At 39.5% G+C, this 286,021-nt stretch overlaps 14 protein-coding genes across 28 annotated transcripts; 8 read left to right on the top strand and 6 right to left on the bottom strand.

The window, feature by feature from the left end:
• Window positions 1-2,760: 2,760 nt before the first annotated feature.
• On the top strand, window positions 2,761-22,661 carry LOC113418500 (uncharacterized). Of its 5 annotated transcripts, XM_026677402.2 has the most exons (6): window positions 2,761-2,891; window positions 6,771-7,103; window positions 9,094-9,393; window positions 19,897-20,184; window positions 20,272-20,382; window positions 20,945-22,661. In XM_026677402.2, the coding sequence occupies exons 1-6, from the start codon at window positions 2,837-2,839 to the stop codon at window positions 22,123-22,125; spliced, it is 2,268 nt and encodes a 755-aa protein (XP_026533187.2). In that variant the 5' UTR covers window positions 2,761-2,836; the 3' UTR covers window positions 22,126-22,661. The 5 variants fall into 5 exon arrangements, with proteins under 5 accessions (XP_026533187.2, XP_087803680.1, XP_087803681.1 ...); XM_087947554.1 differs by having other exon boundaries at window positions 19,897-20,382; XM_087947555.1 differs by lacking the exon at window positions 20,272-20,382.
• Window positions 22,662-32,963: 10,302 nt separating this feature from the next.
• On the top strand, window positions 32,964-40,644 carry NFATC2IP (nuclear factor of activated T cells 2 interacting protein). 4 transcript variants are annotated; one of them, XM_087947562.1, is made up of 7 exons: window positions 32,964-33,337; window positions 33,446-33,556; window positions 36,326-36,480; window positions 38,605-38,779; window positions 39,479-39,623; window positions 40,005-40,111; window positions 40,194-40,644. In XM_087947562.1, the coding sequence occupies exons 1-7, from the start codon at window positions 33,326-33,328 to the stop codon at window positions 40,350-40,352; spliced, it is 864 nt and encodes a 287-aa protein (XP_087803688.1). In that variant the 5' UTR covers window positions 32,964-33,325; the 3' UTR covers window positions 40,353-40,644. The 4 variants fall into 4 exon arrangements, with proteins under 4 accessions (XP_087803688.1, XP_026533307.1, XP_026533305.1 ...); XM_026677522.2 differs by having other exon boundaries at window positions 33,011-33,337; window positions 38,602-38,779; XM_026677520.2 differs by lacking the exon at window positions 32,964-33,337 and having other exon boundaries at window positions 33,346-33,556; window positions 38,602-38,779.
• A 2,592-nt stretch (window positions 40,645-43,236) lies between these two features.
• Window positions 43,237-63,573, top strand: SPNS1 (SPNS lysolipid transporter 1, lysophospholipid). Its single transcript, XM_026677524.2, has 13 exons — window positions 43,237-43,393; window positions 44,635-44,873; window positions 45,072-45,137; window positions 45,250-45,386; window positions 45,848-45,999; window positions 46,207-46,273; window positions 54,197-54,339; window positions 56,624-56,782; window positions 56,992-57,181; window positions 57,314-57,379; window positions 57,902-58,000; window positions 59,352-59,523; window positions 60,680-63,573. The coding sequence occupies exons 2-13, from the start codon at window positions 44,657-44,659 to the stop codon at window positions 60,772-60,774; spliced, it is 1,563 nt and encodes a 520-aa protein (XP_026533309.1). The 5' UTR covers window positions 43,237-43,393; window positions 44,635-44,656; the 3' UTR covers window positions 60,775-63,573.
• Window positions 63,574-64,543: 970 nt separating this feature from the next.
• On the top strand, window positions 64,544-84,069 carry LAT (linker for activation of T cells). 4 transcript variants are annotated; one of them, XM_026677528.2, is made up of 13 exons: window positions 64,544-64,632; window positions 72,851-73,059; window positions 73,205-73,232; window positions 75,454-75,506; window positions 76,872-76,914; window positions 78,199-78,257; window positions 78,523-78,549; window positions 78,801-78,849; window positions 80,475-80,533; window positions 81,225-81,278; window positions 82,643-82,696; window positions 83,299-83,370; window positions 83,806-84,069. In XM_026677528.2, exons 2-12 carry the CDS (start codon window positions 72,951-72,953, stop codon window positions 83,367-83,369), a joined length of 606 nt encoding a protein of 201 aa, XP_026533313.1. In that variant the 5' UTR covers window positions 64,544-64,632; window positions 72,851-72,950; the 3' UTR covers window position 83,370; window positions 83,806-84,069. The 4 variants fall into 4 exon arrangements, with proteins under 4 accessions (XP_026533313.1, XP_026533314.1, XP_087803054.1 ...); XM_026677529.2 differs by having other exon boundaries at window positions 83,302-83,370; window positions 83,806-83,942; XM_087946928.1 differs by having other exon boundaries at window positions 64,547-64,632; window positions 72,939-73,059.
• Window positions 84,070-90,797: 6,728 nt separating this feature from the next.
• LOC113418573 (ADP-ribosylhydrolase ARH1-like) lies at window positions 90,798-101,745 on the top strand. 2 transcript variants are annotated; one of them, XM_026677526.2, is made up of 8 exons: window positions 90,798-91,113; window positions 92,829-93,058; window positions 94,383-94,481; window positions 95,988-96,093; window positions 96,195-96,274; window positions 98,313-98,496; window positions 100,453-100,667; window positions 101,471-101,745. In XM_026677526.2, the coding sequence occupies exons 1-8, from the start codon at window positions 91,103-91,105 to the stop codon at window positions 101,632-101,634; spliced, it is 1,089 nt and encodes a 362-aa protein (XP_026533311.1). In that variant the 5' UTR covers window positions 90,798-91,102; the 3' UTR covers window positions 101,635-101,745. The 2 variants fall into 2 exon arrangements, with proteins under 2 accessions (XP_026533311.1, XP_087803050.1); XM_087946924.1 differs by lacking the exons at window positions 95,988-96,093; window positions 96,195-96,274.
• A 3,391-nt stretch (window positions 101,746-105,136) lies between these two features.
• LOC113418574 (WD repeat-containing protein 18-like) lies at window positions 105,137-119,089 on the bottom strand. The gene is made up of 10 exons (XM_026677527.2): window positions 118,977-119,089; window positions 118,075-118,159; window positions 115,364-115,499; window positions 114,056-114,245; window positions 113,265-113,373; window positions 111,453-111,484; window positions 111,188-111,287; window positions 108,455-108,520; window positions 107,184-107,276; window positions 105,137-106,018 (listed from the first exon to the last, which is right to left on the bottom strand). The coding sequence occupies exons 1-10, from the start codon at window positions 119,087-119,089 to the stop codon at window positions 105,896-105,898; spliced, it is 1,047 nt and encodes a 348-aa protein (XP_026533312.1). The 3' UTR covers window positions 105,137-105,895.
• Window positions 119,090-120,690: 1,601 nt separating this feature from the next.
• On the top strand, window positions 120,691-128,034 carry CABP5 (calcium binding protein 5). The gene is made up of 6 exons (XM_026677604.2): window positions 120,691-120,902; window positions 122,135-122,165; window positions 122,862-123,005; window positions 124,185-124,294; window positions 126,793-126,940; window positions 127,923-128,034. The coding sequence occupies exons 1-6, from the start codon at window positions 120,840-120,842 to the stop codon at window positions 127,946-127,948; spliced, it is 522 nt and encodes a 173-aa protein (XP_026533389.1). The 5' UTR covers window positions 120,691-120,839; the 3' UTR covers window positions 127,949-128,034.
• A 5,579-nt stretch (window positions 128,035-133,613) lies between these two features.
• PRODH2 (proline dehydrogenase 2) lies at window positions 133,614-144,237 on the bottom strand. Its single transcript, XM_026677530.2, has 10 exons — window positions 143,879-144,237; window positions 142,956-143,149; window positions 141,082-141,202; window positions 139,137-139,220; window positions 138,924-139,004; window positions 137,170-137,316; window positions 136,835-137,001; window positions 136,347-136,457; window positions 134,019-134,107; window positions 133,614-133,909 (listed from the first exon to the last, which is right to left on the bottom strand). The coding sequence occupies exons 1-10, from the start codon at window positions 144,170-144,172 to the stop codon at window positions 133,740-133,742; spliced, it is 1,458 nt and encodes a 485-aa protein (XP_026533315.2). The 5' UTR covers window positions 144,173-144,237; the 3' UTR covers window positions 133,614-133,739.
• A 6,811-nt stretch (window positions 144,238-151,048) lies between these two features.
• LOC113418579 (eukaryotic translation initiation factor 3 subunit C) lies at window positions 151,049-176,696 on the bottom strand. 2 transcript variants are annotated; one of them, XM_087947553.1, is made up of 22 exons: window positions 176,639-176,696; window positions 176,102-176,215; window positions 175,075-175,215; window positions 174,565-174,630; window positions 174,187-174,376; window positions 172,566-172,691; window positions 172,283-172,337; window positions 172,050-172,162; window positions 171,659-171,783; window positions 168,483-168,639; window positions 168,273-168,376; window positions 166,293-166,434; window positions 159,591-159,716; window positions 158,794-158,887; window positions 157,883-158,070; window positions 156,189-156,413; window positions 155,429-155,792; window positions 154,480-154,639; window positions 153,909-153,974; window positions 153,511-153,598; window positions 152,041-152,203; window positions 151,049-151,552 (listed from the first exon to the last, which is right to left on the bottom strand). In XM_087947553.1, the coding sequence occupies exons 3-22, from the start codon at window positions 175,173-175,175 to the stop codon at window positions 151,467-151,469; spliced, it is 2,739 nt and encodes a 912-aa protein (XP_087803679.1). In that variant the 5' UTR covers window positions 175,176-175,215; window positions 176,102-176,215; window positions 176,639-176,696; the 3' UTR covers window positions 151,049-151,466. The 2 variants fall into 2 exon arrangements, with proteins under 2 accessions (XP_087803679.1, XP_087803678.1); XM_087947552.1 differs by lacking the exon at window positions 176,102-176,215.
• Window positions 176,697-179,898: 3,202 nt separating this feature from the next.
• On the bottom strand, window positions 179,899-198,072 carry CLN3 (CLN3 lysosomal/endosomal transmembrane protein, battenin). 2 transcript variants are annotated; one of them, XM_087947561.1, is made up of 16 exons: window positions 197,952-198,072; window positions 197,742-197,824; window positions 197,569-197,653; window positions 196,589-196,691; window positions 195,067-195,141; window positions 194,893-194,972; window positions 193,890-193,975; window positions 193,143-193,215; window positions 191,194-191,337; window positions 187,120-187,250; window positions 185,816-185,865; window positions 183,857-183,925; window positions 183,699-183,754; window positions 182,903-182,996; window positions 181,448-181,588; window positions 179,899-180,610 (listed from the first exon to the last, which is right to left on the bottom strand). In XM_087947561.1, the coding sequence occupies exons 2-16, from the start codon at window positions 197,788-197,790 to the stop codon at window positions 180,491-180,493; spliced, it is 1,356 nt and encodes a 451-aa protein (XP_087803687.1). In that variant the 5' UTR covers window positions 197,791-197,824; window positions 197,952-198,072; the 3' UTR covers window positions 179,899-180,490. The 2 variants fall into 2 exon arrangements, with proteins under 2 accessions (XP_087803687.1, XP_026533326.1); XM_026677541.2 differs by having other exon boundaries at window positions 197,569-197,659.
• A 24-nt stretch (window positions 198,073-198,096) lies between these two features.
• On the top strand, window positions 198,097-210,917 carry LOC113418580 (uncharacterized). Its single transcript, XM_087947558.1, has 9 exons — window positions 198,097-198,357; window positions 203,380-203,598; window positions 203,728-203,861; window positions 204,001-204,055; window positions 204,134-204,272; window positions 206,011-206,492; window positions 206,583-207,707; window positions 207,787-207,974; window positions 208,074-210,917. The coding sequence occupies exons 2-9, from the start codon at window positions 203,554-203,556 to the stop codon at window positions 208,135-208,137; spliced, it is 2,232 nt and encodes a 743-aa protein (XP_087803684.1). The 5' UTR covers window positions 198,097-198,357; window positions 203,380-203,553; the 3' UTR covers window positions 208,138-210,917.
• A 2,786-nt stretch (window positions 210,918-213,703) lies between these two features.
• On the bottom strand, window positions 213,704-224,647 carry IL27 (interleukin 27). The gene is made up of 5 exons (XM_087947566.1): window positions 224,428-224,647; window positions 221,445-221,644; window positions 216,117-216,215; window positions 214,578-214,742; window positions 213,704-214,488 (listed from the first exon to the last, which is right to left on the bottom strand). Exons 1-5 carry the CDS (start codon window positions 224,438-224,440, stop codon window positions 214,288-214,290), a joined length of 678 nt encoding a protein of 225 aa, XP_087803692.1. The 5' UTR covers window positions 224,441-224,647; the 3' UTR covers window positions 213,704-214,287.
• Window positions 224,648-237,911: 13,264 nt separating this feature from the next.
• Window positions 237,912-256,915, bottom strand: LOC113418583 (phosphatidylinositol transfer protein beta isoform-like). Its single transcript, XM_026677546.2, has 12 exons — window positions 256,857-256,915; window positions 253,109-253,139; window positions 252,752-252,897; window positions 252,581-252,672; window positions 250,624-250,631; window positions 250,066-250,140; window positions 247,574-247,657; window positions 246,446-246,523; window positions 244,199-244,309; window positions 242,713-242,835; window positions 241,704-241,785; window positions 237,912-238,912 (listed from the first exon to the last, which is right to left on the bottom strand). Exons 1-11 carry the CDS (start codon window positions 256,874-256,876, stop codon window positions 241,738-241,740), a joined length of 816 nt encoding a protein of 271 aa, XP_026533331.1. The 5' UTR covers window positions 256,877-256,915; the 3' UTR covers window positions 237,912-238,912; window positions 241,704-241,737.
• Window positions 256,916-259,730: 2,815 nt separating this feature from the next.
• LOC113418584 (sulfotransferase 1C1-like) lies at window positions 259,731-276,210 on the top strand. Of its 2 annotated transcripts, XM_087947565.1 has the most exons (9): window positions 259,775-259,854; window positions 260,025-260,146; window positions 261,283-261,411; window positions 261,504-261,601; window positions 261,697-261,823; window positions 266,602-266,696; window positions 273,150-273,330; window positions 275,167-275,331; window positions 276,163-276,210. In XM_087947565.1, the coding sequence occupies exons 2-8, from the start codon at window positions 260,059-260,061 to the stop codon at window positions 275,274-275,276; spliced, it is 828 nt and encodes a 275-aa protein (XP_087803691.1). In that variant the 5' UTR covers window positions 259,775-259,854; window positions 260,025-260,058; the 3' UTR covers window positions 275,277-275,331; window positions 276,163-276,210. The 2 variants fall into 2 exon arrangements, with proteins under 2 accessions (XP_087803690.1, XP_087803691.1); XM_087947564.1 differs by having other exon boundaries at window positions 259,731-260,146.
• Window positions 276,211-286,021: the final 9,811 nt, after the last annotated feature.

Raw genomic sequence — 286,021 nt, forward strand, 5'->3', positions numbered from 1 at the left:
GTAACTTTGTAGGTTGTCTTGAGTCCCAAGCTTAGTTGAATCTTGCTGGGTGATGTAATGAAGGGGCTTTGGCCAATTTCTATTATGGCATAATGGTTTTGTCCTGGCTTAATGGTTTTGCTCTGAATTTTTCTTTTCTATCCTGATAAGCAAATCCTGTTTCAATCTTTTCTCTTTTCTTATTTTAGGAATTAATCTTATCGAGGCAGGAAAAAGAGAGTTTTGGCTTACCTTGGAGTTTGTTTTTAGCCTGATTCCCCTTATCTTAATGGCTCTACTTAAACATTTCTGTGGTTAGCTTTAGTTACTTTTGTAACAGCAGTTAGCAGGCCGCTCTGAGTTCTTTCTTTCAGCTGGTGATTCTTGATTCTCTTAAAGAGGGAAGAGCTGGCTTGAGTTTTCTTGGCACTATTTTCTAAGGTTTATGGTGCTGTGAGGTTTCTGGTACTGTCATTTTGGGGTATATTTCCCACAACCCAAATAAAAGTTTCATTTCCCACCCATCTCAAGCACAAAGTCCAGAAGCAGATTCCAAGTAGAAACTAAAGTAGTTGTATTTTTGTCTTTAATGAAAGCAATCAGTTTGGGCATCTCTGTTAACTCCATCGACTTCTGCAGCCATTCATCCATTGTGAGAATCAAAATCCTTTCTTTTTTGTGCATAAAGCAATCTTGCGGCTGTCAACATATGTAGGATCACGCTTCCCGATTTCCCCTCTCCCAAGTTTTTTTCCATTAAATCCAAAAGAAAAAAAATCTGGTTTTATTTTTATATTCACTCTGAGAATCTTTGTATTAAGGTATGAATCCCATTCCAATATTTCTTTGCTTTATCCAATATTTCTTTGCTTTATCAAAAGTTCCTTCTTTGCTTTTACATTTCTAATATTCTTTGAAATATCACCTGCCATACTCGTGAGTTCATCGAAACTTGACACTCCACAAGCAATTGTATCAACAGACACATGGATGTACAACCAGTCTACGAACCCTTCAGAATCCAAATCAACCAGAGACAGCACCAACCCTCAACCAACCCATACAAGCCCCCACCCACCAGCAGTTCACCTCCCAATGACCCCGACCTGATATAACCTACTCATAAGACTTTCACTGATGACTCACTCCTGACCCATCACAAGAGCCTCACTTGACACAACCACACCTGAAGCCCTTATAAACAGAAGAACACTGGCTCACATTCCCCCAAACTCCACTGAGGATGTTACCTAGTCTGGTAATGAAACGTTCAGAAACTAACCCACAAGTTCAGAGAATGAACTTGCAAATAGAAATAGAATGACTATGTCAAAAGAAAGCAGTTAGTATCAATAGTAATAGGTGACTTAAGTCCAATCTCAACACAATTTGGAGCACCAAAGGAGCCCATTTTTCTTAGCCATCATAAAAAACCTAAAATTAATCAGTTGGCAGAGTAATCCCCAAACATCTGGAGCATCGACAAATCAGCATCGACAAAATTATACCAGTCAACTGCAAAAGGAAACTTTATTTGGAATAGTTTACATCTTGTGATGATACCTTTAAAATCATGAAACATATATCCCTAATTCCAGGTTCCTAGGAAGATCTTGACAGGTAAATAAAAATGCCAAATCCAGTCTGAACATCTGGTTGATGATGAAAAGAATCGTAATAAGCTTTCTTGTTACTTTCTTTTGGAAATTTCCTGAATGCAGTCATAGTCCAATGGAATTCATTCTCACAAAACAGTTGCTCCAAATATAGATGAAAATAATCTTAGTATAGAATCAAAATCATGTGGAGTATTAGTGGTAGCTTTATAAATCCTTAATAAGACCACAAGCGGAATACTATATCCAGTTTTGGTCTCCACATTACAAAAGAGAAGTTGAGATTTTGGAAAAAGTGCAAAGAAAGAGCAACTAAAATAATTAAAGACCTTGACACAAATATGAAGAATGGTTGCAGGAATTGGATATTGCAAGTCTAGAGAAAAGAAGGACTAGGGGTGACATGATAGAAGTATTCCAGCACCAGAGGGCAGAACAATAAACAATGGATGGAAACTAATCAAGGAAAGAAGCAACCTGGAATTAAGGAGAAACTTCCTCACAGTGAGAACAATTAACCAGCTGAACTTGTCTTTTGAAGCAATAACATCTTCATCACTAGAGGTTTATAAGAAGCTGGACAATCACATATCTGAAATGGGGGCTGGACTAGAAGACCTCAAAGTTCCTTCCAGTTCTATTCTGATTGATAGTAACAATTGCAAACAGAGCGTCAGGCTCGTCCCCTGGCTCTATAAAATGGTTCTCACTGCGCTGTTTAACAAACTGAGAAAATTTGTCCCAGCATATTATTGTTCTTATTTCTCTTGCTATTATGTTTTATCAGGTCCTATATCCTGAAAAAGCAAACATTCTATATTGGATTGTCTTTTGCTTCTTCTGATCTTAACAACTTCGGTTTTAATTTTTATTTGAATTCAGGTAATTCGGATAAACTACCCGTCCCAAATTTTGTCTTTACTTAGTTAAAAAAATTTAAAAATGTCCCCATCCCACCCCCTTTTTGCGGGGTAACTATAGTTTATGTCCTTAAATTTATTTCTAACTGGTTTTACCCGTCCCAAATTTTGCCTTTATCTAGTTATTATTTAAAAAAAAAAAATTCTTCCCCCTCCCACTCCTTTTTCGCGGTGTAACTATAGTTTATTCCTTAAATGTATTTCGGGTTTTTTCTTCGTTAATCAGCAAACGCTTCTTTCGGTAACCCGGAAAAAATATGAAGCGTTGAGCAGGGGCGTATTCCGAGGAAAGCGAAACTCCAGCATTGGCTTTTAAAAAATATGTCGCCTTTCTTCGAATACTTCGCCTGCCTCTTGCTGTATCTGCCGTTTACACGTGAGTAACCAGAAAACCGAATCACCCAAGCTCCTACAGAGCTCAGGAATATCCCGATTATTGAAAAAACGCTCCCTGTGAGGGAGCAAAGTGAAGCCCGGGACTGGAGAGGGACAATATTGCATCTGGAGGCTGGGCTGAAGGACTTTTCGCTTTTTAGCCCCCTCTCACCTTCTAGGCAGAAATAACCCCCTCCAACACTCTTCCCTCCGCAGATAATTCTTGAAACAGAAAAGGCGCAGCGGGGTATCGTGGGAAATTGTTACGAAATCTTTTTAATCTAAGAGTTGCTTAAGGGGACAAAAAAAAAAAAAAAAGTGCGGTTCATACTCCTGCCATTACGTGTCCCGTACGTGTTTCGAGATCACTTTTTTTTTAAATTGGCGTTTTTCAAACTTGGCCAATTTAAGATGTGCGGACTTGAACTTCAAAAGTTCTGGCAACCTTTGCGGGCTGTTTGCTGATATCAGAATTGAAAAACATGTTTATGGACTTGCTTACAGATAAGGGATGGGGTTCGAACTATATGTAGTAATGAAGGTTTGAAGTCACTCTTATGTGTTTCTTTTTCTTATCATTTTCTTTTTTCTCTTTTTTCATCTTTTTTCTTACAATTCTTTTTTCTGAAATTTGTATTAGTTTTTACTATTTTAATCAACATGTGCAATGAAACTGTATGAAAATGGAAGCCCCCCTTGTCTTTTTTAAGAACATAAAATTGGCAAGGGTTCTGCCACTTCTCTTTTTCAGCCCGTGTGATGGAAATAAGTTTCGTTTTCTGCCCTCAAGGATGTTAAGTATAAGGCTTAATCATGGATAAATCAAGGGAAATCACATGTCCTTCTCCCAGGGGGAAGGAATGCAATTGATGCTTGCTTTCAGTGAATCAGCACAGTTCATCAGCTATTTGCTGATCCGCTGGCTTGTGGGGTGGGAGTGGGGCTCAAGAACTAACTAACAGCATGGTGAGAGAGATGTGGTGAAAAAGCTGGATGATGCCTGGTATCTTGCCAGTGGCTAATGCAATGGGATGGCAATGGACCCAGCTTAATGGTTGTTTTTGGAGAACTGTGGCAATGGGGATTGGTGAATCAAAGCCTTGAAAGGGCTTGAATTTGGTCTATGTAGTTGTGAAATATAGTCTGGATTCACAGAAGGGAAAGCTTTCTTTGCCGCTTTCTTTTCTTTCTTTCCAAAGTGGTCAATGTCTGGAATACTCTACCCGACTCTGTAGTTTCTTCCCCAAACCCCAAAAACTTTAACCTTAGACTGTCTACTATTGACCTCACCCCTTTCCTAAGAGGTCTGTAGGGGGCGTGCATAAGCGCACCAACGTGCCTACCGTCCCTGTCCTATTGTTTCTCTTATTCTTTTATTTTTCTTATATGTACCCATTTCATGTATTCACAACTATGTATAATACACTTATACTTATTATCTTGTAAACAATTGGCAAATCAAATAAATAAAATAAAATAAAATAAATAAATAAATAAAGTGGTGAACATATACAACCCACCTTCCTTCTCCTATTTTCGATACAATGACAACCCTGTGAAGTGGTTTGTACAGAGTGACTTGCCCAAAATCACCGAGTGATTTTCATGGTTAAGGAAGGACTTGAACTCCCAGTCTCCCACTTTCTAGCCTGGTGCCTTAACCACTAGGCCAAATTAGTTTTCCTGTTAGACATTCCAGAGGGCAAGGAGTCAGTAAAGCATGAAGAGTTTGGTCAGGAGAAAGAGTTAAGAAGGTTCCTCCCTAGCAATTTCCAAAGTATATCTATAGTGATGTAAATAGTAGCTTTAGTTTGGCAAGATTTTTGTCTAGAAATGAGGAACAATAAAGGCAACTGCTCAGAAATAACTGTCTTTCTTGGTTCTCGGGTTAAGTGGAGCTTGCCACTTGAATCTGGACAGGATTTCCTTGTTAGGCTAAGTTAGGGGTGTCAAGGCCTGTGGGCTGCACCCAGCCTGCAGGGTGCCTAGATCTGGTCCATAGGGCTGCCTCACGGTGCCTCTGCTAGCAAAAATGGAGCTCGGAGTGCGGCCCCACTGTGCTCCATTTTCACTGGCAGAGGGCTACCAAAACAAACTAAAAACAAAACAAAGGGAGAAATGCTTCTCCTTTTGCATTTGAGGATGAAGGGACGGGAAAGGAGAAAGGGAAAGAGGAAAGAAAGAAAAAGAAGTAAAGATGGGAAAAGAGTAAGGAAGGAAAAATAAAGAAAAAAGGGGAAGGAAGAAGAAAGGAGAATGAAAAAGAGGAAAAGTAAGGTAGGTAGGTAGGAAGTTTATGAGAATGAGGGAGGGTCTGATGGAAGTCTTGCCTTAGCATTTGGCCACCACAAGTGCCCCCACATGAGTGACATCGAACTGTCACCCCCCCCCCAGCGTCTCCGAGATCAAACACAACCCTAATGTGGCCCTCAATGAAATTGAGTTTGACAACTCTGGTCTAAGTCATTAGTTTTTATACCCCTTTCAAATGGCACACCAATCAAATGTCAAAAGATGCCTCATTTAGAGGAGCTCATGAGAAAGAAAAACTGTCCCTGAAATAATATTTTACTGCTATAGATAATGTGGAAATAGATGATGAATTTCGGAAAGAATCTGCATTCAAATTCGAGCTAGTTTTATCAAGGAACCCTTATAATTGTAGTTCAGTCAAAGAATAAACCTTCCTTTACAAAACTACACATGAAGGAGGCCCATCCCAATTGTGTATTTATTTGTCAGACGTATATGCATAATGAATGTACCGTAGTGCAGCAAGATAAAAATGAAATGAAATAATAGCCATACACTAGCTAATGAATTAAGCAATAAAGTTTTGTTTCAGATGGTGCATAAAACTGGGTCTTCACTATCTTCACAAGGCCATCACTGAGGGCCCAGCCTGCTTTCCCTGAAGAGGTGCTATGATGGGAAAATCTCTTCAGATGGGTTGATCTCAACTGAGAAGACCTCTAGATACAACAACTAGATACAAGGACAGTTTCCCCCCTGCCTCCCCCCATATATTATCACTCTGCTAAAAACTATTTCCCACAACACTGTCTTATGCCTTGGGATATCAAACTATCGTAGCAAGGCTGTATTGCTATTATCCTCATCTTTCCTATTACCTATTTCCTTAGCTTCTTATGGCTATAACTTTGTTGTTTGTATCTTATAATTTATGCTGATTGGTTTTTTAGTAATTTATTATTTATTAGTATAACTAATAATTTATTACGATACCAATTATACTTTAGTTAATTGCTTATTTAGTAACCTATGACTATCACTGAGTGTTGTATGTAATGATTTATAATGATTGTATTTTATAATTATGATCGTGATTGATCACTTGTTGCTTGTATTTACACTGAGAGCTTATGCATGGAGACAAATTCCTTGTGTTTCCCATTACACTTGGCCACTAAAGAATTCTATTCTTTTTTCTTCTAACTAAAATAGATAATCTTGAACTTATGTGGATGCCAGGCTGCATACAGATAGTCCTTGACTTATGACCATAACTGAGCCCAAAATTCCTGTTGCTAAGTGAAACATTTGCTAAGTGAATTTGCCCCATTTTACGACCTTGTCACAACTGTTAAGTGAATCACTGCAGTTGTTAAGTTAATAAAATAATTGTTAAATAAATCTGGTTTCTTATAAGAAAGTCACAAAAGGTGATCCCATGACCCTAGGACTTCGTAAATATGTCAGTTGCCAAGTTTCTGCAACAACCATAAGTGTGAAAAACAGTCGTGTCATTTTTTTCGGTGCCATTGTAATTTTGAACAGCCACTGAGTGAACTGTGAGGACCGTCGGTAGTGCCTTGTTGATTTTCTAACAGCAATTCTTCCTATTGCGTTTCTCTTACAGAGGCAGCTTTGACCGTCACAGTCCCCGAAGGCCCAGTCCAAGCCAAACCGGGTTCTGATGTCCTGCTGCCTTGTTACTTTGAGGACTCTTCTGGTCACATAGATCCCAAACGCCTGGCTGTGATATGGAGTGTGGGTACAAGAGATATTGCTAAGTATGAAGATAAGTTAGAAATCTTTCACCCGGGGGCAAAGATGTCTTCTGAAGGACTGCTGCGGGGCAACGCCAGCATCTTGCTTCCAAATGTTCAGGATGCAGATGGCACCACTTATACTTGCTTTGTTATCCACAGCCCTGACAGTGAAAAGAAGTTAATAGAGTTGAGAGTGGAAGGTAAGAGAAACCAAGGGAAACAGAATGAGGGTCAAATAACCTTAAAATATTTAAAGGGTGAAGGCAACACAGGTTAAAAGGCTTGATCTGGAACAGACTTGGGAATTTTATGGCCTGCAGGCCACATCCCAGTGGGAGGCAATGCATTGGCAGCAGGGACAGGAGTGGTAGGGGGTAAAGGGGGCCGGGGGCCGGGGTTAGGTGGCTGGAGGGCAGAGGGTAGCACTGGCAGCCCTCCACAACAGTCCTTGGCTCCTTGGGAAATGTATTGCCTACTTCTGACCAAGGCCACAATTTTAAAAGTGTTTTCGGGGGAATTAGGGGTTACTGACTATTAATGATGCCAAAACATACATGACTTAGAGAGTGAAGGTAGCAGGTGTAAAGTAATAAACAACAAAGGGAGGAAGACGGGTAGAATTCTACCGGTTTGGACTGGTTCTATAGAACCAGTTGTTATGATTCTGCGCCGTTCGGGAAACCGGCAAATCATGCCCCTGGCTAGCCCCGTCCCTCTCCACCCACCCTTCCCCTCACTTCCCCGCCCAGTCAGTCCTTATCGCGTATGCACAACACGGGCATGCGTGCCTGACATCACTGACTGCATTCTTCCCCGCCCAGTCACTCCTTGAGATATTTCTTTTTTTTTCTCCCGACAACCAGCTTTCTTATGATCAGCTATGCTGGGATTCCCCTCACTTACTGCTTCACCCAGGAGGCTTCCCTGAGGCCCAAGAAGGCAAAAAATGGAGGGGAAAGCTTCCTGGGAGCAAAAATGCCCCCCAGGAGGCTTCCCTGAGGCCCAGAAGGCCCCAAAACGGAGCTCAGGGGGGTGCTGCATGCTCCCCCTATGCTCCATTTTTTTTCCTTCCTGAGCCCTAGGGAAGCTTTCTGGGTGCAAAACGCTTCCCCAGGAGGCTTCCCTGAGGCCCAGAAGGCCCAAAAAACAGAGAGGGGGGTTTTGCTGACAAAAAAGGGGCCACACCCACCCAGTTACATGGCCATGCCCACCTAGCCATGCCCGAACCAGTTGTTACAAAATTTGAATCACATCCCTGAAGGGATGTTTAGCTGTTCTAGTCCACCTTTCTTTTTTGTAAGACATACCCTCTCACATGAATATAAATAAAACAAGTATATATATATATAGAGAGAGATAATTAGAATGAATATGTAAATAAAACATATCTACCTATGCTATCTGTACCATCTGAAATTGGCAGCAGATTTTGCTCTCTGGGAATTAGCCATTATTTGAGCTGGACTGTTGGCTATTGAAGAGATTATGATCAGTAGTGTCTTCTTTTTCTTTGAATTTCTTTGAATTTCTTCCCTAGAAATGTTTGCTAGCTTGGTTTGCCCATCAGAATTACTTGTCAGCCAAAATCCTTCATGTTGTCAGACTGTGTCCTTTGACTTTACTACACGGTTTCTTATATGCTAATTTCTCACAATTTTTATAGTACATATTTTGTACATATGAATGCATTTTTTAAATTTGTGACTGTGTGTTTCAGTAAATTTGTAACTGTGTGTTTCAGTAAATTTGTGACTGTGTGTTTCAGTAAATTCATAAGGAATAGAACTGGATGCAACCTCTGCCTGGTACTGAGTTAAATGCATTTTCTACAAATAGAATACTTGTTTGTTACAGTGTTTATGTGCAATTGTTTATTGACCCAGAGTAAGGAAATTGAGAAGGACAGGTGCAGACGTTTAGACATTCTTTTCATCAGTGCCACCTCCTTTGTGACCCAAAATTATAGCTTTGCAACATTTTTTGTAGGAAACGAACAATCTTTGTATTCTGGTTTTTGGAGTTTTCCCATTCCCTCTGTGTCTTCCAGATGCTGACTTGCACTTTTCCAAACAGTACTGAATAGCAGTAGGTAGATGGGGGATCAGGGCTGTTGGCCTTCAGAGCTGATGAATGGAGTTAATTGGGTTGCTAGATAGTAAAAATATTTTCTTTTGTCCTCTCTGTTCCCAGCTGCCCCACTTGTCAAACTTGGCTCCACAACAGTGCAGTTGACCAAGCCAAGCACGGTTGCATGTATAGCAACAGATTTCTATCCTGGCAATATATCCATGACGTGGTTCCGAAATGATAGGATTGTGCAAGGCCCCGAATGGCCTCCTGCTCAGCCCAGCACTGGCCAATTGTTCAGAGCAGAAAGCCTCTTGAAGCTCACACCAGAATTTTCGGATGCCAACGCCAACTACTCTTGCCAAATCCATCACCAAGCACGCGAAGGGCCAGAGGTACTAAAATTCCAGCTTCACTTGCAAGGTGAGTATAGCCTTTTGCTCAGAAAGCAAGGGACCCAGGCAGTTATAGACCCTTATCTTACAAACCTAGGTTATTGTGACATCTTAAAGTCGGAACCAAACGAACCACACTATTGTGTAGCATGAACCAGCCACTAGTTTATCTTCTTAAAAGGTTCAGAGCTAGCTTTACATTCAACTTGGAGACATTTATACCTTATAGGTAATGTCACTCTTTCAACTGATCACTTGCAAGGTGAGTATAGCCTTTTGCTCAGAAAGCAAGGGACCCAGGCAGTTATAGACCCTTATCTTACAAACCTAGGTTATTGTGACATCTTAAAGTCAGAACCAAACTAACCACACTATTGTGTAGCATGAACCAGCCACTAGTTTATCTTCTTAAAAGGTTCAGAGCTAGCTTTACATTCAACTTGGAGACGTTTTTACCTTATGGGTAATATCACTCTTTCAACTGATCCGTATTTAGTGGAAGATGAGAAGCTCTTGGGGACTTGTATATTTTCTCATACTAAGATGAAAGATACCACATGGTGTTTTTTATATGGTCACCCAGAAGGATATGCACAACTTGGATATCTTCTGATAGAAAAAAGAGCAATTCATCCCTCCCCCAAGCAAATAGGAAAACATCACAAAATAATAATCATTTCCACAGAAGCTGAGCAGAAAAACTTCAGAATCAAAGTCTTTCACAAAGAAAAAAAACCAAAACGGTCTAGCACTCAGCTAAGCATAATAGCGTCAAAGCTAGCCGATACATGCAGCAGCTGCAAGTAAACTCTGAAACCACAGGAGACAGCTCTTTTGCTTTCAACTAAACTAAAACAATAAGGACTGACAAGATTAAGACAATAGCACCCAGAGACTCACCAGATTTTCAACTCCATCCCTCTCAGTGGCTAGGATTAACCTCTTCCTTCCTGAATGACCAACCTAGAAAAAATAATCCCATCCAAAGGCACACCAGCAAGCCCCATTAAAATATCTGAGTCTCAAAAGCTAAAAAAAGAGTGTAAAACCTTCAGTATCTGGTTCTCTGGTCAGCTAGCTAGCTCAGAACCCATTGCTGATGTCACTATCCTCTGGCTTCTTTCTGGCAGCTTGCTTCCTGGTCTATTTGTCCCGCAGTGCTAATAGCTTTATCCCTGCCGGAGGGACGAACCAAGGGAGTTTTTCTTCCAATACTGCTAAAGGGGCAAAAAAAGATTAAAATACTAAATTGTGCCCCCTGTACAATCAGAACACAGCACATACCATTTTGACAACATTGCACCTTTCAGACACAGTGGTGCACTATCTAAGGTCCCAGTGCTACCTATAGTTCCATAAACATTGGATTGTGGACCCCAGAGATATTGCTGTGAGTCAGGGGAAGAGAGAAATAAAAACACAAGGGCATTGCAGTAACTTCATATATCATTTGTTCAAACTGCATGTGATAAAAGCTACAGTAGATTTACTGTCTTGATAGATTGGTTCTTTGAGACTGTAAATACATGGCTCTTATGCCCTGTAACCTCTCCCTCTGCTAGCACAACTCAAATGTCAATCTAGGAGATCGTAGGGCTTAGGGGGGCTGCCTGGCTTCCCATTGGTGGGCATCTCTACCTCTTGGCTGATTATAGGATCCAGGAATACTGAGTGTTGAGGTAGCTTCATGGCTCATGACCTGTGTTTGTTTCAGATCAGTGTTTGTAAGCATGGCAGTTTTAAGATGCATGGACATCAACTCCCAAAATTCCTCACCTTAAAACAGTCCTTTTAGTGACCGAAGTTACAACAGCACTTAATAATAATAATACTTTATTTGCGGCCACAGACCAAAACACAAGTACTAGAACAAAAAAAAAAAGAACATGGGAAAATTAATCATGAACAATTGGTCACCAAAAACTTGACTAAAGGGAATTACAGCGTTCTCCTCTGATGGTTACAGTTCTTAAAAAAAAATTGGAAACCTGAGAAGTGATGTATGAGGAAGCCATCCCCTAGACAATATAAGAACAAATTACTAACACTGGGTCTAGAAGGGTCTGCTTCAAGGAGAGACAGTAACTTAGATCTACCTGCGTTATACATAGGGCAATATAAAAGGACATGCTCCACAGTTTCAACCTCAGCTCTGTCACAGGGGCATAGCCGCTCGTTAATCAGGAGCCTCTTAAATTGCCTATCCAGTAGTGCTGAGTGCAAGACATTAAAGCGAGCTAGGGAGAAAGCTCTTCTATACTTGGGAATGGTTAGAGTGTAAAAATAGGAAGCCATCCTCAGTCCGTAATTATTAAATTGGCTGAAGATCAAAGGGAAGCAAGTTTTGTTAGCTCTGGCTCGTAGATATTGCAAATCAATGTCCACAAGCCGTTGGACTACCCTAAATTGGGCGTCCTTAAGGCCATAATCTCCCAGGGCATCCCCTGTAAAACCTAGCAAGTATAATTTCTTCGTCAGCTCCCTCTCCCAACGAGAAATATGAGAGTCAGCAAACGCCAGGGAGAGGTAGCTACCAGGAACTGTCAGAGCACCCGAAACCACCATTTAAAGGTGTTAATCCACGCCATACATTCGACTGATCGAGTGCCCAGTTCCAGGTACATCGGAGCAAAACCAACACAAGGAGGAAGACCCAGAAGTTTTCTAAGAAAGACAGCCTGGGTTCTTTCAATACAATCCTTGAAGCCCCGTATCCATATGGGAATTCCGTAAAGAGTTTGAGCCAAAGTTTTGGCTTTGTAAATACGCAGAGCAGAAGGAATAAACTAGCCTCCTTGGGTATAAAAAAATCTTAAAATCTGCTGGTGACTACAGGAGGCCAAATTCAGCACCTGGGTTCGATGTCTAGTCCAAGCACCGGTGTTCTGAAATTGAATACCTAAATACTTAAAATGGAAAACCTGCTTAACAGCATTACCATTGATAGCCCAGTTATACAATTTCCGGGCTCTAGAGAACACCAATACTTTGGATTTGTCATAATTAATGGACAAGTGGTTCTCAGCACAGTAAGACCCAAATGCAGAAAGTAATCTTTTCAGACCTGGCCTTGACAGTGAAAGGAGGGCCGCATCATCAGCATAAAGGAGAAGCGGGATCTTCGTAGTTGACCGCTTTGGGGCATGGGACTCAATACGTCCAATGTGAAAGGCCAAGTCAGATAAGAATAAATTAAACAAAGGAGGAGCCAGAACACAATCCTGCCTTGCTCCGTTCTTAATTGGGATAGCTCTCCCTGCAAACCACACCTGACCTGACTAGAGGTCTGGTTGTACAAGGATCTAATTAGGAACGGAAGACATCTATCGATAGAGCTTTTGAGCAGTTTTGACCACAACAGTCCCCTAGGGACTGAGTCAAACGCTGACTTTAGGCCGATAAAAGCAGTAAAAAGTTTGCCACCTGGTATGGTAGTATATTTATCGACCAGGTGCGCTAAGACAAAGCAGTGGTCCAGTGTGGCACAGCCCGCTTTAAACCCAATCTGTTCAGCACCAATAATATTGGACTCTTCAGTCCAAGTGAGGAATCTACGTTGGAGATATTTAGCATACAATTTCCCAATGATGGAGAGCAGGCTTATGGGGCGATAAGTCGGCTGGATTGTTCCTATTTCCTCGTTTAAAAACTGGAACAATAATTGCTAATCTCCAGGAGGTAGGGATCCCGCCAGAGGTATTGATATGTGTGAAGAGTCTTGCTAAGAGAGGAATCCACCACTCAGGATTGGATTTTAGCAGATCAGGGGGTATAGCATCAGGGCCAGGGGCCTGACTTGAGTTCGGAGATAAGCTCGGTAATCTCATCATGAGTCATGGGTTGCCAATCAGGAACTGCAGGAGGTAGCTGTGGCCCAAGTACGGTCGAACTTGTTGACGCCTGGAAAATTGCCAAGAAATGGTTTTCCCAATCTCTGTTGGAAATACAGCAGAGAGGGAGTTCTTGATGACCCGGCAAGGAGCTGGCAACAATTTGCCAAAATAATCGAGTGTTCTTCTGCTGGATGGAGAGGAGAAGTAGATCCCACTTCTCTCTCTCTCTTTAGCTTTCTTTTTCTTAGCAATTAGTCCTTTATACTCCCGCTTCAAGCGATAGTAGTCCTCTGGTGGGCATTTATCCCCTCGATTACGATAGAGCAGGTAAACCCGATTAATCTGGTTCTTGAGCATCAGACACTCTTTGTCAAACCAAGAATTACTTCTTGAATGATATGGACCACTCGGCCTACGGACTATTAATTAGTGATTCAAAGGCTGAGATTGTCCCTGGGCCACTACTTGTTAGGGCCTGATTGTATAAGCTGAGACACTCCGGAGATGATAAAAAGGAGTGAAACTTTCTTTCAGTATTAGAAGACCATTTGATCCCCCTTGTATACGAGGCCACATAGGGATCTAATATCTGGGGACCCCTAGGCAGATATATATTTGAGGAAAGCCCAATGATTGTAACCAGGAGGTAGTGGTCACTCTCCGTAAGGCAGTCCACATAAAAAGCACGGACTGCCTTTCTAAGAAGCTAGGATACCAGCACAAAATCAATAACACTACTCCCACGTGAAGAACTAAAAGTAAACTCACCAGCTAGATCACCTAGGATATTCCCATTAAGAATTATCTTATTGTGTTGGGCTGCTAAAAGGGCTAACTGAATGCCAGCAAAATTTGTTAATTCATCCTTAGAATGTCTGGCTGAAATCAGGTGTCCTATAGCCCAGAGGGTTTCTTGGGAGTAGAGTGCCTCAATTGATGGGGGAACTTGGACTCCCAATCGGACATTAAAGTCACCCCCTATAAGGATGTACAGCACTGGGAATTTAATTTCCATACAAGTAATGTAATTCTTCAGCACGCCCCATTGAGCCTTAGTATCAGCTTGCCTCATCATTGGGGGAAGATAAACGTTGAACACTAACAGTTTGCTGCATCCTCTCTTAATTAGGAGTGCCATAGCTAAAGAGCCATAGGGGGGCAGCTCCACTGTCTCCACTTTCAAAGAAGTAGAGACCAAGCAACCTAGAGCACCCTTAGGTCTTCCTGTCGTAGATTGTCTGGTGGCGGCCAAGGAAATGACCGTAAACCCTGTAAGGGATATCTTATCGCATGCCCAGGTCTCCTGAAGCAGGATCACATCAAATGAGTGAATATAGTTGGCAAATTCTGTGGTACCACACCTTCTCCCCCAACCTGCTATGTTCCACAAAAGGCACTTAAGTGTACAGGGGGGTGGGTTTTTGCCAGATTTAATAGTCATTCTGTGTGATTAATTTTTTCCAGAGCGCCCTTCGGATCCGAAAAGATACACCTGTTGTTAAGTCGCAGGATCATCCTCTTAGGAGGCAAAGGCAGGGAAGGAGGGAGGGGAGGCGAGTCTTGTTCATGGGGCTGTAAGGCTCTAAACGCACTCCATACTTGTGGCATTAATTGGTTGCTTAGCTGGCAAGTATTCAGCAGCATCAACAGATGGAGTTTAAAGTCGCCCTGGATCTTCAAATTTACGAATTAGACATTCTGGAGAGAGCGCCAAGGGAGCTTCCGTTGGTAAATCAGTAGAGACACCCTGGAGTCCAAGGGAATCCTTCTCAGGTAGTGAAAGACTCCAGAGCTTGGATTTAACTGCATCCAGACGCTTTATGATTTGGGCCCTTCCTGGTTGTGGAAGCGCACAAAAGGAGTCGAAGAGCTGTGTCTCCTCTTGGTTCCAGAAATTGTCTTGACATAAGTCAGTCTCATAAATAGATGGAATCCCAGAGGCACTCACCTGGGGCTTATTTACTAAGGAACTTTGAGTGCCCTGGGCTGGTGTCGCTTCCTTTGGGGCCATTTTTTTCCCAGCTGATCAAGTCAAAGGAAGCTTCCTGGTAAGATGTTACTCGTTGCGGGGGGTTAATTTGACCGGTTGTAGGAGGAACAGTCAGGATACCATCTGAGAGGACGCCAACTGGAGGTTTTGCGGGAATAGGTGTATAATTAGTATGTGATGTAGTATCCGAGATGGCATTCAAGGTTGGCACATTAATATGTGCTGCTGAGGATCTTTTGGGGGCAATAAATCTTCTGCCACTCACAAATTGTCGATTACTCAAGAGTGGCTTAATCGATATATCTTTGAAGACTCTTCTTGGCAGAATCCCGAAGGATCTTAACAGGGATCCTCTTCTGAAAAATAGTTTTGGGGAGTTGTCAAAACTGAGTAGCACTCTAGTGCAGTATTCAGGAGAGGATAAAAGTTCAACCTTCTTCAAATCATCAGCTTTTAGCCCCAATAACTGGAATATATGGCCCCTCGCCAGCTGTGTTGAACCCCAGTGAGGTAAGTTGCCATTAATGGGATTAATGATGAGGGCCACCTGTTTTGACTGTAAGACCAGGTGACTGTCTGCGTCAAAAGATGTAAAGTTCGAACTATTGGTAGGATTATGTTGAGCAGTGCTTTTGCTGAGGCTTGGCAGGGACGACCCTGCCGCTGCATCAGGCTGCCGAGCAGCCAACCCAGGGCACCCACTGGTAGTCCAGGAAACTAAGTAGTTTAAAGTACTTAATATTTTATCAAGCTGGAGCTGAATGCTCGCTGTAGTTTCTGCAACCAAGAAACATTGCTGAGCCAAAAGTTCTGTAAGGGTGGGCTCATTTAAGGATTGGTTGGGGGCCGTAGTTTTAGATACGCTTTTGTTCTCAACTGGGGGGCGACGCCTTCAACCATCTGAAGATCGCGACAACCTGCAGCAGCCAGACAAAAGGGAGCAGGAGCTTTCAAACCGAGAGGCCGAGCTAAAACAAAGTCCTCAATCTTGGATTGCTTCAGAGAAGGTTGAGGAACCTGATCAGTGAGAGATCTGCTCCTTTTCCTTGTCTTCATTATATTCAGTAGCACAATAGAGGAGGAGCTGTGCATAGAGTCTAGTCACTGAAACAAGTCCTAAATCCAGAGGAAAAGGAATCGGGAGTCGAGGAGAAACGAGTCCTAATGCGAACAGTGGCAGAGCTCCTCACAAGTATACCAAGGATCCTGCCCTCCCGACAGAGCAGGGAACATGAGTAAATAAAAATGATAAAAAAATTAAAATAGTGGATAAAAATAGAATAAATCAGATAAGAGAAATCACATCAAAGCTAGGCATTGCTAGACTTCCAGCTAAAGGAGGAAGATCTTTAGGACAACAACAAAGAAGAAGCAGCAAGGCCCTCCTATAGCTGAGGCCCAGCTCAAGCTTTTTTTAAAAAAATACAGCTAATCCGAAGCTGAAATATAGCTAGAAGTGGTTTAGTGATCACACTGCAAAAATGTAAAGGGTTTAAAAATAAAAATTTGAAGACTAAGATATGATAGAAAAATAGCCTTAAAAGCAGGTAATAATTAGAATAGGTTAATTTGATCTTGGTTAAACTACTTGCCTACTTGCCTGCTGCTCTCATCTCCTCCGCCGCCCTCACAACAGCACTTAAGAACCTGACTGAATAACCATTTTTTTTCACCGACAACTGTTGCAGAATCCCCATGACCATGTGACCAAAATTTGGATGTTAGGCAACTGACTCGAATTTATGAGATTTATTGCAATGTCCCAGGATCATGTGATCATCTTTTGCAAAGTTCCGATAAGCAGAGTCAATGGGGAAGCCAGATATCACTTAACAACCATGTTACTAACTTAATCACTGCAGTGATTCACTCAACAATTTTGGCAAAAAAAGTCATAAAATGGGGCAAAATTCACTTAACAACTGTTTCACTTAACAACAGATATTTTTGGCTCAATTACATTCATAAGTTGAAGACTATCTGTACAAGCATCTTAAAGTTGCCAAATTTAAGAAACACTGTTTTAGATGGAACAGATTTTAGATGGAAGAGGGGGACAGTCAGTAGCTGGAAACTGATTTTGGTGTTCCCTGATTGGCAGCTAAAACAAACCGATATCAACTCACCCTAGTTCACACAGCAGCTGTCACAAAAACACAGGTAGTCCTTGACTTATGACCACAATTGATCCTAAAATTTATGTTACTGTGCAAGACAGTTGTTAATTTCCCCTGATTTTAAACCTTTTTTTCCATAGTTGTTAAGTGCAGCAGCCCCCAACCTTTTGGGCACCAGGGTCCAATTCCGTGGAGAAAGTTTTTTCTACGGACCGGAGAGGGCTTTGCTTTGCATGCTGCCTGCATTCTGCGAATGGTGCTTTGCTTGTTTGTGTGGCCGAGCTGCTGGTATGCCATGGACCGGTGCTGGTCTACAGACCAGGTGTTGGGAACTCAGAGGTGGTATTCAGCAGGTTCTGACCAGTTCTGGAGAACCGGTAGCGGAAATTTTGAGTTGTTCGGAATACCACTTCTGACTGGCCCCGCCCCCATCTATTCTCTGCCTCCCAAGTCCCAGCTGATCATCTGGGTCTTCTTTTGCTGCCCTGCACAGGAGAATTGAGCTGGAAAGCAGGTTAGTGGGATGGGGAGGGAATGAGGATTTTACAGTATCCTACCCCTGCCACGCCCACCAAGCCACATCCACAGAACCAGTAGTAAAAAAAATTTTTTTAAAGTTTTTATTTTTTACAACAAATATACAAACAAAACATAAAAGCATAAAACCATCTTTCAATTATATACATACAGTGTGCCAGTTGGTTACAACCTTTTGTGCTCTCCTTTTTTTTAGCATTACTCACAAGTTGTATAAATTCTCACCTTATCAATCTAACATGTACTTATATAATATCAATAATTAATCATTCATTTGACTAAACTATTTTTTCATCATTCTATATGAGATATTCTAAATTTCATTATAATTTAATCTTATACATTCACCCAATGGTTATATATTTTATATTGTATTCTATATCAATCTATTAACTTTTTATTGTAAAGCTTCCTAGTCTGTTTCTTTATCATGTCTTTTTATCTAACCATTGATAAATCCCATATCATATAAAAATGTCTTCTTCTCTGATTTCAAATGTCAATTTACTCATTTCAGCACAGTCCATGATTTTCTTAATAATTTCCTCCTGCATAGGTATTTTTTCATTTTTCCAATTCTTAGCAAATACAATTCTAGCCACTGTTAAAACATTTACAATCAAGTATTTCAATTCTTTACTATATATTTCCGGTATAATTCCCAATAAAAATACCTCAGGTTTAAAGTCTATGTGTTGTTTTATCATTTTTTCCAACCATGCGTGGATTTTAGTCCAATATCTTTTTGCATCCAAGCATGTCCACCACATATGGTAATATGAGCCAAGTATCTGATGACATTTCCAACATTTATCCGATTTATTCTTGAACATTCTCACAATTCTAGTCGGGGGTAAGTGCCACCTGTAAAACATCTTATACAAATTTTCTTTATATGCAGTTGACATTGTCATTTTATAATTTTGAGACCACAGTTTTTGCCATTTATTTAAATCAATCCCATATCCAAAATTTTTCCCCCACGCAATCATTGTTACTTTAACTTGTTCTTCCTCTAATTTAAACTCCAATAAATGTCCATAAAGTTTTTTAATTACTTTTTCATCAGTACCTGTCAAAATTTTATCTAAATTGGTCAACTTATCATAGATACCTTCTGTTTTAATATCTTTATCAAATATGAAAACCAATTCATTTTTACACCTTGTTCTTCCAACGCTTGCATAGATTTAAGTTCACCCTTTTCATTCAATATCTCATCATATCTAACTGTTTGTTCCTTTTTATATATTATTGGATAAGAAAAAGCTTCAATAGTAGATAACCATAGTGAAATTTTTAGGTAATATTGCTTTTTTATCTTCTCCAAGTTTAAAAACAATGCTTCTCGAATATAATGTCTTCTAAAATACCCCTGCGTTTTAGTTCCCTTATACCAGAGGAAGGCATGCCACCCTAGCAGCAAGTCATGTCCTTCTAAATTCAACAGTCTAATATTCCTTAATGATATCCACTCCTTTACCCACATCAAACTCGTCACCTGGTAATATAATTCCCAATTGGGCAAAGCAAATCCTCCTCCCTTCATTGGACCAGTAGTAAATTTTTTTGAATCCCACCACTGTTCTGGTTAAATGAATCACTGCAATTGTTAAATTAGTAACATGATTGTGAAGTGAATCTAAATTCCCCTCTAATTTTGCTTGTCAGAAGGTCCCAAATACAATCGCATGACTCTGTGACACTGCAACAGTCATAAAACACATGCCTTGCTAAGCATCATCTGAATTTTGATCATGTGTCCATCAGGATGCTGTAATGGTTGTAAGTGTGAAAAACAGTCATTTCTCACTTTTTTCATTGCCACTGTAACTTCAAATGGTCACTAAATAAAGGGTTGTATCTGTAATCCCAGGTGGGTCCAAGACTGGCTTCAAGGAGTTGGGAATTGTCTATTGTAGTGTTTCTCAACCTTGGCAGCTGGCTGGCTGAGGAATTCTGGGAATTGAAGTCCACCCATCTTCAAGTTGTCAAGGTTGGGAAACACTGGCCTATTAGATGCAGGACTTCAAATTTCCTTCCTCTCTTTGCAGCTCAGCCTATCCTTCAGCTCACCACAATGCCACAGGGGGAGAAATTTGTTGTAGCCGTGTGCAACCTGAGCAAATTTTATCCCTCTCAAATCAATGTTCAGTGGTTGCAAAACGGAGTGCCACAAGAGCAAATAAAGTCGGAGGTCCACTGCATGCAGAACATGATGTTTTCCATCAACAGTGTCTTCTTCCCACAGAAGAATGATGTTGAAGTCACTTATGTTTGTCGAGTAGAACATGAAGCTTTGGAGACCCCATTGGAACAGTCTGTCCATTGGCGGCCAGAAGGTGAGGGAGATGTGATTATTCCTCCAAGTCTCCCAGTTACCCAAAATACTAGGAGTACATTTTTTCTCTCACCTTCTCGGCCCACAGTTACTCCTACAATTCCATCAATTCCAGTGGTTCCTTGGACGTTGGGAGTCATTCTTGCACTTGTGTGTGGATTTATCCTTGGAGCTGGAATAGTATGCTGTATATGTAAAGGTAACCTTTCACATCTAAAAAAATGAAAGATTTAATGGCAGTGATGAAGTGCAGGGACAAAGCAAAGCCAGTGAAAAAGCTAGGATACAAAAGGGAGGGGTACTGTACAGCTAGTCCTTGACTTATGACTCTAATTGAGCTTGGAGTTATGGTGATAGTTTGTTGTGGTCCTAAGTTAAGACAACACATGACCAGACCCAATTTTTGTGGCAATTATTGTGGCAGTTGTTGAGCGAATACATTGGTTTTTAAGAAAATCCACTTCCTCAATGGCCTTTTTGTGCCAAAAACTGGAAGTAAATGCTGGAAATTGCCAAATAAGTTGCAAATTATGGTCATGTGACTGAGACATTACACACAGCAGTAAAGGTGAGCCAGTTGCCAAGTGCCCAAATTTGATCACATGACCATACCAAAGGTATGGCTGTCCTAAGTGAAAACAAGTTTTAAATAGTTCTGTGGAGGTCTGTAGTAACTTTTTAAAGTTATTAAGGAAGCAATTGTAAGTGAATTAACCTGTATCTCTTAATTACACTTGTTAAAGTTTTCTCTCTATTTACAGCCAAGAACAATTCAGTTACAGGAATGTCCAGTGAGAAAATGCCTCTTCAAAAGATGGATAAAGAGAAATCAGCTGAAGTCTCAAACCCCAAGATAGGAGAGGACAGGAGTGGATTACTACTTACAGAAGAGTTGGAATATGTGCAGGAACAGCGACCTCTTCAAAAGAAAGATAAAGAGAAGTCAGCTGAAGTCTCAAACCCCAAGATAGGAGAGGACAGGAGTAGAGACATATCTACAAAAGAGTCGGAGGGTGTGCAGGAACAGCGACCTCTTCAAAAGAAAGATAAAGAGAAGTCAGCTGAAGTCTCAAACCCCAAGATAGGAGAGGACAGGAGTAGAGACATATCTACAAAAGAGTCGGAGGGTGTGCAGGAACAGCGACCTCTTCAAAAGAAAGATAAAGAGAAGTCAGCTGAAGTCTCAAACCCCAAGATAGGAGAGGACAGGAGTGGAGACATATCTACAAAAGAGTCGGAGGGTGTGCAGGAACAGCGACCTCTTCTAAAGAAAGATAAAGAGAAGTCAGCTGAAGTCTCAAACCCCAAGATAGGAGAGGACAGGAGTAGAGACATATCTACAAAAGAGTCGGAGGGTGTGCAGGAACAGCGACCTCTTCAAAAGAAAGATAAAGAGAAGTCAGCTGAAGTCTCAAACCCCAAGATAGGAGAGGACAGGAGTGGAGACATATCTACAAAAGAGTCGGAGGGTGTGCAGGAACAGCGACCTCTTCTAAAGAAAGATAAAGAGAAGTCAGCTGAAGTCTCAAACCCCAAGATAGGAGAGGACAGGAGTAGAGACATATCTACAAAAGAGTCGGAGGGTGTGAAGGAACAGCGACCTCTTCAAAAGAAAGATAAAGAGAAGTCAGCTGAAGTCTCAAACCCCAAGATAGGAGAGGACAGGAGTGGAGACATATCTACAAAAGAGTCGGAGGGTGTGCAGGAACAGCGACCTCTTCTAAAGAAAGATAAAGAGAAGTCAGCTGAAGTCTCAAACCCCAAGATAGGAGAGGACAGGAGTAGAGACATATCTACAAAAGAGTCGGAGGGTGTGAAGGAACAGCGACCTCTTCAAAAGAAAGATAAAGAGAAGTCAGCTGAAGTCTCAAACCCCAAGATAGGAGAGGACAGGAGTGGAGACATATCTACAAAAGAGTCGGAGGGTGTGCAGGAACAGTGACTTTGACTGGATGACTACTATATATGTTCTGTTAGGAATGTAAGTCACCTAACAGCTATTTGGGCTGAAAATATATAAACCAGGATAGACATTTTAAAACTTTCTTTAAGACAATCCTAAAAGTGTAATTGGGTATGATTTCTCAAATGGCCATAAGATGAAGCCAGAAACCTGGGTTTTTTCTGTCCCTTCCTTCCATCCCCCCTTTCTTTGTCTGCCCCTTTATCATTCTTTCCCTTTTCTCTTTTCTTCTTTCTCTCTTTCTCTCTCTCCCTCTCTCCCTCTCTCAGGCTCACCCCATTGACTTGGTGCACTGCTTCGCTCAGACTTGCTTGGGCAGGTCCCTCCAGTGCAGTGGGCTCAATGGGATGGACCTGCGGGGCCAGCACTTAGAACGTGGCAGTGGCGGCACGTTTCAAAAGTAGAGCAAAGCCAGGGGTCAGTAATTTTTGCTGCAAAGAATCACAAAAGCTTCTGGGCTGTGCACAAGAAGGGACACAAATGTCAATGCAATTCAGCAACATAAAATAAAGAAATACATATAAAACAAATCAACAAGAATCGGCAAAGCATCTCTGATTAGATTCTATTCACTACTAGAATCTAATCAGGGATGCTTTGCTGATTCTAGTGCAATGACCTGCTCCAGCAGGGTTAGAAGGGTGTGTGTGTGTGTGTGTGTGTGTGTGCGCGCATTGCTGTCAAAACTCCAAAAACAGGTCAAGTAGCTCTGGGGAGGCCAGTCATAAATTAGAACCCTTGCTAAACAACCAGCCATTAAGTGAGGATCACTTGTATTTGGTTTGCCAGTTACTTGGCCACGCCCACCCAGTCACATGACCACCAAACCACACCCGGTCATGTGACCAGCAAGCCACGCCCAGCCAGCAAGCCGCGCCAGCTAGTCACGTGACCAGCAAGCCACGCACACCCAATCATGTGACCAGCAAGCCACGCTCTCAAAATAGGTCATGCCCACAGAAATTTGAATCCCACCCCTGAGTGGGGGGCACCGAGGATGAGTTTGTAGCACCAAGGGGGCAGTGGACTGAAAAAGTTTGGGAAGCACTGCTCTAATTCATGGCAGCTTCTTTCTATCGCTACGAGATGGGTTAGGAGATAACCACTTTTTACTACAAGGCAGATATACAAATGATTGGTCATTAAAGAAGAACTTCATCACGAACGTGAGTTATGAAGATACCTGATGAACCAATAAATGTAATTTGTTATGGACGTCTTGTTGAGTTATCTCTCTGCATCTGTACAGCTTCAAATCCACCTCTGTGCAGAAGGCAGAAAAGTAAAAGATGAAGTCCTGAAACCCATCTGTATAAAGTTTGTTAATTTGGATATGTGATAATGCAAAGTAATATTGAAGCCAGGAGTGAATATGCAATGTTAATCTAAACCTGCTGGTCTGGGCTTCTATGATCATACTTTTTAGAGTTTCCCAAGATTCTTGAGTTGTTTTCCCCTTTAGGATTTTTATCCATGGAATCTTCCTCAAGCTCTGAGTTTATTGAAATCAGCTCTTTTAAAATCCAAGACTCTGGTGTCATTATGTTCTGTTGCTTGTGTTTGTGTTATGTTGAATTCTAGTATGACATGGTCACTCTCACCCAAGGTTCCTGCAATTTCAACTCCCTCTATCACTTCTTCTCTGTTTGTAAGAATTAAGTCCAGTATGCCTGTCCCTCTAGTTTCACCCTCTACCTTTTGGACAACAAAGTTGTCAGCTATGTTGGTTAGGAACTTATTTGATTTCTCACTTGGTACAGAATTAGTTTTCCAATTGATATCAGGATAATTGAAATCTCCCATTATTACTGTTGTGTGTTTCCTGCATATGTTTGTTAGTTGGCTGGCAAAAAGGATATCTATTTTCTCTGCTTGATTGGGTGGCCAATAACGTACACCTATGACCATGTCATTCTTTTTTTCTTTTATATTGACCCATATGCATTCTAGGAGGTTTTCATCTTTGGTTTCATGCATTTTTGTAGCAATATAGTGGTCCTTTACATACAGTGCAACTCCACCTCCTCTTTTCTGGTTTTTTTGAATAGTTTGTATCCTTCTACCAATATGTTCCAATCTTGGGTTTCATCCCACCAAGTTTCTATTATTCCAACTATATCATATTTACCTTCATGTATTCGTAGTTCAAGTTCATCCTGTTTGTTCCCCAGACTTTGTGCATTTGTATATAGGCACTTGAGATCTTTATGTCTGACACTGTGTTTACTGTCTACATAACCTGTGTTGTGCCTGCCTGCCCCTACTTTCTTGCCACCTGTTTGATTAGTGCACATGGTATGATACTCACTATTAAATGCTTGGTTTTGGTTGGCATCAAGGTAGATAATCTTACCTGCACAAACATCTATTTTGCATGCACTGCTATCCTTATTAGTTTTAGGTTGCTGGGGACAGAAATGTTCTGAATCCATTAATTCGCTGTCCCCGCTGTTCAGTTTAAATGTTTATCCAGGAAATCTGTGAATTTAATGCCAAGTAACTCATTCTCTTTCTTTGATGGATGCAAACCATCTCTTTTGTACAGTTTTTCATTGGACCAGCTGCAGGCATCATGACTAATAAAGCCAAAGCCTTCCCTTTTACACCACTCTTTTAGCCACACATTAAACTCTGCTACATGCTGCCCTTTTCCTTTTTGTTCCTTGTAGACTGGTAGAACCTCTGAAAAGATAAGCCTGCAGCCCATATTACTAAGTTCACACCCCAAGCTCTGGAAGTCTTTCTGAACAGAAAGTACATCCTTCTGGGACAGATCATTTGTACCAAGATGTATAATAGCATCAACATCACAGTCCTTGCTGGCATTCTTGACTATCTTAAGAATACGCTTCTTGTCTCTGCTGGCAGTAGCACCTGGTAGACACCTGACTTCTTTCAAAACCTCAGTATCCTTTCCTAAATTTATATCCCTTACAATTGAGTCCCCAACCAGAAGGTGGCTTCTCTTTTTGGATGCCTTGCTCTTCTTAGCTGCCATTCAAAACTTATCCTGCATTGTTAATAAAAAGGTGTTAATGTAATATTATATACAGGGTCAAAACTGTGTGTCCTTCTAAGATTGTTACAGCTATCTTTAACCAGGAAAACCCTATTTTGTTGAAACTTTTTCATATTTCTGTCTTGGGCCTCTCATTTTTGGGCCTCACATCCTTGCCCAAAATGCCTGGAAGGCTGTCTGATAGACTTGTCAAAGAATTTGAACCAGGCCAGCAGTTGGTTCAGGTCTAATGTCCTTTTCCTTTTGCATATAAATTAGCTAGAAAGTTTTGCATATTTAAGTATCAAACTTATCCATTAGGAACAGAAGGGGAGGGCTGTAATATTTTAGTAATGAACTCAATTTCTGAGAGGGACATCTTCACTGTGAATACTTTTATACTTGTTGCTTGATATCATGTGCCTTTGTTTTCCGAAAGTGTATAAAAGCTACACCAATTTGTGTACAGGCAGTCCTTGACTTACAACCATTCATTTAGTGATCGTTCAAAGTTACAATGACACTGAAAAAAGTGACTGATGAGCGTTTTTCATACAACCGTTATTGCATCCCCATGGTCACGTGATCAAAATTCAGATGCTTGGCAACTGACTCTTTATAACAGTTGTAGAATCCTGGGTTAACTTGATCACCTTTTGCGACCTTCTGACAAGCAAAGTCAATGGGGAAAGCAGATTCCCTTAACAACCACGTGACTGACTTAAAAACTGCAGTGATTTACTTAACAATTGTAGCCGGAAAGGTCATAAAAATAGGCGAAATTCAACAGAAATCTTGGGCTCAATTGTGGTTGTAAGTTGAGGACTACCAGTATTGGGGTTTCACTATTTGTGAATAGTTCTGAAAGTAAGTCTCTTTTCACTGTAACAGAATAAACAGGCTGCAGTTTGCCGCCTTGTGTGATAATGGTCTATGTTGCAGCAGGAAGAAGCAATTCCATCATTAAATTAGGCCAGTTGACAGTTTGGCCATCATCCTGACATTTTTATATATATATATATATATATATATTTTTTAAACAAACTTTATTGATTATACAACTAAAATGTCAAACAAACACATACACAACACACAGAAAAAAGAAAAAAAAACATTAAGAAACTAGCAATTCTATTATCGACAGTCTATGTATGGTTCCTTGTTTGTTATCAATATTGGTGACATATTTACAAATACATCTTATTGCGAGTATATAATTACTACTTCTTTTAACATTTTTATATTTTTTAATTGCTTTTTATAATTACGATATTCATTTTAAGCCCTGTTTTGTGACTTCATTTTAAACTTTGAATATTAAATAAACTTTTGTTTTATAGAACCCAGCAGGATGTGTTTAAGACATGTATCAGCAAATAAGATTGTCAATACTTTGAAATCTACCTATTATACTATGCAAAAAGTATGCTCAAACTCAAAGTATGCAGTTCTAAAGGTATTAGCCCCTTTTCATTTGTGATTTTGTATCATTTTCCATAGTTTTCCTCTTTTTTTCCCAGTCTATGGAAGTTTTATTACATTGGATATCTAATAAAGATAGGATGCATGCACTGACTTGCATGAGTGTTCTTGAAATCAAACATCTGAACTGGTTATCGAAACCGGTTTTATAACTGTAGCAGAAAATTTATATTGCAGGCAATAGATTACAGGAATTGATGACATCTAAGTCCTACTAGTAGGAGAATCAAAGAATGCACATTTACTATACAGATAGTCCTCATTTAGTGACTGTTCAAAGTTATAGCGGCACTAAAAAAAAGTGACATAACCATTTTTCAGAGTTACCACCTTTGTTGCATCCCCACGATCATGTGATGAAAATTCACATGCTTGTCAACTAGTTCACACTTACGACTTTTGCTGTGTCCCCAGCTAATGTGATTATTCCCTTTTTGCAACCTTCTGACGGGCAAAGTCAATGGGGAAACCAGATTCACTTAACAGCGGTGTTACTTACTTATCAGCTGCAGTGTGCTTATCATTTACAACTGTGGTTGTAAAATGGAGCAAAACTCATTTAACAAATGTTTCACTTAACAATAGAAATTTGAGGCTCAGTTGTGGTTGTAAATTGCAGACTACCTGCATTAACAACAGTTGCAACATCCTGGGGTCATGGGGTTGCCAGTTGTGATCTTCTCAGCCAGCTTCCAGTAAGCAAAGTCAATAGAGGAAGCAGGATTCACTTATGATTATATAATTCACTTAACAACTTAAAAGTGCAGTGATTTGCTTAACCATGATGGAAAACGTTGTAAAGTTGGGCAGGGCTCAGTTAACAACCCCCTTGCTTAACAACAGAAATTCTGATTTTATTTGTGGCTGTACATTGAGGACTATCAGTTATGGGCTAGCCAACATCTGGCTATCAGACATCTGACGATCTAAAGCTATATGGAAAATTATTATTTGAAATATTATCACTGCTCAACACTGGCTATATACAGCCAATAGAGTTTGGATTGGACAAATGTGCCATAGTCACCATCAAATGGGGGGTGGGGGGGGTGAAAACTCAAAATTCCCTATGAAAAGTCTGGATGAAGGCAACCACTACAAATATTTGGGCATCCTTCAAGCTGACAACACAAAGCAGACTGAACTCAAAAAAAGGCCAGAAATGAATACATCAAGAGAGTAAAGATCTTAAAGTCCAAACTCAATGGACGAAATAGCATCAAGGCAGTTAGCACCTGGGTAAATCCAGTTATTAGATATATAGCATGGATAGGAGTCTCAAGCAAAACTAAAAGTCCTGGATAAGAAGACTAGAAAAATATGAAACATGCCCTTCATCTTAGCAGCAATGTTGGCAGACTTTATTTACCAAGGAAAATAGGTGGATGTGTAAAGTTGCAAGTGCATCAGATGGTTGAATAAAAAAAAAGGGTATTGGAAGAGTATCTGAAGGGCAGTGAAGAAGATGCACCAAAGCTAATATACCAGGAAAGGTTACTAAGTACTGGAGAGACCAAGCAGGCCTGCAAGAAAGACTAAATAAAGAACATGAAAGAGACATGGGGAGATAAAGTATTACATGACCAGTACATTAAAAAAAAAAAAAGCAGACAAAGCAGATAATAACAAGACTGCAATGGCTAAGAGCAGAAAAGTTGAAGAAACAAAAATACTGAAGGTAGAACCATCTTTTACCTGCAATGCTGATATACAAAGGATTGATCATTATTAGAAGAGCTTCATCACAAATGTGAGTTATGAAGATACCTGATGTATCAATAAATGTACTTTGTTATGGATGTTTTGTGGAACTATCTATCTGCATCCACATAGCCACAAATCCACCTCTGTGCATGAGACAGGACAGAAAAGTAAAAGATGGTTATTTTTCTAACCCATCTCGTAGTGGTAAGCTGCTTATCAGTTCATGAGTCCAGGCAAGAACGGAGGGAAACCTCCCCCAACCCCTCAAGGGTCAATTTAGTGACCAATCAGGATTACAGATGTAGCCACGTGACATGAACTACATTTCCCAGGATACCTTTAACTACATTTACCATGATGCATTCCCTTAAGGGAATAGCTCACAATTCTTAAGTAACTAACCAATTCCCATAGACTGGCTGGGATAGCACATACGTGCGTGCAAAGTGTGTGCACATGCACAAAGCACGACCACAAGCCACACCCACTGAACTGGTGGTAAAAATATTTCAAACACACCACTGGTCAGGGTCATTGGGAGGTGAACTGCTGGTGGTGGGGCTTGTGTAGGTTGGTTACGGGTCAGTGCTGTCTCTGGTTGGCTGTGAAGTTGATTTGGATTCTGTAGGGTTCATAGGCTGGTTGTACATCCATGTGTCTGTTGATAGAATTGCTTGTGGAGTGCCCGGCTTTGGTGAACACACAAGCGGGGTGGCTAGCGTGGTTAGTTAAATGAAAGCCTACAATATGGTGGGAAGGAGGTTTTCGTAAGTTACGCATATTGATTGGCCCTGAGCCACATCCATGCACGCAGAATACAGTAACAGCTGTGATAGATTCCAAGAATCCACCCTACCCGGATGTTTACGAAGATCTAGAAGATGTTTTTAGTGAAAAAGAGTGCGAGTCTTTACCACCTCATAGTCCAACAGATTGCGCAATTGACTTGATCCCTGGGGCAAAATTCCCAAAACCGCGAAGATGGACAAAATGTGACAATATATAGAAAAAAAATCTGTATCATCTGGGGAAGCTGATCACGCTATTCCGGAGATCACGCTGTTCCGGAGTGCGCCGTCAACGCTGGAAATGCTGGATGATGATGATTTTTGTGTTGCTCTACCTACCATCCAAGCAAAATTCTGGACATGCTATGTCGATGACACCTTCATCATCATCAAACACTCCCAAATTGAAGAAACATACCACATGCTCAATAACATGAATATGGGATCAAATTCACAACGTGAAGAGGAAACGGACAACAGATTCCCATTCCTCAACATCGTCATAAGGAGATTAGACAATGGAAACCCACATTTACCACAAACCCATGCACACAAACCAGATCCTCAGCTTCGCAAGCAACCACTCCACTGCACACAAAAGCAGCTGTATCCAAACCACAGGACAGGACACACTGCAGCACCACAACACTAAGAAAAAGCGAAAGAGAAACAGGTGCTTGACGTCTTTCTCCATAATGGCTATCCAAAAATCTTCATACCCCAACCCCACCCAAACCACAACACATCACACAGCCCATCACCACGCAAAAACTAACCCTACCATATACAAAAGGGGTGTCAGAAATGACAGCCAGAATTCTTCAACCACTAGGCACAGCAATAGCCCACAAACCCACAGCCACATTCCGCCAGGAATTATCCAGAACCAAAAAGATGAAAGAAACAATGTAATCTACAAAATCAACTTTAAGCAATCAATTCTATGTGGGAAAAACACTTGTCAATTAAAAAACAAGATCAACAAAGACCAGCTGGCAATTAAACGCTAAGATCCCAAATCTCTTAATTTCTACTCATACTGACACCAAACAGAACCATTTGGAGCAACACAAAAATCATTGGCCACACTACCACCCGCCATGCTGAGTTCATCCAAGCCTGGCACTCCACAAGCAATTCCATCAACAGACACTTTGACCTACAACCAGCCTACGAATCCCTCAGAATCCAAATCAACCACTTAACCAACCACAGACAGCACCGACCCTCAACCAACCAACCTAAGCTCCCCCCCACCAGTTTACTTTCCAATGACTTGACCTGATGTAACCTCCCCATTCCCTTAACTGTGGTAAGAGAGGTCATAAATGGGTACTCACTTTAAAAATCTCACATGACAGAAATTTTGAGCTCACTTATGGTCGTAAGTCAAGGACTACCTGCATTCTGACTAGCAGGCTCCAGGCAGACCGCCTTCTTTGCCTCTGTTCCCACTCTGTGTAACCTTCTCCCACTGGAGGTGAGTCAGGCCTTCATACTCCTGTCTTTCCGAAAAGCTGGTTCTGCAGCTTTGCGTGGGAAGCCCAGATGAGGTTGTAGCCATTGGACCCGTCCTGCCTTGAGAACCCGTCCTTCACCCTTGAATTAATTTCTAACAGCGTTTATCCTTGGCCTTTTTAATTTTTTTTTACCTTTTGTGTATTATTTTAATTTTTTAATGCATTGCCCAGACTCCCTCTGTGAAGGAGATGGGTGGTTTAAATATGAGATAGTTATATTGCAAGAATATAAGTAGTCCTCAACTTACAATAGTTCCTTTAGTGACCATTCAAAGTTAGAATGGCTCTGAAAAAAAGTGACTTGCGACCATTTTTCACGCTTGCAGCCATTGCAGCATCCCCCTGGACTTGTGATCAAAATCCAGAAGCTTGGCACATGTATGGTGTTTGCGTTGTCCCAGGGTCACATGATCACCTTTTGTGACCTTCTGATAAGCAAAGTCAATGGGGAAGCCAGATTCACTTAACGAGGTTACCAATTTAACAACTGCACTTAGCAACCATAGCCTAAAGTTATAAAGTGGGACAAAATTCACTTAATGACTGTCTTGCTCAGCAATAGATATTTTGGACTGAATTGTGGTCATAAGATGAGGGCTACCTATAATTTGAAGTTTCTAAAAGCAGAGTGAAGCAAGAACAAATAAAAGAAAATAAAATGCAGAGAGTATGAAAAAGATTTTATTCTCAATAACAAAAAGGGTAGGTTGCAGAGAAAAAAGGGGTGCAAAGAGTTGGTTTTATAGAATAGAATAACAGAATTAGAAGGGTTCTTGGAGGTCTTCAAATCCAACCCCCTGGTAAGGCAGGAAACCCTAATATATTTCAGACAAACTCTTCTTAAAAACTTTCAGTATCCCACAACTTTTGGAGTCAAGTCATTCCACTGAATAATTGTTAGGAAATTTCTCCTTAGTTCTAGGTTGCTTCTGTCCTTGATTAGTTTCCATCCATTGCTTTTTGTCCAGCCTTTAGGTGCTTTGGAGAATAGCTTGAGTCCTTCTTTGTGCTAGCCCCTGAGATATTGGCACACTGCTATCATGTCACCCCAGTCCTTCGTTTCATTAAACTAGACATACCCAATTAATACTTCATGTGATCTAGATTCTATCCCTCTGTTAATGCTGCCTAGAATGGTATTGGCTTTTTGGTAGCTGCAGTACACTGTTGGCTCCTATTTAAATGAAAAATAATAAAACTCTTCTTTCAACATAAAACACAAGAGAAAAGTCAAGGAAATGATTGATCTATTAATGGGAGAAAGTGGCAAGAAGATGTAAAGCAACAAAGAGAAAGCAGACCTACTTAACTCATTTTTTGCATCCATCTTTACACAAAGCGGGGGGGGGGGGGAGAATCCAACCTATCAAAAACAGTACTGTAAAAATAGATTAGTTAAATAGGCATAAACCAGTAAGTGAGCACCTGCCCACCCTAAACAAATTCAAATCACCAGGATCAGGTGGATTACAGAAAAGGTTCTGAATTATTTAATAATGGAGATCACATTCTTCCACACCCTTAGTGTGAATTCAGGGGTGTGATTTGTGTACATGTGAGTTTAATAACTCCATCATATGCTGTTTGGGATGCTCCTGCCTTGATCCTGAAGTGTATGAAATCTGGAAAGAAAGCTTGCCCTCAGATAAGTAGCCCTCTTCCTCCTCATGGCTCCGAGCTTGGCAATTTGGTTGCAAATGTTTCATCCCCATTCGAGGAGACATCTTAAAAAGATGCGCTTAAAAAAGCGAGTTTTTTTTAAAGGCCAGTGCTTGCCCCAGACAAGCACAATCTAAAGCAGGGGTGTCCAACCTTGGCAACTTTAAGACTTGTGGACTTCAACTCCCAGAATTCCTCAGCCAGCAAAGCTGCCTGAGGAATTCTGGGAGTTGAAGTCCACAAGTCTTAAAGTTGCCAAGGTTGGACACCCCTGATCTAAAGCGTCAGATAAAAACCACTGTATTTTGCTGTGAGTTGGACTCTGGCTAGGCAGACTCGTTAGGTGCAGACGCATCTGAGCCTTGTTATGTGGGAATTGAGCTGGTTACTCTTGGGGAAGAGGAGATTAGATTAGTTGTGTGAGTTCAGCCACTTGTGTTCTGGATCCATGGCCCTCCTGGATGGTTAAGGCCTCCCGTGAGGTGGCATGTGGCTAAGTCCAACTAATAATTCATACCTCCAAAATGGACGATTCGCTGCAAGAGTTAAGGTAGTGCAAAATACGCATTTGCCTCTATTCTATCTAGACGTTTATTACGTCGAAACAAGAGGCGTCCCTCAAGACCACGGGCAATCCTCTTGACCCGCCCCGGAAAGCGAATGATTGGAGCCGCCTCGCCTTAAAAAGAAAGTAAAACAAACCCACTGCCGCCCTCAGACTGCTTCTCGCTTCTGAGAAGACGTGTAGGGCGAACGGCACAGCTCGGCCAAACTTTTCTCGGAGGTGCCAAACTTTTCTCGGACGAGCTTTTTCGAGAAGCTTCCTCAGCTTCTCTGGATGAGGAGCGAAAGAAAAGAACAACCACGAAACACCTTTGGGACCAACCATAACTTGGACGACGGAGAACATCCATAGATAATTTCTCGGCGGAGTGAAGAAACAAAGAGCTTCGGGTGGAGCCCAATCGGAGCTTAGGAGGCAGAACGACGCGAACAGCGAAACCAATAGGAAAGTGTCTTGTGCTGCGATGGCGGAGACGGTAAACAGGAGGCGGGCGGAAAGGGATTTGACGGAATTGAGGGAAACGGGGATGAAATCTTGGCCTCGGGGTGATGGCCCTTCGGTGTTTCTCGCCCCTCCCCAACAGGCGTACACTGTAAGCAGCGACTCGGAGCCAGAAGGGACCCCCAAGAAGCCTTTACCCAAGCGACGCCGCTTTCTCACCAGCAGCGTCTCCATCCCGGTCTATTCGACCAAGGTAAGCGCCGGCGGGGTGACTTTTAAGGGGTGCACAACATCGTTTTTCCCCCTTCCCCTCCTCCCAAGTTCGCGCTGTCCGTTAGTTTCTTCTGCCCCGATATCAACACATTTCTGACTTTTAACTACAAAAATACTGGGCTCAGTTGTGGAGGACTACCACCTTCTCAAACCCAGTTTCTCAGGGAGATAAAATTGTCAGGTTAAGTTTTTTAATTGGAAAATAGGTGATTAGGAACAGCTGGGCCTGCAGGGAGGCTTGCAGGCAGATAATGAAGGTATCAATTCTTACTCAGACTGCATAACTTAGGAATCTGTTGTTTTTGTTATGCCAACCTCGGTCCTTCAATGTCTTTATCACAGTACATTTCCAGTTAATTTTTTTTTACACTTTATTATATGTATTCTAATTAATGTAAATCTGTATAATGAGGCTGAGAGCCAGTTTGGTGCAGTGGTTTAAAGGCATTGGAATAGAAATCAGACTGGTTTAGGCATGAAATCAGGTCTCAGCCCTAGGAAAAAAGTAATGACAGGCCACTATTGAAAAGCTTTCCAAAAATGTGTTTGGGGATATGTATGAACATATCAGATCATCACAGATGATCAGCACTAACTCAAAGACGTGTATATATAAAACATGTATATATCTAAAAATGAGATTGTTAGCCTCTGCTGCTGCTTCTGTATGGAAAAAAATGTGTCTGATCTCATTAAATAATTCAATGAAAAGGTTTATTTAGCTTGCAAACATATTGGTGATTCCTAACAGATTCCTAACAGATTCCTAAGTTATGCAGTCTGAGTAAGAATTGATACCTTCATTATCTGCCTGCAAGCCTCCCTGCAGGCCCAGCTGTTCCTAATCACCTATTTTCCAAGAGGGAGCTTAATTTAATGACTATTCATTGCATAGCCCCCAGTATTGGGTGTTTGCCAGTTTTCCTCTATTTTTATGTTGTCCCTTATATCAGGGGTCTCCAACATTGGCAACTTTACGACTTGTGGACTTCAACTCCCAGAATTCTTCAACCAGCTTTGCTGGGAGTTGAAGTCCACAAGTTGTAAAGTTGCCAAGATTGGAGACCCTTGCCTTATGCTACCGGGAAAAATAGTGTCCTTTCCCAAATTTTTGTTTACTCTTTGCAAAACTGACAGAAGAATCCATCTCACGTGTAACTTGCAACATGTGAAACCAACCTTCTACCTTATGGTCATCCCTGTACTGTTCTTGGCAACAGTATATACATTATTTGCCACTGCTATCTTTTGAAGGTTTTTCTCTTTCCACTGTCTACTCTAGAGCCATGAGATTTCTTAGTGATCTCCCTTTCAGATACTAACCAAGTCTGGCCATGCTTAGCCTTTTAAGCTTCGTCTCCTGCTTTCCAGCTTTGCTTTAACTACTGGTACTACTCCAAACTGGCTCTTGACTTCTCAAGATAAGCCAAATATTTCTAGCTGCTGCTGCCTTATTAGAGAATTTGTCAGAAGCACAACATATGCAGATTAAGAAAGCTGATGAAATTTGACTTACAACCACAGTTGGGACTACAGTCTTGGTCATTGAGCAAAGCAGTTGTTAAGTGAGGTGCCTACGTGGATTGTTAAGCAGATAGAGTAAGAGAGCTGCCTGCAAAGGAAACTGATGGGGTGCAGGGAGGGTTCAGTTCTTAGTGATCTGAGCTTCTTTTCTGTAACCTAATGAAAATTTTCCCTTCACCTCCATGCACAGAAAGGAACTTATGCAGCAGACTGCAGAAAGGAAGTTCAGATCTTTGGAATTTAAGCTTTATTGCTACAGCTGGTTGGAAGAGTTCCTCTACCCCTCAGCAGGCAGGTCTTTCACCTCAAAGGGAATGCCTTTTGGGAGTGGCGGGGAATCTCAGGTCCATACGGAGGTGGGATTCCCTCCTGGCTGAGATTCCCTCTTGGCAGATAGTCCTGTCACTCTGAAAGAATTGCCAACCTAGAGAGAATTTCAGCTCAGTGGCAGCAGCTTCTAAACTTCCTTACCATCTTCTCCATTGACTTTCTGGGGAAGCCAGGAGAGATTATTTCAAATGGCAATCACATTTTGTGGGGAGCTTGGCAACCAATTGTAACTGTAAATAGGTTGCCAAGCACCCAGATCATTATTATGTGATTGTGGGGTTTGCATGTGTGCAACATTTTACAACAGCCAGAAGTGCTTTAGGAGCTGTAAAGCACTCTTCAAGCCATTCTAGCTTTGAGTTGTTTGATCATGTCAAGAATTATCTAGACCTAATTTAATCTGGATATATGCTGTATGTAAAAAGGATGTTAGTGAATCATGAGCTGGATATGAGCCAGCAGAGAGAGAATGTAACTACAGTCAGGTTCTATTATTAAAAGCATGATGTCCAGATAACAGAAAACGTGATTTAGCGCTCAGGATACATTCTTTTTTCTTTTAAAAGAGCTGCTGATTATCTGAACTATTTTTAAAAACCTCTGGATGTTTTGTAAAGAGAAGGGCATTGTAATTCTTTACAGTATACTCTTAATGTTGCCCTCAAACTTACCTTTGTTATCTTCCATTATTGTCAGGTTTGCTCCTTATTATCATTAGTACCCTTCGTTGAAGAGATGCAAAGAACCATAGCATCCCATTTTTACTGTGATGGATCATTCATCTGGATATACTAGTATCACTGACTTCTACACATCTAGTGACTAATTCTTGTTTCTGTCTAGTAATTTGATATATTCTCCCCCTCCCCCAATCCTTTTGTTTTTTTATCTGCAGGTTCAGAACAGCCTAAAATTGTTAAAAAATTCCCTGAAGCTTCCTGATAAAATCAAAGAGCGCTGTAATAAGAATCTGCCCTTTAGCTCAGAAGACGAAGACGAAGATGAAGAGGAAAAGCCAATTCCTTTAAAGCAATTGAAGAATAAACCAAGGTTTCAGTTCTCTTCTGCTTGACTTTCCAGAAAAGCTGCATTTAAACCATTACTTTGTCTGTTCTCCTTTTGACAGATATCAAGATCTTTCATGTTCCCCTTCACCTCCTCCATAGCAAAATAAGGGTCATGTCAAAACCCAATAAGAAATTGGTATTTCTGGAAATGAGGTGGAAGTGTACTGGATTGATAAGAGGAGGAACAAAAACTTTAGGAAGGATTGTGGTTTCCGGGAATAATTGATTTAAATTGGTGGTTTCTTTCCCTACCTTGCTCCAGCTAGCAGAAGCCATCACATCAGTTTGAACTAACATGGTGTGTTAGCTTAAGGTGCTTCAGATAGCTCAGCAATTATTTAATGTGCATAGGAAGAGAGTTGGCAGGTGGTAGTAAGCGGCACATTTTGACTAAGTTTGTTATCTGAATGGAGCAAATCAAGTCCAGTAAAGATTTTGCTGATCTACATCTGTTGATATCATAATCTCCTTTGATACCAATTAAAAATCAGCATGAACACAGCAATATTGTGCTGAAAGTAATAATCATACAGGGTTGGAGAGATGGTTATATCCTATATTTATAATACAGCGACATACAGGATTTCAGTGAATTGGCTGGTGTAGCTGATAAGGCTGGACCATGGCAAGCTATTCTTTGTGTATTTAGCTTGCTAAATTGCCAATTTGGTTAATACTTTGAGCTCTTAAATTCTTAAGAGCTGGGGAGGAGGACTGGTTTCTTGGTGAGCTTAGGTTAGGAATTACAGAATAATACAAATAGTTCTAGACTCAACCATTCGATTAGTGACTATTTGAAGTTACATCAGCATTGGAAAAAACTGACTTAATCTTTTCCCACACAACATCCCCACAATCATGTAATCAAAATTTGAGTGCTTGGCAACCAGGATGTATTTATGATAGTTGTGAGGTCCCAGGGTGAAGTGATTGCTGTTAGCAATTTTTGCAGTTGGCTTCCAACAAACAAAATCAGGGAAGCTGGATTTACTTAATGCTCACCTAAGTGCAGTGATTTGATTAATTGGATGTGACAGTTACCTTGCTTAATAATGGAAATCGTGGTTGTAAGTTAAGGACTACTTCTATACCATTTCATCTTTACCTTCAGACAGTATTTTTAGAGCAGCCTTATAAAAAGGCTAAACTGGTTCATGTTTTAACAAAAAAGGGTATGAAGGAAGCAAATTAATTCATGAAGGGTTCCAAGTCAAATATGTGAAATGGGTCTGTCTGTACTAACCTCCCCATTTCCAATTCTTCTGTATATGTTGGACTTGGGGGACGATGGAAGGTATGGGAATTGTGTTCCAAAAGTTTAGAGAAATATTAAATTGGGAGAGACTGTTGTGGCTCACTGTCTCTTGGAACAAACACCTTGTCTTTTCCATGCCAGAAATTTTATGAAAGCCTGCTTTTTGGAGGCTTACATAATATCTGTACAAATAATTCTTAATTTCAGGATGCCTTATGTAGGTGATAACACCCCCATAATACCTTACGAAGAATAAAAAAGTGAGATGACTGTTTTTCAGTTACAACTTTTGCAGCATCCGCATGGTCACATGATCAAAATTCAGATGCTTGGCAATTGACTCATATTTATGACTGTTGTAGTGTCCTATGATCATGTGGTCTCCTTTTGCTACCTTTTGATAAACAAACTCAATGGGGAAGCCAGATTCACTTATGTTATTAACAACTGCAGTGATTCACTTAACTGTTGCAAGAAAGGTTGTAAAATGGAGCAAAATTCACTTAACAAATGTTTCACTTAGCAACAAATGGGCTCAATTGTAGTTATAAGTCAAGGGCTACTTGTATGCATTGGAATCAGTAATTTTCAGTGCTGTTGTAACTTTGGTCACTAAATGAACTGTTGTAAGTTGAGGATCACCTGTATTTTCTTGAATGTTATATTCATGTCAACATAAACATACTGCTTCTTTAAAGTACTGTCAGATACAAAAGGTTTCCATAACAGATCCCAAGTATCTTTGCCTGCTTCAAACTAAATACAACATACCTCTAAATAATGGCATAATGGCATCTTAAGGCAAAACCCAGCATATGGATTTCTCACTCAAGCTTTTCCTTGCTTTCTCAGAATGTTTGATCAGAATTTCAAAAATTTGAGCATGTCCCTCTCAGCTGCTAAGAAGAGCTTGCAGGATCAGGGATTTGATGAGGATGATGTAATTCTGGTTGATGCATTTGAACCCCGGGAGCTGATGCTGAAAGTCCGATGCCGAGCTGATATCTACAAAATCTGTATTCTAATGGTGTGAGGCTTTGGTATTTGATATCTTATCTCTATTCACTTCCCTTTGCTGTCATAATGTGGGCTTTTTTTCCCCCGCACTTGTCTAAGAATCAATCCTAACATCTGCAATAGAGACTGGTTTTTTTATGAGCTTCAACACAAGAGACAGCCATCTTGGGTTTTGGAATCTTATTTTTCACTGTTGGATATTCCCCAACTAATAGATGGACCTTTGTATACAATCCTGCCTAAATCCATCCATTCTGTAACAATGAAACAAAATGATGGGCAACAATTTTTGAATTGGGAAGTAATGTCACTGAGGAGGATCTGACATCTTTCTCAGGATCCTATTCTATTCTATTCTCTTAATCTTATTCTCTTAAAACTACTTTTATTTATTACTGTTTTTAAAACAACAGAAAAAAGACAAAAGGAACAAAACAAACATAATGGTGATAAAAATACATTATCAAACTAAAAAGTGCATAAGTGCTTTAGAAAACAACTAAAAAGGAAATAAAGTATAACATTACAATAGTAAACAGTCTGTGCATTTATCTAATGCAAATATGCAAGTATGTTCATATTGTCACATCTTTGGTCCACTGGGTGACTGGTGACATATATTTATTGTCCCAATGCTGCTTGTAGCTGTGGTTAAGGGCAGAGAGAATCCTTGTGCTCTAACACAGCTACTTAACTTCTTCTTCTGTAGACAGAGCCTCTTCAGCGAGTGGTTGACCGCATGTCACAAATACTGAAGGTTCATCCAAGTAGAATCCTGCTCCTGCATTATGATAGTGAACTTTCAGTTGATGCTACTCCTGCTAAGTTGGACCTTGGCGTTGCTGACATCATCGGTAAATAGTTTAGGGATTTTTTTTTTTTTTTTACTTCAGATCATCATTACTTCCAGTCTCATTGTTTTAAATTCCTCAAACCTTTTGCCTCCCAAATGAATTAAACTTCTGTACTGTCCAATATTTTACAGCTATTTTCTTGTGTTCTCCCTACTATATTATCTAAACCTGTTTTTTTTTTTTTCAAAATTAGAACTACTGCAAGGTTTGGGAGATACTAAATTCTAATCTCCCTTCAGCTACATACTCTTATTGTTGTGGCCCAGCTCTACCTTTATGGGGCAACTGATGAGGATAATATTGGGGTAAATCATTATTTTGCTGTTTTGAACTCCATGGAGAAAAAAATAAAATAAATGTTCTCTGTTGGACGACTTCCAGATTGTATAGTGGAGACCAGTAAACAACGGGCTGATGATCCTGGAATCCTGTTGCTTCGAGTACAAGGAAAGGACAGACGTTCTGTGATGGAGATTACAATCCAGAAGGTAAAGGAACTAAGATCTGGATTGTAGGATTTCTTTTGTGAAGAAGCAATACAATATTGTAATTATGTTCTCCTTTTTGTAGGGGGAGCCCTTAGAAACCCTTATGAATCACTACAAAGAAGCTCAAGGTCTTGGCAGATCTAAAGTTGTCTTCTATTTTGATGGGCAGCGTTTGATAGAAACTCTGACCCCTGAACAATTGGGGATGGAATCTGGTGATGTTATTGAAATGTGGAACTAGCATCGTTGCATTTGCAAAGAATCCATGTTTAGAATTGATTATTTTTTTATATTTGCCCACTCTTGAGTGACTCACCTGTATTCAGTGTGATATTTGATATTTACCCACAGTATTTGATATTTACTCACTCTTAGTGACTCACTACTTTCCTTGATTTAATTTTCACTGAGTCTGATATCTAAGTGGGAAATGGCAGTTTAATTTTTTGAGAAAATAAACACAGGACACTTTTCACTTTATTATCTCCTATACTCAAAATTTTGAATAATAAAATTTAATTTTGTTAACTGGTTCTGTTGCTTGTAGACAAACTTTGTAGAGGAATAAAGATGGATATTAAGAGAATACTATGTTCTTAATAATTCTTCAATAATTATTAATAACACTATAACAAAAATTATTTGCCTATCCCAGGTTCTTGGGAAGGATTTGATAGGTGGATAAAAATGCCAAACGCAATCTAAATAACTAGCTGACTTCAACCAACTGTAATAATACAAAGACTGCACAACAGAAGTGAAAGAATTGGAGCATATCCAAAATATAAAGTCCTGTAAGGATAAATAAAACGATAAAAGTAAGCAAAGATATGACTAATAGTAATAGCAATAAGACATATATTGATTCACAATGCTTTACAGTCCTCTCTAAGCAGTTTAGAGTCAGCATATTGCCATCAACAATTTTTGTCCTCATTTTGCCAACATCAGAAGGATGGAAGGCTGAGTCAACCTTGTGCTGGTCAGGATTGAACTGCCGGACTGCTGGTAGCAGGGAGTCAGCAGAAGTAGCCTGCACTACTGTATTCTAACCACTGCGCCACCACTACTCATAATAGATACCTTGATTGCAATTCCAAAACCAGGAACATTACTTGAATACTACTGGCATTAACAAAATCACCAGTCAATTGGAAAACGCATCTTGGAATAGCTTACATCCTTGGAATAGCTTACATCCTGTGACAATATTTAATATTATTACACAACATCTGTCTATTCTTGGGAAGGACTGTAAGTGGACAAAAATGCCAAATCCAGTCTAAACAGCTGGCTGTTTAACTAATCATAATATGAAAAACAAAGCAGTACAGTCCCAATATTACATTTTCTTAACTTTCCATGCTATTAATAACCAGTATAATCACATCAATTAGAAAATTTTGGACTGTATGTTTCCCAAATTGCTCAATAGATCTAATTCTGCTGTCTTGGATAAACGTGTTTCCATTTAGGTACTTTCTGTTACTTATTTCTCATAATCCCCAAGCATGGTGATTTGGAGTTCAACACAACTGAAAAAATATCTCATTGTGTAGAGCTGAAATCCTAGTAACTCCACAGGGATACATTTGTTTTTCTTGACAACGCTATCGAAATGTTACCATTATGTTGACTTTTTTCTAGTTTAGTCACCGAATCCCGATATTTTCTAGTAGATTCCCACAGAAGTGCTAATCAGTTGACCATCCTTAGCTTGTCAATAGCGCTGATCAGGTGCTGGCCTCCAATAAGGCATGGGGAGAATACCAACTTGGAAGAAAATCTGCTTATGCTCAAAATGTATCTACGTAGTGATTGGTACTGTACTCTTCAATAAAACAGCTGACATTTTTAAAGAAAGGTAAATCATTGCATGTAGAAAATGTTTTAATTTATGGACAGCTAATAACTGATGTTGAAAAATAACATTCCAAACTTGTATGTAATCTAAGACAAAAAGCCTTTCCTACCTTTTCCCCCTCTTGTGGGATATTCATACAGACAATGGGTTTTCTTTTGTTTTGTATACTTAGCCATTTTTTTATTTTTTAATCATAATTTGCAGAACTTCTGTAAACCACAGTGAATATACCAAAAACCCAAACACTTAAGGAGTTCTATAGGAATCTCTTTTTGCCTCTATCTGTCTTGAATTCCTTTCTCTTGGGCAATTTAAATTATACAATATCCTGAAAGAAATAATTCAGGAACAGCATAGGTGCTGGAGATGTATTTTGCCTGCCTTCAAGCAAATTCTAGTTAGATATAAAGCTCTTCATATACAGATTCAAAGCTGTAAATATGAAAAAGAAAAACTTTATTTTGAAGGGGAATATTCACAAAAATGATGAAAACTCTTATTCATAATTACCTATGAAAACAAGCTTCATTCTTTGCTCATACCTTGAATAAATCATACTTACACAACATAAACTTCTATGAAGATATTTTTATATGAATTAAAGTTACTGGTACCACAATGGTTTAGTTTTATGTAACCAACAGCTGGAAATGGTTAACCAGCAGTTTTGGGACAATACATAGAGGGCATGTTTCTATTGCCAAATTAACTAAAATTAATGCTAAGTCTGTATCTTTATTAGTCCAACAGGTTTACAATAATTGTAAATTGTAAGCCTCCAGCTACACTAAACAATTTGTGTTCTTGCTCCCATCCGCCCCATCATCAACATTCTCCCTTTTTTAAAAATTGTGACTTGCCAAACCATGCCATTTAAAATGATTGAGATGGCTTTGTAACTTGAGAGAGATGCGATAACGGAGAAAGCCAGGACAAAACTGGTAGTAATAAAATTAAATGTGATATTTTGTAAATTAGGGCACACTGAATGTCATAGAGACAGTGCGACGGAAGGAAACAGAGCTGGGCAGAAAGTAATGCTGCGTAACCATAACAACCAACAAAGACAGGCTACCCGTTGCTCGAGGAGAGAAGTTAGGAGGAGCCTGCGCCAGGGCTGCTGAGGAACGCAACAAAAACTGCCATTTTCCTTTGCTTCCTCTAATGAAAGGGCCCATTCTATTGGCTGTCGTCGAGGCAACTCGCCCCCCTCCCTCAGCCGCCGAGGGTGAGGCTCCGCCTCTCTCAAGTAATCCGAGTCGCAGAGCGTGAGGCGGAAAAGGCGGGGGAAAAAAGTCATGTGATAAGGAAGGTTGTCCTTTTTTCTTTTTTAAAGGAGCTCCTTTTCTTTAAACAAACAAAAAAAAAAACTTCACGTGATCTGATCCGACTGTTCAAACTGAGGGGAGAAAGGCCGGGTAAGTTTATAAAGAGGAATATTACATTGAATTTGGAAATGGAGGGGAACTTGGCACGCGCTCGTTAAAGACATCCTCCCCTAGTTCATTTTAATGGGTCATTCTAAGCGGGGGTTGACTGATCCTGGGGGTCCACTGACAGAATTACCAGCATTACCAGAAACCAGCATTTAGGGTCTAGTCGGAGGCAGTTAAACCTCCCACAATCATGATTGGATATAGTTCGTATTTTGAAAGAATCAGCCTGCCCTCCTCTGTCTCTTTCCAGCCGTATTTGCCTCCGTTCTTTTGCAAGAGGCCCGAGATATTTTTTTAAAAAAGGGGGGCGGGGGTGTTAAATATAGTTTAGTGGGTCATTTCTAACAATAACCCTGTGAAGCAGGCCGTCCGGTTAAGAATTTTTCTCCCCCGCTTTCTTGGAAGCTGGCGTGGGTAGACAGTAGATCTGCTGGGAGATATCAGGGATTTGTGGTAGAGATTCCTGAGGTTCGGTTGCGAAATGAAGACATCCACCAAAGGAATTTGCAGCTTTTCTCACTGTTCGAATAGAATTCTTAATTGGCCAAGTGTGATTGGACACAACAAGGAATTTTCCTCTGGTGCATAAGCTCTCAGTGTACATACAAACAAGAATTCATAATCATAAAATACAAATCATCATAAATCATAGGTACAACACACTGATAGTCATAGGGTACTAAAGCAATCGACACAAATCATAATAGGATACTAAATGAAGGATGTTTGGGATAATTGTGAGTTAAAAGTACTTTCTTCATCTGGGTTCTAAATTGATCAGTGCCTTTAACAGCATTTGTTTTTCTACCATTCTTTAATTGATTGATTGATTGATTAATTGATAAAAAAATTGTAGATACAATCCTCACAATTCATAAATATAACACAGTGTTGGTCATAGGATACTAAGCAATCAATATAAATCATAATAGATTGGGTTTGAATAGAAACCTTATCTGGGTTTTAAATTGACCAGTGACTTTAATTAGTAGCATTTGTTTTTCTACCGTGCTTCAGTTGATTGATGAAAATTTGGAGGGCCCTCCCACTTACATTCAGTAACTCTGAGTGGCTTACAAACATTGATAGGCCTTGTGGGGTTTTTTTCTTTAATAGATCCTGTTCTCCTGTAGTTGTATAGGTTTGGTATACCCTCTTTTTAAAAGTAGGTCCTGCAAATCTAAAGTCTGTATCCCCTGTAATTATACATTTTTTCCTTACAGTGGATCTTCCTTATTCCCAGCCATGGGATCCCAGCAGCAATCTTATGCTGATACAGCTCCAATTTTAACCCAGGCAGATGATACTGAAGGTGAAGGAAAAGACGATCTTCAGCCAGGGCACATAGGGAAAGAAGAAGTACAGGCCCTGACAGGGATATCCTCTCAACATGCAGGCCTTATTGTGGGGGTACTCTTTTTTATTAATCTACTGAACTACATGGATCGCTTCACTGTGGCTGGTAAGCATAATGGAATGGTAGCTGAAATTCTTCCAGTTTCTTATTTGAACTGATGAAATGGGCATGTAACTTTTAAAGCAAAGATAAATAGATTCTCCCCATTCCTGGCTTTGATTAGATCATTATGGATGAAGTTGATGAAAAGTAGTATCTTTGTATCCTCATTCGAAATTCTGAATTTCTTTTTCCTTGTTTCAGGTGTTCTTCCTGACATTGAGAATTTTTTTAATATAGATGATAGCAAATCAGGACTGCTACAGACAGGTAAGGACTGGTGGAATTGGCCTTGGTTGTCTTTTTTCTCCCTTTTGTAACCATTTATACAGTTGATATGGAACAGAGATGGAACATAAAACTCTTTTTCATTTCCTAACAGTTTTTATTAGCAGCTACATGGTACTGGCACCTATTTTTGGTTACTTGGGTGATCGTTACAATCGTAAATATCTGATGTGTATAGGAATCTTCTTCTGGTCTATTGTGACTCTAGGGAGCAGCTTCATCCCCAAGCAGGTATTTATCGGGTGTGGAAGAGGGGACTTCTGGTAAATTTCCAGAAATTATTCTTGAAATTCTGTATTTCAAGCTATAAAACTTTTCTAATAGGCTTAGTGATGAGGAATTCCATACATTCAAATGCATGAAGTTTCATAGCAGGCAACGAGAAGAGGAATTAACCCTCTGGCTGTTGCTGCTTTCAAATAGTTGCATTTCTGGCTCTCTTTTAATCAAACCTCAAATAAATTCTCTAAAATTAGAAAGAAATCTTTCTAAGGTTTCCTGTTTTATTGCTGAAGGCACTTTTGCTTTAAGTAAGCAATAAACAAATAACTAAATAAAGTCTAAACAAAGTTAAAATGTTTAATTCATAGCTCACAACCAAAAGTTTCAAGGTTCCTATTGAGTGTATTCTACATTTAAAGCTTATATCTGCTTCCCTATTGTTCATACACTGTTTTTTATCTCCTCTTCAGTTCTTCTGGATGTTGCTACTTACACGAGGCCTAGTGGGTGTGGGAGAGGCTAGCTATTCAACTATTGCCCCCACCATTATTGCTGACCTGTACTTGGGTGACCGGAGATCCCGCATGCTTAGCATTTTCTACTTTGCTATACCTGTAGGCAGGTGGGAACAGCCTGTGCTCTATATTTGGAGGGAGGGTAAAAAGATGGGTTTTTATCTTTGTTGAAAATAAAAAAACTAACATTACTTTATATAGCTTGCATATCCATATCCTAAAAGAGTTAAGCTGATAGTGTTAACTAGCTTTGGTGGAAGTTGGAAAACCTGCCAGTGTATAGATTTGAATGCTCTCCTGATTTTTTTCTACAGTGGACTGGGTTACATTGTGGGATCAAAGGTGAAAGATGTGGCTGATGACTGGCATTGGGCCTTGCGGGCAAGTAGAATTTATAGCTACTTTATTTTTATTTTTTTAAAAAACAATTTTATTGATTTTTTTTAAAAAACAAACAAAACGTAAAAACATCAGCTCTCTTCCATATATATATACAAACTGTGTCGATTGGTTTATCAGTTTTGTGCATTCATTTCGTAGTCTCAATTACAGTTATATTACATAATAACTCATATTGTCAATCCAAACTTATATATCCTAGTATCGCTATTAGAAAATCATTTGACTATAATTTTATTCATACTTTATGAGATAACTATAATTTAAATGGTTTATTCTATAACAAATCATATAATACCAAATCTATCCTAAAAACACTTTATAGATATGATGTCAAATAACAAAAGAAAAAGAAAAAGCAAAGATATTCCTTGTTATCTAACATTTTCAATATTCTATTATTGTATTTTATCATCCAACCATTGATAGAAAAGGTCCCAAATTTCATAAAATTGTTTATCCTCTTGCTCTCTAATTCCAAATGTCAATCTACTCATCTCAGCACATTCCAATATTTTCTTAATAATTTCTTCCTGCAATGGTATTTTCTCATTCTTCCAATTTTTAGCAAATACAATCCTAGCCGCTGTTAATACATTTACAATCAGATATTTCAAGTCTTTACTGTATGTATCTGTAAGATTCCCAATAAAAAAAACTCCGGTTTCAAATCTATGTGTTTCTTTGTCATTTTTTCCAACCACATGCGGATTTTAGTCCAATATTTTCTAGCATCCTCACAAGTCCACCACATATGGTAATATGAGCCAGGTATCTGATGACATTTCCAGCATTTTTCAGATTTATTCTTGAACATTCTTGCTATCCTCGTCGGGGGAAAGTGCCACCTGTAAAACATCTTATACAAATTTTCTTTATAAGCTGTTGACATTGTCATTTTATAATTTTGCGACCATAATTTTTGCCATTTCTCTAAATCAATCCCATATCCAAAATTCTTCCCCCAAACAATCATAGTTTCTTTAACTTGTTCTTCCTCTAGCTTAATTCCCAGTAAATAACCATATAATTTTTTGATCACCTTCTCATCAGTACCTGTCAAGATCTTATCTAGATCAGTCTGTTTATCATAAAATCCCTCTGTTTTAGAATCTTCATCATACCTTGAATGTATTTGCGCATATGAAAACCAATTCATCTTTATACCTTGTTCCTCTAAATTTTGTATCGATTTAAGTTCACCCTTTTCATCCAATAGTTCCCCATATCTAACTGTTTGTTCCTTCTTATAAATTATAGGATAGGAAAATGCTTCAATAGTCGATAACCAAACTGGAATTTTCAGATAACATTGTCTTTTTATCTTCTCCCAGTTTAACCACAAAGACTCCCGTATATAATGTCTTCTAAAATAACCCTGTGTTTTAGTTCTCTTATACCATAAAAAAGCGTGCCAACCCAACAGCAAATCATGACCTTCTAGTGTCAACAATCTAGTCTTTCTTAATGTTATCCATTCCTTGACCCACATCAAATTTGCAGCTTGGTAGTACAATTCCCAATTAGGCAGGCCAAAACCTCCTCTAATTCTAGCATCTTGCAGAAGCTTTAGCTTTATTCTCGCTTTCTTACCTTGCCATACATACTTCAGCATAATTTTATTTAAGTCTTCAAAATAGTCTTTTCCGAGCCTAATTGGTATTGTTTGAAACAAAAATAAGATTCTGGGTAAAATATTCATCTTGATTGTTGAAATTCTCCCTATTAATGACAATTGTAAATTTTCCCATTTCTTCAAATCTAAAGCTATCTGTTGTTTAAGTTTAATATAATTATTCTCTTTTAATGTACTACATCTTGATGTCAAGTATATTCCCAGATACTTGACCTTGTTCGTGACTTGGATTTTCAACAGGTCTGCCAGTTCTTCTCTTTGTCTTAGTAGCATGTTCTTTGTCAAGATCTTTGTTTTGTCTTTATTTATTTTCAAACCAGCCACCTCACCATATATCTCTATCTTTTCCAATAACTTTGGAGCTGTTTCTAAAGGATCTTCCAAGATAAAGGCTAAGTCATCCGCAAAAGCTTGCAGTTTAAATTCTTCCTTTTTAATTTTCATTCCTTTTATGCTTTTATCATCTCTAATATTTCTATTCAACACTTCCAAAGTCAATACAAATAGCAAAGGAGATAGGGGACATCCTTGTCTTGTGCCTTTTCTTATATTAATAAAGTCTGTAAGTTCTCCCTCCATCATTACCTTTGCTGTCTGCTTATTATATATGGCTTCTATTGCTTGAATAAATTTTCTAGCAAAACCCATCTGTTCCAATAGTAATAACATAAATCTCCAGTTCACATTATCAAATGCCTTTTGAGCATCTAGGAATATCAAAGCCATTTGCTTTTCAGGATGTGCCTCATAGTATTCCAAAGTATCCAGGATTACTCTCATATTGTCTCTAATTTGTCTCTTTGGCAGAAATCCATTTTGGTCTGGATGAATGAAATTGTTTAAATATTTTTTAAGTCTTTCTGCTAAGATTGAAGCAAAGATTTTATAGTCTGCATTTAATAAAGAAATAGGTCTATAGTTCTTAATTTGCAGTGGATCAGCCTCTTCTTTTGGAATAAGTGTAATGTAAGCCTCTGACCATGTTTTGGGTATCATCTTCTTTGACATAGCTTCATTCATAACTTCTAACAATGGAATGCTCAATGATTCTTGTAATGTTTTATAGAATTCTGCTGGAAGCCCATCTGGACCTGATGCTTTCCCATTATTTTGTTTCTTAAGTGCTTCAGTTAATTCCATCATTGTTATATTGCTTTCTAGCATTTCTTCAGTCTCTTTAGATATCTTAGGTAGGTTAGCATTCTGTAGATACTGTTTGACTTTTTCCTCATCAATATTCTCTTGTTTATATAGTTGCCCATAGAAGTCTCGAATAATTTCCTTTTTCTCCTTATTATCATAACAAACTTGGCCTTGGTCATCTATTAACTGCAATATTTTTCTTGATTCTTTCTCCTTTCTCAATTTATATGCTAGCCATCTACCTGGTTTATTTGCATCTTCAAAATAATTCTGTTTAGCATTTCTGATTTTCTGTGCCAGTTCTTCTTTCTCTATTAATTCCATTTTATGTTTAGTTATGTCCAATTTCAATTTAATATCCTTTTTCTGTGGCATTTTCTGTAATTCTTTTTCAAGTCTTTTATACTCATCTTCCAAGGCTTTAGTGGCTTACCTTTTCCTAATATTCTTTTTTCTTATATAATCTATTATCAAACCTCTAGCATATGCCTTCATTGTGTCCCAAACATTCTGCATTGAAGTATCTTCTTTTTTATTTTCTCTAAAGAAAAAAGCCAGTTCTTTCTCCATCCATTGTGTAAAATCTTTTTCCTTTAAGATAGTATTATTTAATGTCCATCTCGATCTTTTTTTTTGTCCCTTCCATTTAATTGTCATTGGGCTATGATCTGCCCAAGTACTTGTTTCAATATTTGTTTCTTGAATATTAGATATTAATTCTGTTGAGATCCAAATCATATCCAATCTGGACCATGATAAATGTCTATTTGAATAGAAAGTGTATTGTTTAGTTTTAACATTTCTTTCTCTCCAAATGTCTTTTAAGATTAATTCGTCTGTCATTTTAAAAAAGGATTTAGGGAGAATCTTTCTATTTTGCTTTGTTGTTGTTGCTATATAGTCCAGTTTACTGTCCACAATTCCATTAAAGTCTCCCATCATAATTATATTAGCATAGTCCAGTCCAGTTATTTTCATGTGTAGTTTTTTATAGAATTCTTCTTGTTTATCATTCGGAGCATAAATTGCAATCAAGAGTATTTTTATATTGTTGTCCATTATTTCCACCATTAATACTCTTCCATTTTCATCAGTATAAATCAATTTTGCTGGGATAGCCTCTTTAATGTATAGAACCACTCCTCTTTTCTTACATTGAGTCAAAGAAGTAAATATTTTCCCTAATTTTGGCTATACTAACAATTGTTCATGTTGTTTTTTAATATGTACTTCTTGTAGACAAATTATATCAAATTTTAATTTCCCTAATTTATGAAAAGTTTTCCTTCTTTTAACAGCTGAATTAAGTCCATTTATATTCATTGTAATCAATTTTTTCTCTTCCATGATTATATTTTATAGTTAGGTTTAGCAGCTCTCGTAGATCTTGGTTCACGTTGTTTTTTGATATCCACCTGTCCACCTACTATGCCTTCTTCTTTTTCAGTCCCCAGTTGTTCCTCTTGAAACTCAATTAATGAGACCTCTTTCTCTGCCTCTTCTTCTCTCCTTCCAAAAAATTCTGCGTAGAAAAGTTCTGCTTTCTCAATTGAATCAATTCTATGTCTCTGTCCTTGCCACGTAAACGTTAATCCTTCTGGAATCAGCCATCTATAATTCACTTCTTTATCCAATAACATTTTGGTCAGGAATCGATATTCTCTTCTCATCTCTCTCACTCTTCTGGGTATTTGTTTCAAAACCACGATCTCTTTGCCTTTGTATTTCAACGTCTTCTCTCTTACCACTTGTAATATTTGTGTTTTGATGGATTTTTTGGTAAATCTGATATGGACTTCCCTTGGTAAGTTATTTCTCATCGCATATCTTGTAAAAACTCGGTATACCTCATCTACTCCATCCATCATCTTTTCCTCTGTAATTTCCAAAACATCCGCCAAAATTTCTATAAAAAAAAATAACCAAAGGGAGCCTCTAGCCTAAAAAAAAATTAAGAAATCAAGAAGGAGCATAAGAAAATAAATATATATATATGAAAGAAAATTCAGTCTGGTTAACTACAAAGTCATGCTAAAGTCCAGTAAAAAAAAAAAAAAAGTAAGAGAAAAAAAAAAGCAAGCCTCAATTTGATGTCTCTTTAAAAATCGCTGCTCATACAGTTTTGACAAAAAATCTCACAGGTTTCTTCTCATATTCAGAGTGTCCTTTCAAGTCTCAGCAAATTAGTAAAAAAAAAGAAAACTCTCACCCAGCCGACACACTTTCTCTTTCAGCCTCTTCCTTTCCGGAGCTGTCCCGACTTCAGCAGCTATGGGGGCTGCCTCTCCGCCGCCGGCAAAAGGACTTCTCCCAGATCAACCAGGGACTTTGCGGTGTCCCTGGGATCCACAGAGTATGCCCTTCACGATCACCATCCCTACGGGACGGTTTAGGTCCGTTTGGACCAGCCAGGGGCGAAGATATCAGCTGCAATCTTGGAGCTCGATTGCAGACCGTATCGTCGCGACGCCAGCTCCTCCCCTCTCCCCGAATTTATAGCTACTTTAGTCAATGTTTGTTGTTACAACAAATGGAGTTATTCTGAAACTTCTTTTTTAAAAAAAAAAAAAAAAATTTTTTATTAATTTTAAAGACAAACAAATCATCATTAACCATTACATACTTAAACCTTTTTCCATTATAAATTTTACAAGTCAAATAAAACCTTATTTTATACAATATAATTCTATTTTAAACCATTTCCATATGAGCATACAAATACCTCTTATCTAATTTCTCTTTACTTCTCTTTACTCTTATTCAATTTCACTATTATTATTTCATCTATTTCTTTCTGACTTGGTTACCATTATTCTCATTCTGTATTTCTGCAAGGTTTTATTAATTCTCCCAGAAACATAAACACACAACACACAAACATATAAAAAATCTTTTAGGAAAGTAACTTGGCCCCAGGTACCCTCTCTACATGGACTTCAATTATATTCATGCTCATCTTACATATCATTACCTATTTTATTTACCATTCTATATCTTCTATATTAGCTTCTCCACACATTTCACTCTTCTTAATTCTATCTTATTTAATCCATCTTAATTTGAGTCATTATAATTTGTATCTTTTGTCCATTCTTTATTATCCCTCTATCTCATTCCTTATAATAAAAAAAAAAAGAATTTCTCCTGAAATCACTAATCAGAGTATGATGCCTTTCTATCTTCCCCCTAAATTAATTAGATTAACATTTAAAATAACACCTAATACCCAATCTGATTCTGCTTGGTACATTCTATCTACTAATTTTTTTTTTAATAAAAGAAAAATAATAAATCCAAAATGATTAAATACATAGTTAAATAATAGATCTAAATATTGAATCTTATAACATTCCCATTGCCTTTTCCAAAAACAAATGCTACTATAATAATTTTATAATAACATCAATACCATAGTCATATTAAACTCTTTAATTAAAATTCAATATTCTAAACATTCCCTTTAATATTTTATTAAATTTTAAAATCAATCATTACTAAACATTTCAACATTTTAATCTCTTATTAACTCTTAAACCATTCTAATTTTCTATTTCTAATACAAATGCTACAATACCATCTTATGTACCTTGCAAAATCTTTTTTAAAGAAATTGTACTTTACCCTTTATCCCTAAAAAAGATTCCTCTTTTCCCATCTGATTTCAAAACTTTGTGGCTTTTCTCCACCTTTTCCCTTTCTTTCTTCCCCCACCAGACCTTCCTACCCGCCCTTCTCCTAGCCTCTGCCTTGCTGGCTTCCCTTCTCTGTTGTGTTCCTTTTTTCTTTTGTTTACTATCATTATATTGATTTTGCACCTTATTTTTCTCTTTCTTGGATGTTTTTTTAAGTCTTATGTCCTTTTTCCTTCCTCTCTTTCTCCTTCCTTTGTTAATCAGCTTTGTAGACTCATTAAAGATGGCTTCTTCTTCTTCTTCTTCTTCTTCTTCTTCTTCTTCTTCTTCTTCTTCTTCTTCTTCTTCTTCTTCTTCTTCTTCTTCTTCTTCTTCTTCTTCTTCTTCTTCTTCTTCTTCTTCTTCTTCCTCCTCCTCCTCCTCCTCCTCCTCCTCCTCCTCCTCCTCCATCTGTTGTAGTGTTTGTTGATAGTTAGCAAGCGCCATTTCTAAAAAAAGGAAGGCTTCTTTCACACCATCTTTTCCATCTGTTTTTGTTTGCTCATATTCTTTTCTCAGTTCCTCAGCAAAAAAAGCCATTATAAATCTTTTCTTTTCTTTTCTTTTTCCCCTCTTTCTTCTTGCACCAACCAAGATATTTAAAAAAAAAAATAGAACAATCCCAAAGTCCTCAATCAATCCAAGCCAAGACAAAGTTCTCACTTTCTCTTCCTGGGGTAGTATCAATCAAAAAAAAGAAAGTCCAAATCTGTATCTTAAAGCCTTATTGGAATTATATTTCAGTCTTCAAATCCTTAAGGCATCTCTTCCAACAAAATCTTAACATATGAATATATTTTTTGTCCTCTCCCTTCCCACTTATCACACAAAGCTAGTTTTTACCTGAAAAAGACAGGTTTCTCAGTATCCACTTATTGATTCCGTAGGGAAGGAGAGTAAACTTTCCTTTCAGCACCTCAAAATTGCCGCTTATTTTCTCTTGTGGAAAGAATCATTCAAAAGGCCATAATTTCCAGGAATTGTGTTAAATGTGTCTTAGAGTCCTGGGTCAACCAAGAAAACTTTCACTCTCAAAGGCTTTCTCCTCTTCCTCCTGCGCATTCTTACCCAGCTGCCGGCTTCTTTGTGGCGGCCATTACAGACCGCCGCTGCACCGTCTTGGGAAAAGGGGGTTCTGCCGGCCGGGGAGGGGGTCTGCAACACCCCAAACCCCTCTCCGGATCCCCCTATCTTCAGCTACCCCTGCAGGGCAGCTTTAGCTCCGAACCCGTCCGGATCGGAGCACCAAAAACGGCTAGCGTAGCAGGGATCGCGCAGTGTCGCGAATCCCTGCCGCTCGCGAAGCCGACAAACCGGAAGTTTCTTCTGAAATTTCTTTTTACTTCTTTTTACCCAAAGTTAGACTGCAGCCTTTTCTCCAGTCATTCACATATATTTTTCTCTTTTCAGAATGTTTCACATTGTTTTGTTTTTTTTTAATTATGCCTTCCACAGGTGACTCCAGGTTTGGGAGCATTAGCTTTGATATTATTGATAACTGTAGTGCGTGAACCACCCCGAGGAGCTGTAGAGACACTCACTGATGCTCCTCTTCATTACACTTCATGGACAGCTGATTTGAGAGCCCTGGGCCACAAGTGAGTCATGTGACAGGGATCATGCTTTTCTATTTTTTTTCCCTGAATTATCTTCTAACCATGAAAACCTCATTTTAATGGATCCAGATCAGTGCAAATACTCATAAATTAGAGTTAAAAACAAGGTCTTATTTCATAACTTGCAGGATAGCTAGAAGTGACATGAAATTTTGTCCCTCCAAGTGAAAGGGCCAGTGGATAGGGCTGGATCACTGACATTTCTCTGGGAAACCACTTGGTTTGTATTCTTTTGAAGAACAGGAACTCACTACTCAGTATGAAATTCACAGGCTGACAAAGAACAACAGATTGCTGTGCTCTGGTAGCATTGGTAGGAGATTTCTACAAAATGTCTGGCCAAAGAACTAGGCATTCATGTATGGATTGTAGAGTATCAGACTTTTTATAATTACCAGGGAAGTGCTGACTACTTTAGTATAGTGATTAAGGTACTGGCCTAGTAACCAGGATACAATTAATTTAAGGCCACCCTTATTCATGAAAGCCTGCCAGATGAATTCGGCCCAGTCACTCGGATCAGCTCATCTCACAGGGTTGTTTTGGAGTAAATAGGCAGGAGTAAAAGATATGTTCACCATTTTGAGTTATACATAAAAAATACGTATATGAGATAGAATAATAGCAGGGAAGTGCTATTGAGGCTAGTGTGTGGATACTTTTGGAGGGTAGCATTTTTGATGTTTTTTCAGCATGAAAGTAAAGAGCTTTTTAGCATATTTGTCATTTTGTTCAAGCCAATGCTTGATAGTGCTTCTCAGCCTTGTGCTACTCACATAGCAAGTTGATTACTCATGGCCGAAGATAGTACTTCCCAAACCTTACCTAAAATTGGGTAAAAGCTATTTTTATTTAGATAAGGACAAATGAACCAAATACCCATCACATCAGGGACAATTAAATTCACTTAAAATTGAAATTTTTATTAAAATATATTTGAAAATATCCAAAAGTATTCCTATTGAGATGAAAATTGATTAAATTACCAGTGATATTTTGTTGAAATGACATAAAGATGATATTGTTTGTCTGGAGTACTGATGATGTTACCTAATTGGATAATGAAATGTCTGCAAGCAAACAACTAAGCTCAGAGAACACCAATCACTCCACAATCTAACCCTGAGCTACATATGTTTTCTATTGATATTGGTTTTACAATTCAGATAGTCCTCAACTATTCATTCAGTAAACATTTTGAAATCGCAGTGGTGCTGAAGGGACTTAAAACTGGTCCTTGAAGTTCAATAAGAGTTTCTAAGTGGTATTGGGTAATGAAGGAAAAAGTTTGGGAAACACTGGCCTAAGACTAATACCATCAGAAAAGTGCTGTAGATCAGGGGTCCTCAACCACCGGGCCCGGACCGGTACCGGGCCGTGGAGCACTCTCTACCGGGCCGCAAAGAATTTTTTTTTTAAAAAAATGGCGGCTTTCTTCACCTTTGGTGAATGCTGCTGGGATCGGGGATCAAGGACACAAATGAAAGAAGAGGAGGGAGGAAGCAACCGAAGCCTGTCCTTCTCTCTGGGTCAGCTCTCTCAGTCGCTCTCTCGCTCCTCCACCAGCACAGGAAGAAACTGCTTCAAAGAGCGGGGGCCTTTTCCTGTCGCCGCAGCTTCCCAAGCGCCCGTTTCTCCCCACCCCACCCCGTCCGCCAGCCCGCCCGCCCGCAGTGCTCCGTTCTGCCTGCCTGCCTGCCTTCGTTAATGGTTGAATCGGAACAGCTTCGGCTGAGTAAAAGAGGCGAATAGTTATTATTCTCAGCCAAAGCTGCTCCCAAACAACCAGAAACTAAGGCAGGCAGGCAGAACGGGACACTGTGGATTGAAGAAGCGGCGTCTTGTGGGCGGGTGGGAGTGGGGGTGAAACGGGCGCTCGGAATAGCTGCGGCGACAGGAAAAGCCCCCGCTTCTTTGAAGCAGTTTCTTCCTTGGATGGTGGAGCAGCGAGAGAGCGAAGCCTCCTTTCTTCCCCGGTCCTTGAAAAATTTTCTGCTTGAAACCGGTCCCTGGTACAAAAAGGTTGGGGACCACTACTGTAGATGACTTCTAACATGAATACAAGTTGTGTCATCTATGGTCATTTTTGGACAATTTGTGACTCAGTTGTAAATCTTTACTTATGAACACATAGAGATATTCTGTTGAGATGACAGATCTCTGACAGCTCAGATCTGTTACCATTTGGTTCTCTCTGATTTGGTTCTGGGAATTCAGTACATGCTGACATTACTTCTTTGTTTCTTTCTGTCCCCTGATTGGCCAGCCGTAGCTTCGTGTTGTCATCACTAGGATTCACTGCCGTGGCATTTGTAACAGGCTCCCTAGCATTGTGGGCACCTGCATTCCTGTACCGCTCACGGTTGGCCACGGGAAATCTCCCACCTTGCCCTAGTGGTAAGGTATGTCATGCAGACACTGATAGGTGAGTTAACAATGGGAACTGTCTTGTGTCTTGATTTCTAGTTTAGTTTATGTTTTTGGTCTCTTTTGAAGAACATCGTGACAACTTATTTCTGAGTTCTTCTAAATACTTTGTATGGCTTTTGAAAAGATTCCAGCAATGCTGATTATTTAACCATTTTGAACCATTTCTGATGAGCCTCACCAGGCCATATATAATTATCATCGCAGCCTTATCTTTGGTATTATCACTTGTGTGACTGGTGTCCTGGGCGTTACTGCTGGAGTGGAGATTTCAAGACGCTGGCATCGCATCAATCCCCGTGCTGATCCGCTAGTGTGTGCCATTGGTCTGCTTGGCTCTGCCCCCTTCCTGTTCCTGGCTGTCATCTTTGCTCAGCAGAGCATTGTTGCCACTTATGTAAGTTTCTCCTTGATTTTAATGTAATCGTTGGGGGCACAGGAAAGGGTATTTCTATGTATGGCATTTCATGGAAAATAATATATCTTGTTAAGATACAATGAAATGATTCTTCTCCGTTCTTCCTTGTAGGTATTTATTTTTATTGGTGAAATACTCCTTTCCCTCAACTGGGCCATAGTGGCAGACATGCTTCTGGTGAGATAATGGGGAAGGGAAAACACGTACATTTGCTCAACAAACAGGGTCTGAGGCTTGGAAATTAATAGCACAAATGCATGCCTTTTAAGTAGAAATAGAGAAACAATCAGCAGTAGAGTTATATCACTAGTAACTGTTCTACGCTACACGACCTCTGATAGTTCATGTGATCAATCTCTGATATTTTGTTGCAGATAGGTTCATCACTATCTGTGTTTGTTTAATTGCCTTATACATTACTGGCAGAAGCACAATCCTACCTATCCACCTTACTTGGTTTTTCCCCCCTTCTGACAAGTAGAAGGGCTAGTGGCTCCAAGCCTGTAGAATCGAAATCCCTGACCCTCCTTTCTTTGTTTATTAAATTTATTTGCTACCTATCTCACCATGGGGCTACTTTGGCTAGCTTACTACAATAAAATGGGGAAACAGATATAAACAATTACAGCTTTATCCTGCAGTCATTGATATTTCTTGACAAAGTGTGTCAAATGAAATATCCCCTTTTTCTCTTTGCAGTATGTTGTCATCCCAACTCGCCGTTCCACAGCTGAAGCTTTTCAGATTCTGTTGTCCCATCTTCTGGGTGATGCAGGGAGCCCTTATCTTATTGGTTTGGTAAGCATTTGGATATAAGGCTTAGGCTGAAGTTGTAGAACTAATATTCCTGTCATCTGTTCCACCTCCTAAGCCGCTTCTCTCCCCCCCCCCCCCACCCCCCATTCTTTCTCCCAATTAAAACAGTTCTTAGCAGATCAAAGCAGTTCACAAAACCTCTTGGAGCTACCGTGTTTCTCCAACAATACGGCCTCCACCAATAGGAAGGCCCAGCATGATTTCTAGGCATGAGGTGAAATTAAGCCCCACCCCCAAAATTTAGGCCTATTTAATTCCCCGCCATTTCTCACATCGTTTGTTAGAACTACACGAGGTGAAGAGAAATGGGGGGGGAAGGGCGGGGGGGAGAGAAAACTTGCCTTTAGGAGTGCCCTGCAGGTAGCCTAGGCTAGAATACCCCGATCTACCGATAGAACATCAGCCGATAGAAGCTCCCTGCAGGCAGAGTCCCCAGCCGCTTCGGGGCGAGGCATGGCTGCCCGTGTCCCCTCGCCATTAGGCAGTGTCTTTCGGGCGATGGAAGCTCCCCAAGGGCAGTCACCACCCACTTCGATCGGCCAGTAGAAGCGGCCTCGGGGCGAGCGCACACACACACTCCCCTCGCCGCGAGGCTGCTTTTATTGGCTGATAGAAACGGCCCCGTGGAGAGGTACGTGCGTATGGGCCGCTCCAGGTGGGGGAGGGAATTAAGTCACCCACGAAAAGACGGTCTAGCCATTTTTTCGGGGCTCAAAAAAAAAAAAAATAAGGCCCAGCCTTATTTTGTGAGAAACACGGTACCTGGATTCCAGGCTCTCCTTGTAGTTTCTTTTCAAACTAAAAGGAAACATTCCAACACAGCTTTGTGCACTGTAACCTCCATAGCACTGCAAGGTCACTGTAGATACTGGGCTTTGGGATTGGAATTAATAGATACGATTAAAGCAGGGCATTTTCATATGTGACTGCAAAACTATGGTTTTGTTCTTGAGACAGTGTAGATTCTATACCTATTTTTGTTTAAAGGTATATAGCAATGTTTCTTTTCCTCAAAATATGAGAGTAATTGAAAATTTGAACTGCTGTTCCAAAATTATGTTTATTTATTTTATGTTCTGCATGCAGTGGGCTGCTATTGTTCAGATTTCAGATATGGAGTAGCTGAATTTCACAAAATGAAATTCTTATTTTCATATTTTCCATTACAAAGGAAAAATAAACCATGATGTGTGCCTGTTTCGCTATTTATTTCAAGTGGGATGAAATAGCAAGAGAAGCAATAAATAATATTCATCTTCATTTCTGAAGGCTTTCCATAGGGAAGTTACCTAATAGATTGCATGATTATTGTTTCCCCCCCTCCCCTCCATAGATTAGTGACCAAATCCAGAGCGATCGCCCCGTTTCATTGCTGTCACAGTTCCGAAGCCTGGAATATGCACTTATGGTCTGCAGCTTTGTGGGTGTTATTGGTGGTGGTTTCTTCCTCGCTACGGCTTGTTTCATTCAGGCAGATCGTAAACGGACAGAGCTATATGTACAAGGTAAAACTTTTTTCCTCTGCCTTTCCACAGTTAGAATGAATGCCTCAAGTATTCAGGCTGTTTTTGAATTCAGTGCTATGTCACAAAAGCACATGTTGCTAATAAAAAAGTGTACATCCTTTGGTTTTATTGTATACTACACATAAAGGAAGAAGTGCTAGAAGTGCAAAAATGCATCTGCTATCCTGAAGTGTTGAGTGTTTGAGAACATTTTCAATGTGGGTTCCTCAGGAGATAGTCACTGGTATTGAATAGAATGACCTGGAAGCATTCTTAACCTCGGATGTTTCATAGATGCTTCTGACCAAGTTTTCCTCAAAATCTATAAAGCATTGCATCGCATGAATTTCTCTCTTTTTTCCAGCACTGTCTTGACTCTTAGTTCCCTATTTTATCTACTTTATCCTTCTCTTTTTTGTGTGTTTCCTTTCTCTCTCTCCCCCCCTCTTTTTTTTTTTCTTAAAAATTCTGAATGAAAGAAGAAAATAACTCACCTCAAATGCTTCTACTTGTAACCATTGAAGCAGTAGCCCCAGAACAAAAGTAATGCCAGGGCATTCAGAATTGTTGTACAATTGTTTTTGACATGATCAGAACTAGAACTAGAATTTTCTTTGCTAAGCAAGGTGGTTAAGTGAATCATCGCCAATTTTACCACCTTTTTTGTAATGATTAATCATTGCAGTTGTTATTTGAATCATAGCGTCATTAAGCAAATCTGGCTCTCCCCCCCCCCCCCCTTTTATCTTACCTTTTTCTTTTTATCAGAAGCTGGGTGGGAAGGTCACAAATAGTGATCACATGATCCTGGGGTCATTTTATTTAGTATATGGCACCCCTGGAACTCTACAACTTTTGTAAATGCCAAGTGCCCAGATTTTGATCGTGTGACAAGAGATGCTGAGAAGATTGTGGGTTTGAGCATCAGTCATAAGTCGTTTTTTTCAGTGCCTTTATAAGGCTTGAAAGTTGATTGGTTGTAAATGGAGGATTACCAGTATATGGCAACATGTAGCTGTGAAAGAAATAAGGAAAGACAATAGCACTGAAACATAGGAAAGAGAGCTCAGGCATTCTCCTTTCAGAATCTTGTTCTCTTTGGATAAGACCCTCCCCTGTGAAGGCAGACCTTAACATGTTCCTTTCCTCACTCCAGGTCAGCTGCACGAGTCTTTGGAAGGGGAGGACCGCATTGTTGTTCCTCAGCGTGGGCGATCAACAAAAGTTCCTGTCTCCAGTGTCCTTATCTGAAGTTTCACCGCGATTCTGCTTCAGTTTTGGAAACTTGAACAGATTTGTATTTGGCAGTTGAGGAAACAGAGAGAGAGAGAGAGAGAGAGAGACTCTCTTAAAGGCACCAAGGCAGGATTATGGACAACAGGACATGAAATCACAAATTTTTTGCTATGTATATAGGACTTTTTTATAAATCACAAACACTATTCAGAGTTGTGTGGTGTTTCTCAGATGAATGAGGGTGAAATAGCAAAAAACCATCTACTTAATTTCCAACTTTTATTTGGATGATTTTATTTTTATTTCATTTATTTTTTTTCCCTGCATTGTGAAATTCAAAGCAACTTGTGCAAAAGGTTTACAAAGTAACTGAAAAAATCAGTCTTCAATAGCCTTGGGTTTTAAGAAAAATGAAATCTTCCAGATCACATCTGTGCTTTTATACAAAAGGCTTTTATTTGCAGTCTCCCTTCATATATTTTTACAGAATTTTTGGATCTCCATTTTTACAAACCTATGAAATATTCTGATAGAAGCTGACCATCTAGATGCCCCTTGCTCCCCCCCAAAAGGAGAAAACCAGTATTCATGACAAAGTCGGTGTTAGGAGGTGCTCTTAAAAAATCACACTATAACGTATCAGTTATATTTTACTTGAGAAGCTAAAAAGGTTTGCATCTCTATTAAGATGTCATTGTCTACTTCTGAAGTATGAAAACTTGCATGAAAAACGTTGCATAAATGGTTGTAGCCTCAGACTCCTATTTAATATTTTTGTTCCTAACATATCGTTGCTTCTGAACATTGGAATGAATGAAGATGGGCAAGGTTTGGATGACTGATATCTTGTTTTGTACAACCAAGTCTTTTTTGGGGTGGGTGGGGGAATATCATCCATAACCTGATTAGTTTCAGCTGCTCCCTCTCTTACTTTTTAATGCTTATTGTTATATATTACTTGCAGTTCTCCTGGCAATCTGGCTTCTGCTCCTGGCGTTAAGTGCAGGGGTTTGTTTCATTTGTCACTTTGAAGTGTAATGTAGTTGCTAGCTGCATTTTGTCTTTACTTTGAGGAGAAGAAGCTTAAATAAAAAGGCTTCCTGCAAAGACATCAGTGAAAGACAGTGGTTGTACTTTAACTATAGGTGGTGTTTTTTTAAATAATTTGTAATGTAAATGGATTAGAACCATTACAGTCAATTATGGATTAATTTCAGTATGCTTCAATGTAAAATCAAATGTAGAAAAATGAGTTGTAATTGAAATTAATTTCTCCTGGCCTGATATCTTATAAATATTTTGAATTAAATTCAGTCCTCAGCCATACTGACCGATCATTATGATACAGCAATAACATTAAGACCACTAGTGTGCTTAAGTCTCCCTTAAGCTGATGGGGAAATGTTACAGTCTGCAGCTTGTGTATTTTCACCTAAAAATTTCATTCCTTTTTTTTTTCTGTTGTCTGTGTTAAATGCAAATTATTTCTTCATTCATCTGAAAAATGTGGGTTTGGCTTGCACCACAATAATTAATTCATTTTTGAAAATTTTTGGAGGAACTGTTATTAATTTACATTAGTGGTTTCTTTTTCTCAGATATTAGAGGTGGGAATAATTTGTTATCAGATTAGATAAGGTAACTCTTTTTTAACAGCACAGAATTTGCAAATTCTCCAAGGCAAAACCATATGAAATTTCATCTGATAGCAAATGTAAAACTTATATGATTATGTGCTTTAACTGGTTTTGTTTATAAACAGATCTTTGGAGTAGTAAAAGCGTGATTGCGATATAGAACTTAAGACTTATGTACCGCTTCATAGTGCTTTACAGCCCTCTCTGAGAGGTTTATAGAATCAGCATATTGTCCCCAATTATCTGGATCCTCATTTTACCAACCTCTGAAGGATAGAAGGCTGAGTCAACCTTGAGCCGGTCAGGTTTGAACTGCAATTCTAACCACTATGCTACCAGGCCTCAGGTCCAAAATCATATTTTCCTTAATGCAGATTTTAGTATATTGTTTGACTTGTTAATCATTTATCACTTTTAAACTTCCTTTCAGTTTGAATGCTGTCTTGACTTCCTTTGATATCTTGAACTTGAATGTCAATGTTAGTTTTACAGGTGCTTGGTGAATCTTTTACGTGAACCATGATCATTGTGGCTTGCTGTTTTGAATTTCAGGTGGGGTGGGAGAGAAGGGAAAAAGCACAGAATAACGTGTAGATTGCTACAACAAAATTGGTGCAGAAATAGGAGGATACGATTAGCAAGAATGTTTCTGGATTTGCAGTTTGGTGTTGTTTGGTGCAAGTAAGAAACAGCATAGTGTTTCAATCCTGGTAAGTACAACTTTTTACCAAGCTCACTGATACATAAAGTCTTATGAAACAGACTGCAGTTTGCAGACTTTTTATATACAGTAATCTGAAATGCTTAACACTTTTCCTGGACTGAACCATTTTTGGATATTTGAGGGGAGGTGCATGCTAAAAAGTCATTATGCATGTAGCATAATACCAAAATTAAAGGAAGACAAAGTCAGCCCTTCTAAGAATTTAAAAAGATGCAATAGACAACTCTTGTGTCTATCTCATCTTCATAAGTGAATGACACTCTTTTAAAAAAAAAGTTGGATAGTGTGGAGAAAGCCTTTTATATTTCAAAAATAAGCAATGATAAGAGGATATGATTTTCTTTCTCTGCTTTGGGGTTATTTTATGCAAAGAATAGACTTACTATGAACCACTTTGTATACATAAGTAGGATATATGTATTAATAAAACATGAAGCTGCTTTATCATGTTTACTTCGACTGGTGTCTTGTCTTGATTTTACTGTGTATCAGAAGACTTTTTTCTGGAATCTGTAATAGTTTCTCCTCTTCCATTGCCCAAAATATACAGTCCAGAAAATCTATTTAGGATTTAATGCCGATGATCATATAAACTTAGCCTTTGTTCTTACAACCATACCTTAATAAAATGGTTCTTGTATTCATATATAATCTGTCTCTTAAATATTTTGCCTCAGAATTCCTTATGAGATAGATTCCTATCTGAATATTTCTCTAATAACTTTGTGTCCACTACTGCTTTTATCATTGCTATCCTACACAAGGAGGCCCAGAACCTTGTTTGAACATTTTATTTTGTTCATCCAATATAAAATCTGATTGAAGCAGGAAGAAAATGCATTTCAGGTTTTTGTTGAAAATCTTCCCTTATTTTCACCATTTTTTGAAGATAAATGGTTTATTATTTCTTGATGTTTTAAGCCCTCAAAATTTTCTAATTCACAAAAAGAGAATATTTTTACTTTAATATAATACTTTAAATATTTTCCTTAAATTGACTTTTGCCTTTTAATAAATTTTTATATTGGGCAGGGTAGAGATTTACTTTTATAAAAGTATCTCTGTACCCTAATATACTTATCTGCTGGGGGGGGGGGGAATCTGAAAAAAGTAGGAGGGTGCATTTCAAATTTATCACATATAAATTGTTATCTAAGCTTACAAGTGGGAGTTTTTGGAAAGTACAGTAACACTTCCCCACCCCTGATAAGTATCAGCAATCTGAATTATGATCAGGTAAGCGATTTAGGACTTCTTAGGAAATTGGTGACTGGGATGAAATAAGTCTTGAAATCACCCCTTCATGCTGTGTATATTCCTGAAACTTCTGAATATGGTATTATTTGTGATTCCTCTTGCTCCCCCCACCCTATGTCATGGTTTAGTGCATCTGCCCTTTGACTTCCTGCTAGTGACTGTAGTACTTCCTTCCTGCCGGAACGATCAAACAGTGCATCATCTCTGCTTCAGCAGACAAGCCTTCATCCAGATGTGGAAATAGAGACCCTAGATGTGAGTTTACACAAGAGGGAATTAAGAAAGGGTTGGAGGGGGGTGGAACCGCTGCTGTCACCATTGTGTCGATTACATTTTCTATGATACCAAGCTGTAATTTCTTGGGTTCTTGAGAAAGCAGTGGAATTTCACAAATTGAAGCTTACGAAGTGAACTAGAGCTGGGAGGTATGTCTTTTCCCTGTGTGTTTCCTTACTTTCTCTCTTGATACTATTCTTTTCCTACCTTGATCTGCTCCCTTCATATGCTTCCTTAATTCTCTTAATCTGGTCAAAGTTTGAAAGTTGGTATGTGACAGGCTGTGTTAGTTAAAGGAGTTGTTAAAATGAATGATCCCCTTCAAATTTTAGCCTAGGGCTGGGTGTTCCATGTTATCCTTCCTATATTATGCTTCTTCCCAGTTCCCACTAACAAGCTCTCTTTGCAATGTTGGTGATGGACCCCTAAGATTATAGCTCTCTTTACCTGATGCCAGAGTTCCAGTCAAGTGCATTAAAAGCCTGAGGGCTGAACAGGTGTTTTAAAGTACGGCATTGTGTGGTAGAGTAACGGTGCTCTCCACTTCAGATGTCTTCTGTCCCCCCTCCCCCTCCCTTTTCTCCATTCCAAATACTGAGCTCTCCTTTTTGAATAGATTGCCTCTGCTGCTTTTAAATTTTTTTCTCCCAAGTAAGGCTATCTGATCTTGCAGTTGCAAGGCTGTAACTGCAATCTCTCCCACGACACCACAGAACTCTGCAAGACTGATTTTGCAGGCACCCAAATCCGGTGTTGGTTCACTGTTGACTCATCTCTGGGTCCTCTGCTGTTCCCATACTTTTTTAAAGTTGAAATGAATAGAGAGGATTGAGGTCCTTTCTAAACAAATAAAAAACTTTGGCTTTTCCCCATTTTTTAAAAAAATCTCTATGTGGAATAGGCTTAGAATATCTGCAAGATGCAGTTATTATAGCATAATTCAATAATAAGTTGTAGTCTATCTCTGGAGGCTGTTTCTTAATCTGGTTTGCCTGTATCTGGCTGACATGCATCTTGCAAATCTCAAGGTCCTTTACCTCTGTGCTTGCTCTTGTCTGTTTCCCACAAGGTCATATCCCAGATTTTCTACATCTTCTGCATCCTGTTGCCTTCCAACTGTATTGACATGTAACTGCACGTGTAGTCCTCGACTTACAACCACAATTTAGCCCAACATTTCTGTTGCTATGTGAGATGTTTGTTTAGTGAGTTTTGCCCCATTTTACGACTTTTCTTGCCATCATTGTTAAGTGAATTACTGCAGCTGTTAAGTTAGTAACCTGGTTGTTAAGTGAGCCTGGCTTCCACATTGACTTTGCTTCTCAGAAGGTCGCAAAAGGGATTCCATGACCCCCGGATACTGCAACTGTCATAAATATGAATCTGTTGCCAAGTGCCTGAATTTTGAAATGCTGCAGTGCTCATGTAAGAAACGGTCGTCACTTTTTTCATTGCAGTTGTAACTTTGATCAGTCACTAAACAAACTGTTCTAAGTCAAGAACTATCTGAATTTCTGTTCCCACCAGCCCTGGGTTAATTTAAAGCAGGGATCCTCAACCCCTGGGCTGCTGCCGGCTACTGGGCAATGACCCATTCGAAATCAAGCCGCACTAGCAAAGGGTGAATTTTTTATTTCGACTCCAAATATTGCACTGTTTCGTTGCTACGGGGAATACTAATTCAATAGGAGAGTATGTAGTTTGCACGCAGAAGATTTTAGATTCCATCCTTAGTTCCTCCAGTAGAAAATATTTGACGCTTGATGATGCCAAAAATTCTACAGAATGAGAGCAGCCAGATGGATGAACTAAGTGTTTAGGAGCTTGTTTCTCAGTACTGGTGTAGGCCTTAGCAAATACAGCTAGCCCTCGATTTACAACAGTTCATATAGTGACTTCAAACTTACAACAACACTGAAAAAAGTGACTTATAACCAATTTTTACAGATACAACCTTTGCAGCATCTCCATGAGCATGTGATCAAAATTCAGATGCTTGGCAATTGATATTTATGACGGTTGCAGTGTCCCGGGGTCATGTGATCACTTTTTGTGACCTTCTGAGAAGCAAAGTCAATGAGGAGGCCAGATTCACTTAACATCCAGGTTACTAACTTATCAACTGCAGTGACTCACTTAACAATGTAGCAAGAAAGGTTGTAAAATGGGGCAAAACTCACTAAACAAATATCTCACTTAGCAACAGAAATGTTGGGCTCAGTTGTGGTCTTGAGTCTAGGACTACCTGGATAGACAATTTTGACCAACCATATCCGCATCTGACTTTTAGCATGAATTCAAAGAATGCAAGTTAAAGACCTTGGAATTGCCTTTTCTCAGCATAGTAAAAGCATGATTAAACAGGTGTTTTATGGTTTAGTAAGTTGTGCAAAGTCAGCTTGGAATGTCCATCCTACATATTGTGTGCTTGTCCCATCATAATGCTGTAGCGGCCACTAGATCAGCTCTCCTATCATCATCAAGTGTTGTATTGGGGATCCAATTCCCAGAACTTTGAGCCAGCCTAACCCGGATATTCAATGGAGTTCGTGGTTAAGGAACTGTTTTTCAACCTTGGCAAGTTTAAGGTATCTGGACTTTAATTCCCAGAATTCCCCAGCCAGCCACATTGTTCTAAGGTATTAAATATGAACCTCTCTCCTAATTCAACTTGCTTTTCATCTTGAAAACTCCATGGGCCAGTTGTAGAATGTAATGGAAGGGAATACCATAGACATCATCTAATTAAGGGGTTTTAGATTTTTTAAGCTATAACAGCTGTTAAAAAACTATTTGTAACTATTTTGATTTTTAGCCCCTTCCAAAAAAATATCTTGATTTCTTTACATTTTTTCTTGGTCTCTTCTCACAAAATTCTTTGAGGCTTTAACAAACCTTTTTTGTAAATCCAGTGTAGGGAAATTATCCAGGCAACTCTCTTGGTTTCTCATTTGTATATTTTAATTATTAAGATATCAGCCAATTTCTTTTGTACGTCCAGTGTAATATCTTTTTCCATGCCATTCTTGTAACCTGTCATTTTTAAATTCATGATCAAATCATTTTAAATCATGTCAGGTAAAACTTTTGCTTTTCTATAAAATCTTTTAAACACAGTCCATCTATAGAGACAGAGATTCTTAAAATTAACTTCTGGATCCATTCTTCAAAAATATGTCCAGTGTTAAAATATTTTGTTTCATTCCATGTTTGTAAGTGAAGTTTCCCTTGTGGTGTTCTTTAATAATATTCTTTAGATCCATCTAGTTTCCTCTAATGTCCAATTTTAAGTCTTACCTTTTTTAAAATAATTTAAAACAAAAAAGCATTTTTTTCACTGGAATTATTCTTTATAATTAAATCCAAAATCTTATTTCAAATTTAACCAAATCCTTATTTGTAACTTTCTAAAATCAAAGTTTTAATCACTGTTTTATTTCAGTGCTTGTGATTAAAGTTTTGATTCATATACAGTATTATTATCTTGGTACTCAACTCTTTTGAAACTCATCAAATTTGGTATTCAATGCATTTTGATGCAAAAAATTTGTCCCGATACTCATTGTTTGCTTAGTACTCAATGCATAAACTAGAACTTGTCGCTGTCAGCTGCCTTGTGACTAGCTACGTTATTCCTTATGGTGTTTTCTATCATTGGGATATATTTGTCAAGCAATTTCCAAAAAGAATTAGCAGAGGAAACATCCAAACCCAGTATCCTTTCAAAGGTGCTGACTACAGACTGAGCAAGATGGCGACTCCCTTGTCTTCCGGAGCTGAAACTCGTTGCCTTATGGTGTTTGTATAATGATTGCAAATCCTCTCCTTCTTTGGAGTGGTTTCAAAGGGTATACTTTTCATTCCACTGCAGTTGTTGGCCTGGTTTTTCATGGAGCCATCATCTCCAGAAGTCCTTTCTTTCCTACCCATCATCTCCAGAAGTTCCTTTCTTTCCTATGTAAAACTTTATATTTGCCTTGAAATTCTTCATCTCGTTGTTTAGCTATCCCTGCTCTCTTTGTGACATTTGCAATTTCATACTGTCTAGGTATAAATAACATTGAAGAGCAGAGCCCTAGGCCAGAGCCCTACTGTAAGCCACTGAATGCTTCTCTTTGGTTTCATACAGAGTTATTTATATATTGTTATTTGGCACATTTGTCCATCCACCTCTCTGTCCATTTAGCATTAGCTTAATGCAATCACATTTTGTCATTTTCTCTGTTAGAAGCCCATCGAAGTTTGTTCTCAAATAATTTGCTAAAGCCAAGATTTCTATGTTCACTACATTCTTGTGTTCAATTATACTGATCATTCCGTCAAAAAAGAGAGAACAGACTGGTTTAATTTATCAATAAACGCCTGTTTCCTGCCAAGCGATGCACTCTTTTCCAAATTTTTGAAACTGTTTAATAATAAAATAACAAGTCACTATTTTTTTTCAAGGCAGTGCTATTGGGAGATGGTTACAAAAGAAAATAGAGGGGAGGATGCACACACACACACACACACACACACACACTTTTTCAACTCCTGGGTAAATGGTGGAATTGAAGTATAATTGTAAAGTTGTGGAGGAAGAATGAAGAAAAATTCTTGTCTGGCAAACAACTCCATGAAAACCCCTAGTCCTTGACATAGTTGTAGTAGCCCATCTACAAAGTCATATTTTGAGGATATTTTCTTTTTTAGTGATTATTGTATGCTTTGCTTCCTTCCATGAAATGTCAGTGGAATACATGAGGTTATTTAGGTAGCTTCCCACCTTGGTGTATTGAAGACGAGAGCTACTTCGCTACACACCAAAATGACTATATCTAATGATCTAGACTGGATAACTGGATCTGCCTATATATGTATCTGGGATTGAAAATAATTATTTCTCAGAAAATTACCCTGGAGGAGAATTCCTCAGTCTGGCAACACTTCATACTGGTAATTGTGATTATAAGCTAAAGTGCAAATCTGAATACCCGTCATTTCAAATTGAAAACCACATTCAACATTTGTTTTTGCAATCACTCCGTCGTGGGGCTCTCCTCCATTTTAAATATACTCTACTTTCAAAATAGCATCTCCTGATCTTTGCCAACTATTCCTTTAAAGATACATTCTGTTGCAGAAAAATAACTTTTTACAGTATTGTGTGGTTGGCTATGTTTCAGTTGGAAAACCACTGCCTCACTCACCCTCCCCTTTAGTTGCACCTGGTTATGTGGTCTCCCTATCTGCTGTAGATGTTGTGGGAAGCTCTGTGATCTTTCAGTGATGGTGAAGTATTACCTTTTAAAGGCAGCCACTCCCACTCCTTCCCAATGTTGACTTCCTCCTGCGAAGATGAATTGCTGCAGAGTAACGTCGCATGTGCTCAAAGACCCATTTGCACTTTGCGTGATGGTGAGTCCTATTACAGATTGGTGCAGCCTGACACTTCACAACTTCACACAGCCTTCAGCGTCTTTGGGATGCAGCCCCGGGTCCCTCTCCAAATTTTGCCTGTCAAATGTGCAGATGGCAGAAATTAAAGGTAGTCCTTGACTTATGACCTTAATTGAGCCTGACAATTTGTGATGGTTGTAAAGCTGATTACATGACTGGATTCATTTTTACTACATTTCTTGTGGCGATCATAAAGCATATGCCGTGGTTGTTAAGTAAACTCATTGTTTGATGAGCCAGAAACCAGAAGTAAGTAGCCAGTAGCCATGTGTCTACAGGACACTGCAAACAGTCATAAATGTGGGCTGGTTGCTGAGGACACATACACACAAAAATGCAGTAACGCGACCATGTGGAGACTGATGTCAGAACTTTGAAATCAGGTTATAAGTCCATTTTAGGAGACGGAGTCTGTCATAACTTTGAAAGGATGCTAAATGACTAGTCGAAAGTGAAGGACTACCTGTACTAAATATATAGGAATGAATCAGACTCACTGCTTTTAATTTCATTTAATTGTAGTCATATTAAAACGTTGCTTCAATTGATTATTATAAAGTGCATTTCTCCTAGCATGCCCCTCAGAAGTCATGGTCGGCCCAAACACTGCATGGTTTTAGATGTTAGCGCTGCTCTGAAGAAAATCATGTGCTTAGAAATACTTCCCTAAGACCTGGCCCTTTGAAGGAAATTAAGGAAGTATCTATTCTGCACCATTTGCCTAAGAAACATGGGGAAAGAATAATTTATTCCAGCACTTTGAAAATTATTCCTTTCACCCCACAATTGATGCTTCTACTGGCATTTGCTTATGAATGCCCAGAAGTCTGGGACTGATATATAATAGGGTTATGAAGTGCTTCAGATTCAAAAGCAAAAAAAAAAAAAAAAGCTTTGAAACACATAGGTTACTCATGTAGCACTAAATCTCCTCAAATCGGCTGCATTTTCTGAGATTGTGTGATTTTCTACCGTAACTGCAACTCAGTCTTAGGAAAAGGTACATTTGGCTTAAGAAGTGGCAGACAGATGTTACGTGGCTGCTGGATGCTGCTCTGAAGCCTCTTTTTGTCTTTGAATCCAGAACACCACCCATCTTGCTTGCATCTTACTCATCTGCAACTCTGTGCCTTAATTATTACAGAACAATTATGGGATTTTAATTATTAAACTGTGAAGAAGAAACTTGATTTATTCAAATTATCATTTATGTAAAAATTCCAGTTTACCTTTTGCTTGAAAATTGGCCAGAGAGTTTTCCACATTTTGAGAGAAGTGTGAAAATAACAGAATAAGTTCTAAAGTTCTTAACATAATCTTAAAAAAAAAAAAAAAAAAGAATTCCTCAAAGAAGCATTGTCCTTTTTCCTTCTCTTCCCTTTCTCTTCATACTGTCCCATTAATTTTGCATCAGTATCTCATCTGCTGAAGCCTGTATCTTCCCAAACATGTTAATAACATATTATGGACATTTTAAAAAAACCATCTTGCAATTAATTTGCACTGGATTTAATGAATTAACGATTTCTGCATTACAACAATACATTGAATCATAAATTAACAAAACAAGCTAACGAATGAAGGCAAATATACATGTCCCAGGATAATGATGCAAACTCGAATTTTAGTCAGTCACCTAGACCAGAGGTTTTGTCTTCTTAGCTTTTGGACTCAATACTAGAGCCATTCTTAAGGGAATTTCTCTCTGGAATACATGCTTTGGAATATGACTCCCAGAACAGCTCAAAGCATGTATTCCAATAGAGAAACATTCCCTGAAGATGAGCTCCAGCATAAATCAAAGCTCAGAATAGTAAATCTCTGGTCCTGGTGACCAACCCAAATTCGATCTCAAAACAAGCCAAGTTTATCCCATGTGCTAAGCTCATCTCCCCAATTAAAACTGAACAAAATGCTGTGTTGTACAAATGCCATTACTAGGGATTTTCTAATCTGGTTACATCATGTGAATTCAGTCCATGTCATTCAACTACCATCTTCCTTTTTTTATTACTCTGTCAATCATAAAGCAAGAACATGAAAGGCATGTCACCCTTTGAAGCACATTTCCTCTCCTCCACTCTTACTGCCTGCTTGTGGACTTTCTACTTGTGAATTTGGCTTCTGGTTTTTCTAACAAATGTCCATCATTTTAGAATTGCCATTCACCTGACCAAGCCAGTTTGATCTAGTTGTTAAGGCACCCAATTAGAAACTAGACCGTGAGTTCCAGTTTTGACTTGGGCATGAAAGTTGACTGGGTGATTTGGGGGTAATCCCTCTCTTTCAACACAACTACCTCACACGGTTGTTGTTGGGGAAAATAGAAGAAGTAGTATTCTGTGTGTTTGCCACCTTGAGTTATTAAAATAATAAAGGTGAGGTAGGTAGGTAGGTAGGTAAATAAGGAAGGAAGGGAGGGAGGGAGGGAGGGAGGGAAGGAAGGAAGGAAGGAAGGAAGGAAGGAAGGAAGGAAGGAAGGAAGGAAGGAAGGAAGGAAGGAAGGAAGGAAGGAAGGAAGGAAGGAAGGAAGGACTACCAGTTTCCCTCAGAAAGCTTATGCTGTATCTTCTATCCTTAAGGACTCTTCCTTTTTTACTCCTTTGTTTTGTGTTTCTATTTAGTATTAAAAACTCCAAAATGCTCTCCAAACTAAAATTCAGAATAAGGAATATTACACAGACTGAATGCCAAAGAAGGATATAAAATGCTTATATTTGCTTTATTATCTTACCCATAATTTGGTTATTTTTCACAGGGCTGTTGATACGTTCCACTAGTCTGCTCAATGCTATATTTCACTCTGGATTCTGCTGCCATCCCAAGTCTACAATCTCTACTGTCAGTTTGCAGGTGGCATGGATATCTTCCACACGGGTGATTTCTTCTGGATGTTGGCACTTGCAATCCCAATTCTGGTGGTTCTGTTGGTACTGTGTACTGATTGCCGTGACTCTGATTTAGACAGTTAAGTCTTGCCCTTCCTGTTCCTAAAAATTATTTGGGGAAATAGCCTCCAGTTCTTAAATCCTCTGTAACACCTTTCATCTCAAGATAAATTATATGGGATTTCCTAATTTCATTGATGTATCTGTTTTTTTTTTCTGAACAGCACCTGCTATTGATGACTACCAATACAAGTGAGTCCATGACTATCTTATACTGGGGCAAAATAAAGAATGGAAAATCAGAGTTTAGGTCGATTTAGAAAGAAAGCAGGGGTGGGATTCAATTTTTTAACAACCGGTTCTGTGGGCGTGGCTTAGTTGGTGGGCATGGCTTGGTGGGCATGTGACTGGCTGGGCATAGCCAACTCAGCATCATTCACATCGAGGCACGCATCTCCTCGCCTCGCTGCTCATGACTGTGGGGATGCTGCAATAGTCGTAAGTGTGAAAAACGGTCATAAGTCACTTTTTTCAGTGCCACTGTAACTTTGAATGGTCACTCCACACAAGCAAAGTACCAGCAAAGGAGAAAAAAAACTCCAGAGAAGTTCCAGAGACAGGAAGTCTAGTCCTGCCAAGAATGTAATAAGAGTTAACGGAGAAGCAGTTTCTGTAAGCAACACCAGAATGTTTCCTTCCTGCCTTCCTTACAGGATTAGGCCAGTAATTTCTTGTAACAACCTGTTCTCTGAACTGCTTAGAATGCTAACAACAGGTTCCAGCGAATAAGTCCGAACCTGTAGAATCCCAACCCTGATGCAAAGCCAAACTGTGGTTTGTTTAATTTCACTAGCATCTTGTGTGGACTTCTGTCATTATAATTGTGACCCATGGTTTATTGTTTAGTGTGTTATGCAAACCCACTATTTATATATTTATATATTTATTCAGGAATTCATATTAAGCAAGTATGGCTTAATTGTGAGTGACCCCTGTCATAATTTGATACATTCACATAACAGTACTGTAGATGAGACTACAAAATGTTTGAGCTGTATCATTTGGTAGCATCTCTATGGAGATGGATGGGTAAATGTCTTATTAAATATATTTATTATACAGAAATACTTCAGTAGGGGAGAATTGTATTTGTCTCTCTGTCCATTGTTCTTGCTTTTTATTTTTATTTTTTTAAAAAAATATTAGCAGCATTCTGTAATATGATTTTGGTGTACCTTAAAGTGATACAGCAGTCTGGTATAGAATTTGGATGAATTGCTGCTATGAATGTATAGATTGACTCATTTAAGTGTATCACAGTTATCAATTCATTTGCTCTGTGAGTTGGTTTTTTCTCATTGCATAGTACTTGGAATGAATGCAGAATTATGTGAAATACCTTAAGGCTATATTTTGGCTTACAATGGGTTTCCTGTAATTCTTATCACAGGCAGCTGCAAAATATGGCTCTAATTTCTATTTCAATATTCCTTTCAGCAGCGATGTTTTGTTCAAGGATTGATTTGAGTTGCTTTGCCCTGATAAAAAAAGAACAAGGCAGTTATAATTTAACATTCTTTCAAGGACATTCAATGCAGATTTTCTGTTGTACATTTTTTTAAAAAAAAAGTACTCAGAATTTGCAAGTTCTCAAAGCACAAGCTTAAATGGAGAAGAAATTTTTGATAGTCATAGAAGAAAATTGACAGCAGTTTTAAATAGGAAGAATAAAATATAAATTTAAGCAATTTACATTTCCAACTTGCTTATTTTAGCAGCATGAGACTACCTGTGTAAATATTTATCTGGCTTAGGCAAATAGAGCCTAGATTCACATATCAAACTGAAGCATGGCATGACTACATATCACATGGGTTGTGGCTGGGTTCACGCAACATCCAGCTATTAATCAAGGTTTATAAATTGAAGTGGTTGGATTCACAAAATGTACGATGATTGGGAATTGGGTATCTGGTTTTTTTTATTTTTGTGGATTATTTTTATGTTAACTGCTCAGTTATTCTAGGAAACAGCAACCATACAAATTGATAACTGGATAAACCAAAAAGAAAGGAAAACCACACCAATTTGGCTTAGCATGATATATAGATTAAGAGTGGCACTGAATGAGAAGAGCTATAGCTCAATGAAATATTGTGGGTGCTCTGCATGTAGAAGAAGCCAGGTTTATTCTTTGGCTTCTCTGGATATTCATGGGAAGCACTTCTATTTTAAAGCTTTCACAAGCAGAAGCAGCAGCATTGCCAACTCAACCAAAGGAGTCATGTTTGCAAAGGCTTGCATAGATGTCATGGAGTGATGAGCAAATTACACAACACAGTCTAGAACAGCTGGAAAAAGATTCTCATGATGACTGCTGAGTAAGATAGTTGAAAAAAGATAAATGCATCTTTCAGACTTATGTTCTCTACCCTCCAGAAAATAGACTCTGATTGGTTTATTATTCTCACAGGCCTTCCACTAATATTCATTCCCAGACTTTCCGAGTGTTGAGGCGTCCTCCCTGTAAGTAGACCTCAGTTTTACCATATTTCAAAACTGACCTGTTTAACAGGGTTTCAACATTATCTCTTCATTGCCTTTATTTTTTTAAAACTTATAGTTTAAAATTTGGGGAAGTGGATCCTCCATCTCAGGATTCAGTAGCCTTGCTGCTAAACTCTCATTCTTTTAAGAGTTTGAACTCTCAGCTTCACCATTCTAAGCCATGCTGTCTTCCATTAATAGTTTTCAATGTATGATGCCACCTATCATATGTAACGAAAGTGGCAGCTGATGCTGAAGACTATAAACTTACTAACATAGAGTAGTGTTTGAAAGTATTGAAGGTGCTTGAACCTGGTTTTAATTTGGACAATCTGTTCCTCAGAAGTTCAAGCCAACATTTAATATTACATTGTGTGGTTCATCTGTTCATGTGTTTCCTTTCAGCACATGGGTTATATATATTTATACACACCCCTGTTTGTGCTTATCACAGAAAATGTTTTTTTCTTTAAAAAATACTGGCTTAGATCTAAGATGAACTAAGATTTGTAATATCAGTGAACAATATTTGGTGGGTCCCAGATGTAACTTTAAGCTTGGATCTTGAGGCCAGCCCTACCATTGGCTGAATTGTGTCATGCAGAATGAAATGGGGCCATTTTCAGCTTTAAGAGAAGGTAGCAAATGGTTAACTACTGTGTTAGTTTACCATTAGTGCTCTAGTTCATTGGGGGATGTCCTGAAATATCTCCTTGCCCTAAACCAGTGGTAGTCAACCTGGTCCCTACCGCCCACTAGCGGGTGTTCTAGCTTTCATGGTGGGCGAAAGGGGTTTTGTCCCCTTCTTTATAAATCATTATTACTGTGGAACCGGTGGGCGGTTAGAAAATTTTACTACTAATAGAGATACAAAAGTGGGCGGTAGGTATAAAAAGGTTGACTACCCCTGCCCTAAACCAAGAAGAAAAATATTTCTATTGCTCTCTATTGGTTATGCAGTTAATATTGTTTTTTCTCTCTTGTTAGAAAAATATCTATTAAGGACAGAAAGATGAAAGAAATAGTGTGAATTGATAATGTTGAAGAAAAAATATGTTCTTAGTTACATTTTGTAAATAAGCATATTCTTAAAATTTGAAAGTGCCCTTGTGTTTCAGTTTAACTCCTACTCTTCCCCAGAAGAAAATAATTGGGCAGCTGCAGCAAATTTGAATGAATGAATGGTCTCTCCTTTACACGTGTAGCTTTTAAAAAATATGGTTTAAACTTGGCTAGCCAACCATTCCTTCATGCTGGTTGTTGCTCTGAATCACAGAAAGTAAAGAGGAACCTGGGTTCTGTTTAATCTTATCTGAGTTTGTCCCCCCCCGTCTCTGTTTGCAGCGCCACCTTGGTCTGCCATCCAATCCCAGCCAGATTTGCAGAGGTGAGCACCCACTATTCTCTCTTGTGTTATGGGTGTTCTAAAACATCTGCTTAAGATGAAGGATGCTGGGAGGTGACTGGCAGCAGCAGCAAAATGGTACAGCTTTGTATCTTTAGTCACTTGCCTCATGCCTTCCTAAACTACCTAGCTTGAATTGGCTGCTTGAATTGTAGAAAACTGTCCTGCTTCTGAGTTGAAATTCAATTCAGTTGTTAATGGTGCACTTTTATTTAATGCAAGGAGACTGTCCATCTGATTTACTTTAGATAGCAAATGTATTGCCACTTTGTCTCCTATTTCTTATTCCTCTCCCTAGCTGCTTTTCCATGAGGAAATAGTAATATAGGCTTAAGGCTTCCTGTGGGCAGAATGGGCCAATTCATCACCGCCATCTTGCCATGGCCAACTCGCCACAGCCATCTTTTTGCAGCCAACTTTCCATAGGACAACTTGCTGCAGCCAATTCACCGTAGGACAACTCGCTGTGGGACGATTTCACGTGGGATAACAACACGGTAACTGTTATCTACCCTTGTTTCTTTGACATTATTTACATTGACAAAAATGGAAATAATGTAGAAGAAACAGTGACGGATAACATTGTGTTGAGTTATCCTACATGGACTGTCCCATGATGAGTTGTCCTGCAAGATGGCCATGGCAAGATAGCCATGCTGGGTTGGCTGCAACGAGATGGCCGTGGCAAGTTGGCCATGGTGAGTTGGCTGTGGTGAGTTGTCCTAGACCCTACTGTGGGCTACATCTGCTACCTTGCCAGAATAATGAGGGATTGTCCTATTAGGAAATGTTGACAGCTTCCTTGCATCATTAAGTATACTGGTGTGAGGGTTTGTAGGTGGGAATCGTTGGGGAAGTGGATGGGAAATTCATATAAGCTTTTTGTTAAAAGTGACTGAGACTAGATAAGGAATGGGAAACTAGGATGAACATGTCCCAATACCTTTTCTTGTCATCAAAGATTCTGCTTTGAATTTGAGTAGCAAACTCCTGCATTATGGAAGAGTTTTCTTCTTTAAAAAAAGTGTTATAGCAGAAGTACAACAGTCTTAAGAATAACTTTCTTCACAGTTAATAGCAAAAAAAAGTGCCACATTTTCTTTTTACCTCCCATTACCTCCCAGCATCTTTCTCTTATTTACTAAGATATTTTTGGCAGATGAAAGAAATGGCTAAAGAAAACAAAGGGCACTCCATTCTGTGGTAGATCAGTTCTTCAGATATTTTCACATGTATTAATCACTTTCTTCCTCCTCCGGTTTTCAGCACAGGCTCTTATAGCTTTTGTAGTCTGACACCTGCATTCATCAAAATTGAGGATAACGGTAAGTTGTAAAAACTTGTATATTTATGTGTGCATTTACACCATATAATTGAGTTTCCTTGTGTGTATGTGTGTAGAAGAAAATGAGAGACTACTAATGTTGTAGCTTCTCTATGACTATAAATCCTAACTGTTGAAATAAACAGGCTTTTTTTTGGGGGGGATTGTGAAACACAGCAAGGATACAGGTCAGAATATACCTTTGAGTATCCACTGTAGGTCATTCTGACAACCTAATCTCCCTTACAAACATTGTCTCTTTTCAGAAAGTGTTCCAAGTTATGAAAATGAAGGTAAGTAGTAGCATAATAGATATTCTTTTTCTCTTCCCCTTCCTAAAATCTTTGCTTGAAACATGAAGCTTGCCTCACTTTTCTTGAGTGTTTTTGATATGGACTTGTGCGCAGTATACATGGCACTTCTCTGTATTCTGGGAGCTTCTTTATAGATTCAGTGGAGTTGTGTTTTCAAGATGTGAGATGAGGGTGGAACTCATTTAAATCTAAAGAAGAGCATCTAATCTTTTTGGACTTTGTCTTCCCAGAACCACTTTGCCCTACTGATGATGATGAAAATTATGTTCCTGGATACATGTAAGTTTTTGGGAAGGGTAGGAGTCAGGGAAAAAGCTTCTTTCAGTCAATATAGTGCTACTTTTAGGCTCCAAATAATGTAGTCTTCTGTCATTCTCAGTTTGTGCAGAGAATAGCCAGGGAATGTAACTACAATTACAGATAGTCCCCGACTTCACAACAGTTCATTTAGTGAGTGTTTGAACCGACAATAGCACTGAAAACAGTGGCCATGATGGTTTTTCACACTTATGACCATTGTAGCATCCTCATGGTCACAAGATCAAAATTCAGATGCTTCTCAACCGACTCACATTTATGACGGTTGCAGAGTCTTGGGGACATGTGATCAGCTTTTGTAAGCTTCTGACAAGCAAAGTCAATGGGGAAGCCAGATTCACTTAACAACTGTGGCAAGGAAAATGGGGCAGAACTCACTTAAAAACTGTCCCACTTAATAACAGAAATGTCGGGGTCAATTGTGATTGTAAGTTGAGGCCTATCTATATAGTATTGTAGTTGTATTGTGATGGTTCTCCTTCTTTCAAATGCTGTCCATGACCTGGAAGATGCTACCATTGTATGTTTTAGGTATCTGGGTGAAAAAATGACACGTACTTTGTGTGAAACCTACTGTATGGATTCCCCTCCCCCTCATTCTTCCCTATGTGTATATTTGTGTGCGTCTGTATATGTGCGCATGTAATTCTGAAATTTTAAGATATAGTTGTTTTGTTTGTATCTGAACAGTTTAGATGTTTTATAACAAGAGGCTAAAAATGATACTAAATTGTTTAAATGTAAGAATATAATCTAGAAGTTGGATTAAAAATTGTGGATCATAGATATGTGGGATGAGAAATTTATAGAATTTCCTGGTTCCATTTTTGGGAGTTCTGTTTCCTGGATTTTTTTTTTCATTGATAGCATTCCTTGCCAGTTTATTCATGGCAGGTCAACCAACTATTTAAAGCCTTAGTAAGATCACACCTAGAATACTGCATCCAGTTTTGGTCACCACACTAAGATGTTTAGACTCTAGATGTCTAGACAAAGTACGGAGAAGAGCAACCAAGATGATTAGGGGATTGGAGGCTAAAACTTATAAAGACCGGTTACAGGAACTGGGCATGGCTAGTCTAGTGAAGAGGACCATGATAGCAGTCTTTGAATATTTGAGGGGCTGCCACAGGGAGGAAGGGGTCAATCTATTTTCTAAAGTGCCTGTAGGCCAGACAAGAATAATGGATGAAAACTGAACAAGGAGAGATTCAACCTGGAAATGAGACATTTTCTAACTGTGAGAACAATCAACCAATACCTTCAGAAGTTGTGGGAGCTTCATCCCTGGAGGCTTTCCAGAAGAGACTGGACTGCTATTTGTCATTGATGGTGGAGAGTCTCCTGCTTGGGCAGGGAGTTGGACTAGATGACCTACAAGGTCCCTTCCAACTCTGTTAATCTTAAGATTGAAACTTTGCTCTTAGCAATTTAAGAGAGGTAATAAAAAAAGGGAAAGAATGAGCAGTAGAAATAGAGAACAATCCCAATTTATAACTGTTAATGAAGGTAGTTGTGAGTGAGGACTAGCAATATTGATTCATTTGTTCATTCTGCTCTTACTGGGTCTTGCTTGCCTTCAACAGAGTGGTGTTGCCTGATGTTCCAATCACAGAACAGAGGAACAAAGATCATGCCTCTTCTGGTAAGTTGGCAACTAGGAGGATTCTTTTGTCCCTCCTTGTCATAGCCTCTTTAGTGTTGTTGGATTAAATTGCCTTTCTTTGCCTTTGGGTTTCTCGTACTGCTCTCACATGGTTTCTCGATTCACATGACATTAGAATTGGAAGGAGAGGAACCTCCAAATCCAGCAAGATTTAAAAAGAACTAAGAGAGAAAAAAAAAGGAAGGGAATCCTTACAAGAAAAGGAAGTTGAAGAAGAAAAGAGTCTACCCAAATACACACATATTTGTTCCAAGTTGTATGATGCTGTTTTTTTAAAAATAGTCACACGCACTCCCCAGAGTCATGTGATTGCATTTTGGATGCTTGCATTTTGGATGCTTGGCACCCAGCTTATCTCTACAGTCATTTGCAATATGCTGTTGTGATGTTTTTTTGCTGGTTTCCAACACTTACTTCCCATTTCCAACAAAAAAATGCCCATTGGGCAATTGCTTTACAATTGCTGCCAAAAATGTCATGAGATTGGGCACAGATTGCACTACTTGGTGTCTTTAAATCTTTGGTTTTCTGAAAAAAGATAATTTGGTGTTTTTTTTGGTAATTACTATATTAATCCATTATCTTAATTTAATTGTTAAAAATCCTGAGTAGTATGTATTGCTTTATCCCTTTTAAACATGCTTTCCTTCGCCTATTTTTTTTTCTCTAGAGTCCATAATGGACCAATATGAAAATGTGCCTGAGTCTCAACGGCATTCACTTGGTAGGTGGAAGAAGTGGACTGATAGGAGAGACAGGACTAGCAAGGAAAAAAACATATAGTGGTGGAGTTGAGTTTAGAAAATGGTCTGGTTGACACATGGAACAAAGCAAGTTATAATGGTGTTCTCATCTATGAATAAACAAATAAACTGTCTAATAGCTATAAAAATAGTTCTGCAAGACTCTTTTTTCAGATATATAGGAAGGGTATTTTGTTTTTATTTTATTTACGAAAAATTTTAAAACCTCACAGTACCTGAAGTTTTCAGGCATTTTATAACAAAACACATTAAAACATTAATTTAAAAAAAAAGAATAATTATAGTCATTTATAAATAAAATGCAAAATGAAAACACCATACAAGGTAGGCAGCAAAAAGGTGCTCATTCGGAGTTTTAAAAAATACAAAATTTAAAAAGGAATTTAAAAACCTGGGAAAAATCAATCTTTGCCTGATGCCAAAATGATGCGAATGTCACTTCAGTTTGGCTTCTTTAGAACAGAATTTGATATGGAGGATACCACTATCACAATTGCAATCGCAATAGCACTTAAGTAGCAATACCACTTCACATTGCTTTACAGCCCTCCCTAAGTGGGAAGGATGTAAAACTGAGTCATCCTTGAGCCTGGTGAGATTTGAACTGCCAAATTGCTGACAGTCAGCAGAAGTAATCTACAATACTGCACTCTAACTACTGCGCCACTGTAGCTCATAGAAAAAGCTATAGAAACAGCTCTCTCACTTTAAACATAAAACATTAAAATAAGATCCATGTTATACTTGCAATAACTCATTTATATACAAAAATGTACATTTTGAAATATTATTATGGTGAATCTCATAGAAATCTCAAAAATATCAAATTAAATAAAGATACAATGAATTTCCTAGGGAAAGCAGTTCCTAATTTTTGCCCTACCACCTGCCTCCCAGGTCTTTTGAATTATAATTATCATAATTTCTAAACTGTGAATTTATTATTACGTTGACTGAACCTAGTTAGTAGTGGTATATTCAATAACCCACAATCAAAAGAAACCCTGATTCAGTCTGAATGTGTGAGTGAGCCCAGTCATTGCTGGAAATGTTTTTGTGTGTGTCTCCTTGATTGATTCCTGTTTTATTTCGGTTCTCCACCCAAGCCTTTCTAATGAATCACTTAGGTGTAAGGCAGGGGCAGCTGATAAAAGGGAAAAGAAAGCAAAATATTATAAAATAGCTGTAGCTATTTTGCCTGCAAGATTTATTCCAGCTTTTTCAGCAAATCATGGGACCTACACGGGGAAAGCTGTTGTCCTCTACTGACATTGATATGGGATTTAATGTCATCCTTTTTTATTTTTTCCTTTCTCCTGCTAAGGTGAATATGTGAACGTACTAGAGCCGGAACCGATCGTACTAGATCCTTGTTTTGGTGAGTGAGGGAAGCTGAAAGGATGTGCAAGGGAAGTCCTTATTCTCAGCAGTGCATTCATTTCCTTTAGCCCATCAGTAAAAAGAACAGCCTTTTTAGCTCCAAAATCGCATGCCATACTGAATGGCAGATTGGAGAGGGTGTCTTATTCTTATCCAGGGAAATGTACGGTATCCTGTGAGCTTCTCCTACAAGCTGTTTCACAACACCTATGGGCACTAGAAAAGGAAAATAAAAGTTCTTCCTTATTTGTAAATCCCCTTTTGAGTTACATTGCAGCTGCTATTGATTTTTGGAATGGCTGTACTTCTATGTCCATAATACTAGAGTTTTCTCAGAGTCTTCTATGCCAGAGACAACTCTATGACCACCAGGCTTTACAGAAATGGTCTTTTGTTGTTTGCAACATTAAATCAGGAGAAAGTGATAAATCACTGTGACAGGCAGAAGCAAATGACCTGGAAAGCCACTTGTGGTCTTGGGCCAGGAGTTATTGACTTCTGGTTTAGTCTCTCATTAACCAGTTATCCCCCCAGAGTATTAAAAATATATGTGTAGACATGTACACACTTTAACATACTCCATTGTTTCTCATATTCCAGTAGTTGGCACTAGTGATCGGGAAAGTGAAGATGATGTTCCAGACTATGAAAATGTCTGTTTTGGACTTTGAGGTATCTAGACCCTGGGAAGGGGATTGAAGTAAATAAGACTTGAACTGTGGTAGCAAATAATAGTTGGTATTAATCCCAGCAGTATTATTTTTTAAACTAAGCAGCCTAGAGTTGCCCCAGATAGCAAGTTGGGCAGTATATACATTTAATAATTAATTAATTAACTAATATATTTCTACTATATTTGTAATAATGAGGGAAGTAGTACAATACTGAATATGAATAGGCTGCCCAGTGCTTGTAAGGAGGTGCTTGTAATGCTATTAGGTTATGCATGTTGACCTCTGTATTTTACAAAATTAACTAAAAATGATTGTAATCTCTAAAATTGGGTCATTCTTCTAAAGCCTGTGAGGATGTCTGTTGCTGAAAAGGTTACAAATCCCGCTGTATGCAGTCTAAAGTATCATTTCTTTTTTCCCCTCTTCTTCCTAGGTTGAAAAGAGGATTTCAAAGGATCAGTTTTGCATTGGGGGATCTATTAATCTTCGCAAAGGATGGATCACCAGCCAGGACACCTTCTCCTGAACAACTTCCAATTTTGTCATATCCTAAGTTTTCTCCCTTGCACTTTGGATGACGCATCCTGAGAATTTCTCCCAATTATCAGTAGCAGTATTTTGATGGACTTTTCCCAAAGCAATTCAGTTTTGCTTTTAAGTTTGGTTGACTAATAAAGAACCAAGAATTTCACCATCATTTCTATTTGAGAGATAATTGATCCAGGGAATGCAGAGAAGTCTGGATTAGTCTATTAGATGATAACAAAGATCAATGTGATCAACTGAGCAAACGAGTCTTGGTGATTAAGCGATGTAGCAGAACAAGCCCTTAAACATTAGTTGCAGTGGTGGGATTCAATTTTTTTTACTACCGGTTCTGTGGGCATGGCTTGGTGGGCATGGCAGGGGAAAGATACTGTAAAATCTCCAGTCAGAGGTGGTATTTACGGTTCTCCGAACTGCTCAAAATTTCCGCTACCGGTTCTCCACAACTGGTCAGAACCTGATGAATACCACCTATGATTAGTTGCATTAAAAATGAAGTATTGTGTGCCATTTTTTTCTCAGAGAGACAGTAGTGTTATTAAATAGGTAGATGTGACAATGAGACATACAATGTATTTTATAATGTTTGCCTTATTTGTAAATACACAAATAGCTGCATCCTCTGGATAGTAGTTCCATATAGCCCAGTAATTGCGTACTGGGTAGGGCATAGTTAAGCATCAATTTTCATATCTTTGCAACATTCAATAATTGAACCTGTGTTTTTTTTCCAGGCAATGGGATTATTGAAAGGAGAAGTATACATAGTTGGATTTGTGTTTAGGTAAAGTTATGCATTCCTGAGCTATGATTCCATTCCAGCAGCAGATTTGAAAAACTTAAATAATTTGATCTAGAGTTTGCATAAAGCACAAAATAAAGCTAGAAAAAGAATGCCTTTTGAGAGACTAGGTCATCATAATAAACTATAATATAATACATATCTTTGGCATAGCATATTATGTAAATGCAACAATTGTGCTGTATTAACCCAGTAAGTCGGTCGCCTATTTTGTATGTCACCATCACATATTATTCAGTTGTGCTCTCCAGGCTGATGAGGCCTGTTGGGAACTTCCATATATACAGGTGCTCCATATTTAGCAGTTTCTCTTCTCTTGCTCTCTCAAATTCTGCCTCAACTCTTTCTTCCATTACAGCATGCTTGCTGCTTCTCTCTCTCTCTCCCTCTTTCATGAGGTAATGACCCTGGCATCATTTTTTTCTCCTTCCCCTTAAGTCCCTGGCTTGTTTGACTAATGAAAAGGGTTAGAGCAGAAGGGGGGAATGAGCTGGCTCAGATATTTTGGGAATTGAAGTCCACAAATCATAAAAGTGGCCATCATTCCCCACTTCTGGGTTAGTGTGAGCTGTGAGATACAAAAACAGGCAGTGGTTCTCCTCTCAATGCCATTTGTTTCAGGAAAACAGCACCAGAGACCTCTTGATTTTGTTCCTCACTTCTAAAACTCCATAGAGGGCTTAACAGCCGTCTCATTCGTTTGCTTTATGTTTCTTGGCCACTTGATAAACTGTCTTTCCTAGATGGAAACTGCAGCTGGAGATGACACTCAATTGAAATGCACATTTTCTGTATGTGGACCTTTAGCAGTTTCTTAGCTTCAAACCAGTTGGTGGAGTTGAAGATGATATGGCAACCACATAGAGAAAAGAGATCAGGCTGATCTAGGAAGAACTGGGGAACGAAAATGCAAAATGCATCCCTCTCCATTTTCACAGGTTGATGTGGAAAACTCCAGCATTCACAGGTGCTATGTCACCTATTTGCCAAAACTATATAAGAAGTCCTCAACTTATGGCTTCAGCTGAGCCCAAAATTCCTGCCGCTAAGGCAGACAGTTTTTGTGAGTTTTGCCCCATTTTACAACCTTTCTTGCCGCAGTTATTAAATGAATCACTACAACTATTAAGTTAGTAACATGGTTATTAAGTGAATCCAGCTTCCCCATTGACTTTGCTCACCTGAAGGTCACAAAAGGTGATCACATGACCCAGGGACACTGCAACCATCATAAATATATATCAGTTGCCAAGCATTTGAATTTTGATCATGTGACCATGGAGATGCTGCAGTGGTTAAAAATGTGAAAAATGGTCGTAAGTCACTTTTTTCAGTGATATAACTTCCAATGGTCACCAAAGTAACGGTTGTAAGTCAAGGACTACTTGTATTGTACATCAGGGAAGTGAGCTTGCATATTCTTGGTCAGAAAGCTGGAAACCAGGGGAAGGAGGGAACGAGGAGTGCTGTGCTTTATATTTTAAAAAGCCTCTTTCCCCTAATCCTGTAATGACTAAAGTTATTCTTCAGTATTATTTCTTGGTAGAACCAAAAGTATTATATTTCTATCCTGTAAAAGAGAGGGGGGAAAAGAATACAAACAAGGGGAGGAGGGCATTAGCAATTCCTGAATTCCTGGGTTAGGGTTTTTATTACTCTGGGACCAATGATAGCTCTATGGGGAGAACTCTGTTTCATACTTATGACTATCGAGTGATTTTATTTAAAGGTATGTGATCAAAATTCAGATGTTTGGCAACTGACTCATATTTATGACTGTTGCAGTGTCCTGCGGTCGTGTTATTCCCATTCATTCATTCATTCATTCATTCATTTTGCGACCTTCCCCAAAATCAAAGGGGAAGCCAAATTCACTGAACAACCATTTTACTAACTTAACAACTGTAGTGATTCACTTAATAATTGTGGCAAGAAAGGTCATACAATGGGGCAAAACTTACTTAAAAATTGTCTCACTAAGCAACAGAAATTTTGGGCTCAATTGTAGTCATAAGTCAAGGACTTCCTGTATTTAAGGAACAGAATACTCCAGTCGATTCTGGAAAGCCCTGTTCCTTCTCTGGACCTATCTCTGGTAACCAATCAAGCTGTTTTGTGACCAATATATTATTTTTGGAAACCCACCAGCGGCTCTCCAGATTAACCAGCTCAGCACGATCCAGAGGAGGGACAGTAGATTTGCCAATCCTTACTTAGTAAGCACTGATTTGACATTTGGCCTTTCAAGATGGAATGCAGAAGTGGCTCCTATTTTCTCTTACCTTTAAATAACTCGATAGTGAGATGGGAGGCATAAAAATGTAATAAATAAGTAGATCTCTAGTCTTAACACTCCGCATTAATTCTTGAGTGTTCCATAGCATTCAACAAACAATAATTCAGAACATTTATTTTCACCTCCCCCCCCACCCCCCGCCCCCAATGCCTTGGCTTTTCAAGTGTCCTAAACAAATTAGATCAAATGTCAAAAGTGTTTGAAACAACTTGGAGCAAACCTCCGGGAGCTTGCCAAGCAGATTCCCACAAAATGTTCTAATGCTGTTTCCCAACAGCCCTTGCCCTAACTATTTTTACACCTCCTCATACTTAGACTGGATTCAACGCTTCAATTCCTCTGCCTGTCTCCATTCCATTAAAGGGAAACTTGCAGCCATTATAGTTCTGTGACAGGATTTCAGTAGCTGACAAATCATTAGCTGTACAGAAATCCAGACTGGAGTCCAAACTAGGATTCAGAATGTGCATAGCCGTGCTTTTTAAAAACGGTCTCACAACGTTTGCACACATCAGGAGAGTAAATCATTAACTTACAACCATAATTGGGACTAGAAGTTCTGTTGCTAAGGCGGTTATTAAAGGAATCATGCCAATGTTATTATCTTTTTTACCACAATGAATCCCTGCAGTTGTTAAGTGAACCATGCAGTTGTTAAGTGAATCCAGTCTCCCCCATTGACTTGTTGAAAACCAGCTGGGAAGTCACAAATCGTGACCACATGACCCCAGATGTTCCAAGCGTTGTAAATACTGATTGCCAAGCATCCGAATTTTGATCAGCTGACCATGGGGAAGCTGTGACAGACATACTGTAAGTGTGAGGACTGGGTCATCATTTTTTCAGTGGTAATGTAACTTCAAAAGGATACTATTAAGCCAGGTTATTTTCCCCCCCATGGTTAAATTATGTAGATAAATTATGCACGTTGGATATGATGAAAGTATTTGCATGCCAATATGCTGGCTGAGGAGTTCTCAGTTTAACATCTTAAAGTTGCTAAGATTGAGAAACATTGGTGTAGAGCCTGGGTGGATCAGTTTCTCTTTGGCAACTTTTAAAACCTGTGGACTTCAACTCCCAGAATTCCTCAGCCAGCCATGCGTGGGGGTTGAAGTCCACAAGTCTTAAAGTTGCCAAGTTTGGAGACCTCTGTATAGAGAGAATGAAGTAGCGCCCTTATAACAGGAGTTCTCGGGGATCTGATGGGAGAAACAAGTTGACTGTATTCGAAGCAGGTGGTTTCCCTGAATATCGGGCAGGAGGGGATGAATATGGGGCGCTGCCCACCAATTGTCCTTTTAACACTTGATGCAACAATTCATAAGGCAGAAAACATAATTTGCATTATACTGAGGCTGTATCCTGGATGTTTGGGGCTACAACTCTTTTTATTGTGATACTAGCAGGTCCAATATAGCAAATGCAGCCCAAAGCATTTATAAGGCATCAAATGGTGAAACACTGCTGTTGCTCAGTAGAAGAGGTAAATGATCTCTTGTCAGAGAGCAAGCCTTTTTTTCCTATTATACCTCAAATTTCAGGACAGAATTCTTAGATGGGAAACAAATAATGCTAACATTCTAAAGACAACAGATTATGAACAATGGTGGCATTAAAGACTGAAAAAGAATTATGTGCTAAGGTAGAAGAAGCTTCCTACAAAATTGTATCCAACCCCTTTACTGTAAATCTTAACAGTGTTTACTCTAAGCTCAGATAAGTCAACACACTTTGTCGAAACAAAGTCTAGAACTTTTTAAGTTCAAGCATTAAGTGAAATGTGCCATTTAGACTGGTTCAATAAACCATTGTTAAACAGGCTGGCCAAATGGGTGGAGTTTGGAACCAGCCAATTCTTTCTGTGACTGGATACCATATTTTATAACTGGCTGGGTTGCTAAACAATAAATTATGATTTGCAATTCACAATGGCTGGGTTTGGGCAACATGCAAAACGTATTATGGCTTAATGTACTGTTTCCAGTGGAACTCTGTTAAGCATAGAGTGATTAGACTAGGTGTTAGGCCTGCCTCCATTCAAAACTCAAGAAAGAAAACCCCAGCTCCACTGAATTAGAGAAGAGGTATTTTTTACTAAATTTGACATAGCGAAAGCAAGGCAAGATCTGATTCAAAATGCACGAAGGTTACATGCTGAAAGTCACCCCAAATACCTCTCCCCAGGGTCCAGAGCTGAGAGTCCAATCAACATCCTGTATGATGTTATGGAAAAGCTTTTCAGATATTTTTCACATCTTGAGTCTCAGGATGGTTGGCCTTGACAGAGTATAAAAAACTCAGCAGCACCATAATTCGTAAGTACAAACCTCCCTTCCTGATCTCATGGGATTATTGCAGATCAGCTCGCTTCCCCATCCCAAATGCCTATGCTCCCCTCCCTGTTTCTATGGCAGCCAATAGCAAGCATTCTGCAGAAACCCATGCTGGAGATCTGGCTAACATTAGGAGCAGAGAATGTCCTTTGAAACCCAACCAACCAAAAGGCAGTTGAGAACGGTGGAAATGAAATTCTCCCTTGAAGCAATGCAGTGGTTGACCATTATTCCCCCCCCCCCGCACATTTTATGTACTTATGATCTAGTAGTAGCCCAATGTTTCTCAAGTTGCTATGTGGACCAACTCCCAGAATTCCCTAGCCATCATGTTGAATAGAAAATTCTGGGAGTTGAAGTCCAGACATCTCAAAATTGCCAAGGTGGAGAAACACTGGTGTGCCAGGATTAAGGTTTTTATTGAGTAGCCTTTGCTTCAAGTACACTACCTGGCTTTACTTTGTGTATGTATAATCAACTGGAATCCAGATACTGAATGTCATATACAGAAAAGGAGCTGGCACACCATAAATTAAGATTATTCATTTTTCCTCCCCAATACATACTCACAATGAAGAGGGATGAGCAATCTAGACTAGGAATTTTCAAACATTTTCAGGCCACAAGACCTATTAATTACAAAAAAAAAGATCCCAAACTCCTGATCAGGAGGAGGCAAAGCTCTAGCGATAGAAAACTATCTGCATTGAAAAGAATTCTCCCACAATTCTACCAAATTATCTCTGCACTCTGCAGTTCTATGAAGCACAATCTAAACACGGCCCCCCTCCTTCCTGGCGATTTAAAACCAGTATACCTCAACCTCAGCCACTTTTAGTTGTGTGGACTTCAACTCCCAGAATTCCCCAGCCAGCATGCTGGTTGGAGAATTCTGGAAGCTGAAATCCACATGTAGTCCTCGACTTACGGCCACAATTGAGCCCAAAATTTCTGTTGCTAACAGAGAGGTTTGTTAAGTGAGTTTTGCCCTCCCCCCTTACCACCTTTCTTGCCACAGTTGTTGAGTGCAGTGGTTAAATTAGTAACACTGTTAAGTGAATCTGGCTTCTGACTTTGCTTGTCGGAAGGCCTCAAAAGGCAAACCACATGATCCTGGGGCACTGCAACCGTCATAAATATGAGTTAGTTGCCACACATCCAGATTTTGATCCTGTAACTACAATGGTTGCAAGTGTGAAAAATGGTCATAAGTCACTCTTTCCATTGCCATTGTAACTTTGAATGGTTCCTAAATGAACTGTTGGTAAGTCGAGGACTACTGAGAGCATTTGCACGAAGACAAATTCCTTGTGTCTCCAATCACACTTGGCCAATAAAGAATTCTATTCTGTTCTGTTCCGTTCCATTCTATTCTGTACTTTAAAGCTGCTGAGTTTGATTTAGCCTCTCCTCTGCAAACAGCCTGCGGAATCTAGAAATCCCTAGAGATCTGATAGGAAACCGACCCCCTGAGCCACTTCTCCGTACGTCCATTTTACATAATGCGAAAATCAATGGAGTTATAAACGGAAAACCTTCCGGGCAGCGACTTGAAATCTCAGCAAAGCGCTGCCAGAGGGCGGGAGGGGGTCGGGCAGGCCCGACATGGTTGGGGGGTGGGCGGGGAGAGGATTTGTAGCCTCTTTCCGTTTAAAGTCCTCTCATTGGACGAGCAGCCCGTCGTGTGGCGAGTGGTTTTTCAAAGTTGGACAGACGAAGACGGAGCAGTGCCCCGCCCCTCCCCGCAGTCATGGATGGATCGTAAGCGGTTGCTCGCACCCACTCTACTTCGCCTATTAATAATCAATTAACCGTTAATCAATAATCAGATTCATGTTAATTGCTTATTTAGTATCCTATGACAATCACTGTTGCATCTTATGATTTATGACGGTAGTGTTTATGATTGTAATCATGATTTATCACTTGTTGCTTGTATGTATACTGAGAGCTTATGCACTGGAGACAAATTCCTTGCGTGTCCAATCACACTTGGCCAATAAAGAATTCTACAAGCATGCAAGTGTATTCGATTGCTGTGGCTTTCTTAGTCATCTGCAGGGCAGTTGATTTAAGAGCACGTCGTCCTCCAGATCCTCCTTTTTACCTTCTCACCTGGTTCCTCTCCTTGCGTTTCCTTACCTTTTTTGCAACGCGGTTCTTTCGGGTGTGTTAGGGAGAAAGGGCGTGAGAATCCGCTGACGGCTAAGCTAAACTATCGCGGCTCTCAGACCGCAGGAGTATCACCAGCTTTCTGCAGCGGGTAGCATTCTTGCTTTTAGGGAACTCGCTACCGTAATAGATGTAATACAGCGGCATCTCAATAATAGCCACATTAGGCCTTGGAAAGCGGCGCTGTACGCCAGTCGAATGGAGCTCCTTTTTAATCCCACGCTTTTCAGTGGTCTTTCTCTTTCTGTGAGTTTCCATAAAAATCGCAGCTGCAAACTTTCCAGATTTCAAACTTACTCCAAAAATCCTCCTTAAATTGAGCTTGTCTGCTGGTTGTTTGATGGAATGCACCCTTTGGCAGAAATACCACAATGTGGTTTTGCTGTTACAGGATCTTGATTTGGAGGGTGTTTTTATGCAGCTTTCAGAGATCAACCATAAAATTAGCTAGTTAGATTCATACTGGAAAGTTACTTCAGGTATCCCTCAACTTAGAGCCATTTGTTTAGTGGCTGTTCAAATTTACAATGGTAGTGAAAAGGATGACTTACAACCAGCCTTTGCACTTATAACTTTCACAGCAATCCTACAATCACCTGATCAAAATTTGGATTTTTGGCAACTGGTGTGTATTGACAACGATTGCAGCATCCTGAGGTCATGTGATCACAATTTGTGACCTTTCCTGCTGGCTTTCCCCAAGCAAGTCAATGGCCAGATTTGCTTAACGATCATGTGATTCACATAACAAGTTCAGTAAATTCACTGAACTATGACAAAAATAAAATTGGATTCAATTCGTTTAGCAACTGCCTTGCTTGGCAATGGAAATTCTGGTCCCAATTGTGGTGATATATGTCAAAACTACCTATATTCCTCAGAGAAATAGCACACTTTCAATTCATGTCTAAGCCTCCTTGTATAACTTTTCTATTTTTATTACTGTGATGTGTGACTGCTAATAAAATATCAGTCTGATGACAACATAGAATCCTTTTAATGCAAATTATAATTTTTAGTTTGTGTGTGTGAATTTCAGGTTAACCCTGGTGCAATCTTATTTCATGACATGCTGGTTTCAAAATACTAATTCTACTAAATGTGCCCCTTCCTAAGGACTGGCCAGTTTAGTTGGGGAAACAGGATGGGGTATGCAACTTCAGCAAACAGATCCTAGGAATTAATACAAATTGCAGGTTTCAGAAGGATATTTTTAATACATTTCAATATTTTGCAATACATGCATGGGAAGGTTTTACACAGGGTAGGGGTGCTGCCTTTTGTAATTTTTTTTTCCCCTGTAGCTACCGTACTCCCTCCCAAGAACACTATCATGCAGCCATGGTGCTCTCTGGAGTTGGTGATGCCCTTGGATATCGCAACCAGCGCTGGGAATACTGTACTTCGGGGCCCCAGATTCACCAAGAGCTGCAGGAAATGGGGGGACTTGGCAAGATCCGTGTAGCCCTTCCAGATTGGCCAGTCAGCGATGACACTGTGCTGCACCTGGCAACTGCTGAGGCCCTTGCCACAGGTGAGCAGTTGGAAGCAATGAGAAGCCTTGTGGTCTTGTTTTGCAAATTTTGGTTCCCGTCCCCAAATAATACTTCTCTCATGTGGTGCTTTATAGGAGTTGGTGGTTTATTCAATTTATTAAATAGTCTTGGTAAAATGTTACCAGGTGCATCTGTCTCCTATCTTAGAGGGCCCTGCAGGACTTATCCAATAGTAGCAACTCCAGCTTTTTAACCAGCAATGGCAATAGGTCACCATTTTAAATTCTTGCCTGATGTTATAAAAATTAAGCAGTATTCAAGCTCGTTAGTACTCAGCTAGGCAAATAGCAGGAAATACTAGGGTTATAGCTTAGATTAGTGTTTCTTAACCTCAGCTACTTTGACATTGTTGGACTTCAATTCCCAGATTTCCCCAGCCAGCAGGGGAATTCTGGGAGTTGAAGTTCACCCTTTTAAAAATTGCTGAGGTTGAGAACTACTGACTAAATCAGGGTCCCCAACTCTCAGGCCGCAGCCCACTGCTGGGCTGTGGCCTATTTGCAAACAGGCAGTAGGCCAGCAAACACAGGTGCATGCATGCAGCTCGACTTGCAGTCATCCTGTGTGTGCATGCATGTATGCTCATGCAAGTCAAGCTGGGCGCATGTGCATGCCAGCCCACCATTCACACAGCCCACTTCCCCTCCCCCCCAGCTGGGCTGCCAAGCTGCAAAAGTTGGTGACCACTGACCTAGATGACTGGAAGTCAAAGATAATAGTGGCAGACTACTCCTGTTCTGTTACCAATTAGTCAAAACAGTCATGAAATCAATAGGAACAGTAGCTACCTGGATTATAGGACATAAACAGACATTTCTAGGATGCTGGCTTGCAACTAGTGCTACAAGCCTTCTGAATTTAGATTTTGGGATTATAGAATGATTTCATTTTTTTAGTTCTTTATTCAATTTTGTATATCTGTCTCTCAACATTTGTGTCTCTGGGTAGCTCACATCATTTTTGGATACTCACATTCTTGAGGTGGGTGATTCAAGATGGTGTTGAGGTATGAAGGCTCATATTCTTAGCAGTGGTAACACAAATGTTTTTCTCAACAACCTTTCCTAATTGGATGCAGTAAAGCTTGGTTGCCGGACAAGTTTTATCTCTACAATCAGCATAGTCAGCAAGAAAAATATTAGAGGAAAAGGGATCCTTCAGAAGATCCCTGCATATAGGAGTTTTGAGTAAGTTTCTATTGGAGATAAACTGAATCAAAAGAAGGACAAGAGCAAAGTAGATTGTAATCTCAGATTTGAAAATAAAAATTGTTCTCTTGTGTTTCCCATCTTTTTTGCATAGGGAAGACTGGGGAACCCTTGTTCCAGGAGCTGGCAAGATGCTATGTAGAGGCCATGAAAGATATGGAGGGAAGAAAACCTGGACCCACCAGTATTCTGGGTAATACACAACCTATTTATTTTTGTATGTTTTAAGTACAGATAGTCCTTGACTTAAAACCATTCAGTTAATGATTGTTCAAAGTTACAAGATCACTGAAAAGAGTGACTTATGACTGGCCCTCATATTTATGACCAGTCATATGATCAAAATCCAGGCATTTGACAACCAGCATGTATTTATGACAGTTGCAGCATCCCAGGGTCATGTGATTGCCATTTGTGACTTTCCCAGCTGGCTTCCAACAAGCAAACACAATGGAAAAAACAGGATTCACTTAACAACTTGGAAAGTTCAGTTCTGACAGACAGACCACACTTACTATCTTCACATTGTAAATGCCACTATACATTATGTTGCATTAAAGTTACAAAACTAGCAGCTCTTTGAGTTAAGTCTAATTTTTTAAGAAGGCATGTTCAAAATTCCAGGGTTGCTCTTTCTTGTAGTAAAATAGTATAACAGAATCTTGAAACCTATCAGTGTTTCTTCCTACCCCAATGTTTTTCAACCTTGGCAACTTTAAGATGTTTTGACTTCAGCTCCTGGAATTCAACAACATGTCTGGTTAGTGAATTCTTGGAACTGAAATCCAGAAACCTTGTGTTCTACATGACCTTGTGGCGAACAAATTTCATCTGGGTTTATTTTGAATTCTTCACACTTTCTTCTTCTTTAATTCATTTCTCCTTTTTTCCCTTAATAGCTTGCTCATTCCTTCCCCTTTCCCACAGTTAGTTCTAAATTTCTTTAAGCAGAGTTGAATGACACCCTAAGGTTACATAGCAAATGTATTGTAGTAAATAGAGTAACAGAATCTTGAAACCTATCAGTGTTTCTCTTTACCCCGTTATTTTTCAACCTTGGCAACCAACGTTAATATGTTTTGACTTCAGCTCCTGGAATTCAACAACATGTCTGGTTAGTGAATTCTTGGAACTGAAGTCCAGCTATCTTGAAGTTGCCAAGGTTGAGAAAGACTGTTCAATGTGATCTTGTGGCAAACAAAATCTGGATTTATTTTGAATTTCTCACACTTTCCTCTTATTTTCTGCCTTACAAATTTATTCCTTCTTTCTTCCCTGGATCATTCTAAATCAATATGCTTATATGAATATGTAAGAAACTAGACCATTTGAACGACCAATCAATAAGAGAACCAATCAGCTGCTCAAAATTTAAATATAGCTCCAAACGAACAACCAATCACACAACCAACCTGCTGATGATGTTACCTGACCTAATCTGATAACAAAATGTTCAGAAACTAAACTGAAACAAGCTTAGAGAGCAAACCACTGCCTAAATCAAAAACCCGAGCTACAAGTATTTTCTATTGTTTCAAGGTAGCCATACACAAATCTTTCACTTTGTACCAAAACCTTTACTGTTTTGTTTTTTAAATGAATATGTTCAGGACAAAGGATGTCTAACTGAAAATCCAATGTCATTTGGCCAATAAACTTTTCAGTGTGCTATTTCCCCCCCCCCCCCACCTCCTTCTAGGAACATCTCAGTTACATCCAGGAGAGCCAGGTGGATATCACATTCCCTTCAACTCTAACGCAACCGGTTGTGGTGCAGCTATGAGGTCCATGTGCATTGGGCTTAGGTAATACATGCGGGAGAAGAAAATACATGCAAAGTAGCAATGGCAGAATGATCAAAAGTCAACACAAGATCATCCTGATTCCCAGCCAATATCTCCTCCAGGTATCCTCATCCTTCTGATCTCAACACCTTGATCCAAGTCAGCATAGAAAGTGGAAGAATGACACATCACCACCCCACAGGTAAAAAGACATATGGGGCCATTGTTGCATGACTGACCGGTCTCAAGGAAAGTAAAAATAAAACAAGGTTATGTTTATGCTGGGCAGCTTTTCTACAATACAGAAAAATTGCCCTGTGGTTGGGCCTGCAGTAGTAACACAGGTTGGGCACAGAGGTGGTATTCAGCAGGTTCTGACCATTTATGGAAAACCGGTAGTGGAAATTTTGAGTAGTTCAGAGAACCGGCAAAAACCACCTCTGACTGGAGATTTTACAGTATCCTTCCCCTACCACGCCCACCAAGCCACCCCCACAGAACCGGTAGTAAAAAAAATTGAATCCCACCACTGGTTGAGCAGGTCCATAAAGCAGAATGTAGTGGTAGAGTCTAAAGCAGTACAATTGACTTTTTTGAGGTGTAGATTAAGGACCTGTTGATGTGTTGTTGGAATTTTCTGAGATTTGGTGTTGCTAAACATGAGTGATTGTTATTGTGTTGATGATATCACAAATACTGAATAATACATATTTTTCCTATCTTCATTGGTGTAATCTGAATGGGATTTCTAAAATAAATAGGGCCAAGCCACTTTCCCCCAAATTATTGTTGGAAAAATTCTGTTTGAGCTTGTTCCTAATATGTAAAATCCTAGGAAAATCAGACAATTTCTATGTGAATCTTCTTTTAGAGATTTGAAACCCTCCTTCACTTGTGCAGTAGCCAAACTCTGTGTTGCCACAATGAAAATAAGGCAAACTTGGTCTCAGGAATAAATGCTTTTGTTTTATTCATCAATTCAACTTTCAATCAATCAGTTTTTATTATAGTCATAGACCAGAATGATCAATTCAGCTTTATTATATCTTAGTTTTCTTGTTTTAGGCAATGTTGAATTGAATTGAATTCTTTAGTGTCATTGTATGTATATACACAGTACACATACAACAAAATTCACATAACACCCAGAGACCAGTCTCAACATGCACACACAAACGACAATCCCCAAACACCTCCCCACCCGCCAAAATTCCCCGCCTCCTAAAAACACACAACAGACCAAGTAATTTCCATATAACATACCAAGTAATATTGTCCAACAGCTTGCTGATGGTGATATTTAAGTTCATTGTTAAGTGCAATTATAGCTCTGGGATAAAAACTATTCAGAAAATGTGTGGTCCGAGTTTCAATTGTTCTGTATCTTCTGCCAGAAAGCAACAATTCATAAAGATTGTAAACGGGATGGGAAGAGATTCTGAGAATGTTGTGCATCTTCCTCAAATAGCGAGATGCGAAGATGTCATCCAGGGCTGGTAGCTGGAGCCCAATGATATTCTGGGCAGTTTTAATGATTCTCTGTAGAGCTTTTTTGTCTGCTACAGAGCTGCTCCGATATGTCAGGACACCCTTAAATGGTGCTGCGGTAGTAGGACAGAAGTAGATACTGAGATAGATTTATCTTTCTGAGCATTCCCAGGAACTACAGCCTCTTCTGTGGCTTTACAAGCATGTTAGCATATAGTAAAATATGTATTTTACTCCATAGATTGTAATATTTTAGATGCACTGTTTACACTTGCACTATTAATTAACATACCAGCACAGAAACATAGTATAGTTTCTATGAAATTTCTTGTCCTATGAAAATCCTTTGGGGATGAGCTTAGCTATATTGTCTGTTTCCCATTCTCTCCTTACTCGTTTGGTGCTAGGATTTTTTGTGAAACATCTTGACACACCCATTATCAAAGCCAACAAGCCAACACTTACCTGCTCTTATCTATGTGGCCACCAGAAGTGGAAAACAATTCGACAGCACATAATCATAGTAACCTATGTTACCCTTTTATTACAGAGACCCTTGTTATGTTCATATTTTATTTCACCTGTTTGATTTTACTTTTGTGTTGCATGTTTGGCTGGTCATTGAACAAAGTTGTTATACAGGCCTTACCTTTGGGAGCTTGGGGTAAATTTCAGTAATTCAATAAAAGGGGGGAAAGTGGGGGTCTATAGAGTCCTGAAAGGTATGTCCTTTCTCTACTTCCTCTGTTTAGGCTATCTGGGATCTCTGGCTTCAGCCCTCTTCACTGCATATGCTGTCCAGGGACTGCCCCTTGAGCTCTGGGGACCTGGGTTGCTGAAGACTCTGCCCGTTGCCCTGGAATACATCCAGGCTGCTGGGATTGAGACTGAAGCCAATGTAGCTGCTTGGTCCTATTTCCAAGAGAAATGGGAATGGTAAGTAGTTGGGGCAAGAGAAGGAACAAGGAATTCAGGGCTTTTGATTAAAGCTGGGAGCAATAGAATAGGAGATGAGCAGTTCAGAAATGTGATAATAGATTAGATAGATAGATAGATAGATAGATAGATAGATAGATAGATAGATAGATAGATAGATAGATAGATAAGTAGGTAGATAGGCAGATAGATAGACAGACAGACTACATAGACAGATAGACAGACAGATTAGATAGGTAGGTAGACAGGTAGGCAGATAGAAAAATAGATAGATGATAGATAGATAGATAGATAGATAGATAGATAGATAGATAGATAGATAGATAGATAGATAGATAGATAGACAGACAGACAAGATAGAAAGATAGATAGATAGATGATGATGATGATAGATAGATAGATAGATAGATAGATAGATAGATAGATAGATAGATTAGATAGGTAAGTAGGTAGGTAGGCAGATAGATAGATTAGATAGATTAGATAGGTAAGTAGGTAGGTAGGCAGATACATAGACAGACAGACTACATAGACAGACAGACAGACAGATTAGATAGGTAGGTGGGTAGGTAGGTAGATAGATAGATAGATAGATAGATAGATAGATAGATAGATAGATAGATAGATAGATAGATAGATGATAGATAGATAGATAGATGAATAATAGACAGACAGAAGCAATTTGAAGATTTTTTTTTTTAGGATCTACTTTCCCAACTTGGGGAATCCTCTGGGGATATTCCAACTAATATGGAGGAAGGGAGAAATCACCTCCTAGTTCCCTGGTTTACACGATTTTTCAGGACTCTTATGTTCCTTCATGCTTGTAGCTGCTGTGTAAGGTTATCTACCAGCAAAGGGTCAAAGTTCATTAGTGTGATAATAACTAATGATAATATAATGATATATAATGATAATAACACATTCACGCCTTTACCCCGAGCCAAGCAGGTGAAATATTGTGTGTTCACTGCTTTGAGTTATTTATAAAAATAATAAAGGCAGGATATAAATAAGTTTTCAGATACAATTCAAGGTGCTGGTTACCAACTACAGTCCCTTCTAAATCCTACCTGCATTTATCTCTATCTGCCCCATGAGATCCAGCAGGGTGTCTATGTGTCTTTCAGGAAACAAAGTCATTAAGTGGGACTCAGGAAGTGTAGTTCTCTGTCCGAACAACACCTGCTGTTTGGAACAGCATATTCATTTCCCAAATTCCAGATATTCTGAACCTATCGGCCTTCCACTTATTCCCCCCCCCACACACACACACACAAATATTGGGCCAGAGGTTAAAAGTCCGCTTGAGAATGGTTTGAAGATTGGATTATGTCTGTGGAGATTCTCAGTTATCCATGCCATGGTTGTCCCAAAGTGCTTTTTCACAAGGCAAGTGGAGCCAGAGGATGCCTTTTTTTTAGTATGAAAGATAAATATGCGGGAAAACTAGTGTTTAAGAAACAATGGCACTCTTTATTGTCTGTTTTGAATGGCTGGTTCTTCCACAGTGAACTTGCAGAGTTGCTCCGCTTCAGCGGAGCAGTTCTTTTTTTCCCTTCTCCTTCTCCTTCTCCTTCCTCCCCCTCCCCCCCCCTCCTCCTCCTCCTGGCAGTCCAAGAGCATCCAGCTCAGAGGAGCAAAAGAGTTGATTTCAAAGGCCCCCTCCTTTTCCCAGGGAGGTTTCTAGAACTGTGGAGAATCTGTAGCAGAGTTCAAGGAATCGGCTACAGCCCAGGAACTTCTGCCAGGAAAAAAAGAGTCCAGATGCCGTTTGAAAAAGCACTTTGGGGGAAGATTGGATTATGTTTACTGTTCATGCTATATTGTGCTGTGCTTTGTCCTTTTGTTTACCTTGTTTTTCAGCCCTATGCCATCCTCTCAGAATCCCTGTTTGTGAGGTAGACAGCCATATAACTAGAATAAATAAACGTAACTGAATTATCCCACATCTAGGTACCTCTCAGAACGGGGTCTCACTGATGGCCGGGGCCCAGCTAGATTTCCTCCGGCCTACGGTCCCGCCGAGCGAGATGTCATCTACAAAACCTTCAGCCTGGATGGGTGGGCTGGGCGGAGCGGCCACGATGCCCCCATGATTGCCTATGATGCCCTCTTGGGTGCCGGGAGCAGCTGGGAGCAGCTCTGTGGACAGTCCATGTTCCATGGTGGTGAGTGGCAACCTCCCCTGTAAAATGCCTGATCCTAGAACTGACTCACGCTGTGCTGTTCCAATCACACACACACACACACACACACACACAGGTGTTATGAGTCCTTATTAAGGCTTCCGAGCCTGAATTAGTATTCCTTTGTGCCAGCACCAGCTCAATCCCGAAGGGTTCCAGAGGCTACTCACAAGAAGCTAACGCTAGTCCTCAAGGCCAAGGCAAGTCCAGTCCACCAGGGAAAAACAAATCCCTAAGGCGAGGACAAAACAAAGCAAGTCCCCGGGGCAAAGACAAGGCCAAGGCAAATCCCCGGGGCAGAGGGCATGGCAAGAACACACAGCAAGGAAATAGACGTGTTGTTCCCAGCATCATTTCATTCCCCTTACTGAGCTAAATAACTGCTCCTGGTGCAGTTTTTTTTTTCCGTCAAGAGCGGAAGGCTGCCTCCTCATGAGTAACCTAGATGACCTTTGTGCCTGCCTCCTCTTAGCCCTATGTGTTATCTGATCTAGAGGAGGAGGTAGTTCTTCTTAATCTCCACTAACCAGTTGGGTGCCCTCTCTACCCAAAGCCTCTGGGCTTCCTATCTGCAGCTATGCCTCTCCTGTCTCTAATTCAGCCGGCTGCTTGCTTGTCCGGCTATTCCCGTGTTTAGCCCCTCCACTCCTGACTCATGGCTCTCTGCTGCTAGCTCATCCTTGTCTGAACTAGCATCTGGAGAGGCGTCTGGGGAAGCATCCAGGGAATGCATCACAGCCACTCATAATCTTTTCTTTTTTCTGTATGTTTCTCTTGTCCTCCAGGGGACAGTGACTCCACAGGGGTGATCGCAGCTTGCTGCTGGGGCCTTACATACGGTCTCCAAGACATCCCATCTGGAAATCACACGGAACTGGAATACCGAGACAGGATGGTCTCTGCAGCCAACTCTCTCTTTCGCCTGGCATGGGAGCGGAGGTCTGTTTGAGAAGCCGTTCCCATATCTAACATCCTCAATTCCTGGGAAGGCATAAGTTGAAAACTTGCAATGGATTGAAAACTGCTGCTTTCAAAATAAATTGTAGCTGTATTCTGACTCAGTTTTGTGTGCTGGAGGAGGGATCCATGCCAGATTCCCAAGATCCTGTATAGAAGTCTCCACAGGAAAGTGATTAAAAAAAACTTCAAGATGGAACCAGAACCATGTGACTGAAGTCCCACTCTTTTGGGGTGGAGTTTCAACCACATGGTTGTGGCTGCCATTTTGACTCCTTTGACCTGTTCTTTAGGTGAGCTATTTCCTTTCACTTGAAAGATTAGCCATTTAATAAGCAAGAGCGTTGTGATTTCACAGAGGATTGTGCATTATATTCGGTATTTCTGGCAGCAGCTTTTTATTATTTCACATATTTTATAGTTAAGTGGAGCCTCTGGGTGCAAAAATAAGTCCTAGGCTTAAATTCTCAACAGTGGTGGAAGAATCACAGAGTCTCTCCATGAAAGACAAATCACTGTTCATAGAGATCGAGCTGGTCTCCTGCTGAAATGATGGAGGCAGTATTTGCAATCCAGGATAAATACAGGATTGCATGAATGTAGAGTCACCCACCTGTGATGCAAAAGCACAAACTTTGTGCAAAAACCTCACTCACACAGGAGATCTGAATATGAATGTGTTATTCAGTCATGGGCAAAAAAAAAAAAGGGCCACTAAATTAATAGGATTATGGATCTTTTGAAGCTAGGTTCATTCATCAAAGCTGCATTATTTCTTCCAATGATGAGCGTCTGATTTTGTCCTAGGCTTCAGCCTTTCCCAACAGTAACTGCAATACCAGATTCTTATGCAGGGAGTCCTCGCTTACCAACCACTTGTTCAGCAACCAAAATTGCAAGATTGCTGAACAAGAAGTACTTAGGACTGGTCCTCAAAGTTCCGGCCATCGCAGCAACCTCACAGTCCTCTCACTTATGATTTGAGTGCTTAGCAACTGGCTCGCACTTATAACAGTTGCCGTGTCCTGTGGTCACGTGATTTTCCATTTGTGATCTTTCCCCTCAGGTTCCCACAAGCAAAGCCAATGGAGAAATCAGCAGGGAAGGTCACAAATTACTCCATTAAGCCTTCCTGGTTTTCCTGCATTTGCACCCCCCTTGCATCATCCATCTCTTGGCTTTTCTGGTGGGCCACCCCAGTCCTGCCCTGGCTTTCCCCAACTCTCATGCAGCCTTCACCAGCCCTTCCAAGGCCTCCAGTGGCTTTCCTCATCCCTTATACTCCTTACCTGGAACTCCTGGCCATTTCCTACCTAATAACACTGGGCTTACAGTGTCAACCAGCATTGGCAGGCTTGTTGGCACTAAGGGATGCAATCATTTGACATGGTTGTATTGCTTAGTAATGGCAACCCTGGTTCAACTTCCATCTAACCCAGGAACTATCTGAAGTTGGAGAAAATTTGGGGCGAAACCTTTGATTTGGAAATACAGAACATTTCTAGCATAGAATTTGTTCCTACAATGGATCATAACTAAGCAACTGCCTCAAGAAGATGGATCCCAATACCAAAATCCATGGCTCTGAATGGTCTACAGAATATAAGGCTAGGAGCAGTTGGGTCTCCATTCCTATTCTGACATGAGAATGCCAGCAGTGCTCTTAAAAAAAATATTGTAGATATATTTAGGTGCATCATCTTTATTAAAAAGCTAATAATAATGAAGCCTAAAATTCCAGATAACACAGGCCTCTGCATTATAAGGTGATGTTCATATTTTAGCATGGCATCTGTGTTGCTTTTTGAAGTTCAGGAAAGCATGTTTTTTCCATTTTTTAAAATTTTGTTCATTCGTATCTTGCCATTATTATTTTTACTAATAACTCAATAACTGCCTTGAGCTATTTGTAAAAATAATAATGTTAGGATAGAAATATATCTCGCTCCTCTCTCCTTCCATTTTCCCCACAATAAAACCCTGTGAATTGAGTTGGGTGACTGGACCAAAGTCACCCAGATGGCTTTCATACCTAAAGAAGGACAAGAATTCACAGTCTCCCATTTTCTAGCCTGTTGCCTTAACCACTAGATCAAACTGTCTCTCCAGTTTGGCTTTTTAGCCAGAGCCCCCCTTTTTTTAAAAAATGTACCTATTCATGAACTAAACAATAGAGAGTATATTTTAGGGCCCTGGGATGTTGGCAAGTATTAAATAAACAAGCCTGGATGGGAAAGGGAAAGATGCAAAATATTTTAAGGATGTTCTGTCTTTTCTCACATTTAATGTCTTTTAACAGTATTGTTACTTTCTGATGGATCACATATACCTACAGATCATTCATTCTGCATCAGTATTAAGACTTGATACACAAACACACACCCAACAAACACATTTTCACTTTGCTTGAAGTTCTTGTGATATAATGGGGGGGAGCATGAAAAAGCCACTTTGCAAAATTAATGTCTCCCAGATTTAGAGATCAAATTCTTATTATCCATATCAACTTGGATGCCTGAGATTTAAAGGCAGCCCCTGAATTTTTAACACTAGGCTGTTTACCAGACCAAAGAGGTGGCAGGTCCAATCTTATAAACCTGAGTCCAGTCTATAGGATACCTAAGCCAGCCTGTATGGAGTTTGGATAAACTTGCATAACAATGTTCATTGGCGAGGTCTCACTTGTCAGAGTTTACCACTGGACTTTGACTTTGCTTGGATTCTGGCATAGTCAGGGCATTGACTGGCATGAAAAATGTCGAGGCAGCACTAAATGGGCCAAAAGAAGAGAGAGCAGTTGCTGCAAAAAGCTGCTTGAAAGAGTTGGGCAGAAAACAGGAAGTCCCCAGCAGGGAAGATCTATAAGGAATAAATTGTTTACCTCCCCTCTTCAAAACCAGAATGCTTTATGTTCCTGAATCCAAACAGCAGCTTCACCAGAGCTTCCTAATTTTTTTTTTTAATAAAATAAAGCAAAGCTATAAAATGCAACAGTTTTAAAATATTCAATGTCTGCCTTGGTTAAGAAATGGTAAACTCTGAACCTGGTATTTATACAACTTCCCTTTGGATAGCACTATTTATCTTTGCTGTGTTTAGGGGCTCTCTTGTTCATTTTGCCAGTCGTTGTTTCTTCCAAAATCATGTTTAAATGGGACTACTGCAACCACATCTGCTTGAGCATGGGGTAGAAGACATATAAGGTTCCTTCCAATTTTGTTATTCTGTTATTTATATTATATTGTTTCACGTATTCAATGACTTAGCCCCAGGAATGAAATCCTTAACCATTTCAAGGAATCCAGGAGACTTAGTTCCCCTCTGTAGCATTTATGTTCAAATAGATCCCATTTTCCTTGCCAGAGACCCAGGATTACTGGACACACACAAAGGCTCAGCCAAGATGTTTTATTTTGGCACCAAGGCAGGTTTTTTAGGGCAGCCACCCTAGGAGGTGGCTATGAAAAGAGACAAAGAAGAGACTTATAAAGCTTAACCCCCCAAGGCAGGATGGAAACTTAAGGCAGAAATACTGGACGCCTCTTTCCCCCCAGTGGCTTGATTTAGAAAGCTGTTCAGAGGATGATGGAGTTCTCTGAAATCTGGGGTTGTGGGGACCATTTCAAACCCCACATGATCTTCAGAACAGTCACTGTCAATTTAAGATGAAATGTACCACAGACATGGTCAAGCAAAGGTTTGAAGCAGCAAGGCATGTTGCGGTTGCCAACAACAATAATAGATGGGATATCAGCTGCAGAACTAACCCAGTTAGTCACAGTCCCAGGTAACAAGCTGTACAGCTAAGATTTCTTGCATGGAAGATTGCATGTGCTGAGAGTCCCAGAGCATTGGGCACAAGATCAAACCAAAATGTCTCTGCAAAAACAAACCATGATGAGATGTTTGAAACAAACTATGATGAGATGATTGAAGCAAACCATGATGAGATGATTCCAGCAGAACAGTATCTCTGGAGGATCATGCTGAGAAGGGGTTGACATCAGCAGAGCATGATGAAATGGGGCACAGCCAATCAAGTGGGAGTCTCAATGGACAGGCCATGATTCTCTTTGTCCACAGAGAAACAGAAGATGACGGGGAGATGGCAGGCATATCAGGGTGTCTGATTTTGCATGATTCTGACTGATATCCGGGATGCCAGGAAAGATTGGTGAGAGTCATGATGATCAAGGCATTGGTGATGTCCTTCAGGTGGTAGCAAGAGTTTCTTGCAACGACAGAGGAGGGCCTCAAGGTTTTGTTGGAGTCTGTGCAAGATACAGGAAGTTGTTGGAAGTTGCAGCTAGTACTCCACGGCTGCTGATGTGAGTACTATAAACACCTCCAGGCAGGTCATTAAGTGCCCCTGTGCTCTGGAAAAAAAAAGAAGAAAATTGAGCATGCTGGCTGAGGAATTCTGTGAGTTGAAGTCCACATATCTTCAAGTTGCCAAGCTCGAAAAACACCGGCTTAATATATTTTTCTTCTATCTCACCTTATCCTCCCTTACAAACTAATCCTTCACTTAGTCTTATAATGGAAAGATCATAAATTGATTCCTTCGCCTCATAAATCCATCAAGCTCAATATTCTGTTTCCGACATTGCATAAACATTCCCTGCCATTCCCTGTTGCTGTCTCCAATATTTTTAATTTGAAGATTCATAATCCCCACCATCCCCGTTTTTCTTTGATTGACAAGTTCTCTACTGAACAAAAGAAAGAGGGCAGAAATCAGCTGCTACCCCCACTTTCTGTTTCTTTTCTTTGGAGTTTGAAGATCATATATAGTATTTTAGGTTGGTGCCTTGGCGTGCATATCTTTGAACGAGACAGGCCGAGACAAGAAGATCATTTAATTACAATTTATTCAGAACATTGTGATTAAAGGGGAATCCACTCATTCAAAGAGGGAACCCAGATCCTTAGCTTACATTCCATTTTATAATTAATACATCAAAAAAAATGCAAGAGAAAAGCTGATTGGACAGGATGAAAGTAACCTCTTCTTTGTACAGTAAATTAGCTACATGTAGTCAAACGTGTTACATGTATGTCCATTTAAAAAAGGTCTGACAACAAAAAGGGTGTAAAATTTAAGATGTTAATGAGAAAAAAGGTTGTTTGGAGTTCACGAAGAGACAAATTAAATACCAATTAGCATTAACAAATTCCAAATCTCCTTTTAAATCAAATATAATCCCATCCTATCCTGATCTGAGGAATTTATCTTTTCAGTTTAGGAACATTAGAAGCTATCAATCTATTCATCTAGCAATAGGGTAAAAAAAATTCCAGTCTGTAATGGTTTGATAAACCCTTATCACAATTTTAAAAGAGAGAAAAATAAATGAAATTAAAATGCAATATAACTATGTTAGTTAATAAGTATATCAATAAAACAAAGTCCATGAGGTTGGTACCCCAAAGTCCATTTTGTATGGCACTCATGTTCCTGGAGACTAAACATGGGGTGCAAAATACCTGCCCTATTACAAGGCCACGCCCTTTCCTGCGTGGTTAGCAAAGCTACCTTACCATGAGAATTCTTCTGTCAATAAGTCGACACAAGTTGTTCCGGCTCCCACCAGCTATGATGTAGTCAGTGCCAAGGAAGTGGCAAGTATATAACTGAGGGGAAAGCAAGAGAAGGTCCCTTCATTAAACAAATATAAAAGAACCCTAAATAAATTATCCTTTTTTTTTTTTTTTTGCCAAGAATGATTAGCTTTCAGTTGGCAAATGTGCATCGTTAAAATCACACTAAGACACAGAAACTAAATAAGTGAACAAGACTACACGATGGGGCAACAGACAGAGAAATCATGGCTGCTGAAATCATGGCAAATAAAACTGAGGCAAATCAAACTTTTACTCCCCAATCCTGGAAAAGAGTTTTCTTGCAAATATCTCCAACCCTCTTGATATTGCAGGACTGAGAACCAGCAGCAGAAAATATAATCCCACACGACTCAATTGAAAGATTATGGTATAAAACAATCATGCCGATCCCAGTGGTTTATCAACATGCTGGGTACGATACTCAAAAATATTGCATGGCACTTAGAAAATCGGCGCATTGGCAAATTTTCCATCTGTCAATTGCAAAAGGCGATACTGCTTGGAGCCGCTACTATGGTATGTACTATAGACTATATCGATACATTATAATGCCCTAGGTTCATGGGAAAAACTCGATAAGTAAGCAGCTAAAACCGGCTAAAGAGCTGGCAGCTATGATTTCACGTTGTCGCACATACTACAATAATAAAATTCGGCGGAAGAGAAAAATTGATTGGATAGTGACAATTTATCCTTCCTAATTTCTCCAGGAAATAAGCTCAGGATGGAAAGCCATCAAGCCACTAATTCCCATTACAAGAGCTACAAGGGCTGCTGAAGTCCAAAAGCCAGGAGAAAGGATAAGGGGACAGTTCCCTCCAAAGAGGAGATGAAAGAGCTCCAGATTCAGAGCACTTTGTCTTGCACCACAGCTGAGCCAAAAGGAACAGTCTTGTTGAAGAAAGGTGATGGTGTCAGATCACAGGGTTGAAGAGGTTTAAGGTGGAAATATTAAATCCAAGTGGATTTTGCAATGAGAAGATAAGAGAAGGGGTTCCCTGCATGTTTAAATTTGGTGGTTGAACAGCTATTTTCAGAAAGAAGCCCTAGTATGATGGGTTACATTCATCCTTCTCCATGTTGTTTAGAGTTTATGGGAAATGGTCCAACATTTCTGGAGGAAACCAGGCTTCAGGGAATGTTGGCTTTGTCTGAGTTTTGGGAATACTGAAAAATAGTTTTTCAACCTGTGAGTGACCCCGAAAATCTTCTGGAATGTCCATTATCTTGCCACATGTTTCAGCATCCCAAATCTAGGATAGAGGCAAAAAAAATATTTATTTGTATTTTATTAGCTGGGTCATAGATTGTGTTTTCCAGATTTAAGGTATGGTTTCTCAGAGAAACCTTTTGTGGGTGAAGATTCATTCTCTGAGCTTGTGGGTTGATTTCCGAATATTTCGTTTCTAGGCTGGGTAACGGGTGGGATTCTACCAGTTTGCACCTATTCGCTAGAACCAGTTGTTAAAAGAAATTATTGGACTAATCCTGTAAGGAAGGCAGGAAGGAAACATTCTGGTGTTGCTTACAGAAACTGCCTCTCCGTTAACCCTTATTACATTCTTGGCAAGACTAGACTTCCTGTCTCAGGAACTTCTCTGGAGTTTTTTCCACTCCTTTGTTGGTACTTTGCTTGTGTGGAGTGACCATTCAAAGTTACAATGGCACTGAAAAAAGTGACTTATGACCATTTTTCCACACTTACAACTGTTGCAGCGTCCCCACAGTCATGAGAAGCCAGGCGAGGAGATGCGTGCCTCGATGTGAGTGATGTTGAGTTGGCCACACCCAGCCAATAACATGACCACCAAGCCATGTCCACCCAGTCACATGACCACCAAGCCACACCCACCACCTAAGCCATGCCCACAGAACTGGTTGTTAAAAATTTGAATCCCACCCCTGCTAGGTAACATTTTCAGTGGAATTTAGGAGATGTCAGTGTCAATGTTCCTCTGTTTATAAGGGCTTAGTGTGGTCAGTAGATCTTGTGATGGTGAGGGTTATATTAGGTGAGAGTTATATTAGGTGAGGGCTTGTGATGGGTCAGGTGTGGGTCAGCTCAAGTGAAACATTCAGAAACCAACCCACAAGCTCAGAGAATGAACCTTCAGCCTCATCCTTCATCCAAGCTACAGATATTCACCCCTATTGCAAACCTGTTTACCTTTTTACCTATAATGCTAAGCGATGAATCATGTCTGACAAAGCAAGATGGCAGGTTTTCACATCTTACCAATCTTAGTGTGATATTTAAATCCAATGAATGTCTTGCTCATTCATGAATTTTATAGAGCTTATAGAATTACCTGAAATGTGTATAAATATATGATACTTCTGTTGTTTAAAGGACATTTGAATGATTCATATTATATCACGTCTCATTTATCTTAAGCATTAGAGTAAAACTGGAGCTCTTGCATATATTTTTTACCATATAATGCAACAATGGAAAAGTGATCTGGGAGTATTCCCTGCAAATTTGTTTCACTCTGCACAAGGAAATCTACTCTATCCTCCCAAATTTTATAAATGAGAATAAAAATTTGGCCTATTTCCAAATGAATATCTTAAAACAATAACCAATGCAGAATTGCAATGACATTGTGACATTGCACACCAACAACAAGGTTGCATTTTCCCCATGTATATATTTTGCATTCCATCCAGAGTTGTAGATTTGATAAAGCTGTTGTAAATTAGAAAGGTAGTGTCTGATTTCTCTATAATATTTGAAAATCAACACATTATTTGCAGTAACTTTTGCATTGAGCACTATTTTTTTCCAGGAGTCCTCAACTTATGACCACAATTGAGACCAAAATTCCCATTGTTAAATAAGGTGGTTGTTCAATTGTGTCTGATTTCACAACTTTTTTTGCCAGAGTTGTTAAGTGAATCACCAGGGTTGCTAAATGAATCATGCAGTCATTAAGCGAATCACTTCCCTCATTGATCTAGCTTGTTGGAAATTGACTGGGAAGGGTGCAAATAGCAATCAAGTGATCCCAGGATATTGCAACCCTTATAAATATATGCCTGTTGATCACTGATTTATTGAACTTGTGCTCAATAGGCACATAGAGATAAACAACAGCTACATTCCACTCAAAAGAGACAATCAAAAAACCAAAAAGACCAAAACATTTCCCCATCAACAGTCCATACCCAGATTAATACCAAGATAAGGAGCCGTGGTATTGCAGTGGTTAGAATATAACATTATAGGCTAATTCTGACTGCCAGCAGTTCGATTCTCACCAGCTCAAGGTTGACTCAGCCTTCCATCCTTCTGAGGTCGGTAAATTGATGACCCAGATTGTTGTGGGCAATATGTTGACTCTGTAAACCACTTAGAGAGGGCTGTAAAGCACTGTGAAGTGGTATAGAAGTCTAAGTGCTATTGCTATTGCTATTAATACTAGACCAACAATCAAGAAGTATACAATACCCCAATCAGGGAACCACAAACTCTGGCAAACAAGCTAACAATCTAATTGAGGAACCATCAAGACTACTCTCAGAAACACTGACAGGGCAAGCCATTAGTAGATAAACAGAGCAAACCCACTTCCTCTAGCACTGTTGATGTTACTTAGGCAACAACCATGCTCAGAGAGCACTAACGACCCCACAAATCAACCCTGAGCTACAAATAATTTCTTATATCTAGATCATGGTTCTGTGTCAATGGAACCAAATGGCTTAATCCAAATGATCTCCAAAAACCTCTAGATCAGGGGTCTCCAACCTTGGCAACTTTAAGACTTGTGGACTTCAACTCCCAGAGTTCCTCAGCCAGCAATGCTGGCTGAGGAACTCTGGGAGTTGAAGTCCACAAGTCTTAAAATAGCCAAGGTTGGAGACCCCTGATCTAGATCAAATTTGGAGCTTCAGAGGTGTCTCTTCACCACTCTTACCTGCAAGGTGTTATGCCGCCTCCAGGATCCCGTCAAAATTTGTGAGCCCGTTTTGTCTATTGACAGAGCATCCCCACAGATGTGGGGCCCAGAGATACGCCTGTGAGAAAGGCAGAGCAAAGGTGGGAAATATGTAAGAACAGAAGCGATAGAAAAATAAACAATAGGTTGTGGGGGGGGAGAGAAATGGAAGAGGGAGGAGGGTGGAGAAGAGCCCCAACGAGTGAGGTAAGGATGGAGAAGTAGGGGAGATACTTAGACATACTTTTGCGAATGTGGAAATTGTGTGCTCCAAAACTAGAAGGACAAAAAGAAAAAAAAAAGTAGTTAGATACCTTCACAACCTCCAAAGCCCGCTTGATAATATTTCCCTTGCCTGGTCTATCACCTGTGGCAGTGGCCCCCAACCTTTTGGAACTAAGGACTGTTTCTGTGGAGAGAGGTTTTCTGTGGACTGGATGGGGTGTGGTTTTATGTCTTGCCTGCATATCGCAGATGGTTCTTTGCTTGTTTGCATGGATCGGTTTCTGGCATGCTGCTGCCCAATGCTAATCCATGGCCTGGCGGTTGGGGACCTCTAGCCTATGGAACTGTTAATGGTGCCTATGATTCTGGGACGCATTTTAAGGTATGTCTCTTGAGACAAAATACACAATCTGTAAAATATGTATTATACAGCCATTCTTCTGATTTTTTTTTTTTAAATTATTCCAGTCCTAGGCTCCCCAAAGCCCAAAACTCCCTGTGGCCTTCAGAGATCTTCCTACCAAAATGGCAAAACTTACAGCTAAATTACCTCTTTTGGGCAGCATGATTATGGTAAAAAAGTTTTTTTAAACCCACCTCTTTCTTTTAATAGTGTTACACTATTGGAAGCTACCTGACCAATTCAAACCCCACCCTCCAAATGGCTGAAAAATCCAGCCTCATCCCTCCAGAGATGGCACCACATTCCTACCCATCTGTCTGTAACCTGCACCTGATGCCTTTCAAAGATCAAAATTAAAAAAAAAAGATGATAAAGATTCCTAAAAGTTGCACACCCACAGTCTGCTCCACATCTTTGGACCAGTGGTGGGATTTAAACTTTTTTCCTACTGGTTCTGTGGCTTGGTGGGTGTGACTTGGTGGGCATGGCAGGGTAAGGATACTGTAAAATCCCCATTCCCTCACCACCCCACTGACCGGCTTTCCAGCTCCATTCTCCTGTGCAGGGCAACAAAAGAAGACCCAGATGATCAGCTGGGACTCGGGAGGCAGAGAATAGATGGGGGTGGGGCCAGTCAGAGGTGGTATTTGCCGATTCTCTGAACTACTCAAAATTTCCACTACCGGTTCTCCAGAACTGATCAGAACCTGCTGAATACCACCTCTGGTTTGGACCATGGAAAGAGGCAGGGGGGGCCTAACCTTTTCCTTCAGTCCCCCCTTTTTAAAAAAATCCCCACATCCTTCCTCCCATTATAGAGACAAGTGAATTGTTTTTAAAAAGAGGTTGGAGGTTGGAGGTGGAGACATGAATGAGGACCTGGATTGTTGGGGACAATATGCTGACTCTGTAAACTGCTTAGAGAGGGTTGTAGGGCACTAGGAAATGGTATATAAGTCTAAGTGCTATTGTGGTTGCTATGGCTATTAAGCTCCACCCCCCAATCTTTCTATTTTGGATCAAACCATCCTGGATTCGCATGAATGGAGGTGGAGCAGCTTCATTGGGAATTTTGCATGTTTTATAGGTTCTCCTTGCATTTATGCAAAATACTGGTCTGCCTGGCTGAGATTTTAGATTGTTCAAACCTACAACTCTATAGTAGCTCTGACATTTGCAGGATAACACAATACCAGCAGCCCCACCCCCCAAATAAAAAAGCTGGGATGGATGAAAGGAGAATTATTCTCAGGTAGGTTTTCTTTTTAAAGTACGTCCTGTAACTAGAGAAAAGTATTTTTCATGGGCCATTTTCTGTACTGGATCCTGAAGTTTCCATTTGCTAATTCTCAACCTCATAACTGCTCGGTAGCACAACCAATATTCCTGGTTTGGTCAGGTGGCTACTACTGAGTCTCAGAGTTTCACCTGCACTGTGTCATCCCATCCTCCAGAAATGAAGCGTTCATTATTTTCTGGGAAGAAGACCAAAGCATAGACTCGGGACATATGTCCATCCATCACAGTTGGGGAATCACTGGAGGAAAAAAAAATGGATATAGTCAGCTCTTTGAAGTAGTCCAGATTAGGAAACCTAAGTTATGCATGCTAATACTCCGTTTATCATAAGGCTGTACTAACACAATTTTGCCAATTTAAATGAGCTTGCTCCCTTCCTCCCTTTATTTTCATGTGGCCTACAGAGAATCTTGTCTGAGACTTTTACGCAGATTACAGTTCTAGCCAAAACTCTTTTGACCTCCAGGTGACCTTTGCATGCCATGACCGATGCCATGACCGATCACATGGCCTCATGTGACCTCCAACCAGCACATGGCCTCATGTGACCTTCCCACCAAGGTGATCTTTGCATCATGTGACTTGTTAACCATACAGCCAATCAACTACTTAACCACACAATACCATTTAAAAGCAGAGGAGGACTGAAATGAGACACTTCAATCAATGTTACTTAACCTGGTGATGAAATGTTCGGAAGGCAAACAGCAAGCTCAGGGAACCAAACTACCAATAACAGCTACAAATATTTTCTTTTACTTGACCATTGTCTTGGTTGGAGTTCTTTCTCCTGTGACTTCTGCCCATTACAATTGACTTGAAAGCCCAAAACCATCCACAAAATTCCTACTAAGTTGAGAAATTCTTACAATTTCTGACCCTCTCGAGAGCTAATGTCCGAAACTTAACAGCGTACCTACCTGGGCAGAAAATTTTGCACTTTATCCCAGGTCTGAGCATCATACATGTAAATTCCAGGTCCTGCTCCACCTGTGAGAAACCTGGAGCCAGAAGGATTGAAACAGGCTGCGAGGGTTTGGCGGTCTTCTGTGATGGTGCGTATGCAGGTGTGAGTAGAAATGTGCCATAGCTTTACTTTCCCGCCAGAATCTATGGTTGGGAGAGAGCCCAGAGTTGTAATGATATTATTCAATGTAGATAGAGAACATTCTTTTTCATGGGGCAACAGAAGTCAAAATGGAGCATTATTAGGAAGAGTCCTTTTCTGAACAACTTTTGTAAAACATCAAATGTGGAATAGGTTTTCTGTGTCAATGCTTCAGGAGACAGCCACAGTTAGAAGATGAAGAGAAGTACAAATGGCAATGCTAAATAGCTCCATTCACATATCAAACTAAACCAAATAACAGAATAACAGAGTTGGAAGGGACCTTGGAGGTCTTCTAGTCCAACCCCCTGCTCAGGCAGGAAACCCTATATCGTTTCAAACAAATGGTTGTCCTACCTCTTCTTACAAAATTCCAATTTTGGAGCATTCACAATTTCTACAGGCAAGACATTCCACTGATTAATGGTTCTAACTGTCAGGAAATTTCTCCTTAGTTCTAGATTGCTTCTCTCCTTGATTAGTTTCCATCCATTGCTTTTTGTCTTGCTTTCAGGTGCTTTGGAGAATAGCTTGACTCCCTCTTCTATGTGGCAACCCCTTAGATATTGGAATACTGTTATCATGTCACCCCTAGTCCTTCTTTTCATTAAATTTATCATTTATTATGAAGGCTTAAGAATATTCAGGGTTTGCATACTCCAAACTGCATACTCCAGAAATATATTATGTGCGCCAAGAAGTTGCAATCAAACTTCATCATGTATCAGAAAAGCATCACTCAAGGTAAACCGCACCAAACTTGATTGCAGGAAATACGACTTCAGCAACAGAATGGTCAATGTCTGGAATACTCTACCTGACTCTGTGGTTTTTTTCCCCAAACCCCAAAAACTTTAACCTTAGACTGTCTACTATTGACCTCACCCCTTTCCTAAGAGGTCTGTAGGGGGCGTGCATAAGCGCACTAACGTGCCTAACGTGCCTGTCTTATTGTTTCTTTTATATATTTTTTATTTTTCTTATATGTATCCATGTATTCATAACTATTTTTTTTACTTATACCTATTATCTTGTAAGCAATTGACAAATAAAAATAAAAAAATAAAATAAAATAAAGTTGCAATCAAACTTCATCATATATCAGAAAAGCATCACTCACAGGTGGTAAGTAAGACATCTCCATTGTGGGCAGGTCCACGGGGCATAAAGTGCATTGAGGTGGTGGGAAGTCCTAGGGATGTTGTGTCATTATCAGCAAGAATATGATGAAGTGACCCATCATTGACAGAATAAACCTTAAGCACAGGAGAGAAGACAAAGAAATATCAGCACAAAACCTTAAGAGCAGGCGAGAATAAACCGAGCACAGGGGAGAAGAGATATCAGGACAACACGAGGTTAACAATTCAACAAGAAATGACTAATATTCTATTAAGCAAAAACCATACCATGGAAATCCAAGAGAACATAGGTGTTTCCCATGGAAAATATTATGAAACTATATTCTATAAAATTGTAGTTTTGGAGCTGAAACTGGTAATATGGCACAAAACAACTCTTCGAACAGTGTTATGGTTCCACTTCTGTAGGATGGATTCAATACACCATATACTTTGCAAATTTATGAAGATATACCAGTACCATTCAACCCTCACCATCCAGGAAATAAATTTGTCTGGGATCCTAGATAATAATTGCAACAAGTCAATACTGTCTAGGTTTAACAGTATTTTTTGTCTTTTTGGTGGTGGTAGGGCTATCCTTTCCTTGTTTGAATGTGTGGGTGTTCACTTTAGCATATAGATTGAGGATTTATGACTGGAATGTGTTAAGGAAGGAAGGAAGGGAGGAAGGAAGGAAGGGAACACACTGAACAAAACTAAAGAGGCTTCTATCTAAATATTGGTGGTATAATTCAGAATGCTGTGAAGACTACAGTTTATCTATCCCTGATGAATTAAGCTAAATGATCCAGTGAGGCTCCTTGATATAAGACAATTTGCAATATACAGGTAGTCCGCAACTTAAATAGTTCATTTAGTGACTGTTCAAAGTTACAACATCACTAAAAAAAGTAACATGATTATTTTTCACACTTACAACTATTGCAGCATCCCCAATAATCATGTGACCAAAATACAGATGCTTGGCAATTTACTCACATTTCTGACAGTTGCAGTATCATCTTTTATGACCTTCTTACAAGCAAAGTCAATGAGGAAACCAGATTCACTTGGCAACCGTGTTATTAACTTAACAAGTGCAGTGATTCGCTTAACAACTATGGAAAGAGAAGTCATAAAATGGGGCAAAACTCGCTTAACAAATGACTCACTTAGCAACAGAAATTTTGGGCTCAGTTATGATCGTAAGTCAAGGACTATCTGTACACTGTTGGAGATCTAATTGTAATCATAACATGAGACAATCAAATCACCATTCATTGCAGTTCTGTGTGAATCTACTCAGATGCAAGTCCTTTGGAGTCCGGTGGTTTTACTGTTTGGTAAATATATTTACGATTGCAAATCTCCGATTAGTATAATTTGTTATATTTGTAATCTCTTTTAGAACGTCAAAGTCGTCTATGAGGGAATCTCTCTTCACTTTGAACCCCTATGAGGTGACTGAGAGGAAGGACTGGGCCCAAGTGATCTGGTGCATTTCCATACTTGAGAATAGACCTGCATCCAATTTTCTCCGCTCCTAGTCTAACATTATAACTACTACAGTACATCACATGAGCCCCTATGTTTGTTGTAAATTGTCCTTTCTTCGGTTCTGTAATGCTTTGATGTGCTCATGTTTTTATTTTGAAGCAAGCGTTGTGCAGAATGCTTTGAGGGTGCTGAAAATCTGTGATGATGGATCAGATGCCAAAAAAGAAAGGGCAAAGAATTTTGTTATCTCTGATCCTGCTCATCCATTTGATTTTTAGCAGGAAATGGTGGGTGTTCAAAATCCCTACCTTCCAGCCTGTTGCTTTTCAGATGGAAATTGAACCACACCTCAGCCTCTTGAGTGTAGCACACCTGGGAGTGGGAGTCAGGTAAGGTAAGACTGCTGAACATTGGGGCCAAAGAGTGTACGGCACCTGTTTGTAGGTTATGTGTGTCTGTGTGTATCTGTGTGTATCTGCATGTGTGTGTAAAAAGTTAAGAGGGCAGCTGTGTGTCTGTGTGTATCTGTGTGTATCTGTATGTGTGTGTAAAAAGTTAAGAGGGCAGCTGTGGCTATGCAATTTTTTGGATTTTAAGAGCCTCTGGTTGGGAACTCTTTTTAAAAAAAATTTGTTTACAATATAAAATACAAAAAATACAAATAGTAGGAAAATAGGGGAGGGAAAAGTGAAAGGAAGAGTGCAGAAAAGAAGGGAAAAAGAAAGAAAAGGCATTGACCTCTGACTCCCTTTGGTGCAGTAAAATAAGATAATAATACCAAACCTCAACTTTCTATTTTTACATAGTAGTATGAATTAACCATTTCTGTATCAACAAATCTATCTAATTGGTAAAACCCAAAATCAAAGTTTCATTTTTTCCCACCTCAAGCACAAAGTCCAGAAGTGGTTTCCAAGTAGAAACAAAAGTGTTTATGTTTTTTCTTTTATCAGAGGAGTCAATTTAGCCATGTCTGCCCACTCTTTTGCAGCCATTCTTCCATTGTGGGGATTGAAGTGTCCTTATATTTTTGAGTTGCGGCTATGCAATTGGGATCAGACACACACATATGTAACATATTTGTGCCACATATGAAAAAGGGGTTGAGCTTCAACTGCATGAGTGTGGCTGTGTTCTTGACTTTTTTGATTGCCCCTCTGAGGACAATCCTAGTTTCTGGAACTGCCCTCTTTCCCTGCCTGACACTGACCTTAATGGCTCCAGTACGCAATCCTGCTGCAACCCTGGTCCCATCGTTATTGAACTGGCAGCAGAGTAGCTGATCTCCACAGTCTCTGGGAAGGATGACCAACATATTTGCATTTAGTAGCTTTCCTCTTTTGTTGCTGAAGATAATAATAGCAATAGCACTTAGACTTATATACCACTTTATAGTGCTTTACAGCCCTCTCTAAGTGGTCAGCATATTGCCCCCAACAATTTGGGCCCTCATTTTACCCAGCTGGGAAGGATGGAAGGCTGAGTCAACCTTGAGCCTGGTGAGATTCGATCTGCCAAATTGCAGGCAGCTGGCTGCAGCAGAAGTAGCTTGCAGTATTGCACTCTAATCACTGCGCCACCGAGGCTCCTTACCATGATGCTAAAATCCAGCAACTTCACATTTCAAATCATGAAGGTTGAAGATCCAATATATTTACAAGGCGCAGGCCTTAACACCAAATCAATGTAATAATTTATTAAAATAATTCAAATATAAAGCCGAACAGAAAACAAAATAACAGCGCAGCCATAAATATTGAAGGCATAAATCAAGAAGTCAGACAGAAGATAATCAGAAATCTAACTGCATCGAGGTCAAGCCGAAAAGCCTTGTCATGTCCTAGCTGTAGGAATTGCCAGGAAGAGATGCATTTTTCAGCTGCTTCTAAAAATGCTGGCTTAGAGCAAGACTAGCCTGATCTCTGTTGAAACATGTGAGCCAGTATTGAACAGTTTTGTATGGAAAAAGAGGCTTTTTACATAGGGACACCTCCACCTATCCAAAGCTTTAAACAACCAGCACCTTGACCTGGTCTCTTCAAGCTAGAAACCATCAGTTGAGTTTAGATGGGGAGAAGAAAACATCATCACCTCCTTCACATCGTTACTTACATTGTGTGGAGCAGCCGAAGATCACCAGATATGGAGGGGCTGTTGGTAACGGTATCTTGGGGTTGGTTGCTTGGCCCTGCAATGGACAAGCGCCCCCGGCGTCCAGACTGCATGGCCTGGGGGGTGCAGGTCTTCAAGGAGAAGGACAAGAAGGAAGTTAGACATTTTGCTGGGTTTTTACATTCCTATTTTCTAGACTGATTCTCAACATTCTGGGGGAGATTGAACCTTGGAGCACACATGCTGTAGGCAGGAGCCCCCCCGAGTCGCCTTTCAAACCACAGATCTCTCCTGAGAATATGTAGTGCCGCTACATTTAGGATAAAATGCTGAGTTAGGTGGGCAAATATAATGAGGCACACCAAATGGCTGCCACAGTTTTTTACATTCCCTGACCTCCCAGGTGATTGGTCCAAGAGCCCTTTCCCCCCCATCCATGTTTTTAATTCCAACTCAACCACTTGCCAGCTATGCAAACTTCTTCTCATCCCATCATCCCCATGTCCCACACTCCCAACCGCCTCAAAGCCTTCCGCCCTTCATCCCTGCAACCAGCCTTTCTCTCTCTTCCTCTCTCTTTAAGGGTTCTACTCCAGCTCCTAGCAACCAATGAAGGAGAAGGAAGAATCTACCTGGTTACTATGACAGCTGTAAAGGGAGGAGGAAGACTCACAAGGAAAAGAGGCTCAGTAGTTGGACCCACAGCCTGGTGCCTTCTCCTTTGTCTTATCCTACATGTATCTGGCTGGTGTGTGTGTGTGTGCGTGCGCATGTGTGCTAAACAAGGTGGTGAGTATGAGAGACTGCACTCATCTCTCTTGAGATAACTTGATAATTTAAGTTGGAAGAGACCTTGGAGGTCTTCTAGTCAAACATCTTCTCAGGTAGGAAACCTTAGAGTTACCACCACCTTTTTTCCAATTTTAAGAAGCACACTTAGTAGTTAATTTAGGTCATGACTGCTCTGAAGCTCTCAAGGCTCAAATGTTTCTACAAACTAGAGCCAAATCAGATTTTGGTGGAACATGTCCATCTTTTCAGGTGTGACCTGCCATAGCAGCATTTATGTTAGCACAGTGATGAGCAGACTTTTTATGACTAAGGGCCATCTATTTATATTTTTCAGGTGGGCTGAAGGCCACAGTGGGCAAAGTAGTCATTACACCCTTAAAACTATGTCAATAAAGTGGACAAAATCTATTTATGTGGGGTTTTCTTTTGAGATTTGGAGAGTCTGGAGTTTTTCTTTATTTTTTACACCTAAACTTTTTAAAATAGATTATACTGTGGTGGGGTTTTGTGTATGTATTTGGGTGGGATGTGTGCCTTCAAGACATTGTTGATTCCTCATGATTGCTGGGACTAGTCGCACTGTTTTCTTGGCAATGATTTGCTATTGCCTCCTTTCCAGGGCTGAGAGAGAGTGACTGGCTCACCCAGCTATATTTCTGCCTAAGCCAGGACTGGAATATACATTCAGCCAGTTTTTAGCCTGATGGCTTAATAGCCACATACACCGACTATCCATCCTTTTTCTACATCATTTCAGTGTTCTGGAAGCTTCCGTCTCTTCCCTACTTCCTGAGAAGCGAACCTGGTCCAGGCTGCCAATTTTCACCACGTGGCCGATGTTAATCTGGGCAGAGGAGAGATTTATTCTACAGATGTTACAGCCAGGAGAAAAGCAAAAAAAGGCCTGGGTGGAGGAGGGGTCAGAAATGAAGAAGAGATGATCCTTTTCTCCCTCTATAAATCAGCCTCTCCCAAAGAGCCGTTTTTTCCCCCGCCGCTGCTGAAGATTGGGTGCCAGGCCGATTGGCTGAGGACTTGGTGACTAGACCGGGAACCACATTCCTCTGTACCATGCAGAACAGCTTGGGAGCGGCTTGCATCTTCTTGCGCAAGAACATTGCTGACAAGCAGAGGGTATGGGCCATCTAGTAGGGACTGGGTTGTGGGCATTGGTGGGGTAGCTCTACAGGTTAGGGGAAATGCACTGGATTGGACTTCTGCCTTTTTTCAGTGAAATAGCAATTAATTAAAAGTGGTCCAGGGCAGGATTATAATATTCCCAGATTTCACTCTCTGCCATAGGGAGGTATTTTGTTTTTAATTCAGGGTATGCAATAGAAATGGATCAGGAGTCCAGACTAGGCAGAAGAAGTATGAAATGGTGATGGGAGAGATAGACACCTGGGTTTTCTTCAAAAGAAATCTAAAGAAAGATTCCCCAACCTTTTAAAAATGTATCGGGCTCCAAGCCCCAACCAATTTGTCCAGAATGGTGGGTGTTGTAATTCAACTGTACTGTTGGGAAGATAATACTGTAAATAGGAGAAAGTTGATAGAGACAATTATATTTTACAAGATATTGTTAATTAATTAATTAGATTTAATTTAGCATATGAGAACATGACAGAAAAAAAGTAAATATATGTACACATGAACATATATTAGAGAGAGGCAGGCAGTTGAAAAAGTCATGATTGCTAATGTTTTTATCTCCACTTCTGGCAAACCACTTAGGTTTACAAACAGTGAAGATGACAGAAATATAAGTATAGTCCGTGTGAAGTGATGCTCATCTTCCAACTTCTCTTTGAATTTCTACTTGGGGATTTGTTCCAATCACTAGCAAAGTTTACAAGAAAAAAACTCTGAGTCTTTTTGACCTCTGCTGTAAGCAGCTTGGTTTAGGGGGCTGTCTTCTCAAATGTTCTTCTTTATTTCCTAATCAGTAGCTGATTTTTTCCACAATCAGTAGCTAGCAGGCATCTCAACTATAACACTTGCTCTCCATTATATTTATTCATCTCATTGAAAAAGGATCCAGTGAATCAAAAAGCCCAATGGCTTTAGCTTTTCCATTTCCAGTTAGTTATTTGTGTTTTAACCTGACATTTTGGAATACTGCTGATTTCTGAATGCAATATTTTTCACTGGCTAAGGACAATGAAATGCTTCAGTTGAGTTGTTAGGGTTGGGTGGAGAGTTAAGTTTAGAAGTATGGTGACTAGGTCCTTGATTTCTCCAGTTCCAAAAAAAAGGAGCAGTTTTCTCTAGGATTTGGAATCGTGAGCCTTGGCTTCTGAGTTCCATATTTATGTCCCTCTATTGCAGTGAATGTCTTTCCACTATTTTTTTTTGTTTTGTTACAGCACCGTGAACTGAGTGGAGATGAAATTGAAGGTAAGTGCAAACTTCTGTTTGTGCACATATATGATTCTGACCAATATATTAAACTGGTGCTCCAAGATATGCTGAAGTCCTTTGGAAGGTTAGGACAGATTGAAGAGACCTCAGTAGCAGATAATCTTCCTTGAAAAAGCATGCTCTCAGAATTCCCCTGGAGACTGTTTAAAAAAGCCAAATATCAGTTGTGTGCTCAAATGAATTTATGATGAGGGATGGTGAAAAAGGAGCCTTTCTGGATCTGCTATTTGTAGTCTAAAAATAAGGTCAGAATTGGTTTAACTTTCTCAGTAAATGAACTTCAATGGGAGGTCTCTAAGTAGAACATTGATTTAGAATGTATAAAAGCAAAAGCATTTTATTAATGGTGTTTCAAATAATGAGATTCATGAGCTAGGTTCTTACAACATGCTTGCTTGTTTAACAGTCAATCAATTAATGGAATTTCTGTGTCATTCTGCTCTAAAATGGCTCCAAGCTAACTACTAAATACAAGTTAACAAAACACAAATGATATGCCCAAGCATGCAAATCAATATGGTTTATATGGTGACCTGGTATACATAGCATGCTAAAGGCTGATCTCCCACAACACTCTGAAGCTTAAATTACTCAAGCATGTTACGAAAATCCAGCCATGATTTTATTTGTTTCTTTATTATCCTCATAATCTTCCTCAATATGCAAAAACAGAACTCTGTGAAGCCTTTCAGGAGTTTGACAAGGACAAAGATGGATATATCAGCTGCAAAGATCTGGGTAACCTCATGAGAACAATGGGGTACATGCCAACCGAGATGGAGCTCATAGAACTGTCTCAACAGATCAACATGAATCGTAAGTGCTTATTGGGAAAGTTAGACATTCAATGGGGAAAAGTCAGTGAAGTCAGACTTCCGCCATTGGTTCATTTTCCAGGCGGGAAAGAGTGAGGGAAATCTAAGTCTGAGACTCTCCAGATGTCTCTGGATTCCAACTTGTATCAATTTTAGCCAATACTGAGTGATGGGAAGTAAACTTCAACAACTGTTGGAGTTCTATCAGTTTCCAGTCACTCTCTTATCTTAGTGTGCAGTTGTCTCTGAAGGAAAGTTTCTACTTCAGAAAAAAAAAAGCTAGATCTTTCATTAATGGCAGTTACTATCAGCTTTTGGAAACCATGGTGTAAATTGGTTAAGACTGAAGAGTCTGTTTCAGATTTACTGGACAATGTGGCCAGTGATTGCCCTTCAGGGATGAATTACGCATGATGTTTATACATCTTGTTTAATTTGGACCTTTTTAAAAATGAGCAAAGATCAGCTGCTGAAAAGGATGGTTGCAGCAGAAAGGAAAGATTCCCTTTTACTACTATACTACAAGTCTTCTCTTCCGAAACAATTATTTGCACTCATAAGAAAGTTCCCTTTCATTTTGTTTCCACAATAAAATAATGGCTAAGGGAGAAGATTTTTATAAAGAGCATAGCAAGTCAAAGGGCTTATGTTAATTCTTTCTTGCATTGGAGCACCCCGTTCTCCAATGTTTTTAGGCGCGATAATGGGAAACTTCTTCTGAGTTCTTTGAACAAGAGCTGGAGAAGAGATGGGACAACCATTTTTATGGAATAGTATAGGGTTTCCTGCTTAAGCAAGGGGTTGGACTAGAAGACCTCTAAGGTCCCTTCCAGCTCTATTCTAAATTGAAATTGATCACATAATTTCAACAATAAAAGTGCATTTATTACAATTATGCCCATTCCTCTTTCTGATAGAAATGATCTCGTATGGTCTCTTATCCAGGTGTTTACCAAATCCAAAACTAAATTATTAACATGATGCTTTCACTTAGGAAGTGGGAAAGTTCAGAATGATCTGTTTTCTATTGTTTTCTCCTCAATACTCTGAAACAGCTTTTAATCAGGGAACTGAAGGAGAAGGCAACATATCTAGATTCTCTTGGGGTGTGTGTGCTTTTTTAATTCATTTGAGTAAATATCACTTTTCTTTGTAGCAAATGTCACTTTTCTTGTTGCAGTTGGGGGACACGTAGCTTTTGATGACTTTGTAGAGCTGATGACCCCAAAACTGCTGGCAGAAACAGCGGGCATGATTGGCCTTCAAGAGATGAGAGATGTCTTCAAGGAGGTAAAAACAGATGGTTACAGATGTTTTTACAGATGTAAAAATAGATGGCACAGGAGTTAGATCCAGAAAGGAAACGTGGATTAGATGAGCTTTCTTTATCATAAGTTTATTTCCTAATTTCTTGATCTGAGCAAAACTTCACCCAGACCAGTATCTTCTTATGGTTGCACAAACAAAATATAAGGACAATCTATGCTTAACCATAGTTTCTGCCCAATGTCTGGTTCTCTGTAGGAGACTGCCTCTTGAAAGAGTAAAGCAAATGACCTTGACAAAGAGAGGCCGGATCCATTCCCAGAGAGATTAATAATTCAAGACCAATTCAACGTGGGGGGAAAGAGGAAATGGCTCAGCGTCTCAGATTCCTCCTTAGTTCACAGAAGTATTGAGGGTGGGGAGATAAAGCACAATCAGACTTGAAAGTTACAGTTACTATAGCAGATATAATATTTTGAACCTTCCTTTCAAGTTATTTTCTTGGTCTGGTGCACATAGTGGAGCTAACATCTCCTAATGTGTTTATTTCTATAGACATTATAGACATGAACATAGGAAGCAGACTAAAGATCAGGGCATATCTAAAACACCCTTTTTAAAAACACGTCTACATGTTGTAAGAGTAGTCCCTCCAGACCTTTGCTGAGGCTAATTTCTGATCCTATATGAAATTAATGTCTCCCATAGGGGAGATGGAGCTGATAACATACAAGAGGGTAGGATATATGCCTAGCTCATTTCGTTGATTTTGATTGATGTGAGTGTGCTCCTATCCATCCAATCTCTTGTGGTGGATAGTGATTGACGTCATATTTACTTTCCCCTCTTAGATCCCCTGAAATCTGTTGTGGTAGGTGGGATGTGGTAAATTGCAGAGGGTGGCAACATTGACTGAAGTGGGAAGGGCCTCTTCAACTATTTTATAAGTGTCCCCCACCACCCCAATGTAGCTTGTCAGAGGTTGTATGGATTATGGCCTCCATATAAAGCTGAGGTTTCCTGAAGCTTTTCTCCCGTGATTTGATCCACAGAATGGGGTAATAGAAGCTACCTTTGGTACAGGTGATTATGTGACTACATGTGCTGCCTAAGATGAGCCATTTTTTCCCTTCAACTCAGCCAGGGATGTGTTGACAGCTGTGATGGCACTGGCTGAAGTAGGAAAGTCTATTGCAGCAGCCTCTAGCCTCTAGCTATAATGTAGCATCTTCACCAGTCCTAAACAATATTTGAAAAGGAATTATTAGGCATTTTTGTCCCATCAGTATAGAATCTTTCAGTCTCTGCACATTAATTGCCCTGTTAACAAGCTGCCTTATTAATAAGGACAAATAACAACTAGCTATGTGTACCGAGCAAATTAGTTCTTGTGCTGCCTCTTGGACTGAACAATAGCACATTCCATTGCTATCTGGATAGATGTGATGCCCACAGTGTCCATGGATAGTGAGAGGCCTAACTTCCCCCTTTCTTCCTCAGTAAAATTGCTCAGCCCAACATTCCCCTTCAAAAGTCTGAAAAAAAAATTCTGGAAATTGCAATTCCAGCGTATCTTGAAGAAACAGACTGGAGCTATGTTTCTCAATCTTAACTGTTTGAAGGTATATAGACTTCAACTCCCAGAATTCCCCAGCTGGCCATGGGAAACCATCTTGGAGGCTCTAATCTTGTGGTGTTGAAATTAAATTTGCAAAATTAAAAATGTCTCATACAGCACAGAAAATGACCACGCTAACTAGATGATGATATTTGTAGTCCATACTTGGAGGGTGCAAGTAGTCTAAGAAAACAAACAATCAGGCCTACTAGAATCTTGATAATTATATCTGTGATGTCACTTTTGGAGAGCAGAGACTTAGAAATTAATGCTTTTCCAGCTAGGACCAAGGCACCTATTTCTAATTAGTATCTCTCTTATCACATATTTGTTCTTTCTAAATCGCAACAAACAATCCTATTGTTAATATAAGATTGTAGGTGATCTTAGCTGGTTTATGACCTCTGGCAGGGAGAAATTCCCACACTGGAGAGTGAAGATTGGTCCCTTAATATGTTTCAAAAACCTAAGAAATAGAATAGAATAACCGAGTTGGAAGGGACCTTAGAGGTCTTCTAGTCCAGGAATCCCTATTCCATTTCAGACAAATGGTTGTCCAATCTCTTCTTACAAAATTTCAAGTATTGGAGCAGTTACAACTTCTGGAAGCAAGTTGTTCTACTTATTAATTGTTCTAACTATCAGGAAATTTCTCCTTAGTTCTAGATTGCTTCTCTCCTTGATTAGTTTCCATCCATTGCTTCTTGTCTTGCTTTCAGGTGCTTGTTTTGTAGAATAGCTTGACTCCCTCTTCTTAGTGGCAACCCTTGAGATATTGGACCTCTGCTATGGTCATTGCTCTCTCAAATGCCATTACTGCATTGGTCCAGATCTAACCCTCCCTTTGGTTCTAGTATAGAAAATGTGTATGGATAGTCTGAATAATTCTAGGTCTTCTTTCCAGTTTGACACAAATGGGGATGGCAAGATCACCTTGACTGAGCTGCGTCAAACCATGCAACGTTTGATGAGTGAGACAATGACCCCTCAGGAGATTAACGATATGGTGAAGGATGCTGACGTTAATGGAGACGGGACTGTGGATTTTGAAGGTGATATCTGGCAATATACAGTATGATAGATGGAAAGAGATTACAGGCTTAGGGAAATCAGGGTGAATGATTAACGTATTAAAGCTCTAGGGAGATAGGATTTAGAAGTACAGAGTGACAAGATACAGGCTTAAATGGGTTTGGATAATAGATTTAGAAAGTGTATTATGTTGTTCCAATTTCAAGGAGATTGGAAGTCGACTGCAGTTTTCCCCCATCCAGAGCAGATTTTTGATGTTTTAATGACTAAGGTAAATATTTTAGTAATATTTCCTATTAAGCTGTATATTTATTTTCTAAGGGTTTAGTGTGTACCCTCTTTTGCAGCATCTCCACAGTCATGAGAGGCCAGGTGAGGAGATGCGTGCCTCGATGTGAGTGATATTGAGTTGGCCACGCCCAGCCAATAACATGACCACCAAGCCACGCCCACCAACTTAGCCACACCCACAGAACCGGTTGTTAAAAAATTTGAATCCCACCCCTGATTATAATTATACTGATTTATACCAAGAAGATAACATATTTATTGCCAGAGATCTGAACTAGAGAGGAAGAAAACAAACAAACCCCTTTTTGAACTGATTACTGAATGAGGAGTACATGAGTTGAGGTCAGCAATTTGGAAAGGTTAGCCTCTTCTAGCAGAAAATCAGATGATCGTATCTTAAGACCTTAAGATGAAGGCTCTGCGTAGGTGGCGTTTCCATAGTTGTATGATATGCTCAAAGGAAATTTGATCTGTACCTAATCAGGCAACACAATAAATTTAATTTAGATCAGCTTTCTACTCCTTAACAACTGTAAAAAGGGACCTTGTTGCTTTAACCCTCTATTGTCACTGTCACTGGCAATTATGTTCATATCAGAGGCAGAAATCAGTTGAGGTCATTAAGCACACTTCCAGGATGGAATAAGGATTTGACATTAACCAGGGCTAGTGTAAGTGTACTAATATTATCTCATGATATTTCCCTTACAGAATTTGTCTGGATGATGTCACGCTGATGCAATCATCAGCCTTCCTCTACTTCCAAGGAATGAAAATACACACTGCACTTTAAAAAATAAATAAATCAATATGCATTCTTTTAGTTCTTGAGTTTCAAAAAAAAAAAGTATGCCGGCACAATTTGTTGTACCCTATCGCTTAATTTGCTTTAGTGAGAAGGCTTGTGAAAATGCTGCCTTTATTTTCCAACCAATGTCACAAACCAGGGGGAGTAAGGGGGCACCAAATCCGGTCTTTAAAATCCAAAGAGACAAGGTTAAGAAAGTGGGCAGGTGCAGCCACACTTTGAATTGCCCAAATGATAGGTTACTCGACTGAAGATGCTCCCTCTGGGTAGCCTGACATTCAGGGTATTTTTGAATTACCCAACGTCCAGAAGTCCAGGAGAATTGTGTTAAAAATGGCTACTTGTAAGGTTGATGGGATGAAGTAGAGGTGTAGGATGAAATAGTAAGAGAGCTTCCCCCTGCTTTATTTTGGGCCGGTTCATCTTACCAACCTATCTACCAAGTTATTTTTGGACATAGCTTTACTAATATTCCGGAAGACCTACAAACTGGTGTCCAAAAATATATCAGTGGACAGGTCAGTGGGATAGAAAAGGCATTTGAGTTTAAGAGGGGATAAGCTTGCAGGGCACCTCAAAGGAGATTCTTCCTAGTTCAATCATTGTCCATTCCACCAGTCTATCATCAGAGCAACTTTTGAATACAGGTCTACTGATCTTCCTGTCACTCGAGAAAGGGTAAACTTGCAGAATTTTTTTCCATTTCATTTCAGCTGCCAATTATCTCAAAATGGCAGTGCCGGCAGCATTTGGTAACTGCTAACAGCCTCTACAAGCATCCCATTGAATATACAAGGTGACTTTGGAGATGCAAAAGGTCTTCATTCCTCAAAGAAATGAAGATAGTAGAAACCATGGCTGAACCCTTGTTGGCAGGAGCTGTGGAAAATCCTGTAAGGCACTTATTTGGAACAGAACCGACAACCCACAGCTAGAAAAACCCAGCTCTCATTTCTAGCTTAATTATAGACAGTGATACTCCTGTTTTTTTAATAATAAAGATGTATCACTTTTTGATTATTGCTAAATGCATATTAAAAACAGAAACTATTGTATTGCAGAGAATGCTAAATCTGTTTATATAAGAAACCTGTGTAATACCTGGCTGGTGCTTTGCAAAACACCGGTCAGGTATGCAGATGCCTCTGTGGAAGCCAGGTGTCCAATCTCTCCTGCAGCCCCTGTCAAAACATTCAAGGAACGTAGTGGAAAGACGCAACCAGAGGAAAGGACCCCAAGGTTGTGTTTGCAGAACCTGAGAGGAGCTGATAGGAATTAGGTAGATCCAACCCATGGCACATCATTAAGGAGTCATCATAGGATATTCTTACAATATGACTTGGTTCAGAAGAAGAAAAACACGATTGATAAACTGGAATTGTTAAAGACAAATGCCTTCCCAAGAAGCTGGGGATGGAATAATGACAACATTGTGAAAACATGTTCTCTAAAAATGATCAGCAAAATATATTCAGTTAATCCTAAGCACGGATGGGCCCAAGGACTGGAGAGTCCCAGATCTACTCTTGGCCATGGAAAAGTAACTGGTGATTCTGGCTGTCACACTCTCTCAGCTCAACCTAACCTGCCTTGAGCTGTATAGCATGAACAAAAGATCCTGTCTAAACTGGGAGGTGAGGTTAAATAACTCAGTTTATATAGGAGACTGGGGGAGGGAACTGGTAGATTTCTTAAGTTCTTCCCAACTCGTGGATAGACAACTTGAAATCCATATATAATCCCCAACCTCTTTTTGTGACTTAAAATTACGTTGCTTAAGTTTAAACAAAACACTGATTTTCAGAAGTGCATCCGAAAAATGGGGTTTTTAAGCCTTCTCTAAATGTTATGCAGCCATTTTCTATTAGTATCGCTCCAGATCCCTATTTAAAAATGGTAGTTCAACATCACTGCCATGTACCTACAACGGTTACAAAGAATATAATAGAATATAATTATGTAATAGAGTGGTCAAAGTCTGGAATGCCCTACCTGATTCAGTTGTCTCAGCTACAAATTTTCGTAGTTTCAGTCACAAATTGACTTTCATGGAATTCATACTTAAGAGGTCAGTAGAGGGGGCGTGCATAAGTGCATTGACGTGCCTATCGTCCCTGTCATTGTATTTTTATTCTCTTATTCTTGTTCTCATTTTTGTTTGACAAATTCCAATAAATAAAATAAATAAAAATGCAACTCCCTCCATCACAAAATCTCCAGAACCGTAAAGCCTACAAACTTGAAATTTGGCACGTATGTTCCTCTTGGCTTCTAGGTGCTCACTAAGAAAGGATTTTTCAAAATGACCATCAGAGCATTAGCATTTCCTATATTATTATTAGCACGCTCTGATGCTAAGGAGTTCTACTCCCCCCTCCCCACCTGCAAAACACAAGCAGAGGAGTTTCAGTTTCAGTTTTGGCTTCACAGCAGCAAGCAGCTTTAGTACAGAACAGTTGAGCTAAGCCACACCCAGGCTCCATGCTGCCTCCTTCTTGCTCACACAGCAAATATTGTTTCAGTTTCCAAAAAGCCCTCAACTCTCTCACATATTGACAGGACATTAGCCAGATGAATTGTGATGGATGCTGGTAAGCAGAGCCAGAATTTTTTTCTCCTTATTTTCCTCCCCCAAAACTAAGCCTGATCACATAGTTTCGTAGCGAAGCATGGGTACCCAGCTAGTGTACAATAAAAATTTTCCTTGTACAAAATCCTCTCAGGCTGTGAGTGGTAAATTTCTAACACTCCAAGAACTGCAATTATCAATCAATATTTGCAGAAGTCGGAAACATTGTCCACTACTAAAACGTGACCCTGACCCAAACGATTTTGCTTTTGATTATTGCCCTGAAGGAAAACATGAGGGCAGGCATAAAGAGATTAAACGGAGAACTGACAGCTCTTGTAACTTGAAAAATATGGAAACTTTTGAAAAACTCTGCTGAGAACCTGAGCATCTGTATTTGAGTGTGAAAAGCATGTGAGCCTGCTGATGTTCCCAGGGCCTTGTTTAACCCGGCCTGTTCCAAGGATTTATAGCTCCAGGTTGGCTGGCTTCCATCAATCACCTTTTTGAGATTAAGAGTTGTGGGAACCAAAACAGCTGCTGCCTGCCGACCTTTCCATCCCATCAAATTATGAGGGAGGTCCAGAAGAGAAGCTGATGATATCAAGGGTGAGCCAAGGTAATTCCCGTCCCAAGAGATTCAATTCTGCTCCTAAATACTTGCTTTTGAGCTTAGCCATCACATCACTCTCATTCCTAGATAAAGAGGGATGCCCAATTAAGGAAGGATTATTTTTTTTTGGCATTAACATCCTCGAAACCCATGTTCAATTCTTCTATTTTAAAACAAAGTTACAGGTTTTCGGAAAAGGAACGTGACCAACATAATTTTAATACCGTCATGGCACTCTGTTTTTCCTACACAGGGCTTTTTCATTATAGCTCACTGGTAAGAGAAAATCCCATTTGTCCTGATTACTGTCTTTAGCCATTTTTAGCAAAACAGCTGGTTTTAATCCAGTTTAACACTGCCTGGATGTGTGGAGGTCTAGTTTGCTAGACCATTATATAAAGGCACAGCCCCCTTCTCCCCCTGCCTCATTCTGCCTTGCTTAAACAGGTCAACACATATTCAAGCTTCAACATACATCAGCTAGGAAGCAGCTGAAACTGCAGATAATACATTAAATAATAATAATAACAATAATAATACATTATTATACAAAATAATACATTAAATCTTCACAGCAACTGCATCACTGTGTAGGGTGGCCTGGGAAACTGCTAAAATCAGATGGCAGATATAAAATGAGGAGTCCATCCAAAAATGATTAGGTGGCTGCCGAGTTTAACATATGAAGAATGGTTGCAGGAATTGAGTATGTCTAGCGTAGTGAAAAGGAGAACTAAGGGTGACATGATAGCAGTGTTCCAATATTTGAGGGGCTGCCACAAAGAAGAGGGGAACAACCTTTTTCCAAAGCACTAGAAGGAAAGAGATGGAAACTAATCAAGGAGAGAGGCAAACTAGAAGTAAGGAGAAATTTCCTAACAGAACAACTAACCAGTGAAATAGTTTGCCTTTAGAAATTGTGGGTGCTTTGGAGGCTTTTAAGAAAAGACTGGGCATTTGTCTGGAATGGCATAGGGTTTACTGTTAAAAGATCTCCAAGGTCTGTCTGTCTGTCTGTCTGTCTGTCTCTCTCTCTCTCTCTCTCTCTCCCTCCCTCTCTCTCTCACACACACACATCTATCTGCCTATCTCTCTCTCTCTCTCTCTCTCTCTCTCTCTCTCTCTATCTATCTATCTATCTATCTCTATCTATCTATCTATCTATCTATCTATCTATCTATCTATCTATCATCTATCTATCTATCTATCTATCTATCTATCTATCTATCTATTTATCTATCATCTATCTGTCTATCTATTTTTCTATCTATATCTATCATCTATCTATTTATATTTTTCTATTTTTCTATCTATCTATCTATCTATCTATCTATCTATCTATCTATCTATCTATCTATCTATCTCCATTCCAACTTGGTAACTCTATTATTTTGAGTTAATCCTAGAATCCAGAAGCAAGGGAACAAGGCCTGCCTTGACAAATTACATTCTCTCAAATGATATAATATGCATCCTGTAGAAGACTGTAAAACATGTGGAAAGTTTTGGAATTTGGAAAAAATGGGAACACCAGAAAGACCAGGAAAATTATTCCCACTCCCACTCTGTTGTGGATTGCTTCCGGTGATCTTGATTGTGTCACGGATGATTACAAATTCACCTGAAATTCAACCTCAGTTCCAACCTTGGAAGTAGGGGGAGGGGGGAATGGATGATTGCAGAATGATTGCAAGCAGGATGTTTCCATCTCTGGTGCAAACACTGAATGGCTATCACAGAGTTTATATGTCTATGATGGGCACTCATATCTTGTAAACGGTAATTGTTAGGAAGGAAAGATGCAGTTGGGTTGCATAATCTTAATATTAATCTTTACAATCCTTTTTAAATGTATAAGGGCACCGAACCTCCACCAAGAACTCCACAGTTGAATGCCATGCCCAAAAGGTCCCTCAGCCAGCAAACTTAGCTATAAGCAAGCAATCTTCAGCCAATATTGACAATTGTTTTGAAGAAGAAAACAGAGAAGGAGCTAAAAAGCCAAGTTGATATAAGCTAACCTATACAAAACCATCTGGGATTTGAAGTAAAACCATGGTCCTCAACCTGTGATACATGGTCCCTGAGGGGGGGCTGCAATGTCATCACAGGTGGTCCATGAAGGCTTGAAGAATTGTTATGATTTAAATATTGAGTTGTCTTGGTGGTGCATGTCCACAAAAGATATTTAAAGGGAGTCCATGGTGAAGAAAAGATTGAGAACCACTGGAGTAGATCATCGAGGCTTTCCAAAATCAGTACTTTAGAGTATTATTAAATAACTGTGGTTAACTAGGAACATACTTAACACTGATAACAAATAAAATGCTAGACACTTATTCCATCTTTCTCTTTTTAATCAATCTTCTGTGATAGAAAAAGAAGTGGAAAGCCCAGTAGAAAAGCATAGGAAGTTTAACAAATGCAATACCATAATATCTTAACCTCATGTTAGATCCTGGTTTGGAAGCCACCATGATTCTAAAAAAAAGAGAGAGAGAGAGAGAGAGAAATGGTCTTTAGCAAATGCAAATTCCATCAGGGCCTCCTTAAAATCCGTCTCCACAGCTCCAGGCGAAGCAGATCTCGTTCTTTTCGGATCCCAAGCAGCACACTCTGGTTCTCATGAGCACGCCGGATCAGATAAGGGATAACCTCTTCCACAGATCCATATGGGATAGATTTGTAGATGGCATAACCTGCTTGACCTACACTTGGCCAGAGGGTGAAAACCAAATTAGAGAAAGGAGGTGAATATATCCAGGAAAAAAGGAGGAAATGAGGAAAAAGTCACGAAGAGCGTGGAGCAGGACTCACCGAGCGCCAAGGACACCTGGTCACACATACCCAGCAGCTGCCCAAAGCTAATAGGTCCAGCATTTTTGTTGATGCCCATCTGTGACATCCTTAAGAAGATAAGACAAACACATATGATGATAGGCATGAATTTAATGTAGAATAGAAAGCATAAACTGTAAGCTAGAAGTCCTAAAGGTGCTCTTGAAAAAGCACCTTTGAGACAAACATGACCTGAATGACTGAGAATCTCTATAGACATATAAGCTAGAAGACAATCCTAGCTTAAGCATAAGTTCATATATATATATATATATATATGTATGTATGTATGTATGTATGTATGTATGTATGTATGTATGTGGATCTTTGGTTATTCGGGTTTTCTCCCGCGTAAGATTGGAAGTATCTAGGCAACGTTTTGATGAAGTCTCATTCATCATCTTCAGGCTTGTGTTTTCGGCTCTGTGCTTCTGAGATTTTATATATAAAATCTCCTGCCAGTTTCATATATGGCAAACATATATCTTGTCTCCTATTTCCCCTACAACAACAACCCTTTGAGGTGGGTTAGGCTGAGAAAGAGTGACTAGCCCAAAGTCATCCAGCCAGCTTTCATGCTGGCCTAGAACTCAAAGTCTCCTAGTTTCTAGGCCAGTGCCTTAACCGCTACTAGATGAAACTAATTTTCATGTTGTTGATTGTCAGTCCTCAGCATCTCACCTTGTGTGGCTCAAAGTGAGATTCTGAGAATTGTGACTCAACAAAATCTTGAGGGCTCTAGGCTCCTTCTGCTACCTCTTTGCAAATCATTTACCCATAACATCAGTTTCATTTTTTTTGCCCTAATTTCCCAAACGTTTGAGGAGAACAAATGACTATTTGCTTTTACATTTGCACTGTTTTTAAGCCTCTAGTTATTTTGACCTTTCCCTCTCAGTTGTGTTAAAGTGGAAAACATGCCAACCCTTGAGCACAAAGTTTGTTGCTTCTGGAACTTATACCATCCTGGTCAATTGTCCAGTCTGTTTTTCAAAACATCTAATTAACAAGCTTCCACCCACTGTTTTTGGCGCTTTGTACAATAAGTCAATTCCCTCTTCCCTGTGACAGCCCCTTAAGTCCTGGAAGACGAATACGTTGTCCGCCTTCAGCTATATGGACAAACTCCCAGAATTCTGAGTAAAGCCACTACTGACTAAACAAGGTTAAAGTTTACAAAACTGGAGGGCATATGGCTTGGGAACTACTGATCTAAATGAAATCTTGCAGGGTTATTTCTTCTCTTCCTGTTGGCTTTCAGTTTTTCTGTTTGCTTCTTATGCATCTATCTATCTATCTATCTATCTATCTATCTATCTATCTATCTATCTATCTATCATCTATCTATCTATCTATCTATCTATCATCTATCTATCTATCTATCTATCTATCTATCTATCTATCTATCTATCTATCATCTATCTATCTGTCATATGGCACGTGTTAGCCAGGGATCACTGAGGTGGCTGCCTGCCTCTGTGAAAGGGATTTGGGGGAGGCAGTGTTATGTTTACCTGCGGGATGCCTGAATGCCAGTATGTGTTCAGGGGAGACGCCTTTCTTGTCCCTGCACAGTTTATTCGTTCACAGGAATCGAATCACCGAGCTGCCAACCTCAGCAGTGTGCAAGCCCAGTGACTTACCAAGTGAGTCACTGCGGAATGTACAAGAAATGTGCATACAAGAATTGTACAAAGAATGTACAAGAAATGCGCATGTAATTTCTTGTACAGATCATTTAAGGAGATAAAAAGAACTTGTTCACAAAATCATGCAACATCAATCAATCAATCAATCAGAATAGAACTAGAAGGGAATTTGGAGGTCATTTAGTCCAGCCGCCTGTTCAAGCAGAAGACCCCAAACCATTTCAGAAAAATGACTGTCCAGTCTCCTCTTAAAAACCTTCAGTGATGAAGCAACCACAACTTCTGGAGGCAAGCTGTTCCAATGCTTGATTGTTCTCACTGTTAGGAAGTTTCTCCCTAATTCCAGCTTGCTTTTCTTTTTGATTAGTTTCCATCCATTGTTTCTTGTCCTGCCTCTGGTGCTTTGGGAAATAGGGTGACCCCCTCCTCTTTATGGCAGCCTCTCAAGTACTATCAGATCCCCCTTAGTTCTTCTTTTCTGTAGACTAGCCAAACCCAAATCCTCTAACCATTCTTCATAAGTTTAGTCTCCTGGCCTTTAATCATCTTAATTGCTTTTCTCAGCACTTTTCCAAAGCCTCAACATCTTCTTTCGTAGATGTTTAATTGGTAGATGTTTTATTACATTGTTCCTCCCCACCCCTTTTCACCACAATACCTTTGTACAGCATGGGTCACAGAGGCTTCATTGTGTGTTGCCACAATCATCTCAAATCTTTCCTTGCCTTGAGATACTTGGTCCAAGCCAAAATCCAGACAATGCCGGTAACTGTTTGCCAAGGAAAATGAAAGTGGGGGGACGTTACTACAGTAATAGCACTTAGCACTTAGACTTATATACCACTTCACAGTGCTTTACAGCCCTCTCTGAATGGTTTACAGAGTCAGCATATGGCCCCCAATAATCTGGGTCCTCATTTTACTGACCTTGGAAGGATGGAAGGCTGATTCCACCTTGAGCCAGTCAGGTCTGAACTGCCAAACTGCTAGCAGCCGGTCAGCTGATCAGCAGAGGTAGCCTGCAGTACTGCACTCTAACCACTGAGCCACCGAAGGAGATTCCCAACAGAAATCTTACAAGTAGCACACAGCCTGATATAATCAAGGTTCAAAACAGAAGAACAGTTCTCTTGAAAAAATCCACACCTTTCATTGGTAGCTTCCCAGCTGGGCTGTACAGGATCAGGGTACCCCTTTTCCTTTGCCAATTTCCGTTCCTTGTTCAGATAAGCCCCCCGGACCAGTTTTATTCCAAAAGATACACCCAAGCGTTCTGCAAGGGCGACATCTTGCTTCAAGCGTTCCAAAGTATCCTGAAGGAAAACAAAACTAGTCAAACAAACAAAACAACTGCTATGGAATATATTTTAAAGTGTGCTAACACCACTTAATTGTTCTGATTAGAATGCATTTTTGGGGTTCCCAGGTAATATGATGAATAAAATACAAAAAGCGGGGAGAGCCTAGGAATAAAAATCCACCTTGAGATATGCTTGATAGGTGTTCCAAATCCAAGGCTTTTGGGTGTTCCAAGTAGCCATCATTGCAATGGTGACTAATGTCAAGGCAGGATTGATATAAGTGTATTCTGCATCTACCAGAACACGGACTCCTTTTTCTACGGCATACTACATGGAGAGAAGAAAGGCCACATGATTTGTAAAGAAGACATGTGACTGATTATCCAGAGTTCAGATACTGGGATTGCTGAAGATTTTACTTAGTTCCATTCAATCCCCCCCAAAACCTATTGAGATTTAAGAATACATACTAAAGAACTACAAGTTCCTAAGCCCTCTGCAAAATCCAACAGTGAAAACAGACCTCTGTAAGGCATTTTCTCCCAACTATAAAGATGTGCAGGTGGATATTTTCAAGCAGCAGCCAAAAGAATCAAATATGTGGTGTAAGAAGAGTTTAGAATTTCTAAATGCACTTAGTTAAAACGTGGGCTCTACTTTGGTAGGAGATGTTCACTTTTGTTTCTGACAAAGTCTGTCTCTTTGCTCCCATCTAATGGTAATCTGGTTTTATGCAGCCCAAATACAAGTATTCTTGATATTCACCTAGTTTTCCTTTATATATTTCTGCTTGCTAAGTAACTGTAAAGGCATATTTGATAAGCTGAAAGAAACTAAATCTGGTAATGTCTAAAACAGAGATGGTTAATTATGCTTGGCAAATATTTTGGATTGCAGCTCTCAGAATGAGAGAATGACGTGGTAGTTCTTTTTTCTTCTTCTCCATGTTGAAAGAGGTGGCCATCTCTGCTTCTTTACCTGTGCGATTCCCTTCTTTAACATATGTGATAAAGCCAAACATCTGTGAAACCTTGCTGTCTCACCAAATTTAACCCATCTTGATTTCTGGATAGTTTTCTACCTGCTGGTGACATTCAGAAAGCAAGAGGGCAACACCAACTGCTTTGCTTCACACAACTTATACCCATGTCATCAGGATATGTGGCAGCAAAAGGCAATAGATGCAGGATAAAGATCAGCAAAGGGGGAGAGCAAATTTTATGCTGGAGAGCTCTTTGCTTACTCCAGAATGGGGAATAACTCAATAATGGGGGAAGGGCCCATGTCAGCCATACATCTCATCCTGTTCAAACCAGAAGTTTATCTAGTTCAGTGATGGCTAACCTTTTTGTCATTGCGTGCCGAAAGTGCATGCGCACACCCATAATGCAATGCGCGGGCCCCTGCCCCCCTGTGCATGCGTGTGTGACACCCCCCCCCGCACGCCTCTGCGCATGTGTGCATGACCCACCCCAGTACGCATCCCGCCACTCTGTGCATGCACGGCAGATACCCGACAGTAGATCTGTTCCAGGCAACAGCTCGCATGCCGGCTCTGAAATGGCTCTGTGTGCCACTTCCGGGATGCGTGCCCTAGGTTCGCCATCTAGTTTCTCATTGCAACTGCAATCCATTGCGATTCTTCTCTGTATTCGAAATATTGCCAACGTTTTTGTCTTGCTTCTGAATTAGGTTTTTATACGATCATGAGAAGGATGCCACCCTGCAACTCAAGGAATGCAATAGAGCCAATATCTCAAGACTGAAAAACATTCTGGCAACTCAAGTAGACAATCTCACCAACCGGCAATCAGCAGAAATGCGCCATCACAGCTCATCAAGCTTTTAATACTGTTGTCAGAAATAATTATATTTTCATTTCACAGCCTAAACCAATGTAAAAGTCGCAGGTGAAACTTTAGTTGGTTTGGTACCTCTGCTACAGAATTCAGGCGCCTCAATGATTTTTGGAAATGCTGGTTTTCCTCTTGGGACAAGCAGCTGAAGGACACTTCCTGAGGGTAATGGAAGAGAACAGACAACATATATATACACATTTAAAAAGCAACTCCATAGATTGAGCAAAAAGGGTAAAATGAAAGCAAATAGGGAAACAAACGAGAAAACATGAAAGGGAATCAACTCACGTGTCCTGACATGGCAGCCATGATTCTTTCGATGCTGAGGTCTGATATTCCCTCCTCGTTTTGTAAACACAGGGTAATTGTTTTCTGTGAAGAGAGAGAATAAATCCCTCCCAAATAAAATCAGAATACTTGTCTTCATTCTCATCCCATACTGCACAATTAGGAACCAGAATGATGACTTTACTTTTTCTATAGTAAAGGAAATATAGGTAGCCCTTGATTTACAACCACAAGTTAGCCCAAAACATCTGTTGCTAAGTGAGACATTTGTTAAGTGATTTACAACCTTTTTTGCCAGTTATTAAGTTAGCATGGTTGTTAAATGAATCTGGCTTCCCCCTTGACTCTGCTTGTCTGGTCACAAAAGATGTGATCACATGATCCCAAGACACTGCAACTGTCATAAATATGAGGCAGTGGCCAAAGGTCCAAATTTTGAACACCTGTTCATGGGGGATGTTGCAATGGTAATTTGTGTGAAAAACAGAAGTCCCTTTTTCAGTGTCATAACTTTGAATGGTTACAACTGTTCACTAAACAATCACTAAACAGCTCAATAAGTGAACTATTTTAAATTGTGGACTACCCGTATTATATTTTTGCCAATTTTCCACTTAAATCACCTTCCTGTAAGCTGAAATCTAGCACACTTACAGTCTCTCCTTGTTTAGGAGTTGCATTTTATTCCAACAAAAAATGGCCACTAAGCAAAACGCTCACTAAGTGAACCATGAGACATGCTGCAAAGATCATTGGTTGCTGGTGTCTCACTTACATAAAAGTTCTTTCTTGCAGCAGTTCCAGTGTGACTCTCTGGCATGTATTGTTGTTAGGCATGTGTGTTGTTGTTGGGACAAAAGTGATTGAAAATTATTTTTTTACTACCGTTTACTAGCATTTAATACCACTGTATTTGTGAACGATCTCTGTCTCTGGTAGTTGCTATATGAAGACTGACTGTGTTGGATTAGCAGTTGACCTTGTTTAACAACTGCCTTATTTACCAACCATTAAAACTTAAAATGGTGCTAAAAAAATAACTTTAACAATCAGTCCTCTCTTTTATGACTATTGCAGCTATCCTCACAGAAACATGATTGACATTTAGGTGCTTCACAGCAGACTTTTGACCAGCAGAATCAAAGGAGAAGCCATCAGTAAAATTGCAAGTGATGGTTATGTGATATCTCACTTAACAGCCCCATGGTGATCCAATTAATAACTGTATGGGAAATGACATTGTTAACGACCATATCACATAGTGACAGTTTCAATAAGTGAAGACAATAGGGTTATTTTTTTCCTGAAGTGCTGAATTTAGTTTGACTAGTAAAAAAAAGAAAAAAATGAATCCATCATGAACTTTCTCAATTTTAAGACACATGGACTTGTCACATGGACTTGTCAATTTCAATTCTGAGAATTGAAGTCCACGTGTCTTAAACTTGTCGAGGTTGAGAAACACTGCCATACCCATTCAGCCCCTAATCCTTTCTGGTGGCACGGTAACTTAGTCAAAGATCACATTTTGGGGGAATACAAAGTCTCTATCCACTTTTTTTTTGTGTGTGTGGAAGAAGTACTTAACATCCCATGTGCCCTTCCACCAAAAGAGCAAGATCTCAGCTTCATAATAGTGATAATGCCTCCTCAGCCAACTGGGACAGAGCAGGCATGGCTGAATTGGCCACATCAGTCAATCCGCATTTGGGAATCCTGTTCCACCTTGCTCAGGGCCTTAATACTGAGTGCTTTAATGGAGAAGCTAGTATTTATAGCTTCTCTTTCGTTTTAGGTTGTTTTTCTGGAGGTGGGAGGACTTGGTAATACCAACGGCATGGGTCTGGTGTTTGTACAGCAAAACTAATTGTTAATATTGTCTTCAGAGTATAAATTAACTCCATGCTCCCAATAGCTGCTGCTTGATGCATCCCACAGTACTCACACAGAGTTCAGCTGCCATCAGGGCTGTCACCTTCAGTTGCATCATGGGATTGGGGGCACCCCCCACCGAGAGATCCAGGCAGGTAATCATGGATTGGGCATTCTTGTCATACCACCCTTCCCTGGTGAGGAGAGAGCAGAAAGGTAGGTGTGGAACCCTTTCAGATCTGGGTTTTGGTTCCTCTGTTGCTTGCTCACAAATTCTTATTTCTTTAATGCCACCCGTTTCTCTGGATTTGGTTCCATAGGATTGTTATGCTAGTATGTGATGAAATGTTGCATCTGTTTGCGTGATGTCAAGCTTAAGATGGGTGGACTTCAATTCCCAGAATTCCAACATTGACTGAGAGTTGAAGTTCACCCATGGCCATCTTGCTTATTATTTATTTATTTTATCCTGGAGAAGTTCCTGCAAGTTTTTGGGGGCAAGATTTCAGAAATAGTTTGCTGTTGCCTTGTTTTTTGTAGGGCTGAGTTAAGGATTGACCCAAGGTCACCCAGCTGGTATTGAGCCTAAAGTGGAACTAGAATTCATAGTCTCCCAGTTTCTACCCCGATGCCTTAACCATCACGCCAAAATAACTGTCCTTGGGGATGTAATGACTAGGAATTCTGAACAATCCTTATGACCTAGAGAAGGAAACAGGCTAGGGAAGTCTGGCTTATAATGATAGTGGTGATTTGTATTTATTAACAATCAGATTATGAGTAATACTTAAGTAGGAAAATTCAACAGTTTCCAAATCTCCCAGCAAAAATTAAAATTGCTGGAGGAAAGTAAGGATATTCCTGCCCCCAAAAACAGGCTTTATTTGTCTGGTCATTTGACTTCCTTTTCACTAGACTCAGAAAAAATTAATTATTCTCATTTTTTTCTAATTTTGAGTAGCTGGGTTCCATGTATTACATCAAAGCTTATTGTAGTTAAAGCATGATAAATTACCCTTAACACTTGATAACCACTTCCTCAAACAGAAAGCCAAGGTTGTAGATAGCTCTGTAAGGTCTTAATACATACTGGAAACACCGGAAGAGGATGTATGAATCATGTTTCCCTTCTTAAGCTGCAAACTTGTGTGACTCTTTTCACCTTTTCAGAAGATGTGTGAGCTCTCCATATCACCATAAAACACCCCCTCATTGATTTATAACCCACAAACTGCCAGCTAATGAATCTGTTGTACAGTAAACCTTCCCCCACTACAATGTCCACCAGATAGATGAATTGGAAAACATCTACCATTATCTCCCAGCTAGAAAATCCAGGAGATGATGAACAATAATGTTTGAAGAATGGTGTAACACAGAAAATGAGATTCGCTCTTTTTTTTATTACAAAATAGTTACAATACCCTTAAATGTTGGGGGATAGAGGCAAGACTAATGCATTCAACAGCACAACTGTTTTTAAGCACTTGAATCACAATGTTGACTCCCTTATAGTGACCAGAAATTTGGAGCTGCCTTGTGTACATCTCCCATGACCAAAGCAGAATCCTAAAGATCCTAAAATAAATCCCAAATTAGAATCACATAAAATGTACTCCCAATCCTTGAATTTACTCTTTCTGCAGATGTATTCTTCTAGGTACAATTCCTCTGTTTTGCAATTTCTTTTTCCAGGATTACCTCTACTGTTAGATAGACTAAAATTGCTCTCTCAAGTGACATGTTTATCATCTCAGTTGTTATTTATTTCTCAAGCAATTATTTAAAGTTCAGATGTAGTGAAAAGCACATGTGTAATAAAGTTGAATTATATGGTCATCTGGTCAAGAATTGGCAGACAAGTCAGACAATTTGTCTTCTCTTTTTCCATCTGTGCAAAAGCTCCTCTACTGCTAGACTACCTATCATCCCTTCACCTATACTTACCCTTCTTTTTCCTCTCCTACATCTTCCTCTATGGGGACAGCAAGGAGAGGCCGGACCCCCAAGTGTTGGAGTCGTTGCAGCGTTTCTTTGATCTCTTTGTGGGTCTCACCAGCCACAAACTGCCCATACAAAGTAAGACGAAGTGCAGAGGTCCAGAGACGACGCCCCAGAATGCGCCGAGTGAAAGAAAGGAGCTTGCAGGACAAAGAGAAATAGAGGATATGTGGACAATTTCCAGATGGGAAGCTGTATTTGCTTAGAAAGAGAACCCTGAATTAGGCTACCAGATTTGGCCTGAAAAAAATCCAGATGATGGAAACAAAGAGAGTTTTCTATATCCATTTTTCTCCATTTAGGGATTATCTGGATTTTTTTAGGCAGTCTATCTTGAGATACCTAAAAGGTTAACAGATGGACTATAGATTAACTGTTAACAATCACTACGGATAATTTATTCCAATAAGAATACAACTTGTGCATCTGGACAATGGACTTTAGTCCACAAAAATGATGTCTCCCAATTGCCATTTGTCAGCCTTTAACACCAATTATTAACCTACAATCTATGCAAGAAGTTGTCAGAACAATCTTTAATCATTTGTGCAAGTCACAAATAATTTGTGTCTTATTTTGCACAAAATAATTTATTCTAAAAACTCTTTATCACCTCCCCAATCAACAGAGCACTCCGTTTAAGTCATTGGTGCAAATTCCAGAGTCACGCTCACATGGAGAGATAACAAGGGGACTTCTAAAACCTAATAAACCAAGATACATATTTATCATTTAAACTGATTTCCTGATAAGATCATTAAAACTACTCTCTGGTACATCCTTCCAACCACACATCATAGAAACCCAAGATCGCAGGTGACAATTGAGACAAAATGGGTTAAGGGTTAGATCAGGAGTTAAAATCTCACCTTTGGTGCTTTCTGCACCAGCCATGGAGAAGAACAGAGAAAGAAGACCAACAGTCCACGACTCAGTTCCCATTTGGTCTTGAGGCGGAAAACTTTCCCATCATCCAGGTTCAGTGAACTAGAAGATTGGGGTTTCTTTGAAGAAGTTTCAGGGACTGTCTTGGAAGATGAGGATTTCTGGGTGGGCACCTGGGGGCTCCAGAGGGTTAATACCCTCCGGTGCAAGAAACGAGCCCCACAATGCAGCATGCCACCAGTCTGAAGGTCACAGTGCCACCTTTGAGAATGTAGCATCTGGCATTTATCTCACTGCGTATGGGAACAAACTGAAAAGATGGGGAGGGTGGAGGAAAGAGTGCAAACACAGGCCAGTAAGGTGCAGTTTCAGCACATTATTGGGGGTAAGTGGGAAGCAATTCACTAGGGCAGAAAACCTGCTAAGATGAAGTCATTCATTAACATCAAGATTCCTGGCATTTCAACCTTATTGGCTTATTCTTTTCTGCAACTTGGTAGTTTCCAGATCTGTTCAATTCCACTTTCTATAATTCCCAGCTAATGTTAGATGGGATAATATGGAAGGTGAAGGCCAAAACATTTTCTAAATCTGTTCTCCAAGTATGCTGGAGCTGCTGTTCATAGTATTGTCAGTCTTAATATTGATATTGGTTAGATTCCAGCTACCATAGTCCCAATGTGTAGATGAATTAGTTTTAACTCCCAAGGTAGTTGAAACTAAATGTCCTACACTCATCAGCTGAAGCAGCACCCCATTATCAGGATGCTTTCTTGGGGGGTGTCCATTAAAAAAACACTGTACTTCAATCTCTACAGATGTTCTATAAGTCTTTTGGCACCTGTTGAAAATTCTCAGGGAGCCTTACATTTTTAGTAACAACATTTTAATATATTTGCTATTTTAGCTTTCATTATCCTTTTGGTTTCAAATGTTTTAAAATATGTTTAAACAACTGGACAAGAGGGCGGAGCTGGCGTTGCGGTGGTACAGCATGCAATCTTTAAGTTCTAAGATCGCTGCTGATATCTCCATTGCAGGACGGTCCCAAAGGACCTAAACCGTCCCGTAGAGACAGTGACTGAGGAGGACACATTCTGTTGATCCCAGGGACATCGCAAAGTCCCTGGTAGATCCAGGAGAAGCCCTTTTTTCCCCGCGGTGGAGAGGCAGCCCTTAAAGCTGCTGAAGCTGGGACAGCTCCGGAACGGAAGAAAGCTGGAAAGAAAGTGTGTCAGTTTGGTGAGATAATTTTCTACTTATTTTTTTCTGGAGAGAACACCCTAAAAGACTAAAAATTAAATTTAAAAGTGAAGATAAAAGTGCTTAAGCGATGAGATTAAGCACAAATTAAACCTGAAGGTTTTTTCTTTCTTTTTATTGGAACTTTGGATTTTGTAAAAACTTTTCAATTTTTAAACTGGTCTTTCCTTTTTAATTTTAATTTTTTCCTTTCAAAATAACTCTTTGGAAGTTTTTTTTCCTCATTTTTTCTCTTTAATAATTTTAGATTCTTTTTATTTTTTCTATGCCTGGTTTTAATATTAGAGGGGAAGGGAAAGGAAAGGGAAATAAAGCTGCCACCTGGAGGCTTGGATACATTGTTTTCCTTTTCTTTCTTTCTTGTTGATACATTTGGTGTTAAATTCAAGGACTCTGCTTTTCATTGAAAAGTGGGAAGAGCATGTAGATTGTTTGCGGTTGCTCTTCTGTGGAATTACTGATAGCTGGAGTCTAGATTTGAAATTGAAGAAAGAAGATTGAAGTGACCTTGAAAAGACAACTGGAAATTTTGTTTTTTGATTTAGTAAAGAGCCTCAAACATATAGTGGCAGTGCTTTGCTTATTGACAGAATTGCTATATTTGGACTGGAGTCCTTTGATGCAAGACTACTTTTTTTTCCCTCTCCCTCCTCCCTTTGTTTTACCTTTTTAGCAAAGGGAATATACAGATTTCTGTCTTTTTAATTTTTTTCCTTATTTTTTAATTTTTTCATCCTTTTTCCATTTTATATTTTTTCTTCTTTTCCTTTTTCCCTACATAATTGGAACCAATTGGATTAAGGTATTCAAGTGCCTGAATATTTTTTTCCCCTTCCCTTTTTTATTTTTATCTTTTGCTTTTTTTTTTTTAACTGGAGTGGCAATTGGCTGCTCTTGTTTTTTCCTTTCAATTTTTCTATTAAGTACTCTAAGATGAGCAGAAAGATACCAGCCTCAGCTTCTTCAATCCCAACTTCTTCCTCGCCATCTGGAGGACAATGATCAATACAGGTGATGTTACAACAAGAGAAGGAGAAAGAAGTGACACTGCAGAAGATTATGCAAGGAATTCAAAAGATACAAGTAAAAACAGATAATATTGAAAAGAGAACGGAGAATATTGAGCAAAGAATGGAAAAGACAAATGAGAAAATTGAAAATATTCAACAGATGATGATGCAATATGATGACAGAATTAAGAAAATTGAAGAACAAGATGTACAAAGAGATTAGAGATATGGATACCCGATTGAGTGAAGTGGAAAGAGACAATGGCAGATCTCTGCAATTATTGGGATGGGAAATTGATAGATCAGAATTCTATCTTGGATTTCAAATATAGAAGAAAAGGGTGAAAACCTTGCTGAAATTATGACATAAATCCTGGCAGAAGCATTAGAGGTAACTAAAGAGAAGACAATGGATGGAATGGACAAGGTTTTTCGTGTCTATACAAGATATGCGATGAGAAATAAACTGCCAAGAGAAGTTCATATCAGATTTATTAAGAAAATAATAAAATCACAAATACTGCAGGCGGCAAGAGAAAAAACACTAAAGTACAAAGATAAAGAAATAGTGGTATTGAAACAGGTACCAAGAAGAGTGAGAGAGATAAGAAAAGAATATTTATTCTTGACCAAAGAGTTACTTAAGAAAGGAATAAATTACAGATGGCTGATACCCGAAGGTCTCATGTTTACTTGGCAGGAACAAAGACACAGAATTGATACAGTTGAAAAAGCTGAGTTATTCTATCTGGAATATTTTAGAGGAAGGGAGGAAGATACAAGAAAAGAAGAGTCGTTAATTGAATTTCAAGAGGAATGTACAGCAGTAATTGAAAAAGAAGAAGGAGCCGTAGGTGGTATACCAGAGAGCAACGAGAACCAAGATCTACTAGAGCAACAAATCCTTCTTATAAAGTCTAAAATGGATGAGAAAAAACTGATTACAATTAATATAAATGGGCTTAATTCAGCTATTACAAGAAGAAAAATATTTCATAAGTTAGAGAAATTAAAATTTGATATAATCTGCCTACAAGAAGTACATATTAAAAACAACATGATTATATATTGAAACAACAAAAATTAGGGAAATTATTTACAGCGTTGACACACTGTAAAAAGAGAGGAGTGGTGTTATACATTAGAGATACAATCCCTGCAGAACAAATATATACAGATGATGATGGAAGGATTTTGATGGTGGAGATAACGGACAATAATCTAAAGACACTTTTAATAGCAATTTATGCCCCAAATGATAATCAAGAAGATTTTTACAGTAAATTACATAAGAAAATAATTGAACTGGACTATGCTAATATTTGTCTGATGGGAGATTTTAATGGAATAATAAATGACAAATTGGATTATAAAACACAAAAAACAGCAAAGAAAGCTAGAAAGACATTACCAAAATCCTTCTTTCGAATGGTAGATGAGATAAACTTAAAAGATGCATGGAGAGAGAGAAATGCGGAAAATAAACAATATACTTTTTATTCAAGTAGACATGCATCATGGTCTAGAATAGATATGATATGGATGTCAACAGAATTGCTTTCTAACATACAAGACATTGAAGTAGAAGCAAGTACTTGGGCAGATCACAATCCAATAACACTTGTATGGAAAGGACAAAAAAGGAGATCTAGATGGACTTTAAACAATACGATATTAAAGGAAAGACTTTAAACAGAAAATTGAGAGAGAATTGACTTTTTTCTTTAAAGAAAATACAAAAGAGGATACATCATTACAGAACCTCTGGGACACGATGAAGGCTTATACAAGAGGTTTGATAATGGACTATACAAGGAAAAGAAATATAAAACAGAAAAAAAAACTTTAAAATATTGGAAGATGACTATAAGAAGTTGGAAAAAGAACTACAGAAATTTCTACAAAAAAGGATATTAAAATTAAAATGGACATAATTAAACATAAAATGTGGCTAATGGAAAAAGAATAGCACAAAAAATTAAAAATGCTAAGCAGAACTATTTTGAAGATGCAAACAAACCAGGCAGATGGCTATCATATAAATTGAGAAAGGAAAGAGACCCGAGAAGAATAAATCAATTGATAAATGAACAAGGACATGTATGCTATGGAAATGCGGAGAAGAAAAAAATTATTCAAGATTACTATGGAAAACTGTACCGTCAAGAGAATTTTCAGGAAGAAAGAATTCAACAATACTTACAGGAAGCAAATTTGCCCCAGATACCCAAAGATATTGAAACAATGTTAGAAAGTAACATAACAATGATGGAATTAACAGAAGCTTTAAAAAAGCAAAACACTGGGAAAGCACCAGGTCCAGATGGTTTGCCAGTGGAATTTTATAAGACAATCCAGGAAACATTGAATCTTCACTTATTAGAAATTATGAATGAAATTATGACAAAGAAGAGAATACCCAAAACATGGTCAGAAGCATATATCACACTTGTACCGAAGGAGGACACAGACCCACAGCAAGTTAAAAATTACAGACCTATATCACTATTAAATTCAGATTACAAAATTTTTGCTTCAATTCTAGCAGAAAGACTGAAAAGATACTTAAACAATTTTATTCATCCTGATCAAAATGGATTTCTGCCGAAGAGACAGATTAAATATGAGAATAATTTTAAATACACTGGAATACTATGAGGCACATCCTCAAAAACAAATGGCTCTGATGTTTATAGATGCACAAAAGGCCTTTGATAATGTGAATTGGCGTTTTATGCTGTTACAATTGGACCAAATGGGCTTTGGTAAAAAATTTACTCAAGCCATCGAAATGATATATCATAAACAAACTGCAAAGGTTATGATAAATGGAGAGTTAACAGACTTTATAGATATAAGAAAAGGGACTAGACAAGGCTGTCCGCTGTCACCTCTATTGTTTGTGTTAACACTGGAAGTGCTGAATAGGAACATCAAAGAAGAAAAAGAAATAAAAGGAATGAAAATTAAAAAAGAAGAGTATAAATTACAAGCTTTTGCAGATGACCTGGTATTTATATTAGAGGATCCATTGGAGCCTGCACCTAAACTGATAGAAAAGATAGAAGAGTATGGGAAAGTAGCAGGTTTGAAAATAAATAAAGATAAAACAAAGATTTTAGCAAAGAACATGTTAGTAAGACGAAAGAAAGAATTGGAGGAAGTTTTGGGGATCAAGGTCACAAACAAGGTTAAGTATTTAGGGATACATATAACACCAAGATGTAGCACACTTAAGGAGGACAATTATTTCAAACTTAAACAACAGTTTGCGACAGATTTGATAAAATGGAAAAATTTACAATTATCACTGATTGGGAGAATATCTACAATTAAGATGAATGTATTGCCTAAAATCTTATACTTATTCCAGACAATTCCAATCAGATTAGGGAAAGAATTTTTTGAAGATTTAAACAAAATAGTGCTAAAATACATTTGGCAGGGGAAGTAAGCGAGGATAAAACTTAAATTGCTACAAGATGCAAGAATAAGAGGAGGATTTGCTTTGCCCAATTGGGAATTATACTACCAAGCGACGAGTCTGATGTGGGTAAAGGAATGGATAACGCTAAGGAATACTAGACTTTTGAATTTAGAAGGACATGACTTGCTGTTAGGGTGGCATGCCTTCCTCTGGTATAAGGGAACTAAAACGCAGGGGTATTTTAGAAGACATTATATTCGAGAAGCATTGTTTCTAAACTGGGAGAAGATAAAAAAGCAATATTATTTAAAAACTCCGCTATGGTTATCAACTATTGAAGCTTTTTCCTATCCAATAATATATAAAAAGGAACAAACAGTTAGATATGGTGAGATATTGAATGAAAAGGGTGAACTTAAATCTATGCAAGCGTTGGAAGAACAAGGTGTAAAAATGAATTGGTTTTCATATTTGCAAATACAATCTAGATTTGATAAAGATATTAAAACAGAAGGTATCTATGATAAGTTGACTGATCTAGATAAAATTTTGACAGGTACTGATGAAAAAGTAATAAAAAAACTTTATGGACATTTGCTAGTTTAAATTAGAGGAAGAAGAAGTAAAAGAAACAATGATTGCGTGGGGGGGGTGGAATTTAGGATATGGGATTGATTTAGATAAATGGCAAAAATTGTGGTCTCAAAATTATAAAATGACAATCGACAAATAAAATAAATAAATAAAATAAAATAGACCCCTGATTTTCTCTAGGATATTAGAAACTTTGGAATAGCCTCAGTTCAGGGGTCTTCAAACTTGACAGCTTTAAGACTTGTGGATCAACTCCCAGAATTCCTCCTCCAGTGATTTTAGCTCAGGAATTCTGAGAGTTGAAGTCCACAAGTCTTAAACTTGCCAAGTTTGAAGACCCCTTGCCTTAGTGTTTGCATGACTAGTATGTTGTGGCAAAGGCAAGAGGCAGCAGGAAAGATGGTGGCAATTTTGAGTGGATGATAGAAAGACAAAGCCTATGTCACTTTTTTGAACTGTACAAGCATATGGATACAATAAATAAATGAGTGGTACTTAATAAGTAATGTGGATGAAGTCTAATACTGTAACAGTTGGACTTTGACTGGAGAGACTTCAGGTTGAATTTCCATGTGAACCAGGGAAATTATTGGACGACTTTTTCTACCAACAGCTGGCTAAATCAGCCACTCACCAACCCAAATAAAATAAAGCTGTGAAATGTCAAGGGGCTTACTGAAGATGAATGTCCATGAGTAAGACAGTCTTACTAAAACAGTGACCATTTCCCCAAGATTTTAGAGCCAACTTGATAAAAGGTTTTTAGAAAAAAAAATTCTGCAATTTGCAATATGGTTTGCCTCCTTGCTCGTCCAGAAACAATGACAAGAGGTAGCAAAACTCTCTTAAAGCCGAACAGGCATGCTTCACACTTGTGTATTTATTTAGGTTCAGATACACTCAACAAAAGTAGTGCTCCAGCAAGGGTTACTTGGGGTTGTTTCTTCAGATCTGGCTTTTGAGAATACCACCTTTAATAAACCTTCTCTGAGGAGAAAGTCCTTGTCTTTGGATTTCTGATCCTATTAAGACTGAAAATGAATATAATCTTCAGTCTAGGAGCCCATTCATTCTAGGGCCAGATAGTAACTACTAAAGGTCGGGGATGCAATGGAGCCTGATGATTCTCGTCATTCTCTTTAATTAATTTACCTGTCCTGTTCCCAAGGATACTACATAGACTTCTTTTTTTAGCAATTTTTTTATTAGCTGGGTTTGAATTATGGTCACTGGTAACTTCTCTTCCTCCAAATTAACTGAATAAAAATGGCTCTAAGCTTAGTAGTTGCTCTGACGTTCTTGCTGCCGATATCCTCCCCGCCGCAGGTAGCCCCCTTCATTCTTACGATAGCCGTCCTTTTGGTCTGCAAGATAAAACATGGGCTGATTAGGAGGCACTGGCAAAGGAGGAGACAGCAAACAAAACAGAAACGAACTATTATGTAGCTAGTAGCAAAGTATGTATCAGGGACAAGGAAATAATAAGTGGTCATGGAATGAATACCATTGCGTGTTTCATGGGGGGCGGGGATGAGAAGCAGGAAGAGAACAGAAATGGCCATGAACTGTAATTTCCCTGACTAGAGGTATATTAAAACAAGATGGACTTGAATCCAGTAATGAAAAGAAAGGAGGTTTCCTGCCCCGATAACAGGAAAAATAAATATTTAGTAAAGGGAAGTTTCAAAATATTTTCAGATTTTGTTCCACAACTGCTGAAATATTTTTTCCCTTTGTTAAAAGGGTAGTTCAGACATGAGTGTGTTGAGCCTGTAACAGTTAATCGAATGGAGGAGAAATAAAGACGCCAGCAAAAATAGTTAAGCGCAGTGACATCGGAGCTTTAACTTACCCCGAAAGTAGCCACCGTAAGTGCCTTGCTTCTGGTCAAACACTCTCTCATTGTTTTCCACAAGGCTGCCCAGCTTCTCAGCCAGCTGCAATGCCAAGTTTTGTTGGGTGGTGGGCTCTGTTCGATGCATCACAACTGTCTGGGTTGGCTGATCTAAGGAAGCCTAAAAAAGAAAAGTTTAAAAGGCACAGAATAATTTGTACACAATTGAAAATCTTTCAGAAGAGAGACATTCCTAGTTCTACCAAAATGAAATTTCTACACAGTATGGAACTGAATCTGACCTGAATGAATCTGAATCTGACCTGATGTATTCCTCCTTCCCACTACAAGTTTTTGATTCAGTCTCTCCTGTTTATAATTATCTTGGTTCTTTCCCCCTAGTTTGAAGGGGCATTTGCCACTACAGGTAGCCCTATACTTACAACTGCAGGTAGTCCTTGACTTACAACAGTTTGGTTGGTGATCATTCGAAGTTACAACGGCACTGAAAAATTGATTTAATGACCATTTTTCACATGAACATCCTTTGCAGCATCCTCAAGGTCACGTGATTTACATTTGGATGCTTGACAACTGAGTCACCTTTATGACAGTTGCAGTGTCCCAGGGGTTCATGTGATCCCGTTTTGCAACCTTCTCACCAGCAAAGTCCATCAGATGCACTTAACGACCGTGTTAATTTAACAACTGCAGTGTTTCACTTCACAAAGGTGGCAAGGAAAGTCGTAAAATGGGGCAAAACTCACTTAACAGATTTCTCACTTAGCATCATAAATTTTGAGCTCCATTGTGGTTATAAGGGTTCCATTGTGGTTGAGAACCACTGTGTTCTTTTAGCTATCAAAGCTACAACAGCAGTGAAAAAAATAACATAATTGGTCCTCACACTTACAATCCCTGCAGCATCCCTGTGGTCATGTGATCAAAACTTGGGCCCCTGGCATGTATTTACAACAGTTGCAGCTTCCTAGGATCATGTGATTGCCATCTGCAACCTTCCCAGCCAGCTTCCGATACACAAAGTCAATGGAGAAGCCCCATTTGCTTAATGACTGTGTGATTCACTCAACCCCTGCAGCGATTCACTTAACAACTGTGGCCAAAAACAAAGAGACTTAAAATCAGGCGCAGCTCACTTAACCGCCTGCTTTGCAACAGAAATTTTGGTCTTAATTGTGGTTGTAAGTCAAGGACTACCCATGTAACTATTATAAGAGATGGGGTTGTTCTCGATGACGAGATATATTATTAAAAATTAGGCCTGTGACTAGAGATTCTCTATGTGTGCTTTTGTTCTTATATATTCTTGTCTTCTTAAAATTGCTTTAGAAACTGCCTATGGATGGATGGCTCTCTTCCTGCCATTCTTCGAAGCAGGTCATACTGCAAGAGCAACATTTCTCCTGCCCCTTCCTGGTGGTGTAATTTCTTGAGCCGCCCCAACCTGCCTTACACAAAAGTTCTCACCATCAACTCTTCATTGATGATCATCTTGCTAATGATGCTGTGGACAGTGGGCAGGTCCAGCTCAAACATATCGGACAAGATCTCCATGCTAGGAAGATGGACCACAGAAAACAGAATTGTGTAAGAGTCAGCTATTTAGGATTGACACACTAGCCTCTTGCCCAGAAGGAAATTTACTGAGAAAACAGTAGCTCAGAAGGATCTGTAACTGGGGACCAGAGTTACACTAAGCACCAAGTACAGATAAGTCAGATAATTCAAAGGGAATTCTAAAACCCATTGTCCACAGTCAACTCTCTTTATAAAATATATGCAGTCCCATAGTCAGGGAAAAGCACGACTCTCTAGAAATGTGGACCTCTCTTCTCTCCTCCTCTGGACCCCCAATGTGATTGTACCTGATTGAGTCATAAACACTGCTGTAGGTGAAGAGATAGGTTCGGAGAGACTCCTCCTGGATCTTCCTGTTGGGATGCGGTCGAGAGAAAAAAAACCAATGGCAGTGAGAATGAGGTATAAGAATGAGGTCTCAAATTATCTAAATTTCTGTCCCCAAAATTTTACTCTTCAAAATTACAGATACATTTCAGGTTTCCAATTTTCCACTGTATCTTTGCTGCTAGTTCCAGCAATACATTGGAGCAAAACTGAGAACAGTTGTACTCTTCCTAGATCGATAGGAGGCCCAAAATCAAGAATAATTCATGATAATTCTTCCAAGCTGGGTAATTCTTCCATGCCTCTAGAGAAAATCTTGCCAGATGGAAGGTTCTATTATCTGCATCTAAAATATACTCCATGAATTACTAGGGAGGAGCTGAACACACCTTCTTTCTCTCACATGTAACATCCAGACTGAGTTGCCTCTTACCCTTCAGAAATGCAGCCCCTCCCACCTGGGAATCCCCTTCCTTACTACAATACATCACACCCATGGCTCACTTCTCTCACAATTTTCTTGCAACTGACCGGACAAGCATGCCGCGCACTTTGTCAGCCTCGGGAAACAGATCCCAGACTTTTCCATTCATTTTCTCATTGACGATGAAACGGTGGCATGTCTTCCAGTCACCCATCTTCATAGCCTTGGATGCTGCTACAACATGCTCTCTCATTGATTCAGGGGGGCCTGAAGCAAGGAAAGAGAGAGAGGCGGGGAAAGATAAAAGGATGTTCCTCTAATCCATTAGAGAGGATTTTAATTATCCAAATGAATAAGCCACAATCTCTTAGGGGAAAAAAAGTGCTACTTTGCTATTTCAGAAAACTGTAGATTTTGTATGTTATAAAAGAGTGTATTTAAACTGTGTATTTAAGTATAAGGAATAAGCAGGCTGTTTGTTACAAAAACAGATGAGTTCCCAAATTTTAGTTTATTTTTAGAGATTAAATAATTTATCTGAGGAACAAAGCTATTTTAAAGAAACCACAAAGGCTTAATTCCCCCCAACGTAACATATTTAGCCACTCAGGATGGCTAAATATTTCTTCAGTATTAAATGGTAATTAACGTCAAACATTATATTAGAGAAGAATATAGTTTGTTTTGTTTTGTATTCATATACTGTGTGAATACAACTACTTCGTTGGTAAGCTGTGGTTTATGGGCCAGCAATCTATCTCAACTCAGCTATCCTAGGGTTATTCATATTATAGGTAGTTCTTGACTTACAACCACTTAGTGGGCTTCATTGTGGTAGTTCGTTGAGGACTACCCATAAATTGCGATTAGTGTATCTCTCTTATTCTTACTAGTACTTGCTGGAGAACACAAACAGAACGACAATGTTGCCTTCATGTCCTCCTTGTTGGTTTCTATCTGCTTCTGGTTGGCAGAACCAGATTCCCTTTAATCTTCTGAAACCTTAGGCCAGAACTGCATCTTTGGGGGCTAAAGCAAGCATCCTTTGGTGCTTACCAAGAAGAGGCTGGCGCTCGCCCACCCGCAGTTGATGGTGGAACTGCTTGCTGATCATTCGCCGACGGGCGTCGAACTCATGAGCAGCCATGTAAGGGATCTCAAGCAGCATGGCAGAGACCAGGTAGACACACTCCAGGAGTTCCAGGTTGATGTGCATGTGGAAAGGAACCTGTCGGCGCTTCTCAATCTTCTCTTGCTCCTGGTTGCGCTCTTGCATGCTACGCATCAGGAGACCCTGTCCCAGCAACTCCTTTGCTCTTCCGCTTGACTGAATGTCCAGCAAAGCATTATGAGCATCTTTGATCAAGCCCTGGCGGAAGGCACAGATCCCCAGCTGAACCATTGTCCGGTTATACAGGATCTGGTGGGGAAACAAACCAAAAGGGTTTGAAAAGGCAAAACTACCAGCACCTCTTTTCCCATTATCTGCCCTCAGATCCCATGGATAATTCAGCGACTGATCAAATAATGGATTCTTATTGCTGCCCTTTCACAGTACAAGTTGTCAAGCAGAACTTTAAGCTTCCCTCCCTACTAGACTGCTTAGCTGATTAAGCTGGGCATCCTCCATTTTGTTTAGAGGACCCTGTGGCTTGCCCCACTGGAGGGGTGGTTTGTCTCCAAGCAGACCAAAGAGAAGAGGACAGTAGAAAGTCTGCTGCCCATCCAAACTCAGTGCTATCACCACCACCACCATCAAACAGGCAACTTCAATGTTGGTTCTCAATGGCTACCAAACTGCTTGTTCCTCTCTAACCTGCACTGGAGGGTCCGCATGCTGGATATTATCTTGAAGGTGGCTCATGAGCATCAGGTCACGAGCCTGGTACCAGCGATCATGCAAGGCATGGTGATAAATATGGCAGAGAATGGCACAGGTACGGATCCGGTCTGTCCGATCTTTGGCATAGATGAACTTGCAAAGGCGTTCCATCAGCACTGCAGAATCTTCCCCCTCGTTTTCTGCTTGGTCTTGTTCGGACTGAGATAAGCAGAGAGTGTAAATTAGCCCCATTATCAATAAATCACATGCTCCTAATGCAAAGTGTTCAACTTGCCATCTCGAGGGCTTCCAGTTTGAGCTTCTTCGGTGACAGACCAAAATCTGCGATCGTGCGCAGTTTCAATCTGTGCTCGCTGCTGGAGCGCCCCAAGCCGGCTGGTTTTGGGGCTAAGCCACCCCGTAGAGGTGGTGAAGAGGGGGGAGACTGCCAGCAGAATCGAAGAGAGACGCATCTCTCCTCCCTAGCTGGCCATTACTCCCTTTCCCGAAGGCAGTTGCAGCGGTGGTCAGAAATGGCCACCTCAAAGAAGAACTTGACCGGAAAAGAATGTGCAGGAGGAAGATAAGAGAAAGTTTTGGCTGACCGGGTCGAACTGAAAAAGCAACAATATAAGCAGCGGCGGCGGGAACCGTGTAAGCGTTTCAGTCGCTTCTCAGGTGGGGGAGCCGCCTCCATAACTTTCACAGTTTCCACCGCTGCTGCCAGTTGTTGGAGACGGCGCTGGTGAGAGGGACAGCTGCAGCTCGGCCTGGGCGTGCTTGGAATGCAGGAACGGGCTGCGCACCGGGACTATTGAAAACTTGGAGAGCCTGAGGCTGGAGCACCAAGGGTAGCAGCAGCAGAAATGCTCACTTGGCTCTTCTCACGCCCACGCGGCGCTCTCAGGTATCTCAAAATGTTTTTTTTCCTGCTGTTACGGGGATGGGGGAAAAGCGGGAGCGACTCATACGCTGTTGTTGGAGACAGCGCTGGTGAGAGAGGCGCCAGCACCAGTGGGAACTGTGGAAGCTACGGAGGCCTGAGAAACGGCTGAAACGCTGCCAGTGGACATCCACGCCAACGACGCCCACCTGCTGACCCGGGTCTGCAGCAAAGGCGCTTGGTGAGAGTAGGGAGCCCTCCGTGCTCTGCCATGATCGGCTGTCAGGAGCAGCTGATGGCGAGGCGTAGCTGCCCGTGGGGCGCTCCTAATGGCAAGTTCCCCCCGCCTTCCCCAATTTTGCATGTTTTAAAATAGGCCTAAATTTGGGGGGGGAGGGGCTTAATTTCATTTTATACCTAGAAAACACGCTGGGTTTTCCTATGGGGGGGCATATTGTTGGAGAAACATGGTACATCCTGGAAGACGCGGCTGTGTCTTCTATGATAGTGTTTCTCAACCTTGGCAATTTTAAGATGTGTGAACTTCAACTCCCAGAATTCTCTTGCTAGCATGCTTACAATTGCCACGGTTGAGAAACTACTGGTCTATGAAGTTTCCTAGAAGTAACATTTCAAGATGTTACTTTTAGCTTCCAAATCCAACCCCCAGCATCTCTTAAATCAGGAGAAGATGATGATGGTAAGGAAACACAGACCTAGACAGACAGATGTCTCTCTCTGGAGAGGGAAGATGCTTTGCAAACCAACTACTGAAGTTCCTTGCCTAGCAAAGGGGCCACCTTACCTTGCTGTCTCCTGCTGGGCCTTGCTGGCGCTGGTGAGCCTTGTAGTCAAACTTGTAATAGGTGTGGAGGATGCAGCGCAGGTAAACACGGCAGATCTCATCTGTAGTTCCCTTGTCCTGCAGATAAGTCTGCACCCGTTCTATGATCTTGCAGACTCGGCCTTCATCCTTCAGGTGATCCACATATTCTAGGAGAAACATACCACAGATGCTTAGCTTAGTCTTTTACAAGAGGTCCTCACCGGGTTCCCTTGTTTGATTAGGAGGAATCTGGCAATGCAGTCCCACAAAACCTCCCCTCTCCAACAGCTTTCATTTTGGTGGTTGTGGAGAAGTGGACAAAATATATGTTGCTTTATGCCCTTACAATTACACAATTTAAAATGTAGAAAAATGAAGGGCCTTGATCACCAAGCCCTGTTTTTCATGCTGACCTATAACTTTTTGTCATCTACAATGGAGTTGCAAAGGCTCAGCAGCTTAAAGACACTGGATTTGTCGCCTGGAAAAGGTCAGCTCTCTGTATTCCAGCAGTTCCAGCAGATTGTTGGGGGCAATATGCTAATTCTGTAACCTGTTTAGAGAAGGCTGTAAAGCGCTATGAAGTGCTATTGCTATTCTTCTGTAAGCAGGCATAGTAATATGAAAAAATAAGGGTGAATTTTCAACTTTGCAACTTAACAGACTCCAAATTTCTGAAGAAACCAATCCTCCTTTGTCTGGCTAAAAGAGGCAGTTCTGCTAGAAACAACATCCAACTAGGAGCCAAATATTCCTATTATCAGGCAAGGTACCTCCTGTCCCAACCCACTGCCCTTCATTACCTCTACTTTCAATGGATGTCCTTCTTCCCTCACCAGCTGTGCCTCTAAGACACCACTTTATGATGGACAATGTACAAACTCACTCACCTTGAGAATGGGGGTCAGTGTTCTGCATGATTTTCACAAACTCCTCATCCATCCGCTCCACCAAGGTCAAGATGCACCCACGTATGCGAAGGGGCTGGCCACGGAAAAGCAATAAGGAAGGAGTGGGATTAGGACTAGCAGGCTCATCTTAGCTTTCTCCAATGTGGAACTTTCCTACTGGACTGAGTTATAATCACCATTACTCCCAGTTATGAGGCTATGGAGGTGATCGGATTGTGCATGCAGAATACTTGACGAAGTGGCATAAACAAAAAAGTCCCCCCGGTCTGCCAGCACAGCAGCATCCTCTTTGATCTTTGCAAACTTCACTCAGCCCTCCCTACACATAGTCCTCGACTCATGACTGTAACAGAGCCTGGAATTTTCATTCTTGTGTCATGACAGTTGTTAAGTTGAGGCATCCATGTGACCAACCTGATTTTATGGTTTTTGAGATGGTCATTTAGGGAACCCGTTCTCTTTATTGGATGCTTTTTTGCCAAAGCCCAAAAATTAATATCAAATTTTTTGAGGGGGCTCGTTGGAAACCTTTGTAAATCATGACAATAGATGCCACCAATAGCCATATACATGTGGGCCAGTTGTCAAGCAATCAAAATGTGATTACATGACCGGAGGAAAGGGCGACAGCTATTGGAACTTTGAATCCAGTTTGGGATTTTTCTTTTGGGGGAATCCATTTTACTGGGTGCTAAGCAGCCAATCCTAAGTCGAAGACTACCTACATAACACGTTGCAGGATGGTTTATAGGCAGGGAGGACCTGCAGAAACCCACCTGCTCAGCGTTGGCCAGGTTTTCAGAATCCTCTGCAATGTTCTGTCCAATGAAGATGTTGTCGTGCGCAAAGAGGATGTCCAAAAGCTCATCAATGGAACTGAGACATTTCTGCCACATCTCTGGCTGCAAACAAGGAGAATAAAGAGGAAATCATTAACAACCTTGGTACAGGCAATTGTCAACTTATAAGGGGCGTTGGTCCTACCTGAACGCTTCTTCTTGGGGAGCCGAAGGGAGAATCCAGGATGGGTAGTCTCTAGTCTCCTAGCTCTGCAGACCAAGTTGAAAAACTAAGGACACACCCCTTGGTAACGGTCCCCAGTTCTGAACGACGTTGAAGCAGATAGTTCAGTTGATACTGCGAACAAAAGGGACATTTCCTCCCTATTCCAACCAGACAGAATACAGGGTGGGACTGGATTCTCCCTTCGGCTCCCTGAGAAGAAGCGTTCAGGTAGGACCAATGCCCCTTCTCCACTGAGCCAAAGGGAGAATCCAGGATGGGACATACCAAAGCTGGCTGATGGCTGTCCTACGGGTGCGATCTGGATTGGTCGGAGGTCCCCACCTCTACATGCACACCCTGCAGGACTCGTCTTCCAAAGGATGCCTCCACTGAGGCAAAGGAGTCAATTTTGTAATGTCTTATGAATGGGGTCACCGATGACCAGGTCGCAGCTCTGCAAATGTCCAGAATCGATGCCTGCGTTGCCCAGGCTGCGGTGCTTGCTGCACTTGTGGTTGAGTGCGCTGTAATCCTCCTGGGTACAGGAAGGCTCAGTGACTCATAGGCTTTTGCAATGTAGGCTCTGAGCCAGCGACCTACTGTGGAAGCTGTCACCCTGCGACCCAAAGTTGATGGCTGAGAGGAAACAAACAGGGCATCCGTCCTTCTAAGAGAAGAAGTTCTTTTAATGTAAATATGGAGGGCCCTCCTAACGTCCAAGGTGTGCCATTTTTTCTCTAGTGCATGGGTAGGCTTAGGACAGGCAAAATCAACTCCTGTGAACGATGGAATAAGGAGTTCACCTTGGGCAGGAAGGTAGGGTCCAACCGCAGAACCACCCTGTCTGCATGGAATACGCACAGATCCTTCCTGATGGATAAGGCCGCCAACTCCGAAATATGCCTGGCCGAGGTAATGGCCACCAAGAATGACACCTTGCATGTGAGAAGGCGAAGGCAGACTTTACACAAGGGTTCAAATGGGGGAGAAGTCAGTGCTTGCAGGACCTTACCCAAATCCCAGGTGGGGTAGCGGTAGACCACTGGTGGCCTCAAATTCATGGTTCCCCTAAGGAAGGCTTTCACCCTAGGGTGTTGGGCCAGAGTAGTAGAGCCCTTGACCAAAATCACCGAGGCCAAGGCAGCCACCTGTCTCTTCAAGGTATTGGGGGCGAGACCTGCAGGAACTCTAATACCTTTGCAACAGAAATCCCAGTGGGTTCTAATTGGTGACAAGCGCACCAACTGCAGAAAATCTTCCAGGTTGCGTTATATATCCTGGTTGTGGAAGGTCTTCTGGCCGCCTGGATGGTCTGAATGACCTTTGTGGAAAACTTCTCCCGTTTCAGGATCCCCCGCTCAAGCACCAGACGGTCAACCAAAACCAGGCTAGATCTGGTTGCTTGATTGGGCCCTGGCTGAGGGAGATCTTGTGCAGGGGAATTCTCCAGGGTCTGGCGACTGACAGGCCCACCATGTCGGCGAACCACGGAAGCCTGGGCCAGTAAGGGGCTACCAACAGAACTTCCGCCCTTTCTATCAGTACTTTCCTGATTGCCCCTGGAATCAGGGGAAGGGGAGGGAAGGCATACAATAGTCCCTGGGGCCACTTGCACCGGCGAGTGTTGACCCCTTCTGCTCCTCGGGCAGGGAATCGAGCAAAGAACCTCGGGAGGTGCGTGTTCTCTGGCGATGCAAACAGATCCAGAATCAGGTGGCCGAAGCATTCTGTCATCTCCTCAATAGACAGGGATGCAGTCACCATTCTGACTGGTCGACTGTGCCCTCCTCAACCAGTCTGCCTGCACGTTGGATACTCCCGAGACATGTTCTGCTTGTAGGGACAACAGGTTTCTCTCCACCCACCTGCACAATTGAGTTGCTTCCTGCATTAGAGATCTGGAGCGTGTGCCCCCCTGCCGGTTTATGGGCATAGGACACTGTGCCAATGACAATGTGGCCTTGGTAGCCACATTGTCCGCGAGGAGAAGCATGTCTCCCCACCACCTCTTGCCTTAGATCCTTGAGCGCTAAGCGGGCAGCCCTGAGCTCTAGCCAATTTATGTTGTGGACGAACTCCTCTCGTGACCACCTCCCCTGGGTGACCTGGGCTCCCAAGTGGGCCCCCCAACCATAGAGACTGGCATCGGTGGTGATAGTAATCCTCTTGGGTTCCCTGAACAAGCATCCCTGATCTATGGCTCGAGACTGCCACCAATGGAGGGAACGAAGAACTGGCAAGGGGACGCGAACCCTCCTTGGAGAGTTGCCCCTGCTCGCCCTCTGGTAAGGGAACAGGAACCATTGAAGGGTTCGGGCATGGAAGCGGGCCTATGGGACAATCCCAATGCACAATATCATTTTGCCGAGAAGTTGAAACAGCAAGATGATAGGTGCCTCTCTGGAAGACAGGATCAGCGACGTGACTTCCCTGATACTGTCTCGACGCTCCTGTGAAAGAAAAACCTGTCTGGTCAAGGTGTCTATAATGGCCCCCAAATGCAAGAGCCGAGTCAATGATACAAGGTGGCATTTGTCCAGGTTTATTGAGAACCTGTGCTCTCGAAGAATCCTGATTGTCGACATCAGATCCTCCTCCGCCTGGGGTCTGGAAGAGGATGCTATCAGGATGTCATCCAAATAGCATTGGATCCTTATGGGTAAGGCTCTGAGGTGTGCCGCTACCACTGCCAAGAGCTTGGTAAAAGTCTGAGGGGCTGATGACAGGCCAAACGGGAGAGCCCTGTATTGAAAATGGCGACCGCCATAGCAAAATCTCAGGAACTGACAGTGTTTGGGGTGTATGGGCACATGGAGGTAGGCCTCCGTCAAGTCTACTGAGGCCAAAAAATCTCCCTCCCGCAGTCCCTCTAGAATGGAGTGGAGGGAGTGCATCTTGAACCTTCGGTAGATTAGATGTCTGTTGAGCCTTTTCAGGTTGAGGATTGCTCGCGACCCCCACCCCCCCCGAGGCCTTTGGAATCACAAACAACATTGAATAGAAACCCTGTCTCTCCTAGTCCACCGGAAACGGCTGGATGGCCCAAATGTCCAGCAGATGGTGGATCGCTGATTCCATGAGATCCCTCTTTAAGGGGTCCCTGGAGACGGGGCAGCACACAAAGGCTCGTGGGGGGAGAGGAGGAGAGAAACTCTAGAGAGAGACCCGACCGTAAGGTTGACAGTTTCCAAATGTCCATCGTGGTCTGTTCCCACCTCTTCTAGAACAGTCCCAGACAGCCCCCTATGGGGGATGAGGCTCGGGTGTCACTTGTTGCGCCTGAAGGGTCTGTTGGAACCCCTAAAGGACCTTCTGCCATGCCTCTGACGCCCTCTGGCGGCAAAGGCCTGTCTATTGGCCTGAGAGGAGGATCTCTGGAAAAAGGGCCTACTTTGACGGGGAAAGCCTGCCCCAGCTTCCCCCTGTTTAAAGGAGGGCTTCCTGTAGTAGGGATGAGACCTGTAATCAAAGAGCCTCCCCAGGGAGGGCAGGATCTTTTGCTTGTCCCTGGTTTTGTCAAAAAAGGATCCTGGGCATCCCCAAAAAGCCTCTCTCCCTTAAAGGGAGCTGACGCCAGCTTCCATTTGGTTCTGACGTCCATCTGCCAATTTCTTAGCCAGAGAAGCCTGCGTGCTGTTATGGAAGAGGCCATGGCTCTGGAAGAAAATTTGGCTGACGTGAGGGTGGCATCAGCAGTCAATTGAGCCGCAGCTATAATCTTATTGAGGTCCTGATACACCCTGAGATCCTCAGGTGGGATTCTGTCCTGTAGCTGCCTCAGCCACCGCAAAGAGGCCCGAGTAAAAAAAGATGTGATCGTTGATGCTCTGATGGCCCAGGAGTCAGCTTGATGAGCTCTCCGGAGCGCCATCTCCTCCTTCCGGTCCTCTTGTCTTTAGAACATCCTCCGTATCAGGTGGGATGACAGATGAGGAAGCTAGGGCTACCACTGGGCCATCTACCTTTGGCACTTTCATAATGTCCAAAAGGTCTTTGTCCACATTAAATAAGGTAGACTCAGACCCACTGGGGCGAGTGTACATCCCAGGGGACTCCCACTGCTTTTTGATCAGGTTCAGAAACATCTGGGGCACAGGTACAGTGTCCACCATAGATGCTTTCTCAGTGAACAGGAAATCCTCCTGATCCTCTCCCTCAGTGGGAAGGTCCTGAGTGACCATGTCCTTTTTGAGATGAGCCATGCTCTTGGCCTTAACCAGCAGAGTCTTGAAAAGAGCCGGCTGGAAAAGGCCCTTAAAGGAGGGGGGACCTGCTACCTCCGACTCCTCATCCGAAAAATCCCTTTCTGGAAGGAGGTCCCTCTTGGAGCCATACATTTGGCTGCTTTCTGAAGGGAAGGCTGAGCGCTCTCTGAAGTGGACCGGCTGTTCTGCAGAAGCCTGTCCCTGCCCCTGCAGGACTCCTCTGCTAGTTTCCAAATAAGACAGCTGGCGCAGCTGGTTGACCTCTGCCTGCAATTCCTGTCTTATTGTCTGGGAGATCCAGGGTCTCATGAAGGATGGCATTTCTTGCATCTGGGTCTCCTACGGTCGTAAGCCAGCTGCTGTAGGTGTAAAGGTGGCTGCAGGCACAGGTCTGGCTCCACTGGTGACTTGGTCTGCAGGGGCCGCCATCAAGATCCCCTGAGGCGGCTCAGAAAAATTGTGAGAGGTCTCAGCCCTGATTTGGAGGTTACCCTGCAAATCGTGGGTACTTGAGTCCCCAGGAGACCAGGCAGTCATATACTGCCTATCTGCCAGTTGGTCTGGCTGCCTGTCATCTTGAGGAGGCAAAGTTTGAGGGGTGGCTCTGTATTCAGCCATCCTGGAATCTCTCACTGCCCTGTCAAACTGTTTGTCTATGGCTTTTTGTCTATGCCTGGCCTGTCTATCCTCAGCCCTAGAGGGTCTCTTAGGGGCTAGAGCCCTGGCTCTAATGCTAACTGCTGCCTCCAGACCAGCAGACCTGGGCTTAGGAGATCCCTTTACAGCTTTCTCTCTACTCTGCTGAGGAACTGACAATTCTTGATCAGCTCCCTTGGTGGCCATCTTTGAGCCCGCCAAAAATAACTGTCACTTGACAGGGGTAGAAAAAGGGAAAAAGAAGTAAAAAATAAAAAATATTCAGCCTAAGCTGTCAGCTACAGCCACAGTAGCTGTCCACCACTTCAGGAGGCTAGTGTGACCCAAAGTGGTGAGCTCAGCCCAGCTCCGCAATTCAAAAGCCGAGTCAAGGAAAAAAAGTTGAAAAAACGGCTGCCTCTTTGAATTGCAGCAAGCCCTGACAGGTCAGAGGCTTGCGAGCCTGGCGCTGGCTGTACCGCAATTATCAGGCAGACTCAAGCGTCTCGCAGCTGCCACAGTGCTCTGGGGACTGGATGGGGGGGTCAGGATTTAATCCTGATGGCCAGAACCCCTCCCAAGGGACAATCCTGGAGACGAACTGCAAGATTGTCCCCAAACGAAATAAATGGCCGCTGCCGCCGAGAAGGAACAGAAGCACTTAGCGGCAGCTGCGGCTCGTCCCAGGCAAGGGAAAGTGGATTGGGAGGAGGCGAGTTAAATAAGACATTGACTCCCGCCCCAGCCCGGGCCACACGGGCTCTCAGGGTCACCTCCACTCGTTTTCACAAAACAAAACAAAAACCAGGCCACCAGCAAGGAAAGTTAGAAAAATTTAAATAACAAGCAAAAAACATGAACCGGAAAAAAAGGTGCAAAAAAATGAAAGTGCTAAACCGGCAAGCCGGCTAGCTGTCAAACCTGAGCTAAGCCTCTCTGCAGAAAAAAAGCTTAATCCAGGGGGTGAATATTCTTCTACAATCCTAACTATTCAGAGCCCTTAAAGGGTGGTCTGAACACACTTCAATGTCATTCAGAACTGGAGACCGTTACCAGGGGGTGTGTCCTCAGTTTTTCAACTCGGTCTGCAGAGCTAGGAGACTAGAGACTACCCCATCCTGGACTCTCCCTTCGGCTCAGTGGAGAAGAGATTATTTAGTAACTGTTCGAAGTTACAATGGCACTGAAAAGAGGGACTTATGACCATTTTTCACACTTATGACCATTGCAGCATACCCATGGTCACATGATTTACATACGGATGCTTGACAAGTGGTTCATATTTATGACAGTTGCGATATCTCAGGATCATGTGATCCCGTTTTGCAACCTTCTGACAAGCAATGGGGAAGCTAGATTCACTTAACAACGTTGTTACTAATTTAACAACTAAAGCGATTCATTTAACAAATGTGGCAAGAAAAATCATAAAATAGGGCAAAACTCACTTAACAAATTTCTCATTTAACGACAAATTTTGGCCTTAATTGTGGTCGTGAGGACTTCCTATATTATAGGAATAAAACAACCAATCTTCCATGTTGCATCTCTTACAGCCAATGCGGGCAAGGAACCAAACTTGCGGCACAAGAGAATTAATCTAGCTTACTTTCCCTCCTTATTCCCCCATACCTTCATGTATGTAGCTAAGTTGGGATTGTAGTCATACAAAGAGGCAACGATGTTGAACTTGATTTTGAGATCAATGGCTATCCCCAAGTTGTTCTCTGCTGCAATTCCAACCAAAAGCTGCAGGAGATCGATCTGGGCAGCCCTGTGGAAGATCACAGAAAGAGTAGAGACCATTGTGACAATAGGTGTGAGGAGATGGCAGATGATCATGAGTTACTTCCTCAAACTCAGCACAGTTCTAAAGCCTTTAACAATTCTTAACCATTATGAACCATGGTGGTGCAGTGGTTAGATTGCAGTACTGCAGACTACTTCTGCTGTCCGCTGTCTGCAATTTGGCAGTTCAAATCCCACCAGGCTCAAGGTTGACTCAACCTTCCATCCTTCCGAAATGGGTAAAATGAGTACCCAGATTGTTGGGGGCAATAGGCTGACTATATAAACCGCTTAGAGAGGGCTGTGAAGTGGTATATAAGTCTATTCCTATTCTAACCATCGCAACTCAACTGTAGCTCCCAGAACACCATGAGGTCATGCCATCAGCATTCAGCAACAAAAATGTCAATTTTGAAAGGCTTTTTTTTTTTTTTTTTGGCTCAGTTTGGGAGTAATTTTAAGAGTATATATATTGGAATCTATGATGCCAAAGCGTCATTTTTCCAAAACTGAATGTAAAAGATGGAAACGTTTGGCCACACCCCTTATGCAGAAGTCCTTCTCAACTTGTCAGACAGGTCAAGAGGCTGAATTATAACCTCAACTGGAACATGTGGTTCCTCTCTGTCTAGTCTGGCCTGATGCAAACAAGCCACATCAAACTTTAGACACAGGCCTTATGACCACTTCCACGGTGTGATGATAAAAAGTTCAAAAAAGGTCAGCTCCCCATTTCAATTAGCCATCTTGTCACAAGTTTATAAGATGTACCAGTTTCTTGAGATTGGATAATACAATAAAAGCTGGGGTTACTTACAAAGGTGCTTTTTCAAGAGGACACCGGACTTTCTTTGTTTTGTTTTTATTCTGTTTTATTTTTTCTCTGAAGATGTTTCGCTTCTCATCCAAGCTCTGAAGAATCTTCTTGGATGAGAAGCGAAACATCTTCAGGGAAAAAAACAAAGTTCAGTTGTAAAAGCACCTTTAGGAGAACTATGACCCGGATGACCGAGAATCTCCATAGATATTTAACTGAGGCTAGTGTAAAACAGAAGCAAATGTTGCCCAATTCCTCCTTATTACCACACTGATGAAAGAGGAAGTCTGCTTCAGTGAAAAGGATGTTGCATCATATATTAATGTCCACATGAAGCTCAGAACTGACCAGATCCTTTCAGAGGAAAATATTTCAGTATCAGGAAGGTGGACCTTCTCTGTGCATATATTTTACTGCCATCTCAGATTTGCTCTGTTTTTATAATCGACTTCTGTACTTTTGATCTTGAAGTTAATTTGCCTGCCTCCCTTTTCTTAAAACAAATTTTGGCTAAGGAAAGAAAAAGGGAAGGGAAAGGAGAAAGGGGAAGGAGAAAGAGAAAGGGAAAGAGAAAGAAGAGAAGATCAAAGGATTACATTATTGTCAATACTTTGATCTCTCCTTTCAAGAACCAGGGGTGTCAAATTTGATTTGATTGAGGGCCACATCAGGGTTGTGTTTGATCTGGGGGGGGGGGGGCATGGCCAGCTTAAGGGCCTTCTGCAGCCCTCTGCCAGCCTAAAATGGAGCCCAGGTGGGCCCACATGGCCTCCCCAAGCTCCGTTTTTGCTGGCAGAAGGCTGTCACAGACAAAAATTGAGCCTGGGAGGGCCGCATGAGCTACATTTTTGCTGGCAGTGTCATCACCCACGGGCCTTGAGTTTGACATCCCACATGCATCTGAGAAATGACCTACTTATTTGCCTCCCAGAGGAAGAAAAAAGCGGTCAATTTGAGAATGATTTCAGTTACTCTTGCCCAGCAAAGTTAAAAAGTCGTTGTCTTACCTATCAGTGCCTTTCTTGCCACGAGCCTGTAGAATCTCATTGAGTTTCTTCACTACCACAGCATGGTTGATTTCTGTGCCCTTAGCAAACATCTTTGGCTTTTCCTATAGGGAGAAAAAAAAAAAAAGAAAGGATAAACTTCCCAATTCCTTTTACTCCCTCTCTGGCTAATCTCCCAGCTGGAAAGAGAAGCCAGTGGCAATACCTCACCTTAACCAGAGGGACGCCTCCTTTGACTTTTTCCCATTCGCCGCCTTCATTGTCATCTTCATCATCTTCATATCTTTTGGATTTACGGTCTTGTTTTTTCTTTGCTTTATCTTCTTTTTTCTTCTCCAGAATCCTCTTTTCCTCCTCTGTGCCAACTCTGATTTTAGAGGATTAAACAGATCAGTTCCACCCCCCACATGCTGTGATTCTAAAATCTTGAGCTAGCTATACAATTTAATCCCAGAAACATTGCTGGCTTTGAATACTGCAGATCAAACCTGCTCTAATGAAAGCAGCTCCCTCTCTTTCCATCCCACAAATTGCATTTGAATCCAAACCTTCGCAGGCAAGATTATTTTACCCCAATAGACCAAGATTTCCCTGCTATCCCCTATCCTTGCACATAACACTGGTCTGCTAAGATCGGAATCAACTACTAATAGATCAAGTGATACAACTTTCAACCTATAGGAAATCTGCATGTTTTGATAGCAATTCTAAATGGTGTCATTGGCACAGTGTCCTATGCCCATGTTGCTTAATTCCAGCAGTCCTAGTTGCTGTCATTAAATGAGGACTGCAGTCATTAAGCAGAGACCTCACATGATCATTACTTCCAAATTCTTGCCAGCTTTCCCCGACCTTGCTTTTGGGAAGGCAACAGGAAACCTGGAAACTGTGATCACATGACATTATTCCCACACTGCAGCAATGCTTCAATGACCAGCACTCCAAGGACCCATCATAGGTCCTTTCCATTCAGTGCTGGGGTAGCTTTGTATGCTCCTTGAAGAAACTGGCATAACCCAAGGGCTACCTGTGTAGGACATGCACACTGATTAACTCTAAAATTTAAGGTATAAAAATCCTGTAAAAAGAGCTACAATTATCAATAATCTAGGCCATAAAGTCTGCCTGGAGGAGAAGGCAAGGATTGTTTCCTTGTAAGTAGAAAATGTGAGAACCAGGGTGGATAAAAATCATTTTTTTTATTTTTATCAAATTTATTTTAACTAATATAAAATGCTTTTGGAATAAAAAAATCTATCTAAAGTTTTCTATTTAAGATACATTAATAATTCAGTTTATTCAGCATGAAATAGAGCTCACTTATGTAGCATGAGGCTGTATATTCTGCAATATTTACATTTTTGGCAAATTCATTCAATGAATCCAAGCTCTGCAAGCTAAATAGGAAATCTTCATTTTGTTTGCAAATAATAATATTAAAGAATCTAACTACCAGCAAGAATGAGTCCTTACATTTAAAGAACACCTGCCATTTCAGATCCATCATGGCAGCGCCTGTTAGCGGGCATCCGCTCACCTGCTGCCCGCCATGTGCCTCACCTTGTTGTGTCACTGCTGCATCACCAGCCATCCCATTGAAGTGAATGGGACTGTCAATGAGTCAACAGCAGGTCAGAGGAGGAGCCACCGCAGCAGGAAAGAGATGACAGCTGCTCTTTAAAAATTATGATTTAAATCGAGTTGATTTAAATAAAGCCTTTTTACTAGTGATTTCAATCAACTTGATTAAAATCAAATCCACCCTGGACTGGGAACCAATCACAGGAGCTTCCACAGTTTGGCAAATAGCACAATAACAGGTTTCCCAGGGTGCCCAACTACTAGGTCTCTGAAAGCAGAGGCCTCTCTCCCGTTGACTGCATGATAAGAATAGGCAGAGAGCCATCTGTAAAGCAGATCTACATTTTAGGCAAAACCTTTGTTCTGATTTGTAGTTGAAAAACATTTGTCAACTGATATGGGCCTAACTCTATCAATGTAAGCAGAATATGATCTTGCTTTTGTAAACCAGTTAGTAGCTTAGCTGCAACCTGTGTCGTAAGATTTTGGTTGGTCTTCAAAAATAATACATAGAAAACAAAATTTCAATAATTTAACTGTAATGGAAGTATGGCATAAGTAACTACTGCCAGACTTAGCAGCTTAGAAGTTAGAGTCATAGCTACTATTTCAATTTGCTGATGCAAGTACTTCCTGGGTCTAAAATATCAATCACTGTTATTTCACACCACAGGAGAAACTAAAAAAACAAAGATTAATTAAGCTTTTAGGATGCTTGATTATACAAGAGGGCTCAACATAAACCACTGAGGTTGCTGGCTATAACCCAGAACAACTGCCCTTGAGAGACACAAGCACAAAAGATTAAAATACAAAAGATAAATATGATCTGCTTGACCTGAAACTTGAGGATCATCCTCACTTAAGAAGTTCAGCGACCATTTGAAGTTATGACAGTACTGAACGAATGACACTTATGCTCAATTCTTGAAGTTATGGCCCCTGCAGCGTCCCTGTGGTCATGAGATCAAAATTCTGGCACTCTGAAGCCTACTAGCATAGGCCAAAGCGTGTATTACAAGCTCCTTATTCCTGCCCTTTTGGTCACCCTGCACTCTGCCATCCTGCTGCAATGCACCCTGCTGTTCCTGCTGGCCCCATCTGATCTTGGTTGTCTTCTTCTTACTGCTGTTGACAAATTGTGCCTGGCTTGGTATGTCACCAGGCAACTGCTGTCTGTGAAAGGCCTCAAGGCCTCCTTCCTGAGGCTGTGTGCAGTCTTCTCATATAGCTTCAGGAACATCCTATGTGTGGCCATAGGAAGAAGGCTTTATAAAGACCAATGCCATGCATGCATCAGCAGCTGAACCGAGTCAGTTGGGGGTGGCAAGGATGGCAGAGCACAGGGCAGCTTGTGCATCCTTCCACCGCCAGCAGTAGCTGCTCCAACCTGGGTACACATGTAGCATCACGGAAGTTTCTTGCCCTCCCTCCCACCCCCAGCAGCAGCTATCCCTGGTTTAGTGGCTGCTTCTGTGCCCTTTGGCCTCTGGCACCAGCCACTTAGCCACCTGGGACTCCTGACTTCCTGCTGCTTTCCCCATTGAGTCTGCTGTCGGAAGCTAGCAAGAAGATCCTTGCTTAACAACCCATGGTAATCGCTTAATGGCAGCAATGGGGATTGCTATGTTTGTCACCAGTATGGGATGCAGTTACATCACATCGCTACAACTGCAATGTTTAGTGACAGAAATACCAGCACCAGTTACCATCATAAACCAAGGACTTCCTATAAGGCACGATGGATGATGTTGCATCAAGGTAAGGTTCCCACCTCCCCTTGCCTCTAAGTATGTTCTTCTTACTTCTTAAGGAACTTTGAAGCCAAGGAGATGTATTTGCCCTCATCTTCATCTGACTCTGAATCAGATTCTGAATCCGATGAGCCCCAATCTTCATCATCTGACTCCTCTTCTTCCTCATCTTCGTCCTGTCAGAAAAAAGTATGTATTACTCCAGCAAATCATCTTCCAAAAGAATTTTCTGCCACAGTATAGCCAAATTCCTTCTAGCAGAAAACTGCATTGTCTCTTAATAAAATCAGACCGACACGGATAATCGGGCGGAGAAAATATGGAAATTTCTATTTTATGTTTCCAGGGGGGCTTGGGTTCTCCTACTTTGAAACCTTTTGGAGAGCGCTGAGGAGGTTATCCACAAAATCTTTCTTTTGAGGGTTTTTCCTGGAACTCTCACCTCTATCTTTTTGAGAAATTTGCTGCGACTCTCAACTGCTCCTTCTTTCTTTTTCAAGAAAGCTGCTGCACTTATTCCCTCATCGTCATCATCTTCGCTTGAGGAAGAGGATCCTGAAGGTGGAAAAGGGGGAGGAACCATTGAGAGGGGAGATTTCACACACCAAATCATAAAAACGCTTGCTCAGAACAGAGAACATCCTTCAATTGCATGGTTCTTGCATCAATACCTACCCTCTGAATCATCACTTTTCTTGTCCTCATCTTCATCAGCTGACAGCTCAGGATTCTAGGAGAACATGACTATTGTGCTGAGATCATGATATATATTATTCTACCCCACCCCATATTACCCATACAGACTTTCTTGTCCATTGCAAACATGGCTGTTCAAATCCTCCCTTCAGCCATAATCCTACACGCTTGCTGTTAGTGTTAATATGGACAACCATCAATCCCACACAGTAGTAGTTGTTGTAAAATACAACTCTGCAGCCTCCCTTGCATAAGTCAATACCTGGCGATAAGCAGTTATCTGGGTTTCATAATCTCGGTTGTACTTCCGGATCTTCTGGCGGAGAGTACTCAGTGCTTTGGCATTGTTCTTGTTCATTTTTTTCTTGCCTTCCTTGTCCTCCCAAACCTACCAAAGACAAAAGAGGGTATATGGAGAGCAGCACTAGTTGCTTCCTTAGACTGCAGCACCTATTCCATTCCTTAATTACTCCCCTAGGATGCAGTAAATATTATGCATACAGCACTGGTTTACATGCCCTCTTATCATCGTGCGTTCAGAAATAGCAAGTATTAATGACTATGGAGATAGCATTTTCAAATGCCCCACTCAGATAAAAGCACTGAGTTTGCTACACTTTGGGATATAGACAGTAGATGAATGCATTGGTAAATAATGGAGGGCTAATTAAAATAATTTAATCGTAACAAACAAAAAGGCTCATATATGAGTAGGCAGCTCTGACTGTGCAGCCCATTGTACAAAAAGTCTGAACAGGTGGAAGAAACCAGCAACTAAAGTTTGAATACATTCTTTTTTAAAGAAAACATATTTACTAAGATTTTTTCTGTCCCAAATCTTTCTGTAGAAAAACTGGAATAATTTACCAAATTACTTTCTTGAATGAACAAAATGCTTTTTAGAGGAAGCTTTTAGCTTTATCTTTCACAACGTGTAATTTTTTAAATTAATTAAATTAACTTTTTTTAAATCAACCAATGTTACTTTCAGATGTATTAGCTACCACTCACCAACAGAGGGAAAATATTAGAACACCACGATTTCTAAATTTCTGGAAATATTATGTGTCTGCACTATCTACATTATATTGTAATTAATTCATTATGAACCAGCAACTAGCTAGGAAAAAAGAGACAGGATTAGAGTCAAGAAATTCTGAGGTCGACTGTTATGTGACTTGCCTCAAACAATTTTTGGAAAAAAGAACCATACTGGATAAGATACCGTCCTATTTCTTTTGTATTTCAGGGAAAGCATGTTTCAACACACTACAGAGGAACTTTCCTAATAAACAAATCAGAATGTATAATCCTTTCTGATCAGACAACAACAAAAATCAAAATTTTCATGTCTATCATGCTCTCAGGCATGATATTCTGCTCTGGAAAAAAAATTAGGGCCGGACAAAGAGACCCCCGCCGCGCGCCCGGGAGCGCCCGCTGCTTCCTCGCCGGGCCGGGCGGCGGCGTGTTGCACGGAGGCTGGTCTGTGGCTGGCCCAGCTCCCTTTCCTGCTGCTCAGCGGCCTCCGCTCGCACCGCCCGGGCTCCGCTCAGGTATCCAGCTGGGGCTGTCAGGAGTTGCTACCGCCGGCGCAGCTCACGCGCTCAGTCCCGCGTTGCCTCGGAAGGGAAAGGCAAAACCAGGAGCCGCTGCTGCCGTTGCAAGCGCCGCCGCGGCTTTTCCTTTTGCCTTTCCCTTCCTGAGGCAACGCGGGACTGGAGCCGCGCGAGCCGTGCCAGCAACTCCTGACTCGGGGCCTCCGAGGGGAGGGGAAGGAGGAGGAGAAGGGGTGGGGGGAAAGGAGGGGGCAATTCCCAAAAAAATCGGAATTCCGATTTTAATCGGAAGAATATCATGCCTGCATGCTCTCCAGTTAATACCTCATTGAGATAGTCCTCAAGATCTGCCAAGATGCGTATATAGAAGTGGGGAACTCCTTCCTTGTCGACAATACTCTTGGCCTTCCCATAAGCTTTGCCCAGCAACTCAAATTCCTCCAGACATTTGGTGACATCTCGGATCTTCATAGCATTTCGGATTGTTTTGATCAAATTGGTTAGTTCCTCAAATCTGGGAGGCAGGAAAAAAGAGGACAAGGAACAATTAAACCAGGGGAGGTGAAGAGAAAGACAAAATAAGCAGATATGCAGCATTTAGGCCATGAATGAAGGCTTTGGGAGCTTTCTAGAGATTGAAAAATATAATTTTGGTTCAACCCTCCTAACTTTAGGTGCCCTTCTTCTTCCAGTATACATCACCTTTTGTCTTTAGCACTGCGCACAATTCTCTTTGTATCTTCTTCATCCTCACTCAGCAGCAAAGGCCTACAAGACAAGAAGGTAAATAGCTAGTAGATATCTATAAGTAACTGATAGAAGAAACTGGAAATCAGAGGGGAATAAGTGTAAGAGGGACAGCCTTTGCCAACAGTTATTGGAAAAAAATCACCAAGTGGATTGTTTTATAACATATTTGAACGACTGCATCTGTACAGATATTGTAATGTTAACAACATTAACACTAGAATGTTTTTTTCTAGCCTATTCTTAACTGTGGATGAGATTTAGCTTCTATTTAGTTCTGCAGCTCATGCTATTCAGAGATTAGACTAGAAATGCAAATTGCAATATATGTTTTCATTCAGTAGCCTGAACCAATATGCAAAATTTGTCATAAAAGTCTCACTCCGCTTATTTTACCCAATCTAATTATTTTCTAGGAATCTAGAATCCACGTCTCCAATCCTAACCATCCCTATTTATACTTACTGTTTTCCATAATTGCCTCCAACAGGCTTGGTTACTAATTCATCTCCAGAGAGCGACGATTCTGATTCACTGTCTGAGCCAGTAGTAAAGAAACGCGACATGGCAACAACTTTGGATTGTCACTCACGTAAAACTTCTGACCTTAGAGGATAAGTATAAATTGAAAAGTCCAGTGAGTATAGTACTTTTATATTCATACATCCTATTCCTATTGATTTTAAAAACATTTGGAATATCAATTATATGTGCATTCCTTGATCCAGAAAAACTTTGCTTCCGGTGCAGAAAGGAAATGTTAGATGTAACTGAAACCATCATATGGATGAGATTTCTGATGCTTGAGATTAGGTATGTAACTTGTCCAGCCAATCTACTGACTTTTGATATAATCAATAAAAACAACTCCACAAATAGAAAGCCTAATACATACTGCAGTTTAATAACCAAAGACAACCCTCCCATCTTTCATCACAAAACAAAATAAAAAACAAACAGAAAAGCCTTATGTGACACTGCACATCTGGCATCATTGTCATTCCCAAGGAAGTTAGAACCTCCTTCAGAAAATGTTAAGCACTGTCGTCCCCCAATAACACAGCTTTATAACATTTTTTTAAAGCCTTAGTAAGACCACACCTGGAACAGTGTATCCACTTTTGGTCACCACATTACAAAATAGATGTTGAGACTTTGGAAAAAGTGCAAGGAAGAGCAACTAAAATGATTAAAGGCCTGGAGACTAAAATATGTAAAAAAGTTACAGTGGGTTTGGCTAGTCTAGAGAAAAGAAGGACTAGGGAGTGACATGATAGTAATATTCTAGCATTTGAGAGGCTGCCACAAGGAGAAGAGGGTCAACTTATTTTCCAAAGCACCAGAGGGCAGGACAAGAAACTAATCAAGGAGAGAAAATTAAGGAGAAACTTCCTAACAGTGAGGACAATTAACCAGTGGAACAGCTTGCCATCAGATCTTGTGGGTGCTTCATCACTGGAGGTTTTTGAGAAGAGATTAGACAGCTGCTTGCCTGAAATGGTATAAGGTCTCCTGCTTGAGCAGAGGGCTGGACTAGAAGATCTCCAAGGTCCCTTCCAGATCTTTTCCAATTGAAGGACTGATTGAAGTTTCTTCCACCCTTTTGCTGAAATGTGCCGGGAATCAATGACATTTTTTTTTAAAAAATGTCTTTTTTCCAGCCTGATGCTTTCCTCCCACAATGCTTAGGCCCCCATGGGAACTGTAGTAGTTGAGGACCAACATATCTAGAGAACATCTACTTGGGGAGAGCTGATAGGTAGCATCATAACAACACCCATTGCTATACATAGACTTTACTAAATCTCGTGTCCAAAACCCAACTAAATAATATTTAAAATCAACCGATCAGATAAAAGCAAGACATGTAGGAGAAGAATGCACTTTTGCCCATTATCCTTTACACATTGCTCAAATGATCTACTGTGGTTTCCCTTCCACCACCACCACCCTTTGGTTCTTCCATCCACCTTCCCCTTCCCCTTCCCCAGCCGCCACCCCCGAGCGATCGGCCTCAACACGCGCTCACCTCAGCCTGGGCCCAGCAAGAAGCCTCACTCCACGCAATCACTGGGCAAGCGCAGAGCGCCTTCAAGTCGTCGAGTCCTGAAACGTGAAAAGCAAAGACGCAGGAAGTCTCTGGCGCAGAATTGATGACTCATTCCGCTCATTATTTAAAAAAAAAAAAAAATTCCCTCCCTGGCGACTTCCGCTACCGAAGAATCACAAAGTTTTTGACCATAGAGTTGCAACCTGAAGTAGAGCTGTATCACTCTAGCGCCCCCTTGGAAGATGATTGAAAGAGTCCGCTTTCAAAGTTTTCCGGAGGTAAAACTTATGAGTGTGTTGTATCTTTTAGCTATCCACGCATTATCGCATTTTCTGATAAATAATTACTATATTTTTTTCGCATTGATTTTCTGATTGAATAGGGATCCCCATCTCTGCTGTCTTTCATCCATATTTACTTAAGCCCTCCAAAAAACAAAACAACCTGGGTACCGTATATTCAATTATATCCGCGCATGCTATTCAGTAATTTATGACAAAGATGATATTTTATCAGTTTATTCGATTTACTCGACAAGAAAATAAACAAAGATAACATTTCTTAAGTAGCTACAGAAAACTATACTTTGAGGGCATATTTTGCAAGTCCCACATCTATATAACTGCCTTCCATTGAGAACTTAGCAAAAACTCAGTGAACTATTAAATGTACACCCCACCAATCCAGTGAACTTGCTCTGCTACATGGGAGGTGAGGCGGGGTAAAAGCAAATAATTACATACATTTTAATTAAAATGAGCGTGCTTAATGCAATTTATTCCACTGTATTCAACTTTACTTTCCATTATATTAAAAATTCATATAACGTACCCATGCCCTTGGGATATGAACCAAAAGCTGTTGAAAGAAATATCCTTCTGGGTTCAGTTCCAAGAAACATGGTGGCTGTTTGGAAAGATGGCTTAATGGTGAACAGACCCATATGCCTTGGAGCTCTTAGGTGAAGAAAAGAGAAGAGATGCTGAGAATGCCTGGATTTTATGCCTTTCGTTGGGCTTTGAATTTAAGCTTGTCCTCTGGTTAGTTGTCAGACTCCCATGGGGCCATGCAGGGGTAATTTGATAGGTTGTCTTTTGAGTCCCCTGCTTGGTTGATTCTTGCTGAGTGATGATGTATAATGAAAGGGCTTTTGGCAATTCCTATCATGGCTCTGCCGGCAGGAGGTGGATCTTTGTTATGTATAAGGCTCGGGCCTTATAAGGCTCGGGCCTTAAAGGTAAAGGTTCCTCTCGTACATATGTGCTAGTTGTTTCCGGCTCTAGGGGGCAGTGCTCATCTCCGTTACAAAGCCGAAGAGCCAGCACTGTCCGAAGACATCTCTGTGGTCATGTTGCCAGCATGACCAAATGCCAAAGGGGCACAGAACCCATCAAAGTGGTCCCTATTTTTCTACTTGCATTTTTACATGCTTTCGAACTGCTAGGTTGGCAGAAGCTGAGACAAGTAATGGGAGCTCACTCCATTATGCGGTGCTAGGGATTCAAACCGCCGAACTGCCAACCTTTCTGATTGATAAGCTCAGCGTCTTAGCTACTGAGCCACCACATCCTTGGCTCAGGCCTTAATGGCCAATGAACAAAGGTGGGAGGGCTGAGTTTCTGCCTCTGAGGTTCTATGTCTCTTTTAGGGGAAATATTCTGCCTTTTTAGTATATCCTAAAATATTTCATTTTCCTAAGAAAGGGATGGGTTCTAACCTCCAACAAAACAAAAGACAATCTTCTGTGGCATTTAAACAACTTATTCTGCACAGAACAAAATCAGCATAGTTATGAGAGGGTTCAGCACCTTGCTTACTGAAACAGATTTTGAATACAACAAATGTTAATATTCCTCTGCACATTATACATTTCATAGAGACAATATATCCTCTGGGTTTCAGCATATTAATCCTATTAAACACATTATTTGCAAATATATATAGGAATCTTGTGTTGCAATTGGATTGCATTTAAAGCATGCTTTATTGGAGTTACTGAATATTGCAATTTAATAACCAATTTATAATCTCATGTTTAATTGGCAAGGTTCTCTAGAATGCTAGCTAGCTAAGTCTGTACTAACCCACTACTGTACATGTAACTTTGCTTCTGGAACATTATACTCATTTATTTCTATGTATTATAAATGGTTGCAGCTGGAGCTCATTGTGCAATGTTTAATTTCCATCTTTGTACATTCAAATTAAAGACATTAAACATAACATTATAGGCAGGGGTGGGATACGACTCCTCGGAATTTACAAGCTTCCCTGCCCTGTGAGCCACTTGCCTATCAATCGACATTAGCACGTCATTAGTACGCTGCCACGGAGAAGCAGCCTTTGAAACAGCTATCTGTTCTTGTTTTTTAACTGCAGCTGTGGCTCGTTTGGAAGCTGAAGTTGAAAAATCAGGAAATAAAGATCAGGTAACAGCCCAGGTGGGTGGGTGGGCAAAAACATCAGCATAGAACCGGTTCTATGTCTGCTGCTCTTCAGAGCTACCAGTTCTACAGAGCTGGACAGAACCGGTAGAAACCAACCCTAGTATAGGCCAAATTAATAGAAAAATGGAGGAGAGGGCAGGAATTCCAGATAGTAAACTGTAGCATCAGTTAATAAATGATTCTGAATGTCAGGTACTTCTGCTCATTACAGGTAGCCTTCAATTATGACCACAATTAAGGCCAAATTTTTTGTTGCTAAGCAAGACAATTGTTAAATATGTTTAGCTCCATTTTGCAACCTTCCTTGCCATAGTTGTGAATCATTACAGTTGTTAAGTTAGTAACATGATTGTTAACTGAACTGTTTCCTGGAGCTTAAAAAGTGGGGGGGGGGGCACTACTATACAGTAAAGAGACAACTGCAAATCATAACTAGTTCTGAGAATGGACAAAAGAATGGGGATTCTACTACCAAAGGAAATACATTTTCTGGAAACTAAATACTCATTTTGGAGAGCAAATGAAGGGTGGTTACCTTAGAAACTTCAGTGTCAGTTTGAACACATGTGTCTTGCAGAAAGATTGGATTGTATCTGAGAATTCAGTCCTTCATATTAGAAAAATTTAGCCCAACTCTATCCTTATTAATCACAAGAATCCAGCATCCAGTTGGAGAACATTTATTTACCATTTAGCTGGCATAGTCTCTCTTATAATTTCTGCCTGTAATTCCAATCTCTATTTCTAATTTTGGTCTCAGTCATTTCAAATAATCGCAGAAGTCCACAAATGTAAAGTTACCAACTTTTATCATACTATGACATAGAATAATCATTTAGCAAAATTAACAGTTTTCCAAGGCCTGGCTTACTGATTAATTTCAAGAAGAAATAGATCATACAATATTATCTTTTCCATGAGTATCTGATTTCTAACATATTCACTTGTGAATAAAACATAGCATCTCTTTGTCCTCTTCTCTTGAATCCAGTTATGTAGAAAGGCATCTTCTGAACTGTTTCCATTTCACTTTGTTCTGCATTAGAAGTATTATACCTTTGAGAGTTCTATAACATGATTCAATGTTATTCTACAGCAAGTACGTTTTCTCCCTTTGACTCTGCCAAATCCTATACAGAGGGAAAAACACAACCTCAGCTTGACTCAGTTAAAACGATCTAATTTCCTAAATCAGAATGTTCCGGAAATTAAGCCAAGAGGATAAATCCCTAGCAGCTTCTGGTGCTCCTTTTTTCTTGTGCTTGGAGTCAGCCAATACTAAAAACACACAGGAGTTTCCCTTCCTTACAAATGGGTATCATCCCACTCAAGAACAAAGGTGTCGTATGCCAAAACAACTGTTGATCCTTCTGGAAAACAGACTTCAAGGAAGGTGACAGAAATAGTTGTGGACAGGAATGGCAATAGCCCCTGAGAGCGAGATGCCCAAAGTGTCAGCTATGCAAGCTACTCCCATGGCAAATTCTCGATGTTCCGGCTTGCTCTGCATGGAAGAAAAGAGGGGTGGAGGGAAATAATATTTCTCTTAATGACACTGGATGTGGGTTTCTGGTCTCTCTACAAAAAGTAATACACAGCTTCCTGCTGGCCCTTCTACAAGTGGCACATTACTGTTCTTACATGGTGTTTGGCTAGGGATGTGAACCAGGCCATTGTAGCTTAAACTATTTTTAACAAGCCATGACTTAGTCTATATGAAGCCAACCCATAGATGCTAATATTTTGTACAAGAGATTGCTGGAAGAATTGGGTTCATTGAAAGTATTGAAACAGAAGTTGGATAAAGTCTCCAAAGAAAATAACTGTTCCTTCCAACTTGAAGATTGTCCCCTAGCTGAAATGTCCAGTTCTACCCTTTGCAAAACAAGTGATGAAAATACTTGTTTTATCCTATAATAGTTAAAGAGGGCCATTGAATTTGTTTGCAGAAAAGCCCGGCAAATTCTTATAATGATTCCATCTTTTATTCCAGGTGAGAGCCACAACTCCTGGTCAAGAGCCACAACTTACCATTCTTCAGCCAGTTGATGTAAAAACTAGATTTGGGAAGTTAGTTCGATGGGTGGTTAATTGTAAAAGGCTATATTTAGAGCCTATGCTACAATTTTGATGTGTTTCCTACTTAAAACAGGATGGGGTGATGTGAGCACTCCCTGGCCAGTGTTAAGATATGGTCAGCAGGATGCCAAGGACTATGAAAAGGGCAATACAGTGTCATAGGAAATTTATTTGTTTTACACATGCTCTCCTCTATCCACCCAACATATGACTGATCTTCCATTCCTCCAGTCCCACCTCTTGCTTCTTCCCTCAAACTCACCTCTTCGCTGACACAGTGGAAAGTGTTCACATAGCCAGCTCCTCCCAGCAATCCCTCATACAATATCAGCACAAAAACCACATAGATGTTGGGTAAAAACATGTAGCTCACAGCAAACAGAAGAAACACCATATTCAGGCACTAGAGGAAGAACAGAAGAAAATTAGCCTGGTAAAACAGTAGCAATTGTCTGGAAGCCAAATCACAGATAGCAAATAGTTTACGGTGGCAGGTCACAAATTACTCAAATAGAGCAGGGGTGTCAAACTTGATGCTTTGATCTGGCCCGCGGGGTCACACTGGAAACAGTGAGGGACCAGCCCACAGTGCCTCTATCAGCAAAAATGGAGCTTGAGAGCCACGTGCGGCCCTCTCAAGCTATGTTTTTGCTGGCAGAGGGTTGCAGGAGGCCGTCACAGCCGGAAATGGAACCTGGGAGCCCGTTTTCACTGACAGAGTCTCCACTCCTCTACTCGTTGCAGAATATCTTATGCCACCAGACTCGAAATTCTAGACCTAGAAAACCTAGAACTACTCCGCCTTCAGTCCGATCTAAGTATAGTATATAAAATCATACATTGCAATGCCCTACCTGTCAATGAATACTTCAGCTTCAGCCATAACAATACAAGAGCACACAATAGCACACAAACTCAAGATTAACAGCACCAAACTTGATTGCAGGAAATACAACTTCAGCAACAGAGTGGTCAATGTTTGGAATACTCTACCTGGCTCTGTGGTTTCTTCCCCAAACCCCAAAAACTTTAACCTTAGACTGTCTACTGTTGACTTCACCCCTTTCCTAAGAGGTCTGTAGGGGGCATGCATAAGTGCACCAACGTGCCTACCGTCCCTGTCCTATTGTTTCTTTTATTTTTCTTATATGTATCCATGTATTCATAGCTATGTTTTTACTTATACTTATTATCTTGTAAGCAACTGACAAAAATAAATAAATAAAAAATAAAAGGTTGCCCCGATATGAGTGACATCAAGCTAGCCATGTCCACCCTGGCTTTCCGAGGTCAAACACAACCCTGATGCACCGCTCAATGAAATCAAGTTTGACACCCCTGAAAGAGAGGCTCGCTGGTTCTTTTTTGTTTTTAATCAGTCCTTGCCTTCTCAGGTTTTTAAAATCAAATATCTTTCACAGATATTAACAGCTTATGCCCCTGATGAATCCCTCTTGGCTGATTCTGATAGCTGTTTATGATATTGGTAGAATATTGAATTGCTTACAGTAGTCAGATTTTGTTATTTTTATTTTTTTGCCTGGTGCAAACCAGCTTGAGCCTATGAAAGTAGGCCGAATGTAAATAATTCTAATACATAAATACAAAGCAAGCAGGAGGAGTGGAATAACAATCAAGAGAGGACCTGTTTTAAGTAGATAGGAAGGAAGTATTAAATAGACAAGAAGGGGAAACATTGGTGAGGGAAATTTTTTACCTGCAATATAGCCAGAAGCCATATCTTTCGGATCCGTATACAGCTGGCAGAGGAACGGGAAATAAAAACCCCTGCCTGATAAAGCATTTGATACCTGCAAAAAGACAGTAGGAATTCGGCTCAAGCCACAATATGGCTGGTTAAATTGTTACTTCTATATATGAACATACTAACTGTAAATATAAAAAAATTATCTAGACTTAACACAAGAAGTTTCACATCTATGGGTAGTGCTCGACTTGTGACCACAGTTGGGACCAGAATTTCTGTTGCTAGGCAAAACGACTGTTAAATTACACCAGATTTTACAAATGATTTTTGCCACAGTTGGTAAACGAAGAACTGCAGTTATTAAGTGAGTCATGCAGTTGTTAAACAAACCCAGCTTCCCTGTTGACTTTGCTTGTCAGAAGCTGGCTGGGAAGGTTGCAAATGGCAATCACGTGACCCTGACTGATCATAAATATATGCTGGTTGTCAAGTGCCCAAATTTTGATCTGGTAACCATAGTGATGCTACAATGGTTGTTAGGTGCAATGACTGGCTGTAATTGACTTTTTTTCCACTGCCACTGTCACTTCAAACAGTTGCTAAACAATTGGTTGTAAGTCAAGGGCTACCTGTATCTTTTTTCTAGCCTACCAACCCTTCTCAGTCAGCTAAAAATTCATTTTTTCCCTTCCAAGTAACATCCAGATATCAGTTAATCATTGTTGGGTGAGGCTAATCGGGGTTACAGTCTAACATTTGGAAAGCACCGAGCAAGAGGTAGTTACTTTATCATCTTCCCACTTACCAGCGATATTGTTCAGGATGATTTAAAGTTGTGTTTCGAAAATACAACAATTCAAACTGGGAAAGAACAAGACAGAGAGTCAGTGTTAAAAAGAAAAAGGGCAGAAAAATGAATCAGCACCCACTGCCAATAAATGAATGACTACCGATTCCACTGACCAGACCCTGGTTGATGAAGTATTCGGCAAAATACACTACAGACAAGGGGATGAGGTATTTCAAAAGACCCTGAAAGAGACAAAGTGAATGAGTTTATTGTGTGAACAGCCAAATTGTTTAAGAAACCACCAGGCCCTTCTTCCTACAAGTAACACCATCATCTACACAACTATAATTTGGAAATATCGTATTATGTGTTAATGTCTGCATATAAATAACATGCAGATAACACAAGAACTGCTTCTGAAGATTCTTATACATTAAAGCATTACAAAATTAAAGCCAAAAAGTACAGATAGCCCTCAACTTACAACCACAACCGAGCCCAAAATTTCCATTGTTAAACAGGACAATTATCAAGTGAGTTTTGCCACATTTTATTATCTTTCTTGCCTCAGTTCTTAAGTGAATCACTGCAATTGTTAAGTTAGTGACATGGTTGTTAAGTGAATCTGTTCTCCCCATTGACATTTCTTGTCAGAAAAGGTGATTACCTTTTCACCTTATGACACTGCAACTGTTATAAGTATATGCTAGTTGCAAGTGGCTGAATTCTGATCACGTGACCAATGTAATGTTGCAACAATATGAAAATTGGGCATAAGTCAGTTTTTCAGTGCCATTTCAGTACCAAATGAATGGTTGTAAGTCAAGGACTACCTCTATCTTAAAGTACCTAATTACGTGGATTATTTGAAGTTCCAGGGAGAATATACTCATGTGAAACAGACCATGGAGAAGGTTGAGGTGATGATGTATTATATTGGCATAGCACCCAATTTTGGGTTAATAGAAGCAGATGTACTTCAGAGTTATAATCTTAGTAAAGTACATTACAAGATTACAATATGCATGATATACATGCATACAATGTTGCAGCCTATGTTATCACAGAAGGTTGCAATACCGGTAATAAATAAAGGAATAATGGATGGAAACTGAACAAGGAGAGATTTAACCTAGAAATAAGGAGAAACTTTCTGATAGTGAGAACAATCAACAAATGGAACAGCTTGCCCTCAGAAGTTGTGGGAGCGCCATCACTTGAGACTTTCAAGAAGAGATTGGACTGCCATTTGTCAGAAATGGTGTAGGGTCTCCCGCTTGGGGGGGGGGTTGGACTAGATGACCCACAAGGTCCCTTCCAACTCTGATTATCTGTTATTTGTTAAATTATAAAAAAGCATCATAGCTTAAGTATTTTTGATGATAGAAATATGGGAAATTGTATAAATATAATTATATAAATTAAAGGTATCAATGAAAAAAACATGAGTTTGAAAGGCAAGAACTGTATTAATGGTTGATTTTCACTATAAGTTAATTATTTATATATTGTCTGCCTACTGTTCCCAAAATGTGTTTTGATCTAGTCGCCATTTATTATTACATTTATATCTTTTTTTTGTTCAGGGTTGAAGGGGCAATACATTGGGACTGTCTCTCCTCATATTTTTCCTCACAATATCATGCCTGTGAGTAAGTTGAGCTGAGAGAAAACAAGTGACCCAAATTCACTCAAGGAGTTTCCATGACAGAAAGTGAAGTAAAACCTGAGTCTATCTACTCCAGCAGCAAGTAACATACCTGGGAAACACTTCTCTTTCAGGTTCACAGGCCTCCCTCTGTTTTTTTTTAATCCTATTTTTCAAAATTAAGATACTTCTTGGCTTTGACAACTGCCCTACCTTATCCACTAATATTTACAAAATGTATTCAAGTAATGTTCTTTCTTCTTCCCTTTTGCTACCACATTTTTAATCCACCTCTTTCCAGAGAAATCTATTAAGAGAAGATTAAATAGCTACACAATATTCTTGCAAGAGATCCTTCTAAAGCCAACACGGGTGCCAACTGTTCCCTAGGCATACTTACTGTTGATCCCCACTTAAAACCAACAGGAACATATTTACACTTGCCCAAAAGGTTCTTCCCACCTTCTCTGAGCAGGCTTCTTACCTTGGCAACCTGTTCTTTTTCCTGCAAGGTGAGCTGAGGCTTTTGTATCACTGGAGGTGGAAGAGACCAATTGAAATTATAAAGATGGCATTGTGTTTTCCTCTGAGAAGTGTTACAGAAACACACAAAGCTGTGGGGAAGTACACAGCCTGATGTTAAATGAGTTAGCATTGACTTACAACCGATTGCTTAGCGACTGAACTTCTGATAGATCTACTTGGGGTGGGGGGAGGAATTATGATCTGGATTTGAAGTTCTGATGGTCAAGGCACCTCAATGATGTGACCACATTTTTGGCGCTTGGCAACCAAGTTGCATATATAGCTGTTTGCAGCATCCCAGTCACGACTGCATTTTATAATGTTTTTTTCAAAAAACCACCATTTACTTCCAGTTTTCAGCAAAACCATGCCCATCACAACCATTGAGTTGCTTAATGACCATGTTTGCTTAGCAACCAAACTGATTCACTTAATGACCGCTACAAAAAAGATTAGAAAATTGGGTTGGTCACGTGACTGACCCATTTTACAACCATTACAAGTTACAATTGTGATGGGTAGGCTCCAATATGGTCGCAATTTGCGGCATCTGTCAGTGGTGGGATTCAAATTTTTTTACTACCGGTTCTGTGGGCGTAGCTTTGTGGGTGTGGCAGGGGAAGGATACTGTAAAATCTCCAGTCAGAGGTAGTATTTGCCGCTTCTCTGAACTACTCAAAATTTCCGCTACCGGTCCTCCAGAACTGGTCAGAACCTGGTGAATACCACCTCTGGTCTCTGCATTTGGTTTGATTTGGAACATGGGAGCTTTAAGGAACGAAATAGTTGCTATAAGCAACAAAGGTTTAGTACCGCCCACCATACCCCCATCATGTGTCTTAAAACCTACAACTCCCTCTCCAAAAATTAGGGGCACAAAGCAGGCCCTTCAAAAGAGACTTCATGGTATGGATGCATGCAGCCTGCCCATAATTAATTGAAAAGATGACAAGATTTGTAATAAAATCATTCCTGCCTTTGGCCTGAACAGAGGGCGTCATAATGAAGGATGCAGAAAGAGCATTTTTCAGGGAGAAACGATTTAAAGAGAAGAACATGCACTAATTAACGCAGTGGTGGGGTTCAGCCAGTTCGCACCACTTCGGGAGAACCGGGTATTAACTTTCTGAGCAGTTTGGGGAACTGGTTGTTGGAAGAAATCATTAGGGCAGAAAACCGGTTGTTAAATTATTTGAATCCCACCACTGGGAACACGCTTTCCTCTTCTGAGGTCAGGGAAGTCATTCACACCAAGTCACTTACTTTGAGGGACTGTCAATCTGTCCCCGAGAAGAGGCTGCTGGATCACAGAAGGACAACGTGGCGATTTTGGCTTGCAGACCCCCCAGCCACAGCGAGGGGCTTGAGGAGGGGGAGCCAGCAGGAAGCAATAGCTATGGAGGTGGAGAAACAGGGAGATGGTCAAGGGACTTAACAAGATCCCGCCAGGTTGATGTTATAGTGATTATCCCCCAAATAAGCCATAGCTTGCTTCTGGCTAGCAAGAACATGTTACCTAAAATTTCATCCGACTGTTTGCTTATTGTTATTATTCCCGCTAGCCAAAACAATGAGAAGGATCCTTTTTGTGACTAATGTCACATTTAAAAAACAAATGTTTAAAAACTAAACACTACCCAATGCCTCTCCTCGAAGGTGATGGGCGGTCCAAAAACATGAAATATAAACAAACGAATAAATAAATAAATGCAAGGAAGCTTCAGTGTCAAACTCGCAGTCACGTTGCCGTCACGTGATGTATCTCAACGTTTTTTCCCTTCGCACAGCTGGGCTGGGCGTGACTCATCCAGCCCGCGGGCACCAGTTTGACACCACTGAGTTAAGGGAAGTATTTCTGGTTGATTCTTTGTTCCTAATTTTCTGGAGTAGGTGCAGGTAAGAATCTTTAATGTTAAGCCTCTCTCCCCTTATTTTTCCTTGAAAATGGATCCCACAATTTTGAAAGGAATGGCTGGGGAATTCTGGGAGTTGAAGTGCATGCATCTTCAAGTGGCCAAGATTGAAAAATATTGATCTAGGAACTGCAAGCCTTGCGGGATGTCCAATCTTCAACTATGGTATGAAGTATAGATTAGAGAGACTACAAAGTTCTACAATCTTAGGAACAGTTAAAACACATGTAACTGAAAAGGATGCAGAAGGACTGAAGAATATTCAAATGTAAAACAAAAAAAGAAAATAGCATCTTCACAAAGATGATTGCTACTACCGGTACAAAGTGCTTTTCTGTTTCTTCTTAAAATAATTCTTATTTATAATAATTCAATTTTATGGCAGACCCCGACCAATACGTTCAACAATATAAAATTCAAATAGAACTAGAGCACATAATCCAGATTAACACTGCAACTTTTGATCTTCCAGTTTTGGACTTCCCCAAAGATGGACCGCTGACCGCGATTGTCTGTGGCTTTGGTCCATGCTTCTTCATCTGAGAGCCCCGATTGGCTAGATCTGGGACAGAAGCTGCCTCGTAGGGGCGGCAGAGGAAGGGGAGACCATCAGCCGGGTAGAGGGGGGGTCGCAAACCCCCTCCCTGGCTTGGCAAAGCTCCTTCCCGAAGACGTCTGAAGTGGTGGTCTAAAATGGCCACCCTGAAGGGGAAGAGTAAGCTAGAATAAGTTTGTGCAGGAGAGAGAAAGGAGTGGACAGCAGGAGAAACAGGATGTTATAATTAAATGAAAGGTACCTCAGGATTAATTTTTAAGAATTTTTTTTAAAAAAGGACTTTAAGTGGCGAAGAGAAAGGAGAGGAAAAAAAGGGTGTGAATTATTTTTTGACAGTGGTGGGGCTTTGAACCGGAAAAGGTAGAAGCATGAAGAAGATATCATTTAACTAATTTGGATCAATTGGATTTGATTTTTTTGGAAAACTGTGGTTTAAAAAGCCCTGAACAGAGGGGGGAAAAAGGGGGGGGGGTGAAGATTTGTTATGATAAAGAGTGCCATCTAATGGTTAAAGTTAATTTGTTTTGTTACTAAAAGATTCTGTTTCTAAAAATCTTAAGGTTCATTGATACAATATAAAAGATCTTTGAAAAATTGAAACTTTGAAACAAAGAGAAAAGCAGGAAGATTCTGCCCTGGGATTAATTGTGGATTTTGGCTGGATTTGGATTTGGACTAGTTATGAACTTAAAATTTGAGAGCAATAAAACAAAAGCTGACTGTTGGAAACTAACCTCATAGACACTGTTTGGATTAAATTACTAGACAAAAATGTGTAAAGTGGCGAAATCTCTTCTGGACTTAAAAATGGAACTCAGAAACATGAAAGAAATATTACAAGAACGAGGTGAATCGCTGGGTTATACTTTAAAATTCTTGGAAAATGAGATATTAGAATATGAACAACAAAGACAAAAGATGAAAGCTGAAGTGGAGCTGACAACAGAAGAGGCCATTTTTAACAATCATCGGGAACAAAGAACTCTGAAAAGAAGGAGGAGGAGAGTGGGAAATAAAAATATCAGATGTAAGAAGTTAAAAAAGGGAATATCTGTAAATTAAAAAAGGTAAACAGAAACAGCAGAAAATCGAAGGGTGGAAGGAAGCTATAAATAGGGAGGGGGATAAAACTGGAGTGGCATAATAAAGGGGAGAATGAAAGGGAAAAGAAGGGATAAGAAGCAGGATTTGGAAACAAAGAAATATGGGAATTGTAAAAAAATGAAAAGGAATTGTTTATTTAGAATGCATAAAGACAATGGCTAATTAATATTTTAAAAGGGGATTCTGCAAGGTGAGGTAGGGTAGTTTAAATATACTTAAAGTTATGAATATTGAAATTGTAAATAATTTTTATGAATTTAAGAAGGGGAAAAACCATGTAGAATCTGATTTATATTTGCTATGTAGTTTTAAAAAGGATTATTAATTTCAATTTTCTAGGTAATAATGGTTAACTATTCATTGAGATGAAAAGGGAAATAATTAGTGAATATGTAAATTTTAAAGGTGGCACACTTAAAATTGGTAATTTAAGGGGGAAACTAATTTTATAGAATGATTGTATTAAATTCAATTTTATGAATGGATGTAATAAGAATATGTGATGAAATATGCAAATATGACAGTTAAAAGTATTAAAGCATAACAACTATGAAGATATGTGAAGTATAGGTGAATTAAATAAAGAGGCAAGCATTTGGAATAATATAACATAGAAAATGTATAAAAAGTATTGTTAGGAAAAGAAGTTGAATATAAAAATTGAATATGTAATTATGGTCATATTTGTATGTAAAGATGAACCTGTAATCACACTGTTCACTAAAAAGAGACATTTTTAAAATGTGGAAAACTGAAATAAAACTTGTTTTTTTAAAAAAAACACCTGCAACTTTTGTTTCTATTTAATTACATCTCACTCTTCCCTATATTGAAGCATTGGATCTAATGAGCATCCAAATAAAACTTTGCATCTTGCTGTGAGATTCTAGAACCTTGGTTTGCAAACAACAGCTAGAGGAAAAATTCATTCACCAAGGTTCTGAAATTCATTGACTAGGGATTTTGTAAGCTATAGAATATAACGAAGTGCTAGAAGCGAGATGAGACAGTATTTTTATCACACTCTCCCCACAAGGACAGAGATTTGCAAGATTGTTGACAGTGCTTCAAGGCAGTCCAGACCAAAAAATCCAAATCATAAGCACTAAAACTATTTTTATTATAAGATTATAGTAACAGAATATTGCTAGTCTGAATGTGTCTCTTCCGTTTCTGCCTTTATGTTCTACAAAACTAGGGAGGGTTAATTCTGAGATGCTTTCTCCAATTACAAATCCCTGCTTGGGATTTAGATTTGATTTATCAGATATTGTCTAGATTGTAGCTCTTCTTCCTGTCTGTCAAAGTTATTCTCACATCCCATTACAGCAGTTGCCAGGTGTGACATGGGTGCTCATCCCTGCTTCAAGGCATTTTTTTGGCTCTGAGTCCAAAGTATGGCACATTCATATATTTCATATGCAATCAATATCCTGCTTCTTGCTTCATTTTATGCTCTCCTAACCACCAACATTCATTCATTCATTCATTGGCCATTTTTATTATATCCATAAATACTCTTTCCTCTTCTTATTTTCCCCACAACAATTCTCTGAGGTGATTTGGGCTGAGTGGCTGGCCCAAAACCATCCAGTTGGCTTTTATGGCTAAGGTGAGACTAGAACTCATAGTCTCCTGGCTTCTAGCCTTGTGCCTTCACCATTAGACCAAACTGGCTCTCAATTTGTCTTCTTAACCTGTGTTGCCTCTCCTTTTTTGTGCCTGCATGAGGCTCTCTTTGCAGGCCCCATTTTTAGACCTCACCTGGCCAGCATGATAACAGGAACAATGGTCATAAAGAGGAGAGTATCCTGTGGAGTCAGGCCTGCCTGTGTCAGTCCGAGGTAGGAAAGGGCCCCAATCAAGCCAGCCCCACCTGTTCCAGATGACCATGCAGACACCACAGCACTTGTGGGAAGAGAAGCAAAGGAAACATGAGTCAGGGAGCTTTTGGTATACAACTTCCACATAATCATCTCCAATCTAACCGCAGTTCTTGTAAGCAAGAGAAATACGGGATTTTAAAATGATGCATATATGAACTTTTGAGATGCTCATGCTTCAATAAAGTAGTTTTTAAATCAAAAGCTGCTCAACATTTCTCATGAGCATATGTCAGTATTACCCAGGTGCTAGCCAATACGAACTCTGTCTAATTCAAATTTTTAACCACAACCTAAGTTGGATCCATATAGCTTATTTTTTCCAGAGAGAAATAAACACGTTAAGACTACTTTCCAACCAGAATATTTAGTATAATACACCTATCTTCTTTAAATCTTATTAAGAGAGCCAGTGTTAAGGCAAAGAAAATGTTACCCATTAACATTCAGAAATGTATTTAATAGTTTCAGCAGTTCAGTTTAACATCAAAGGACATATGGATCCAGTCACATTAATAAATAATTACTGAGTTTTGGTGGCTGCAAAGCTTATCTATAACTGTTCCTCCCACTTCCTTCCCACCATATGTTTCTGGACCCAAGTAAGCATAAAACTTCCTTCAAAGAGAAAAACTAAGATTGGGCAATGGGCTCTGAACCTGGCCAGACAGTTAGTAAGAATTATTTTGCTTGGTTCACTATATGTACCCTGTCTAAATAATTATGTTTTTGGAAGGGGAAATAGTTTTGATTATATACAGTCTGTTCTGGTGGTTTTTATAAGTTATCCAAATGGTACATATTTTGATGGCTACTAGATATCTCTTCCTGTAATTTTTGAGTGCCAAACCTGGATGCTCATAAAGTTAAAGTATCATTTACACAGGTGGTATTCAGCAGGTTCTGACCAGTCCTGGAGAACCGGTAGTGGAAATTTTGAGTAATTCAGAGAACCAGCAAACACCACCTCTGACTGGCCCTGCTCCTATCTATTCTTTGCCTCCCGAATCCCAGCTGATCGGCTGGGTCTTCTTTTGTTGCCCTGCACAGGAGAATGGAGCTGGAAAACAGGCTACTGGGGTGGGGAGGGAATGGGATTTTGCAATAACCTTTCCCCAGGAGTGAGGAGGGAATGGGGATATTGCAGTATCCTTCTCCTGGAGTGGGGTGGGAATGGAGATTTTACTGTATCCTTCCCTTGCCATGTCCACCAAGCCATGCCTACCAAGCCACACCACAGAACTGGTAGTAACAATTTTTGAATTTCGTTACTGATCATATATATAATCATATAAGCAAAGAGCCACGAGATCAATTCCTAGTAAAGAGTTTGAACCCCACAGAAGAAAATCTAATATCTAAGGAGCCTCAATACAGTAAGGCCAAAATTAGTCAGATGGTACCACCTGATGGTCAGCATCACCAAAAACACCACACAGGATATACCATGTTTATGTATGTAAAGAAAGTTTTCTCGACTTGCTGGGGGGATGGAGTGGGGGGGGGGGCTGCATTTTGGGGGCCACCAACACTTTTCTTTTTCAGTTTTGTCAGTGAGAGTATATAATTTGGCTTTCCAAATCCAGTTTCTGCCTTCATACTCTTTTTTTTTTACGAAGTTACTTAGTCTTACACTGAGGCTGGATCCCATGGCCATCACTTTGTAGAGGTGGTGGCCATGACATTTTCTCAGATTTCCAGTTGGATCCACGGGCCCAGATAAACTGGACATCTCAACTCCAAAGACTAATTTGGTAAGCAAGCAGAGCCACACCTAACCCTTTTATAAGGTGTCATCCAAATCCTGCAATTGTCCTTCTCGATGTTTACCTGTTGAAAAATGATGTGAGTGCCAGGAACGTTATTTCACCAAGACCAGATGATATGCTGGCAAGCACTACACCTATAGGGGTGAGGATGAAAAGGAGACATCACATATAAGCAATCTGTCTCTTGTTATCAAATCTCTGAACTGTGCAGAAGGCTGGGCCTGGCTTCTTCTGTCACAAATCTACCAGTTGTATACAGTATCGTCATCTCTGTGCAAGTTTTACAACTTCAGAACTTTGGCAGAAATATTTAAATTAGAAATGTATTTTACTGAATATTTATTTTTGCCTTCCAGAAGGAATACTTCTACTTGGAATTCCAATCGGATTTCACCTTCTCTATTGTACGCTATTCCATATCTGCACTCTCTTTTTAACAGACATTTAGAATTCTTTTACCTCTGAACATGCTCTATCTAGTTTGATATTTTGGCTCCTTTAAAAAATTATATAAACCTTATGATTTCTCCAACCATGTTAATAACTTCGATTTTATTTTTTACTTTGGATGAGTAGCAAGTAATGACATGATAAACCGATTATGATAAACCATAATTCTGGCATATTATGACCAGTAAATTAGGGTTATGAATGGATCAAAGCTAAGTCAGTTGCATTTGATTATGCAGTCAAAAGGACATCGGTGCTGTAAAAAAATGGCTGGGTTGAATGGCAAACACACTTGTTTCCTCCAAAATAAGAATAATCATCTGTTTTAAGATTATACACACATGAAAATGATACTCACCCAGAAGGCTTTGTGTTGTGTTGGTGGAGAAGGCCACTAGTAAAAAGCTGCCCCAAGCTGAGGTGACACAAATGGCAACACGCAAGCTGTTGAAGGGAGGAGAGGAGAGGAGAGGGAGAGAGAGGAAGGGAGGAAGGGAGGGAGAGCAGGAGGGAGGGAGGAAGGAGGATTAGAATTAACTACTAAGCAATAAACAGAGACTGTTTCTGATGTGAATGCATGTTCCTTTCTCCTTAACTAAAATCTCCTTAACTAATTCCATTGATTTCTTACCTTGATACGAACATACAATAGGAAAAAAGCACTTACAAGCACATTTTCTTCAAAAGGCAAATGTAATCTCTTTACAAGCTAATCACACAACAGGTCAACACTCTCTAGAGCAGTGTTTCTCAGCCTTGGCAAATTTAAGATGTGTGCACTTCAGCTCCCATAATTCCTCAGCTAATCTCTGGCTGGGGAATTCCAGAAATTGAAATCCACACATCTAAAAGTTGCCAAGGTTGAGAAACACTGCTGTAGACATTGACTTGCAGGTATGCTGGAATACTTTTATTCTTACTAGATATGGCCAGGTTGGAAAAGAGAGTGCAAGGCACTGATTCTTTTGAATGCAAAGCATGACAAAATTGGACAACTTTCCCCATACATTATGGACATTTCTTTATGTAAAGAAAGTTTCCATGAGGAGTTCAGGTATAACATACCTTTGATGTAGTTGTTAAAATGCTAACTAGGGACCAGGATATTATGAGTTCTAGTCCCACCTTAGATATTGAAAAACAGCTGGGTGACTTTGGGCCAGTGATTCTCTTTTAGCCCAACTCACTTCAGATGGTTGTTGTGGGGGGGGAAGGAGGAAGAAGCATTATATATGTTCACTGTCTTAAGTTGCTTATAAAAGTAATAAGGCAGGATAAAAAAAACTAATAATAAATAAAAATACCTTCTATTCTCTTACCTATAAGGGTATGCTAATTATTTTGCACCAGTGTAAACTTACCCATATGGGAATAAGTGGATGCAAAAAGGAGCACTGAATTTGATGAAGAGAGTTGGCAAAATGTCTGCCAGCAGTACTGCCTATACAGGATGCAAAACGAAAAAACAAGTAGTTGGTATGCAAACCTCAAAGCATTTTGCTCCTTCCCCTGCCTGATCAGGCCTTTTCACTTACCCCAGTCGAAATGGTGTTGCAATCATACTGAGAAGTGTTGGTGGTGGTATTCTCTGGAGAAGCACTAGGGGGAATCTGAGTGGAAAGCAAAGGACAGGAAGCAAAACTCAGGTGTGGGATCAACAACCTGTAAGGTGCTGCGGCTGCGGCTGCTTGTGTTTACCGAGCAAAGTTCCATGAAATCAGCAAATCTCTGGTCAACACTCTAAAATCTCATTAGATCTGACAATCTCAAAAGGTCAACGTGTTTTAACTATGTGTATGTAAATACAGGTAGTGCTCAACTTACAATAGTTCATTCAGTGACCAAAGTTACAATGGCCCTGAAAAAAGTGACTTACGACCATTTTTCACACTTACAACCATTGTAGCATCCTCAGGATCATGTGACCAGAACTCCAATGCTTGGCGACTGGTTCATACTGATGACCATTGCAGTGTCCCAAGGGCATGTTGTATAATCATCTTTTATAACCTTTTGACAACCGGGTTACTAATTTATCAACTGCAGTGATTCATTTAACAACTGTGGTAAGAAAAGTCATAAAATGGGACAAATATCTCACTTAACCACAGAAATTTTAGGTTCAACTGTGGTCATAAGACGAAGACTACCTGTATGTACATGTACACATATACCACAGTATCTAGATACTGCAGTACAAAAAAAGGAGGAGATTCTATGGATAATATCACTGCACAACGTTGCATGAGTGAATTCTAAGGAGATACAAAAGATAAAAAATGCCAACAGTCTCTCATCACCCTCTTCTATATAGTGCCTCCACTCAGAGCTTTCTGGGTTTACTACAGATAATCCTCATCTTATAACTGCAATTAGGACCAGAATTTCAGTTGCTAAGCAAAGCAGTTATTGAGTCATGCCCAGTTTTACAACCTTTTTGCCACAACTGTTAAGTAAATCTCTGCAGTTGTTATGGAAATCCAGTTTCCCCCAGTTTGCTTGTGGGAAACCTGCTGGGAAGATCAGAAATGACAATCACATGATCCTAGAATGCTGCAACCCTCATAAATATATGTTGGTTACCAAGTGCCTATCTTCTGATCATGTGAATGTGGGAATACTGTGAAGGTTGTAAGTACAAGGACAGCTGTCAAGTTTTTCAGTGCCATTTTAACTTTGAATGGTCACTAAACAAATAGTTCTAAGTCAAGGACTTATTGACCCAGATAATCAATGTCAAATGGCTCTCTGCTAAAACATTTCTGCAAAATTCAACAAAAATGTATTTTATACCTCATAGATAATCTAATAAAATGAACTGCAGCCTTCTCAGTCTCTGGCTATTGGCTCAACTGGTTGAAACTAATGGGAGAATCCACAGATAAGCAGTTCTGCTTCATTTCATATTCGTGTACTTCCTTGTTCTTGCATACAAATTTTTCCTTGTACTTATTTTCTACATATTTATTTCTTCCAGTAACTGACATTTTCTCTTGACCTATTCCTTATTCTGCTTTTATGCAAACATCCACACAGTTGTCCTCCTTGCACACTCACCGGTCTAGTCCCATTATGCTCTGGCACCTTTTGATTGCTGAGAATGTCATGGGCTGCACTCAGCATCACTACATAAGCAAAATTGTTGCAGAGACCAAGCAGCCTGAGTGAGGAGGAGACAATTTAGGACACATGAAGGTTACCACATATGCATACAATAGTGTTTAGGTTCCTAAAATGTGTTAAACTATAGAATAGATACTTAGTTTTGGCTTACTGGACTGTACAAATTCAAATATTGTGGTTTACTGTGGTGTTTTTCAACCTCAGTGGCTTTAAGATGCTCCCAGAATTCCCCTGCCAGCATGTTGACTGGGGAATTCTGGGAGCTGAAGTCCACACATTTTAAAGTTACAGAGATTGAGAAACACTGCTTTACTGTATAAACTTGGTTGCACTAGATCCAGCCAATAGTGGCTTTTTAAAGTATTAAGTGAACTATGCTTTACCATAGTATGAACTATATCAATGCTATCTTTTTGTTCATTTTTTTATTGTAATTGTAGATTTTTTTATTGTAATTACAGACCCCTCTTTCCTTCACAACAGAGTTCAGATGCATGTAAGCAGGGTTCAAACACGGATTAGATCCAGATCAGTTTAGCTATGTTTGTTGCATCAATCATTTTTTCAGACTATATAAAACATTATCGCCACACTCAAAATTCCCCAAAGCTCTGATGCATACAACATAATGCATGTAACTAGTTGTACAAAGTGTGCTGCAAATAAATAGGAGAACAACCCAGCCTGATTGGAAGAGGATGCGTAAAAATATCAAGTTTGTAGAAAAAACACTCAGAAAATAAACATGGACACAAAGCAGAAGTGCATAAGCTTATGTTCTCCAACAAGAAGAAGAAGCTAGTTATCATACAGCAATATTGATGAAAGAGGAACTATGTGTAGTAGCAATTGAAGATGTGATATTGAACATCCTGCATCGCCTTGAATCAAAGAAGCAGCGTAAAGAAATTCACCAAAAGCCTGCATTGTTTCTCAGCTGGCTGAAAGCATCCAGGGTGACTTCAGACTCTGCAGAGAGAGCCACACCTTCATTTTCCTCTGTTTCTGGGGAGAGAACAAGCACAGCTCTATGAATTGAGGAGACATGGGGGGAGGAGGGGAAATCTGAACATGATATCAGACTCACCCTCAGACTCGTCGTAGGCTTCTTGCCATCTACCCCCTGCGTGTCCCATGGAGGAGGCAGAGTCAGGGCACTAGAGGGATCACCTGCAATTAAAAGGAGGATAACAATGCACAATAATTTTTGGGACTTTCAGGGATGCACTGAGATGCTCCCTCTGGCTTGCGCTCGCCCCCGTCCCATTCATCCCTCTGGCTAAAGCTCCGACGCTACCTTTAAGAAAACGTTTCGATTAGACTCCCCTGCAAATCTGGGGGCAGAAGATCGGAGAAACTGAAACCGAAGTCGTAGGCACAGCAACTCTCCTGCAGATCCTACTTCCTGGTTTGATACCACTTCCTCCCTCCTGCCACGCAACGTCCTCAGCTGGGCTTTGGAGAAGCCGAGAGCGCGCGCGGGGGAACCAGGGAAAGCCGGTTGCGCGCTCCGGTAGGCGCTGGGTGGCTACATTGGAGCGACTCCGCGTAACCCCGGTAGTGTTATTTAAAAGATGGGATGTGCTATCCAGGAATTCCTGCAGATGTTAATGCTTTTAAACAAATTGAAGAGACTTACATGCCGCATGCCTGCTTATTCACCCTAAAAGACGCGTGGCGGTGAAAGGATGTGTTTCCTTAATGTAGGTTTTCACTATAATTGTTTTGTGTGTGTGTGTGGGGGGGCTTTTAAAGTGGTGAGGGGCGGGGGAAGGTATAAAAATATGCAAACCTGATTTGCAATATAAATCATCATGGAATTTCTATAAAGCCTCAAATGCACACTGAAACAGTAGCTTCTCCCTGATGTTGTGAGTATAATATGTTATATTATAGAAGGTCTGAATTAAGTTCTACTCAACCTGAAACTTACTGGGAGATATAGCATTTTTAGATCAGAATCATACAAGCCGCCAAGGTATTCCCTCTGACACTCTGGAAGTGAACGTTGGTCTTTGAAGAAGTAGGATAGGAAGAATATTGATACTTTTGAACTTGGCTGTTGGAGAAGACTCCTGAGAACGGAAAGCCAGACAACAAATGCGCCATCAAATAAAAACTCAGAATTCTCACTCCTGGCACAAATGATCAGGCTCAAGTTATCTTACTTTGCACACATCAAGCAAAGACTGATTTCTGGAAAAGGGTCTAATGCTGGGAAAGGTGGAAGGAAAGAGAAAAAGAGGACAACCAGCAAGGTAGATGGATTCAGTGATGGCACTCTTGGAAGACTGAAAGGTTGTCATGGATAAAATCTACATATGTGGTTGCTAGGAACTGAAAATGACTTGATGGCACACAAGCCATTATATGCTTTTAGGAGAAACACAGGATAAAAATCGAGGTTGAAGTAACCTGTTCAAGAAAAAGTCTTCTTGATATTATTGTAAACAAAGTCTCACATCAGTTTAAGGTGAAACTAAGAGCTACCCCAGTTTTAATAAACAATGACTCAGCTATAATATCCATAAACAATAGGATAATTAATAAACAGTGATGGCTGTATGCTCATAAATAGGAGTAACATCTTTTGTAAAAGAGGATTGCCAGCCTCCCCAATACTGAAGTGGACACTATTTCCAGTTGGTCAGTAGACATGCTTCTAAGTATCCTGGAATTAATTAGGAGTATCCAAATTCCCAGGGTGTTCATGTAGGTATGCGTCTACCATGTGTTTTTATAAATTGTTGTCGTATTTGATGTTTTAATCCTATCTTAGTTGTCCAGAGCCACGTGGCAAGTAGGAAGCTATATAAATTGAAAAATATAATACTGTGTCATTCTTTTCACAATATAGTTGGTATTACTTGGTGGTTTTTGAACTGAAATCAGCCTTATTGACCACCAACCACTCCTGGTATTTTTCCAGAGGTCAATTAAACAACATGCTTACATCAGAAAAAATCCACTGCCTTGTCAATGAACTCTGAATAATAGATTCCACAAAAGTTCAGCCATTCTTCCTGGAGCTTACTCAACTGTGAAACCATTTCTTCTTTCTCAATAATATTGAGTACTTTTCCACCCAATAATACAACACCATTTTGGGATCAGCTCTGGATCTGAGCTTAAGATGTCATTGTCTCGAGAAACTGAGAAATCTATTTCTGTCTCTTAATTTAGAAGAAACCACAATTATAGTGGAATTTTATTATGAATCATTGCAGTTCTGCAAATCCAATATGTTGGCAGGAATTTGTACTTCTCTATGACTGCCCACCCTTCAGAAATTCATTCTGTTCCTGGAGTTTGTATCTTCTATATGCAATGTTCAGAATTTTTCCATCACTATCCCCAATCTACATCAAGGTCCTAATCCAGTGCCTAGAGGTGGTTGGGGTCTGAATGGGAAGAAACAACTCAACCCTTGCAAGACTGAATGTTGATGAATATACAATTCTTTATTGGCCAAGTGTGATTAGACATACAAGGAATTTGTCTCCAGTGCATAAGTTCTCAGTGTACACACAACAATAATGATAGATCATTATCATAGTCATCATAAAAATACATTCATCATAAAACATGAGATACAAACAGTGATAATCATGGATATTAAATAAACAATCAACATAAATCATACTAGGGTACTAAGTAAACAATATAAATCATAAGATACAAGCAACAAAGTTATAGTTATTTTTTGATGACATATTTGATGGTAGGTGTCCATTTTAAGTCTTGAGACATTATAGAACCTAGAAACTTGTTGCTATTGTGTTGTCTAGTATTGTGAATGGTGGTAGTGTAGGAGGGCTTCTCCTAAAATCTACTATCATTTCTACAATTTTAAGTGTGTTCAGTTCAAAACTGTTCCGGCTGTAACACAAGGCTAGTTGTTCAACCTCCTGTCTGTATGCAGATTTGTTGTTGTCTCAAATGAAACGTTGTATCACTGTTGTATCTGCAAACTTTAGTACTTTAACAGAAGGAACCTTTGAGATGCAGTCATTGATATATAGAAAGATGAGAAGTGAAGAGAGAACACAGCCCTGGGGGGGAGGGGCTGTGCTAATTGTACAGGTATCTGATGTCATTCTGCCTAGCTTCACTTGCTTCTTCCTGTCTGTTAGAAAGCTTATGATCCACGTACAAGTGTGGTCATATTTGGGTTATCTAGGTCTGGGGACTTTCCAGCTTTAGCACCAAATAAAGAAGTTGCATGTCACATTTGGGTTTGGGCTGGTGTGTAATATGGGGATTGTTGTGGACTGCCCATTCTGCTCAAATAGCAGGTGGCATCTGCTATTTGGTCTTTGCATAGATTCATTTTGTAGACCAATTGTGTCCATTCTTGGACTGGGAGGAACATTCTTACAGTCACTCGGGCTTTAATCACCTCTTGTGTGGACCATTGCAATAGAGTCCACATGACAAAATCACTTGGAAGTTGAAGTTTGTTTAGAATGGAGTAGTATAAGCAGCTAGAAGCATTTCACATTATACCCAGGTAGCATCTCTGCTTTTTAACTTCTGCTGGTTGCCATTAGTTTCCAGATGCAATTCAAATGCTGATTCTCACCTATAAACTGCTTGTGGGATAAGGCCTGGTTATTTGAGAGTCCATCCGTGGTATCTGCCAATCCTATACAATTGGATAGAGTTAGCATACTTTAGGTATCATTAGATTAGATTAGATTAGATTAGATTAACAGTTGGAAGGGACCTTGTAGGTCATCTAGTCCAACCCCCCCGCCCAAGCGGGAGACCCTACACCATTTCTGACAAATGGCAGTCCAATCTCTTCTTGAAAGTTTCAAGTGATGGCGCTTCCACAACTTCCGAGGGCAAGCTGTTCCATTGGTTGATTGTTCTCACTGTCAGAAAGTTTCTCCTTGTTTCCAGGTTAAATCTCTCCTTGTTCAGTTTCCATCCATTATTCCTTGTCTGGCCTTCAGGTGCTTTGGAAAATAGCTTGACTCCCTCCTCTCTGTGGCAACCCCTCAAATATTGGAACGCTGCCATCCTGTCTCCCCTGACTATGTTTATTGATTAAACAACAACACCTGATGGGACTGAGGAAGATGTCTTCTCTATCATGGTGTCTGGAACATCTCCCCCAAAACTTGTGCAGCCCCTACCTTGATTTTGTTTAAGCAAACTTTGAAGACATGGCACTTCTCTCTGTTCCTGGAATAAGCAGTATGATGGGTCCCTTTTAGGGGAATATGGGGAAATGGAAGTTATGTATCTATTGCTCTCTGAGATGTCAATCTTTTTTTTTGTTGATGATGGTAGCAGGAGTGGGATTCAATTTTTTTAACAACTGGTTCTGTGGGCATGGCTAAGTTGGTGGGCATGGTTTGGTGGTCGTGTGACTGGGTGGACATGGCTTGGTGGTCATGTTATTGGCTGGGCGTGCCCAACTCAATATCACTCACATTGAGGCACGCATCTCCTCGCCTGGCCTCTCATGACTGTGGGGATGCTGCAACAGTCATAAGTGTGAAAAATGATCATAAGTCACTTTTTTCAGTGCCATTGTAACTTTGAATGTTCACTCCACACAAGCAAAGTACCAACAAAGGAGGGGGAAAAAACTCCAGAGACGTTCCCGAGACAGGAAGTCTAGTCCAGTCAAGAATGTAATAAGGGTTAACGGAGAGGCAGTTTCTGTAAGCAACACCAGAATGTTTCCTTCCTGCCTTCCTTACAGGATTAGGCCAGTAATTTCTTCTAACAACCAGTTCTCTGAACTGCTTAGAATGTCAACAACCGGTTCTAACAAATAGGTGCGAACCTGTAGAATCCCACCCCTAGATGGTAGTGATGATAATGTTTTGTATTTAACAGTGTATTGCCACTGACACCATTATAGAATTGGGTGGCTTTACAAATTTGACAAATAAATCAAGAAAACTAGTGGTCATAGTAAGATGCAATGATAGAGATACTGGAAAAAGCAACAGGTTACACAATCACTAACACAATAGCTTTACTTACACAAATTATAGAGGTAATACTGTCTGTGGGGTTGAGGCAAGGAATAGCGTGACAAAAGCAGCATTGTTATGTTATATAATGCAAGAGTCCCATTTCATTTCTAAGCACAGCATGACCATTCAACTGCCAAATGCATACAGGTAAAAATGTGTCTATGGGATTTATTTAATTTTCTTTTTGCAAAACTGGGAACAAGGAGATGTTTGTTATTTCAAGACCAGTGATACTCGAGAACACTGATTGGAGATGTTCTTTGCATTCTCCACTATGTATATATATGTTATCTTTGTTTTACAGTCAAAAGTAAAGACAATTGTACGGGCTTTGACTACTTTATATCAAACATATTTCATATACATTATTAAAACTAAAAATTAATTAATCATCAGGTTTAACTCTGATCACTGATAATTTGTTAGTACTCCTTTCTCTAGTTCAAAGTAAACATGGTGTATTTATTTTTAGCCAGAGGATTATTACCAGGTTTACCCCAGCCAGTGTACGGGATTGTTGTCATTAAGTTTCAGAGGGGAAAAAAGGAAGAAAGAAATCATTTCAACCATCTACTTGTGCAAGATTTTGAAGGCGGTTTAACTAATTTGAATAACATAGCTACAACTTTATGGAAAATTTATGGAAATTATTATACTTCCTCTAGTTTGAGGTTGATTTTGAAAGTGCTTGATAATGAGTGATTGTTCACATGCTTCTTGTTTCTGTAGGATACGGTGTGCTTTTGTTTCTCTCACAGATGTGCAAAGCCAGAACAAACTATGGCAAACTACAAGGCAAAGGAAGAAAAGGATGTGGTCAAAGACTTTAATGACGTTAACTTCCCTCTTTGAGGAGAAGGGGAAGCCACTCTGTACCTTCTCTCCAGCTACCCCAGCAGCATAATGGAGTATCTTCGATCACTCTTTGGGAGCCTGCAACAGGCTTTGGTTAGTGGCACCTATCATCTTTCAGGCTTGGGAGGAATCCAGAACTTCTGGCTTATCTTAAGGGGGCTTTCTGGCTTCCTGTACTAAAAGTCCACATTTAGTGTTTTTTTCTCTTCACCCCATTTTCAGGATTTTGTTTCCTCGTTCACTACTTATCTTTTTGGAAATGAACCTCATCCAGGAGCAGAAGAGGTAGGAAGTGGAAGAGAGATGAAGAACTGCAGAAACCACCATGATTCGGAAGTGGAGACAACATATTCTGGGTAACAAGAATCTGATATGGAATCATGATTTCTGTTGGAGTTTATCTGGTAGCCCTGAGGTGCTGTGACCTCTGGAGTAGAATTATCTCTGACCTGCAATAGAATTTACTTCTCCTTCCCCTCCTGCCTTCTTCTACAGGGATGTTTCTCCAAGGGAGCAATTGAAGGTCACTGAAGGTCCTTTCACAGCGGAGGTAGGTGTTGGTTAAGAGGAGGTGGAACAAAATCCATCTGTGCTCCACCTTTCCTTCAACAAAGTCCTTTCTTTTCAGATAACCCCACTCAGTCAGGAGATCCAAGGAACATCAGAAATTGCTGTTATTGGTGATCAGGCAATGGAGTCCTTTATCAGACCTTCCAAATTTCCCAAAAGATGTGAGGGACAGGAAGAATCTGAACAAAAGTTCTCAGGTGACTGAAACTTCTGGAATGTTGGTGATACTATATTGTGAGGAATGAAAGATTCCATCACAGGAAATCAACTGATTTTTTTTGACTAGTAGATTTTTATTATTCTTTCTTGGACTTTACAACAGCATAGATGGTAACATTAAATTAAATTAACATCTGTCTTTCTCCATTCAAAAAACTATGTCAGACAAAAACATAAATGTCTGAAAGACACAAAATGTAGTAATTACATTTAAAGAAACTGGAAGGTATCTGAAAAGTAACTGAAAAATTAACATAACTAAATATAATGAAAAGTTGTACTAAAACACCTCTAATATTTTTAAATTATGAGGAGACACTGCCAAAGATATATATGGTATTAACAGAAATGGCTAATGTTTTCCTATAATTTTTTATTGTTTACAAATGTGTTCAAAAGGCTCTTGAACTTGAAAAATTTTCCTACTAATGTGGATTGTAAAACAAGCTTGCACAATCCCTAGAGCTGTATACTCCTATTTCCTGTCCTTGTATGTGTATGTAGGAAGTCAATTTGTTTTTTAGTTGTGACATTTGCACATGAACTGAAATATATCTGCTTTTATTGGCAAACCTCTCTGACTTGAATAAGGGGCCAAATGCTTTTAGACTTGTTTATTATTCTATTTTATCATTGCATAATTTAATAGGAGTGGAGGATCTAGATTTCATAGTTTTCACTCATTTTCTCATGTTGTTTTTCTCCCATCATTTTCTGAACACTCTCACATAAATCCATTAAAGAGGAAAGGATTAAACAGCATAATGGTGTTTCTTCACAGGTAACAATAGGATCTGGGAGTATCTTCTTTCTTTAGCATTACATTTATATTAATTTATATTTTTCTCAGAGCTCAGGACACCAGAAATGAAGGTTCCCTCTCACCATTACACAAACACTGGGAGATGAATTAGGTTAAGATTTAAAAAAAAATATCTAAGGGAGCCACATATCCTAGTAAGGGCTTGAATCTGAGCTTGCCCAGGTCCAAATTCTTCACCACTGTATCATTGATTCTCAAGCTATGTGATTCATCTTACACTGAAGAATGCTGAAAATTATATATGCATAATTATATTGCCCAATGTATGTGTGTGTGTGTGCATATATGCCTCTTTATGTGATAATTATTGTGTTGTTACTGTACTGACAAAGATTTGACTTTAAATGGTCCTCTGTAATTTCAGATTATCTTGTGATTTGTCAGGATGAGGTCCATTTTTCTCTCTCAGCTATGTACTTTTTTAAAATGAATGTATTAGCTTTCTTGAAAAGGGTAAAACAGTTTTTTTCTCCTGTATATTGCAAGAAAAACATGTGAGAGAGATTATTTCTATCCTTGGTTGTTCTTCTCTATGGTATGCTCTATGGTTCTTCTTGAGTTGGCTTTTGACTTCCATAATTTCCAGCTAACATGGCTTTTCATTATGCTAGCAATGAACTATGTTAACACGCTTGGCTGCAAAAGGCTGGAAAAGGCTAATATGAAGTAATTGTCCTGTTTTTTAAATGCCCAGAGATAGAACATTTATTCTATTCTATATTCTGCTTAATTAGGACAGTATTTATTGGCCATATTAAATCAGAATATTGAAACTACTGTATGGGTAAAAGGAGCAGAGCCCCAGTCGCAGAAAGCTGTTTTAAATTCTTGAATGATCAGTCTTGGGGAAAAACCCAAGATCAATTTTATATTTTCTTATTTCTGCCCCACAGCATCTTCTGTATGCCTCAGTGACACTGCCGAACTAGGATCAACAACACCTATGACTGATAGCATCCAACAGACACCCTTGAAGTCACCAACTATGACTGGCGGACTCTATCAAAGAAAATATGAAGAATCTGCTTTAATGGAAATTGCAAAGGAAGACATAATAGAAGAGTTGACAGATGCAGTTTGTAGTCAGTATTGTAGTCAATTGAAGCCAGATGAACATTTGGCAGAAAGACGAGAACTTGGGCAAATGGAAAAGGCAGGAAAAACAGGGATGAGTCAGGAAGCAGAACAAGACAGAAATATATTAGCTGAGGGGATTGAGCAAGGAGCACCAAATTGGGCAGCATCTGTAGAACAGAAAAGAGGACCTGAAGGGGCAGAGTGGACTGGGGAAATTGTTCATGATAGTTTGGAAGAGAGAGCTGAGATTATGAATAATCAACAATTAGAGTTTGAGAAAGAACAGGAAGAAGGAAAGGTGGGTGAGAAAGAACAGGAAGAAGGAAAGGTGGGTGAGAAAGAACAGGAAGAAGGAAAGGTGGGTGAGAAAGAACAGGAAGAAGGAAAGGTGGGTGAGAAAGAATGGAGAGAGATAAATATAGCAGCACTAAACCAGGCAGAGGATAAGATGCTTGAAGAGGAAAGAACAGTTGGAAAAAGTCAGCTGTGGGATGAAGAAGAAGAAAAAATCACAGAAGATCAGGAAAAAGAGTTGGAAAATATGTTGTGGAATGAGGGAATTCAACAAAAGCTCCAAGACTTGACACAGAATAGAGAGGAAAATCAGAGAGGACAAGAAGAGGCAACATGGACTAGGGGAACTCAGCAAGATAGATTGGAGGACATGGCCAAGATGGCAAGAGACCAGCAGTTAAATGTTGAGAAGCAACAAGAAGATACAAAAGTGGATGGGAACGAACAGGTAAAAACAAGTGTGACAGCAGAAATTGAAAGAGACCAGGTGACGATGCCAGAAGAGAAAGGAAAAGATGAAAGAAGCTGGAATTTGGAAGAATGGCTGGGAGGAATTGAAGAGGGGAAGGACAAAAAGCTGGATGAAAAGGAAAGAGGACTAGAGGGAGTTACTTGGACAGATAAACTTCAGTATGATGCACTAAATGTTACAATAATGAAGACCCAGTGTTTAGAATCTGGGGAGGAACAGGGAAAAGCCACAGAGCTGGACACAGACCACCTGATAATGAAGGAGATAGCAGCAAAGAAGGAAGAAGTTCAGCAACCACCCCTGGACAAAGAGATGGAAACAAGCCAGAAGAAGGCATTAGAACAGGAAGAAAAGGAGATATATCTGCACTGGGAGCCCAAAGAAACTGAGATTATGATAGAACATAAAAGGGAGACACCAGAATTGGAAAAGGGGGGAAACTCTAAGCAGGGAGATTTACCTGAGAAAGGAAAGACAGAAGAAAATCTGAAGCAGGAAGTAGAGGAATCTGTGAAAAATGAGATACACTTTATAGGGGAAAAACAGGAACAGCAAACAAGAGAAGAATGTCAGGAAAGTAACCAGGAAGAACAGCCTGAGATATTGGTAGATACTTGTGGTCTTAGTGTAGTGCCTGAGACTACATCAGATCAGTCAACTCAACTGGAAGAGACCACAAAGAGCCTGGTCTATCCAACCTCTCTTGATACAGACCTCCTGGCTGGACCCAGAGCTTTCCCACATGATGTAAGCATAATTACAAACAAAAGTGCAGCATGAAAGTAGTCAGGAGATTGAAGTAATCACATCCATCTCTATTCTGCAGGTCACAACACTGGATAACAGTGCCCAGAAGGAACGGGTGTTGCTACATCGTAAGAGCTCCATTCGACGAGCACCCAGCTTGAAGAAACCAAAGCCATCAGCAGAGGCTCCAACACAAGAGACAAATATGGCTGAAGATGCTCCATCTTTATTGGAAGTATCAAAGAGACAAAACCCAAGATTGTCTGGGTAAATCTCATCACCACATCCAATAGTAATTGAATAGTAGATATTAGTGTTGTCGTCTTGAATTTTATCTTAATCTACCCATTTATTTTGCTTTCCCAGGTTTGGGTCTATGCACCCCAATATGATGGCTGAACTTCAGATGCGCCTGCAAAAGCCAAAGTGACTTGCGGTTCTGAGAGCTTTATCAAGTAATGAGCTTGCATGTTTTTGGCTCTATCCTGGATCAAGGCACCCTAAACCAATAATTTTGAAAGCAATGGAAGCACCATCTCTGCTCTCTAAAAACTGAGTAAATTAGATGTCCATTCTAAATTAAATGGTGAGTGAGGAAACATTGTGTACCATATGAATAGAAAATCTGAGAAGTGTTGCTAGACTATCTTGGCAGATCTGATATTTTTATCTCTTCACCTGAAATGGGGAACTCCAGCATAGCCTTCATTCTATTCATATCATACTTTGGAAAAACAAAGTAATTAGGTGGAAACTACCTAACAATTTTGGGAGGTTATCTTTAGATTCCATTATATGGTATGGAGTCTATCCTCACCATGCCACCAATTTAAACTCATCCTTTATTTTACAAGAATTCAGTGAAACTGAAACATGTCCGAAGAGATTATACATTGAATCCAAGAAGTGTGTGCTGATTAATGATAAGGACTGGGAAAGAGCTTGGAAGACTAGACCAAGAGATGCTGCCAAGGGAACAGTCAGATAAAAGTTAGCAGAGCCCTCATCTGGATAGTGGGCAGAGCAAGAGGCTCAGAAGGGACCCTCCCTAGTTTCTTGGGCTGTAAAGGAGAGGTGTATTTTCAAACACACAAGAGTCTGTCAATGTAGCTTTACAATGAAGTACAATTAGCTCACCTGGTTGTGATTCCTATCTGGTTTACCCTGCAAGGCTACAGTTACAGAGGAGAATTGGCAGCAGATGGCCTGTACTGTATTTAATCTTTACCCCATTTGTCAGAGTTTTCCCAAATTGCCCTCCCACCGCAGTCTTTCTCCCTATCTAGTTTAGGATTTAGACAGAAGATTGAAAAGATAACAAATATTTGATTGATCTATTTTTACTTCCAGGAGAAGATAGAGATGCTTGTAAGATTTTCTCCCTTCAAGTTTTCACCGAAATAACTTGGCCTAAGCTTGAATGTGATGCACTTTTGTGAAAAAGGCTTCAGTTGATATAAATACTGTATTTTTCGCTCCATAGGACACACTCCCCCCTCCCCCCAAGTGGGTGGAAATGTCTGTGTGTCTTATGGAAAGATAGATATGTGCCGCGGCAGTGGGATCCTTTTACAGTGCTGAACCCCGCCTCTTCTGTCTTTGTCATTGCCCGCCTCTTCTACCTCTATTCCGCAGTGCAGGGAGTCAATAGGCAGAGCTGGCACATGAGAGGACACCTATCTGTGGTCCTCTCATGCACTGCCTGGTTTTTTTTCTTTTCTTGTTTTCCTCCTCTAAACTTAGGTGCGTCTTATGGTCAGGTGCATCTTATAATGCAAAAAAATACGATACTATTTTGGTTGATCTCATTTATTTCTCAAGTGTGAAAATGCTGTTAGACCAATGGCTACAGGACCATTTTCCTGTACCTGGTTGAAGACATTTTTACCTTTTCAGGCTTGGGAGTGATGGTTTTATTTTTACTGTACTTATTTTATTCAGCTTTAATTGCTACTTTTAATTTTGTTTTCAGGTTGTTTTTTTACCATAGGTTTTTTAAAAACTTTTAATTGGTTTAAGAATAAGGTGCAACTATTAGTATTTAAGCTTAGTTGTTTTGTTATCTTTTGTTGTATTATTACAACACAGTAAAAAATGTAAATACAATAATGTATTATTGCAATAAAATAAAAGGTTGCTAGCTTTGGCAGCCCTTGAACTCTCAAATAAATGAGTAAAATGCAGTTATCAAACCATTTTCATTAAATCCTATCAATAATTCCTCACAAGGAAATAATTAATGAGTTGTTTGTCACTTGCATTTAAGCATAGGATAAATGAACCCTGGCATTTTTTTTCCTGTTGCATCCCTATGATGTCATCAAATTTTCCAACACATACCTGATGGAGCCTAAAGCAATATTGTACTTAACTGTTCCAATGTTAGAGTTGGTTTTCCCACTTAAGTGGGCAATAGCCCATGATAGTTTTCAGATAAGTGCTGTCAGGTGGTCCAATTCATTCATCCATTCTGGTGGTGGTGGTGATTTTGCAGGTGGGGTCAGCTTGGCATTTATCACCCACTTCAGGCTGGTGAAGGCAGTCCCTATATCCTTTTTAAAAAAATTTTTATTGGTTTTTAAAACAAACATAAACAAACAAAACATAAAAACATCAAGCCACCTTCCATATATATACATACAGTGTGCCGGTTGGTTTACAAATTGTTTTGTGCTTCGTAGTCTTCAATTACAATTACATTATATATATTCTCATATTTTCAATCAAGTATTAAATACATTAATATCATTATTAATCAATCATTTGACTATACTTTTATTCATTCATGTTTTACAAAGTCATCATATTTTATTTAATTTGTTTTATGACAGTTCATATTATCATCTCAAATCTATCCTACCATTTTGTAGATATAATAGGAAAAGAGTACATCTTTATATATTTATTATTTTCTAAGAATCTACATATTTCATTACTATGTTTTATTGTTTAACCATTGATAGAATAGATCCCAAATTTTATAAAATTGTTTATCATCTTGTTCTCTGATTTCAAATGTCAATCCACTCATTTCAGCACATTCCAATATTTTCTTAATTATTTCCTCCTGTGATGGTATTTTCTCATTTTTCCAGTTTTTAGCAAATACAATCCTAGCCGCTGTTAATACATTTACAATCAAGTATTTCAATTCTTTACTATATATTTCAGGTAAAATTCCCAATAAAAATATCTCTGGTTTCAAATCTATATGCTTTTTTGTCATTTTTTCCAACCATGTGTGGATTTTAGTCCAATATTTTTAAGCATCTGCACATGTCCACCACATATGATAATATGAGCCAGGTGTCTGATGACATTTCCAACATTTTTCAGATTTGTTCTTGAACATTCTTGCTATTATTGTCGGGGGGAAATACCACCTGTAAAACATCTTATACAAATTTTCTTTATATTCTGTTGACATTGTCATTTTATAATTTTGAGACCACAATTTTTGCCATTTCTCTAGATCAATCCCATATCCAAAATTCTTCCCCCAAGCAATCATTGTTTCTTTAACTTGTTCTTCTTCTAGTTTAATTTCTAATAAATATCCATACAATTTTTTAATCACCTTTTCATCAGTACCTGTCAAAATCTTATCTAAATCAGTCAATTTATCATAGGAACCTTCTGTTTTAAAGTCTTTATCATACCTTGAATGTATTTGTGCATATGAAAACCAATTCATCTTTATACCTTGTTCCTCTAATTTTTGTATAGATTTAAGTTCACCCTTTTCATTCAATATTTCACCATATCTGTTTGTTCCTTTTTATATATTATAGGATAAGAAAATGCTTCAATAGTCGATAGCCAGACTGGAATTTTCAAATAACATTGTCTTTTAATCTTCTCCCAGTTTAACTACAAAGACTCCCATATATAATGTCTTCTAAAATACCCCTGTGTTTTGGTTCCTTTCTACCATAAAAAAGCATGCCACCCCAACAACAGATCATGTCCTTCTAATGTCAACAATCTAGTATTTCTTAATGTTATCCATTCCTTAACCCACATCAAATTTGTAGCTTGGTAATACAACTCCCAATTAGGCAAACCAAATCCTCCTCTTATTCTAGCATCTTGCAAAAGTTTTAACTTTATTCTCGCTTTCTTACCTTGCCATATATATTTCAACACAATTTTATTTAAATCTTCAAAGTAATCTTTTCCAAGCCTAATTGGAATTGTTTGGAACAAATATAAAATTCTGGGTAGTATATTCATCTTGATTGTTGATATTCTCCCTATTAATGACAGTTGTAAATTTTCCCATTTCACCAAATCTAGCGCTATCTGCTGCTTAAGTTTGATATAGTTATTATCTTTTAGTGTACTGCATCTTGCTGTCAAATGTATCCCCAATTACTTAATCTTATTTGTAACCTGAATTTTCAATAGATCTGCCAGTTCTTCCTTTTGTCTTGATAGCATATTCTTTGTCAAGATCTTTGTCTTATCTTTATTTATTTTCAGACTAGCCACCTTTCCATATGTCTCTATCTTTTTTATCAATTTTGATGCTGTTTCTAGTGGGTCTTCTAAAATGAAAACCTGCGAATGCTTGCAACTTAAATTCTTTCTTTTTAATTTTCATCCCTTTTATATTCTTTTCTTCTCTAATATTTCTGTTTAGCACTTCCAAGGTTAATACAAACAACAGAGGTGATAGTGGGCACCCTTGTCTTGTTCCTTTTCTTATATCAATAGAGTCTGTCAGTTCTCCCTCTATCATTACCTTTGCCGTTTGCTTATGATATATAGCTTCTATTGCTTGAATAAATTTTTTAGCAAAGCCCATCTGTTTCAGCTGTAATAACATAAATCACCAATTCATATTATCAAATGCCTTCTGTGCATCTAGAAATATCAAAGCCATTTGGTTTTCAGGATGTGCCTCATAGTATTCCAAGGTGTCCAAGATTACTCTCATATTGTCTTTAATTTGTCTCTTTGGCAGAAATCCATTTTGATCAGGATGAATAAAATTGTTTAAGTATTTTTTAAGTCTTTCTGCCAATATTGAAGCAAAAATTTTATAATCTGCGTTTAGTAAGGAAATAGGTCTGTAGTTCTTAATTTGTAATGGATCGGCCTCCTCTTTTAGGACAAGTGTAATATAAGCTTCTGACCATGATTTAGGTATCTTCTTCTTTAACATAACTTCATTCATAACTTCTAGCAATGGAAGGTTCAACGATTCTTGTAATGTTTTATAAAATTCTGCCGGAAGTCCATCTGGGCCTCGTGCTTTTCCATTATTTTGGCAGTCCCTATACCCTATGACCCTATCAAGTATCTTCCAGAATTGTTCTGGTTTGGGCAATAGGAAAGTCCAGCTGTTTCAAACTGTACTTTTCCTCTTTGGCATCTACCTCTTTAATCCAGAGATTGATGAATCTCCAGATTGGGAGAGGTGTTGGCTCCTTCCCAGGATCTGGGAAGACACTCATGTCCTTTTTAACCTGATAATTTATTTGAAGTTTTTCAACTGAGGTTTACAAATTAGAGAGTTGCTATTTAAATTTTCTGTCCCAAAATTGAATCTAGCATCTTATTTTGAACATTTCTATAAGGTCAGAGGTAACAAACCTTATAAATATAGATCTCAGCACTAGTCTACTGATTATGGATAAGAACTAATCATAATTTCTTGACTATAGATGGGAGTTCTGAGAGGGGAAAGGTAAAATCTGAAGAAAGAAGCCAAGATAAAGATCTTGGGAAAGAGAGTAGGGTTTTTCATAATGGAATTGGGGCCAAACAGGAAACCTCGACCAGGTGAATTCAGCCAGCAACAGGAAATTTCCTTTTGCTGATGAATATATAACTCATATTCATAGATCTAATAGATGTAATACAATGTTAGATACTCCTTAAATATATTGGCATTGGATTTTAGGTTTAAACTAATTGATTAATCAATTATATGAAATGACAAACTCTCTTTTGATCATTTAAAGATACCACGAATAAATCAGGCAATCAAATTTAACTAAAATAATATTTTTATTAACAAAAATTTAAAATCATGAAATGACCAATTCAAGCTTTGAAAAGGCAGTATCACTCAAAACATATATTTTATACCATATGCACATTTACTCAGATCTGTTTTAGAAAATTAAAAAATAGTTTCTCCATAATCCATTGGGATTATACATTTATACTGTATATCTTTCTGTAGATACCTTCAAAATTCTCTGGCCCATTTGAGTAACTAGCCATTTTAAAAAAACAGATAAAATAGTAGCCATCCATATTTTTATGGATAAACACAATATTTAAAATTCCCTGCAAACTAGCTGGCAATTCTTTCTGACCTTTAAAAAACAATAACTTTTACATTGTCATGAGAAAGTGCATTCACTGAACAGTTGTATATGTGAACTGGCCAAAACACTGCTTTAACAAATAAGTTAAAATAATAAAATATTTAGAAAAAATAAATAGATATATAAATTAGATATTTTAGATAATTTAAAGAACAGCATGAACACCGAGATACCAGGATGTCAGTATTCCTTAGTTGTTTGGAATCAGGTGATGGAGTTTAAAACAGGAAATGTTAAGATTAGAAAATCTTGGAAGGTGAAGCCACTTTAGACATCCTCATCCTGAGCATCCAAAAATCTCGTGCAACCCGAAGCAGGAAGCTTTCAAGAGAACGAAGGACAATATATACTTCTTGGCGGTTCGTCCACTGCCTGTGGTGTTGAAGGATCTGAGGAGTTGATATAGGCTGGATATCAGATGATAGGCCCCCAGATTTAATCTGTAGGAAAAATGAAAACTGAATAATACAGCCAAAACCAAAGGACATCTTCCCTCATCTGTGCTCCCCCAAAAAGAGTGGTAAGCTACCTGGTAATCCACTTGATAACCAAGATCTCGGAGGTCAATATCGATACCTTCAAACTGAGAGGAGAATTTGGAATTTTCTTTGATTGCTTCAAAGTTTGTCAGTTGTTGTACTAACTTGTGATAAAATGAAATGGTCTTGGCTATCTGTGACAATCGTTTGGCATCCTGGAGAGAACGCAAACAAAACAAAGTCAACCACTAAGGTATTCAGTCATTATTGTCAAAAATAAACAGTTCTGAAAAATATTAGGGAAATGATTCTGCTCCTTATCGTCTATCTCAATAAACACATTAAGAATTGGAGACAGGAGTAACTTCACTCTAGGGAGAAAATGTTACTTGTGGTAGTTTACCATATTCTGGCTGAAAATGGCTTACTTAGCTCCATATCTGTATTGCCTGGTGAAACTTATCAGACAATTTAATAAGCATTTTTGATCCAAAAATTTTCATTCCAAGCAAAACTAATCAAAATAACAGAATACAGAATAACAGTTGGAAGGAACCTTGGAGGCAGAGGTGGTATTCAGCAGGTTCTGACCAGTTCTAGAGAACCAGTAGCGGAAATTTTGAATAGTTCGGAGAACCAGCAAATGTCACCTCTGACTAAAGATTTTACAGTATCCTTCCCCTGCCACTCCCACCAAGCCATGCCCATCAAACCGGTAGTAAAAAAATTTGAATCCCACTACTGCTTGGAAGTCTTCTAGTCCAGGGGTCTCCAACCTTGGCCACTTTAAGCCTGGTGGACTTCAACTTTGCTAGCTGGGGGATTCTGGGAGTTGAAGTCCACCAGGCTTAAAGTGGCCAAGGTTGGAGACCACTGTTCTAGTCCAATCCCTTCTCAAGCAGGAAACTCTACCATTTCAGCCACATAGTTGCTCAATCTCTTCTTAAAACCTTTTAGTTTTTAAAGTTCTCTCTGAGGGTTACTTGGCATTCTTTGCACTATAATGAAATTACAATTGTTAGCATTCTTTGTGGAGACAGTGGATTTGATAGAAAAACAGGTTAAATTATATAAGTCGGTGATTAGGTACTGCCTCCTTTCCAGCCGTTAAGTATCCTGTTTTCCTAGCGAACTGGATCCATTATTTCTGGCTTTCAACCATCAAGTTGCTCTGACATTAGCTTGTTCCTTTTCCTGTAGGCATTGATCACCAATAAGAGAGGAACTTTGCAGTGATACTTCAGTTGCCTTCATTCAAATGCCTTGTACCAACTTTGGCACTTGGGGAACACATTAAAAACTGATGTGTTCTGACTTTTGAAAGATGAGATCTATCATATCTACAGTTCAAAAATCCACAGGGGTATTAGATGGTGACAGAGGTATTGAAAACTAATTCATTGCTGGACATTCCGCATGTTTTGTAGCCCAAATTACACAAAGCTTAGTCTGGGCTCAACCTGATGTATTTTGTGATTGGTGCTTGTAATAAATGCCACTGTTTCTTTTATTGGCCTTAAGAAGAACTTTGAGAATTTTATTTCATAGTACAAAGTGCAAAGGTAAAAAATATATGTATATATTCTTACTGAAAGAGAGCTCCATGTCTGAAAATCAAGGCTGTCTGAGGGAAGATGCCTCAAGTGGGAAATAAGAGGGACCTCAACTCCAGGTAAACGGACCAAAAGCTGCAAAAAGAGAGAGTATGATTGTAAATAGATTTTTAACCAATCTTGTAGTAGAGCATTAAGAAACATATGTTACTTGAATAGAGAACTGTATGATTATTGAATAACTCAGAGCTATCATTCCAAGAATGTTGAACCAGAATATTTCCTTTTTACTGCTGGATTCCTGAGGGAAGTGGGATAAAATGCAGAAGGCCAAGGTTCCAAGAGATCTCTAATAGTTAACCCACTGGTAGAATTCAAAATACTTTACTACCGGTTCTGTGGGCACGGCTTGGTGGGCATGGCATGGCTTGGTGGGTGTGGCAGGGGAAGGATACTGTAAAATTCCCATTCCCTCCCCACCCCACTAACCTGCTTTCCAGGTCCATTCTCCTGTGAAGGGCAACAAAAGAAGACCCAGCTGATCAGCTGGGACTCAGGAGGCAGAGAGTAGATGGGGGTGGGGCCAATCAGAGGTGGTATTCCGATCTATTCAAAATCTCTGTTACTGGTTCTCCGAACTACTCAAAATTTCCGCTACCGGTTCTCCAGAACTGGTCAGAACCTGCTGAATACCACCTCTGAGTTAACCTTCCAAGAGGTTTTGAGTGATAAGGACATGTAATACTAAAGCTCTTTGTGAAGTCAAGTATATTTTCCAAGACTCAGTATCTGATATAAGTACAGTGGTTCTCTAGTTATAACCCTAATGGAGCCTGCCCATTATAGTTGCAAGCTATAAGGATCATAAAAGGTGGCTCTTAAGGTAACACTGGGGTGATTAAGGAAACCCATTATTTCCTCTGGGTGCATTTTTGTCAAAAAACAGATACAGATTCTGATTTTCAACATAAACATCATACAATGCAGGCACATGATTTCAGGATGCTGCAAATGGCCGTAAATGCAGGCTGGTTAGTGAACATCCAAAATGTAGTCACATGGAGTCTGGATAGGTGATCTTTTAATCTGGGTCATAAACATTTTTTTTCAGATCTGTCATAATTGCAAATAATTGCTAAGTGACCAGTCATAAGTGAAAATCTACCAGCTACAAATGTGGTGGCTACAAATATTTATAGTAACTCCTGAACAGAAGCAGAGCTGTTTTATGAACAGCAAGCTTTTTTTGTAATTCAGTGCCAAAAAAGCACATCTGAGCCAGTAGTGGGATTTAATTTTTTTTACTACCAGTTCTGTAGGTGTGGCTTAGTGGGCGTGGCAGGGGAAGGATACTGTAAAATTTCCAAAATTTCTACTCAAAATTTCTGCTACCGGTTCTCCAGAACTGGTTAGAACCTGCTGAATACCACCTCTGATCTGAGCAGTTCTTTTCGAGGTAAGCAATATACATTGGCTTCTCAGTCTCATTTATTGAGGCTGTCTGTATTATTCTACATTCCACATTACTAATTCCCAGTTCCTAATTTCACATTGCAAAACAGAAAAGTTCCAGATTTGGAAAAAGATTTGATGGAACCAACTCAAAACTTCAGTTTCTCTGCCATTCCTTTAAGATGCTGATATACCTTATGGATTCGTTCTGTCTGATTTTAACAAAATCTTATGTGGTAAGATTACTTGGGAGATACCTTGTGAAGATTTGAGTCCAAAATGGAATATACAGAGAGTCCTAAAGTTGTGACCACAATTGGGCCCAAAATTTCCATTGCTGAGCAAGACAGGTGTTAAGTGAGTTTTGCCCCATTTTGCAACCTTTCTTCTCACAGTTGTTAAGTAAATCAATGCAGTTTTAAAATTTTAAATTAGCACGTGAATCTGGTTTTTCCATTGACTTTGCTTGTCAGAAGGTCATAAGCAATGTCACTTTGCTTATCAGAAGGTCACATGACCCGGGGACACTACAGCCATCTTAAATGCATGCCAGTTGCCAAGCTTCCTAATTTTGATCACATGACCAGTGGAATTCTGCAACGATCTAGTGTGAAAAATGGTCATGTCACTTTTTTTCAGTTCTGTTGTAACTTCAAATGGCTATTAAACGAATGGTTGTAAGTTGAAAACTACTTGTTTGCTTTTTCCCCTTACTCATCCAAATCTTAAATTCTTCAGAAATTTTGCTTGGAAGCCCTTTGCCAAATGAGGCAAGAAAATTGTTAGCGAAAATGCAGGTAGATTACATAGTGATAAAGTAACCCAAATACACTTTCCCAGCAGCATTAAATCCACCAGCTCAGTTATAAAAATTTAGAAAGTCAAGGAAGAGCAAACAATACATACAAACTCAAGGTTAATCGCACCAAACTTGATAGCAGGAAATACGACTTCAGCATCAGAGTGGTCAATGTCTGGAATACTCTACCTGACTCTGTGGTTTCTTCCCCAAACCCCAAAAACTTTAACCTTAGACTGTCTACTATTGACCTCACCCCTTTCCTAAGAGGTCTGTAGGGGGCGTGCATAAGTGCACCAACGTGCCTACTGTCCCTATCCTATTGTTTATTTATTTTTTCTTATATGTATCTATGTATTCATAACTATGTTTTTACTTATATCTATTATCTTGTAAATAAATACGGGGAAAAGAGATACAGGTTAGGTAAGGAGACTCTCAAGAAAGTAACTCCTTAGGAATAATTATGTTCATGGCATAACTGCTTTTCTGTTGTTTCAAACCTTCATTGTCATTTTGCTCTAGTAGAGCATTTCTCAGTTATCATGTCTTTAAGGTGTGTGGACTTTGATTCCCAGAATTCCCCAGTCATTCCCTGGGGACAAGCTCTGGAAATGATGAATGCCTTGAAAAAACTAGTCTAACAGAGAAGGGATGTTAATGCATAAATAAGAAAGTGAAGAAATGTTGTGCGAGAAAAAGAAGCACAAGTGTTATGTTCTTTCACAAAATGTTACATCAGTGGCCTCTAGGGGCCAAATGATAATAAACTACTGAAAACAAATTGACCCAAATGTTGAATTTTCCAATAGAAAAGAGTTTTCCACAGCAAAACTCTGAAACAGTCTTCAATAGCACCTTTTAAATTGACTTTTGGGTGCATCATAGCACTTTTCTCAATCAAATCTTATAAGAAAAAGAACAGCCATAAAATTACTGTGAATTTATTTCCCGCACCCAAATCTAATTTTTGACTGTGAAGTTTTAAACTCACTTTTTATTCAACTTTCATTTAGAAGACAGGATGATAACCACATTTTTTTAAAAAAATCTATTGTTTAGATTGTATCAATTAGTTGCTCAGTTTTATTGATTTGGCCAATTTATTAGCCAATATATGAAATAATATATTTAAAACATCTGTTTAGTTCAGTGAGAGTGGACATTTTGTAAGTTTCTCCGCTTCTTCTCCACATGTCCACATATACTTCATGTATGTATGGCCAGTTCTTTGGTCTCCCCTCATCATTGAATGAACTTGGGCCAGTCATTCAATCTCAGCCCACCTCATAAGGTTATTGTGGGGAAAAGAAGAGGAGGGAGTGTGGAATATGACACCTTGAAACCCTTTACAAAGTATAGAATATAAATCAAATAAGCCAGAAATTGCACATTGTGCATGAGAGTGAACAATGAGAGAACTAAGATTCTATTCTATCCTCTGATTAAAACTTTCAGGAGGAAGAATTTTCCAGAATCTGATTTCTAGAGAATGGTAAAAATTAAAAAAAAAAAAAAAAAGCTATGCAAATTCTTTCTATCTTTTCTTTCAAAATTTGTATTTTCCTATTTATATTTTTACTGTTCCTGTATTTTTTCTCTTGGCAGTTCATCTATCTCTGAGTTAAATCACCCTATATTTTTCTCTTTCCAACCACTGAATATTTCTTTGTATAACTGTGACTGCCATTTTCCCTTTTAAAAAAAAATCCACCCCTCTCTCTGTTTATTAAGAGACTGGCCTATCTCCCCACAGAAAAATATGGTCTGATTTTCTTAGTAATGTACTGTATCTCAACATAACTGAGCTAGGAAATTTTATTTCCTTTTTACAGGTAATCCTCAACTTGCTACCAGTTCCTTAGAGACCATTTGAAGTTACCACAGATTTGAAGTTCTGACAGCCTCCCTCTATTTCCCATAATCACATGACTGCCCTTGTGCTCTGCAACTGGTTAGCATTTACAACCGTTTGGCATTTTACAACAGTTTTAACAAAAGCCAGCATTTACTTCTGGTTTTTGCCAAAACCAACCCACAGGAACTTATTGCCTTGCTTAATAACCATGATATTTGCATAACAGCCACCACAATTAAACTAGTGGTGTGTGCAGGACTGAATGCAATACTCCAAGTAAGGCCTGACCAAGGCAGAGTAGAGCAGAATAATGATATATTGGTGGCAGCAATTGTTCCTAAATTGCATACCAAGGCAGAAGGCAGAGTTAGAGCATTTACTTTTGGCATGGGGGGCTCTGAGAGAAGGGATTTGAGAGCTCTGACCTCTTCCCTGAGCATGCAGCCTTCCTTCTGACCAAATCACCAACTTCTGTCTGCCATTCAAGGGATGGAAACAACTATTATTCCATCCTTACTGACATTTATTAATTTATATTTATATATGTTTACCTATTTTTCACATTTCTATTTCGCTAGACAATAAAAACCAACTAAGTAAAATATCTTTGATACAACCTCTGTAAAACAGTAAAATACCAGCATTCAAACATGTTTCTATGAACTATCAAAAGAAAGTAAAGATGGCATGATAAAATCAGAGAAAGTCTGTTCAAAACAATTCCCTCTTTAAGGGGCTTCCAACACAAATGACAAGGATGGGATCTAATTTCTAACTGAAGCTTGTTCCATGGCATAGATGTTGCCACAAAAAAGCAGAAATGTCTTGCTTCAGTTTCCCAATGTGACATCACTAACATATTCTCTAATCTAATTCACCGACCCTATATTCATCGGAGTAGGCAGTCCTACAAGACACACAGATGTCAAACCATAAAATAGTTTATAGGTTAAAAACAATATCTTTAAGTATACTCAGAAACTGATAGTAACCAATGTAGGTCCACAAAATCAATGTTATATACACCCAGCAACAGGAGTAAACATACAGGATCAATTGTAGTTTGCAAATAGTTTTTAAGGGCAGCCCCAAATAGAATATATTGCTGTAGCCATAGAAAGAATGATGCTTGGTTAATAAATTGACAGGAAAAAATAATAATAATTCAAAAGTAGGAGCTGCCTTCTCCTTGGGGTATCTTCTAATTCGTATCTACGAACTTACGGTCTTTGAGAAGATAGAGTAGTAGACTTACGTAAGATCTTGTAAGAGCCTTTGTTTTGCGAAGAAGCTGCCGTGAGAGTTTTAGGCTCATGCTAAATTCTTTCTGCAAATCTAGCTTCTTTTCAGAGATGGTCTCAAGCCCAGATCCCTTCTCCTCTTGGAGTCCAACTGAAGGGGCAGCAAGAAGGATGTCAAACTTGAGAAGAACTTGGAGGAGGAGGAGAACTGCACCTAGAAAGAAGATTGAGATAGTTAGAGAGAAAGTTAGAGAGAAACTGGGAAAGTCAGAAGATTGGGTGCTACTGTATTTAAGCCAGGATAATATACTTATAAAACACTGGTGTCATCAGAAAAAAATAGGTACACATCCACATCATACCCTTTGAAGACCCTTCTTTTTCTGCAGATATAAACCTCAGTGTTTACATGTTAACCATACCTGTATATTGAAGCAATGGGGGACAAAAATATAAAAATGGGAGGACATCCCCCCATAAATAATTAAATCCGCAATCTAAAATTAGCTGGTTCATCTTCTGTTGGGAAGTGAGTTTTCCCCCTAAAATTCCTGCTATAGTGTCTCAGGATTAATATGTTTATCCTAGATTCTTTTTTATTTATTTGATTTGTCAATTGCTTACAAAATAATAGGTATAAGTATAAACATGAGTAAGAATACAGAAAATAGGTATGATTAAATGGGGACAATAGGACAGGGATGGGAGGCACAATGGTGCACTTATGCACGCCCCTTACAGATCTCTTAGGAATGGGGTGAGGTCAGTAGTGGATAATTTGAGGTTAAAAGAGTGGGGGTTTGAGGATGTAACTACAGAGTCAGGTAGTGCATTCCAGGCATTGACCACTCTGTTGCTGAAGCCGTACTTTCTGCAATCAAGTTTGGAGCGGTTAACATTGAGTTTGTATCAGTTGTGTCCTCTTGTATTGTTGTAGTTGAAGCTGAAGTAGTCATTGACTGGTAAGACATTGTAGCAGATAATTTTGTGTACTATGCTTAAGTCCAACCGTAGGCGGTGTAGTTCAAGATTGTCCAAGCCCAAAATTTCAAGTCTGGTGATAGAGGGTATTCTGTTGTGAGCAGAGGAGTGCAGTACTCTTCTCGTGAAATACTTCTGGACTCGCTCAATTATATTAATGTCTGATATACAGTGCGGATTCCAGATCTCATTTGTGGATTTGTTACATGATCATCTCACCATTCATACTGGGGAAATCCATTTGAGGGGAATTTCATTTTACATAGATGCTACCTACAGAGAGCTTTTTGGTGATGTTGAAGTTTCAGTTAATTTCTTAAAAACTGCATATACCTCAAAGCAAAGCTGAGAATCTGCTAGGAAAATCAATGGAACTAGGAAAGAAAGGTGTAACCCAAAGCTGAAATGGTACCAATAATAGCCACAATGAAAACATTAGTTTAGTCTTTCCCAATCTGATGATCAAAACATATGCCTGACTAAAAGTATTTTTAGCCTCAGCCATAATAAATGTGTTGGGAATTTTAATCTGAGGCAGTTTAAGAAAGTCTTGGATTATAGCAGTGATACAAGTCGAAGATCCTTGATCAAATATTTGATCCTGAATCTGATGCTCGTGCTTTATTGTTTGCTTTATTGTTTTCAAAAGGAAATGGGAAGGCTACATCTTAATCATTCAATCAGTTACAGTACTCAGATGATTATTTTGTAGAATTCTCTGTTGCCTATGATAGAAAATCCAAATGTTCTTTCCTTCTCTGAAGGCAAACGATAGTACAGTATTAAAGCTGACACCAGCCAGAGCGTAGAAAAACTCAAAGAAAGGTCAGAAGATATGGAGAGACCTGACCCATCACCAAGAATGGAACTCAGCTAAAGGGATATCATCATCATGATCATGATCATGATCATGATCATCATCATCATCACCATCATCATCGTAATAAACTAAATATTCTTGAACAAGTATCTATTTTTACAGTATATCCTCACTTTCCTCCACCAAAACTCAACTGTGCACATAAACTGTTGATAACCTCTGATCCAGACCTATAATGTCATCAGAACAGGTTTTTAATAAGGACATCTGATTCATATTTTGAAGTAGGTGGAGTAGTACACATTATCAACTAAACAGACATCTCCTGTAAAAGCATTATGTCCAAAAGCTGAGATAATCTACCTATTCAGCTTTGATATTGGAGAAGACTCCTGAGAATTACTGTAGACAGCTAAGAAAACAAATCAATGGATCATCAAACAAATCTACCCAGAGTTTCTCTCAGGACTCAAATGAGAAAGCTCAATTTATCCTAGTTCAAATACATTATGGGAAGACCCAGCTCTTCTGGAGAAGATTTTAAAACTGGGAACGATAGAAGAAAAGAGATGATTATATTCTTATTCTATCTATAAGAATATAATTATGCACAAATTAATATCTGTAAATATTGCACAAATGATTGTTATACGAAAAGCACCACAAATAGCTGTTATTGAGTGATATATTTTTTATGTTTTAATGTAATAAAAATTCAATAAAGTTTATTTTAAATAAAAGAAGAAAAGAGATGACCAGGACAACCTGATGACCAAGGATGACAGCAGCAAGGCAGATGAACTCAGGTATTGAGTACACCATTGAAGGACAAAGTTAGGAATGGATCATGATGGAAAAATCTATTTTTGTGGTTGTTAAGAGTAAAGAACAACATGATGGCACATAATCAATTAATCAACCAATTAATCCAGGATGTTTCTGAACTAAAATCTATGTCCTGTTAAGCTTGAAATGCATATTAAAGTTTATACTCCAGATTATGCCAAACTACATCCTTTAAAATAATCCTTTAATAAAACTGCTATCTCAGGTGCCTTACACTCCTTTTAGCTAATACGATCCTCATGATAATTCTTGTCATTGACTCAGCCAGGCTGGCTTCCATGGCAAGAAACACAAATAAGCATCTTTTCACATAAGAACAACAGGGAAAAACATTTTTTTTCTTATCTTACCGCTTGGACACATCCTGATGCTTTCCACTTCGTGGGGGGATCTCTATTCGCCTCTTTGAGAAGTCTAATCCTGCAGCCCATTCTGGGGGCCTTTTGAAGAACACCAGCTTTCATTTTCGTGGGACACAAAATGTCCAAGATTACACTGCAGTTTGGAGTTTTGATTATCTGGTTTCAGGGGCAAAAAAACCCTCTCCCCCCAGTTATTCTTACTAGAGTTTCAGGGCGGAAGAGTAACGTATTGGAACAGCAAATATTTTTTTTAAGTTCCTCTTTTTTTTCTCTGAGGAAAAAAGGAAATACGGCCTTGGTCATGTGAGTAAGGTCCCCCTTATACTTCAGATTCTTCTCTCTCTCACTCTCAACGTGGACTTTTCTGAAACTGCCTACTGACTAAAATGACTCTATAGATAAGCAACCACATTCTTCAATCTACTGATTGCCAATCACCAAAGTCCTTTCTTTTAGTTTCTCCTAATCATAGACATTTTAGCTCAATCCCATGCTCCATGAAGTATCCTAGTTTAAAGCAAACAGAATCTGCCTTCTTGCAGGTTAGACTTTGTGTCCTGTACAATTTGATTTTGTGATCTGTACAGTAGAGAACAAGTCTTTTTCAGATGGATAGATGGATGGATGAAAAGTACAAAATAGATGAATAGTGCAAAAAGTAGGGAGGTGACCAACTCCCTACTTTCAACTTGTAGGAAACAGAAGTACTAGAATGCTACAGTATCATAATTTCCCCAAAGTTTAGGAACTGTGTATTGTACTTATTCAATAAACACAACTTATATTTCACTATATTGTTTGCCATGTGCCCTCTGAACAGCAAATGAATTTGAAATTATCTTAAATGTAATATCTTATCTACACAAGAAAACCTATTACAAAAGAATGTGTAGATCTGCTCCCATATGACTCTACTTGGAGGAAGGATAGGATTAAACTGTTTATTAATAGACTTGTCTTAGATATGCAAAACATTAGAGATGGTTATCTCAGTAGAATTATCTTTGTGTTTCATGATGATTCAGCAGAGTTGAAACTGGAAGCTGGGTTTCCCACTTACAACCCAAAACCTCTAGTAGTTGCCATTGTAGGAGATGAATAAATGATCACCACAAACCTACCATGAAAGTTAGAAGTGGAATGCTGACTTAGATAAATTTCTATAGATCATTTCAGGAAGTTGTTGCTAAAAATAATGTTTACAAGAATTATGACCTGAAACCATGAGTTAAATCAGTCCAGTACCAAAAGGCTCCCACAGAGGAAACTTCCTATTGCATCTCTTCGTGGTTTTGTTAATAATCACTTTTGTTCATACACGAAAGTAAATGAGTTGGGAGCGTGGATTTAGTTGATAGAGGTCTGCAGCAAGAATTTTCCAGGAGGTGAGAAAAGGTGTTAACTTTTTTTTTCCTTTTGGGCTAAAGTCTTAATAAAAGCTGCCCTTCTGAAGACATTTACAACAGAAATACTAATAGCAATTGAAGGTCTAGTTTTGATTAGGATCATATCCCAGCCAGCATAATCAATGATTCAATATAATATACCTAATCTGGTTAGGAAAGGCTGTCCTAAACATAGCAGGACAGCTAACTGCTATTAATGTTAAATAAATCTTGATTTGACCTTTAATAAAGCAAAAAAGTCCTGCTTATAAAAATCTTTCCTGAATCTATGATTCAGGAGATTCATGTGGTCATGAAACTCCCTTATGTTTATGTCATCAAGGAAGATTTCAATCTAATTTTCAGTTTCTTTTCAGACTCAAACTCGCAGCTTAGTCATTATTTCAAATGACCCATTCCATCAAAACATTTCACTGGGCTGCAACTATTACTTACCAAAGGAGAGTCGTATTAGTATTGTATAGATAAGAAATTGTTCATTTTCAATTATATCTTGGTTCAAATGTTTTAATTGGGCATCATCCAAAATCTTTGGCATGGGAAGCATAAAAATATTGTAAATAAAGAAACAATACCCCTCCTAGCTTCACCTATTTTGACTCCCATTTTTAAAAACAAAAATCATTCCAGAAAAATCTGGAATCATTCCAGGAGAATGGACCACTGTTGCAAAGCCCTGGAGCTGAAGTATAGTATGAATCAGATAGTAATCTACCATATCAATGAATTTATCAAAAAGTTTAAATCAATCTGCACCTGAGAGATCAATCAATATCTATACCAGTGTTGTCTTTGAGTTCATTTCTTTGAAAACACTTTCCCCAATAAATACAAATGTCTGGAATCTGCTAACTAAACTCAAGGTTTTTTTGGATGCTAGTATAATTGATTTACCTAAGCCTTAGTCTTTTTCCAAGATTGACCCTTCTTTTCTGTCTAGCATGATTTCCACTTGTTGTTCCTTGCCTATCTTCAACTTATTGTCCACATAATCCTTTCATTTTACAGTCCAAGACTAATATTTAAAAGAAGATATTGCAACATATCAAATATAAAAACATATAAATTATGTATACAGAAATTCATGAAGCAATTAATAGTGTAAGGAAAAGTACTGGGTGCTCTCTGAAAGCCATGTCTATTCGTAAAAAATTAGTAGCCTTACTGGAGATGCAGCCTAATTACAGCTGAGTAAGAAAATTAAGGGTGAAATAAGGAATCTAAGTTATGTCCTTTAAAAATTTGGATTGGATAGCTTCTGATCTAAAAGTATCTTTATATCACGGGCATAAATAACTGACGTCAGAAATTTATCTTGAATAATTTGATAGCTGTTCTTACATAGTTATTACTGTGTTGACACACATATGCAATAATGGCAAAAGATGCTTTTTGTGCTCTTATGTGATTCTTTGCTTAATTGATCCAGTGATGATTGAAAGTATATGCCTAGATACTTAAAGGTGATGACTTGCTCAATAGGTCTATTGTTAATTTAGGTAATCAGGGATGTGAAAAGCTTCCTGGAAAATAGTAAGGTTGTTATTTTAGAGCGCAGTGTCCGAACTTTCTGGTTTTGCAGACTGGTGGGGTGGGGGGAGAGAGGGGATAGTTCTGAATGCACATGTGCTAGCCCACCACTTCCGCAGTATGGTTCTGAATGCGCTGCGGCCTGGTGGTAGGCCACAGCCTGAGGATTGGGGACCCCTGTTTTAGGGTAATTGATCTTACAACATTCTCTAGGTCAATAGGAAGATAATACTTTAAAGTGTCTAGATAACTTGGTGCAGCCATCTCAGCACAACCAGCTCACCGCTGCCAGCTCACCATTGCCAAATTGCCTCTGCCAACTTACTACCACCAAATCATTACCGCACAACTCAACACAGCCAATTCGCTGTGGGGACAACTTACCACAGGCAGCCAGAGGGAGAGCAGAGCGGGCAGGTGGGCCTGCACATGGGTGGACAGAGCACAGAGCAGCGGTAGCGGCCAGGGGCCTCCCACTGAAGGGAGAGCCGAGTGAATGGGTGAATGAGCAAGTGGGTAGAGCTCCGAGAAGTGACAGCAGGGTGTGTGAAAATGGGATGCCACAGCTTCCCCAGCCTCCCCCACTGCCTGCCTTATATACTGCTGCTACCACCACTCTGAGCTCTGCCTGCTGCTTGCTTGCCTGCTGCCTGCCCACCTGCTTGCTCTCCCTCTGGTTGCCTGTGGAAGTTATCTCCACAGTGAATTGGCTGTGTGGAGTTGTCTTATTTTATTTATTTATTTCTTTGATTTGCCAATTGTTTACAAGATAATAAGTATAAGTGTATACATAGTTGTGAATACATGAAATGGGTACATATAAGAAAAATAAAAGAAGAATAAGAGAAACAATAGGACAGGGACGGTAGGCACGTTGGTGCGCTTATGCACCCCCTACAGACCTCTTAGGAAAGGGGTGAGGTCAATAGTAGACAGTCTAAGGTTAAAGTTTTTGGGGTTTGGGGAAGAAACTACAGAGTCGGGTAGAGTATTCCAGACATTGACCACTCTATTGCTGAAGTCGTATTTCCTGCAATTAAGTTTGGTGCGGTTAACTTTGAGTTTGTATCTATTGTGTGCTCTTGTGTTGTTATGGTTGAAGCTGAAGTATTCATTGACAGGTAGGACATTGCAATGTATGATTTTTATATACCATGCTTAAATCAGACCGAAGGCGTAATTCAAGGTTTTCTAGTTCTAGAATTTCAAGTCTGGTGGCATAAGGTATTCTACAACGAGTAGAGGAGTGGAGAACTCTTCTTGTGAAATATTTCTGGACTTTCTCAATTGTGCTAATATCAGATACGTAATGTGGGTTCCAGACTGATGAGCTGTATTCGAGTATTGGTCTAGCAAATGTTTTGTATGCTCTGGTTAGTAGTGTGATATTACCAGAGAAAAAGCTACGTAGGATTAGGTTAACAACTCTTAATGCCTTTTTGGCTATGTAGTTGCAGTGGGCTCTAGCACTTAGATCATTAGAGGTGAGTATTCCAAGGTCCTTTACAGAGCTTGGGTCATCAACAAGATCTTGCCGCTACTTGGTGGCAGTGAATTGGCAGAGGTGAGTTGGTGGTGGCAAGTTGGTTGCAGTGAGCTGGCTGTGCTGAACTAGCCATGCCAAGCTGTCCCATTCTGTCTACCCAAGTGCATCTGTGTTATGGAGAGAACAGCTGCACCATCAACATAGAGAAGAATGGGAAGTGAAAGTGTGATTTAGCAAAAATTGCAACCTTATTATTAATATATAAATCAAACAATTATTTGCTAGACTGCAGTCTTTTTTTACACATTTTGGGATAGAGATAGGTTAAGTAAGGTTTCCTTTACAATGTATTTATTTTTTATTATTCTGAAAAAACTCACTGTAACTCATTCTATATTAATGGGGGAGTATGTGGAATATGCATGGACCACTACATATTTCACTAGCCAACTTCATCCTTCCCTTTTACAGTACTGACATCCGCTTCCTCCAAATATACAGATAATGAACAATTGTACAGGTGTTTACCACAGCTGTGAATGTCCCAAAGGTGCTTTTTCGAGAGGCAGCTAGACTTTCTGATTTTTCTTTAAAGATGTTTCACTTCTCTTCCAAGAAGCTTCTTCAGCTCTGACTGGAAGGTGGGGATTTATACTCCTTACAGACAGTTGGTTAGTTACATTCTTTTAGAGAGTCATTGAGGCCAGCTGGAGGTTTATCTGTGTCATCAGGGTCACCCAAATAGTTGGATGAGAAGTGAAATGTCTTCAAAGAAAAATCAGAAAGTCTAGTTGCCTCTTGAAAAAGGGACAACGATGATCTGAATGACTGAGAATCTCCATAGACACAGCTGTGAATCACATTTAAAAATTTCAGCACCATAATAACAGAATCAGAAAAGGTTTCTCATGACTATGCGCTGTGGTAAGTTGTAAAAGCATAATATCAGGAATTCCTTGTTTTCCAACAGGGATATAAGTCATTCACAATTCATAAGAACAATTAAGGAACATTAATGTATAATGGAATTATCCCAAGAGAATAATGATTTAGATATGAATTGCTTGGCATTCCCTCACAACTCAATCTGTAACACCCATGCGTTCAAAGATTTATGCCTTTGTTCTTTCTCTCTATAACAGATTCTTCCAGCTGAGAGAAAAACAAGTTATTTAAAACTAGAACGATTACTCTGCACATTTCAAAGAAGATTATTCTGAAAGCAGTCTAAACTTAATTAAAACAATTTAGACAAAAGGTACAGGAACGGTTTCATAAAATGCAAAGTCTTCATCCAATTATTTATTTTATTTACAGATCAATCTGCATATTATAAGAATATTCAGTTTAACTGAAGGAGAAACTTGGGAAAATACTGGGGGGAGGAGGAGAGAGAGAGAGAAAGAGAGAGATCTTATTATCCAGTTACTCCTGATAGCAATATGTCACATCAGTGTCTTAGTTCGTCACATCAGTGTCTTGGTTCAAGGCTGTAAACTTTCCTTTCCCTTTTTCTACTAATTACATAAAATGGATAAGTAACATTTAGAATGAGATCTGAGAGTGAGATGGGTATACCTAAATTTGACAAATAAAATAATAATAAATAATAACTTATTACTTACTATACTGCATGCACAGCAGTACAGACACCTTCATATTTTTAATGATGCTTTTTTTGGCACCGATGGCCAAGGCATTTTCCAGCATACAGAAGAAAATATAAAAAGTATAATCCATCCATAATACAATTAATTGAGGGTTCAGATCCAGAACATTCCTGTATTCTCAGAACAACCAGCACCTCAAATACTAAGAAATTCAATAATCTTACCGTGGACCTTGGCACAATCTCCAAAACACCAATTTTAGTTTCTCTTTCTTTCTCTCTCCATATCCTTGGACCTCTAACTTCTTGTTTGTCAGAAAGTTCCAATTTCCAGAAGTCTCCATGTATTTTTTTGCTGATGGATGCTCGTTGATGAAATGTTGTATCATGTTTTTATGTGATTTTCATCCCAAGCAAGTGCATTTCTCTTCCTATTGCAATAATGGGAGTTCTCTTTGATCATTTTCTGTCCTCAGATTTCCAATGAAGGTGGAGACAAAGTGCATGTTTACACAACTCCCTCTAATTAGGTTTTATTCAAATGGTCCAACCTGGCTATGGTAACCTATGCCCTGATTACATCATATTTACACTCTTATAATGAGAGTCCATAGGAACTTTCAATTGTTGTTAAGACAAGCAAGCAAACTGCTCATTGCATCCATATCACGGTGGTCTACAGGAGTCCTTGTTTAGTAACTCCCTTGGACAGTAACTATTTGCAGTTGGAACAATGATGAAAAGTAACCTTATGACTGATGCCTTCAATTACGACCTTCTCAAATCTGTAAAGCAAAGGAAAGTTGAAGTAATGTCATAAGAACAGTTGCAATCATGTGATATTTCACTTAGCAACAGGGATGGGATTCTACCTGGTTGGACCAGTTCTATAGAACCGGTTGTTATGATTCTGCCCAGTTCAGAGAACTGGCAAATCACGCCACTGGCTGGCCCCTCCCCTTCCCTCCCCTCCCTGTCCACTCACTCCTTACCTGGCATGCGTACCATCAAACGTGCCTGTGTTTGGTAAGTTGTTATTTTTCCTTTTTTCCCCCCTGAGCTTCAGTTGTTCTGCTGTGTCGGGAGATTTAGAATAGCTAGAAAGCAGGAAACAGTTGGATTTCTTGCTTTCTAGCTAATATAAAAGCAGAGCTAAACCTTCCTTAGGACTGAAGCTTCTATTTTTCAGTGCAGACTCGGGCAGCAGATTGCAGAAATGTAGATCTCTGGATGAATCTGTGATTCTGCGATCAACTCAATCTGCCTGTCTGCTTTGCCTGGTTCTGGGTAAAAGTTGCTCTTTTTTAATATAAAATTCAATATTTACATAAATATTTATAATATTTACATACAAGCCATGCCCAGCCAGTCACATGACCACCAAGCCACACCCATAAATTAGGCCATGCCCACAGAACAGGTTGTTAAAAAATTTCAATCCCACCCCTGCTTAGCAACCACTTTGTTTAATGAATTGCCAGTCCCAATTGTGGTAACTAAACGAGTACTACTTATATTATGGAACCTCTTGCCCTGCAAATACCCCCCCCTTTATTGCTGAGCGCAATTCAGTAATTTATTTCTGACATTTAAAACCACTCAATTTTTAAAGTTTAGGATCCAGCTATCAAAGGGACTACTTGTGTCGATAAAAATACGAGAAGTTATTAAGTTCTACAGGAAAGCTTTTCAAGGAAACTGCCCAGGAGAATGTTTTTCTACCTGGATAGTTTCCAGATGTGGGGACTTCAACTCCCAGAATTCTCAACAATAGGAAATTCTAGGAGCTGGAAATTACATATCAGGTGGTTTGCCCAGTAGAGAAACTCTATCCTTGGGCTACGTACCACAACTGGAAAATCTGGATAACCTATACGTGACCATAAAATGTTAAAAATTCTGATATCCCTTTGCTACCATCCATTGGTATTCCAGAATTTTGGAAACCAAATATAGTAGCCCTAATATTAGCACTAGCAGAATTTACCGAGGAAAGAACTTTTTCCCGCAAAATGTATCTCCTTCAGAGTTGTAATTGCCTATGTGCTCAGAATTCATATCACAAGTTTTCATATAACTTGGACTTTTAAATTATCTTGAGTGTTTTATTGCTGCTTTTATGAATTTATGATGGCCATGAATTTATAAATCACCATGTTTATAATGCATTTGTTATTTTATTTTTAGGTCTACATGCTGCCCTCCAACAAAGGTATTATTAGATGGTGCACATAATGTTCCTTCTTTGGCATTTCCCCCATAAAGCTTGTAATATTCACTGGATTGAGAATGAATGGCTGGTCCAAAATTACTCAGTTCAATCACTAACTTGGTTCTCCTCTTAGTTAGGAAGATTAAACATAGTTGGTAATGATAAAGGGCAGATGAACAATATAGAATACATGGGGAAACCACAGATTATCACAGTTTCAGAAGACAGGTTGTTGCATTGACTGTGAATTTCCCCTCCTTTTTCATTTAATGAAAAATAAACGCATTCACAAAATTTCAGACATCAGCCTGGTTGCCTACAAATGCTGGCAGCTTTGTAATCAGAAATGCAAAATACAAAGACAGTTCGGGCGCTTCAGTGCCCCTCCAAATATTTCTCTCGTAACTTTTAATCAACATGGTCTCAGTTCTCACACTATTGAGTTGAGTTGGTTGAGTTTCCATCCAACAGACCTCAAGGGCTTCATGCTGGGAAGCAAGGAGATCAAATTCATTCTTTAAAAGATATCTGACAGCTGATTTTCACATCAAATGAGTCTGCCCCATTTCTGGAATTTTACAGAAAGTCTAGTTGATGCCATTTTTTCTCTGTTCCTAACCACAATGATGCCAAAATGACAGAACTTGCTTTGTGACATCACAGTGCAAATTCTATTCTTTCATAATTCATTGTAATGTATGCAAGCACAACACAGTGGATGCAATGTTGTGCATGTTTCATCACTCCCTACCCCACTAGCACCTATGCTGTTAGACATATTCATCAATAGACCTGTAAAACTGCTACAAAGCAGATGACTGTAAATAATGTTGTGTATACATGGTTCATTCACAAAATACTCAAAAGGTCATATAAAGCTCCATTATTAATTATATTGACTGTGGACTATGCCAAACAGGCCTTTTGCATAAGCCGCTTACCCATGGTTAATTTAAATGTGTTTAGAAAATTAAGTAATTTTCTGGGTTTGTAAGGCACATTGAATCATAACTACGTAGAATAGATTTGCATAATACACTAATCTAATGTGATTCAGCATGTTAAGCAACAGAATCTCAGAGTTACAATAAAGCTTTAAAACCAAATAAAATAAAAATTACACCACTGAGCTTAGGCCTGGTTGAGGATAGGATTTAATGCTGGTTGCAACGAACTAGAAAAAAATAGTATATTTTCTATCACTTCGTCAAAATTTAATCAAATCAATGGGCTCATAGAAATGATATTTTATACATACATACATACATACATACATACATACATACATACATACATACATACATTGACTTAGCTGCATTTTCACAAATAGCCCCTCCACACCTGATAGTAATTAATGTTTTTGACAAATACTCAAGATAAATAGACAATACTATTTCATGCATGTTCTACCAATGGAGGGATTGGTACCAGTGACTTCCTGGAAATTCTAGCATCATAGTCTCTGGAGAAAGCCCAGATGCAAAAACAAAATAATTATACCCACTGAAAGGGGACTTTGATACTGTGGTACAGAGACCAAAAATATGATCTTTCTCAGTGAAAAAATCATGCAAGGTATGAAGGACCGGGAGAATTAAGGGGATTTTAGTTAAGTAATCCAATGGAAAATCCCAAAAACAGACAGCAGAAACCAAAGGCAACTTCTGTTGGTGTTTAAGTATTACTGATTCATGGGTAACATTTGCTCAGCTCATTCTTAAGTGATTCTCTGCTCTGGTCTATCATACTGTATGTTGTTCCCACCCATTCAACTTTCAGCATCCAGGAAGTAGCTGCCCTAATATTATTATTTTAAATAGCCTTGCAACATCTTATAGCAGTCATTCCCTTTCCTGACTCTAGTTGTGGCTGCCTCTGGGGAAACAAGTACATTAAGCTGAAATACACTCAGGCCACTATGCATAAAAACAGTTTCCCTGACATTGTTTTATTGTTGTTGTTATTTTACAATCAGAAAAAGAGAAAGTAAAACCTGCAGCAATCATTAACCCATTTCCTAGAGTAGCCTGAGTTTCTCAGCAGGAGGGGGAAAGAGTCCCTACCACTCCACCCACAGAGCTTACTGTCAACTGAGACTGGAGTGGGAATTGAATGGTTTGGGTTCTCCCTGGTAGTTCTAACAGTGTTGTGGTGGGCGCAAATCGGGGAATTTTTTTTTTCTAAAGGAATTCAAGTTTTTAAAAATTGCACAATACAGGAGCGCATTTGGAAGAGGGGTGGAATCAGCTGGCAGGCTTCCAGTTCTGCAAATCTACTGGAACGATTTAATCAGTAGGCTACCGGGGGTGGGTGGAGGGTGGGAGAGAGAATATTGTGGTTGAACTTGGTTCCAGTCAGTGGAACAGGAACAAAATCTATCAATTTGGCTAACGTTTGCACCTTTCGGCCGAATGGATGAAGGGTATTTAAAAACCAGGCAGCCTAAGTACCATTTAAATACAAGCCAACATAATTAAATTGCAGGCATTACATAGAAGAAACCATCTTTGTAATGCAGGTCACTGGAAAGGTTATATTTAGGGCAATGCAGATTTGGTGGAAAACAATAATTCACCAGGATAAAGCAGGGCAAAGATTTGTGTATGTATATATCCATCAGGCTATTTCCTTCAAACTATATTACAGTGCAGAAAAGAAGTCCATAGTAATAAGTAATAAGCCAAAGAAATTAAAGGTGTGAGATAAGGTAACAAAAATGGTTAAATTTAATGTATACCATACCATCCCATTTCGTTCTCAAATCATCCTTGTTTATTTGTGTATACCTTGACTTTTCTTCTTTAAACTTACCTCATTTTGAAAATCTAACAAATACTGCCAAACTTAGCTTCTTTTCCAAGAATCCATTCTCTTCAGCTTAAAATGGCAGACTATGTTCTCCTTCCTCTGCTGAAGCCACACAATGCTTTTATGAGGGTTACATTGTAGTGTGTTTATTATTATAAACCATTGCATTTCACTTGTTTTTTTAAAAAAATATAATAGGCTTTATGGCAGTCCATTCATAAGTACAGGTTGCAAGTCAGATGTTCTTAACCCAGGCATTGTCTATACTCCTCTACCAACTTTCATGCATTTATACATTTCATAATAACCTGCTGAACAGCAAAAAAATTGTTCTTCATTCCAAGGAATGCTGTTAAAATAGACTGTGTGTACAACAAAATAAATCCGGCATATCTAGTATTTAAGATCTGGATTTGTGGAGAGTTATTGCCTGCTTGCTGGCTAATTAATGTACTTCCATGTTCACATGCGCAAAGCCTTTGCACGTCCTCATCTTCTCTCCACAACCACTCAGGTTTCCCATATGCAAAATACAGCCTACAGCCAGGATAATGCAATGGTCAGAATGCAGCATTACAGGAAAAATCTGCCCACAAATTTCTATCTGGAGTTCAATCCTGACTGGGCTCAAGGTTGACTCGGACTTCCATTCTTCTGAGGTCAGTAAAATGAGGACCCAGATTGTTGGCAGCAATATGCTGATTCTGTAAACTACTTAGAGAGTGCTGTAAAGTACTATGGAGTGGTATATAAGTCTAAGTTTTATTGCTATAGCTGTGCTCTCTCATACATAATCCATGTAGACATTATTGTATCCAAAGTTTGGCCCCATAGAAATGTATTATATAAATTACATTAAATGTTCAAATTGGTTGCCATTTTCTTATAATCATTTATGTGATGCATGACTTTTTAACATTCTTATTAGTAACATTTTCTCCGGTGGGGGGGATGGACATATTGCGACTAGCCTATGGGTTCTGACTTTTAGTATACCCTGTGAACCACATTTATCCAAGTTAGTCTATAATACCAGGACCCTTTCCCCAAGAATTGCTAGTAGGAACTATCTTTATTTTCATCCATTTCCAGCATCGACTTAAATTCCTTTTTCTATTTACTGCAACAGAATAGCAACTCAATGGTTCTGAGAAATTAGTAAAGCAACATTGTATGGTTTGCAACTGAAGAGAAGGGGCTTTAACAGTTAACCATACCCAATTTAACTTACTCTTTAATAAGTTAATCTTCTTCACATGACTCTCTGTGTTTCTCAGCCTTGGAGGCTTAAGATGTGTAGATTTCCACTCACAGAATTTTCCAGCCAGCAGGTTGAGAAACACTATTGTAACTTCTAGGATGGACCATGAAAAAAGAATAAGTCCATTTGGCATTCAAATGATTTGGGCCCACCGAACCTGAATGCCAAGAATTAACATGGGAGAAAAATGCCTATAATATTAATTAGGGATGGCTCCAATAGACGAAAATACCTGTAGCTCAGGGATGAACTAGGGAGTTCTTGGTGTTCTCTGAGCTTGGGTGTTTGCTTGCAGATGTTTTGTTACCCAAATAAGCATCAACATGAGGTGGGCTAGCGTGGGGTAGCTCCATTTATACAGAGTAGCTTGCCTTGCCAAGGTGTGATTTTCTCGATAGTTCTCATTCCCAGAGCATGGATTACCTACCACCAGCAAAAAATCAAGCAGAAAGTAATAACCTAATCAATACAAACAAGGAACAAGCTTCACACTGATTCGCATTGTTAGTGTTACCTAATTGGGTGGTGAAATATCTGTAAGCAAACAACTAAGCTCAGAAAGCACCAAGGACTCCATCATTGGGGATAGTTTTGAGCACACGTGAGCAATTAGAAGACTTGTAGAGAAAGTGACAGAAAGGATAGAAAAGCAAAATATAGCAGCTGATGAGCATTTAAACATTCTTACTTCTGCAGGATAGGGATCCTGGTCAGCCTTGCCTATCTGCAAATATTATTTTAGCAGTATGACAATATTTGTAATTGTAAAGTTACTGAGTTAATCACCCGGATGGTCTTTCATTGGACAGCACAAATTACAACAGATTATGACAGATCACAAATACCATTGGTGTAGCTTTGTCTCTCAATTGCAATCATGCTTTTCAAACCTCACTTCTTTGGACCGAAAGTGCATTGTCTAGACAGTTCTGCTCTCTGCCTTGTTTTTCAAGTAAAAAATAGAATTCCTATCTTCGGACCATCAACCCACCAGAAAAGTGCACATTTACACGTGGGACCTTCTGTAGAAAATCTATAATAATCTGAGATGCAATGTACAAAATTGCATAAAATGTTTCGTATTGATTTTCAGTGCATTGAGAGAACACAAATTACAAAAAAGACTGAAATATAAAGCAGTCATTGACTCTCACCCAGTATAAGAATTAAACAAGAATTCACTTTCAAGTTTATTTAGTTTTACTTTTTAAAAAAAGATTTTCAGTGTTTTCTTTTTTTAAAAAAATACTGTTTCAGATGCTTGAACTACAGCTTAGGGCCCCCAACTCTGTTTCTTTCTCCTTAATCCCCAGAAGCTTGCAATGCTTCTATGCACCTCTTCCCCAAATAGAAAACTATTTGCGTTCCCCTGCTTCACTGGAACAGGAGGTGGAGGCGAGGGGAAGCAAGGAAAAGCACCTTGAATTAAAGAGAAGGTCCCAGTACTGCTTCAAAGCACAAAAAATATAGCAGGAAACTGTCCCATCAAATTTTGATGATGCAGTTTATGCCATGTCTGAAAATCAGATCAAATGGGAGGCATATTTCTGCCCATAACTGGCCCTGCCTAGTGACATGTTTGACTCCAACATGTAGCATGCATAAGAAAATTCCTGGAGCAGAAACTTTATTTTCCTCCCACACCTTTGGAAGTTGAATGTAGTTTCAAAAAGGGAGAAATAGTTTTCACAGGCAGCTTAAAACTCTCCACTGTGAAAGAGAAACTAACTATATTCCTAACTTTAAATTTCCCCTCTTCCAATTCAAACCCTTTTTTTTATTTTCCCAGTTCCTATAAATTCCCCACCCACCCACTGAAGTATGATTCTAAAGAATATTCAGATTAATGTTATTAATATTCATGCATTGCTGACTCTGCAGTGTGAAAAAGGAAATGCCCCCACACCCTGAAAGGCCCTTGGCCCCTTTGATATCCCATTCATGTGGTAAGAACACCTATTAATCCATGATCAGAAAGTAATAGCAGTTTCTTGGGGCTTCCCAGGTTGGTAAAATCAGGGACAGCTTGGAATATCTTAGGACCAAGTAGATGGAATGAAGGAAAGAACTCATCTCTCCCTTCCTAGGTGATGAGAGGAAAAGGGAGAAGGTGAAGTCCCACAAGGATAGGTCCAATCTCAGGTCAGAATGGGCACTGCATCTAGGATAGAAAAGAGACAGAGAGGAATGAGCAAAATGTAGTATGGAAAAAATCTGAGTCTAAACCTGAACAGGCTAAGTGAAATTCAGTTTTTTTTGACTCACACTTTGCATAAACAAATAGGGATATTCACACCAGGCCTTGGGTAGCAACTGCTTGTGTGCCTAGCTTTCTATTTTTGGATGCTTGGGTGATTTATTCAAAACTCCACACATATGAAACAAAGATGGCAGCTTGCAGCCTGTGGAATCTACCCCCGTTTTAACTAGAAAGTATTTCTTAACCGTGGCAACTTTAAGATATATGAACTTCAACTCAAGAATTCCCCAGTCAGCATGCTCAAAGTCAGAATGGGACAACTTGGTGCAGGCCAACTCACCATAATCAACTCACTGTGGGATACCTCACTATGGGACAATTCAACAATTCAAGTATTTAAAACAATTAAAAGTTATTTTAATTTTTGTCATTCGTATTTCATTTTGTCCTTCCTCTTGCACCTTTCTTTCTTTAATGATTCTGTTCCACTATTTCTTCGATATTGGTATAACTCTTGTCCTGCAGTGAGTTGTTCTGCAATGAGTTGACAAGTTGGCCGCGGTGAGTTGCCTGTGGTGAATTGGCCACATTCCCTTAGATCCGTTTAAAGTTGCCGAGGTTGAGCAACACTGAACTAGGATCTTGAATTCCATTAATCAGACCCAACTATGAAATAATTGAAGGAAGCTTGGAGAATAAGCCCCTGCTTTCCTTGAACTAGATGCTATAAGACTACCAATTTATATTATAGTCAGCATAGATCAGGAATTCTAACACAGAAGACTCAGTTGAACTCAAGGAAAAGGCCTCTTTGGCATCCATCCCCATTACAGGAATTAAATTCTGCTTTCAAAATATACACATTGAGCAAAATTCCAGCTATGGCATTTTATTTTAAATTAAGAATATTTTTCTTGCTTTTGTTATACAATAGGAAGTTAAAAACCTTTGCTCCTCTATTACAGTCATCAAGGTGTCCCCTGCAATTATAATGTAAGTTTTTCCCAGTTTAGACCTATTTTGTATATGTGGTCTTAGCTGATGAAGACAATGGAAGATGTATATTGATGATTACAAACTATTCCTGATTACCAAATACTATTCCTCCCCCCTCCAATTTTACTTGAACGAAAGAACTACTTTAAAAATCTGAGACCTTTCTTTGAGTTTTTGACTAGCATTAGCTAAAGAGCTATAGTGGCATAGTGGTTAGAATACAGTACTGCAGGTTAGTCTGGAGTTTGATCTTAAGTCAATCTGGCGTCCTGACAGGGCTCAAGATTGACTTAGCCTTCCATCCTTCTGAGATCAATAAAATGAGGACCCCAATTGTTAGGGGAAATATGTTGACTGTGTAAACTGCTTAGAGATGGTGTACAGCACTTTGAAGCAGTGTATAAGTCTAAGTACTATTGCTATTTCTAATGTATAGTAAGTCCCCAAAATAAGGATTTTTTAACTTTACCATTGTGGAAGAGACTCCTGCGCCCCAAACTTGTTCTTTTGGGACACCAGGCTATAATCTTCAAAGGGGATCTTTCAATCAAAATGTCTGCCATTTAACTTTTAAAGCAGATTGCTTGTGGCTTGCTTGCTTATTGCCTCTGTGCTTACATTCTATGTTTTAAAGAGAAATTTATAGTACAAATTAATTTAACATTCTTTAAAAAACATTCTATGGGCTGTTTCTGTTTTATAATTACATAAATCAATTTAGACATACAAATAAAGATTAAGGTGAATGCTAACTGAAAGATTTAAACCAGCTTTCCTACATCAAAAAGCTGTTCAGATGTTTCAGATTGTAAGTCATAGGCTGTCCAAGAACAAACGGAGTTTGAACTCAACACATCTGAAAGATACCAAACTGAGGAAATTAAATTTATGCTTTGTTGATTAAAAAATAGAGCTACTATGAATCTGCAATCCCTATACTTTATTTGAATTTATAGTTCTAATCAAAAGGTTTCAAAAGTAATGCAGTGCAAATTACGAAGTGGCCTGAAAATATCCGTCCTAATTTTAGCTTTATATGTTCATCTTTCACAAAGATGATCTACATCATATTGACCACATCTACACAGCCAGGCCTCTGCTAAATAAGATGTGAAAATATCTGTCCTAATTTTAGCTTTATATGTTCATCTTTCACAAAGATGATCTACAACATATTGACCACATCTGCACAGCCAGGCCTCTGCTAAATAAGATGTGACAAAACTTTTCCGGTGCAAGCAGCCCTCTCCCAGTTGATTCAAGTAAGTGAGGAAATCAATAATTAGCTCTAATTTCCTGTTTAACCCAAGCCAAATTTTAAATCATGAATTAATATCTTAGCTTGCACTAAAGTAGGCATATTGTTATCATGTTTTGTTCTGTGTCTTTGAGTAAGCGTTGACTCCTGATGGCTGCCTGGACAAGTACTTGCAATTTTTTTGGTAAGGTTTTTCAGAAGTGTTTGCCATTGTTTTATTTTGGGGGGCTAGAGAGAATGACTGGCTAGAGTCACCCAGCTAGGTGGAACTAAAACTCATAGTCTCCTGGTTTCTAGCCTAACTCTTTAACCACCACACCAAAATGGCTCTCTATGGTTAATTATAATCTTTTTTTAGTTTACTTGCACTGTAGTGGCAGGAGCAAAGGCTGTGTGTGGCAAATATCTTGTATTTCTATTGCATTAAGCTAATACATGAATAAAACTCCCTGCATTTTTTCCAGCATGCTTATTTATTCTACTTCTGCTTTTTCCAACCTTGTCATTTCTTCCCCTTGGCAGTAGGGGGCACTCATTCATCCCCGACAGTCATGCCTCTCACTGTGCCCTTCTGGCGGATCTGCAACAAAATACAGAATTTCTTATTGAATGGCTCTCTTGCAAGAATAATTTCCTAATGGGTCTGGCCCACTTCTCCTACCCTTAATTCCGCTTGTGAAGTAAGTCAAAACAATTTTGTGTTCCCTAGCAGTAATCAGGTATAACTGAATTCAAATGTATTTCCATATTTTAATCATAGATGGCTGTTTATAAATATACAACCAAACAGGCAAACATGTAGAACAATGTTTTTTAATCTTGGCAATTTGAAGATAGTTGGACTTCAACTCCCAGAATTCTCCAGCCAGCATGGAGCAAGAGGCTACCTCTCCTTTTTAATTTATTGGTATCAAAAGCACAAAATAGCAGTATTTATGGGAAATAACTGGGCCAGTTTTTAAAAATATACTGTATTTGAAAAGTTTCTGGTGGAGGGGGTCAAAATCTTTCCAACTTGAAGTAGATGATTTAAGCCCTTCACAATGTAGTATCACTAAAATCTGGTGTTTTTGTTGCTGTTACTCTTAGCCCAAAAGCTGAGAAGTAATGTTTTTAATATTAATTCCAGCAACAATATCTTGGAGAAAAAGTATAGCACACAAAAAGGATGGGAAGACATTGCATATGGATCACATATACCCCTCCCATATTACAATTATTAATGTAATCTTTTTACATCTTCTTACTGCAAAGAAAAAGTCTTTTTAAAAAAACTTTCTCATTATTTGCATTGTTTTAATAAAGCATGATTTTGAAGAAGAAAAAAGTGCTTGCTTCATGTTTAGCTAGGATGCTTCATTTTATAAAATATCCTTATATTCATCTCCTTCTATAGAAGAATAGAACGTCTTTTGTTACAGCAGAGACTTTTCTTGGGGAAAGAAAGCTACTCTGCTACCCTATCCAGTACATACTCTACTCCCAAACTGGTAACCATCCTTAGCACCTCATCAAGCTCTTTCTGCGTCTCGTCCTCCATCCGCCGGATGTCAGCCATGCTTAAATCCACCCACTTATCCAACCAGCAAAACAGCTGCCTATGGAAGTTGGTAAAGAGGCGTCTTTCTTGCTGTCAAAGGGGAAAGAGAAGCTTTTAAGAAACTGAGATGCTGAGAATACAAGGGGAATGAAAAGAAGCTTCCTAAGTCTTTAGACATCAAAGTCACAACAATAAATCTAGGTAGGTTCTTCAGACTGAAAAGCAAGACAGCAGCCACAGGTAGTCCTCAACTTACGACCAACAATTAAGCCCAAAATTTTTGTTGCTAAGCAAGACAGTTGTTGTGAGTTTTGACCCCATTTTACAACCTTCCTTGCCATATTTGTTAAGTGAATCACTGAAGTCGTTAAATGAGTAACACGGCTGTTCATGAGGATGCCCAGACACTGCAACTGTCATAAATACATGACAAGCTACTAAGGGTCTGAATGTGTATCACGGAACCATGGGAACATTGCAATGGTTGTACGTGTGAAAAGCAGTGATGTCACTTTTTTCAGCGTCGTAACTTCGAACAGTCACTAAATGAATGGGTTGTAAGTCTAGGACTACCCATAGTTACCGTATTTTCCGGACTATAAGATGCTCCAAAGTATAAGACACACCTAGCTTTTAGGGAGGAAAAGGAGAGAAAAAAAATCTGCCTCCCAACAATTTGCCTCCTTGCCTGGTCAGCTTCAGCACAGCCTGATTAGCACAAGCAGCTGATTGTCGGTTGGATTGATCTCCCGATGATCAGCTGTTTTAGGCTGCAGGGAATGCCATCGCCTATTGCCACCTGTGTGTGCCCCATTTTCGGCCTCTGCATCCCATTTTTGACCTCCATGCACCCTAATTTTGGCCTCTCAAACCCCATTTTCCGCTTGTTTTGATCCCTGCCGCCTGGAACGGGCGGAAAATGGGGCCTGCTGAAAACAGTATGCAGAGGCTGAAAATGGAGCACCTGGATGTGGCAATAGGTGATGGCGATCTATGCAGCGTGAAACAGCTGATCGTTGGGAGGCCGATCCAAACGACAATCAGCTGCTTCTGTAATCAGGCTGTGCTAAAGCTGACCAGGCTGTTTGCTGTTTGCTGCAAGGACGCAAATTGCTGGGAGGCAGAGGCCGGCAGGTGGGGATCAGCGGGTGGGCGGGGCTTCGGCAACATTCGCTGTATAAGACGCACAGACATTTCCACCCACTTTTTTTTGGGGGGGGGGAGTGTGTCTTAATACACCGAAAAATACGGTAATTCTATGCTTCTCCTGAGAAAATGGCCCGATCTACCAGATTACACTTCTCTATCTTATTATGCCATAAAAAGCAGTATCACCTGGATGTTACTGGTGGGAGAGGGGCTTTCCCCCTGAAACAGAACTTTGGATTCCACTTCTGTTCAAACCAGCAAATTTTGTCAAAGTGGAGCAAGCAACTGTCCACTTTGAACTCACCTTTTGGATAAACTTTTCCACCCTTCCCTGAAGGCCCCACCAGCGGAACTTCACAGTCACAAGTTTGTAGGCACACATGTGGGGGCAATTTTCATTATTGGCTAGTTCCCGCTAAAAGGAACAAAAAACAAATTAAAAAAAACAGGTGGGGGGAAGAGAGAGAATAAAATCAGAAGAATTACGGCAGAGCCAGGATGTGCTCCAAGCCAAAAGTGCATGTGACCTTTCATATAGCATACCCAAAGTCACACTTCTCCAAATGGATGAGCCAGAAAAACAAATGAAATGTCTAGAATACTCTACCTGACTCTGTGGTTTCTTCCCCAAACCCCAAGAACTTTCACCTTAGACTGTCTACTATTGACCTCACCCCTTTCCTAAGAGGTCTGTAGGGGGTGTGCATAAGCGCACCAATGTGCCTACCATCCCTGTCCTATTGTTTCTTTTTTATTTTTCTTATATGTATCCATTTCATGTATTCATAACTATGTTTATACTTATACCGATTATCTAATGTAAGCAATTGACAAATCAAATAAATAAATAAATAAATAAATTTCATGGATTTGGTTTGTAATTAGTTACAGGTAATCCTCGCTTAGTGACCACAATTGGGCCTGGCCACTCCATTGCTAAGTAGAAAATCACTTAATTGCAAAAGACTCTGAATGTCACTTCCCAGTTATTAAGTAAACTGCCAGTCATTGAGACATCATGTGACCAACAACCTGTGATTATATTCTGCATTCGCTCTGCTTGTCAGATGCTTGCTGTGAAGCAAATAAATGGCAAATGACAATGCTCCAAAGGTTGTAAATTCATCTCAGTTGTGAAGCTCCCAAATGGCAATCATGAGATGCTGGGATGGTCATAATTGTGAGACTTGGTCACAAAGCCAGTTTTTTTAAAAACTCTAATGGTTATTAAACAAGGCATTCAGCAAGCGAGGACTACCTGTACTATCATCTCATTGCAATCATGTATGGCAAGGGTCTTCAAACTTGACAGCTTTAAGACTTGTGGACTTCAACTCCCAGAATTCCTGAGTTAACATGATTGGAGGAGGAATTCTGGGAGTTGATCCACAAGTCTTAAAGCTGTCAAGTTTGAAGACCCCTGATGTATGGGATACTCCTTCTGACACAGGAAAGCATGCAGAGCACATGGAATTTATGGAGTAGGAAAGGAAAGAAGCCTTGGATGGGAGCATGCAGCATCATCTGAACTCAATTGCCTTTCCCATTATAGCGGGATACTGGGGAATTTTTCTAGACTTTTTCCTCTATAGCCCTTGGCTGGACCCAGCCCCATTTTAAACTCGTGCTGATTTCTCCCCCATTCCAAATTGGGCTCAGTTCTATTCAGAGTTTCCTGATGACAAACAGGTAGACTGAGTTACAAGCCACTTTATATAATTACCCATTTCCATCATTCTAATGAATTGGAAAGAATTCCTTTAAAAATTGTAATATCATTCAAGCTTGGAGAGGACATAGGTCTTCCCTGCCTCTCATGCTAGAAATTTAAAATAATGTTTCTCTTGGGTGAAACACCTGAGAGGAACCTGAGGGAGGCAGAAATAGCAGATAATAGTAAATTCAAATTTCCCACATGAATTTTTCTTATCCAGTTTGCATTTCTCAACAAATAATATACTTGGGGGAAAAAAACTTTATTCTTCCAGACAACCTTTCAAGCAAAGAAAAGCAAGATTACTTTTCTTTAAGGAGTTCGTGTTGGGCTGAGAAAGCAGTGGGTGATCTGAGACCATCAGATGTATTTTAAGGACAAGGCAATCAATCTAGATCTTCCCGCTATTAATCTGTCATCTCCATCCTGATGTTTTCCAGATGTAAGCTGGGCATGATGGGAGTTGAACAGCAGCATTTTCAGAAGGTGTCAAATTGTGGAAGGCTAGTCTAGCAAAGCAGGTGAGTTCTGTGGAATAACAACACCTCTAAAACATATGGGGCAGCTTAAGTGAGCCCAGTGTAAGTCTTATAGTTGTATGGAAAAAAGCAGGATTGATCTCCTATTTTGGATGAGAAACAACCTGATAATCATAAATACTTGGTTGGTCAAACCAAATCTGGGAGACTCTAGTGAGGTTACTTCCCATCAAACCTCTCTTGGAATTTAGAATGCCTGAAAGCTGGGGAGAGGGGGGAAGAGTTGGGAGGGAGGAGGGCAGGCAGTAAAAGATGTACTACAAAGCCAGTGTCCTTCTTTTCTTGGGATAGATATTACCTTCCAGTCAGGGCCGAGGGGACCTCTATCGGTCTTCAGAGATTTGAAAAGAGCTGGATCTTCATCTGGTTTGTAATCCTGAAAGAGAAAAGAGTTAAGAAAAGGTGGCAGCACGCAGGACAGAAATCCTAGCAAACAATGATGCGAGGAAGAATCCAGATATCTATTTTTTCCTCCATTCAGTAGATGACAAATTTTTTTTTTAAAAAATAGTCAGAACAAGTCAACACATCTCCTGCTACAATTGAGCAGAAACAACTAACTTACTGTAGTTTTTGGAGTATAAGACACTCTTTTTCCACCCCCCCAAAGTGGGTGGAAATGTCTGTGTGTCTTATACAGTGAATGTTGCCGAAATCCCACCCATCCGCCAGCCCCCACCCTTTGGCCTCTGCCTCCCAGCAATTTGCCTCCTTGCAGCAAACAGCCCGTTTCAGCTTCAGCACAGCACTGATTAGCACAAGCAGCTGATTGTTGGTTGGATCGGCCTCTCAACGACCAGCTGTTTCAGGTTGCAGGGATTGCTATCGCCTATTGCTGCACCCGTGGGCCCCATTTTCAGCCTCCACGCACCCCATTTTCAGCCTTCACATGCACCATTTTCCACCCGTTTTGATCCCCACTGCCCGGAATGGGCCAAAAATGGGGTATGTGGAGGCCAAAAATGAGCAATAGGTGGTGATCCCTGCAGCCTGAAACAGCTGATGGTCAGGAGCTAAACAGGCTGTGCTGAAGCTGACCAGGCTGTTTGCTGCAAGGAAGCAAATTGCTGGGAAGCAGAGGCAGAGGCAGATTTTTTTCCTCTCCCCAAAAGCTAGGTGCGTCTTATACTTCAGAACATCTTATGCTTCGAAAATATGGTAGCTATAGAGGAAGGTTGAAAAAAAGGCAATGTTTAACATCTAAAAGCCAGTGAAAAGCAAAAGAGACTGAGAATGATACCAGAACTTTAGCAAGCAGTTAGTGAAACTGGTATAAGTCTCATCACTGTTGCCACAAAAAATGAATTATCTGTAGCCCACAGGTGTTTTCCCAGTCCTCTTTTTATGACCCCAAATTGCCCTGCCTTTATCTCAGGTCACCCATCTTGCCAACTGTCAAGGAACAGCCCAGACAGTATCTTCTTACTTCATCTGATACTTGTGTCCGATCACCAATGTCTATGTGAACAATTTCCACATCTTTCCAAGTATCTGCATCCAGCCCATGGACCTGCAAAGGAGAAATTACAATTTCAGAAGTTTCTGACAATATCAAAGACAAATGATTCTGGAGAACTTCTGCTTATGTTTTATACATATTGTTTAGACAGTGACTGAGTTCACACCTCATAATAAGGAAGGCAACTTTTACTGGCTTTTGAGTAGGCTGCCTAGAATTGCAAAAAGAAGTGGGTGGGAATGCAGGCTAATTCTGTGGACTGCCAATTGCTGGCAGTTTGATCCTCACTGGTTCAAGGTAGACAGTCTTCCATCCTTCGGAGGTGGGTAAAATGAGGACCCAGATTGTTGGGAGCAATATGCTGACTCTGTAAACTGCTTAGAAAGGACTGTAACACACTGTGAAGCGGTATATAAGTGCTATTGCTATTGAATGTTAATTGTAATTAAAATGATTAATATAATTGCTCTCTGTTCATTAATTGAAAAATTATCATTAAATATTTTAAATGAAAAATGAATAATTCGCAGTTCCATAATTTACAGTTTGATAACAAGTTCTAGATATAGATCACCCTATGGCCGTTTATGAAGCACCAACAAATTACTTTAGTGAGTTTTTGCTCAGGTTAATGGCTATATATAGATCAGATAATCATGGTTTCAGAACATCCAACCAGTCTGAAACTATGTTTTTGCTGGCTCACTGATTATAAATATAGTATAATATGATGTATGAACAGGGTAAGTATTCATGATTTTTTTAATTCAATCATAGTTTGCTATAAGGTCTTTTTCAAGCATTTAACCAAGACATAGTTATGTAAATTAAGAGTTTTTTTTTTAAAAGGAAAAAAATTGGCATTAGCTAGGAAATTTTAAATGAACCATGGAAACTGTGCTTGTCTAAAAGACTAGTTTATATCTCTGGCTTCCTTAACAAAAGAAATATGGCTTGTGGGAATGCAGCGAGGATCTAAAATTGCTGCCAGATTTCTTTTAAAAATCTGTTGGGATCATCAGATACTCTTCTCTAACTGCCTTCCCTTAAAGAACAGGTGGGTGGCATATGGGAATGCTATCTTCTTGGAGACTTCTATCAACTTTTGGAATGTTTTGTCCAAGACTTTTTCCAATTTTTTTTCTATGACATATTGTCATTTCTATGATACATTCTATGATACCTTGCATTTTCTTGGACTTTTAAATAATTGATACTTTGAATGCTAACCTATCTAGGTTTTGTATTACTTCTTTTTGTATATTGCCCTATAGAATGTTGGGCTACTTTGTAAATCATGATAAAACATAATTCTTTTGATTTAGAGGTACTGTGTCAAGCAAGCTCTTGCCCCAGCTTCTTTGCTTTTTAAAAACATCTTTTTACTCTTAAGTGCTTTATTCCCTATTAAATGTGTCACACATTGCATGAAAATCTCAAGTTGATCCTCTGCCTAGACAACACAAGACAGTTCTGGAGAGAGAGTTTTATTTCTGGAAAACCAGACTCACTCCCTAAATAATCAAATCAGCCTTTTCCAGAACTCCCAAAGAGAAAACTGGCACGTTCCATGCCTTTAAAATTGAGTTTAACACATTCCTATTATAACAACACACAGTTCAACTGTAATTAAAGTGGATTTGCACACCATATTAAATACAAACCTGAATGCCTGGATTTGAACAATATGGCAAACCCCAAGGAAATAAAGCATAGTTTAATTTCCCATGTCACACTAAGCCAATAAGCATATAATCAGTTCAAAACCTCTCTTCTACATAATTAGCCAGGCGTGAAAATAAATGCTGATAGGGATATGTAAAGCTGAAATTCTGAACTGCAATGATTCAACTGTTCCAAAGGTTTTCTGGAAGCTAACAATACAGAATTAATCTGTGATGTTCTGAACATCCCTTAATCACTGATTAACCAGTTATATTTCTGGGTAATAAAACTTGAACCCAGCAATACAAGATCTAATTGCCTATACAAGTAGTCCTTGACATACAATTGAGCCCACAATTTCTATTGCTAAGACAGACAGATCAATGAGTTTTGCCCCATTTTACGAGCTTTCTTGCCCAAGTTGTTAAGTGAATCACTGCAATCGTTACAATTAGTAATATGGTTGTTAAGTGAATCTGGCTTCCCCATTGACTTTGCTTGTCAGAAATTTGCAAAAGGTGATCACATGATCCTGGAACATTACAACCATCATAAATACTTGCCAGTTGCCAAGCGTCCAAAGTTTGATCATATAACCAAAGGGATGCTGCAATGGTTGTAAGTCTGAAAAATGGTCAGAAGTCACTTTTTTCAGTGCCTCTATAACTTTGAATGTTCACTAAACAAATGGTTGTTAAGTCGAGGACTACTTGTATAGAACAGAGTTCGTTAGGATTAAGGCACACCAATTCTTTGCACAAACGATCTGTTAAGATTTGCATGCTTCCACTTACATTTTCTTGTTCACCTAAATCCGGTTTGTGCCATGTTTCAATTTTGACAAAGAAATCATCCTTCATGTACTCGTTCTATCAAAGAGAAGGAAAGAAGGTTACAAGAATTATTGGTGCTGACAATAGAACCTGCAAACACTTAGGCCACATAGCACTTGTCAGGGATATGTTACCTTAAAATCCCCTGACTCAATTTATACAATTATGAATTGACTGTAATGATTCAATTCATAGAACCAATAAACCCCATAGGAGGGTATTAGAGCAGGGGTCCTTTATCCCTGGTCTGTGGGCCAGATCTGGGGCCCATTGGGAACCGGTGCATGCAAGGGGCAAGGAGCACGGGAAACTCCATTTGTGCAAACAACGAGAGCGCGTATGAAACTGTCCCCTCTCCCACTCACCCTGCCGCCAGCAGTTCGCATAGCCAGAAAGGTTGGGGACAGTGGTATTAGAGGAAACAGATGTGCTCATAAGGCTAGGGACGTTTTGTGGGTGGGGAGGAATAACCAGGGAAAATACCCCCTTCTAGAGCTACTCATTTCCGAAGTCACTTACCGTAATAACTGCAGCAGATGAGGCCAAAATAAGGGAAAAAGACAAAAAGCATATTAGTGGGCAAAACAGAAAATCTTGCTAAATTACATCTTATTATTTTCCCCATTAATAAAAGTACATTAATAACGATGCATTCTAGAATCCAGCAGCCAGTAAGCAAGAGGCTACAGGCATCAGAGCCGAGAAGGTCGAAATGGCAAAATGGGGAGTGTTTTTGTGTCCAAGCATTGCATTTAATTTTGGGGGGAGGGCTCAGGGCCCACTGGTCTGAAGGATGATGCCAAGAGAACAGGCTACATAATTCAGATCCTGGATTTTCTATTTTTTTCCTGGGTTACAGGGTTTGGACACTTTTCTTTCCTTTTTAAAAAACTATGCTAAACTTTTATTATGGATTTCATGTTGCTGATTTTTTTTTTTTAGTCAAATGCATATGGAAAAAGGCCACAGGTGGCCAATCCAAGGTATTGAGAATTAGCAGGCTCGTGTTCATGTGATGCTAACAACATAGGAAGTGAATTGGAGAATACAACAGGAATGATCTCATGCCCTTCTAAATGCTCCATTGCCCTCTTTGCCAATTTTGTAGGTCTTTGGTATTTTCAGATTACATGCAGTAACAGTGACAACAATAAACTTAAACGGAGAACTGTTTGCAAATTATGCCAAGCTCCATTCACTGAACAAGCAAGGTTATGGCGAATGGGTGCTCCCTGAGTCCTCTGTCAAGACACTGTCTACTTGCCATTGGGAATGTACAGGTAGTCCTCTACAACAGTTCATTTAGTGACCATTCGAAGTTACAGTGGTACTGAAAAAAATGACTTACAATCATTTTTCACACGTATGACCATTGAAGTATCCCCATGGTCACATGATTTGCATTTGAATGCTTGACAACTGACCTCACATTTATGACGGTTGGGATATCCCAGGATCATGTAATCACCTTATGCGACCTTCTGACAAGCAAAGTCAATGGGGAAACCAGATTCACTTAGTGTTACTAATTTAACAACTGCAGTGATTCACACTTAACAGGTGTGGCAAGAAAAGTCATAAAACGAGACATGTCACTTAACTAATTTCTCGCTTAACAATATTGGGCTCAAATTTTGGGCTCAGTTGTGGTCGTGAATTGAAGACAAAATAAAATTGCCTTATTCAATGAAATATGGAAGTCTGAATGTTTATTTGAATTACACAGCTTCCATCCAAGATGGCGGCACGCGCAGACACTGCAGCTTTGAGTTGCTGGTGTTATAATGCAGTGGGCAAAAACTAGTCTATACTGGTTGTCATCCGATTTGGTCATGAACAGAAGTGTTTGCAACCTAAGATTCCACTGTATTTTTCTAACCAATGCTAGATCCTTTGTCAACAAAATTGATAAACTAGAGCTATGAATGGCAGCGAATAAGCTCATTTGTGACTGTTGTGTGATGATTATCATGAAGACCTGGCTTCATCCACTTGTACTAGATGTGTCAGTGGAACTAACTAACTGTACCACACACTGCTTCGACAGAAACGGCAATTCAGGTAAAAGCAAAGGTGGAGGACTTTGTATTTACACACATAATGACTGGGGTACTAACAGTAGAGTTACTTATACACACTGTTTTCCCGATGTGGAGTACTTGTTATTTGTCGGCCATTTTATTTACCTTAGGAGATTTCTGTTATAGTTATCACCACTGTCTATATTCCACCTGATGCAAATGTTAGCGCAGCGCTCTCTAAGTTACATGATGCCATCGAGAGGCAGCAGCAAACTTACCCCGAGGGCGCTTTTGCCGTATTTTGTGTTTTGGGGGAGCTGCACCAAGGGAGACTCATTCAATTTCATTGTACACATGTGCATTGACAATAAAGGTTTGATTTGATTCGATTTGAAAGTCCATAATTTATTTCTGCCAATACTAAAGGTGTCTCTTTTCCCCTCCTGCAGGCTTACCCGTCCGACAGTAAGGATAGGCATTCCAGGCTCTTTCGTGGACAACAAGGGACCCCTCTGGGGCAAACATCTTGATGAATCCTGGAACTTTGCTGCAAGAGAAAAAAGCAAGGGAAGCCTTCAGATCATCCAGCATCACCATCACCTGTCCATACCCAGGATGGTTCTTACCTCTGAAGGTGGTAGATCTTATGGGTGTACTGCCCCTGCTCCCCCTCATGTTGGTAGGGTTCATTTTTCAGCACCTCGATTCCTTCACCACCACCAGTGTTGTTCTTACTAGCCTCAGCCACGGAAAATAATTGTCCCACTTGATACTGTAGATGGCAAAAAGATACGGGGGGGCAGAGAGTGGTAAAATTCTGTTTTCCCTGAGGAAAAGGAAAGGCTACTTTTTGTTTGTGAGTGAAGGGCAAAGCAAGCCAGAGTATGGCTAATTCTGGACCATATTATAGGAGCCCTATGGTATCTTTATCAGTGGGGCTAAGAAGGTTGTGGAATTCCCTCAGAGCAACATTTATAACTCACCTCTTCTACGGAGCAAGGTAGTACCACCCGACTGGATTTTTTTTGTTGCAGGGGAGGAAAAGAAAGAGAAGAAAAATAGTTAGATTTTCCTAATTTTCAGTCCCTCTCACCACTACTTTTTATATAAAAAAGTGCATGAATGTACTCATACAAATACAGTTTTTAGGTAGAATAGAACCAGGAGTTTGATCCTGACAGGCTCAAGGGTTCGTCCTTCCGAAGTCAGTAAAATGAGGGCTCAGATTGTTGAGGGTAAAATGCTGACTCTGTAAACTGCTTAGAGTGTGCTATAAAACACTATGAAGGGTGATATAAGTCTAAGTTCCATTGTTATATTTTATCAACAGCTCAACTGTGATCACTGAATTATCTGAGCTACGAAGGATTCTTCACAAGTCTGCTTACCAGACCAGACAGAACAGATTAAGATTAGATTTTTATTGTTAATTTGCTTTTAGTAGATCTCACAAGAAAAAAAAAACTTTTACAGAACATGATCCTTTTTATTCTTCTGCAATAAATATTCCCATTAATCACTAGAATATTTATTCTAATCTTTCCTGCCTAAAGAGACCCGAGATAAGGACCTTTCAAATTATTTTGCTTCAACCACAGAATTTTACAGTGCATACAGATAACTACATATTTCCACCTTTTTTTTAACATTAACTCCCTTTTAACTCCCCTCCCTTCTTTGCATTAAATTGCTACATAGAAATAGTTATGTACAATTTTGATTGCTAGCACTAGAAGCCATCTGGAAACTTTTTAAAGGATGTGACTATATCCAATGGATAAAATCCATAACTATATTAAGTTACAAAGCAATTTATACTAGATCCTACAGTTCAATTGATGGAGATTATTATTGCACATTGCTTCCCATTTTAAAAAAAATGTCAAAGCAATTGTAAACATATATATGTAGGGCACAATTGGTTTCTATTAAACTCTGAACAGGAGGCTTATTTACAGAATTATCATAAACTCAGTGGGTCAGCAGTCACTTCTCTATGCTTATTAGATTTGCAAGGCCATCTCACTGCCATGTGACTTAAGGAAGAGGACAAAAACTGTTACAAATACCAAATAACGATAAAGTAACAGAAATAAGAAATTATCCCCATTTTACTTCCACATGAGCTAAGGAAACTTGTTGCCCCAAGGGGTTTTATTTAATTGTAGTAAATAATACACTGGTTTAGGGTTTTGAGAGGACAAATGACTCGATATTTGTGAACCAGAAATTGTGTGTCCTTTTGCACAGGTGCCTAAGAAGCACAACAGATCATTGAAAGGTTTGAAATTTGAAGCATGCATGTTTAAATATTTATTACGTGTGTTAAGGCCATCTGATTCAAAAAGAGAGTCTAGGCAGCCTGCAAAAAATCAAATATAGACCAAAAACAAAGTAAAAAACCTATCCAGACAAGATAGCAATAATAACATTTAGAAAATACAAGTCCACAATCAAGCCAACCCCTAACTTAGCAATCCTAATTATCAACCAGGCAAGAACAAAGTTATTACCAACTTTTTTAGTCTTTATGAACCCACAGAATAAAGGAAAAATCTCTGAATCCAATTTGAATCTTAGTGGTTTCATAACTATTTTAATTAGGATTTCTTGGACATGATCAAAAGGTGGTGATAATGCATTATTCTGGGATTTCTTTTTCAATTGTCTAACCTATCACAATATGGCGGTATTTCCTGTTGGCTCTCCCATGCACTAGCCTGAGTCATCTTAGATAGACTTTTGAGCATGAAAGCAATACAAATATATTCCTTTAATTAACTGTATTCAGAACATCTTGTTTTTTCCACAGAGAAGATCATGACAGCAGTTCCTACAATCAATATAAGATTGTAGAGTGAATGTTGAATCGTATTGTTATGTCAATTAGAGCAGGATTTCTTAATTTTTTCTCTGTCTCAGGATCCTTTCCACTTTTAAAAATGATAGGGGACATTGAAAGAGGTCCTGTTTGTATGGATGATATTTATCAATATATATTATATTAAAAATTAGAATTGACTTATTTGCTGCCACTATTGCTTCTCATAATTATTTGATGGGATTTTAATTTGTATTTTTTAACATAGGCTGGCAACAATTTAGATTTTGCAGATTCCTAAAAGGATCTACAGCAGGGTTGTCAAATTCCCAGTCCACGGGCCGGATGCGTCATGCACTGGCCATCCCCACCCGCAGTTTAGGAAAGGGGAAAAAAAGTCACGATATGTCACGTGACTATGACATGAGTTTGACACCCCTGATCTAGAGGGTCTCCTCAGGGATTCTTGAACCACATTTTGAGAAACACTGATCTAGAGGCATGCATATATACTTAACCAGAATAGAACACAACATTTCAGACTAAGATCACACATTGTTTGCTTAACCATAGTCTACTGACTAATGTACAATTTGCTGAATTCACACAAAATGCTAAACAAATGATTGTTTATAAACAATGGCTGAGTTCACACAATACTAAATCAAAACCAATACATCTAAATTAATACTCTGTGTAAATCACACTTCACTGTACATGTCTGTAAAATGAAATGTGTGATATAGCCACCCTAGCTGAGAACTGTGAAGAATATTAATTATAAAATCAGGGATCAGAAATTATGGCTCAAATCTCACTAAATTAGACTCCAACTTCTATAAACTCCCAACCAAAATAGCCAGTAACTGATTTGATGGGAAATATAATTCAACATCATCTGGAAGTCACAGGTTGCTAATTTCTATTGTAAAATACAACTGAATACATATTATTCAGAACCAAGACCATTGGGTTGAATGGGACAAACATTCCAGGACTGCAATCTTTCTAATCTAAAATCCTCTGAGATTCTATTGCTTAAGATGAAACAGAAACATAAGAGTTTCATTCTTACTATCTCAAACATTCTTATTATCTTTTCTCTTAAGATTTCCTACTATTATCTGTGCTGACATGTTAGCAAAGAAAAATATGTTGCAAACTTCCCCCTATACTGCCTAAGCATGATTTGCGGTGACACTTTACATTTGCAAATGTCTGGATTTATTCTAAGTTCCGTTAAATCTATTCCTAAAATACAGCAGTTTCTAGATTGAAAAAAGGCAGCCAAGAAACTATTGTGATACTCCCTAATGACCTCTCCTATATTTCTTACTGAAGATTAGTAAGAAATTATTGATGTTGGGAGGGTGTAATTTAGAAGAAAATATCTTCTCTGAAAACAAGGAATGAGTCAGTTCTAAGAAGCAGACAACCGGCTGTGTGGCAGTGTGTTATTCTTAGTCTCCTCAACTGGATGCCATTTGTAAGAAGGAAAGAGGCTGGAGGAATAGTGGTGCTTTCAGTAGTGGTGAGACACAAGAGGAATGATGGCTGGGAATAAAGAAGTTTTAATCCAATCCTTCAGTTAAGGCTGTTTAGAAAACAGGAAAAAAGTGCTACTTTGAACTCAAAGTAGTCAAAGAGCCTATTGTATCCAAATGTCAGATCTAAACTAAGGTTGGTAATATTTTCACAGCATCCAAAATATAACATAAAATAGTTCTGGACTATATAACCGTTAGGTGCTACGTAAAACAGTCAAATAAAAGGGGGGGAGGGCTAATCGTGTACAGCGGCTCCTGCGACCCTCAGTTACCTATCCCTCTTTTTATGAGCCCGTCCCACCTTCCCATTAACCCTTTCCCCCCTGCGCACCTCTCACCCACCCCTGCCCCTCCAGTACTTACAACTCTTTAATGAGCACCATCCCTCACACCCTTCCAGCGCCTCACACGCCCAAAGCACTGTACCTTCTCTTCCTGGTTCCCCCCCTCCCCGGCCATTGACGCCATTTCCGCCCTCACTCCAGCCGCCACTTGCCCAAACCAGCCCCTTACGACGCCATTTCCGCCCTCAACCAGGCTTCTTTTTTTTTTCCGGCAGAAGCCGCCGAAGCAATGAATGGGTTGCTGCTTTAGGGCGACGTGGATTGGGGGTGGGTCTTCCTGCCTCTTGATTGACAGGGCGGCCAATTCCGGAAAACGAATGCAACAGGCCACCTCGCAAGGAGGCCTGCGCGCAAGTGTATTGCAGGGTCATGTGAGGATTTCACCCTGAAAGACAAAAGCGGGCGAGTTCCGCTGCTGTTATGTCTAGGAAGGTAATCGCTTTTAGAAAACACTGAGCCACGCAGTACAATGTAAAAAAAGATGTTGAGACTCTAGAAAGAGTGCAGAGAAGAGCAACAAAGATGATTAGGGGACTGGAGGCTAAAACATATAAAGAAAGGTTGCTGGAACTGGGTATGCTCAGTCTGATGAAAAGAAGTTCTAGGGGTGACATGGTAGCAGTGTTCCAATATCTCAGGGGTTTCCACAAAGAAGAGGGAGTCAAGCTATTCTCCAAAGCACCTGAAGGCCATACAAGAAGCAATGGATGAAAATTAATCAAGGAGAGAAACAATCTAGAACTAAGGAGAAAATTTCTGACTGTCAGAACATTGAATCAGTGGAACAAACTTGCCTCCAGAAATTGTGGATGTTTCAACACTGGAAGTTTTTAGGAAGAGATTGGACAACCATTTTTCTGAAATGATATAGTTTTTCCTGCCTGAGAAGGGGGTTAGAATAGAAGACCTCCAGGGTACCTTCCAACTCTCCTGTTCTGTTGTCTTTGTTTTGAACTAGATCATGGTAGCCTCAAGATGTATTGAATGCTCATGTTCATTATCCCCTATTGGCTTGGTCCTACTCCCCTTTGAGCCCCAAAACAAGGCAGGGGTAATGCAAGAAATAGTGTTGTGTTCACTATTGCTTAATGTATCACTGAACATCTGTTTGGTCATTTTTGATTGTGCTTTGTTTCTTTGGCTTAGTACTTTGTGTGAACCCACCTTCAGGTGAATAAATTCTTCAGCATATTACATAAACATGAAAAATTGGTTGATTTATTAATCAGATTAAGAAAGTTGAGTGAGGGCAATCAATAACAGTTGATATATGAATCTATTCTGCTTATAATCCACTGGTTATAGTCCACAGTGGTAACCAAGGCAGTCAGTGCTGGGTGACACCCTAGTTAGAAATGGCTCTTACCTTGCCTATCTCTGCTTTATGATAATCTCAAGGATGCATGATGCTCCAACAAGCAAGCTTTGAGTGCCACACTTAAGCCTGGGGGCGCCTGTATCTCTCTAGGTCTTGGACCGTATTTCCCATCCATGGAATTTGAAATCAAATATTTGTTCTCTCTTTATTTTTTAGATCAGGAGTTTCAAACTTTTCCAAGCTATGGAATGTTTAAAAAAATATCCAAGAATCCCTGATTGAGGAGCAAGACTTATGAATGTCAGCTAAGACAGGGGTCGCCAACCTTTTGGACCTCAGGAACCACCAAACTCATAATTTTAAATCCCAGGGACCACTAACCGATTCTGTGGGCATGGGCTAATTTGTGGGTGTGGCTTGGTGGTCATGCAACTGGCTGGGCATGGCTTGTATGTAAATATTATAAATATATAAATATTGATTTTTTTTATTAAAAAAGAGCAACTTTTAACTCCTTTACTTGCTTGCTTTCCAATTTGATGCTTAGTAAGTACAGCTATATATTTTCTTTATTATTTTTTCATCCATCCCAGTTAATATCTGGTCCAATTCTTTTAATTCTTTGTTAAAACCATTTTAGCATCTTTTTCATATTGAGATTGTATATGCACTTGTGGCCACCATGCTATATCCTTCCCTTGACTACTCAGTTCTTGCTTAGTTTTTAATTCCCCCTTTTCCATTCAAAATATCTGTATATCTTATAATCTTTTCCATATTAATAACATTAGGATGTATCAACGCTTCCATTGTGGATAGCCAGACTGGTATTTTCAAATAATATTGTTCTTTAATTTTTACCCATACTGATAGTAATGCATTTCTAATATAATGTCTTTGAAAATAGCTATGTATCTTATTTTCCCCATACCATAAGAAAGCATACCAACTTAATTGAAGAGTGTACCCTGCTAAAGTTAATAGTATTTTATGCATCAAATTAATCCAGTCCTTCACCCAGGTAAGTACTGAGGCCTGATTATTAAAATTCCCAATGTGGCAACCCAAAGCCTCTTTTTTGGAATCTTGCAACATTTTCAAGCTTATTCTTGTTCTTATTTTGTTCTGTTTTCCAATGGAGACCACCATTTCTCTGCTGGACTATATATTATTTTCAATGTCAATAGCAAACTGGAAGACATACCTTCTGTGATCAATAGGCAAAAAAAAATAATCTTTGCCTGAGACTCATTTTGAAATGAGAGTTCTATGGGAGCTTAGAACTCATGCTTTGTTTATTATGAGGCTGGCTCCAGGAGCCTTCTACTCCTGGAAAGAAAATGGGGTGGTGGTGGTGGTGGTGTTTGCTTCTATATGTTAGGTGTCAATTAAAGAGATGTGTTAAAAAAAAACAACCTAGAAGATTCCTGTGTAATCTGAAGCCCTTATAAGCTCTTGTAGCAAGCCAATTGCTCAGTAAAAGACTTCATGAAAACATCCAGAGATTAAATACTCAAAAGCCTCCCTGGGTGTTTCCGTGTCCTGACACTCCAATTGGTTGGTAAACAATGGGTTGGGCTTATTGAAATAACAGAATGCAAAGAATTTCCGTAGTGCTGAACTCCCTGAGGCAATACTAATGAAGTGCTTTCTGGAATGAGATAAAAAGGCTGTGAAGCAAAAAGTGCCTACAGTCAAGGTGGAGTGAGGACAGCTTTCCCTTGAGAGAATAACTTCAGAAGATCTTTCAGAAGGGAGCTCTTATTTACTCAGAGAAGAACTGTACAACTTTCAACCCTGAAAAGGCATCATGGCTGAAAAACTGGACTACAATGATATTTTACATAAGTATTCACATCTCTTTTATAGGTATCCGCTGAGGCTGGTCCATGGAATCCCCCTGATGGAACCTATTGCAAATCAGTGGGATCCCATTGAAAACTTCCAGGCAAGACCAGATGACTTAATCATCTCGACTTATCCTAAAGCAGGTGAGATGTTATGGGGCAATAAAATAGAGGGAAGGTGGCAAGAACAAAATTCAGGTTAATAAAGAGAAAAATTGAGCACTGATCGCACAAAAATGTAACAAGCCAATCTTCGAGGTGGAAGTTTTGTTCGGATGTGACAAAAAAGCTCTTAGAACTGGGACAGGGGGTATGTGCTGAAAAACCGAGAGTAATGCATTTTTCCTTGCACCTTTTAAATCCTTTTTGGCTGAAAGATTGTCTGCTAACAGATATATTTTTCATGAGCACGTCTAGAGTTAAGTAGATTTCCCACAAGAGAGTCTGTGCTTTTGTTTTGATAATGCTGGAATTGCACATTAGGATAAACTAGAAGCAACTATTCTGGCATGAGTTTCATAAATGGTGTTTATATGGATTAAATGTCATGTGATACTTCTCAAAGACATAAAACCAGCCGTTTTATAGAAATAGAACACAAGTTTGATTTTTTTTTTAAAAGTCTGCTCTCATGGTTTTGCTTTTCAACACATTGAATTGTCTCAGAAATGAAAAGGTTGAAGGTTGTCAATAGGAAACTGTAAGTTTTTAATTTGTACACTACTATTTCAAAATGCATGAAAGAGAGGAATGGAGAAATATGGAACTGTTGTAATCATGAGACATTTTTCTATTCTGTATTCTCTAAGTTTCTTTAGATGACCTCAAAAGCAATGAATGCTTCCATTCAGGAAACTTCATTCTTCATTATTTTTCCATTTATACTTTCCAACAAAACATATCCTGTTTACAAGCATATGCTAAGTCCTAACTAGGCTGTTTGGTTCCCTCCCCCATCCACAACATTTACTGTAAGCTATTTTTCCAAAAACTATTTTTATTTTCACAAATCTTGGATTCCCTCCAATTCTGCTGATACTTTTTTGTTCTGTGCAGGTGGTGCTGTTTTAATTCATATGAAATGGAATATTTATTTGCGCTGCTACACGCAATAGTGCATTTGTAGAATGATGAATATTAATATTGCACCATTTATACAATTTAGAATATAGGCAGTATATAAGGGGTGGGCCCATTGTCATGAATTGTAGGGGGGGAATAAAGGGTTTGTACTATTACCAAGCAATTGTCCAAATTGTTTCTGTCCTCTGGTTTTTCAGGTACCACATGGATGCAAGAAATTGTGGATCTAATACTAAACAAAGATGATTTGGAAAAGACACACAGGGCCCCCATACATGTGCGGATCCCATTTTTAGAAATCTGCTCTCCACCTCCTATTCCTTCTGGTAAGGGCAGGAAGTATTGTGATCTTGATATCCAGCCCTAGACCTTGGCTGCTAGACTGATATTGTGTTCTACCCTGCTTCTTCTTCCTCAGGAGTTGATACATTGGTGAATGTTCCATCTCCTCGTGTGATCAAGACCCACCTCCCCTTCCAGCTCGTCCCTAAAAGCTTTTGGGAAAATAATTGCAAAGTAAGTTCATTTAAGACTCCCTCGTATCTTTGTCTCATTCCTCAGCCCTAATCTACTGTCTCATGCATATCATTCTCTTTTCTGTCCCATTACAGATGATCTATGTTGCTCGCAATGCCAAAGATAATCTGGTATCCTATTACTTCTTTGAACAGATGAATTTAACCCAGCCAGATCCAGGGTCCTGGGAAGAATATCTTACAAAATTCATGGAAGGCAAACGTGTGTTGAAACCAGGCATATCTTTCTAAGTCTTTAGAGTTGCACTACAATTCAAAATATCTGGGGACTGGGATTTGCCTCCTTTATATACTTCTCTTAAGGGACAGTTGATTGATTTGGTCAATATATTGGGGAATCCAACAGCTGAACCTTTGCTGAAAATACTTTTATGGGAAATATTTCTACAGTCTATACACTTGGCTCCCTTCCTTAGCAGGTGTTAGATGAGAGTATTTAGTTAGTCCCATTTATCTGAATTAATTAAGCAATAGTGTATAGATTTAAAGGCAAAGGTGATTTATAGTACCATGATGCAACCTACAAAGCTTGCTCAGCAATTCTTTTGAAATATACCTTTGAGGAATTTGTAATATCAATTTGGCTAAGCTACAAGGATTTGCAATAGCTTATTGGAAAATCGATTTTATGTTTGCTGAAGGCCAAAATTGGATCATACCATTAGCTCCTTGCCAGTCTTATGAGATGCCACCACCAAAATTTTGTTTTGGGACACAGGTTCTTCATGGGCAGTTTCTTCTTACTTAGACCCTGGAGATGAATAAAGATGATGCCAGAATTCTGTTTTTGGAAGCAGAGAATTGTAATGTTAGGCCAGTGAACTTTGCCTTGTATAGCAGTGGTCCCCAACCTTTTTTGTACCAGGGACCAGTTTCAAGCACAAACACTTTTTCAAGGACCGGGGGGGGGGGAGAATCCGAGTTTGGTGGTTTGCTTGCAGACATTTCATTACCTGACTAGGTAACATCTGATGTTGTTACCTAGTCGGGTAATAAAACGTCTGCCAGAAAACCACCAAGTTCAGGGAGTGCCTCGGCCCTGCCTCCCCTCAGCCCCATCCCTCAGGTGTCTCCCTCCCTCCCTCAGGTGTCTGCCTTGTTCCTCTCTCAGTCGCTCTCTCGCTGCTCCACCAGCCCAGGAAGAAACTGCTTCAAAGAAGCCGGGGGATGGCTTTTCCTGTCGCCGCAGCTCCTCCGAGCGCCCGTTTACCCCCACCCCGCCGCCTGCCCGCGGTTCAATCCACAGTGCTCTGTTCTGCCTGCCTGCCTGCCTTCTTCATTTCGGAGCAGCCGGCTGATAAAAAGAGGCAAATAGTTATGTTTCTCAGCCGAAGCTGCTCCGAAACGAAGAAGGCAGGCAGGCAGGCAGAACGGGGCACTGAATTGAACCGCGCGCAGGCGGGCGGGGTGGGGGTAAACAGGCGCTTCGGAGGAGCTGTGGCAACAGGAAAAGCCACCCTCCCGGCTTCTTTGAAGCAGTTTCTTCCTGGGCTGGTGGAGCAGCGAGAGAGCGACTGAGAGAGGAACGAGGCGGGAGGAAACCGAAGCCTCTGAGCCAGAGAGCAGGACAGGCTTCGGTTGCTTCCTCCCTCCCCTTCTTTCATTTGTGTCCTTGATCCCCAATCCCAGCAGCATTCACCGAAGGCGAAGAAAGCCGCCATTTTTTAATTTTTTTTTTATTTGCGGCCCGGTACAGAGTGCTCCACGGACCGGTACCAGTCCGCGGCCCGGTGGTTGAGGACCCCTGTTGTATAGAACTCTTTTTGAATATCTACTTGGAAAATAAGAAATGCTTTTTTTTAATGTCTAGTGCAACATCTTTTTCCATGTTGCTCTTGTAGTCTGGACCAGTCTCATTTTTGGGCCAATCTCAGTCTTATCTGGCCAAGTTTTCTCCTGTTTGATAACATCTTTTAAATTCAGTCTAACTATAGAGGCAGACAATTATTGTCCAGATCCATTGTTCAAATATTGTATCTTTTTTTTCATTCTGCATTAGTAAATCAATTTTAAGTGTTCATTTCCTTAATTTAATCTTGATAATTCTAGTTCTGATGTTCAACCATCAAAGTCACACCCTATCATGTTTGGGTTTGGAAAAAAAAATCAAAGCAAAAGTATTTTCCTGCAGGAAGGTTTCTTATAATTAATTCCAAAATCCTATTTCAAATTCATCTGGACCCCTCAATCCGCTTGTAACTTTATAAAATCAAAGTTCCAATTAATCTTTTGCTGTTTATTCCCCCCTTCAAACTACTGAAGTCCTTAAACTTGCATTTAAAACTTATTTTACTAATAATTGAAGGAAATTCACCCAGAACTGTAAAATACTGGTCCAAAAATTCCTAATAGCTGAAAAGTAGTCAACAAGTGATTTTCAGAGTAATTAGAAAAGGAAGTACACAAAGCTGGTGTCTTTTTAAAAGGCGCTCATCAAGGTTTGAAAAAGATGGCTATTCTCTCATCTCCAAGAGTTCTAAATCCGCCAGAGACTACTGTCTTGTGGCCTGTTCATGAGGAGCAACTGTATGGAGTACTTGTGGATAATCTCAAATCCTTTCCGTACCCAGAGATGAATTGCAAAGAGTTCATCTACTCACTAATTCTTCATTCAGCCATGATTATTGGCTCTGTATTCCGTTTATCATTGTTTCTGTGGGCAATCTACTTCTAATATTTTGCCATGAAAAATGCAAGAGATTTCCTGGCAGTCATGAGGAGTCAAAAATGGCTTAAAGGTTCACAAATCAAAAAACAAAGTATCATTCAGAAGTTTCTTAATTGTTATCCACACCCTTTTTTTCATAAGCTGATTTTCTCTCATGTGTTTCCTGCTCTGTTATCAACCCTTTAAATCACTGGGTTTAATTTTATGTGCTAAAAAAATTAGCAGTGCCAACTGCTATTAAGGGATTTAATGTCTCTAAAAACCTTTCAGGAGTCACGTATGTGTGAGTTTCAGGCTATATTGTGTACCGAATTTTAATTGTTCAAAAACCCCATCCTAAGGTGGTTTTTTTTTTCACTGCAGCACTGTTGGCTCAGTATCCAATATTTTTTTTATTGGAAACCGCCTTATATAACTAGGAGACCATTGCTTTTCTAGTTGACCCTTGTTCCAATGATTGACCCTTGTTCCAATTACATTTGAAGTTCCAGAAAGAGAAGAATGTATTTCAGTCCATTCTGGAGATATGAAATCTGGAACCCCAAACTCACTTAACCAGTTTAACCTGCTTATAAATAATCTTTTTTTTTTTTATTTCTGCAAAACACTGAGCCATAGATCAGTCAAAAAGGTTACCTTCAAAAGTTGTGGGAGCTGCATCACTGGAGACTTTCAGGAAGAGACTGGACTGCCATTTGTCAGAATTGGGGTAGGGTCTCCTGCTTGGGTGAGGGGTTGGACTAGTTGACCTACAAGGTCCTTCCAACTTGGTTAATCTATAATCTAAATGGTCTGTGTATTTAAGTTTCTGAAAACAGCCAAAGTTGAAAATAACCAAGCTTAGCATGGTGTATAAATGCAGTTTCTAAGCTTGTATGAAAACAATCTTAGGTGCAGAAATGATGCACTCACAATAGCCTTTTCTCATCTATAATTATTTAAAGTAAGAGTTTTATTCTGTTTTGTATTTGATTCCTCTTTCCATTTCTCTTAAAAACCGGTTTCTGCTAGGGAATAGTTCAAATGTTGTTTGAAGAAGAAAATGTTGGCAAAAGTTATAATTTTAGGTAGAAGGGTTTCAATTAGGGTTGTAATAGAGCAGATTGATCCACTATACACACAGAAAAACTTTCAATTGCATAAGAAGCATGTTTGTTTTTCATTTTTTAAATGTAAGTAACTTTTAGAAATCACCATTCTCATCATCCATTCTATGCTTCCTCTCAGGTGATGCTATTTAGTTAAAATTGTGCAGGTAAGCTTGATAAAAAATATAAAGTGTTTACAGAAGCATATATTCATCTATGCAAATTTAATTAAGTAATGCAGTGATAAATGAATTAAGATTCTAGTATATGTACAGCAAAGGGAGGGATTTTTTTGTGAGGGCCTACATTATCATTTGAATAATCTTTCAGGGTCAACTGAAAATGGGAAGGGTAAGAGCCATACAGACATCTCTCTTGCATATTCATTTATGCCCAATTTACCTCTCTGCCACTTGTAATCGCTCACTCATTGTAGGTAGTCCTCAACTTATAACCATTCACTTAGTGACCGTTCAGAGTTTCAGCACTGAAAAAAGAGACATGACTAGTTTTCACATTTATGACAGCATCCCCTGGTCAAGTGATCAAAATTTGGGAGCTTGGCAACTGGCGTGTATTTATGGAATAGCAATGGCAATGGCAATAACATTAGGCTTAGACTAACATACTGCCTCATAGTGCTTTATAGCTGGCTTGCAACAAGCAAAGTCAACAGGGAAAGCAAGATTTGCTTAATGACCACATAATTCACTTAACAACTGCAGTGATTTCATTTAACAACTGTGGCAAAAGTTGTAAAATGGGGCAAAACTCCCTTAACAAATGCCTTCTTAGCAATGGAAATTTGAGGCTCAATTGTGGTCACCCGTATTTCCTCACTTCCACTCTTCCATTCATTCATGCTCCTTTCTGAAGTACCTTTCTGTTGTTTCATATAAATCTGTCATCCTTTTGTTCTTTTTCATGCCTTCCTCTCCTCCCATAGAAATACATTCTGTACTTATATCCCAACACAGCATGTAAAGGTATCTCCTTTCGTTTTTACTTTCTGTCTACTCCACCCAACTCAAAGCCTAATTACCATTGTTTTCCCAATTACTTCTCTCTACCACATTTGCTTTGAAAACCTTATTGGGATATACGTGCCATTGATTCTTGTGAGATTGACAGGTAAGCGACCATGCATTACTGCATTGCTGTTGATGAATTGGTTTCATTAAATGATGATCTTTCTTCTTTTGTCCATCTTACTTTGTGACTTAGTTGCCTGGGGATCTTGGTATGATCATGTGCGGCGTTATTGGGATGAGAAAGATAATCATCGTATTCTCTACATCTTCTATGAAGACATGAAAAAAGTAAGTTCCAAATAGTGGAGAAACTGAATCCATATGAGGAAGTTCCAATTGGTGGAGAAATCCTTTAAGTGTTGTGCAATCTTAGGGATTAAGCAAAGATCTGTCACAGTTTCTTAGTAGTATCAGTAGGTTATTGCTTTCATGTTCTGGTTCAGAGGTATAGCATTTCATTGGCTATTGTGGAAAAGAGGATGTTGTGCTTATCAGTAGCCTGGTGCAAGGGATTCTGCCAGTCCTCAAACAATGCCTACAGCATCCCAGAATACACACTCACAGCCCCACCATGAAATCTCATGAAGCATCTAAACCTCATAACGGGTGAGAATGAAAACTTCCCAATAAGAATGTTGAAATCTTACGAGATCATAATGTTTTCACAGTAAAGATTGTGAAATTTTACTTCTTTTTTAAAAATGGTTTTAAAAAAAGGAGTTTAATTGCAACAGTAAAAACTGATGTGATTGGAAAAAAGAAAAAAATAGAAGGTGCAGAAAAGGATGAAAAATAGAAAGAAATAGAAAAGAAAGAAAATTAAGAATATAGTAAAGAAAATGAAAATAAATATATAAAGAAATTACTGTACTTCCCACCTTTATCACAAGTACAAAAAAGGATAAACAAGTATAGACAAATTTAATAACTTATCACCTTCTCTTAAAGTAAAACAAATTCTTCCCATATCCCATATCTTATCATTAATAAATCCATAAAGCATCATCATTTCAATCCTGATGTTAGCAAAAGTCCTTTAAGCGATAACAACATATGAAGAGCCAGTTTAGTCTCATGGTTAAGGTACTAGGTTAAAAATCAGGATACTGAGTTCTAGTCCTGCCTCAGCCATGAAAGCTGACTGGATGACTTTGAATAAGTCACTTTCCCTCAGTTAATGATGTCAGGTTAAGGTAACAAACTGGCTGGTCAATTCCCGTTGCAACCAGATGAATCAACGCTTAGTTGAATTGTGTGGGGGTGGGGTGGGGGCAGACAGGAAGCAAATTGGAATTCAGCAGAGACTTCCTCATAGTGAGCACAATTAACCAGTGGAACAACTTGCCTTCAGAAGTTGTGGGTGCTTCATCACTGGAGGGTTTTTTTTTCCCCAAATTTTTTATTAATTTTTAAAAAACAAACATACAGACCAAATACAAAACATAAAAACATAAAACATCTTTTTTGAAAGCAGCTTGATCCCGGGTTACATCTCTTCGTACAGACATAAATTCAAATTCATGCTCACTTTTATATACCATTCCATATCTTATTACCATTCTAGATTTTCAATATAGCTTCTCCCCTCTTTTCACTCTCTTAATTCTATTTTATTTATTTCATCTCAATTTAAATCATTATACTTATATCCTTTGTCTGTCCTGTTTCAACTGTCTATTATCTTTTCTCATTAACACAAAATTTCTCCTGTAATCACTGATTGGAGTATGACGCCTTTATATCTTTCCCCTAAATTTAACACTTAATATAATACATAACTTTCATTCGGATTCTGCTTAGTACATTCTAAAGCTACACACTATATTTTAAAAAAAGAAAAAATTATAAATATATAATATAATTAAAACAACAATCCATACCAATTAAACTCTTATCGTTAAAATTAATATTCATTTAAATCTTAAACATTTTACACATTCCTTTTCAAATAAGTATCATGTTTCTATGGGAACCCTTATAAATTTTGCGTAGTTACTTCCCCCCCATTTCACTTATATTTTAAAACATTATGTAATTAAAATGTTCCCATTCCTTTTTAATTCAATTCTCTCATATTTCATTTCATTTATTTTGTTCAAAAAAGAAAAAGTTTCACTAAATTACATTGAATATTTTATCCCATTTTATAATCATATGTTGTTCCAATTTTCTAACATTATTTCTAATACAAATACAACAATACAGTCTATATGTACCTTTGCAGAATCTCTTTTTTAGTTATATTTTTACCCATTACCTCTAAATAAATCCTGTTTCTTTACATCTTGTTTCAAACCCTTGTAGTTTCTCTTCCCTTCCTCCCTCCCTTGCTTCTTCACGCCCTTTTTACCCCCTTGTCTCTCCATCTCCATTTCCCTCTTCTGTATTCCTCTTTTCTGTTGCTTTCTGACATTATATCCACTTTTCACCTTATTTTTCCCTTTTTTGGTTGTTTTTTAGGTCTTAAATTCTCCATTCTCTTTCCCCTCTTTCCCCTTTCTTCCCCAGATAAAGTTAATTGTTCATTAAAGATGGCTTCTTCTTTGTCCCAATCTTCTTGTTCTTGTAGTTTCTCATAGGTAGAAATCGCCATTTCTAAAAAGTTGAAAACAGAGCCAAAAGAGCCCTTCCCTTCTTGTTCCTCTTCTTTATATTTTTTAAATTCAATTTTCAGTTCATCCACAAGTGATGCCATTATAAAAAGGATTTTTAAACAACCACCCAAGTATTTTTAGTCATTAAAATATAATTTCCAAAAGTCCCAAAGTCACCAAGCAGTCCAAATACACACAAGCTGTTTCATTTAACACTTTTCTCTTTTTTCACTTTCTCTTCCTGGGGTTACAATTCAGTTACAAAGTTCCAATTATAATGTATCTTTTAGAAGTCTTGTTACAATTTAACTTTCGACTCTTTTAAATTCCATGCAATCTCCTCCAGCCAAATCTTACTCTTTATTCTTTTCCTCTCCCTTCCCACTTGCAGCAAAAAAAAAAGTTTTTTCAATGTTCAGAAATCTTTATTATCCCCTTGGCTTTGATTTTCAGTTTAATTACCTGCTGATGCCAAAGTGGGTTTTTCTGATTTCTCGTTCATCTGCTGTCACCGTAAGGAAGGAGAGTGAGAAAAAACAAACTTTCCTTTTTCACTTTCATTCGCTGCTTCCAGATCTTCCTTGGGAAAGATGAATCTTTTTTGAGGTTCCAGGATATCTTGAATGTTGCTTCTTATCCCGGTCAGCCAAAACTTTCACTTCTTAGCTTCCTCCTGCACATTCTTTTCCGGATGAGTGCTTCTTTGAGGCGGCCATTTCTGACCACTGCTCTACCGCCTTCGGAAAAGGGAGTTAAGCCAGCTGAGGAGGGGAGGTGCGGACTCCCCTCAAACCCCTGCCGGGTCTCCCCTGTCTTCAGCCACCTCTACGGGGTGACTTTAGCCCCAAAGCTGGCTGGCTCGGGGCACTCCAGTGGCGAGCGCAAGCAGAAACCACGCACGATCGCGGATTCCTGCTGCCGCCGAAGCCCAGCAAACCGGAAGACCATCATTGGAGGTTTTGAAGAAGAGACTGGACAGTCACTTGTCTGAAATGGTATATAAGGTATCCTGCTTGAGCATGGGTTGGGCTAGGAGACTTTCAAGATCCCTTCCAGCACTATTCTGATTGACTGATTGATCCCAAAAGTGATTAGAAAAGGAAATATGTGAACCCAGGACCCTTTCCAAAGGGCTGACTAAGAGAACATAGCTTTTCTCTTGTCTCCCAGAGTTCTAAACCTCCCAGAGAACCCTGACATATCTCAAGTGTATCTTTGAAATCTAGGAACTATAATTTTCTTCTCCAGCAGAAAAAATAGTTAAACTATTTTATAGTTTAAGGGAAGTCTCCTACACTCCAGCTGTGTGGCTGCTGCATGCTCTTTTGGATGCTACCAGCCATGAGAATAAGACTCAATTCCAACATTTCTTTACAGTACCAGTTAAAAGGGAGAGCTTACTCATTATTGAACACACTCTACCGTTTCAATCCACACCCCTCTCCCATAAGTGAGTTGTCAGCCAGGCTAATTTTGGATTTAGTTTTAAATTAGGATAGATCTGTATTCAGAAATTGCCTGACCCTTCACAAATGTGGAGTACCTCAGTATTTGTGAACTGTTAGGCAACTTCACAAGGTTGAGCACCATTTTAAGTACCCCACTTACAAACATCCTACTTTCCCATCTTCATGTTCCCTTACCCACATCTCCCCAAATTGTTAGTGATTGGTGCCAAATGATACTTAGTGGGAGAGAATTGAAGCCAAAGGAATTCACCAATTACTCTCCTCAGTTTGTCCTACATTAAACCCCAAGAATAGCAGCAATTCTAGTCTTGTTATAGCAATGCAATAGCAAACAGTGTTCCTGAAGATTTTTCTGCAGTTGACTTAAGGACTAGTTAATTTCAATCTGTCTGGAGGTTTCAACATTACTTTATAACTTTATACCGGAATTTATAACATAATTTTATGGGTAACTAATTTCCTGCCTGGATCTCTTGTGAAAGAATTCCAAAAAACCTGCAGCTTTCACAGCACATGTAGACAAAATAATGTGTAAATAGGGAAATATTATTTGGAGATATAGAATGAATAAAATGACCAAGTTACTATATTTTGTAACCCTATTTTAGATATGTTGAAATATTTTGGGGTGAATCACGGTACACTAAAGTTACTGGAAATGTTTTTGAAATCGTTTTTTTTTTCTGATTGGAAGATAATATGCTGAGTGGCTTTGCATAATTGAATTTAACTTTGTTTTAGTAATAGGAGAAAAGGGGCGGAAGGAACTCAGGAATGTCTCTGCTTTAGAGGAGAGTAAACTTAGGTACATCTAATAAACATTATATTGTTTGGTTCACACATCGCACAAATCCGAGGTTTGTAAAACTATGGTTTATTGAATAAATCATAACTCCAATGATTCAGACGACGTGTGAACAGTGTGTGGTGGCCTAGGGGCTAGTTCAGAAGATTGAAAATTCAATTCTAGGCAGAAACAGGTGTTTTTTCTCTCAGGATGCAAAGAGAAAATATCTGCTGTGAACTCCAAGTACATATTTAATGATAATTAAGACAATCATATTACAGATTGTTTTTGACTTACAGGTGTAATGTAGCTGGCCTATCATGGTTGTAAATCAGGGGTCGCCAACCTTTTGGACCTCAGGGATTACCAAACTCATAATTTTAAATCCTGGGGACCACTAATATGAATTTTGACTGACGGTGGCATGCTGACATTGGTGGGAGAGAGAGAGAGATCTGATGTAACCCCCCCTCTCTCTCCCCCCCTCTCTCTTATACACACACACAAACACACAGAGGCAGGGGTGGGATTCAAATTTCTTAACAACTGGTTCTTGGGTGTGGCCTAATTTGTGGGTGTGGCTTGTGGTCATGTGACTGGCTGGGCATGGCTTGTATGTAAATATTATAAATATTTATGTAAATATTGAATTTTTTTATAAAAAAAGAGCAACTTTTACCCAAAAGCAGGCAAAGCAGGCAAGCAGATTGAGTTGCTCACAGAATCACAGATTCATTTAGAGATCTGTGTTTCTGCCATCAGCTATCTGAGTCTATCACATAAAATTTGTTTGCAAGCAAAATTAATTCACAACACACCATGTATGTAAATATTGAATTTTTTTATTTAAAAAAAGAGCAACTTTTACCCAAAATCAGTCAAAGCAGACAGGCAGGTTGAGTTGTTCACAGAATCATAGATTCACTTGGAGATCTGTGTTTCTGCCATTGGCTATCCTGAGTCTGCACTGAACAATAGAACCTTCAGTCCTAAGGGAGGTTCGGCTCTGCTTTTAAGATCTAAATATTAGCTAAAAAGCAGGAAATCCAACCATTTCCTGCTTTCTAGCTAATCTAAATCTCCCAGCACAGCAGAACAGCTGATGGTCGTGGGGGGGAGGAAAAAGGAAAAATAGCAATTTAGCAGGCAAGTTTGCCAGGTAAGGAGTGAGTGGGTGGGGAGGGAGGGCCATGTGGGCGGCGCAGCCTTTTGTTCCCACGCAACCTGGATTAATTGCTTTAGGGGGTGCTCTGGGGGGGACATTTCTCACGGACCACCGGTTGGCGACCATTGTTGTAAATCATGATGGTTATAAAATAGGTTGGCTATGTGACCAGTCTGATTTTACAACTTTCTTTGAGGCTGTCATTAAGTGAATGCCACAATTATTTAAGCAAACCAGTGGATTGCTATGGATATGGATTTGCTGAAAACTGAAAGTAAATGCAAAACTTCCATAAATATAATCCTGTGACCCCAGGATGCTATCAACATAAATATAGTCTGTTTTCTAAGTGCTAAAAAATTCAGTCACATGATTTTGTCCCATGTCTTTTTATTAGTCCATTCCTCCTTTTTTCCAGCCTTTATATCTTTTCAAAGTTCACATTTATCTTATGAAAATGCCCATTTCACATTGAAGTTGTTCTCACACATTTGAAATCAAGTGTTTCTTCTTCCGAGTTAGTGCCCAGGACAATTGCCAATAGGAGAATAATATAGGTAAAAGAGATCCAAAGGTCATCTGATTTGACTTCCGGAGGTAAAACTATCTCTCCATCATTTTCTGCATCCTCTCACCAATCTGTTCAGCATCTAAGAGCATGCAGTGGATTAATTTTACATTGCTCACATTGTGCTCTTTTCCCCATCCATGCCTATCTTCTGCCAGGATTTAGCCCGTGAAATTCACCGTGTAAAAGATTTCCTCCAGGTCGACTTGCCTGAAGATATTGTTCAGAAGATAATGCATAAGGCAACATTTGAGATTATGAAAGAGAATCCCATGGCAAATTATGAAACCGTACCCAGTTCCATCTTTGACCAGTCAAAGAGCTCGTTCATGAGGAAAGGTAAGATCAAGAACCCAAAATGATGTTCTTTTATTTGTAGAGAGACTTTCCTTAAAATAGGGAAAAAAAACCCGGCAATTTAAATTAGTTCTAAATTAGGAACATTTATATCCGGAATAAGCAATGTTTTGGTAGCCATTGACACTGAAGATTTTTGTGAAGGTTAAGGGCTTGTGAATGGATGAAAATTCAGTCAGACACAGAGATGTAATTTCAGTTCCTTATTTTTCCCTGAATTTGAGGGAAGGAAATAGAGGGGGAAGGGCTACATTCATTCAGCGTTACTATGTTTTACTGCCTTCATGTAACATGAAACAACGTCAGTGATTTAGGAACTATGATTCAGGTATGTCCTGGAAGCTTCAGGAACAGATTTGGGGCAGCAAATTATCCACCTACTTTTATGTCAAAGCCTAAAGAGTTACCTTATCCATGGTCCAAACTTTATAGCATCTAGCCTTTGGGTGTGTGTGTGTGTGTGTGTGTGAGAGAGAGAGACAGAGACAGAGAGAGAGACAGACAGAGACAGACAGAGAAACAGAGAGGCTGCCATCCCATTCATATCGGAGGCTCTGTTAAGACACTTCAGGGTTAAAAGGATTTAAAATCATACATTGCAATGTCCTACCTGTCAATGAATACTTCAGCTTCAACCATAACAACACAAGAGCACACAATAGATACAAACTCAAAGTTAACCGCACCAAACTTGATTGCAGGAAATACGACTTCAGCAATAGAGTGGTCAATGTCTGGAATACACTACCCGACTCTGTAGTTTCTTCCCCAAACCCCAAAAACTTTAACCTTCGACTGTCTACTATTGACCTCACCCCTTTCCTAAGAGGTCTGTAGGGGGCGTGCATAAGCGCACCAACGTGCCTACCGTCCCTGTCCTATTGTTTCTCTTATTCTTCTTTTATTTTTCTTATATGTACCCATTTCATGTATTCACAACTATGTATACACTTATACTTATTATCTTGTAAACAATTGGCAAATCAAATAAATAAATAAATAAAAAATAAATAATCCTTGCCTGTGGGGGGGGATGTCCATGGGGGCTCCTTTCATAGTCCCTTCAAAGAGCTGAAGCAAATGACCAGAGCTTACCCTGCCACACAGCAGAAGTTGGGTCTCAAATGCGGGCTCACTAATCTCCAAACCAGCATCTTAAACATGTGAGCCACCGCACTCCAGATGTGTCAAGCTCTTCAGAGGATTTTATTTGGGCTGCCATCTTCTTAAACTTTTCTTGGGAGTAAGTTGCACTTGTGAATGAATATGCACAGGAAGTCTAATGCTGGCCCAGAAGAACACATGAAAGTAACTATGACACAAATGTTACACACAAAACCGAAGCATATATGGAAAACCATTCAGGCATCATATCTACGAAGGTTCTCAGTCATCTAGGTTATAGTTATCCCAAAGGTGCTTTTCCAACTGGCTTTTCCAGTTGCCTTTTGAAAAAGCACCTTGGATACATTCAGAAACCAGAAATTATGTATATGAGAGATGTTCCAGAATTTGTTTTGCTTTTTTTTTTTTTTTTAAATTTTATGAAGAAGCAGAAGCAGGGTAACTTCATCACTGGGGCTCCACTACAAATCTTCTGGAAAACAAACCCACCAGTGGATCAATCCCGAGTTTTCTTTTGCCTTCTTCAGAGAAAGCTGGAGAGAAATGACACCTGCCTTTTATAAAAGAATCTGGGTGGTGATCTCAGATCTTAGGAGAGAATATGGTGGAATTGCATTTGCGGATGTAATCTAAGGCTTTTCTTAATCCTGAAATTCCCCCTAAGGTTTTTTTATTGTTGTTGCATTTCCTCAGGTACAGTTGGAGATTGGAAGAACTATTTTACAGTGGCTCAAAGGGAGGCATTTGATGCACATTACCAGGAGAAGATGAAAGGGACAGATTTACATTTCCAGGAAGAATGACAGACCCAAGAAATTATCTTCTCTGGGACTTGGACAAATAAGTAAAATACAGTCCCTAACAGTACACTATTTTTTTTAAAAAAGCAATTTTATTAATTTTAATGACAAACACATAAAACATAAAAACCTCATCTTTCCTTCATGAGTTTACAGACATCTTTCCTTCACGAGTTTACAGACAGTATCGGTTGGTTTACCACTTTTTTGTGTGCATCCATTTCACAGTCTCCATTGTAGTTATATTACATAATAACTCATATTATCAATCAACAATTATATAACCTAATATCATTATTAAACAATCATTCGACCATAATTTTATTAATTTATAATTTATCGAGATAACTATAATTTACTTAATTTATTTCATAACAAATCATAAAATCATACCAAATCTATCTTAATAAGATTTTATAAGGGTAGTATAAAAAAAATAGAAATAAAAAAAATATGTATTCATTATTTCCTAGGATTCTAAATATTCTATTATTATGTTTTATTATCTAACCATTGATAAAAAAGGTCCCAAACTTCATAAAATTCTTTATCTTCTTGTTCTCTAATTTCAAATGTCAATCTACTCATTTCAGCACATTCCAATATTTTCTTAATAATTTCTTCCTGTGGTGGTATTTTCTCACTCTTCCAATTTTTAGCAAATACAATCCTAGCTGCTGTCAATACATTTACAATCAAATATTTCAAATTTTTATTGTATGTATCAGGTAAGATTCCCAATAAAAAAATCTCTGGTTTTAAATCTATATGTTTCTTTGTCATTTTTTCCAACCATATGCGAATTTTGGTCCAATATTTTCTAGCGTCCTCACAAGTCCACCACATATGGTAATATGAGCCAGGTATCTGATGACATTTCCAGCATTGCCTAACAGTACACTATTGTTGCAATAAATGAGATTGCTATTAAAAATGAGGATACAGTGAACGTATCAATATGGGGAAAAATAGGCTCTGTAGTGGTTGAGTGATTGAGAGAAAGGACCCAAATTCTCTAGATAAAAGTATAAAAGCTAGAAATAAAGAGGTTGAGAGGCTGGAAAGAATGCAGAGAAGAGCAACGAAGATTAGGGGACTGGTGGCTAAAACATAAATAACAATTGCTGGAATTGGGCATGTCTAGTTTGATGAAAAGAAGGACTGGGAGTGACATGATGGCAGTGTTCCAATAACTCAGGGGTTGCCACAAAGAAGAGGAGGTCAAGCTATTGTCCAAATCACCTGAAGGCAGGACAAGAAGCAATGGGTGGAAACTAATCAGGGAGAGAAGCAACCTAGAACTAAGGAGAAATTTCCTGACAGAACAATTAATCAGTGGAACAACTTGCCTCCAGAAGTTGTGAATGCTCCAACACTGGAGATTTTTAAGAAGAGATTGGACAACCATTTGTCTGAAATGGCATAGGCCTATAGGGTGTCCTGTCTAGGCAGGGGATTGAACTAGAAGACCTCCAAGGTCCCTTCCAATTCTGTTATTTGGGTCTCAAGATTTCCCTTAAATATTGTGAAATTGTTTTTATATTTTCCAAAGTGTATTTAGTATGCTCCAATTATAGTTAGCCTAATTAATCCACAGTTGCTTAATAAAGAGATGGGTGGCATACAAATTTAACAAATAAATACCGTATTTTAAATTTTCTGTGCAAACTGTTCTGAAAAGGAGTCTCTGAGTCCATAGTTTCTATTGAAGAGAGAGGGAAAATTGGTTACAATCAACCTAGTTGCTTTCTTCAGCAGAGAGATCATCTACTAGATCCACTGGTAGTTTTAGTATCTATCAGTTGAAGGTATTTAAATAAGTTGGTATTTCCTTGACAGAAAAAAATACAAACAGCTGTCACTGCCTGGAGCCATAAATTCTCAAATATTATTCTGCACTACATCAGTTGCAATGTTAGTAACCAGGATCCAATTGCAATAAAATCAAAGTGAAGATAGGTGGTGCTAGGGTGGTAATTATTGTGATTTAAGTTCTTAGCCAGTTATAAGTTCCCCGATGTGTATCTTACATTTCTCTTAAGATTGGAACTTGATATAATTTCTATAGAGACTCACATGTGACTTTGCAGCCATAAATTAGGTTTTAGGGGCACTTCCTCACTTGACTTTATTAGAAATGACTTTATAAATTATTAAGCACTGAATTTCCTGGCAGAGCCTGCTGCAGTCCATTAATTCAGTACTTACCTTTCGCTTTAAATAAATATTTAACATGTGCAGATTAACATTTAAACGGTTGCATCATATTTCCCTAATCTGGTAGATTAGTTATTAATCTATTCTCAGCCTACTGGAAATTTTCCATATCTTTTACGAGTATCTGCATATCTAAATATTGGAAAAGGCAGATTTCAGGAGAAGATCCATAATGCAAGTATTTGGGTTATTGGGTTTCTTGCAGTCTAAATCATCACAAGATACAAAATTATACTCCTGTGCTTGGTGTGAGTCCCATTGATGCCATGGGCTCGATTACCTATTTGTTTGCCCAGGCTTCTGTTGGAGGAGACCTAGTATTGTCCTCAGGTCAAGTGGGAAAAAGTGGGCAATCAGAACAGGGGTCTCCTATGTTGGCGACTTTAAGACTTGTGGACTTCAATTTCTATAATTCCTTGGCCAGCCATGCCACAAGTCTTAGAGTTGCCAACGTTGGAGACCCCTGACTTAGAAGAACTTGAAAACAGCTAAGAATGGGAAGCAGCTTGAATATATTGGTGGTGAGGGGATAGGATATTTGCAATGAATGCAGAAGGTGGAAAACATCATCTGTTCTTCCATTACCTAACCATTGGGAGGTCCATACCAGCCACAGGTCAGGCTGAAAGAGCAATTCATTATGATTTACCAATAGATAATGTGATAATCAAATCTATCTTCTGTTCATAACATGAGGCATGGAGGGTGGCCAATGCATCTCATAATCTAAATATTTAATGAAAAGTTTATTTTCCAAAATTTTGTTATCTGGGATTCAGTGGAAAACAAACTAAATAGAAAGACATAGTCTATTTGTTCAAGTGATAGAGGCTTGAACATATCATAGAAGGTCAGAAGATTTTTTTTCAGAATGGCTGAAACAGAAATTGTAAATGAACTTTGTGCTTGATTATTTGACACAGTGACCTGACCGTTCCCAAGGCAAATTCACCTCTGTACCTTTCATAAAATCCACAATAAAAAAAAAAAAAAACTGCTTTTAGCTATGTCCAATAAAACAAACCAGTAAGCAACAAGTATGAACTCTACAGGCCTTTCAATATTACATGTTGTATTACACTTAATTACAATGGAATGTTTGTGAAATGGAACCAACAGATTTATTATTGTACCAGGATGGGGAAGAAAAGAACTACCGTATATGCCGGCGTATAAGACGACCCGGCGTATAAGACGACCCCCCAACATTTCCACTCAAAATATAGTTTGTTATATACTCGCCCCCTCTTCTGCACACCTTCCACTTTTGCACTTTTTTTTTTTTTGAGGCACTTTTGTGCACCGTGGAAACGAATCCCGTGAAGCCGAAAGGAGCAGCCAGCCTTCTCCCAGCTCCCAAGGAAGCGAGGCTCGCACCGCCCGGGCTCCGCTGAGGTATCCGGCTGGGGTTGTCAGGAGTTGTTACTACTGGCGTGGCTCCGCACGGCTCCAGTCCGCGTTGCCTCGGGAAGGGAAAGGCAAAAGGAAGAGCCGCGGCGGTGCTTTGCAATGGCAGCAGCGGCTCCTGGTTTTGCCTTTCCCTTCCCGAGGCAACGCAGGACTGGAGCCCATGAGCAGCGGAGCGCGCCAGCGGTAACAACTCCTGACAGCCCCAGCCGGATACCTCACCGGAGCCCGGGCGGTGCGAGCCTCGCTTTCCTTGGGAGCTGGGAGAAGCTGGCTGCTCCTTTCGGCTTCACGGGATTCGCTTCCACGGTGCAAAAGTGCCTCAGCCGCGGCAGCCGCAGTGCTTCCCAATTACTATTTGCCGGCGTATAAGATGACCCGGCATATAAGACGACCCCCCCAATTGGAGGCATGTTTTTCAGGGCAAAAAAGTCGTCTTATACGCTGGCAAATACGGTAGCTTTAAATCATTTCAAATATTCTCATCATACTTTGTTCAAGGAAGCCTTCCTCAACATGGTGACCTTCATATGTGGTGACTATAGCTTCCAGAATTCCCTGTCTGGCATCTGGAAGGGGCATATCTAAGGGTTACACAACAACTCTATAATTATTCTGGGAAGGTATCAAGTATCAAAGTAGGGTTCCCAACCTAGGGGACTCCCTTATGTTTTGGTCTTTGAAGACCAGTGTTTCTCTATCTCAGCAATTTTAAGATTTGAGGACTTCGTCTCCCAGAATTCCCTAGCCAGCAGGAAATTCTAGAAATTGAAATCTAAAGTTGCTGCGATTGAGAAATGCTGATTCAAATTGTATTCTAGATTTCATTTTAATCTTTTACCAGTTTGCATGAAAGAGAACTAACTTTCCCTTACACATAAGGCTCAAGTATACAGAGAGATAGCTTTTCTCATTACTCCACTTACAAGAGCATTAACTCCCAGAATCCTCAGAATGGTCAGACTGGCTGAAGAATTCTGGGAACTGAAGTCCAAACCTTTGGATGATGCCCTGATTGGGAAAGCCAATGATAGGGGTGGCATACATTCCAAGGTGAGGGGAGAAACTGTACAGTGTGGCAATAGACCAACCTACAAGTTACATGGGAGAATAATGGGCTAAACAACATTAATTGTGCTAGGTGGATGCATACTTGTCCACTGAATGCATTGGGTAACAGCTTCTATTATCACTATCAGACAAAAAGGGGAATAAATGGAGTTGACAGTGTGTACAAGTAGTCATAATAACAGAATAACAGAGTTGGAAGGGATCTTGGAGGTCTTCTAATCCAACCCTCTACTCAGGTAGTAAACCTTACACCATTTCAGACAAATGGTTACCCAATCTCTTCTTAAAAATTTCCAGTTTTGGAGCAGTCACAACTTCTGGAGGCAAGTTTGATTAAATGTTCTAAAGGTGAGAATATTTCTCCTTAGTTCTATGTTGCTTTTCTCCTTGATTAATTGCCATCCATTGCTTCTTCTTTTTTCCCAATAATTTTTTTTATTTTTATATTTTAAAATCTTTCATCTTTTGGTGAACAATGTGGTCCCAGGTTTTTACATTTCAATACAAACATGACCATAGTTACATATTCATCTTTCGTATTCAATTTCATATCATATTCCATTTTCCTTTAAATATTCTCAAATATTTTCATATTCATTACACTTATTTTATCCAATTCCAATTCATATCATAACTTATTTCATTTTTCTTTATTCTCATATCTAAGATTCTTATTTTATTTCTATATTCATTACACATATTTACTTTTATCTGTCACATTTGCAGTTTTATCACATACTGTTATTCCATTCATTGTTCAATAGGTTCCATCCTAATTCTAATAATCCAAAAGTTGTCCCCTTTAATTGTCAATTCGAGTTTGCCACCCCTTTGCCTTATACACTCCCCCAACTTATTCTCTTTAATTCCTTATAAAGATTTACCATAATATAGTCATTTTTATTATCGCATTCTACATTAATAACAATAATTTCCTAACTACTAAATATTATATATGCATATATATATTTGAGTCAGATTCCGCATGGTATTCTTTTTCTTAATTACATTCTAAATCATCTATTTATTTAAAAAATGTTACTCTATTAAATTAATTTTAGAAACTGATAATAGTCTTTCCATTACAATTCTCATAGCTCATTTTAACTTTATTCATCGCTTTATTAAATATCAATTAATAATAAATTCCCATTTCCATATCTATTTGAATTAAATCTATATCTGATTTAACACTAATCCTTAGAAAAAAATATCAGTTCCATTCTTTTCTATTTTTAAATCTATTGTCACGATTCCAATGATGAATGATATGGAGCCGAGAAAACTAAGGGTCGATACGGCAGTAATCGCACCTCCCTTACCTCGAGGAACGGACTTGACTGTGTAGCTGTGTCGGAGATATGATGAGACGATCCGCAAATCAGACAATCCCGGAAGATGGCTATAGCTGTTAGATAATTACTAATGAGTGTTATGTATAAATATACATAACTGACTTTAATGTATTTTGCTCACTTGTTTCCCGCTGTTTTGGCATGAGAGGCGAATAAACCACTAAAATCTACAAGCATGAGTGGTCTCTTAATGGGCAATACATCGGATGAACAGCTGAGATCTATATTCTTATATATCACCAAATGTTACCTTGCAGAATCCCCTTTCCTGTTCTTCTCCTGGATTCCAGCCAGGATCTAAGAACAGATAAAACATTTAATCATTAAGGAGCTGGATGAGCAATTGCTAAATCAGCCAGAAGCTGCAGCTTCTAACCAAGAATGGACAAATCAGCAGCTTCTAACCAAGAATGGACAAACTTGAATTAACTGACCAGTAAACAAATAGCAATAACATTTCACACATCTTAACTCAATAAGGTAGTCTTTGACTTACAACCACAACTGAGCCCAAAATGTTATATTGCTAAATAAGAAATTTGTTAAGTGAGTTTTGCCCCACTTTACGATTTTTCTTGCAACGTTTATTAAATGAATCACTGCAGTTATTAAATTAGTAACCCATTTGTTTTTGTTTTTGTTTTAATAAAAAATTTATTTGGGTTTTCACAAAACATAATACAAGTAAAATTTCTTTTTTTGAGAATAGCATGGTCCCGGGTTATCACTTCTCCATACAGACACAAATTCAATTTCATATTCATCTTTGTGTTCTATTCCATATCTTATTACTATTTTAACATTTTCTCAATAATTTTTCCCTTCCTTTAGTTTTCTCAATCTTACTTTTAATTATCTCATTCCTTTCTAAATTCAATTATATATATCTTTTTCTAAGTTTCAATACCTCTCTAGTCATCATATTTATACTTTTGTCTGTCCTGTTTCAATTTCATATTTTCTTTTCTCATTAAACAAAATTTTCCCTGTAGTTACTAATTGGAGTATGACACCTTTGTATCTTTTAATTTTTATCCATTCAACTCTTTTTTAAACTTCAGTTTATGCCTTTACAATTATAACATTCAATATAACACATAACTTCCACTTGAATTCTGCTTGGTACATTCTTAAAATACACACTAAGTTCTTAAAGAGAAAATATATATATAACAATAATAAATAAAACACTTATTCTATTCCAATTCAGCTCTATCATTAATGTTAGTTATAATCTTTGACATCTTTAACATTTCTTTTCAATAGGATATCATACTTCTAGGAACACTTATAATATTTCCATAATTTTTTCATGTTTCTTTCATATTCCCCTTCACTTAAATTTTTATAATATATTTATAATAATTAAAATGTTCCCCCTCCTTTCCTAATTTCATTCTCTCATTCTCTATATTTCATTTATTTATTAAACATTCCATTACATTACAATGAGTATTTAATCTATCATTTTATCACACTTGTTTCATATTTTCAAAGTTCATTTCTATTTCTAATATAACAATACTATCTTGCAGAATCCCCCTTTCAATTAAGTTTTCACTTAATTGAATATCTCTATGTCTTGTACGTTTTCCCTGTTTCTCTATGTTCTGATTCTGTCCTTTATAATTTCTTTTCCTTTCCCTCTTCTCTCTCTTCTTCTCCCTTCCCTTTTTGACCCATTCTCTCTCTAATTCTGATTCTCTCTTCTGTAATCCTCTCTTCTGTTTCTTCCTAATGTTGTAATTACTTTTCAAACTATTCTTTTTGGGGGTTGTTTTTTCATATCTTAAATTTTTCACTCTCTTTCCCCCCTTTCCTTTCTTTTCCCCACATAGAAATATTTGGTCACTGAAAATGGCTTCTTCTTTGTCCCGCCCTTCTTGTTCTACAGGCTTTTCTTGTTGTTTCTCATAGTTCAGGATCTCCATTTCTAAAAATTGAAATACGAAGCCAAAAGAACCTCTTCCTTCTTGTGGATCTTCTTTCTGGTTTTTAAGTTCCATTCTCAATTCTTCCAAGAGTGATACCATTTTAAAAACTTTTAAACAACCACCCGATTAATTTTAGTCCTTTAGATCCGATAGCCAAAAATCCAAAAATCACCAAGTAATCCAAATAATCCAAAGCTGTTTCTTCTAGCTTCTTTTTTCCACTTTCTCTTCCTGGGGTTCTCTTGTCTTGTTACAAAGTTTCAGTTAAAATGTATCTTTTTTAGGAATCTTGTTAAAGTTTCATTGTTAATTCCTTTCACTTCCAGGTGGTCTCCTCCATTTTTCCAGATCCCACCCTTTTGTTTTTTTCCTTCTTTTAAATTTTTTTGAGAATCCAGAAATCTTTATTATCCCTTTGACATTTTATTTTCAGCTTAAATATCTGTTAATGTCAAAGTGGATTTTTGCTGGTTTCTTGCTTAAATCTCTTAGTTGTCAATATATGGAAGAAAAGGGAAAAAAAACCAAATCCTTTCCCTTCCCTCTCTCATTCGCCGCTTCAAAGTCTTCTTTGGAAACAATGTTGTTCTTTATAATTCAAATTCCAGGGTATCTTATATTGTTGCTTTTTCAGTTCGACCTGGTCTTCCTCCTGCACATTCTTTTCAGGTCGAGTTCTTCTTTGAGGTGGCCATTTCTAACCACCGCTGCAACCGCTTTCAGGAAAGGGAGTAATGGCCAGCTGGGGAGGAGAGATGCAGCTCTCCTCGACCCTGCTGGCTGACCCTGCTCCCCCCTCTTCACCACCTCTACGGGGTGGCTTAGCCCTGAAACCAGCTGGCTCGGGGTGCTCCAGCGGCAAGCACAGATTGAAACTGCACACAATCGCAGATTTCGGTCTGTTGCCGAAGAAGCTCAAACCGGACTCGTCCAATTAGTAACCCATTTGTTAAGTGAAATTGGTTTCCCCATTTGCTTATCAGAAGATTGCAAAAGAAGATCACATGATCCCAGAACACTGCAACCATCATAAATATAAGTCAGTGGCCAAGCATCTGAATGTAAATGACATGTGATCATGGAATTGCTGCAACAGTCATAAGTATGAAAAATGGCCATAAGTCACTTTTTTCAGTGCCATTGTAACTTTCAAATGGTCACTAAATGAATTGTTATAAGTTGAGGCCTACCTGCACAATGACTTATGAACCCAATAATGTGGGGCAAATGACAAATACTCCTAATAATGATAACAGATGTGAGGATGGAACGGTGCCATTTCCTTGCCACTACTTCCAGGAAAACATGCTAACTAGTCAGAGGAAACAGACATTCTAATTGTTTTCAAAGACCACGCTTGTGAGTTTGAAAGGGACCATAGAGGTCATCTAGTTAGTACATCCCCTGCTCAGTACAGAATCCTTACATCATCTCTCTTGGATCACCTTTTGGCTTATTTGAATCTCCTACTTAAGAAGAAGAACCAAGTCTTGTGACAGTTTTGTTCCACTGGCTAATAGTTCTGAGTTCTGAGCCTCTGAACTCCTTATGTGAAGTTTAACCCATCATTTCTGGTCCTATCCTCTGAGGCAATAAAGTATAAATCTACAGGTAATCCTCAATTTACAACCATTCATGTAGTGAAGATGTTGAGAGTCTAGAAAAAGTTCAGACAAGAGCAACTAAGATGATTAGGTGGCTGGAAAATAAAACATATAAAGATGGTTGCTGAAATTGGGTATGTCTATTTTAGTGAAAAGAAGGACTAAGAGTGAAATGATAGGAGTGTGCCAATATCTAAGGGACTGCCACAAAGAAGAGGTCAACCTGTTCGGCAAAGCACCTGAAGGCTGGACAAGAAGCAATGGATGGAAGCTAATAAAGGAAAGAAGCAACCTAGAATTAAGGAGAAATTTCCTGAACAATTAATCAGTGGAACAACTCGCCTCCAGAAGTTGTGAATGCTCCAACACTGGATGTTTTTAAGAAGAGATTGGACAACCACTTGTCTGAAATGGCATAGGGCAATGTTGACAAACCTTTTTGGCACCAAGTGGGAGCACCAGAAACCAGAAGAGTAGCTTCCTGGTGCGCATGCGTGCACTGGGAAGCTGAGCTTCTGATTTCTGGCATGCATGCACACACAAAGACCAGCTGGCCAGCGCGCCTCCATGCATCAGAAGCTGGAAGCTCTGCATGTGCTGAGAAGCTGCTCTTCCAGTTTCTGGCCCGTCCCTGAGCACGAAGATCAGCTAGCCAGTGTGTGCATGTGTCAGAACCTGGAAGAGCAATGGGCAACGGCTGGCGTGCCCAGAGAGATGGCTTTGCATGCCACTTCCAGCACATATGCCATAGGTTTGCCATCCCAGGTATAGGGCTTCCTACCTGAGCAGGGGATTGTTCTAGACCTTCAAAGTCCCTTCCAATTCTGTTATTCTGACCATTACAAATTTACAATGGCATTGAAAAACTAACTGAAGACCAGTCCTCATATTTACCATTGCAGCATCCCCATGGTCATGTGATGAAAAATTGTGTGCTTGGCAACAATTGTATTGTATTGACAATGGTTGCAATGTCCAGACTTTTGTGATTATGTGATCACTATTTGCAACCTTTGCAGTTGGCTTCTGACAAGCAAAGTCATTAAGAAAAGACAAATTTGCTTAATAACCTCATGATTCATGTAACAACTTCAATGATAAACATGGCAAAAAGCCTCAACAGCCTTCAGCAGATGCCTGAAGTCTTTAGAGATAGATAT

The sequence above is a fragment of the Notechis scutatus genome, chromosome Z (assembly GCF_049901735.1).
Source record: "Notechis scutatus isolate UNSWTSFEM ecotype Mainland chromosome Z, rNotScu1.2, whole genome shotgun sequence".
Classification (NCBI taxonomy): Eukaryota; Metazoa; Chordata; class Lepidosauria; order Squamata; family Elapidae; genus Notechis; species Notechis scutatus.

Coding starts and splice junctions, on each gene's coding strand:
- PRODH2 (XM_026677530.2), bottom strand. CDS start 144,172: ATGCTACATTCTCAAAGGTGGCACTGTGACCTTCAGACTGGTGGCATG. Junction 141,203..142,955: donor GTAGGAGAGGAAAAAGAAGG/GTAAGTATAGGT, acceptor TCTCCTCACCAG/GGAAGGGTGGTATGACAAGA. Junction 134,108..136,346: donor GTGACCCATGCTGTACAAAG/GTATTGTGGTGA, acceptor TATCTTCTTAAG/GATGTCACAGATGGGCATCA.
- NFATC2IP (XM_026677520.2), top strand. CDS start 33,389: ATGAAATCTTGGCCTCGGGGTGATGGCCCTTCGGTGTTTCTCGCCCCT. Junction 36,481..38,601: donor CAATTGAAGAATAAACCAAG/GTTTCAGTTCTC, acceptor TCCTTGCTTTCT/CAGAATGTTTGATCAGAATT. Junction 40,112..40,193: donor TGGAGATTACAATCCAGAAG/GTAAAGGAACTA, acceptor TCCTTTTTGTAG/GGGGAGCCCTTAGAAACCCT.
- LOC113418574 (XM_026677527.2), bottom strand. CDS start 119,089: ATGCAGTCTGGACGCCGGGGGCGCTTGTCCATTGCAGGGCCAAGCAAC. Junction 118,160..118,976: donor CTTCGGCTGCTCCACACAAT/GTAAGTAACGAT, acceptor CATCCTTCCCAG/AGACTGTGGAGATCAGCTAC. Junction 115,500..118,074: donor TGCGTACTGGAGCCATTAAG/GTCAGTGTCAGG, acceptor CCTGTGCTTAAG/GTTTATTCTGTCAATGATGG.
- CABP5 (XM_026677604.2), top strand. CDS start 120,840: ATGCAGAACAGCTTGGGAGCGGCTTGCATCTTCTTGCGCAAGAACATT. Junction 120,903..122,134: donor ACATTGCTGACAAGCAGAGG/GTATGGGCCATC, acceptor GTTTTGTTACAG/CACCGTGAACTGAGTGGAGA. Junction 126,941..127,922: donor CGGGACTGTGGATTTTGAAG/GTGATATCTGGC, acceptor TTTCCCTTACAG/AATTTGTCTGGATGATGTCA.
- LOC113418573 (XM_026677526.2), top strand. Junction 94,482..95,987: donor TGGACCCACCAGTATTCTGG/GTAATACACAAC, acceptor ACCTCCTTCTAG/GAACATCTCAGTTACATCCA. Junction 98,497..100,452: donor TTCCAAGAGAAATGGGAATG/GTAAGTAGTTGG, acceptor TCCCACATCTAG/GTACCTCTCAGAACGGGGTC.
- LOC113418584 (XM_087947564.1), top strand. CDS start 259,966: ATGGCTGAAAAACTGGACTACAATGATATTTTACATAAGTATTCACAT. Junction 261,412..261,503: donor TCCACCTCCTATTCCTTCTG/GTAAGGGCAGGA, acceptor CTTCTTCCTCAG/GAGTTGATACATTGGTGAAT. Junction 273,331..275,166: donor GAGCTCGTTCATGAGGAAAG/GTAAGATCAAGA, acceptor GCATTTCCTCAG/GTACAGTTGGAGATTGGAAG.
- CLN3 (XM_026677541.2), bottom strand. CDS start 197,790: ATGGGACACGCAGGGGGTAGATGGCAAGAAGCCTACGACGAGTCTGAG. Junction 195,142..196,588: donor AGCATAATGGGACTAGACCG/GTGAGTGTGCAA, acceptor CTTTCCACTCAG/ATTCCCCCTAGTGCTTCTCC. Junction 194,973..195,066: donor GCAACACCATTTCGACTGGG/GTAAGTGAAAAG, acceptor CATCCTGTATAG/GCAGTACTGCTGGCAGACAT.
- LOC113418583 (XM_026677546.2), bottom strand. CDS start 256,876: ATGGTGCTCATTAAAGAGTT. Junction 246,524..247,573: donor GGACACAAGTATCAGATGAA/GTAAGAAGATAC, acceptor TTTCTCTTTCAG/GATTACAAACCAGATGAAGA. Junction 242,836..244,198: donor TGGAAAAGTTTATCCAAAAG/GTGAGTTCAAAG, acceptor CCCCTTTGACAG/CAAGAAAGACGCCTCTTTAC.
- LAT (XM_026677528.2), top strand. CDS start 72,951: ATGGATATCTTCCACACGGGTGATTTCTTCTGGATGTTGGCACTTGCA. Junction 73,233..75,453: donor ATTGATGACTACCAATACAA/GTGAGTCCATGA, acceptor TTATTCTCACAG/GCCTTCCACTAATATTCATT. Junction 76,915..78,198: donor TCCCAGCCAGATTTGCAGAG/GTGAGCACCCAC, acceptor TCCGGTTTTCAG/CACAGGCTCTTATAGCTTTT.
- LOC113418580 (XM_087947558.1), top strand. CDS start 203,554: ATGGAGTATCTTCGATCACTCTTTGGGAGCCTGCAACAGGCTTTG. Junction 204,273..206,010: donor ATCTGAACAAAAGTTCTCAG/GTGACTGAAACT, acceptor TCTGCCCCACAG/CATCTTCTGTATGCCTCAGT. Junction 207,975..208,073: donor CAAAACCCAAGATTGTCTGG/GTAAATCTCATC, acceptor TTGCTTTCCCAG/GTTTGGGTCTATGCACCCCA.
- IL27 (XM_087947566.1), bottom strand. Junction 216,216..221,444: donor AGGCTCTTACAAGATCTTAC/GTAAGTCTACTA, acceptor CTCTTTTTGCAG/CTTTTGGTCCGTTTACCTGG. Junction 214,489..214,577: donor GTTATCAAGTGGATTACCAG/GTAGCTTACCAC, acceptor TTTTTCCTACAG/ATTAAATCTGGGGGCCTATC.
- SPNS1 (XM_026677524.2), top strand. CDS start 44,657: ATGGGATCCCAGCAGCAATCTTATGCTGATACAGCTCCAATTTTAACC. Junction 54,340..56,623: donor TTGAGAGCCCTGGGCCACAA/GTGAGTCATGTG, acceptor CTGATTGGCCAG/CCGTAGCTTCGTGTTGTCAT. Junction 59,524..60,679: donor GACAGAGCTATATGTACAAG/GTAAAACTTTTT, acceptor TCCTCACTCCAG/GTCAGCTGCACGAGTCTTTG.
- LOC113418579 (XM_087947552.1), bottom strand. CDS start 175,175: ATGTCGCGTTTCTTTACTACTGGCTCAGACAGTGAATCAGAATCGTCG. Junction 168,377..168,482: donor GAGGCGTCCCTCTGGTTAAG/GTGAGGTATTGC, acceptor TTCTCCCTATAG/GAAAAGCCAAAGATGTTTGC. Junction 154,640..155,428: donor CGAGCGCCAGCCTCTTCTTG/GTAAGCACCAAA, acceptor TCCTTGCTTCAG/GCCCCCCTGAATCAATGAGA.
- LOC113418500 (XM_087947554.1), top strand. CDS start 2,837: ATGTCGCCTTTCTTCGAATACTTCGCCTGCCTCTTGCTGTATCTGCCG. Junction 9,394..19,896: donor ATTCCAGCTTCACTTGCAAG/GTGAGTATAGCC, acceptor CTCTCTTTGCAG/CTCAGCCTATCCTTCAGCTC. Junction 20,383..20,944: donor AGTATGCTGTATATGTAAAG/GTAACCTTTCAC, acceptor CTCTATTTACAG/CCAAGAACAATTCAGTTACA.